Source organism: Mustela nivalis (genome assembly GCF_964662115.1).
Source record: "Mustela nivalis genome assembly, chromosome: 1".
NCBI lineage: Eukaryota > Metazoa > Chordata > Mammalia > Carnivora > Mustelidae > Mustela > Mustela nivalis.
The window spans coordinates 211,139,901-211,384,201 of NC_139020.1; the positions used below are offsets into that span (position 1 = coordinate 211,139,901).

A 244,301-nucleotide genomic window follows, 5' to 3' on the forward strand; every position below is an offset into this window, starting at 1 on the left:
GGAGGGAGGAAGGAGGCAAGCAGGTGGTCCACAGGAAGGGGGCGAATGGAAAGGTGCTCGAGCTCACTCAGCACAAGCTGGGAGAAAGGCAGGGGGCAGCTGAAGACTGCAGTGACATCTCCTTCTCACCAGCTGTCCTGGTACAAACACTGTTGGCACCCACTGTTGGGACTGGCAGGGAAAAGGGACCGGTCCTGGCAGGCCCCCTGAGGAGGGGAATCCAGCAAGAACTAGAAGTACAAACGCCTTTCCTCCTTGTCCCTAAAGACACCTCCAGATGTTCTCAAGAAAATCCCAAATGAGCACGAAAAGACAGAAAACAGAACCAGAAGACACGGACACTTATAGCAGAGAAAACAGTCAAGACCGAGAAGCCTAAGACGGATTCAGTCTCATTAATGATCAGGGACATGCAAAGCAAGACTAGCAGATACCATTTCAGACCCATTCGACTGGCAGAAAGACATTGGACAAAGCCAGTGCTGGAGGACATCAGGATCAGGAATCTCCAACTGCTACAGCAGGAAACGTGAGTTGATAAAATCGTTTTTGGGAAACCATTCAGCATCATGTAAAATTGTGGACCATTGGACAAAGTTCGATGCAACCAAGGAGATGATGTACCCTGGAGGCCCGAACATCTGTTCAGTAGGGCTGGTTCTTTAGGAAACAGGAAATAGAAAGTCAGAATCGTGATGTTACCTTTGACCTTGGGAGGGCAGGAGGATGCAGTTTAGGTAGCTAGACCTACAGCCACTTTTTCAGCCTTCAGAGATGTGAGGCATGGTGAGAGACACTCATTTTAATAAATGTCAGTTGAAAGGGACATGTGAAAAGACAGCCCGCAGAGTGGAAGGAAGTATTTGCAAACCACAGATCTGAAAAGGGCCTAGTCCCCAGCATATATAAAGAAGTTCTGAAACACTACAGCAGCAAGAAACAAAAGGTGAGCAATGGACTTGAATTGATTTTTTTTTTTAAGATGTTATGTATTTTTTGATGGAGAAACAGCGAGAGAGGAAACACAAGCAGGGCAAGTGGGAGAGGGAGAGGCAGGCTTCCGGCTGGGCAGGGAGCCTGATGTGGGGCTCAATCCCAGGATCCTGGGATCATGACCTGAGCTGAAGGCAGATGCTTAACCCACTGAGCCCCCTAGGGACCCTGAACTGACATTTCTTCAAAAAAGATACACGAATAACCAAAAAGCTCACGAGAAGAGGTTCAGCATCGTAAGTCCTAGGGAAATGTAAATGAAAACCACAAGATAGTACTTCACATCCATAAGGATGGATAAAGGAAAAAAAAAAAAAAACTAAAAAAACAATGTTAGTAAATATGTGGAGAAAGGAACAACCCACATACTTTGCTGGTAGGAATGTAAAATGGCCAGTCACTGTAGGATGCTGTTTGGCAATTCCTCAAAAAGTTAAACAGAATTACCGCATGACCCAGCAATTCCGCTCCGGGTATATACCCCCAGAGAAGTGAAAACAGATAAACAACGCTTGTACATGAATGTTCCAAGCAGCACCATTCACGAGCCAAAAGACAGAAACAACCTAACTGTCCATTAGCGAGCACATGGGTAAACAGACAGTTTCCATACCAAGAAATACTGTTCGCCGGAAAAAGGAAATACTGATTCATGCTATAACATGGATGAACCCTGAAAACATGAAACACACAAAAGAAGCCAGACACAAAAGCCAGACACATTTTATGGTTCCTTTTATATGAAGTACCCGGATTAGCTAAAGCTATACAAAATAGAATGTAAATTTATGGTGGTCAGCGGCTGGGCGGGAAGGGGGGAATAGGGAATAATTGTTTAGTGGGTAGGGATTCTTTTTTTCTCAGAGTGAGCCTTGCGAAAGAACTCTTGGCGGGGGGTGGTGCCAGATGGCTCCGTCGTACAGCATGGGACTCCTGATCTTGGGGTAGTAGGTTTGAGCCCCATAATGGGCACGGAGATGACTTAAAATTGAAAGAAAGAAAGGAGGGGGAGGGAAAGGAAAAAAGGAAACAAAAGGGAAAGGGGAGAAGAAAGGAAATGAAAGAAAAGGAGTCCCAAATATCACTGAGTAGAAGAGCCACCCGAAAGAAAGAGGTCAAGGGGCGTCTGGGTGGCTCAGTGGGTTAAAGCCTCTGCCTTCAGCTCCGGTCATGATCTCAGGGTCCTGGGATTGAGCCCCACATCGGGCTCTCTGCTCAGCGGGGATCCCCCTCTCTACCTGCCTGCCTCTCTGTCTACTTGTAATCTCTGTCAAATAAATAAATAAAATCTTCCCAAAAAAAAGAAAAGAAAGAAATGAGTTAAAAAATATTTTAAGTAAAATTTTTTAAAAATGCAATGGAATATAATCTTAAAAAGGAAAGAAATTCGGATACATGCAATGACATAGACAAACTGTGAGAACATTATCCTAACTGAAATAAGTCAGACAGAGAAAGACAAACATTGTATGAGTCCACTTATGAAGTGTCTAAAGTAGTCATATTCATAGAATCAGAAAGTAGAATGGTGGTTGCCAGGGGCAGGAAGAGGGAAAAATGAAGAATTATTTAAGGGGTAGAGAGTTTCTGTTTTGCAGGATGGAAAGAATTCTGGAGATCAGCTACAATGTGAATACACTTAAACCTACTGAAGTGCAAACTTAAAGTAGCTACAATAGTAACTTTTCTGTTACGTGTATCTTACCATACAGCTTGTTTGCTTTGTCAGAGAGAGCACAAGCAGGGGGAGTAGGAGAGGAAGAAGGAGGCTCTCCGCTGAGCAAGGGAACCAGATTTAGAATTCGATCCCAGGATGCTGGGATCATGACCTGAACCAAAGGCAGATGCTTAACCGAGTGAGCCACCCAGGCATCCCGTGTATCTTACCATAATTTCAAAGGGTGTGGGGGGGACTTCTGGGTGGTTCAGTCCCTAAGCGTCTGCCTTCGCCTTGGGCTCAGGTCATGATCACAGGATCCTGGGATCGAGCCCTTGCTCCGTGGAAAACCTGCTTCTCCCTCCCACTCACCCTGCTTGTATTCTCTCTCTCACTGTCTGACTCTGTCAAATAAAATCTTTAAAAATAAGTAAATAAATAAAAGATGGGGAAAAAACATGGGAATGCCGGTAAACTAGGAATAGAGGGGAATTTCCTCATCTTGATAAAGAATATCTACAGGGTTCCTGGGTGGCTCAGTGGGTTAAGCCACTGACTTCGGCTCAGGTCATGTCCCAGAGTCCTGGGATGGAGTCCCACATCAGGTTCTCTGCTCAGCGGGGAGCCTGCTTCCCCCGCCCCCCCGCCTGCCTCACTGCCTACTTGTGTTCTGTCTCTGTCAAATAAATAAATAAATTCTTTTTAAAAAAAAATCTACAAAACCCCACAGCTAGCATCCTACTTAATGGGGAGAAGCTCGAAGCTTTCTAAGAACAGGACTACGGCAAATCAGGTTCCCAGTTCTGTGGGAAGCCTACTTCTCCATCTCCTACTCCCCCTGCTTCTGTTCCCTCTCTCGCTGTCTCTCTCTCTCTCTCTCTGTCAAATAAATAAATAAAATCTTAAAAAGAAAAAAAAATCCAAAATAATTGACAAAATGTCCTCCTGGAACTAATAAGCCCTTGGAGTAATGTGGCAAGATACAAGGTCAGTGTATAAAAGTCTATCACTTTCCTATGTACTAGCCGTCAGAAAGCGGAATTTGAAATTAAAAGCACAATATCATTGGGACGCCTGGGTGGCTCAGTTGGTTAAGTGGCTGCCTTCGGCTCAGGTCATGATCCCAGCATCCTGGGATCGAGTCCCACATCGGGCCCCTTGCTCGGCAGGGAGTCTGCTTCTCCCTCTGCCTCTGCCTGTCACTCTGTCTGCCTGTGCTTGCGCTCTGTCTCTCTCTCTCTATATATAACGAATAAATAAATAAATAATCTTAAAAAAAAAAAAAGCACAATATCATTTATACTATCACCCCCCAAATTAAATCCACTGATATCAATCTAACAAAATACATACAAGTCCTTCATGAGGAAAACTGCACAACTCTGAAGAAAGCTCCGTGTTCATGGACAGGAGGCTCACAGTGTCAACCCTTTAGTTTTCGCCAACTTGATGTACAGAAGAAATGCACTTCTGGGGGCGCCTGGGTGGCTCAGTGGGTTAAGCCTCTGTCTTCAGCTCAGGTCATGATCTCAGGGTTCTGGGATTGAGCCCCACATCAGACTCTCTGCTCAGCGGGGAGCCTGCTTCTCTCTCTCCCTCTGCCTCCCCCCCAAACCACTTGTGTGCTCTTTCTCAAAAGTGAAATCTTAAAAAAATAATAATAACAAATAAATAAAATGAAAAATTCCTGCTCGGAGAGAGACGGCATCAACAGAGTGAGAAGACAGGTACAGACTGGGAGGAAAAATTGCAAAAACATGTGATAAAGAACTCTTCTCTAAAAAAAATAAGGAATACTTGGGGCGCCTGGGTGGCTCAATGGGTTAAGCCTCTGGCTCAGGTCATGGTCTCGGGGTCCTGGGATCGAGCCCCGCATCGGGCTCTCTGCTCAGCAGAGAGCCTGCTTCCTCCTCTCTCTCTGCCTGCCTCTCTGCCTACTTGTGATCTGTCACATAAATAAATAAAACCTTTGAAAAAAATAAAATAAAATCCTTAAAAACAAAACAAAACAAAAAATAAGAATACCCAAACTCCGGAGCGCTGACAACACAGTTGCTGGCGAGCAGGCCAAGCAACAGGCCTGCCGGTCCCCAGAGCATGATGGCAGCAGGTTCTCTGACTGGACCAAAGGTACCCATCCGGTGGGGGTGGCGGCTGTGGGGTAGGCTGTGCCTGTATGTGGCAGTGAGTATATGGGAGCTCTGGTTTCAGTGTTGCCGTGAAGCTAAAACTTCTCTGGAAAAGAAAGTCTATTAATAAAATATAAAAAAGCACTCAGCCTCCCTAATGGTCAGGAAAATGCCTATGGAAAGTCCCGTGAGACTTCCTTTCCAATCAGGAGGGAGGAAAAAAGGTAAATTCAATAATATCAAATGTTAATGAGATGGCGGGAGGGGGGGGGTGATGTTTTCCTGGGGGGCAAACCGACGCAGGTCATTTATGAAGACAAGTAGGCACTAACTAAAACAGCTGAAAATATGCTGACCCCACAAGCCCCCACCTCTGTTTCCCAGCATTTCAGACACACGGGGAAAGGCTGAGGCCGTAGGGGCTTCGCAGCTAGCAGGAAAAAGGAAAGGTGTCCAACAGGCCAGTACCAGGGAAAGGTACTAGCAAAATGCACATGATCAGTGCAAATGACAGTCATATCTTCAACCTGGAGAGGCACCAAAAACATGCTATTAGAGTAAAGGAAAAAAAAAAAACTTGCTAAAATATGTATAGAATCACATCTACATAAAAATACAAAACAAATTATGGTTATATATATATATATATATATATTAATGTGAACTAAAGACTGTGTAGTAGGGGGCGCCTGAGTGGCTCACTTAGTTAAGTGTCTGCCTTCAGCTCAGGTCATGATCCCAGAGTCCCGGGATCAAGCCCTGAGTTGGGCTCCCTGCTTATCAGGGAGTCTGCTTCTCCCGCACTCTGCCCCCTCCCTCCCCATCCATGTCTCTCTCTCTCTTTCTCTCTCAAATAAATAAATAAAATCTTTTTTAAAAATTAAAAAATAATTGGGGTGCCTGGGTGGCTCAGTGGGTTAAGCCTCTATGTTCGGCTCAGGTCATGATCTCAGGGTCCTGGGATCAAGCCCTGCATCAGGCTCTCTGCTCAGCAGGGAGCTTCCTTCCCCCCTCTCTCTGCCTGTCTCTCTGCCTACTTGTGATCTCTGTCAAATAAATAAATAAAATCTTTAAAAAAAATTTTTTTAATTAAAAAATAAAAGACTACGTAGTAGAAGGTTGGAGACCAGAAGGCAGTTTCATTAAAACTTCCTCCTTTTTAAGGATGCATTTATTTATAAATTATTGGTATATTTTTTAAGACTTTATGTCATCTCTACATCCAGTGTGGGCCTCAGCCTTACAACCCAGAGGTCTAGAATTGCATGCTCTACCAACAGAGCCAGCCAGGCAAGTGAAAATTATTTGCATGTTTTTAAACAAATATACACAGAAAATAGTAGAAGCAAATATGTCAAAACATCAATGGTAATGAATTTGGGGCTGTTGAGGTAGCAAGGATTATCACTTTGTTTCTCCTGTTAATATTTCCCTGTTTTTCATTTTTGCCAAAATTCCAATAAAACAAAATGGGAGGGGAGAAAGTACGAGCATGAGCTTTTTAACTGAAAAGTGGGTGTAAGCAGGTGTTCACTTATAAGTATCCATAATGTTTGCTTGGTGTACCTTTTTATAGATGCCGACTCACAATAAAACAATAAAAAGATTTCGAAAACTGAGTAGGGGTGGGACAGGGTGCCCAGCTGGCTCAGTGGAAGGAGCGTGTGACTTCAGCTCTGGGTTGTGAGTTTGAGCCCCAACGTGGGACACAGAGATTACTTAAACACACACACACACACACACACACACACGCACAATCCTGTGCAGAGGAAGCCGGCAGACTGCAGAGGGGCTGACTAGAGCAAGCTGGAGTCTCCTTCATACTCCACATCTACAGAAATGATGGAAAACTTCTCCTTAATATATGTTATTCTATGGAGGTCAAATTCGCATAAAATTAATCATTTTAAAGTGAACGATTCGGGGTCACCTGGGTGGCTCAGTCGGTTAAGCGTCTGCCTTCGGCTGGGGTCATGATCCCGGGGTCCTGAGATCGAGCCCCACATCGGGCTCCCCGTTTCTCCCTCTGCCTGGTGCTCCCCTGCTCCCCTGTGTCAAATACATAAATAAAATATTTTTTAAAAGTAAATCAATCGTTAAAGTGAATGATTCAGTGGCAAGCCACCACCACCTCTACTGGGTTCCAAGACACTTCCATCCCCCCCAAAGGGCTCACCCCCCACTGGTACTCACTCCCGCCCCTCCTTCCTCGAGCCCCTGTCAACCACCCACCTGCCTTCTGTCTCTCTGGGTTTGCCTGTTCCAAGCCACAGAACCATAGCGATGGCATCACAGGAGCCATGACCTATCGTGTCCACGCCTCTCACTCAGCCCCATGTTTTGAACGCTCATTATGTTGTTCATTACCCTTCATTCCTCTTGATGCGTGAATGCTAGTCCATGGTCCGGCTAGGTTACATCTGGTTTATCCATTCGCTCACCAACAGACATCCAGGTTGTTTCTTTTGACCATTGTGAACTACGCTGCTATGATCGTTCGTGTGCAAATCTTTGAAGATCTGTTTCTGGGTCAGGTGTGTTCTTTTTTATTTTTTTTAAGATTTTATTTATTTATTTGGCAGACAGAGATCACAAGTAGGCAGAGAGGCAGGCAGAGAGAGGAAGGGAAGCAGGCTTCCTGCTGAGCAGAGAGCCCGATGTGGGGCTCGATCCCAGGACCCTGGGACCATGACCTGAGCCGAAGGCAGAGACTTAACCCGCTGAGCCACTCAGGCGCCCTGTGGGTCAGGTGTGTTCGGATGCTCACTGAGGTCACGCTGCCGGCAGCCCGTACGTGCTCAGGTGTGCTCCCCGTCGTATCTCCATGTGTTTCTCCTTGCAACCTAGGCATGCTGTCCTGTGTATCTGTGCGCTTTCTCTACAGTTGTTTTGTTCTTATTCTAGGAATAAGGTTTTTTTCCATTCTTTAGAGGGGCCCACAAGCCCTCTCCAAGATGCTAAAGGCTCACCATTCAAGGCCCACTTCTACCCACCTCTCAGCCCAGACAAGGCTACTCCTCCAGGAAGCCCTCTAGAATTGCTCTCATCTCTTTGACTGGCTTCACCCCCTTGATGGATGCAACATCCCATTACCTTACCTGTACCTGAGTCCCCAACCCTGCCCTACCGCTCAGCCCTGAGAAGCCTGGCCTCGCCCACGCAGACCCTAGATTCACAATCCAGGGCCGGGAGCCCATCAGCCTGGCTGGGATCTCTGAACAGGATTGCAGCCACCCAGCCAGGCACTCCCATGGCAGGAGGCTGAGTGCAGCCAGAAAGGGGACCTGGCGGCAGGCCAGCAAGTGCACAATAGAGAAAACCCCACACAAGAAAACAAGGAAATAACACAGATTAAAGCGGGAATCAACCATACAGAAGGCAAAGGAACAAAAACGCCAAGAATAAAAACCAAACCCTGGCTCTTTGGGAAGACTCAGGAGATAAACACTTGGGGAAAATGAGCGGGGGCAAGTGAGGAGAGTTTTAAAAATATACGTGAGGTTAAGAGCAACTGTAAGTCAGAACGATGAGAAGTAACAACCGCCTCGGGCCAGGGACCGAGGAGATGCCGCGTGCACCTGCCGGTGGGAGAGCGAACAGGTGCAACTTACCATGCTGGAAAAGAGTCCAAAGGGTCCTCAAAAAACAAAAGCGAGAACCGCCACTGATCCAGTAATTCCACTTTTGGGAATTTACCCAAAGGAAGTAAAATCTGCCGTGAAAAGATATCCACAGCCCCAGGTTCTCTGCCATGTGACTCGCGAGAGCCAAGACAGGGGAAGAACCTAAGTGTCCATCCATGGATAAAGAAAAGGGATACATACAACATGATACAACTCGCTTCAAGAAAGAGGGAAATCCTGCCATTTCCGACAACAGGGAGGGACCTTGAGGGTGTTCTGCTCAGTGAGATAAGTCAGAGACAAACACTGCATGACCTCACTTGTGGAATCCAAAAACAAAAACAAAACAAACAAAAAAAATAAAACCCCAAATCGAATTCAGATACAAAGAACAGATTGGTGGCTGCAGGGATGGCGGGTGAGGGGTGGTAAAAACAAAACAAAACAAAACAGAAGACTGAAACGAAACCAAAGAACTCTAGGGTCGCCTGGGTGGCTCAGATGGTCACCTGCTGCCTTCAGTTCAGGTCACGATCCTAGGGTCCTGGGACTGGGCCCCGCGTCCCTCTGTCTGCCACTCCCCCTGCTTATGTTTATGCTCTGTCTCTCTCTGTCTCCTCTCAAATGATTAAGCAAAATATTTAAAAGCAAAAAACCAGAGAACTATAAGCCCATAAATTTGAAGATCCAGCTGAAATAAATACATTTATGGGGAAACATAAAAAGCAAAAACTCACACCAAGAAGAATCAGAAAACCTAAGTAGATCCATAAATGTGACTGATGGAAACAATGGGGGGACAAGGCCCTCCTCCGGAAAGGACAGAACCAAGGTTGTTAAACCACAATCAAGTTTTATCAGCCTTTCAGGTAGCAGATAATTCCCATCTGATGCTGGTTGATATCAGGAATAGGAAGAGGGAGCAAGAGGAGGGGAACAGCTGGTTTCCTTTCCGAGGACGGAGTAACGTACTACAAGATGCTAAGGGAAAGAAGTCAGACACACACAGTGACATATCGCGTGATTCTGTTCGTATGACATCTCCACAATGGGCAAATCCATGGCGACACAAGGCAGATCGGTGGTTACCTATGAAAAAGGGAAGGGTGGGGGGTGGGCATTGCAACTGCTTAATGAGTATGGGGTTTCCTTCTGTGGGGATGGGAACGTTCTGGAACCAGACAAAGGCGGTAGCTGTGAAACACTGTGAACGTACTATGTGTCATTGAATTGTTTGTTCAAAGGGTTAATTTTATTTTTCTTTTCTTTATTTGTTAGAGAGAGAAAGAGAGAGTGAGCACAAGCGGGGAGGGGCGGAGGGAGAGAGAGAATCTCAAGCAGACTCGGTACTGAGCCTGGAGCCCAACGACGCACAGGGCTCAATCTCATAAGCCTGAGGTCATGAACTGGGCCAAAATCAAGAGTCTAGTGCCTGGGGCGCCGGGGTGGTTTAGTGGGTTAAAGCCTCTGCCTTCAGCTCCGGTCATGATCCAAGGATCCTGGGATGGAGCCCGGCACTGGGCTCTTTGCTCAGCAGGGAGTCTGCTTCCCCCATCCCCCTGCCTGCCTCTCTGCCTACTTGTGATCTGTCAAATAAATAAATAAAATCTTTAAAAAAAGAGTCCAGTGCTTAACTGAGTCACCCAGGCACCCCTCAAGGGTTCATTTTCTTATGTAAATTTCACTTCAATAAAAATGAAAACAGGTAAGGCCCTGGACCAAGACAAGAAAATTGACACCAATTTTCAGTACTGTCCCTCGAAGCAGAAATCCTAACATACTGCCAACCAAATCTCACCAGCGGAGCAGGCGGCAGGGGTTGGGGGTGGGGGACTTCAGAATTGTATCATGACCAAAGGACAATTCAGCCAGAAAAGCTCAGATGAGTAAACCTCAGAAAATCAGGGTAATTTAGCTCTGGCAGCTGACGGACTTGTCTCTGACATTGATACTTGCTTTTGCCACGGCACCATGGACAGGTTCTCCGAACTCGGACCTGCAGCATGATAGGGCTAGGGCAGACCCAGGGCTGGGGCAGCGCACGCAATGTCCTAGCAAGTCTGTTAGCAAAGCATTGAGGAAAGGAGAAGCCAGCTTAAGATGCACACTAGCTCAGTTTAAAAGACTTGTCACATTTCTAGTCCATGGAAGGAAATAAGGGAGCCTTTTGGAAATAAAAATAAAAATTAAAAATACAGAAATCCTGACACCTGCTGCCACATGGACAGCAAACACGTTGGAGGTCAAAGGAGCCAGGCACAAAGAGCCAAACGAGGCATGATTCCACTGCTGTGAGGTCCCTGGAGGAGTCAAAGTCATAGAGACAGAAAGTAGACAGTGGGAGCCAGGGGCGGGGGAGGTGGAGTGTAACAGGGTCGGAGCTTCAGTTTTGCAAGATGGAGAGCTCTGGAAGCGGATGATGGTGATGGCTGCACACCATGCCACTGAAATGTGTACCTAGAAATGGTTAAAACGATAAACTTCGTGTTATGTATGCATTTTTAAATGATTTTATTTATTAGAGCAGGCGGGTGCATGGGGGGAAGGGGCAGAGGGAGAGGAACAAACCCCACGTGGGGCTCCATCCCAGCACCCCTAGATCATGACCTGAGCGGGAGCCAGCTGCTTCATGGGACACCCCCCCCACCACCACCATTTATGTTTATTTTACAACAAGGAAAACACAAAGGTGAAGGTCACCTGAAGGGACAGCGAGCGAAGGTCAGAAACAAAAGCAAACGCCGGAACCCGGGGAAGAACTATGGGAAAGAACCAGAAGCAGCACGTGGTGAGGGGGAGACTCCAGGCCGGATGGTGAAGGGAGGGAGCGCCCCCTGCAGGTCGCTCGCGGCATTCTCGGGGACGCCGGCGCACCGCGCACCGCGCACCGCGCACCGCGCAGCGCAGCCCCAGCCCATCTGTCCTCCTGCGGAAATCGCGCTCCCACCCTTGGGGCAGAACAGACGCCCCATCCCGGAAACAGACACCAGCAGAAAGACATCCTTAGTCATCACAGCTGCCAGCCTGCACCTAGACCCACAGGCCAGCCTTCCCTCCGGGGCTGTGGGTAAACAACGTGCCCGGAGCCCGGGCAAAGCCCCCGGGGGCCACCAGCTCCCAGACCTTGCCCCGTGGGCCACCACCTCCCAGACAGGCTTGCCTATGCCAGAAGCCACCCCAGAACCCTCCCTCTGCACCAGATGGTTCCCATCAGCACACAGATAGGCTGGGTCATCTTCCACCTTTTGCTTTTTTCGGGGGGGGGGGGGGGTTAATCGTTGAGATGAAATCCACATAACATAAAATTAAACTTCAGCAGCGAAGAGTACACTTAAAAGTAAACCTTGGTGGCAGTTAGTGTATGTACAAGGCTATGCAACTGATTTCTAGTTCCGAAACATATCACATGGCAAAGAAGCGTTCAAAAGATGTTCCGCACATCTGTGATCAGGGAATTGCAAATTAAAACAAGATACCGCCACGCACCTACTAAAAACCCAAATTGGGGGGGCGCCTGGGTGGCTCAGTGGGTTAAAGCCTCTGCCTTCAGCTCAGGTCATGATCCCAGGGTCCTGGGATTGAGCCCCACATAGGACTCCCTGCTCAGCAGGGAGCCTGCTTCCCCCCAACCCCGCTCTGTCTCTCTGCCTACTTGTGATCTCTGTGTGTCAAATAAATAAACAAAATCTTTAACAAACAAAACAAAACCCGCCAAACTGGGGATGCCGGGGGTGGGGGGTTGCTCAGTCGGTTAAGCATCTGCCTTTGGCTCAGGTCATGATCCCTGGGTGGTGGGTTCAAGCCCCACATCAGGCTCCCTGCTCAGCAGGAAGCCTGCATCTCCCTCTCCCTCTCCCTGCCCCTCCCCATGCTTGTATTCTGTCAAATAAATAAAATCTTAAAAAACAGGCAGGCGCAGTTGTGTGCCGGATTGCCAAGATGTCATTCCCTAAGCACCAGCCCGTTGCCTCTGGCTACCCTACCCTCAACCCTGCTGAACACAACATCTCTCTGGAAGCCCGGAAGGCACAAGCCGACCGGTTGGCCGCAAGATCCCAACCTAAATGGGAGTATCTGCTTCAGTACAATGACCCCAAATGCCAAGAGCTCATCGAAGATCCTGTCTTGATCCGTTGCACCCAGGCAAGATCAGCAAACATCGATCCCAATTTCAGACCCACTCCCAAGACTTCGCTCTTAGGAGCTCTGTTTGGGATTGGGCCCCTTTTCTTCCGGTTTTATGTTTTCAAAACTGACAGAGATAAGAAAGAAAAACTTATCCAGGAAGGAAAATTGGATCGAACATGGAACATTTCATATTCAGTCTGGCAGTGATGACTGTGTATTATGGTTTAAATAAATCTATTAATCTTTTTTTTTAATCTTAAAAAAAAATAATAATAGGGACGCCTGGGTGGCTCAGTGGGTTAAGCCTCTGCCTTTGGCTCAGGTCATGATCTCAGGGTCCTGGGATCGAACCCCACATCAGGCTCTCGGCTCAGCGGGGAGCCTGCTTCCCCCTTCTCTGCCTGCTGCTCTGCCTACTTGTGATGTCTTTCTCTCTCTCTGTCAAATTAATAAAATCTTTTAAAAAGAACTCTTTAAAAAATAATTAATAAAAATAAAAGAACCTCTGAGGTATGACACACCATTTAGTCTGCTAAGGTGACCATAACCAAACACGCCACACTCTAGGACTTAGGTTTTTTTCTTACAGTTCTGGAGACTAGAAGTCCAGCTCAAGGTGCCAGGAAAGCTGGTTCCCTCTGAGGCCTCCCTCCTCTGCTGGCAGGTGGCCACCTTCTCCCTGTGATCGCATGTGGTCATCCCTCCGTGTCCACATCCGTGAGCCTGCTCTGTGTATCCAAAATTTCCTTTGCTCAAAGGACACCCAACAAGGGGCACCTGGGTGGCTCAGTGGGTTAAGCCGCTGCCTTCAGCTCGGGTCGTGATCTCCGGGTCCTGGGATCGAGTCCTGCATCGGGCTCTCTGCTCGGCGGGGAGCTTGCTTCCTCCTCTCTCTCTCTGCCTGCCTCTCTGCCTGCTTGTGATCTCTCTCTCTGTCAAATAAATAAATAAATAAAATCTTAAAAAAAAAAAAAAAAGGACACCCAACAGATTGGATCGGGGCCCACTCCAGTGGCTTCCTGAATCACCTCCTTAAAGGTGTCACAATTTTAAAAATTAAAAGTAAATGATAAAGGCCCCATCCCTAAATACAGTCATGTTTTGAGGTACAGAAGATTAGGGCTTCTGCACAGAAGTTGGGAGAGGACATGACTCAGCCCACGACATACCCTAGAAGACCCTAGAATTCACCCACTACATTTTGTTTGATTTTAGGATTTCAGGAGATTTAGGATATTTTAGGATATTTGCAGATTTTGTGCCATGAGCACTGTGAGGAATTGTAGGGGATTTCAGCCCTCAAGGAGAAACCCCACAGCCTCTAGCTACCTACCCCTATCCCGCTCTCCTCCCCAGACCCCGGCAACCACGCTCTTTCTGCCCCTACCTGGGATACGAACGGGACCATATGATACCCGACCTTCTGCTCCTTTCACTTCACGTATTTTCAAGGCTCTCCCGTGCTCTAACAGGACTTCACTCCTTTTTATGGCTGAGTAAGACCCCATCGTACAGATGAGCCCCGTCAGGTTTATCCATTCATCCCCTGATGGACCTTTCCACTGGTTCTACATTTGGGCTCTTGGCGACTGGCTGGCTGGGAACATCCATCTACAGCAAATACGTTTTGAATAAACAAAGAAACCTAATCATGTAACCCAAAGAACCCCATCCAAGTGGAAATTTCACACTGTAATGAGAATAGAAGAAAGCATCCAAGATTCCTTTCTTCCCCAGTCTGGCCTTTTGTTCCGCATTACAAATTATAACGTAAGCGTGGCTTCAGCACAAAGTGTACCTACACACCGCGGCTACTAAACCAATTTGGCAAAAACAAAACAAATGAAAAAAAAAAACCTTGTCCTGAGCCAGAAGATTTCAGTTAGATAAATCACTGCCTTAAAGAGGGATTTTTTCGTTATTGCAGGAAGACCCTTCAAAGCCTAAGTCAGACCATGCATCTCTCCACTGAAAACTCCAAGAGGACCCACCATACCTCCCTCACTCTGTGCCTCCCACCCCCACCCCAGCAATCTCTGACATCACCTCTTACCACTGCACCACCCCCTCCACAAGCCTCCCGACTTCCTGTTTCTGGAACGCACTTCTGCCTCGGGGCCTTTGCACTGAGTTTGCTCTTCTCAGAATGTTCTCCACCTATATACCCGCACTGTTCACCTTACTTCCTTCATGTCTCCCCTCAAATGTCTCCGTGCTCTGGAAGCCTCTTTGGATTATCAAATAGAAAGATAGTGACCCTTCTTCCCCCAACCCAGCAAGCCCACCCCTCCTCCTTTGGTACTCAGATTCCAGAACTTAGCACCGTCTGACACTGATGTGGTTTTAGTAGGGTTTAGTAGCTGACCATCTGCTCCGTCACGCCACCTCCACTAACTCCTCTCCATGGGGGAAGGGGTCTTGTTCGGTTCAAGGCGAGTCTCCACCATCTACAACACCTGCCACCGTGTCGATGCTCAATGAATATTTGTCCTCCTCCACAAACTAACCTAGAAATGCAGTGCGATCCCAAAGTCCCAAGTCGATATTTTCTGAAATGCTACATGCCCGTGAAAAGATTCGCGCACTACCTATTAGAGGTGCTGGTTCCAGAACATTACGAGTGTGCTAAATGCCAGGGAGTTGTTCTCTTTAAAATGATTAATTTTCTCTTACGTCAATTTCACATCAATCAACAATGGCTTGATGTAATACTATCACGCTCCTATTAGAATGGCTAAAATTCCAAAGGCTGCCCACAGCAAGCGAAGGGACAAGAATAAATACGTTGCTTGGGGAGGAAAGTAAGAGTGCACCCACTCTGTAAGGCACGTTGGCGTTTCTTTAAAATTAAAAGGGGCACCTGGTTGGCTCAGTTGGTAGCGCTTGTGACTCTTGATCTCAGGGTTGTGAGTTCAAGCCCCGTTTTGGGCATGGAAGCTATTTAAAAAAATTGAATTAAATTAAATTAAATATATACCTACCACGTGATGCAACCACTCCTCTCCTGGGGTACTTACCCAAAAGGAATAAGAGCACATGAAGAACTTAGACCTAACTTCAAAGCAGGGGGCACCTGGGTGGCTCAGTCGATAAGCCTCTGCCTTTGGCTCAGGTCATGATTCCAGAGTCCTGGGATGGAGCCTGCTTCCGGCTCCCTGCTCGGTGTGGAGCCTGCTCCCCCCTTCCCTCTGCCTGCCTCTCTGCCTACTTGTGATCTCTATCAAGTGGGTAAATTTAAAAAAAATCTTAAAAAAAAAAAATGAGTTAACTTTTAGCACATGCAACAACGGGTACAGATCTTAAATATGTCAAGTAAAAAACACCCAGATAGAACAGGCCACCTATGACATGCGTCTAGAACTGCAGTTGGGGGCTCAGTCGGAAGAGCGTGCAACTCTTGATAGAGTTCGAGCCCCACATTAGGTATAGAGATTATTTAAATATTTTTTTAAAAATAGAAACGTGATGAATCTATAGTGTCAGAAGCCAATCAATCGTTGCCTGGGTCATGAGGGGGTAATGAAAAAGGGGCACCGGGAAACGCCGGGGGAAGACCCTTGAACACTTGAGATGCTAGGTGTAAGAAGTACGGCATCAGAGGCCACCTGCGGTAGACTGCATCGTTATGACATGTCCCGATCAGGCAGTCCCACAGAAATGGGAAGTGGGTTATTAGGAGTCGGGGGTTGGGGGATGGCCATGGGGAGTGAGCGCTAATGAGGGTTAGGGTTTCCTTTTGGGGGATGACAAGGTGCCGGAACTAGGTGCCCAACACTGTGAATGTACTAAGTGCCATGGAATGTCTACTTAAACTGGTTATGGTTAATCCAATGTTAATTTTTCCTTAATTAAAAAAAAAAAAAAAAAGAGGAAGGTCAAGAGTTAGAGAGACAAGGACACCCCATCATCCCCTGGAGCCTCTAACCCCCCAAACACCTGCTCCCAGCCACCTGCCAGGGTCCACCGCCTCCTCTTCCTGGGCTCCCCAAACACTGCCCTCCCCAACTTTTAAGTTTGGCCCGTGCCTGCGGTTTCCTGGAAGTGACTCACTGAGCCTGCTGTACATGACAGCAGAGCGAGCCCCACTCCGGGGGAACAGAGGCAGCTGCAACCCCAGCCTCTTCAGAGCGACAGACATTGGTCCCCGTGCCTGTCCCAGCAAGCAAATGGCAGAACTGCTGTCCCACATGACATTACACAGAACTGTCATCTGCATGCTGGGACAGGCGCGGGGACCAATGTCAGTCTGTGGGCAGAACCGCGGGCCCACAGATAGTCAGCTGGCTGATGGGGACAGGCGTCCCCCCACACTGGCCTGCCCCACCCTCTGCCCTCTGCCCTCTGCGTGGAAGGTGGCCTGCAAGGATGGCACCACGATGCGGGTCCTGTCAAGGTTCATGCCCTTGTGTGGTCCCCACGCACATGTGGGCTGACCTAGGACTCCACAGAAGCAAGAGCAGGCATCCAAAGGGACGCTGGGCCGTCGCACTCAGGGGGCCAGAGAGGGGAGGGGGTGGCTCCACTGCCCTGGCCATCCCAAGGCACCAGACATGCCAGAGAAATTCTAGATGCCGATGTCCACCCGGCCCAGCCCCCAGAGGACAGCAGCCACCATTCACTACGTGGGACGGAAGAGCGGCAGCAGACGTGACAGAGAACACGTGGCGGGAGGTTTGTGCCTCTGAACCCACGTGATGCCGATGAATGAGCCAGACCTCTGATTAGGTGACATGTGCCAGTGGCTTCATACCCCCCTTCCTCCCTTGCCCTCTGACCCACGGATGCTGACAATGCCTGAGCAAAGGGGACAAAAACCTAAAAACAAGAAAATCCAGCCGAGCTCCAAGCAACACTGCCAGATAAGGAATCCGTTTACCTGCCCCTGGAACTCCCTCTTTCAGAAAGCTCTGGGGGGCCTAGATAGTCGACTGCCCAAGTTACCCCACTTCTCCTTCCCAGCCTCAATTCCTCTTTTTATGCTTCAAATTCACTAAAAAAGAGGACACCTGGGGGCCTCAGTCGGTGAAGCGTCTGCCTTCAGCTCAGGTCATGATCTCAGAGTCCTGGGATCGAGCCCCACGTCGGGCTCTCTGCTCAGGGGGGAGCCTGCTTCCCTCTCTCCCTCTGCCTGCCTCTCTGCCTACTTGTGATTTCTGTCAAATAAATACAATCTTAAAAATAAATAAATAAATCCATCAGTGAAGTGTGAGTTCCCGAAACCCTGGACACTCTGCCCTCGGACCCTGACAAAGGCAGAGCCCCAGGTCCACTCTTTCTCTCTCTCTCTCTAGGTTCCCCGTGACCTCGCTGTGTGGCCAGCGAGGCTGCCGTGTGCCCTCTGGTGAGGACCCGTGAGTCATCACCCTCGTTCCTCGAAGTTCCCAGATAGTCTTTGCTGAAATGCGTCCAGCAATTGTAAGAACCCCAAGCGCCGACCCAGCCGGAACACTGGCTGCAGACAGGAAAGGTAAGTGGAGGCAGGCCAGGCAGAGCAGAAACCCAGGCGGATGCCACAGGCGCTCCTAGCCCGTGGCGACCCTGTCAACAGGCCAGTACCTACGGGACAGACGGCGCCTGCTCCCAGAGCCCGCTGGGGTTATTCCAACAAGCCAACCCCAAGCCCGCCTGCCCACGGGAACCACAATAAACCTTCTTGCCCATGTTCTCCTCGAGCTCCCCCCGACTCCGGACCCTGGTGCTTTCTTCCTGGGCATGGGGTAGTGTGCCCCCTGCCCCCCGTCTTTTGGGAACTGTGAGTCTTTTCAGTGGCAGTCCACAGCCCAGAGCACAAAGCACCCATGTTAAAACTGGGTGGATGGGGCTTCTGGGAGGCTCAGTGGGTTAAAGCCTCTGCCTTCAGCTCCGGTCACGATCCCAGCATCCTGGGATCGAGCCCCAAGTCAGGTTCTCTGCTCAGCAAGGAGCCTGCTTCCCTTCCCCTCTCTCTGCCTGCTTCTCTGCCTACTTGTGATTTGTCAAATAAACAAATAAAACCTTTAAAAAAACCAAAAAAACTGGGTGGAGCCCAGATCAACCCTGGGATGCCCAGCTTACATCTCAGAGAGCGAGAAGCCACGACAGATGGCGGTCCCCCGGGACTCCGCACAGGGGCTGGCACGTAAGGAAGACCACCCCGCTGCCCCAGGCCCACCGCCTCCTCCTCTGGGTCCCAGGAAGCCAGAGGCAGAGCGGCCGAGGGAGCGCGCGGGGCTGGGTCCCCGAGTCCCACCCTCTGGGGGCACTACCATCGTGGAGGAGGGGCTGTAAGGGAGACCCTCGGCTGCCCGGGCGGAGGGAGACAGAGGCCCAGAAGCAGACGGAGGATGTGAAGTAACTTTAATCAGCACCTTCCGATGAGGGCAGGAGGAGCGTCTACGTGTGGGGCCGCGCCCCGGAGTAGACCGGGGCCAGCCCTTCCGTTCCGACTGTGATGCACTCCCCATCCAGGGTCCCGGCACCCCCAGCCTCTGTGGGACCGGCTGCAGGAGCTCGGCTCCACGGTGCTGCCTGGCCAGAAGGACCCACGGCTGAGGGCCGGTGTGCCAGCACCCGTGCGCCGCCGCTGACGTACCAGGTCTCCAGAGCTGCCGCCGCTCCGGGACCAGGAGCCTGGGTGGCAAGAGCTTGTCCTCAGAGCAGCGAGGGCTTCCTGTCTGACAGCAGCAGCGACTCCTTCACGACCACCAGCAGCCCCAGCGGGTGCAGGCGCCCGCGGGCACAGAGCCGGGACAGCACGAACAGGGAGATGGCGGCCACACCGGCACTCAGCACCACTGTGGGGTCAGACAGGCAGGGGTCAGCAGGAGCAGGAGCTGGCCGCACAGAGAGGGGCGTTTGCAGCCTGAGTCCTCCTCAAGCCCCAGGAGGAGGGGGGCCTGGCCATCTTACCCGCAGCCGCGATAACCCCCCAAGCACTCCGGTTTCCAGACTGGACCGAGTCCTCGTCCCCAGTGGGGGTGGCTGTGACATTCCTGAGAGAGGGGACACTGTGCGGGGTCACGGGGGTCCCCGTGGATGTGGCAGTCCCTTCCTGGAGGGTCTCAGTTCCTGCAATAAGTCCAGGCATTCAGCAGCTGGGGGTGGGCGGGGAGACCCTGGGGACACAAACATGTGTTCCAGATGCGGGGGACGGGGGCGGGAGGAACCTTGCGGCTCATCTCCCGCTGCCCCCAGGGGATGCAGGCCCAGGTGGATGCAAGTGTCCACACTTTCAGCCTGGTCACCCACCAGAGGGTGTCAAGTGTCCTTATCTAACGGGCAGCCCACCCCACCCCTCCAGACACGCTGAGGTCCCAGGGCACACACCACAGCCAAGTTCATCACTGGAGTCGGGACAGTCGGGATGGCCATCGCAGAGCCACGTGTGTGGGACACAGGCACCGCCCAGCAGGCAGCGGAGCTCCCCCGCCGGGCAGGGCTGGGAACTGCAGTTATGACCGTTCTCGTGGATGCCATCTCGGCAGTCCTCGACGTTGTCACAAGGGCAGGGGCTGCCAGTGGGTGGCTGGCACTCTCCGTCCTGAGCACAAGGCTTGATACCTGGGGTACAAAGCCAGTCAGGTCCCAAACACCCACCCAACAGTGCTGCGGTACGCCCCTACACCAAGCCTTCTTGTAAGCCCCGCCTTCCAGGAACAGGTGACCTTAGAAAACCCACACATCCTAAAGATCCCCCCATTGTGAGCTCCACCTGCCAGGCCCAGCCTCCCTTCAAGCCCCTCTTCCCGAGCCCCACCCCCAAGTCCCCTTCCCAGACAACCCACCTCTTCTTGTAAGCCCTGCCCACTCTCAGGGCCCCGCCCCATCACCCCCAAGACCACACCCCTTAAACCAGCGCCTCACCCCCTGGGGCCCTGACCCCAGAGCGAAGCCACTCACTGCAGTCCTCCTCATCGCTGCCGTCTGGGCAGTCCTGGTCACCGTCGCAGCGCAGAATGAGGGGCACGCAGAAGCCACTCGTGCGGCACTGGAAGCTGGTGGGCGAGCAGGAGCCTACAAGGAGCACACAAGTGAGGTCTGGGAGGCACCAGTCCTGGCTCCCTCCGCCAGGGGCATGGAGGTTACAGATTGCGACCACTAGAGACAGGCCAGGTCCCAGGGCGCTGGAATGACACTGGTAGCCACCATTTGCGGAGGACCTACTCGGTGGGAGGCCTGGAGCGCAGGTTCTCCTGCCATGCCCATGCTGCAGAAGACACTGAGGAGAGTGACAAAGCCCCAGGCTGCAGCGCTGGTGGCAGAGTCCAGGTCTGAACCCAGGTCTCACTGATCCCAGAGTCTTTACAGGCTCCAGGCCAGACAGTCTCCCCTAGAGGCCCTCCAAGATCCACAGGTCAAAGCACTGGGGTAGCGGCCATCTCCAAGCCTGCCCCGCACCAGGCCCATGATCAGGGCCAGCACGGCCCGTTATATCCCACCTGCTTAGCCAAGGGGAAACTGAGGCCCTGGGCAGAGGACCTGCTTAGTTAGCAAGGCTTGTCCACTCACCTCCTAAATTCCTCCCAGATCCAACCACCTTCCCCATCCTGAACGTGCCGCCTCCTCACAAGGCCCTGTCCCCATCTCCATTCGGACACTGGGGATCACAGAGCCACATCATTTAGTCACCTGCCCTTGCCCCCCCTCTGCTCAAAACCATGCCCCCTTCTCGTGCCAAATCCGTTTTGTCTGTGGGGTCGCAAGGCCCGGCCCAGCCCCACCGCTTCTGGGACCTCACCGCCTCCCTCCTCTTCCCTCTTCAACCAGCTCCCTCTGGCCTGACGGGCTCGTTCCCACCTCAGGGACTTTGCCCATGCAGGTTCCTGGCCCAGTCCTCCCTCTCTCCTCCCCACTCTGCAACTGGCGATTCCTTCTCAGCCTTCAGATCTCAGCTTCTTTCTCGGAAGGGTCTCCTGCACCTCTCAGGGAGGCCTGACGCTCTTCCTTCCCCCAGTAACAACGGTCCTCAAACTGGTATCCACTCAGACTGGACACGCGGTGGAGATCAGGGCCGGGACCTCGTGACCGCAAGCCCAGGGCAATACAGACACGAGTCACACCAAGGTCCAGGCTGTGTCCTGATGAGAGCTGAGCCTTCCTGGGCCCCAGGCAGTGAGGCTCAAGCTACGTGCTGATCTGGAGGAGCAGCACGGACGGCCTAGAACGAGGGCCAGCAGGAGGGAGTCTGACAGACGGAGGAAAAGAATGGCCCTTCTCTTGGGTGCAGTGGTGGGAGAGAAGGTGGGGGCACAAATACCCCAACCTAGTGGCTCTCCAGTCCATCCCGGTACTCTTGCCACTTTCACCTTTACTTGGGCCTGTGCCTCCAGACCCCCTGTTCCCCAGAGCCAGTCTGTCCACAGGCCCCCGGGCACAATGATACCTGTGGCTCACAAAGTCCCTGAGCTTTTGAAGTCAGGAAGAGGTATGGCCGGACCTGGATCTGGCTTCCTTCCCTGCCCACGAGGGTGGGGGTGTCTGGCCATCTCTGGGTGCGGTTTCCTCTCCAGGCCTAGCCATTCTCAGCCCTGCAAACCTCCAGACCTCCCTCCCTGGAGTGTGGGTTCTTCCTGGACATGGGGGGGGGGGGCAAAGCACAGCACACCATGCCTCATAGGGCTGTGGGGTCAGACAGGAGTTAGAAGTGACCAGTGGGGGAAAAAATGAAAGTGACCGGTGACTTTTCCGTCCAGCCTCAGTTCCCTCCCCTGTAAAACGAGCACTCTAGAAGTCCCTATCATAGGGTCCGGAGGAGACCACTTGCAGTTTGGTACTTGGTTAAAGTGAGTCCTGCCCCCTTAAAGGACCCAGGAACATTTAGCCTGTAAAGGCAAGGTCTTTGGGATGAGCCAGGAGACCAGATCAGACGGGAGCTCACAGCTGAAAGCAAGGGTCACCTGTGCCTACAGGGAGATCACTCTATCCCACCGCTCTGGGAACCTCAGAGATGGCCACCAAGATCACTTAGGCCCAGGAGCAGGTGTCCAAGGGCCTGGGGTTACCGGGAGGGAGAGAAACCTTTTGCTCTCTAAAGCCAGAGGAGCAAGGCGCAGGGATGGGGAGGGTGGGGCCTGGTGGCCCAGGAAACTCTGCCATATGCCCTCGGGGTCGGACGGGGGTATATTCGCCGCAGCGGCTGCCAAGAGGCGCCAGGTGACCGGCCATGCAGTTAGAGGTCGGACAACCGGAGCCTCCAGCAAGCCTTCCTGCCCACGCTGGGCTGAAGGGCTGCTTGGAGGTGACAAAGGGGTCCGCCAAAGCGGAGCGGGAGTGGGGTGTGAGAAGGCAGAAGCCGGGCAGCGAGAAGCAGTCAGGGTCACCCAGGCGACGATCGCTCTGTGGGGATGGCTGGCTCAAGGGCCAGGCTCCCGGCACGCCAGAGTCTCAAGCCACGTGCGGGGGGAGTGTCCGGGACCCGCGAGCGCCACAGCCAATAACGAGGCGCAGCCGGGGCGCGGGGCGGGGCGGGCCGGCGGAGGGGTGCGCGCGCGCGGAGTGCGCGGGGAGCGGAGCTCACTCACCTGGGGCCTGGGCCAAGGACTGGGTCGGCATCGGGGTCGGGGCTGCCTGCAGGCCCAGCCCGAAGCCGAGCAGCAGCCGCAGAGCCAGGCCCAGGGCTGCCGGCCGCCGCACTCCGCCCTGCGCCATGCAGCTCCTCGCCGCACCGCCCCTGCCCTGGAACTGACCACGCGCCGACCCGGCCTCGCTTTTATCCCCGCGCACGCGCGCCGCCGTCGGGGGCGGGGCCCACGCCTCGAAGATGTGCGGCGCCCCCGGCTACGCCTACCGTAAAGGTCCGAATACGAGGAGACCCACAATTTGAGGCTCTAACCCACTTTTCCCAGTGACAAGGTCTATGGAAAAATCCAGGCCCGTTTGAAGTTAGAAACTGTGGGGATGTAAAGGAACTCGTCGGTGTCTACTCACAACATCGAAGGCGTCGTATGAGTCCTGCGGCAAATGTGACTGTCTAAATATTATAGTTAATATGGCAGCAACCCCCCGAGGCACGATCCAGCCTCTGCCTCCTCCAGCTTCTCTTCTGCATCCAGCCTTTGCTACTTTGCTCACTTTGACTTAGTGTCTCTTGACCCACTAGAAGGTCAGTTGTAGGACAGGAGTGATATGTTGTTCATTGCGTCCCCAGTGCCCAGCACAGGGTCTGACACATAACGGGATCTTCAATATTTAGTGAATAAGTGAATGAAACACTTCCAGAAGTTCCATCAGGGGTCCTGTCCCTCGCACCTGGGAGCGCTCACCCACGCCCACTGCCTCCTTCAGTCTTCCTCACCGGGAGGTAGGTTGTATTCTTCCAGAACAAGATACACAAAGGCCGCCCATGGGCTTTCTCTTCTTGTGCTTAATCCATAAGCACATAAAATACAAATCTTCTGGGGCGACTGGGGGGCTCAGTCGGTTAAGCGTCCGCCTTTCCCTGGGGTCACGATCCTTAGGGTCCTGGGATCAAGCCTTGCATTAGGCTTCCCGCTCAGCGGGGAGCTTGCTTCTCCTTCTCCCTGCCGCCCTGCCTACTTGTGCGCTCTGTGTCAAATAAAATCTTAAAAAAAAAAAAACAAACAAACAAACAAACCTTCTACAGACTTTCTAGCCAATCAGAGGCTGAGTTTTCTTGAAAATAAATACTTTATCAATAGCTCTGCCTTCAGAAGAGGCAACAGGTGGACTGCCGGCAGAACCTCAGACAAGTGGTGCGCCCTCAGTGCTAGGTGTACAAGCATTGACCCCCCACCCCAAATCCCCACCCCCCGTTCCTGGGAAGCAACACTAAGCATCCCGAGTTTTCCCACAAGGAGCTCTGTTTGCAGGTTGTTGGCAAGCTTCACTATTTGAAAATGTTGAAAGTTATAGGTGCTTTTGGAGTGTGTATATTATATGTGTCTGTTGGGGGTTTTTGTTGTTTAAAAAAAAAAAAAAAAACTCCCAGATATCCCAGGGGAAATGGGTTAAGAGGCAAAGGTGTACGGGTGCAGAGGCAGATGGAAAGCTGACAAACAGGACTGTGCATGGCAGAGGTGGGGAGTGCCCCATCTTTGAGGCTCAGAGGTCTCTGGGGTGCAGGGATAAAAGCTGAAGATGCCATGGATCTATAGTTGTTAGTCGGACTCATCAGCTGTCAGGTTCAAGGTCATTGAGCCTGAGCAAGTTCTTGTCCTTCCATTCCTGTTTTTCTGCTGAGGGGGTGTGGCATCATCCATGACCTCCCAGGATTGTTCCACAAAGGAGCCGAGATCCCCAGAGCGTTCAAAACAGTACCTTGCGCACAGACCTTAGGTGTCAGACCTCCTTCCCACCCCCACTCCCTTGCAAAACTTCAAGTCTGTGTCACCGAACTATTCAGAAACCTCCATTGGCGTATCTTGCCCGCAGTCTGTGGAAGCCCTCAGGGCAGCCTTCCTTGTGACCTCATTACAACCTGCCCAGACTTCCTCTCCCTCCCAATCTCTTTCCTGAATCTGACTCAGCCTTTGCTCTAATCAGAGTCCCACCTCCTCCAGAAAACCTGCCCTGGGGGCTGCAGCCTGGGGTTTTCTCCCAGGTGAGCTTTTAGCATTTCTATTGCCAACTCTGAGGCTCCGTGATACATCCTGCCTTGCTCTTGGCTTCCAGAGAGCAGCGCAGTAGCAACACCCAGATCTTCCTACATCTCTTCACCCACTGAAGGACTGTGGGGTTCTTCCGCAGGGCAGCCATGTCACGCCCCCACTTGAGGTCCCTATATGGCTCCCCATTGTTCCTTCGGACAGACCTGGTTTTTCTGGCTTTCACTCAACATCTCATTTCTCCACAAGTACCAGCCCCTTCTTTTCCTAGGCTGACTCCACCTTGCTCCCCAGGCCCACAATGAAAGGTTTCTGGTTCATGGGGTGCCTGGGTGGCTTAAGCCTTTGCTTTGGCTCAGGTCATGATCTCAGGGTCCTGGGATCTAGCCCTGCATTGCTTCCCCCCCCACCCCACCCTCCCCCCCACCCCACCCCTCCCCCCACCCCCACTCCCCACCCAGCCTCTCTCTGCCTGCCTCTCTGCCTACTTGTGATTTCTGTCAAATAAATAAAATCTTTTAAAAGAAAGAAGAAAGAAAGAAAGAGAGAAAGAAAGGTAGGTATCTGGTTCAGGGAGGCCTTTCTTCACCTGTTCTAGGTGAGCCTTCTCTGGGAGTTGCCCTGCAGTCCTCGGTCACCCCCATGAAGCTGCAGGGCACTCCAGGCCAGATGGGGGCAGCCGTGGAAGGGCGCTGGCTGGTGTCTACATGAGCAACAGCAATGGGAACACGAGAAACCTAAGGGAGCAGCTTGCGTTCAGCCCCGGGGTCCTTCACAGTCAGTGCCCCCCAAACATCCAAAGGTCCTAGAACCCAGCCTACTGATCTCTAGGTTAGCCAGGCCCCCAAGAAGGGATGGTGACAACACCAGAGCCTCTGGACCCCATGGCATCAGACTCGGTGCCCAGTGACAGTGTGTCACCCTGAAGCTCAGGAACCCCTCTCCCTCCTGCCACCCTGGAGCGCTGGCAGAGTGAACAGAATCAGCACCAACTTCCCCAGGAAATCCAGGAAGTCGTATGCAGCTTCAAAAAGTCAGAACAGGGGGCACCTGGGTGGCTCAGTGGATTAAGCCGCTGCCTTCAGCTCGGGTCATGATCTCAGGGTCCTGGGATCGAGTCCCGCATCGGGCTCTCTGCTCAGTGGGGAGCCTGCTTCCCTCTCTCTCTCTCTGCCTGCCTCTCCGACTACTTGTGATCTCTCTGTCAAATAAATAAATAAAATCTTTAAAAAAAAAAAAAGTCAGAACAGAAGTGACACTGGAGGGCTGCGTGTATTTGTCATAAATTAGGTCGCCTTCTCCTTGGAAGGAACACACGGAGGGGAAGCACTCAGGTGGCCCTGGGAGCAGAGTCACAGGTAAGGCTGGTCTTTGGACAGCTCCCACCTCTTCATGGGAGGGGCTGGCGACACAGCCTTCTTCTCAGTGGCAGCTGCAGCCGAGCTGGAAGGGAAGAGACTTTGGTTAGGGCCAGGTCTCTGGAGAGCAGCGTGGGCGGATCTAAGGGAGCCCCACACCTGCGCCCAGCAAGACCAGGCCTGCCAGGACTGTGTGCAGGCCAGCAGGAGCGTGTTTCAGAATGCCCAGACGCCTTCACTGGGGTCCCCCAGAGGGTCAGCCAACCCTCGCTGGGAGCTGGCCAGCCCCCTACCCACCCAAGCCCCCACTGAATGCCCAGTCAGCCTGCCCTGGCTCCTGAGCTCAAAGGCAGCCATGAAGGGCTGGCCGCCTCCTCTAGTACCCCCTCCCACTTGTGGCCCCAGGGTGGACGAGCACCCCACTCCTGTTGCCCCCAAATAGGATACTGGCAAAAGGGCCAAGCAGGTGATGGGTGCCCACTGCTCTCTCCCCCTCGGGTGCTGAGCACTTGACACGTGGCAGGCACTGCCCGTGCCTTGGCAGAGCGCTAAGACTGGGCCTCAGTCTAATGAGGCTGAGAGTCAAGTGCAATTGGTAAATACTCTGTTTGGGGAGCCCGGGTGGTTTAGTCGGCTAGGCGTCGGACTCTTGGGTTTCAGTTCAGGTCATGATCTCAGGGTCCTAAGACAGCCCCGCATCAGGCGGGATCCCGGCTGAGTGGGGAGTCTGTCCCCACCACCCTGCTCCCGACTCTCCCCCTGCTTGTGTGTGCATGCATGTGCCAGCTCTCTCTCTAAAATCAATCAGTCTTTAAAAAAAAAAAAGAGGAAAAAAAAAAAAAGAATGCACCATTTGACCCACAGTGAGCCCCAAGAGAGACACTAGCAACAAATCCAAGGAGGGTGTCCAGAGACACCCAAGCCCCTGGGCCCCTGGTGCCTCGGGCCGGAGAGGCTGGCGCATGCTCAGCCAACTAAGGAGAGGAAGCTGTGGGGAGGTTCTCTTGTGCAAAAGACCCCCAAGAGCAGGGGTTCCAGGGCTGCCCGCCCTCCCAGGGGTCTGAAGGAGGTATAAGAGACAGAAGTGGCCTCCCTAGGAAAGTCAGGCATCCCAGGAGCAGGTGAGGGGCTGTGGGGGGAACTTGGTAGTGTGCCAGTCTGGTGCTGGACTCTGGAGAATCAGAAGGTAACAAGGACCATGACATTGGCCATTCACCGAGTTCTAACTACACAGCAGGTCTTGCCTGGCCTCATCACCTTACAGATCTCACCACACTGCAAGCCCACCCTCCCATTTTACAGATGTAGAAACTAAGGCTCAAGAAGGACGGAACGGGGCACTGGGTGGCTCAGTGGGTTAAAGCCTCTGCCTTCAGCTTAGGTCATGATCCCAGGGTTCTGGGATCGAGCCCCACATCGGGCTCTCTGCTCAGCGGGGAGCCTGCTTCCTCCTCTCTCTCTTCCTGCCACTCTGCCTACTTGTGATCTCTGTCTGTCAAATAAATAAAATAAAAATCTTTAAAAAAAAAAAGAAGGACGGAACACTGGCTGCAGACCATACGATGAACCAGCTGTAGAGCCCAGACACCACTGGGGGGCTGAGCAAACTAGTCTGAAATCCTGCTTCTGCTCCTCACTAGCTGTGTGACCCAGATAGGTCACATGGCCTCTCTGTGTCTTGATTTCCTCTTCTGCAACAGGGGCCATCACTGCCCAACTTGTGGAGGGATCAGTAGACAGGCAGGGCCGACTCCATTCTAAAACCTTACAAATATTAACTATGAAGATTAAACTTCCTAACAACTCTGCTACAGACTCCATGTTTTGTGCCTCCCAAACTCCTGCTGAAATCTCAACCCCCAACGTGACGGCATTTGGAGGCAGGGCTCTTGGGAGGTGATTAGGTCCTAAGGGAGGAGCCCTCATGAATGGGATTAGTGCCCTCATAAGAGACCCCAGACAGCCCTTACCCTTCCACCACGTGAGGATAGAGCAAGAAAATGCCATCTGCGAATCAAGAAGAGTGCACTCGCCAGACACAGAACCTGCCAGCACCTTGATCCTGGACTTCCCAGCCTCCAGAAGTGTGCCAAAGAGGTTTCTGTTGTTTATAAGCCACAGCAGTCTATGCTACTGTCACAGCAGCTCAGTGGACTGAGATACACTCCCAGGACACTGAGATCATGACCCGAGCCGAAGGCAGCGGCCCAATCCACTGAGCCACCCAGGTGCCCCTACAATTCTTTCTTTAAGAAGAGTTCAAAGAGGGACACCTGGGTGGCTCAGTTGGCTGGACGACTGCCTTCGGCTCAGGTCATGATCCTGGAGTCTCGGGATCAAGTCCCGCATCGGGCTCCCAGCTCCATGGGGAGTCGGCTTCTCTTTCTGACTTTCTCCTCGCTCATGCTCTCTCTCACTGTCTCTCTCTCAAATAAATAAATAAAATCTTAAAAAAAAAAAAATAAAAAGAAGAGGAGTTCAAAGAAAATGTGGATGTATATATGTATAAAATGTATATGTATATATATACACATACACACACACATACACGCACAATGTATGCAAATACCAAATCTTTACCTTGTGCACCTGAAACTCACATAATGTTATAGGTCAATTAACACCTCCATTTCAAAAAAAAAAAAAAATTGCAAAAACAAGGCCTGGACTTCTCCCAGAGCCCTTGATGGGAGCACGGAGCTTCATTTGCTTGGTAGGAAATGCAGCCCAAGCTGAGGCCCCAACCGTTACTCTGGGCTGGGCGGGGATGAACAGAGCTCTCCCATGAAAAGCCCCCACAGCACAGTTCCTGACACAGGTGACGCTCAGTGGGCCCTTGAAAAGCACAAGCAAGAGAAAGGGCTGGTTCCGGACTGTGGGGTCCTCACCTCTCCGCAGGCTTGCCGGACGCCAGTACCTTCTGGGAGGACATGATGACTAAGGGCGGCACAGCTTCCCGGCGGCCATCGCGAGTGCAGTAGTGGTTATTGGAGAGCTTGTGGCTAGGGCCCACGGGGAGCTTGGGAGGAGGCTGAGTTCTGCGGGAAAAAAAACATCACCATTGAAGCAAATAGAAAATCACTTTAAGAAATTTTATTTATTTGAGAGAGCGAATGCAAGTGTGCACGCTCACATAAAGATTCTGAAGCAGACTCCCCACTGTGCACAGAGCCCAACATGGGCCTTGATCCCACGACCCCAAGATCATGACCTGAGCGGAAACCGAGAGTCGGACCCTTAACTGAGCCCCCCAGGCAGCCCTAATATAAAGTCACTCTTCCTGGCTACACTGGCCTGGGCTGCCTCCATCACTGCTGCAGGCCAGGGCAATTCCTTGATCTGCTGTCGTGGATGCATGGCTAGGGAGGATCCAGGGCCCTGAAGCAGGTAGCAGTCTCTGCTTCGGGTGGGAAGGTGCTGGAAGGCAAGGCCTAGATATGCCCCAAATGCATGGAGGACCTTTTTCTGAGATTTCTCAGGGAAGAGGGCAGCCCATATTGGACACCCAGGCCTGTTCCCACTCCACCATGGCCCAAAGCTTCCATCTGACCTCACTTCCAGTTGCAGGACAGCCCCAGACCTCGTGCATTGTGTGTTCTGAGGGTCTTTGTTCCCAAAAGCCAGGCTACAGAACTCCTGGGCTTTCCCGTTACCTCAGGAACTCTGAAGAACCATGCTGGGATCAAGGCTTATTACTCAAAGAGCACCTTGTCCTCTGAGGTCTCTGCATTTCCTGCCTGGTCACCAACACTATAGCCAGGGCTGGACGAGTGAACAGAGCTCTGCCCTGGGTTGGGCTAAAACCTTTGTAAAACTTTCTTTACAAAGAAGCCAGAAGCCTAAAATGGAAATGCTAACCTCAAAACAAGAGAGAAGCCTCCCTGGAAAACATAGCAGAGAGGAGAAGACAGAGAAAATAAGAGAAATCATAAAACCACCGGATTTTCATTCAACCCTGTTTTACAGTAATTGGTTTAACTAATTAATTTACAATAATTGGTTAGCCGTTTTGCCAGGATTTAAGTTTTTTTTAAAAAACAAGCAACAGCCATTGTATTAAAAAAATGAGAAATATATATAAAAATATAAAAATTTGGTACTAAAAGCAATATCCTGGGGCACCTGTGTGGCTCAGTCGGTTAAGTGTCCCACTTTTGGTTTTGGCTCAGGGCATGATCTCAGGTCCCCACATCAGGCTCTGCGCTCAGTATGCCTCTGCTTGAGATGCTCTTTCTCCTGCCTCTGTCCTGCCCCCAGTTCACACGTGTGTGCATGCTCGCTATCAAACAATCAATCAATCAATCAATCAGATCTTTGGAGTAAATAAGTAAAAGCAATATCCTCGGGTACCTGGCTGGCCTGGTCAGTGGTGCGTGCAACGCTTTTTTTAAGATTTTATTTATTTGACAGAGAGACATAGCCAGAGAGGGAAAACAAGCGGAGAATCAGGCTTCCCGCTGAACCAGGAGCTGAATGCAGTGGCACGCATGACCTGAGCCACAGGCAAACACTTAATGACTGAGCCACCCATGCTGTGTGACTCTCGATCTCTGGGTTGTGAGTTCAAACACCATGTTTGGTGTACAGATTACTTAGAAATAAAATCTTAAAGGGGGGGGCACTATCCTGTATGGCAGTTAGCATTTGCTTAACCCCTAGAGTGCAGACGGCACCCCCCCCCACCCTCGGTGGGTGGGCCATAGCTTTCTGCCACCTAGCAGAAAGGTTAAAAACCACATGCCCAAGAGACACAAAGGAATCACTAGGGGGCGCCACGCCCTAAGGAAGTTTGTAAATTTTATAAATCCTTTTCCTCAACTGGTCTACCAACTACCCTGGATAGAAAGCAACTTGAAACTTCTGATATTTGGAATTAGTTGTAACAGGCAGACATTCACATAAGTTTGTTTATTCAAATGCTAGTTGTCTTCCTTTCGTGCTAATTCTCAATGGCTGCCTTACCTTTGCCTACTCCTCTGACTTCCAATATACTGATATCCCTCCTTCCCTCCAAGTGTTCCAGCCACAGACCTCCTTCCTACTTCTGGCTCTGTCAGGCCTCAACAGCCTTGGCACATACTGTTCCCTCCGTTCAGAATGTTCTTCCAATCATGACCATTTGGCTCATTACTCTGGTCATTCAAATGTCAATCCCAGAAAAAAAGACCTTTCCTGACCACTTGACCTATTGTAGCCACGCCACAGCTGACTCTAATTTAGTTTGTCTTCAGAACATTCCAGAATGCTCTTTACCTGTTGCATTTATTTCCCTACTATATCTTTCTCTTTCTAGAACTTGAGCTCCGTGAAAGGAATGGGGATAACTTTTCTTCTTGGTCCTGGTATCCCTGAGGACATGGCAGGGGCTTATAAATATTAAGTAATTTTTGCCCATTTTAAATGAGTTTGGAATCAAGGCACCTATGGGTTCAAATCCCAGCTGTCACTTTCTAGCTTCTGAGTGACTTTAAGAAAATGATCGATCGTCTCTCTGAAACTCACATTTTTTTCATTTGTAGCTTGAGGATGATAACCCTAACTGGCAGGACCACACTGAGGACTCCACAGCTACACGATCCCCACTCTGAATTCATGTCCAACCTAACTATATCACGAGCAGCCGGCTGTGAGTACAGGAAAGTTAAAAGCAAACCTCTGCTTCCACAGCCTGCCAGGGGCAGGAGGGAAGATGCCGGTCCAGCAAACCGGGGACCTAAATGACAAGCATTTTGTTACCCATGTTAAGAATAACAGGACAAAGGGGCGCCTGGGTGGCTCAGTGGGTTAAGCCTCTGCCTTTGGCTCAGGTCATGATCTCAGGGTCCTGGAATCCAGCCCCGCATCAGGCTCTCTGCTCAGCAGGGAACCTGCCCCCCCCACCTCCTGCCTCTCTGCCGACTTGTGATCTCTGTCAAATAAATTTTAAATACCTTAAAAAAAAATAAATAACAGGACAAGGCCAGAGTGTAGGCAGCGAGCGGGGCTTGCTCACCGCTTGGAGATCTCCTGGTAGCGCAGCTGCAACTTCGACTGCAAATCGTGCTGTGGGAGGAGGGGAGAGGAAGGCAGTCAACCCGCAGGGTCCTCCAGGAGAGGAGAGATCGAGGGAACGGGGCATCCCAGGGGTGTAGAAGGGAAGGTCGGACGGAGATGGTACAGGGATGTGGGCCCTAGAGGTAAAGACGAAAGCTAAGGCCGGGGCCTCAGAATACAAAGTTAAGAAGGTCCGGGACTAGATAGATCTCAGTCCAGAATGGGTCCAGGGCTGGGGTGCAGTTGCTTGTGTTGGCTGAGGCAATCACGAATTGGGGGTCCCGGGCTGAGACACGGGTTCCGACCTAAGGGGATCTCGGTACTAAAAGCCTCAGGCCCAAGGGTGCAGGAAGAAGGGGACTAGTGGGAGCGGGTCCAAGGCGCACGCAACCCTCAGCCTCCCCGTTTGGCCCCTTCCGCCCCGCGCACCCCCGACGCCCAGTTCCGCAGCCGCTGGATGAAGCGAGTGGCGGACGCCATCTTCCGTTTGCACTGAAGGACGCCGGTGACGTCCCTACCGCGAGGGCTGCTGGGAAGAACGTACGCGGTCTCGCGAGAGGATGGGCAGGCGGGGCTAGGATGTACTATAAAAGGTCTCCTCGGAGCACGTGACCCCTCTCCGCCCGACCGCCGCCGCGCCGCCATTATGGACACGAGCCGTGTGCAGCCCATCAAGTTGGCCAGGGTGAGGTGGGGAGTCCTGTTTTGGGGGCCCGGGATGAAGAGACATGGGGTGGCGGGCTCGGGCTGCCCAGGTCTGATCGCAGCTTCCCTCCGCTAGGTCACCAAAGTTCTGGGCAGGACCGGCTCGCAGGGACAGTGCACACAGGTGAGCACGCGGGTGGGGACGCCCCAGGGTCTGAGCCCTGCTGACTGCCTGGCCAGCTGGACCCTGAAAACCGGAGTCCGTATATAGTACTCTGACGTTCCTCTTTCTTGTGGCTTAGCCGGTCCCAGCGATCTCTTTGTGGCTCCATGCCCTGCTGAGTGTGTCCCTCTCCCGAACAGGACTGGAGCTGCCGCTGGCCCTCCTGGTGGCTGCTCTTCCCGCTCGAGAACTTTGTTCTCCGCGACTTGTCTCTCTCGGGTTTCTCTCCTGGCTCTGCTCTGCCTCCCAGGCGCAGCCCCCTTTTTAAGTATCTCTGGGTGGGTCCCAACAACGTCCTTTGAATCGAAACCTGTTGCCCAGCCCGCGGTGCCTATCTGCGGCTCGAGCTGACTCGTTGGCGTCCTCGGGGTGGGCCCCGTAGGTGCGCGTGGAGTTCATGGACGACACGAGCCGCTCCATCATCCGCAACGTGAAAGGCCCCGTGCGCGAGGGCGACGTGCTCACCCTGCTGGAGTCAGAGCGAGAAGCTCGGAGGTTACGCTGAACTTGGAGTTGGTGAGTGCAGGACAGGGGTGGGGATCGGCAGGCCTATTAGACCCTTCCTTTTTGGTAGTAGGGAGGCTTCCCAAGTCCATGGCGTGAGAGGCTCTTGGGGTGGGAAGTGTAGAAAGAGGCTACTGAGATTTGGAAGACCGGGGAGGGAGTTGCTGGGCGGCCCCTCAGTATCTCATGTTTGGGTCTGTTTACAGGGTCCTGGATATCTGGGTTGGCCGCTTGCTCGCAGGGATGATCTGCATGGATTAATAAATCATTTGTCTGGCTCTGAGTAAGGCTTATAAAATCTTCTAGTGGGAGCCTCTCCCACCTTTTGGGCTCTGGTGAGTTGGGGGGAGGGGGAACTATGTGTATGTGCCCCCAAAACAAGACACAGGTTGAGTTAGTAATGTTTTATTCTGCAACAGGGTGGACTCGGGCCTTGTCAGTTTCCAGCCCCTTCCTCACCCCACTGGTCCAAAGCGAGCGGCTCCTGAGCACTGGGTCATCTGAGCCTTTCTCTTGGCCCACGGTAACATCTGGATAGCAAACCCTGGCCCTTGTGTGACCCAGAGGCTGGGGTGGAGGAAGGAACAGACTCTTTGCAATCCAGGTCCAGGGTGCCAGGCTGCTCACTGAGTCTGGGGGTCGCCTTCATGGTCGCTGTGTTCTCCTTCACCAGGCGCAGCTGTGGGGGACTCCAGGGGTGCCTGGGGAAAGGTGGGGGAGGTGTCCTGTTAGTTACTGGTGGGCAGGATTCCCCTGTGGTGGAAGCCTCTTGGAGGCGGTAGCAGGAGTTTCCCCACAGTGAAGGTGGGATTTAGGTCTAACAGCTCCCACATGCTCTTAGATCACTGCCCCTTTGGAGACCTTGGGCTTGTGACATGTGACATGGAGGTGTGTCTCACAGGTGTTTTGCAGGGGGACCCTCAGGTCCCAGCCACATGCGAGGGGTCAAACCCAGGTTCCCCTGACCCTGGGTGCTTCCCCAGGAAAGCCGGAAAGGAGGCCTCCTTCCTGGGGCACCCTTGGTATGCTCTGTGAAGCAAGCGTGTGGTGGGGGGGCCTGGTCCCTGCAGTCTAGGGGCTGCACTCACCGGGGACTGCGGCTGGCCCGAGCTCAGGTGTGCATGCAGCAGTGCAGCCACCTCGTCCTGCTCGGCCTCCAAGGCAATGGCCAGGGCGCTGGTGCCCTCCTGAGGGATAGTGGGAACAGTCAGGTCCCTGAGCCAAGGCATGGCTCCCCTGCCATCCCCATGTCAGCCCCGTGGTGGCTCACATTGTCCAGGAGGGCTGGGTCACAGCCGGGTTGGGCCAGCAGCAGCCGGACAGTGTCCAGGCGCCCGTACTCGCTGGCACACATTAGCGCTGTGGCCCCATCTGCATCCTGGGCATTCACATCTGCCCCACATGCCAGCAGGGCCGCCACCATGTCCTGGCGGCCGTGGCTGATGGCCAGCATGAGGGCTGTCTGTCCTGTCTGGGGACAACGAAGGGGAGATGGTTGTGGGGGAGCAGCACTGGAGGAACGGAGGTCAGAGACAAACCCAAAGCAGAAGTGACCCCACCAGACAGGGAGCAAGGGAAGAAGTGTCCACGCACCTGGCTGGCCTTGGCATTAACGTTGCCCATGTGGAAGAGTCTCTGAACCACAGCCATGTCCTCTTCCCGCCCCACAGAGGTGAGTGCAGCCAGCATGAGGGCTGTGTAGCCGGCCCGATTCTGGCGGTCAACCTCGCAGACCCCTGGGAGAGCGGAGGGGGTCAGTGAGCCAAGATGCTGACCCCCTCAGCCCAACCTGGTTTACTCCCCTGCCCCCACACACAACAGATTTACCGCCAGTGTAAGGGGAGTGGTCACTGGTCATGGATTTACTATTTCCTCTGCCTCTTAGGCTCTCCCTGCCAAGAACCACATGGCTCCGTGCCCTTCAGGGTCTGCTCAGATCTCTGTATTTCAAGCTGGTTCAGAGTTGGCTTTCTGCTATATCTCCCAGACCTAACACCTGACCCATAGTCCATCCTCAATAAACCAGTGCTTCTATTTTTGTGGCTATCATCCACCAAACCAATATCATTGCCCACCCCACCCCTGCCTGGACCCAAGTACTATATTAACTTGGGGCATCTGGGTGGCTCAGTCAGTTAAGCATCCAACTCATTTTTGGCTCGGGTGGTGAGATCAAGCCTGGTGTTAGGCTCTGCACTGGGAGTGGAACTTAAGAAGTTTCCCTCTGCCCCGGCTGGTTCCCTTTTATGTCCAAATCCACTCGTTCCCATGCAGATCAAGAGGAATTTGGCTCAGTCACTTATTTAAGACACATCTCCCCGTTGCTCCTGGAATACAGGCCACTGTCCACCATGGCTTCTGCAGCTGTCCCCTAACTGGTCCCTTCCTCTGGAACCCTTTCTCCTCCAAGCCTGTGTTACATATTAAGTTGCTTCCTACCCCCATAGCTACAAAGTTGTACCTACCCTGTACCTGCAAATGTGACCTTAAGTGAAAATGGGGTCTTTGCAAATGTAATCAAGTTAAGGTGAGGTCATGATGGTAGGCCCTAATCCAGTGTGGCTGGTGTCCTTAGAAGAGACCCAGAGACCTGCAGAAGGCCACGTGAAGACAAAGGCAGAGAAGAGAAGCTGCTATCAGCCACCAGAAGCCAAAGATGGCAGGCAACAGCCAGGAGCTCGGAGAAAGGTCTGGAGCAGATTGCTTGGAGCTCCTCAGGAACCAGGCCTGCCAACCTGGATTTTGGATTTGGGGCCTCCTGAACTACAAGAAAATGCCCATGTTGTGCTATATTTTGTTATAGCAGTTCAAGGAAGGAGCACTGAACACGAACACTGGCTCTGTCTTTTGGGATCATCCCCGAGGATGATCATGACCCGCCATCACAGCATCTCCTCTGGGCACAGTTAGCAGAGTGACTGATGCTGTTGTCCCCCACTGTTTGGAAAGTTCCATGAGGCTACAAAAGCTTGGGGAGGTCTGAGGCTTGGATCAGGGTCATGGAGTGGATGCCCTGTAGAGAGGGTCTCAAACAGTGGGCTGGGAAGAAAAAGGGTTAAGTAGTATGGAAAGGAGGAGGGAGGGTTTCCTGGTCCTGCAGCATGCCCTGTAGTGTTCACTGCCCCCACGAACTGCTGTGACACTGCTGGAGTGTGCCGGAGTGGGGAGGGGCACATAGAAACAACCACAGTGGGGCCTCTGCTGGGTAGTGGGGGCACCCGGCTTCCTCTGCCCTCCTACCTCAGGCCTTCCTAAGCCAAAGGGTCAGTCCATTTGATTTCCTCCCGTTGTGTTTTGTTGTGGCCCTCCCTATTTGTAACCATTTCACATTTTGGCGTGATGATTGTCCCATCTCCATTCCCCGTCTCCCCATAATGCACGTGCTCACAGCCATTCGTTCTACATTCATGAGCATTTGCTCATTCAACTGGCACTTTAGGGTCTACGGGGCTCGGTGCTGGGGCCTGCCATGCAAGTAGGGTGAGGTGAAGGAGGCCCGTGGGGAGGAGTTTGGAAAGGGACATAAGTAGTTAATGACAAGGAAGCAGGGGATGTAGCGGGCAATGATGTGAAGGCCGGGGAGTAGGGGGCACAGACCATGGTCCTGTGATGACCAAGGGCTGTTAGGGCCGGGCAACTGGAGAGCTGAAATGTTGGGAGGTGAGAGCTGAGAAGAGACTGGAGGGGGCGTGGTTATCAGTGACCTCCAGATCTTAGGGTGACCTTACAAGTGTAAGCTGATGTAGGGCGGAGGTCAAGGAGAAAGGAGGAGCAGGGGGGTCAAGGCGCTGAGAAGCCTGGAGGTGGTGGGAGTGATGCTTCATGAGGATCCTGAAACTGGGGAGGATTCACCTGCAAAGAGGAGCTGCTGAGCTGCAGGAAGGAAGAATGGCCTGTTGTTTGGAGGGAGATGCCAGAAGGGGTGGAGGGAATAGGGGTCTGATGGATTGGAGGCTCCAAGGTAGGACGGAAGGGGGAAGGGTCTGGAGGTGGAGATGAGGGGCAAGGATACACAGCCACGTCCAGCGCAGCGTGGAACAAACCTGATGTGGGGAGTACATTGAGGACTCAGGGTCCTGGGCAGGGGAGGGACCCGACAGCAGGCAGAAGGGCAGAGGGAGCCCCGGGGCGAGGTCTGGGGAGTTGGAGCTTGAGGGACTGGCATGAATGGGAATAAAAGGGGTCTGTGAGGTTTGGGCTGCTTGTGACTGACCGCCAAGCCTGCCTTGCCTGATGCCTTGAATCATGTATCGTCCTTTCCTCCCAAGCTCAAGCTCCGGGTCCAGCTCAGAGCAACTGTACCCTTCCCCAGGTCACCAAGATCTTCAGAGACGGGACAGACCTGTATGTCTGGGGGCATTGGGGCCGGGGAGGGAACAGTGGGGCCTGCTGTGAAGGTGAGACCCCTCCAACAACAGGCCCCGGCAGATACTGGACCTGCAGGAGAACACCCAGGAGGGCTCTTGGTGGGCCCTGCCCTCTGTCCCCTCTGCTGGGAGTCCCCTGCGGAAAGTAGCTGTATGTGGGTGGCCCACCCCCACCCCCGCACAGTACTGGAACCTAGTAGGCTTTCAATACATGTCTGTGGGCTCAGGAACACCTGGGTGTGTGTATCTCAGCTCCAGAAGGGGGAAGCTGGGGAGAGAATGAGCAAAAGCAAGTGGCAGGAGATAGAAATGGGTAAAATGTGGAGTTGCATCCCCATTTCCCAGATGAGGAAGGTAAGGCTGGTGACACTAATTCCTCTAAGTTTAGGCCAACCTAACTAAAGCTGGGTATTCGGCAAAGTGAGAGGCAGGGTCCGGGTGGAGCGCTCAGAGCAGAAAAGCCTAAAGGCCCTTGGCAGTCTGCCCAGGACACACGGATCCTCTAACCCTGGGAGGAAGGTGCTGACCGGTATCCAGCAGCAAGCTCGAGATGGCCAGGTTCCCGTGGGACACGCTGTAGTGCAGGGCTGTGTTCCCGTTGCCGTCGGCCAGGTTCACCACGTGCGCCAGGAGCTCGGGTCCCAGGCGCGCCAGCGCGCCCAGGACCCCCGCCACGGGCTCCGCCTGAGAGCGCCGCTGACTCGACACTCGAAACCACTCCTGGGCCACTAGGCGCGCCGCGCCCTGCCGGGACCGGAGGAAAGACGTCAGAGATGGTCCAGGCTGTGGGGGCGGGGAGGGCGTGGGGGCGGGGCTGGGAATCGAGGCCGGGGAGGATGGTCGCGGCTTGTCTGAGGGGGTGCGTGGGGCCGCACCCTTTTGTAGGAGGGAGTACAGCCAGTGCGGGTCCCAGGCTCAAGCCAGCAGGGGTCCTCCCCTCTGGGAAAGAGCCTGTGGGAGAACCTGGAGTGGAGGAAGGCGGTGAGAGCTTGCCTTTGGGGAGTATGGGGGTGGGCCCGGGGCTTGGGGCGCACCCTTTTGGGGGAAACAGAGTCTTGGAGCCAAGGGGTGGAACTTGGGACCGCCCCCCACCCCAACTCTAAGAAATCCGATGCACTTCCCCTAGAGGGCGTTAGGGGAGGTCCTAGATGGGGCCACGACTCCAGGTGTGAAGGGCTCTGGCTGGCACTCACGCCATCGCGGGTGATTCCTCGGGGCCGGCTCAGCTGTCGCTGCAGCGCTGCGCACGCCTCCCTCAAACGCGGGCTCAGCTCGCACCTATCAAGGTGGTCGGGAGACGCTCAGAAGGAGTCGGAGGTGGGGTGCGAGGCAGACAGAAAAGAAAGCAGCGGTGCCCACTCTGTGTCCCTAACGCTGCTCACCTCCCCTGCGCACCAGGCTGAGGTTCTGCCTCCAGCTCCGGCTTGGGCTCGGGCTCGGGCTCCGGCTCCAGCTCCGGGTCCAGGGCATCCCTGCCACTGTCGTCCCCAACATCCCTGCCACTGTCCTCCCCGGAGGAGCTGCTCCTTGGAGGCTCGGCAGCACCGTCCTCGCTGTCGCTGTCACTGTCGCTGTCGTCCTCGCTGGATGAGCTCTCGTACCTGGGGGCAGGGTGGGAGGCGGCCGCTGAGCCACCCCGTGGGCTCATTCTTGTGTCCTGCGCGGTGGGAGTGGTTTCCCCACTTTACAGAAGAAGAAAACAGGCTTTCCAAGACCACACTGCGAGTCAGGGGCAGAGCCGGGATTCAAACCCCAGACTATGTCCCTGCAGGTGCTGCCTCGGGGAGGGGTAAAGTGCTCACTCTCCATTGAGGACCCCAACAAACTGCAGGCTCTTGGGTCCGGGGCTGGGCTGGGCGCCAGGTGTACCATCCCTCCTCTTCATGATGGATTTGAGGATGCCTAGCAGGGGTCAGATGAGGGTACTGAGTTCGAGTCCAGCAGCCATCAAGCCCGGGCTTGGGCAGGGCTTGGCACTCACCCGCAGGGGCCAGGGCTCTGTCCGCATCCATGGATCCCGTCGGGTTCTCCTGGCTCAGGCCAGGGCCCTCGGCGGGGGTCTCGGTCTGTGTGGCCTTCGCGGCACAAGCCCACGGGGTCTGGGTAGCAGCCTCGCGCGGCTGGGGCTGAGCCGCCGCAGCTGCCGCTGCCTCCTCTTCGGCAGCCTCGCGGGCCTCCTCCAGCTCTCGCAGCCGGCAGCGCAGGAGCTCGCTCACCCCGCGCTGGTGCTCCAGGCTGGCGCGGAGCAGCTCCAGCTCGCGCTCGGCGGCCTCGGGCATTCCCAGCAGCGCCTCGGTCACCCACGCGTCCGACTCGAGGGTCTCAGGAGCCGCTTCTACGCTGGCCTCCCGGGTCTCCGGCACTGCCTGGGCCGTGGTGTCTTGGGTCTCCAGCACCGCCTGTACGCCAGCCTCCCGCGTCTGCAGCGCCCCGTCTGGAGTCCCGGCCGCGTCGGGGACCTCGAGCGCGCCCTCACTGCCCCTAGAAGCCGGCCCGTCGGGGCCATCGGCCCAGGGACTGGCCCTGGAGCGAACGCCACGCTCGGAGGTGGCGAGGCGCTCGGTGAGCCGGCGCAGCTGAGCTAGCTTGTCCGGGCGCGCCTCGGCCTCCCCGTCGGGCTCCGGCTGCCCGCGTCCTGCCAGCAGCCGAGCCTTCTCCGCACGCAGCACGCGCACCTGCTCCTGCAGCCCCGGCAGCGCGCGCGCCTGGTCCTCCAGCTCGCGCAGGCGCCGCAGAGCCCCGGCCATCTGCTCGCGCACCAGCTGCAATTGCGCGGGACCGGGAGAAGCGGGGGCGGGGTTGGAGGCGGGGCTGGGGGCGGGGCTGCTGCGGCCAGATCCTCGCGGACTGCGCAGAACAGCGCGGGCGGGGCTGGGCGCGCGCTCGTGCGCCTGCGCCAACTCCAGCCGTCGGCTAGTTTCCAGGAGCGTGTGCTCGACGCGCGGGTTACGCACGGGCACTCGCGGTGACAGCGGCGGCAGCAGGAGTCCCGAGGGCGCGCCGGGGGAGAGTGCGCCCGATGCTCCCCCATCGTCACTGGCCAGAGATTCGCTGGAGGTCCAGGCGCCTGGGCTACGCGCGCCTGCGAGGCCCCCCCGGGGTGCACGGGGGCGGCGCGCAGGCGGGGGGCCGGGGGCGCGGCGGGTGGCGGGGCCGCGCTCCAGCTCCTCCACGTACTTGAGGAAGTCCAAATCCAGATGGAAGCCATAGGGCGTCTCCACTGAGTAGGGCGAGCTCGGGCTGCGGGTGCCCGCGGTGGTGCCGGGGCATAGGCGAGGGCCACCCAGGTCTGCAGGCATGACGGGGTTTGGGGGGGTGTCAGGCTGGGGGAGGGGACGCCCCTGGGGGAAACTGGACAAATAGAGCGCTTCCCCCGCGGCCCCATGACAAGGAGTCCTGCAGGGCTCCACCTGCACCAAACCCCACACACCTGCCCTTCCGCACATGCATACCCGAGGCCCAAATACCTATCTGCACCAAACAGGCAAGCAATCCCACCCTTACTGAGCACCTACTATGTACTATGTGCCAAGAACTTTTCTAGGCGCTGGGGACACATGAGTGAACAAGACAGACAAACCCCTGTCCTCTGATAGATAAATAAACACGATTGTTCCAAATGATGCTTAGGGCTCATAATAATAACAAGATGAAATACAAGTAACCGCAGGAGGTGCGTGACTTTGGCTCTAATTGTCAAGGCTGGTTTCCTGCGGAAGGGACTTAAAAGCTGAGCCCTGACCCGAGGAGGAGGAAGCAGTTGGGGACAGAAGGTTCCTGAAGGGAAACAGTCAGAGCAAAGGTCCCGGGATATAGTGAGCAGGGTGGACTGGAGTTAACAGTGAGGTGGACAGAGGTGGGGGTACCCGAAACAGAGTGAAAGAAGGGAGAGGGAGAGGAGTCCGAGAGGTGGTTTGGGGCCAGATCGTGGGGGCCTCCCAGGCCCCAATGAGGAGTTACGATGATATTGCACGTGTGATAGACCACCACAGGTTGGGTTGAAGCAGAGCCATGACATTATCAATGGACCTTTAGAAAGGGCTCCCTGGCCACATGCAATGGAGGGAACCACAGGACTGTGTCCGTACATGGGCACCAAGTATCAATCCGTGCACACACACATATCCCACTTTGCACACTCACCAGGCAGGTTCTGATTCAGGGCAAACTTGGCCATGTTTTCTGGAGTAGCTGCCAGACACACCCTGGAAAATGTCCCCAGAGGGGTTGAGGCTGGGGCTGGGCCTCTAAGTGAGTAAACAGACCCGCATCCACCCTCCCACACACATATATGTGTCCTCCCTGATCCTTCAAGAGGCCTTGGAACTTCAGAATGAATGAATGCAAGCGGGCGTCCCCAGGTCCAGGCCTCAGCGTGCTGGGGAGGAGGAGGCAGGAAGGGCGACAAGAAGAGAGGAGAGTGATCAGAGAACGGGAGGGACTAGCTGTGGGGGCTGGGAAGGGTCATTCCAGACCTGCTGAGCTCGGTCAGTCCCAGGGCAAAATTAGAAGCTGGTGCTCAAAGGGATGAGGTGTGAACCTTCAGAAGAAGGTGAGAGCTGGAAGCCCTCCATGGACTCCGTAGAAATTCATCTGGTCAGATTCTGCATATTAAGAAAGGGACAAACGCAGGATCACTTGAATCCTTTTTTCCTTAAAGAAATGCAGACAAGATATAATTGTGCCTCTGAGTTTTTACCAGGTCACATGCGAGAGCCTTGTGGTCAGGATGGAGAGTCGTGGGCCAGATGTACCAAGGATTCAAATCAATGGAGACCTTTCTCCCTAGGATGTCTCTAGTGGAGTACCACAGAGTTCTGTTCCTGGCTCGTAGGAGCTTGTAATGGAACTATAAGCACCAGGTTGTCAGAGCTGTGGCCATACCTGGGGCTGGGGGGACTCTTCAGGAAACGTGATGGAGACTCTACGAAACCGAGGGACGGCGGGCCACATCTCATGTGATAATTAACAGGGACAATCAGAAAGCACAGGGCAGGGAAAATGGGGCTTTGACAAGCTCACTCGAAAAACCTTTGAGGAAGGGAAAGCTGCTTGTCTTCAGTACCTACTGTATGCCCTGCCTGATTAAATGCAAGCTCCATACAATCGTGTAAGGTGGATATTATCATTCACATTTTCCAGATGGGGAAACTAAGGCACAGAGCAACTAGGTCCGCTCTCTGCGGGAAATGCCCTCAGACTGGGCTCTGCCCATCTTCCGGGGACCTTCTGCCCACCGAGCCTCCACCACCAGGAGCCTGCCGGACCCATCTGTCCTCTCCCTGACCCAGTGCTCTATGTGCCCACCACCTGGCAACCTTTGCTGTCGCCCCTCCCTACCTCCCTTGCTTCTGATGACCACCTCTGTCCAGACACCCACCAGCCATTGACTATCCCCTGCTCCACTGCTGGGGGAACCCCGCCACTCCGGACCTACGCCCAGTCTGTGTCCCTAAAACCTCCCTCACCCCACCCCCAGGCAGGCAGGGCCCCTTCCAGTCCTGAAGCAGCTGTTTCCTGTCCCCTCACACCGGGCCGAGAGGGGCAGGCCAGCAGGGCAGCTGGTCATCGGGGAGGACGGCCCGTGCTCGCAAAACTTGTTTTCAGGAAACTGCCAGGGAAGAGTTGAGTCGCGGAAAAAAAACCTGGGCCAACTTAGGGGTCTGGGCCCGCCTCCCACAGCTGGCAGTGTGACTCAATGGGCTCAGCCCCCTCCTCTGGTGACCTTGTCACACCCAAATTTGAGGCCCTGGGAACTTAAAAAAAAAAATCGAAACAAAACAAAACAAAAAAAAACAGTTGTGGGCCGTCCCTAAGACCCCAAGCAGCTAGAGCAGCTGGACCTAGGCACTAGGGTGAGAAATGATGCCTCAAGAATGATAAATAATAACAACAACAACAACAACAACAACACTTTTGCCATTTACTGTGGGTCTCTCTACTAAAAGCAATTTGTGGGTATTAACTTTAAAAAAAAAAAATCCTAGCTAAACACTCCGAGGAAGGTTTTCTTATCATTACGCTTTACCCTACTGCACAGATGGAGAAACCGAGACCCAGAGAGATTAAGGGACCCGTCCCAGGTCAAACAAGGGCAGAGGCAGGATTTTAACCCAGGAGGTTTTGCCAGTGTTTCTGCATTGGCCACCCACTTGATGGCCTTCTAGAAGCAGCCCTCTTCTGCAGGGCAGTGGCAGAGAGCCCGATGGGGTTCATCCCTCCCAGCCCTCATCCCTGCCCATCCCTGCGTGCTTCCCTAAGGGGGGAAGAGGCAGGCCCACGCCGCGGTGGCTCCAGGGGCCGCAGCCCCACCAGAGTGGGGGCGCGGCTGCCCTCCCCTCTTCTCCGCACCCTGCAGGAGATGTCAGCTAGATCGGATCCTCTGCCTAAGACCCCCTCATTAGGCCGTCAGAGCCGACGCCATACGCCCCCGCTCCCGCCCCAGGGACTATTTCGGGACTTGGAGTTGCGATCAGGAAACCTGCAGGGTGGGGGACTCGGCGGGTAGCGCGGATCCCGGTCCTGGGGATTGGGGGGCTCTTCCCGGCTTGAGGCCCTGAATGGTAGCATCCCCTAAAGTTGGAGCTGGATTCTCAGACCCCTGACGTGGGCGTGGAGGCGGATGATGGTGGGAGGGGGAGATACTTTTCCCTCCAGGTACCCCCCGCCACCCCCAACACACACACACACACACACACACACACACACACACACACACACACACCAAGACAGCCTCGTAGAGACAGAGCAGTTTCCTGCAGGAAACGCCGCCGGGCGGTTCCATCCGCTACCCATTGTCTGCCCGCCCGGGGGCCGTCCGTCCCTCCCCCCAACGCGGTTTCCGTATCACCCCCCACACCCAGGTCCAGAATGAGGGACTGGAACCAGGTCCCCAAGCTCTCCAGGAGCGACGCCGGGAAAGTCCCGGAGTCGGTTGGGGCGCTACAGGGTGAACAAGCCCCCCACTTGGCTCCTAAGGGCGGCAGAAGGGCCATCTCCCGAGTCCAGAGTCCCCAACTCTGCTCGCTGCCCACCTGGGGCTCCCAGTGCGGGAGGGGTCCCAGCCAGAGGACATCAAGGCCACCCCATCACAGGGCACTGAGCCCGCAGAAGGGCAGGAGGCGCAGTACCCCTTTCCGGTACGCCCACTAATTCCCCCCAAAACCCCCATCGATGGCCCCGAAAATTGGCGCTTTACCTGAAGCCGCAGCCCCCGCGGCGCCCGCACCCGAGCCCGCCCCCTCGAAGCTCGGGGACGGGTTATCAAGGCCTTGGTCCTAACTGATGGCGACGCCAGCCAATCAGCGCCCGATGTTCTCCGAACTGTCCAATGGTGACGGGGGTAGGCGGTGCTGGTCTGGACAGAGTGTGGGGCGGGGCTGGGGGCGGGGCCTGAAGTGACTGTCCCCGTGCGCCTGCCGGCCTGGAGGAGAAGGTAGGGGGTGGGGGCGAGCGGCGGGGGACGGCCAAATTCCTCCCAGCGCAGGACTGAGGAGCTTGGATTTGATGCATTGGGAGCTAGGGAGCCATGGGAAGACCGCGAGAGACTAACCCGATGGGAATCGTGTGTTTGGAAGAGCCTTGGGTGGAAACTAGGAAGACTGATGCTCGTGTCCCAGTGTCTGGGTGAGGTACCAATACCCTGGCTCTTTCCTACCACAGGATCTTGGCACAAGCTGTCCCATCTTTCTGAACTGTTCTTCCCTGCACATGTTCCCATGGGCTACCTCTATTCCGGATGACTCGATCTGTGTGTTCCCAGCTCTAAGGGCTTAATGCGGCCCGCCTCCAGCCTCTCTCTTTCCCATTGCTGTTTTATTAACTTGATAGCTACTTTCGTTATCTGAAAGAAAAAAGAATCTCTGTCCTTTGTTTACTTGCTTGCCATCTATCTCTGCCTCCAAAGTGTCAACACCATAGGACAGGGAACTGATTGATTTTGGTCACTGCTTCATCCGGGGGCCCTGGCACACAGTAGGTGCTTAATAAATGTTTGTTAAATTTTTTTAACTACTTAAATTTTTTTCGTTAAAGTAGAACACGTGCCCAACATGGGGCTTGGACTCCCAACCTTGAGATCAAGAGTTGCATGTTCTCCTGCCTGAGCCATCCAGAGACCCCTGTTGAATGATTTTTAAAATAAGATTGAATTCTTTACCCATTTCCCGATTCATTTAGCATTTATTGATCACCTAACCTACACCAGGCACTGTGCGGGTCCCTGAGGGGTCACAATGCCTGCCATCCTGGGCCACAATGCTGAGAGGCAGAGAGAGACTTTCAAGGTAATGTTTATGGTAAGAGGGTGACAGAATGGATGGGAGGAAAAGGGAGGGGCAAATCCCTGACTTTCAGGGTTCAGGGAGGCAGCCTGCGGTGGGGACACTTCGAGAATTGTGCTCCAAATGGGATAAACTACACAGGCAAAGGAGAAGTACAAAGCTTCACAGATGGGGAGCTCACGGTACTTCTAGATTCATCTGTCTTGTTCGTCCCAGTGCCAGTCTGCTTTAACTACTGTAGCTTCAGGATACGGCTCGATATCTGCTAGTCCTCTTTTTACAAAATTCCTGGCATTTTTCCATTGTCTTTTTTTTTCCCCCCTAGATTTTTCTTTCCCCCTGTAGATGTCAGTTGAGTTTCCCATGAAAACTCCATTGGAAATTTAAAAGTTTTTTTTTTTAAGATTTTATTTATTTATTTGACAGAGATAGAGAGCAAGTAGGGGGAGCAGCAGGAAGAGAAAGAGGGAGAAGCCGGCTCCCTGCTGAGCAGAGGCTCCATCCCAGGACTGCAAGATCATGCCCGGAGCCAAAGGCAGATGCTCAATCAACTGAGCCACCCAAGAGTCCATGAATGTATTTTTATTGTGAAATAAAGTGCATACACACACAGAGTCTGATCCAGGAACTCACACAAAACAAATATATTGCCTCTGCAGGTACTGAAGAGGACATTCCCAACCAGGGGTAATTTTGTTCTTAGGGGACACCGAACAATATCTGGGAGACACTTTTGGATTGTCATGGGGGGGGGGGGGGAAGAGCTGTTATTGTCATCTAGTGGGTGGAGGTCAGGGATGTTGCCAAACATCCTGTGATACACAAAGCACCCCCCCCCCCAAGAATGATCTGGCCTGAATGTCAAAAGAGCTGAGTTTGAGAAACCCAGCTCGCAGGTGAACATCATGATAACCCCCACCCTGGTCCACACGTAGCACGTAATCAGCAACCCCAGAAGTCCCTCCGTGCCCCACGTCCCGGTCCCAGTGACTCTTCTCTCCACAAAGTAACCAACTGTTGTGACTTTGATAATAATCCCTGCTTTGTGTTTCTGAATAGTCTGTCACCCAAGCAGGGTCTGCAAACATGGTAGTTTTGTCTTGCACATCCAAAAAGGAAATGATATGTCTTTTAAGTCTCTTTTAATTCGCAGTGTTCCCTTCCAATAAATCAATCCCTTAACTCATGCTGTTTGTTCTGGAGCATTTCCTAGGGTCCGGGTGTTGCTGATCCCACACTGGCGTCCCTCTGTCCTCCACATTCCCTGCAAATTGGCAGCTGGGTCTGGAACTGGGGTCAGACTCAGGTTTACTCCTTTGGCACAACTATGGGGTGTGCTCGGGTCTCCCACCAGAACCCCCACATTCTGATGGTCTCTCCTGCGTGGGGCTAGCAGCTGCTGACGTAGCGGTTCTCTGGGGTTGCACCATGGTGATGTCCTCCTAGCCTCTCTTTCTCACTAACAAGCTAGAATTCTTCCCTTTCCAGATGCTTCTCCTTGCATCCCATTTGGCTACCCAGGGGCATGTTCATATAAGAAAGGCAAGACAAGTGTTTGATTCTTTTTCCCTTCACATATCACTTTTCAAAATAATGAACTGAGTCCCCATCATCCTCTGAAGGTGATGAACTAGGTGGTTGTTGTTGTTTTTCTGAAGATTCTATTTATTTATTTGACAGACAGAGACCACAAGTAGGCAGAGAGAGAGGAGGAAGCAGGCTCCCTGCTGAGCAGAGAGCCCAATGTGGGGCTGAGATCAGGACCCTGAGATCAGGACCTGAGCTGAAGGCAGAGGCTTTAACCCACTGAGCCACCCAGGCACCCCGAATTAGGTTTTTTTTTTAAAAAGTTGGGCCACCTGGGTGGCTTAGAGCTCAGTGGCTCAGCTCTCTCTGTCAAATAAATAAATAAAATATTTTTTCAAAAGGAAATCTTTATACAAAACGGATGAACACAGAGGAAGGGAAGGAAAAATAAAGTAAGATAAAAACAGAGAGAGGGGCAAACCACAGGAGACTCTTCATAATAGAGAACAAACTGAGGGTTGCTGGAGGGGGGTGGGGAATGGGCTAGAGGGGTGGTGGGCATTAAGGAAGACACTCGTTATGATGAGCACTGCCGTGTTCTGTGTAAGTGATGAGTCACTAAATTCTACTCCTGATACCAATGTTACTGTATACATTAACTAACTTGAATTTAAATAAAAACTTGGAGAAGGAAAAAAATAAAAATAAAAAAGTCATCATGAGCTTATTAGTTTAAACACATCATGTTTCAATCCATTGCGGTTTTCCTCTCTGCTAGGTCCACGTGGCTAGCGGGAGCCTTTGCAGGTTGGGACCTGGGTAGCTCATTTGGTTAAGTGTCTCTCTGGTTCGGGTCATGATCTCAGGGTCCTGGGATGGAGCCCAGAGTGGGGCTCCCTGCTCACCTGGGAGCCTGCTTCCCTCTCCTCCTCCTCCCCTCCCCCTTCTTGTGCTCACTCAGGCTCTCTCTCTCTCTCTCAAATAAATAAATAAAACCTTTAAAATAAAATAAAATGTCTATAGAGGCCTTTGATAGGGCTCTTGCTCTCTCCATGACCAGATGTTCCAGGCTCATTTCAGACACCTTCTGCCCCTCGCCTGCATCAGATAGAAACTCCAAAAAACTCTAGGTTTTTTGGTGGGAAGTTCTATTAGTTTGGGTGCTAGGAATGTTTATTACTAGGTTAGTAATTGTGACCAGACTTTGTAGTGAACAAAGTTGGGGGGAATATATATTATATTTTACATATACATATAATGTGCATACAATATAACATATTATGATATATAATTCATAATATACATAATAATCACAGTATACAATTGTACAATATCATAAGGCACTATCAATAGAGTGAAAAGACAACCCACAAATGGAAGAAAATATTGCAAATCATATGCCTGATAAGGAATTAATATCCAGAATATATGAAGAATTCCTACAACTCAACAAGCAATTCAAAAAAAACGAACAATTTAAAAATGGGCAAATAACTTCAGTATATGTTTCTCCAAAGAACTAGCAGTAGTCACCCTTCCTATCCACCGTTTCACTTTCTATGTTTTTTGGGGAGGAGGGAGGGGGGTTTTCTTTGTAGTAGGAGGAGGGGGAAAAGGTTTATTTATTTATTTTACTTTTTAAAGTTATCTCTACACCCAATGTGGGTTCCAACTCATGACCCTGAGATCAAGAGTCACACGCTCCACCAACTGAGCCAGCCAGGAGCCCCAATGCTTTACGTAGTTTTAGTTACTTGTGGTCATCCATGGTCAGGAAGCCGATGATCCTCCCGCATGGTGAGGTCAAGAGTAGCCTAGCACTGGGGCACCTGGGTGGCTCACTGGAAGCCTCTGCCTTCAGCTCAGGTCATGATCCCAGGGTCCTGGGATCGAGCCCCACATGGGGCTCTCTGCTCGGCAGGAAGCCTGCTTCCCTTCCTCTCTCTGCCTGCCTCTCTGCCTACTTGTGATCTCTCTCTCTCTCTCTCTCTGTCAAATAAATAAATAAATAAAATCTTAAAAAAGAAAAAAAAAAGAGTAGCCTAATACTATGTCACAATGCTGACATCATTCACCTCACTTCACCTCATGACTTAGGCGATTTATCATCTCACATCATCACAGGAAGACGGGTGAATACAGCACAATAACATACTTTCAGAGAGAGCGAGACCCCAGTGACATGACTTTTATTAGAGTATATTGTTTTAATTGTCCTATTTTATTATTTGTTACCACTGTTAATTTCTTACTGTGCCTAATTTATAGACTATGTCATAGGTATATATGACTGGGGGGAAACATAGTATTTATAGTATATAAATGTAAACACAGTATATGTGTATATAGGGTTCAATATATTCCACTGGGGTCCACGGAGGTCTTGGAACATGTGCTCGTGGAAAAGGGGGGAAGACCGTACACATTACAATGCTGTACGAGCACACAAGAAAATGTCCAACATCACTAGTTATCAGGGAAATGCACATCGAAACTGCGATGAGATACCCTTCATGCCCACGAGAATGGCTATTATCAAAATAAGCATTGGCAAGAATGCAGAGAAGTCTGAACCCTCCTCCGTTGCTGGTGGGAGTGTAATCGGATAGAGCCACCTTGGAAAAAGATTTGGTGGTTCCTCTAAAAGCTAAACATTGTTTTTTCCAGATTCCTAACACCATTCCTGGTAGGAAATGGGGCACTTCTCTGTGCCATCCTGTCCAGCTGAGGCTTGAGCCCGAGGAGAAGAGAGGGGGGCCTCCTGGTCACTCCGGGACTCACGTGAACCTCTTGGGAGCCACTTCAGCCTACCTTTGCCAGATCTAGGGCCTCCTGGAAACTGCAGAGCAGCCCACACCCCAGCGTGGAATGCCCAGCTGCCCCAGAGTGGCTGGGTCGGCCCCGCAGCACTCACTCCTCCCAACGTGAGAGCTGATGGGCGCCAGGTGGGAGTCTGGAAGGGCAGGATCCTTCCGTCCACTCTCCAGTCTCAGCCACCCCGCCTCCTCCCCAGACTCCAAATCCAGCTGATCCACAGCCTGTTGGTTGCCTCACCTGAAAAGCTCCGGAATCCTTGTCTGGTTAACCCAGGACCCCATCGCGCCAGGCTTCGCTGCTGCCCTCCAGCTCCTCCCCTCCCCCAGCTTTGAACAATTTGTACATTTCAGCAGGCAGGAGTGGTGCTGGAGCTTCTCTCCTTCTGCTGCGTCTCCTTCTCAGCCTGGCTGAAAGCTACACAAGTGTGTGTTGCCTTTTTACTCCGTACATTTCACATGCATGTTAAAAGCAGGCTTTGGGGTACCTGGGTGGCTCCGTCTGTTGAGCGTCTGCCTTCAGCTCCAGTCGTGATCTAGAAGTCCTGGGATGGAGCCTGGAGTCGGGCTCCCTGCTTGGTAGGGAGCCTCCTTCTCCCTTTGCCTGCTGCTCCCCTTGCTTGTGCTCTCTCTCTCTCTCTCGCTCTATTTCAAATAAATAAAATCCTTATTTTAAAAAAAAGCAGCCTTTTGTCCTTATTCAGTATTTATTTAAAACAATCTTGAAGTAACCAATCTGGACAATGATGCAGGCAAGAAACTAGCGAGTGAAAGTTTGAGGACAAATAGTATCATTGCGTAGCTTCCATGTATCTGCTTAGAGGATACATATTGATTACAAAGGAGAGAATTTTAAGGCTGCGGAGAAACAGAAGGGTCTGAACCATGTGACTGTAGTTACAATGGCTGGTAATGGAGAGTATCACGCGCTTCCTGATACGACGCACAGAGGACACACCATCACCTGGGCAGCGTTCTTCCCAAAGATGCAGAACCCGGATCTAATCATGAGGAAAAGTCAGACAAACCCAAACAGGGACACACTATGAAATGACTGGCCTATGATCTCCAAAAATGTCACCGTCACAAAAGACAAGTAAAGGAGGTAGAGGAGGAAGAACGTTCCGGGGGAAGGAAGTTAAAAGGGCAGTGGAGTGCCCCAGTGGCTCAGTGGGTTGAGCATCTGATTCTTGATTTTGGCTCAGGTCCTGATCTCAGGGTTGTGAGATCAAGCATCACGTTAGGCTCTGCGCTGAGCATGCACCCTACTTGGGATTCTCTCTCTCTTCCTCTCCCTCTACCCCTTACTCACCCCCAACTCTCTCTCTTTCTCTCAAATCAATCAATTAATTAATTTAAAAAGCAGGGGATGTGGCTGCCACATGGTCCACATGATCCTGGATTAGACCAGAGAGCAGAAAATGAACATTGTTCTAAAGGATCTTACTGGATGATTGATAAAATTTCAACAGGGGGGCGCCTGGGTGGCTCAGTAGGTTAAGCCTCCGCCTTCAGCTCAAGGTCATAATCTCAGGGTCCTGGGATCGAGCCCCGCATCAGGCTTTCTGCTCAGCAGGGAGCCTGCTTCCCTCTCTCTCCGCCTGCCTCTCTGCCTACTTGTGATCTCTGTCTCTGTCAAATAAATTAAACATTTTTTAAAAATTTCAACACGGTCTGTAGTTTAAGGAGCAGCATCATATCAATATTAGGTTTCCTGATTGTGATGATTGTACCATGGTTGTACAAGCAAAGTTTTGTAACTGGAGCCAGTTCTGTTACCCAGGGGACATCATGGGGGGGCGTGTGCTCCTGACATCCAGTGGGTGGAGGCCACAGAGGCCAAAAATTCTACCATACATTGGGCGGTCCCCCACAGCAAAGAATTCTCCAGCCCACTTGTCAACAGTGACAAGGCAGAGAAACCCTTTGTAAGAGAGTGTCTTTCTTATCAGAGAATGCAGATGGGCGGATAAGATGGGGTCTTATCTGGGACTAGCTCTCTAAACCTTTAGGAAAAAAAAATGTGTGTTTCTAACTAGACCCCACCTTTCTCTCTCTCTCTTTCTCTCTCTCACCATGGACCCTCTTTATATTCCCTAAACACATCAGCCATATTCCTTCCTCAGGGCCTCTGCCCTGGCTATTCCCTCTGCCTGGAATGCTCTTCTCCCCAGATACCTGCTTGACTTACCTCTCTATTTAAAATCGCAAACATCGTGGGGTAGCTGGGTGATGGACATCGGGGAGGGTATGTGCTATAGTGAGTACTGTGAACTGTGTAAGACGGATGAATCACAGACATGTATCCCTGAGACAAATAATACATTATATGTTAATAAAAAAAAAAAAAAGGAAAGAAAGAAATTGCAAGCCCCCCCTCTATTCCAATAACTCCTTTCCTGGATTTATTTTTCTCCCTAGTATCCATCATCATGTAATATGCTATATATTTCCCTTCCTTATCTTGTTTATCATGTCCCTGAGACACAGTTATTGTGCCACGTCCTTGTTTAGGACAAGGACCTTTGTGCCCATGATGTGACACACAGTAGGTTCTCAATAAATGTTGGATGTATGGCCTAAAAGAAGGAGGGGAGAGGAGGAGGAAGAGGAAAGTTGCTGTTCATCATCTCCACATCTCCCCCTTGGACTACTCCTCTGGATCTCTCATCTCCTAGGCCAAGCCCCCCGAGGCCACCTCGGTCGCCCCCGCTGCCTTCCGGAGTCGCACAAAAGGGGTGCCTGGAGCACCTCACCTCCCTCGGGTCTGGAAGAGCGGGAATGGGAAGCCCAAGGGCTGCTCTCGGGTCCGCCACCAGGGGGCGCTTCCCTCCGGCCAAATCCCGGGCTGGGGCGCTTGTGCGCTCAGTATCTGCGAAGAAGTTTCCCTTCCGAACAAAAAAGGGCAACTTAGATTTTTCTTATTGTTATTAAAAAACTAACTTCTAAAAATTAACATATTCATTACAGATATTTAGGAAACTAAAGAGAAAGACAAAAATTGCTGCCATAGCCCCCCCCAACTCAAAATGAGATCTACCAGCATATTTTACTTTGATCACCATGTGCTCACTCTAAAATTTTTATTTTAACTTTTATTTTGGAGAATTTTAAACAAACAAATAAAGAAATGTACTTCATGCCACTCAACTGTACACTTAAAATGGTTAAAATGGTAAATTTTATGTTACGTATCTTCTCCCATAATGAAAAAAAATCTGTATATATCATAAACCAGGTTATCAACTCAATCCTGCTTCGTCTCCTTTCATTTCCTACTTCCTTCACAATTGGATTCTTTTTTTTTAAGATTTTATTTATTTGCGAGGGAGAGAGCAAGAGAGCACAAGCTGGGGGCTGCCAGAAGGGGTGGGAGAAGCAGGCTCCCCACTGAGCAGGGAGCCCTACTAGGGGCTAGACCTCAGGACTCCAGCCAGGATCATGACCCCAGAGGAAGACAGTCGCTTAACCTACTGAGCCACTCAAGCACCTCTAGCCACTTTAAATTTTTTTTAAAGATTTTACTTATTTATTTGACAGAGAGAGATCACAAGTAGGCAGAGAGGCAGGCAGAGAGAGGGGAAGGGAAGCAGGCCCCCTGCTGAGCAGAGAGCCTGATGCAGGACTCGATCCCAGGACCCTGAGATCATGACCTGATCCGAAGGCAGTGGCTTAACCTACTGAGCCACCCAGGCGCCCTAGTCACTTTAATTTTAGAAGGCAAAGCCGGGGTGCCTGGGTGGCTCAGTGGGTTAAAGCCTCTACCTTCAGCTCAGCTCATGATCCCAGGGTCCTGGGATTGAGCTCTGCATCCGGCTCCCGGCTGGGAGCCTGCTTCCCCCTCTCTCTCTCTGCCTGCTTGTGATCTCTCAGTGTCAAATAAATAAATAAAATCTTTAAAAATAAAAGGGAAAGAAGGTGGAATGTATTGTAATCATTTCATTTTAACTCAGCATATCCAAAATTTAGTTATTCCAACACACAATCAATATCAAAAATTAGTGAGGAATGCCCGGGTGACTCAGTCAGTTAAGCATCTGCCTTTGGCTCAGATCATGATCTTGGAGTCCTGGGGTGAAGCCCAACATCAGGATCTGCTTCTCCCCCCCCCCCAACCCCCCACATGCTCTCTCTCACTATCATTCTCTCTTTCCAATAAATAAATAAAAAAATTTTTAGGGGCGCCTGGGTGGCTCAGTGGGTTAAAGCCTCTGCCTTTAGCTCAGGTCATGATCCCAGGATCCTGGGATAGAGCCCCGCATCGGGCTCTCTGCTCAGCAGGGAGCCTGCTTCCTCCTCTCTCTCTCTGCCTGCCTCTCTGCCTACTTGTGATCTCTGTCTGTCAAATAAATAAATAAAATCTTTAAAAAAATCCTTTTTAAAAAAATAGTCATATATTTCACACTCTTCTCTTTTCTTTTTTCTTTTTCTTTTTCTTTTGTTTTCTTTTTTAGCCAAGTCTTCCAGCTCTGGTTTGTTGCTTCATGCACATCTCAACTTAGACCAGCCACACTTCCAGGGCTTGTACGCCACTGGTAACTCATTGTTATTATTTTGGACAATGAATGAACTCTGGATGTTTTTTCATCTTCAAGTTTGATTTTTCAGCAGGGCGACTTTATCAGTGGCGATGCACACTTCCATTTAGTGGTCCACGCTTCCTCTCTTCTGTGACATAGCATCAGTAAATATCCTAGTGAATGAATGAATGTGCCCACAGAAAACTTGCCGGAGGTCATTCATCTGCTTGCGTGTCTCTCACCAGCGTCCTTTCTTGTAAACATGTTTAAAAAGAGGGATTGGAGGGGTACCTGGGTGGCTCAGGGGGTTGGACTTCTGCCTTCTGCTCAGGTTATGATCTCAGGGTCCTGGGATTGAGCCCCGTGTCAGGCTCTCTGCTCAGCAGGGAGCCTGCTTCCCCCTCTCTCTCTGCCTGCCTCTCTGCCTACTTATGATCTCTCTCTCTATCTCAAATAAATAAATAAAGTCCTTAAAAAAAAATGAAAGAGAAATTGGAATGCCACCAGTTACGCAGTTTGGATTTTTCATTTAACACACCTTACATTTTTTTCCCCAGGTCCCTAATGCTTCCTTAAACCAGCTTGCAGTTTGAAAGTATGTTGCACTCAAGGTCTTTCCCCCAATTTTGGAACACTTAGGTCGTTTCCTGAGTGTTACTGTTGCAACAAATCATTGTTTCAGGAGGTGGTGTAGCTAGTGTGTTAAAATGTTCTGGCTTAGGGGGCTCCCGGCTGGCTCGGTCCGAGAGCACCCTGCTCTCCATCTTAGGATCCCGAGTTGGATGCCGACTCTACTTCGCGCGTAGAGATGATATTTTTTAAATGTTGTGGTTTGAGTCAAATATTTATGCATAAAAATAAAACCATAAATGCTCACCAAAAACTGGAGAATTATCCTGCAAAAGTAAGATTTTCTGAGACTTAAAACCCAGAAATTAAAAAAAAAAGTTTCAGGCGCCTGGGTGGCTCAGTGGGTTAAGCCGCTGCCTTCGGCTCAGGTCATGATCTCAGGGTCCTGGGATCGAGTCCCGCATCGGGCTCTCTGCTCAGCAGGGAGCCTGCTTCCTCCTCCCTCTCTCTCTGCCTGCCTCTCTGCCTACTTGTGATCTCTCTCTATCAAATAAATAAGTAAATAAATCTTAAAAAAAAAGATTAAAAAAAATAAAAAATAAATTTAAAAAAGTTTCTTCTTTCTCACACAGAAATAAAACTTCTCTATGGCAAATAATATATTCAGAGCAGGCAGCCGCTCTTTCTGACCCTGGGTTCTGTCCCCATGCTTTAATAAAATCACCTTTTTGCACCAAAAAAAAAAATTATATATGTGTGTGTGTGTATACACACATATATGCATGTGTGTATATATATACATATTTACATATATATATTTATATATATAAATATATATATATTTTTTCAAAGCAAAGAGGCACCTGGCTGAGTCAGCTGATAAAGCATGCGATTCTTTTTTTTTTTTTATTTCATTTATTTGACAGAGACACAGTGAGAGAGAGAACACAAGCATGCGGAGTGGGAGAGAGAGAAGCAGGCTTCCCACCGAGCAGGGAGCCTGACACAGGGCTCGATCCCAGGACTCTGGGACTGTGACCCAAGCCAAAGGCAGATGCCCAACGACTCAGCCACCCAGGTGCCCTAAACATGCAATTCTTAATCTCAGGGTTGGGAGCTCAAGCCCCACATTGAGTGTGGAGCCTACTTAAAATAAATAAATAAATATATAGATACAGATATAGATATGCTGAAAAAATTACATATGTACTTGTATATAATATATTCCTCTATATTATATATGGTATGTTTATATATTAAGTATAAACTTATATATATAAATGATATATGCACATATATAGTTCATATATATGAAATTAGATATAGATAGAGATATATATAAACTGAAAAAAGTTTGCCATTCGTATCCCAGAAACAATCTGTCTGACTGATAAGGAACTGCTAGAAATTAGGAAGAAAAAGGACAAACCAATTTCCCCCCAAAAAGATAAAGGAAATATAAATGGCTATTAAACATTTGAAAAGATAATCTTGTACTACGATAACCTTCTACTAAGATGATACTTAATGATGAGATGCCATTTTCTGCATCTGGATCAGATTGGCAAAAGCCTGGAAGTTTAGTAAGACGCTCCATTGACCATGCTGGGAGGGAAATAAATGCTCTCATACATTGTTGGGCCAGCCCATACTGGCCAAACTCCAGGGAGAGCAGTTTGGTAATGGTTGTCAAAATCACAAATATACATCCCCTCTGACCCGGTAATTCCACTGTGGGAAATTCATTCTGAAGGTCTAATTGCACAAGTGCAAAATGGTCATCTGCAAGGTTATTACTGCACGGCTTATAGTAGCAAAAGATTAGAGATCTGGTTAAATAAATTATAGTACAAACATAAATGGAATATTATATATCCATAGAAATGACCGATCAGACCTCTGAGACTTATGTCAAGTGAAAAAAATATACAAAACAGTGTGTGCGTTGCCCTATCCTCTGTGTAAAAAGAGCTTTTGGAGAGATCGCTTATATCTGTCTAAATAAACACAAGAAGGATAGAAAAAACTCTTGACAGTGATTTTATGAAGGGGACTGAGCAGTAAGCAAGAGGAGTGCTAGGGAAATTAAAATTAAAATTAAAATCTGAAATTAGGGGCATCTGGCTGGCTCAGTCAGTAGAGCATGTGACTCTTGGGTCAGAGTTTGAGCCCCACACTGGGTGTAGAGATTACTTAAAAAATAATAATAAATACATAAAAATGAATAAAAATGAAATGTTAAAAAAGATCCCTGGGGCCTCTGGCTGGTTCAGTAGAGCATGTGACTCTTGATCTTAGGGTTGTGGGTTAGAGCCCCATGTCAGGTGTAGGCAGTACTTAGAAATAAAAGCTTAAAAAAAAAAAAAATCCCCGCAGGGACAACTGGGTAGCTCAGTCTGTTGAGCCTCTACCCTGGGCTTGAGTCATGATCCTGAAGTCCTAGGATTGAGCCCTGCATGGGGGGGGGGGGGTGTCCCTGCTCAGCAGGGAGTCTGCTTATCCCTCCTCCTTCTGCCCTGATCCTACCACATGCACACACTCTTTCTCTCAAAGAAATAAAAAAAATTTTTTTCTAAATTCCACCAAAAGAAATGAAAGTATTGTCCAATCAAAATCTTGTCCATAAATGTCCATAGCAACTTTATTCATAGGAAAACAATCCGAATGTCCTTCAGCAGAGGAATGGATAAAGACACTGTGGTTTATCCATATTATCATTAAACATAAATATGTTATTTTTTAAAAGATTTTATTTATTTATTTGACAGAGAGAGAGATAACAAGTAGGCAGAGAGGCAGGCAGAGAGAGAGGGGGAAACAGGCTCCCTGCTGAGCATAGAGTCCCATGCGAGGCTCGATCCCAGGATTCTGAGATCATGACCTGAGCCAAAGACAGAGAGGCTTCACACACTGAGCCACCCAGGTGCCCCCCAAAATAAATATACTATTGATCTCCAACGGGAATGAATCTCAAAGTAAACATGCTGAGTGAAAAAAGCCGGACCAAAAAAAGAGTGCGTTTTATCTGATGCCATGGATATAAAATTCTAGGAAGAAAACAACATACTCTGTAGGGGCAGAAAGCAAGTCACCAGTACACACAGGAAAGTGGGAAAATCCAGTGGAAAGGGTTCCCAAGAAGCACCACGAAGCTTGTATGTGATAGATAGAAGCAAAAGGAAGCTTGGGTGTGATAGATATGTCCATTACCTTGATTATGGTGTTAGTTTCACAGGCATATATATATGTCAGCACCAATTACATTGTGCCCTTGAAACATGCCAAATTATAGCCATGTCATTCGACTTCAGCATGCTATACTAGTCATCTTCGGCTACTACAGCAAAATACCACAGTCTGAGTGGCTTAAACAACAGACACTTAATGCTCACAGTTCTGGAGCCTGGAAAGTCCAAGATCAAGGTGCTGGTAGATTTGGTTCCTGGGAGAGCTCTCTTCCTGGAGTGTAGGCAGCCAACCTCTCGCTGCATCCTCACTTATATTCTCTCTGTGTCTCTTTTTATAAGGACAGCACTGTCATCATTGGGGTCCCACCCTCATAACCTAATCACTTGCAAAAGCCCCCGTCTCCAAATACCATAACACTGGGGGCTTAGGGTTTCCACATGTGAACTGTAAGGGAATACAAACGTTCTAACAATTTTTTATTTTAAATTTTTAAAATTTTATTTATTTATTTATTTGACAGACTGAGATCACAAGTAGGCAGAGAGGCAGGCAGGGGTAGGGGGGGAGCAGGCTCTTGGCCAAGCAGAGAGCTCGATGTGGAGCTCGATCCCAGGACCCTGAGGTCATGACCTGAGCCGAACGTAGAGGCCCAACCCACAGATCCACCCAGGTGCCCTGATTTCCTCTTATTTTTAAAAAGATTTTCTTTATCTATTTGTCAGAGAGAAAGAGAGAGAGCACAATCAAGGGGAGCAGTAGGCAGAGGGAGAAGCAGGCTCCCCGCTGAGCAGAGAGCCTGATGTGGGACTCCATCCCAGGACCCCAGGATCATGACCCGAGCCAAAGGCAGATGCTTAACCGAATGAACCACCAGGCATCCATGTCCAGAAAAATTTTTAAATGAGGATATTTAAATGTACCAAAAACCCCTGAAAAGTGATGGATAAACATTCTCCAAGTTTTGTGTTGACACAGTATTAGGAAAAAGGGACTTCTCCAGCATCTTTTTAGACTTTTGGGGGTTTGGTGCAGTGTAAATGCATTACGCATTCAAAACTGTCATTTACCAAAAAAGGGGCAAGACTTAAAAAAAAAAAAATCCAGTGATTTGGAACTAGAAAGAACTAGATTAAAATCTTGTCTCTTCCAAGCAGTATGACTTTGGCCAAGTATCTGAACGTTTCTGAACCTCAGTCTTCCCGACAGTCAGAAAGGGAAAGGAACACTGTCCTTTCAGGGCTGATCTGAGAATGATGTAACATGGACCATGCACGGGCCCAGGGGTACAGAGATGAGCACTCAATAAAGGGGCCGTTTATGGTTATTACTCCTTCCTTAGTGATTTGAGAGCTGTTGACTGCCAGGTTCACATGCACACAGCTCCCAGGCTGGGAGAACTCTGAGGCAGGGTGCCCATGGGTGCCCTGCCCCATTCCTTTCTGGGGACCAACCCACAATCTGACTCATCCTTTTTTTCTCTGAGCCTGTGAGCCTCCTGTCCTGCGGCTGACTATTCCTGGTGACCTGGCTGTGACCAGAGGCTGGCAGGAAAGGGCATGAGCAGTAGCTGGAGATGGTGAGGGCCATTCCCTGGACAGAGGCCAGCAGCTTCCCTTGGGGTATCCACATAAACAACCCCAGTGTCCCTCTGGGTTTGTCTGGGAGGGACTGGGCATTGCATCCCAGGCTATAGTGCATTTTCCATGCTCTCCCTCCAACCTGGGCCATCCGTTCCTTACCTTCTTAATCTGGTTGGTCTTAGTATCTCTCAGCTTCTGGGCCTCTGCCCCAGGAAGGCTTGCCTCGTGGGATTGGTCCCTTTTCTGGGCTGTCCTAGGTTCACATGCTTCCTGCATGACTGACCATCCAGTATTAAATTTAAAGTTAAAATAATCACTATTCGATCGAATTTCTAGTTCTAAAATAAATAAGTTCTGGGGTATAACATACAGCTTGGTCACTATAGTTAATAATACTGTAGGGGCACCTGGTCGGCTCAGTGGGTTAAAGCCTCTGCCTTCGGCTCACGTCATGATCCCAGGGTCCTGGGATGGAGCCCTGCATCGGGCTCTCTGCTCAGCAGGGAGCCTGCTTCCGCCTCTCTCTCTGCCTGCCTCTCTGCCTGTCAAATAAATAAATAAAATATTTAAAAATAATAATAATAATACTGTAGTGACGGAGGGGCCATGGCTTCTGCAAATGTGGGCAGGTGACAGGATTGTAACTCAGGGGCTGGCATTAACTGCGCCCACTGTCAGCCCCTGACAGAACTCAAAACAGAATACAGTTGCAAGGGTGCCTGGGGGGCTCAGTCAGCTAAGCGTCTGCCTTCTGCTTGGGTCATGATCCAGGGGTCTGGGGATTGAGCCCCGCATTGGGCTCCTCGCTCAGCACGGAGCCTGCTTCTCGCTCTCCCTCTGTCTGCCACTTCCCCCGCTTGCGCTCGTGCTCTCTCTCTCTTGCTCTTTCTCTTTCTGATTTTTTAGTTATTTATTTGACCCAGAGAGAGACACAGCAAGAGAGGGAACCCAAGCAGGGGTAGAGGGAGAGGGAGAAGCAGGCTTCGTGCTGAGCAGGGAGCCCATCCCAAGATGCTGGGATCATGACCTGAGCCGAAGGCAGACGCTTAGCCAACAGAACCACCCAGGTGTTCCATAAATAAAATCTTAAAAAGAAGAAGAGGAGGGGCACCTGGGTGGCTCCATGGGTTAAGCCGCTGCCTTCGGCTCGGGTCATGATCTCAGGGTCCTGGGATCAAGTCCCGAATCCGGCTCTCTGCTCAGCGGGGAGTCTGCTTCCCTCTCTCTCTCTCTGCCTGCGTCTCCATCTACTTGTGATCTCTCTGTCAAATAAATAAATAAAATCTCTAAAAAAAGAAGAAGAAGAAGAGGAAGAAGAAGAAGAAGACATTTGCAGCTGGTTTAAGCCCAATAATAGCTCCCAGTCTTCCTGGGAGACAAGCCCCCTCCCACCGCCTCTCTTAGGTCACGTGACCTCTCTGTACCTGTTTTCTCTTCTTTCTTTAACTTTTTAAACTTCTGTTTTAATTTGGGGCGCCTGGGTGGTTCAGTCGTTAAGCATCTGCCTTTGGCTCAGGTCATGATCCCAGGGTCCTGGGATCGAGCCCCGCATCAGGCTCTCTGCTCTGCAAGAAGCCTGCATCTTCCTTTCCCACTCCCTCTGTTTGTATTCCCTTTCTCTCTCTTTCTCTGTATCAAATAAATAAATAAAATCTTTAAAAATAAAACGGAGATTAAAACAGGACCATACCAACCTCATTGGGCATACTAAGTGAATGAATGTATGTAAAATACTTAAAATAGTGCCCGGACATAGAGCGGGACAAATAGTCATTGGCTATGGTATTAGCTATCTATTGAGTTAGCTGCATATTGGATCCGGCTTGGGGGTGTGCCTCATGACGTTGCTAACACGTATCAGCTGAGGCTGCATCAATTGGAAGCTGGACTGGGGCTGCAGGATCTGCTTCCAAAATAACCCCCTTACAAGCACATGGGTGGCTCAGATCCTGAAATCAAGCCCCACCTCAGGCTCTAGGCTCAGTGGGGGGTCGGCTTCTATTTCCTCTACCTCTGCCCCTCCCCCCTTTCTCTAACAATCAATCTTCAGAATAGCTCCCTTGCCTGGCAACAGGCTGATGTTGATCTTTGTGGGGGAGAGGGCCAGTTCATCATGACACCCTGTGGATTTCTCCAAAGGGCTGCTTGAGTGTCCTCACAGCAGGAAGGCCAGCTTCTCCCAGAGTAACTGATCTAATCCAGAAGACAGAAGCCACATGGTTTTTCATGATCTGACCTAGGAAGTTGCACACACCATCATCTCAATAACATCCTCTTGGTTACACCACAGGGATGTAAGGGCACGGGTGACAGGAGGCAAGAATCGCAGAGCTGTTATGAACAAAGTGGCATATCGCGGCTCCCAAGAACACAGTTGTGAGTCAACTAGCCCGGTGTCAATTCCTAGCTCTGTCCAGATCATCGTGAGAATTTCAACAAGGACTTAATCTTATATTGTGTCTAGTGTCTATAAAATAGAATAATAACAGCTCTTAACTCCTTTGGAGTTGCTATGAGGATTCAGTGAATACATAATCACTTTAGGATAATAGGAGCATTATGTTAAGAACACAGTAGGTGTTTGCTGCTATTTTGATTACAAGCAGTCTCTCTGCTGACAGACTGTCCCATCCCCCAGAAGACCGAAGACGAGATTAGTAAAGAGGGACAGAGGGACCCTTTGTAACCTAGGTTCTAGAGACACAGATGGAAAGATACACTTCATGAGACCATGTACTGTGCCAGAATGAAATCTCCAAAAAAGAAAAAAAACAGTCCAGGGGTGCCTGAGTGGCTCAGTGGTTTAAAGCCTCTGCCTTCAGCTCAGGTCATGATAACCAGGGTCCTGGGATCGAGCTCCGCATCGGGCTCTCTGCTCAGTAGGGAGCCTGCTTCCCCCTCTCTCTTTCTGTGGGCCTCTCTGCCTACTTACGATCTCTGTCAAATAAATAAATAAAATCTTTTTAAAAAAATCTGTCTTTAAAAAAAAAAGTCCATCTCACTGCTTCCCTGGTTTGGTGAGAGATCCAAGGCCACGTGTCGCATTCCTGATGTTATTTGCTTTGACCAGAGTAGCTGACATGAGGAATAGGAGTGTCTTACCTACCATTATGGCCCCAGTACAGAATCTATCACACAGCAGGTACTCAAGAAACAACTGAGAAGGGTGGCGGGGGGGGGGGGTGGACTGTTTCATTGTTGGGTCAGAGGGATGTTGCGGGGCAGTTTTTGTTTGGTTGTTTGTTTGTTTTTAAAGATTTCATTTATTTACTTGACAGATCACAAGCAGGCAGAGAGGCAGGCAGAGAGAGAGAAGGAAGCAGACTCCCTGCTGAGCAGAGAGCCCGATGCGGGGCTCTATCCCAGGACCCTGAGATCATGACCTGAGCTGAAGGCAGAGGCTTTAACCCACTGAGCCACCCAGGTGCCCCTGGGGGGGGGGCATTTTTTTAGGATGCTGTCCAGAGCCAGTTCCTGGGGCCCCTGGACAAATTCTTTCTCATAGCACCTTCACAGCAGGTGCCTCTAAGAACTTTTGGCCTGGTTTGCGCCCTCTGAAACGAGGCCCAGAGGACAAAGCCCAAAAGGGCATCATCAGGTTGAGAAAGTAACTGATCATTTCTCTCAGAGCGAGAAGCCGGGAGGGAACACAGCACCCCCGACACCTGTATCACCCACACAGGGAGAGAGGCCAGGGCCTGGGGGATGGGCAGGCCGGCTGCCAGCGCAGATGGTGGCTGTCTGGATCTACTCCCTGCAGCAGAAAGACTCTCCTTCCTGCCCTCCCCATCTGCCTGTCACGGCTGCCCCGATCAGCCAGCCTGGCATCTGGCCCGGGGGCTGGGCCAAGTGCATGAGTCTTGACCCGCCAGTCAGCCCCAGGGTATGCAGTTTCAGATTCCAGAGGCTGAGCTAGCTTCCAGCCCTGCTGAGTCAACTCTGTTCTTGCTGGAGCTCCAAGCCAACCTGCCCAGGGTTCTTCCTGGCACACAGGCTTTTCTTTGCCAGCCTCGATTTCCTGACAGGGTAGAGTGGGGCTGGTGGGGAAGGAGGGAGAAGACTTCAGTCAAAGTTTGTTGAATGAGGGGCGCCTGGGTGGCTCAGTCAGTGAAGCGACTGACGCTTTGGTTTTGGCTCAGGTCATGATCTTAGGGGTGGTGGGATCAGGCCCTCCATCCAGCTCCTGGCTCATCAGGGAGTCGGCTGGAAAGTTTCTCGCCCTCTGCCTCTCCCCCAGCCCTGGCTCGGGAATAAGCATGAGCCAGCACGCTCTCGCTCAAAATAAATAAATCTTAAAAAAAAAAAAAGTTTGCTGCATGAATGCTTGGACTTTCGGAATGGACATGGTCCAGCCTCACAGCCGCACTTAGTGCTTCTTTTGTCCCCGCCTTGCCTCCTACCCCAGGCTGAGTGTTGGGCTTTCTCCAGTAGCCTGGGAATTACTACCCGATAACAGGACTGTTTGTTGAATGAATGAATGAGCAGGAGGAGCCCGTCTTTCCTCTATCCTGTTCTGAGGTGTCTGCTTTGATACAGGCCAAGACTGACGACACTACAGACCCTGGGGTAGAGGTAAGACTGGGGAGTGAGCCCCCGAGCTGGAGGGTGAACAAGAGAGACCCGGGGCCAGCCTTAGGGCGCTCAGTTGCGGGAAGTGCGATGAGAGACGTTAGACGATCCCAGGAACACAGCTGCAGTGATGAATCCGTGAGCCGGAAGGAGCGTGGGAGCCCCGAGCCGGCTCCCTAGCGGTCCAGCCCCGGGCCTTCGGCTGCTCTCCTCTCCGGGAAGTCTCTGGAGGCGGGGGTGTTGGAGGGGTCCCGGGCTCCATGCCCCGCCTTGCTGGACCCAGCGCACCAGGGCCCTTGCTTATTCGTCTCTTTCCGCCCTCTCCCCAGCTTCTGACTTGCGGAGCAGAGTCCGGAGGACCCCCCAGCCTCGAGGGTCCCCGTTGAGCGCAGCGGGTGCGGCGTGGAGGGCTTGAGATCCAGCGCTTGGAAGGGGGGCCGCGGAGAGTTACGTCTCGCATCGTCGGCGGAGAAGACCCTCCAAGGCCTGGCGGGGAGGAGCTAGAGCTTTGCACCCCCAGGGCGCCCCTCCACACGCAGAACTAGCCGACCCCGGGAGCACAGAACCCAGCCCCCGCAGCACGGCCCCGCCCCTGGCACTCCCTGCGCCCCGCCTCCGAGGCGGCCCCTTCCCTCTGCACCGGCCTTATAAGAGGGGGAGTCGCGGGGATAAACCAAACCCAAAGGGCCGGAGGCTGTGATCTGAGGTTCCCTTGTGGTTGTGGCTGCTCACGTGAGTGAGTCTCCGCCAGGGCCGCCGCGTCTCCAGCCCTCGACTCCCGAGCCCCGACGTCCCCGAGTCCAGGACACCCCCGGAAGGATGCGCCGCGCTCCGACGGCTTCGGCAGCCCTCATGCTGTGTGCGGCCACCGCCGGGCTGCTGAGCGCGCAGGGCCGCCCCGCGCCCCCTCCCGCGCCGCAGCGCTTCGCGTCCTGGGACGAGGTGAACGTGCTGGCGCACGGGCTCCTGCAGCTCGGCCACGGGCTGCGCGAGCACGTGGAGCGCACCCGGGGGCAGCTGGGCGCGCTGGAGCGGCGCCTGAGCGCCTGCGGGGCAGCCTGCAAGGACTCCGGGGGGTCCGCCGCGCCCCCGCGCGCGCCCGAGGGTCCGGGCCCCAGTGGCGAAGCTGTCCCCGACACTCTCCGCAGCCTGCAGGTACTGGTGCTCCTGCTTCTCCCCCGCGGGTCTTAAACGGTGGGACCAGTGGGGACTGGGAGGGGGATGCGTCCGGGCTCCCCTGGGAGGGAGAGTTGGAAGGAGGGACCAGGGGATGGATGGGGAGGCTTGCCGCCGAAGACCGGGTCCTGACCACTGTTTTCTCGCTCTCCCAGACTCAGCTCAAGACTCAGAACAGCAGGATTGAGCAACTCGTCCACAAGGTAGCCCAGCAGCAGCGGCACCTGGAGAAGCAGCACCTGAAAATACAGAATCTGCAAAGCCAGGTGCTGATGCTTGCCCGGGGTGGGGCAGGAGGTCGAAGCTCGATCTGTGGGTGTGGACTTGGAGGCCGGTTAAGCAGCTTAGAGCCCAGGGAGCCAGCCAGACCTGATATTCTCCTCCTGTCCTGCCCAGGTGGGTCTCCTGGTCCCCACACACCTGGACCACGGGATGGCCAAGCCTGCCAGGAAGAAGAGGCTTCCCAAGACGGTGCAGCTCGGGGACCCTGCTCACAATATCAGCCGCCTGCGCAGTGAGTGTCCGGTCCTTTGCTGTCCTCTGGCAAGCCCCCGCCACACACACACACACACACACACACACACACACACACGCCATTTCTGTCCCCCTCCTGGTCTGGTCCACCTTACTAGAAAGAGGAGAGACCCCAGCTCTGGGTTCCTGGGGGCTCACTTGTCTCAGGTAAAGGGCTGATGGGGGTACATCCCACCTCATCCCTGCCTCTGACCAGCCAGGCCACCCCATCCTTCTTCCTTCCAGTGGCTCTCCCCAAAGCCTCACTGGCCACTAGCTGGAGCAGGGGTTGGGGAAGAGGGTCCAGGAGGAAACAGAGATGCAGGGGCATGGGGAAGGGGGTGTTGCAGTGAAAGGACACCTTCCTGAAGGCTGGGACCTCCTCTGAGGGCACAGTGGTGGACAAGAGGGTGCTAGCTAGGGATCCTGGAGTTCTGGTTGGTTGAAGAGAGATGGCTGCCTGGAATGGGGGTTCTGAGCTTGGGCGCTCTGTGGTCTCTTAGAGTGCAGATCTAGGAGGGGGGCAAAGGCAGGGAACCTCCATGTCCCTGCCCAGACAAACCACTCACTCTTGAATCTTACAAATCCAGGGTTCCTGACCCACACATCGGTCCCTCACCTCTCTCTTGGTCGCAAAGTCTCTGATCACCCCCCCCCTTCCTTCTCCCCCATTCGTGCTAAGAATGAACCTTTGCGACTGTCACAAGTTCTGGGTCCTCTAGTGCGCATCCCAGATCGCCCCAAATCTCCTCCCGCAGATGTGTCTGTGGGTCTGGCACAGGATCCCCGCTCCTGGTTTCTCTGTCCCCACCCTAAATTCAGGGCTCCCGTTGCCACTGGCTTCCCTGTAGTCGTCCTGTCCCATCACCGCAATCTGGCACGGAGAGCTTTACGCAGCCACAGCCGACAGTGAGAGCTCGGATTTCCCCCTTCACACCCGGGGGCTGGGGCTGGCTGTCAGCCCTCTCAGCTGGAGAGCTCCTCCTCCCCTCCCCACCCTCCAGCTCCCTCGCTGACTCTTCCTCCATCCCAGGCCAGTAAGGGTCCAGGGTACCCTCCCAACTGTCCCCCCCTGGGAAGGGCTTGGAGCTAGCCAGCAGCCATGGGTCTGGGCTGGGGGATGTGAGCTGTGGGGTGCATGGGTTTGGGGACTCCCAGACTCGGGGCTCAGCCCTGCCAAGTAGGGGAAGGTTCAGAGCTGGAAAGACAAACAGCTGGTGTTAATGGAAGCCACATTGGTGGTTTGGCCGGGTGCCGTCCAGATTGGAAGAGAAGAAAGTAGGGGAAAGGGGAGCTGCTCCAGGGGCCGGAAAATGTCTCCAGTCATGCTGGCCCTGCCCCCATCCCCCCCGCCCCCCCCCCCAGTGTGGACTTCCCCCTCCCCCGGCGACCTTTCCCCTACTTTCCTGGCTGGGCTGGGGGTGGGACTTCCCCAGCTTTTGGACCTCCGGGGGGCCCCCTCTTCCTCCTCCCCTCCTTCTTTTCCTCTTCCATTCATCAGTCCTTCCCCTCCTGGAAACCCACCCCTGCAGACCCCGTGCAGGCCCTCCCCCTGACAAAGCAGGGCTACTTCAGCTTGGCTCCCCTTCCCCTTCCCCACTCTGGCCCAGCTTCTCACTCAGTCATTCCTCCAGTCTCTATTAAACACCTGCTGTGGGCTAGGATCAGCCTGGGCACTGGTGCCAGACTGTGGGCAAAGAGCCACTCTGTCCCTGGCCCCATGTTATCCTCATTCAGTGGCGGAGAGACCACCAGATGACCCTAGTGGTGTTGGGAGTGGGAAATCATCAGTGCTCCTTTGGGGAGGCTGGCCTGGTCTGGGAGTCAGGAAAAGGCATCCCTTCTAGAAGCTGGGATCTTTAGAATGAGGCAGGAAAGGCCTGAGGGAAGAGGGCCCTGGGCAGCATGACTGGCATGTGCAAAGTCCCTGTGGCAGGAGGGCACGTGGGGCGGGGAAGGCTGTGTGGCCAGAGGTCGGAGGGCAGTGTGGGAGGAGGGAGGATGACTCAGGGACCATCCAGGAGGGAGCCTTTGTGAACCTAGGACTGCCCCCACATGTCCCCGTCACCCACTGCCCAGCCCCTCACATGCCTGTTTCCTGGGAACCCTCCTGCCTCACTCTCCCTGCTCCTCTCTCTGCCTGCCCTTCAGGGCTGCCCAGGGACTGCCAAGAGCTGTTTGACGAGGGAGAGAGGCAGAGTGGACTGTTCCAGATCCAGCCTCAGGAGTCCCCGCCCTTCCTGGTTAACTGCAAGATGACCTCAGGTAGGATTCACGGGCCTCCTGGGGTCATCTCTCTGTCAGATGTGTCTCCCCACCACTACCCCCTTGTTGAGCCAGGTTCCGAAGGCCCCGAGAAGCCCTCTAGATTTCTGCTACCCTATCCCTCCCCACTGGGTCCTTGGGACAATCAATGCTCCAGGCTGAGCCCCTTGCCCAGTGGCCAGCCCACCTTTGACCATCTTCCTCCAGTCCTTCTGGGCTGTATGAAAGCAACATTGCCCTTTCCAGATTTGGAGGCAGTTTGGGGTTTGAGAATCAGGTGGGGAGTCCGAATCCCCCGCCAGCAGGGTCCTCCTGACGACATTGCACCTTTCTGGGCAGATGGAGGCTGGACTGTAATTCAGAGACGCCAGGATGGCTCTGTGGACTTTAACCAGCCCTGGGAAGCCTACAAGGCTGGCTTTGGAGACCCCCAAGGTAGGTATTTCCAGTGGGGGGCCAGAGGCACTGGGGGCAGGAGGGGGCATAGAGACGGGTCTGTCTTGCTGATCGGCCTCTCCCTGGTAGGTGAGTTCTGGCTGGGCTTGGAGAAGGTGCACCGCATCCTGGGGGACCGCGGCAGCCGCCTGGCCGTGCAGCTGCATGACTGGGAGGGCCACGCCGAGTCGCTGCAGTTCCCCGTCCACCTGGGCGGTGAGGACACCGCCTACAGCCTGCAGCTTACAGCCCCCGTGGCCAGTGAATTGGGGGCCACCACTGTGGTGCCCAGTGGTCTCTCCCTGCCCTTCTCCACTTGGGATCAGGACCACGACCTCCGTGGGGACAAGAACTGTGCCAAGAGCCTCTCTGGTGAGCAAGCTCTGCCCTTCCCTGTACTGCCTTGTACCTCAAGGGCAAGACCTCCCCTGCCCCCCCTTTCCACGTCCCTGTCCTGCCTTCAAGGCCAAATTCCACCGATTCTCTGCCTCCATTTCTCCATAAGCGCTGTGTGCCTTTGGGCAGCTGACTTAGCCTCTGCCTTCAGTTTACCATCTTTAAAATGGGTGTAGCCAGTGCCCGCTCCATAGGCTTATTTCGAGATGACATTCATGGGATAGTGGCTGGCATGTGACAAACCCACCAAGATAAACCCTGTTTTGTTCTAATGAAATCAGAGGCAGAGCCTAGGCCCTGTAAAATAAAATCGTGAGGCCGCTTTTTGGTGGGTCAAAAAATGACGGAAAACCAGTAATTTCATGTGGGTAAGTCTAATATATAAATTGATGAGCCGGACAATGATCATAGAAAGTCTTTAATATACATATGCCATTAGGGTATATTGGTGGCTCAATCGGTTAAGTATCTGCCTCCGGCTCAGGTCATGATCCCAGGGTCCTGGGATTGAGCCCCGCACTGGGCTCCCTCTGCTCAGCAGGACACCTGCTTCTCTCTCTTCCTCTGCCTGCTGCTCCCCTTGCGTGTGCTTGCTTGCTCTCTCTCTGTCAAATAAATAAAATCCTTTAAAAATAAAATAAACATTTGCCATGTGCCAGGTACAGAGAAGGAATGTGCCACAGTCATAGGCATGAAAGCTGTAGTTCTGGGAAGTAGGGGGGCCTTTGTCACAACCTCCGGACACAGTGTGACGATCACTAGAAATGTCTTCCCCTCTAAAGTTTTGTAAAGTCTGCCCCCTAGCCTCCTCTCCATCCCAGCCCCAGGCACGAGGACCCCAGCCTGACCAGGTTCTGTTTTCTCGGACCCCACCAGGTGGCTGGTGGTTTGGCACCTGTGGCCATTCCAACCTCAACGGCCAGTACTTCCGTTCCATCCCACACCAGCGGCAGCAGCGTAAGAAGGGCATCTTCTGGAAGACCTGGCGGGGCCGTTACTACCCACTACAGGCCACCACGATGCTGATCCGGCCCACAGAGACTGAAGCGGCCTCCTAGCCTCCTCCCTGGGGCCTGGTCTCAGGCTCATAGAGGATAGTGACTCTGACTCTGGCCCGGCATGTGGCCGCTTCCTGCCTCGCCAGGGGCTCAAGACAGGGCCATCTGGAGCCTCGTGGACAGAGAAGCAGCTCACGAGTGGAGATGTCCCCTTTTCCGAGTGGGGGAGCTGCAGGTGATATCCTCTGAGGACAGATCTGTAGGGCTACAGGGCACAGATTCCTGGAAGCGTGAGACTGAGCGGCGTTGAGACCTACTCCTTGCCCGCGTGAGGAGTCGGGGACCTGGAGGGACCATTTGGGGGCAGCCAGGCCAGCCCTCGAAGGCGGATTCAGTCACATTGACTGTCTGGGGGACCAGGGCTCCCATAGGCACCCAGTGCCCTCACCGTGCTCTGGTGTGTGGGTGCTCTGCGATGACCCAGCGCCCGGGGTGTCCGGGCGGAGCTCGCAAAATCCTTGTAATAAAAGCAACCTCAGAACATTTCATTCTTCTTTGTTCTTCAGTTTGTTTTTTTTAAAAAGTGGGCAGTTTCAAAGTCCACAGAAATATGTTCCCAGGATAGAGGGTGAACACTCCCAGATTTCTTGAGGACAGCGCTGGTTAGTCCTACTACCTGACAACTGATTTTAATTTCCTTTGCTCATGATTTCGCAACGTGTGTCTCAATTTTTATTTTCAAAAGAACTAAAACCCTCATTCGATCCTTCCGGAAGCAGATAATGGGGAAAATGAGAGCCCCTTCGTGATCATACTTACACACATGAACCACAGTGAACTTCTTAGCCTCTGGCCATCTGATAGAAACAGAATGTGAGTCACATGTTGAATTTTATTTTTTTTCTAATGGTCATGTTAAACAAACACACACACACCCAAAAACAAAGTTAAAAAAATAAAGTCGGGGCGCCTGGGTGGCTCAGTCACTAAAGTATCTGCCTTTGGCTCAGGTCATGATCTCAGGGTCCTGGGATGGAACCCCCATTAGGCTCTCTGCCCAGTGGGGAGCCTGCTTCTCCCTCTCCCACTGTCCCTCCCTGTGCTTGTGCTCTCTCTCTGTCAAATAAGTGAATAAAATCTTTAAAAAAAATATATATATATATATATGGGGCGCCTGGGTGGCTTGGTGGGTTAAGTCTCTGCCTTCGGCTCTGGTCATGATCTCAGGGTCCTGGGATCGAGCCTCATATCGGGCTCTCTGCTCAGCAGGGAGCCTGCTTCCCTCTCCCTCTCTCTCTCTCTCTCTTTGCCTCTCTGCCTACTTGTGATCTCTCTGCGTCAAATAAATAAAACTTTAAAAAAAAAAAAGAAAAAAAACTACTTGAAGCTTAAAAACAAAGATTTGTTGGTTTAAAAAAAAAAAAAGCAAAAAAAGGGGTGCCTGGATGGCTCAGTCCATTAAGCATCAGACTCTTGTTTTAGCTCAAGCTCTGATCTCAGGGTTATGAGATGGAGTCCTGCAGTGGCCCAGCTGGGCATGGAGCCTGCCTAAGATTCTTTCTCTCTCCCTCTGCTCCTCCTCCCATCACTCTCCAAAAAAAAAAAAAAAAAAAAAAAAAAAAAAGAAAGAAAGAAAGGTAAAAAGAAACATATGAAATGAATTTTATTGGTGTGTTTTTATTGGGGTGGCTCAGGAGCTCAGTTGGTTCAGCACCCGGTTCTTGATCTCAGCTCAGGTCATAATCTCAGGGTCGTGGGATTGAGCCCCATGTCATCTCCATGTTTAGCTTGGGATTCTCTCTTTTCCTCTCCCTCTGGCCTCCCTGGCCCCTCACATGCATTCTCTCTCTCTAAAAAAAAAAAAAATTAAATGTATTTTTATCAGTATAACCAAAATATTGCCTTTCAATATGGGGGTTATGTACAAGTCATTAATACATTAATACAGGTTATTATATAGTATTAATATATTGTATTAAGGCATATACACTTTTTTAAAATACCAATTCTTTGGAACCTAGTGTTTATTTTATGCTTAAGGTACATCTCAAATGGGACAGTCCATATTTTTTATTAACTTTTTTCTTTAAGATTTTATTTATTTATGTGTCAGAGAGAGAGAGAGAGAGAGAAAGCACGTATAAGGGGGAGTAGCAGGCAGAGGGAGAAGCAGCCTCCCCGCTAAGCAGGGAGCCCAGTGTGGGACTCGATCCCAGGACTCGGATCATGATCTGAGCTGAAGGCAGACCTTTAGCCCACCGAGCCACCCAGGAGGCCCAGGACTAACCATATTTCATGGGCTTGACAACCACAGGGGATAATGAATACCGTACTGGACACCGCAGCTCTAGTGTGTACATTCATTCAGTGTTTTGGATAAATTCTTCCCATTTTAACCACATCTGCAGAAATTATCCTGTAAGTTGGACATAAAAAAAATATATATATATATATATAAACTCAACTAATATTTATTGAGATTCTACTACATCCCAAGTCCTTACTTGGGATACTCTAGTAAACAAAAAGATTCCTACCATCACCATGCTTACCTTCAAAGCCCCTCCATATTACAGATAGGCTGGCTGGCCTATAGCTGATGGTCCAAAATGAGGCCAAACACTTTGGGTGGGGAAAAACCTAGGAATAGTGGCTGAGACCCTGGCAAGATGGGTGGGATTGACCGAGGAGGGGCATGAGGCAGGCTTCTCCAGTGATGGTGATGTTCTGAACCCTGATAGAGGTGGGTTACTCTTCCATAAAGCTATATGCCTCTGTCTCTGTGAATGCACAATTAAGGTTGTATTTCATAATATATAAATTTCACCTTAGAGGGAAAAAAAAGAAAAAGAGCCATAAAAAAATAATGAATTCTAGTTAATGATATGCGTGCTCAAGTGTAAGCAGACTGATGTCTTCAAGTTTCTTTCATTTTTATTTTTTTCCAGCTATATTGAGATACAACTGACATAAGACATTGTGTAAGTCTAAGGTGTACAATGCGTTGATTTGATACACGTATGTATTGTAAAATGGCTACCCCCATAGTGTGAGCAGTTGCCTCCATCACACCCTAGTTGTTTTTTTCTGTGGTGAGAGCATTTAACCCCTGCTCTCTTAGCAACTTTCAAGTACTAACTATAGTTACCATGCCATACATTAGAGTCCTCCAAAGTTTCAACTTTCTTTGAAATTCATCAGAGTGTTGGGTGGGTGGACAGAAAGACAGATATGTGATAAAATAAAATGTTAATAGTGGAATCTAGATATTTTATACACAATTCTTTTCATTTCTCGAAATGTTAAAAATTCACAATTAAACATGGGCAAGAAAAATTCTAACCTGATCCTGTTGTCTCCTGCAGGCTCTCAGCCTGTGTTGAAGCTCTGTATAGAGAGGGAGATGGGGGGCATCCGGAGGGGGTGCACGGAGTCAGTCAAGTGTCCAACTTTTGGTTTTGGCTCAGGTGGTGATCTTGGGTTTGTGAGATCAGGCCCCACGTTGCGCTCCGCACTCAGTGTGGAGGAGTCTGTTTAAGACTCTCTCTCCCTTCCCCTCTCTGATCTCTCTCTCTCTCAAATAAATAAATAAACAAATAAATCTTTTTTTAAAAAAATGAGGGGCACCCGGGTGGCTCAGTTGGTTGAGTGTCTGTCTTTGGCTCAGGTCATGATCACAGGGTTCCTGGATTGGGCCCTGTACTGGGCTCCCTGCTCAGTGGGGCATCTGCTTCTCCCTCTGCCTCTCCCCCTAGCTCGTGCTCTCTGCTCCCACCCCCATCATGTAAGTAAATAAAATCTTTTTAAAAATTAAAAAAAAAGGGGCGCCTGGGTGGCTCAGTGGGTTAAGCCGCTGCCTTCGGCTCAGGTCATGATCTCAGGGTCCTGGGATCGAGTCCCGCATCGGGCTCTCTGCTCAGCAGGGAGCCTGCTTCCCTGTCTCTCTCTCTGCCTGCCTCTCCATCTACTTGTGATTTCTCTCTGTCAAATAAATAAATAAAATCTTTAAAAAAAATTAAAAAAAAAGAAAGGGAGATAAGCGGTAGAAAACTGTTCAAGAGGTATGAGCAAAAGAGAGCAAGCCTCTCTCCTGATAGATGATACTTGAGAAATGGGGGGAAAGATACAACTTTCTCAGCAAGTGGTTCAACGGTCTTTAATGCACTGCCTAAAATTGCCACTCATATCATGTGGTCTGGCATGATGTGATGCCTTGTCTCCAGGACACATGTTTGGGAAAAACAACATCTGTCTGAGCCCTGAGCCCCAGCTGCTGTTTTAATAGGAAAACATATCTTTGCAATATGTTTTTTAAATGTTCTTGGGAAAGCAGTCGGGGCCTCCTTTGCTAAAGGAAAAGTCTGTGCTTTTCTGGTCCTGTGACTCCTTCCTGGTTGTGCTGGGGACACAGGAGCTTCGCTGGGACCCTGGCTGAGTGTGGGTGATGAACTCCTCATTTGGAGGCCAGACCTTCTCTAGCTTCCTTGTTTGGGGGTGTCCTGTCCCAGGCTGGCTTGCAGAGTCTCCCTTGAGCCCACTGTGCCTGAAGGTGGTGGGATGTGCCTTCTAGGTAGGTTGGGTGTTAGGGGGTTCCCTCACCTCTGCCCTCTTAATTCTCAACCTCTGCCAAGAGAGCTTATCTCCCCAACCCTCTCTGTTCCTCTGTCATCACCACCTCTTCCATCCAGGAACAACAACAACAAAATAACCACTAGGATTGGGAACCAAACAAGAGTCAGGTTGGGAATCCAGACCCGTCCGATTCCAGATTTGGAACTCTTCAACCTCATCGTTCTCCTAGTTGACTAGAGATAGTCTGTTAAACTCTGAGGCCTCAGTTCCTTCATCTGGAAAATGGGGGCAGGGAGCCTCTGGTACCCCACCCTCCGATCCCTACCCCTTTCTGTTCTCCTGGTGCTGTGAGGATTTCATGTAGCAGTAAATGAAAAGCACTGCAAACAGTGCCTGGCTCCTAGCTCACCATATAAACATTAGTCAACATTTCTAGTATTACTATGAGCTGTCCTGGAGGGTTGCGGGGAGAGGAGCTAACCCAGACAGGAGAAAAGGCTTCAGGGTGGAGGTTGCTTTTGAGTCAGGTTTCAAAGAAGGATGAAATTCCTACAGAGAGGGTGGGAGGAGGGTATTCCAGGAAGAGGGCACAGTGAGAGCAAAATCTAGCGACCTTGGCAGGAAGTAAAGCTCACTGGGGAACCATTTAATAGCCCCACCTGGCTGCAGCATTTGGGCAGGAAGCTAGGATGGTGAGCTGGGGGTGGGTGGGGAGAGCATTTGTGCGGGAATGTGCAAGGCTTCAAGCCAACTGCGCGGGAGTGTGCTGACAAGGTCCCTGGGAGTGTCCCCTCTGGTCTGGCTTCCAGTCTTGCTTTTTTACCTTGTCCAATCTCTTGGCCCCTGATCCCCACTCTCCAGCCCCCATGGCCACCTGGCTTTTCAGACCCATCGGAGTCTCTCTCACTTGCTTTTGTGTCCTCCTGAAATGCTGTTCCCATCACCTCCTCCTCTTCCCCCAAACAGTGCAAATGCCACCTTCCCCAAGATGCCTTCCCTGGGTTCCTAGCTAAGGAGTGTCACCATCATCACATAATCCAAGTTACTCCCCTCACTGCCCTCCTCCCATTCTGAAATTATCTTGTGCAGATTGTTTACTGGCTTCTTGTTGGCCTGACCCCATTAGACTGCCAGCTCTGTGAAGGACTTCATCTTTGTCAATGCTGCATCTCCAGCACCTAGAACACTGCTTGGCACTTAGTAGGAGCTCAGTAAATGTTTATTAAAGGAAGAATTGAAAAATTTTTAAACAGGGGAGTGGGACAATCTGACTTACGTTTTCTTTTTTAATTTTTTTAAAAGATTTTATTTACTTGTTTGACAGAGATCACAAGTAGGCAGAGAAACAGGCAGAGAGAGGGAGAAACAGGCTCCCCGCCAAGCAGAGAGCCCAATGCAGGGCTTGATCCCAGGACCCTGAGATCATGACCTGAGACAAAGGCAGAGGCTTAACCCTCTGAGCCACCAAGGGGCCCTGACTTATATTTTAAAAGACTCCTCTGATTGGGGCTCCTGCTTGGCTCAGCCTGTGGACTCTGTGACTCCTGATCTTGGGGTGGTGAGACTGAATCTCGTGTTGGGCATAGAGCCTCCCTTAAAAAAAAAAAAAAAAAAAAGGAAAAAAGGATTCCTCTGACTCCTGTGGAAAAAAACAGACTGTGTGGGGTGAGGGCAGAGCACGGAGATCTGGGCACAGACAACAGCTCAGGTCCAGAGAGTGATGTTGGGGCCAGGATGGAGGTAGTGGCAATAGTCGGGGTGAGAAGTGGTCAGGAATTCAGGAGGGAGGAGAAAGACAGTAAGACAACTGAGGGAAGGGAGGGTGGGAAGAAGCAGGGGACTAAAAGAGGAGGAGAGAAGAATCCACGAGGTCCGGCTATGAGATGGGCAGGGGGAGGGGAGGGAATGGAGGAGGGGGTAACGTGGGGTACATGGAGTCACAGAAGGAGGAGCGGATATGGGAAAAGAGGACAAATTAGTGTCTGGGATGCCTGCTGGACAACGGAGGGATGAGGTCTAGGAGGCAACTGTGATAATTATAATTATAGTTATAAAAAAATCACTACCACAGAGCTCTCTGGTTACATTATTCATCACTGATCAAATATTTACTCAGCACTGGGGACATTGCACCAGCAGTGACAGACAGAGCCCTTGCCTTCATGGGGTTGATGCTCCGTTGGCAGGAGACTACAGAGATCAATGCATCAAGAAACACACACACACACACACACACACACACACACACATATTAAATAAGCACTATGCCCAAATGGGGCCTGAACTCACGACCCTGAGATCAAGGGTCATATATGCTCCACCGGCTGAGCCAGGCAGGCGCCCCCAGAAATACAAAGTCTAATGTCAGGTAGTGGTAAATCCTGGGGGGCAGGAAGGTGGGAAAACACGGGGCAAGGGGATAGAGAAGGGGGGATCATGCTGGAGAGTCCAACGTCCTGGAAGGATTTTATAAATCCTTGTTAAAGGCTTAATGACAGAAAGTGGACGGTTGACTTAGTATGTCGTTAGGTCTCCAGATGATCTAGTTATCTTCCAAAGACTCCACGAAGTGGTTTTCTCCCGTCATGCAGCGGAGGAAACTGAGGTAGCAGGGGTACCTTAATGACTCACGAATATAGTGATGGAAACCCAACCAAGGGCGGAGAGGGAACCCCTAGATGGGGGGGAAAAAACCCTCTCAGAGGCCCGGAAACGGTCATATACTGGGAGGGCAAGAGGAGGCGGGCGGGGGGTGGGGGGGGGAGCAGAGCAGCGCGGATTAACCTATGACGTCATTGGGACGTTAACTAGCGTAACATCACCTGGACGTAGCCCCATTTCCCTTCCTGGACAGTCCTCTCGGTAATCCCGGACCGTCTGAATCAAGCCTGTCATTGGTTACTCGCTCCATCAATCTGTTTCATTCTTACAGTCTTCCGCCCCGCCTTCCAGAGACTACATCTGATAGGCTGATGCGGCCGTCACTTCAGAAAGGTCCGCATTCCTTCCGCCTTTCTCCAGGAGACCGAAGGCGAGAAGGGTGGATCCCAGACGGCGCCCACCCCTGAAGCTTTGCTTCCTCCTGTGATTGGCTTCCCTGGGTGCCGGTCGACACGCTACCCGCCTCTGATTGGTCATCCACCCGCCGCTCTGCGCGGCGCCGGCTCCGCCCCCGTCGGGTGTTTGTGGTGGGGCTGCGGAGTCGCCGATCCCGCCGGAAGCGCCAGGACAATGGGGACCCGGGACGACGAGTACGACTACTTATTCAAAGGTGCGGTCTGTGGGACAGAGACGGGCGAGGGGACGGTAGCGAGGATGCGGGCAGGCGGGTTGAGGCTACGCTCCAGGCCGTTAGGCCCAGGCCGGAGCCCGGGACTTGGGGCCCGGCGGGTTAGGCAGCCGGCAAGGCCGGGGTGGTTTGGACTCGGTCGGCTTTGGGCTGGAGTGTGCGGCCGTGCGGAGCGGGTGGCCCACAGAGGCCCGGGGGCTCTGGATGCGCCGAGGCGGGGCCGGGGCCGGGAGGGGGTGGGGCCCCAAGCGGTGGGAGAGGCCGTTAGGGGCGGGGCTTCTGGGGGCGGGGTCTCCCCAGCATTTGGCGGGCCGGGCTGGGTGGAAAGCTCCCTTCGCGATGGGGGCGGGGCCGTCAGAGGCGGGGCTAGGGTGCGGTGGGCGTGCCCAAGAAGTGGGCTGGGACGGGGCAGGTGGGGGTGGTGCTCTCACGGAGTGGGAGGAGCCGGTCCTGATTGGCGGCAACGTATCTGGGGGCGGGGCCCGGGAAGGGCGAGGACGCGAGGGGACATGCGTGGTGGGGGACCCTGGATTGGGGTGCTGACCCAGAATTGCGTGGAAAGGGCGCCTGGCGGGAGGACCGTGTGTGGCGGACCGAAGGCTTGGTGGTTAACAGTAACAATATCTTTGAGCTCTTAGAACCCTTAATAGAGCTACTCAAGTGCCTGCCCTTCTCTGAGCACTTCACGGATTCACTGAAATGCTCACCCCAGTCCTGCGAGGTCATCGGTAGTATCCAGCCTCTAGGGACCTGGAAACTGAGATCCCAGAGAGACAGAGCAGGTTTGCAAAGTGTTGGAGCAGGATTTGAACCCAGGGCTGTCAGCGGAGGGCTTTACCACCCAAGGAGTGTATGTGGGACTAAGCCTGTCAGACCACCTCCCCCAGCACATGCGCACTGATGGACTGGCCTTCGGCCAACCTGCTGGAGGATCGCCCCTGCCCCGGGGACAGAGGGCTCTAGGAGCCTGCAGTACGGCCTTGGCAGGTGAGGCAGCCACTGCTCACCCAGCTCCCTTGCCTGGCCGCTCAAGCTGGGGAGAGTCCCTCCACGTTGCTGGGGTTGTGGAGTGACTTCAGTCACTGGCTTTAGGGGCACGTGGTTGGCTCAGTCGGTAGAGTATGCAGCTCTAGGTCTCCAGGTTGTAAGTTCCAGCCCCACTTTGGGTGTGGAGATCAATTAAAAATAAAGTCTTAAAAAAAAAAGAAAAAAGAGTCACTGACTTCACAGTGCCTTCTGTGCCAGCCTGGCCTTTGGCCAGGCCACGGGCCGTCTGTTTGGGCTCCCTGACTGACAATGGTTGCCCTTGATAGCTACGTCTGGGCCCGCATGAGGTACCTTGTCCTTCTGCCTGCCGTGTGAGGGTCTGCCTCCCACACCAGTGGCTGGCCGCATCCCCCTCGCCGGGAAGCCTGGCTGTCGCTGGGAGCGTGGTCCGTGTCTGACACTGACCATTGTGTCCGTGGTATCATCCCACATTGTGAGGCTGGAAGCCTGGGGACCTTGGGAACATGGAGAGTGGGGTAGAGTGCTCCCTACCTGGGATATCCACATGGTAAAAGGCTTCTGGGCTGGGGGAGTGCCTGCAGAGAGGCTCAGGGTTGTCACATGGCACCGTAGGCCTGGGGAGCTGCGTGCAGGCTCCTAAGTCACTAGCAGGTGAAGCTGTGTGGTCAGCGGTTATCCCCGGTGCTGTCTGCGCCCTGAGGTCTCACGTTAAAGGCAGGGGAAGCTCTTCCGTGAGTCCCCCAAACAGACTGGCCACAGGTGGACAGGCCTCCCATCCTTCTGCAGCTGGAGCCCTGAGGCCACTACTCCCCAGGTGCCCATTGGCCACCCACCTGGATTTGGACTGCCAGGGCAGGGGACCTTAACCCCAATCGTCACCTCCAGGTTTCTGGGGCCATTGCCCACTTGTTATTTTCAGCCGCTTGCTGTTATAAATAACCCAGCTCAAGTATTTGCACTAGTCATCCTTTGCCCTTTGGGTTATTTCCTTGAAGTACGTTCCCAGAAGTCCAGTTACTGGGTCAGGGGCAATGGAGCGGCTGTGCGCTTCCTGGGATTCATCCCCGAGTCCGCTTACTGGAAGCCCAGATCTGGGTTCACAGGGTGGCCACTGGTACAGGGTGGGGGTGCAGGTGGGGGCCGCCTGCCCTGCTGCCCTTCCCCACTAGCCTCCTTTTCTGAGTCAGCAGGTGCCCTGCTCACACAGGGTTAGAAGTGAAAGTCAAACCCACAAGGTCAGTATTTCCCAAATTGCCGGCATCTGAGACCTCACGGTCACTCGTGTGTCTTGTTGAAGGTCTCCCAATTACCTCTGCATGTTTCTCTTGAAATCCACTCCATTTTTCACTCAAATGGGAGAAGGAAACTGTATGGGTCTGGCACATAAAGAAGGAATGAGAGAAGCCAGCAGGTAGGCAAGTCACCACTGTCACACCGCTTGCCGTGGGAAGACAGCATTAGAAGCCTGAGTATACTGTCCCCGGGACCCTCCTGAGACCCCGTGGCCTGCAGAGGATCAGGTATGGGCATTAGAGAGGTGTCCCAAGTAGAGACCACACCAGAAGGGTTGACAGGGGCCAACTTCCTTACCTTGAGGCTCCACAGCCCCGTTGCCTGGTCCGAGGGGCCCTTCAGGAGGAGAGGGCCAGCGATCGTCCTGCCCCTGACCCTGTGCTCAGCCTCCCCTAGGCTTTAGTAACTTCTGGCCCTTCCCTTGGCACAGAGGGGCCACACTTCCCACTTGGGACACTGACTGCCCCCTGCTTCACCCTCTGGCCACCGCCGTGGTAATTTTGGCAGCCACATCACACGTTGGCTCCGCTGACCTCCCAAGACCAAGGCCAGCAGATCCCCCAGGGTGTTTTCCTCACTGAGCATCTCCCCCCTCCCAAGTAAGGTTGTTTTTTTGTACCTAATTTTAGATTTTGATGTTCAGCCTGCTAAACATTTTATCCTGTCAGCCATGGGCCATTTTCCCAGCCTAAAGATCAGCCCCTTGGGGCAACCCTGACCTCTTTTGGCTTGGACCCGACTGTGGGATCCACAGCGGGAGCAGCTATGTCCCCAAGGGCCACCAGAGACTTCTGAGAGGCCCCCGGCCACTCACCTGGCCTCTGAGGATGTGGGTTGAAGTGGGAAGCTGCTGGGGTAGCCCAGGACCACGTCCCTTGGGCTCTGTCCACCCCTGTGCCATCGATGAGTCCTTTTAGGAAAGGGGGCGAGGGAAGAGTAGCAGCCAGGAAACAGGCCAGCCCTGTGCTCACCCTCCTCTGCTGAGTGCTCCTGAGGCAGCCTTCGTGCTCTCCAGCCTGGGCAGGGCCCCCTCCCCCCAGACCCACCGGTAAGGACCAAAGCATGCCATCTTCCCCCATTGGCCCACGGTGGCCTTGCCTGTGCCCTGGCTTTGGGCCCCGATCTGTCCTCTGCTCTGATTCCCCAGAATATAACTGTGGCGGGACTGCCCCCAAGGGCCAGTCTCTGGGCCCTGGGATGGTCAGGGCTGGCTTCCTGGGGGAGAAGCAGGGGCCTGCTATGCCTGGGTAGGGGTGCCCGCCCCCTCCCAACCAAATGGCCACAGTCCACCTGAGTGTCAGCGGGCAGGCCCCAGGGGTGCCACACTGTCATGGGGCAGGTTGGAGGACCCAGGGCTTCAAGAGGTGCCGCTCTTTGTTTTTGCCAACTGCGCTCGCCTGCTCCGCCAGCCAAGTGGCATGTTGGAGTGGGGGGGTGCTATTTCCCGGCCAGTGATGCCACCGACTTCTGTGGAAATTCTAGGGGCTGTGTCCTCAAGGGCCCTTTATTTCCCCAAGACAGCAGATCGCTTGTGCCCAGGACAATGCTGTTCTCATTCCTACCCTGCACATGGGGCCAGCTTGGCTGCTGCCGCCCTGGGCACCTCTCTCCACGGGCCAGTCCGAGCAGCCGGGCCTTCCTGCCACTCAGCTGGGCAGGGGCTGGGGGCTCTCCTCCTGCTCTGGCGTCCACGTTCTCACTGGGTGATCCTGGGCAGGGATCTTGGTCACTGTGGGTTGAGTGTCCCCCGGCTGTATAAGGGGAAGGATAATTGAAACATTTGCCCCTGGGCTGGGCCTGAGAACACAGTCACAAAGCCTTTAGGGCTGGGCCTGGCCCTGAAGTGCCGAGGAGATTGGTGGCTCGGCCAGAGCGGAGTTGATGGGGCCCAGGCTGGAAGAGAGTGAGGGCGTAGGGATGGCACGAGGCCTTCTCTCCTGTTCCGTTTCCAAGGGCGTAAGAATTGTGAGCGAGCCTCTCCGGCCTTGGCCAGGTCTCCGAGGCCACCTGGGAAGGAGGTGAGAGGTTGTGGGTGTAGGTAGTGAGCCCCACAGTATGGTCTAGAGCCACAGGCCCATGTCCGTCTGCACCTCTTTCCTCCTTTCTCTGAGGTCAGCTCCCAGGCTTCCGTCGGGCATGAGACAACACCGGCCTCGTTATCAACCACGTCATGGAGGCCAGGCCACGAGGGGTTAGCGGGGAGAGGAGAGGCCTGGCTTGAGGGGTTCTGAAGGATGAGCAGGAGTTTGCCAGCTACGCCGAGGGTCAGGATGCCCCGGACAGTGCGAGAGGAGGAGGCTGGACCCAGAGCCCTGAGCTCGGCCCCAGACGCAGGAGATGTGGGTTAAAATGTTGACAGACCACTTTTCCAGCCCAGTGGCCCTGGGCAAGTCCCTGTCTGGTGAGCAGGGTTGGGAGGTAGAGTGGGGCCTACAAATAGGCCCGGCATTGTCCTGCTGCCTGACTTGTAGGGGTACGAGAGACTCGTGGGAGTTGGTGCACGTCAGGGGCTTTCACTAGACAGACTCATTAAGCATTCTGCTCCTTCTTAGTATTCTTGGCTCTAGAGCAGCCCGCCCAGAGAGGCTGCCTTGCCTGCCCCCTGCCCCCCTATGGCCTGAGGATGGTAACCTGGGCATCTTCCAGGTGTGGAAGGAGGTGGGGCTGGGAGACTACACAAGCCACTTTGGGTTTGTTTGTCCAGCAGACAGCGATCGGGTGCTTTCTGGGTGCTGGGCACTGCACCAGGTCCTGGGGGCACAGCAGGGACTCGGACTGCCTGAGATGCCCACCCCTGTGGCCGAATAGGCTGGGGAGAGCGTGAGAGGGTTGGGGGAGGGGGGAGCTGTGGAGGAAAGGCAGGTGGGGAGGGGTGAGGGCTTTTAAGAGGATGACAGTGAGGGTCTGCCTCCTCGACCCACTGGGTGCCATTGTGGGACCCCACCGAGGAGGTGGGGGCAGATACCAGGCACGTACCTGGGGGAAGAACGGTATAGGCGAGCGCAGGGCGCCTCTGTGTATCTCGGAGGCCCAGCAAGGAGGCCCCTGTGGCTGCAGAAGAATGGGCGAAGGGGAGAGAGGGAGGAGGGGAGGGCGGGGTGGGCGAGGGGCAGGTAGTGCAAGGCCTTTTGGACTTCAGGGAGGATTTGGACTTTTACCTCTGGGAGGTGGGAACCCCAAGGGCTGTGGGCCCCTGCGCCCTCTGGCGGCCTCCAGGAAAACAGCTTGGTGGTTGCTGTGAGAGTCAACGCAAGGACGCGGGGGGGCGCGCGCCGCTGGGGCGGGCCGGGGCGGGCGCAGGAAGATGGTCAGAAGCTGTGGGAATTTGGCCGTGCACACACACAACTTTCCATCGAGGAAGGACTTGGGTGTGGGTGACCAAGCCTACAACCCCCATGGCTTTCCCCTGGACAGACGCACCTTTGGGTGTCAGAGGCCAAGGTCCACACGTGGAGGGGGTCCATGTGGTTTCCACCTGGAGTGTCTGGTCAGACGGCCCTGTGTTGTTTCTTATACACGGCACACATACCCACGCGTGCATGTGCAGCTCACACTGTGCATACACAGACGTGAGACTCCAGCGTGCCCTGGGTCTAAGGACAGCCTCTTGGGCTCACACCCCTCCTGGACCATCTCATGTGACCCTACCACAGAGCCTGGGGCGCCTTGGCCCCTAGAGGTGTTGCTTCTCTGGCTGGGGTAGGAAACTTAATGAAGAGAGGGATATGGGGATAAATGGGAGGGGCCTGCTCCACCCTGCCCAGGAGGACTCGGCGTGGGGGTGAGGCTTCTCATTTCCTGTGGCTTAGAATTCCAGTGGCAGACCCTTGTAGGTAAGAACCTAGCAATAACCCCCATCCCCACCCCCCCGCCGCCTGCCTTAGCATGCTAGATGCTAGTGGAGTTCTGCTTCTGCCTTTTCTCCTCAAGTCCCCCTCTTGCAGAAAAGGCAGCCCAGAGAGGTTAAGTGACTCACCCAAGGTTGCCCAGCCCTGGAGACTTCTTGGCCACCAGGCTGCAGGGGAGGTTCAGGGGTTAATGGATCTCCACTCTGCACCCTCTGGGATATCTGGGTCCGTATGCCCTTGGGGCAGCCCTGCTCTGAAGGACCTGAGACAGCAGAGGTGTTGCTCTGTCCACGGTGGCTGTTTCTGGAAGTCCAAAGCCTCTGTTTGCTTCTGCATAACAGGAAATATGGTGCCTTGGGCTCCAGGACGGCTCCAACTGCTCTGATGTTGGCTTTCCCAGTTTGTGCAGCGCCCAGGGGGTCACTGACGGTCGTGCAGGTGGATGTGGGTGGTGTATGGGTCTTGGCTCAGGGTAGCTGGCCTGCAGAGTCTCACCTCTCTCCTTCCTGCCCCCAAAGTGGTGCTCATTGGGGACTCGGGCGTGGGGAAGAGCAACCTGCTATCACGCTTCACCCGCAACGAGTTCAACCTGGAGAGCAAGAGCACCATTGGCGTGGAGTTTGCCACCCGCAGCATCCAGGTGGACGGCAAGACCATCAAGGCGCAGATCTGGGACACCGCTGGCCAGGAGCGCTACCGGGCCATCACCTCCGCGTGAGTGACAGGGCTGGGGCGGCGTAGGAAGCCATGGGTGTGGGGCCGGTGGGCCCTGCAGGATGGGTAGGAGTTCGGCAGAAGAAAGGGAGAGCACACCTCTGAGAGTTGGGGGGGGGGGGGCAGGGGGAGGTACAAGACCTCCGGGAGCTATGCGACTGTCGGGAAGACCAGTGTCCAGTCCTGGCCACACTGTGACCCTAGGGTAGGCATGTCCTGTGGTCCCTCTGAGCTCTGGAATCCCTTGAGGCACTGTGGTTTCACCGGATGCTGGCTGTACCCTCTGCCCGCCCCCCAGCCCTGCCTGCTCGCCTGCTCGCCTGCCCTGCCCGTCTGCCCCCATCTTCCCGCTGTGCTTCAGCTCAGACGCTGTCCCGCCCTCATCCCGTCCGCCCGCAGAGGCCTGGCACCCCTTGCCTCCCTGCGGTCCCTGCTACCAGGACCCACTGGGGCTGCCTCTTCCTAGACACCCCCCCAGCATCCTGCCATTTCCTGTTGGTCACGTGTGCCCTTGGGACGCCACTGAGGCCTGGTCACCTTCTCAAGTCCCTAATCCCGTGGAATGGCTGGGTGTCCATCAGTCTCCTTGGTGGTCCAACCGGCCAAGTCCCAGTGGGCCACTGTGCCTCCCTGCCCCAGGTATGGGGGCCAAGGGGCTGCTGCACACGGAGCCTGGGAGGCCCCTGGCTCACATGCTGTCCCCCGCAGGTACTACCGCGGCGCAGTGGGTGCGCTGCTCGTGTACGACATCGCCAAGCACCTGACCTACGAGAACGTGGAGCGCTGGCTGAAGGAGCTGCGGGACCACGCTGACAGCAACATCGTCATCATGCTCGTGGGCAACAAGAGTGACCTTCGCCACCTGCGGGCCGTGCCCACTGACGAGGCTCGTGCCTTTGCAGGTGAGGCGCGGAGGGGCCGGAACAGGTGTGGCTGGGGTACAGCACGGGTGTCACTGGGGGACGCCCGCCCGGGGCCTCCCCCGGGGGCCACATTCCTAAAAGTGGGACTGTGACTGAGGCATCAGAGAAGCATCTGGAAGGCAGGCAGCTCACCCCTGCCCCAGTCTGCTGCCATCTTCACTGTGTCCCTGGCCTCAGCCAGCATCCCCTTCCTGAGGGATGGGCGTCTCAGTCCTATCTCTTTGGCCCCCACCATTCAGTTCTTGGGCCAGGCAAGCCCCACCGCCAACCTGGGCAATATTCTTTTTGTTCCAGAAAAGAACAACTTGTCTTTCATTGAGACCTCAGCATTGGATTCCACCAACGTCGAGGAAGCTTTCAAGAACATCCTCACAGGTGGTCACAGAGTTAGGCTGGCGTCACAGTTACCCCAGCATGCCCCCTGTGTGTGGGCCTGGGGAGGATACCCCCACCCGGTTGCCTGCTCCAGAGCATAGCCCCTGCCTGAAGCTTTAGTCTCGAAAGCCACAAGCCGGTCTGGACAGACCGGACAGACATGGCACGCTTCATGGGATCAGGGCAGATCCTGAGGACATAGAGACACCCTCCACCTGGCTGCCGTGGCGCCCTCTGCTGTGGCCCCACTGGAGAACAGCCCGCTGGGTCAGCCACAGAGGCACGGGGCCCCAGGGCATTTATTCTGAGGAGGAGGGGCCTCTGATCTTACAGGAGAACAGGCCAGGCTTGAAGGGGGGCGGGCAGGGCGGGACCTCCCTGACCAGACACGGGACCGCCCTTGCTGGGCACCCAGCCAGCATCGGGTGTCCCGGTGGGAGCCTCCAGGGGCCCAGCCCCTGCCACCATTTACCCCCACCCCAATGTGATGGGGGTGCCCCACAGGGTAAAGGGGGGGTCCTTTGAGAGGAGGTTTTGGGCTCCGCCCAGGGGACTGTGCTCCCTGGAGGCCAGATGGGTCACCCCGCATTCCCCCACCTGCAGAGATCTACCGCATCGTGTCTCAGAAGCAGATCGCGGACCGCGCAGCCCACGACGAGTCCCCCGGCAACAACGTGGTGGACATCAGCGTGCCGCCCACCACTGACGGACAGAAACCCAGCAAGCTGCAGTGTTGCCAGAACCTGTGAGCGCCCTGCGCCCCGCCCGAGCGCAGGCGTCCTCATCCTCTGCCCGCCCCGCCCCGCGCTGCGCTCCCCGGCCCCGCCCTCTCCGTCCCTCCGTGACCGTGACCGGCTCCTGCCCTCACATCCAGCTCCGCATGGCTGGCGGGGGCCCAGGAAGAACAGGAGTTGAGTGGCACCTGCTCTCCCGCTCGAGGAAAGCCAGACGCCCGGGTCGCCACGCCTGCTTTTCTGGGGTCCCGGTGTGCATCTCGGCGGGCCAGGGAGGGTGGCAGCCTAGAAGGGCCGGTCAGAGGCAAGGAGGAGGGGCGCGCCAAGCGGGCTTCTCCAGCTTTCCATGGCAGACTCCAGGGAGCGATTGCCTCCCTCCCTCTGTGGCCAGTTGGCCCCACCGGTCCCCCGATCCCCATCCAGAACCCCCTTCCGAGTTGATGCTCGAAGAGCAAGGCGCCAGGGGGCCGGGACAGGCGGACACTCTTGGCTCCCGGCCCCCCTGCTCCCCCACGCACAGCCAGCACCGGCACACGCCTTCGACCTCTCCCGTGCGTGCGCGACTCCAGCTCCTGCCTGTAGATTTATGCTGGGGGAAGACCCCTCTCCCCCCTCCCTCTTTTTTTGCACGCAGCGCGCTCTCCAGCCCCTCCCTGTGCCCCTCTCTGTCTTGTCTCCCGTCTGGTCAGGAACCCGTTTGCAAGTGAAGCAATATCTCCGTGTTTTGTATATACAACCGCTCTTGTAGCCTTTGGTTTTTTTGTTATTGTAGAGAAACACAGATTCTTTATACACTTTGTAAGATTGACGCCAAACCCCAGCTCTCCATCTCTTCTTCTCCCTGTAGCCCCCCGCACTGTTGCCCTGATGCCTCATTTCTCCCGCCCCTTACTAAAATGTATAATCCGACTTCCTGTACAGAAACCTGCCGCTGCGCCTTTGTCTTCATTCTCTCCGCCAGGCGGCCACGCCTGGGCCCCCTGCTCCCCGAGGTACACGTCCTGCTGCGGGCTGCATCCACCTGGCTCAGCCCCGCAGGGAGCTAGAAGACCAAGTCCAAGCACCACCTGGGACAGTGCGGAGGCCCATGAGCTGGGCGCAGGGCCCTTGGCCTGCGGGGGAGGGGTGGGTACCCTCTCCTAGCTGAACCTGCGGCTGGGGGATGTATTCAACTTCTTCTCGGAGATGAGGGTGCCCCTTGGCAGGGGCTGAGCTGTACCTACTGCTCCCTGTTCCCAGCCCTGGGATTGGACTGTCCCCGCTTCCGTCTGCTGCCCGTGGCTGCTACCTCCTCTGGGGTCCTGCCAAGGACAGGCAAAAGGGGCTCATCCAGGGGACGTTGGTCATGCTGCTGCCACCCCAGCTCGCCTGATCCCAGGCTGACCTTTAAGGAGGGCCCAAAGGGAGGATGCTGGTGATGGCGGGGAGGCAGGTGGCCTGGAGTTTCTCTGCCTCTGCCCAGGATCCAGCTTCTCCCTGGTCCATGTGGGCAGAGATGGCCTGAGGGCCATTTGTCACTATGGAGGAAGTGTCGCTGCCCTGACCATGTGACCCAATGTGTCCTCTCCGGAGGACACTCACCAGAGTGCCTGCCCCTGTTCTAGAAGCTCTACCCTCTGGCTGAAGCCACTTATACCCTTGACCCCTAGAAGAACCGGCAGAGACCAGGGTCTACTCCCTCCCAATGTCAGGCTTTGGCTGTCCTGCCTGGCTAGCTGGGCAAACCCAGGCAGTGTTTCCAGAGGAGCCCTGAGACACAGGGGGCTGTTCTGTAGGGAAGCTGGAGTGACCCAAGGTGTGTGCTCCAGGCCAGGGGACATCCTGAGCCAAGGCCAGCAACAAGACAGCGCGGGATCTAGTAGGCCACACGCACTCCAGTGGCCATTCACTCAGATCCTGGGGGCGCTGAATCTGGATTTGGGCAGGGTGCGCATGGGAGGGCAGAGGCTTCAGGGAGTCCCGGTGAAGTAATGAGGCACCCTGGAAGGTTTCAGGCAGTCCAGAGATTAGATCTTTCCTGCACCTCCATGGACTGGCCAGGCCCGAGGCACATACAAGGGAACAAGACTGACAGCAGCACTGTCCCCCTGAGGGTCACAGTCCAGCCATGTCATTTCAGTTACTCTGATTTCCGTGATGTAGGAAGCCCAGCATGTCCCTCAGTGCCAGGCCCTGTTCGTTAGTCTTTCCGTAATGGCAAAATAGACAACATCATATTGGCCATCTTGACCATTTTTCAGCGTACAGCTCAGAGTACATTACATTTTGAGCAACAGCCCCCACCATCCGTCTCCAGAACTCTTTGTCTTGGAAAACTGAGACTCTGACCCCATGAAATACCATCTCCCTACACCACCGCCCCTGCCCCATCCCTGGCACCCACCATCTACTTCCTGTCTGTGAATCTGACTCCTCGAGTGGACCTCCTGTAAGTGAAATCATACACCATTGTTCTTTCGTGACCGGCTTATTTCACTTAGTACAATGTCTTCAGGGTTCTTTGGTGTTGCAGTGGATGTTAGGCTTTTCCTTCTAATCAAAGGCTGAACGATCATGCCTTGTACGGACGTTCCACTTCCCATTTATCCATTCATCCATCAGCGGATATTTGGGTTGCTTCCACTTGCTGGGGGTTGTGCACCATGCTGTGATGAACGCGGGTGTACAGATAGGTGCTCAGGTCCCTGGCTTCCATTCTTTTGGGTAGATAGTTAAAAATGAGATCGCTGGGTCACTGGGTAACTCTGGGTTTAATTTTTCCATAAACTGTGTTAACCTAAATAAATTATGTCATTTAAAAGTGGAGAGAGGGGCGCCTGGGTGGCTCAGACGGTTAAGCGTCCTTCTTCAGCTCGGGTCATGATCCCAGGATTGTGGGAACCAGTCCCACATCAGGCTCCTCGCTCAGTGGGGAGTCTGCTGCTGCTGCTTCTGCCTTTGGCTCCCCTGGCTTGTGCTCTCATTCTCTCACAAATAAATAAAATCTTAAAAAAAAAAAAAAAAAAAAAAAAGTGGAGCGAAAGGGGCGCCTGAGTGGCTCAGTCAGTTAAGTGTCTGCCTTCAGCTCAGGTCATGTTCCCAGGGTCCCACGTCGAGCTCCCTGCTCAGTGGGGAGTCTGCTTCTCCCTCTCCCTCTTCCCTTCCCCGCTGCATGATCATTCTCTCTCTCTCTGCTTGCTCACTATCAAATAAATAAAATCTTAAAAAAAAAAAAAAGGCAGAATAGTCTTAATGATAAGCCCACTACCCAGCTTCAACCAATCTGGCTTGACCCCATTCTCTTCCTGTGTGCAAATCCCAGACATGATTCCCATCTAAATATTTCTTTTTTTTTAAAGATTTTATTTATTGGGGTGCCTGGGTGGCTCAGTGGGTTAGGCCTCTGCCTTTGGCTCAGGTCATGCTTTCAGGATCCTGGGATCCAGTCCTGCATCCGGCTCTCTGCACGGCATGGAGCCTGCTTCCCCCTCTCTCTGCCTGCTGCTCTGCCTACTTGTGCCCTCTCTCTGTCAAATCAATAAAATCTTTTTAAAGAAAGATTTTTAATTTATTTATTGATTTGACAGAGAACACAAGCAGAGGGAGCAGCAGGCAGAGGGAAAGGGAGAAGCAGGCTTCCTGCTGAGAAAGGAGCCCGATATGGGGCTTGATCCCAAGACCCCTGGATCATGACCCGAACCACGCAGGCACACCATTCATTTTAAAATGCACATCCAGTGGTTTTTAGTACCTGCACAAAGTTGTGCAAACACTACACTTTAATTCAGAATTTTTTTTTTCACCGCTCCAAAAAGAAACCTCATATCCATTTAGCATTTCCTCCCTATTTCCCTTTCCCTAGTCCTGGCAACCACCAATCTGCTTTTGGTCTCTATGGACCTATGGTGTTATTTCCCTTGGGCCTTTGTCCCCTGCATTTCCTGTAAATGAACAGCTGGATCTAGAGTTTGATCAGATTTAGGGCTGAGCCCTCCGTAGGAGTTGTGTGCACACATCAGGAGACAGACGATGCCAGCGGGTCTCTTATCTGTGTTGTTTGTAGCGGCTGCAAAGCATTACCTAGATTCACAGTCCATTAGGGGTTACAAATCTGTTGTATTCAAAATCTAGCCTTCTGCATTTATTTCTGGAATATATAAAGAGAAGTGTCTCTTCATCTGTGTGGTTAACCTGAGGTCCAGATAGATTGTAAAGGTCAGCGTAAATACTTACATTTGTCCCTTTCTTGTCAATTTCTGAATTTCATAAGTTTCAAGATTTTGAACTGGTTCCCATGAAGGCTTCAAAAGTGACTGGGTTTTTTTGTTTGTTTGTTTGTTTTGTTTTGTTTTGTTTTGTTTTGAGTTAAAATGCATGGATTTACTCCTTCGTTGGGGACAAGCTTTCAAACAGTGTGCCGGATGGGAATGGAATTGGTTAGGAGGTATATGTTTGGGACTGGGTCTTGACTAGTGTGTATCTAGGAGTTAGATTTCACATGGGGCAGGGGAGTGGAAAATGAGTAAATCTGGGACTCCTGGGTGGCTCAGTCATTGTCTCCCTTCAGGTGGGGTCATGATCCCAGCTCCAGGGATCAAGCCCTGCATCGGGCTCCTTGCTCAGTGGGAAGCCTGCTTCTCCCTCTCCCACTCCCTCTGCCTGTGTTCCCTCTCTCGATGTGTCTCTCTCTGTCAAATAAATAAAATCTTAAAAAAATTAGGGATATTGGTGTGCACTCATGGTTTTAAAGATGGGTGGATGGATGGATGGGCAGATGGTATATAGGTAGATAAATGTCTATATATAGGTACATATGTACACATGTATTGCAATGAGAAAAGTCAGAATTGATAATACAATAGCTGTGAGCACACCGGCACCCAGATCTTGATTTTTAATGGGGAACCAGGGCTTCCTGGAGAAATGGTTGCTTCTGGAGCTGGAACAGGCAAAAATACAAGAAAAAGCCACTTTGGGGCGCCTGGGTGGCTCAGTGGGTTAAGCCGCTGCCTTCGGCCCAGGTCATGATCTCAGAGTCCTGGGATCGAGTCCCGCGTCGGGCTCTCTGCTCGGCGGAGAGCCTGCTTCCCTCTCTCTCTCTGCCTGCCTCTCCATCTACTTGTGATTTCTCTCTGTCAAATAAATAAATAAAATCTTTAAAAAAAAAAAAGCCACTTTGGAACACTTTGTTGAGCTAGTATATAAGGAAAAAAAAATCAACATTTGGCAACCATTATCTGATTAAAAAAAAAAAAAAAGGCCAGGTAACACGTCCATGCCACTCCCTTCTTCCTGCCTTGACTGAGGATGTGATGCCTGGAACCACGACAGCTGTCTCACTATCATGAGAAAAAGGTTAAGAGCCTCTCAGACCAGGGGTGCCTGGGTGGCTCAGTGGGTTAAGCCGCTGTCTTCAGCTCAGGTCATGATCTCAGGGTCCTGGGATCGAGTCCCGCATCGGGCTCTCTGCTCAGCGGGGAGCCTGCTTCCTCCTCTCCTCTCTCTGCCTGCCTCTCTGCCTACTTGTGATCTCTCTATGTCAAATAAATAAATAAAAACTCTTAAAAAAAAAGAAATAAAATAAAATAATAAATAAACTTGAGACAATATTAAAAAAATATAAAGGGGGACTCTTGGATGGCTCAGTCAGTTAAGTGTCCACCTTCAGCTGAGGTCATGATCCCAGAGTCCTGGGTTGGAGCCCAGTGTCAGGCTCCCTGCTCAATGGGTAGTCTGCTTCTCCCTCTCCCTCTGCCTGCTGCTCTCCCTGCTTGTGCTCTCTCTCTTTCTCTGACAAATAAAATCTTTAAAAAAATTTAAATTAAAAAAGTAAAGGATTCGGGATGTCTGGCAGCTCATTCCATAGAGCCTGTGACTCCTGGTCTTAGGGTTGTGAGTTTGAACGCTACATTGGTGTGGAGCCTACTTAGATATTTTTTTTTTAAATTTTATTTTTACTAAAAATAAAGGATTCAGAAATGCTAACAATTGGGTAATTTGGGCAAAGGGTCTACGAGAGCTCTGTGTATTACTTCTGCAACTTTTATGATGTAAATTTGACATTTTTTTTTAAAAAAAGTAAGCTCTAGGGGTGGCTCAGTGGGTTAAGCCTCTGCCTTCGGCTCAGGTCATGATCTCAGGGTCCTGGGATCAAGCCCCGCATCGGGCTCTCTGCTCAGTGAGGGGCCTGCTCCCCGCCCCCCACCTGCCTTTCTGCCTACTTTTGATCTCTCTGTCAGATAAATAAATAAATAAATAAAAAAAAAGTAACCTCTATGCCCAATGTGGGACTTGAACTCACAACCCAAGATCAAGAGTGACGTTCTGGGGTGCCTGGGTGACTCAGTGGGTTAAACCACTGCCTTTGGCTCAGGTCATGATCTCAGGGTCCTGGGATCAGCCCCGCATTGGGGGTCTCTGCTCAGCGGGGAGCCTGCTTCCCTCCCTCTCTCTGCCTGCCTCTCCATCTATTTGTGATTTCTGTCAAATAAATACATTAAAAATCTTAAAAAAGGGCATTCTGGCGCGGAGCAGAGCGGTGGCGGGCGCAGCTAGCGGGTCGGGCGCCGAGAGGGGGTGCAGCTCGGTTTCCCACCCCCCCCCATACCCCTCCCCCTCAGGCTCGAGCCCCACCCCTCCGCCGGCCAGGCCGACCCGGCCGAATTATCCCCTGCGGCGCGAGCCCGGGGCGGTCCCGGGCGCCCCCCCAGCAGACCCCCCATCATGGGCAGTCAGAGCTCCAAGGCTCCCCGGGGCGACGTGACCGCCGAGGAGGCAGCAGGCGCTTCCCCTGCTAAGGCCAACGGACAGGAGAATGGCCACGTGAAAAGCAATGGAGACTTATCCCCCAAGGGTGAAGGGGAGTCGCCCCCCGTGAACGGAACAGAGGAGGCAGCCGGGGCCACTGGCGATGCCATCGAGCCAGCACCTCCTAGCCAGGGCGCTGAGGTCAAGGGGGATGCCCCCGCCAAGGAGACCCCCAAGAAGAAGAAGAAATTCTCTTTCAAGAAGCCTTTCAAATTGAGTGGTCTGTCCTTCAAGAGAAATCGGAAGGAGGGTGGGGGTGATTCGTCTGCCTCCTCACCCACCGAGGAAGAGCAGGAGCAGGGGGAGATCGGTGCCTGCAGCGAGGAAGGCACAGCCCAGGAAGGGAAGGCTGTTGCCACCCCTGAAAGCCAGGAGCCCCAGGCCAAAGGGGCAGAGGCTAGTGCTGCCTCCAAGGGAGGAGACACAGAAGAAGAGGCAGGGCCCCAGGCTGCAGAGCCATCCACCCCCTCCGGGCCGGAGAGTGGCCCTACACCTGCCTGCGAGCAGAAGGAGTAGCTGGGTGGGGGCAGGTGGGTGATCTCTAAGCTGCAAAAACTGTGCTGTCCTTGTGAGGTCACTGCCTGGACCTGGTGCCCTGGCTGCCTTCCTGTGCCCAGAAAGGAAGGGGCTGTTGCCCCCTCCCAGCCACGTGCCCTCTCCTTTTCCCTCCTGTGGATTCTCCCATCATCCATCTGGACTTCCTCTTAAGGCCGGTTGAGGATGGTCCCTTGCAGTTTCCCAAGTTAGGTTAGTGATGTGAAATTCTCCTGCCCCTGGCCCTACCTCTGCTGTCCCCACCCCTGAAGAAGGCAATTGCTGGTTTTCTTCCCCAGTTCTTTTCCAAGTAGGTTTTGTTTACTCCCCAAATCCCTGAGCCAGATGTGGGGTGCCTACACTCCCAAACCCTGAGTGTCCAGCCTTCCCCCCTGTTGAGTTTTTAGTCTCTTGTGCTGTGCCTAGTGGCACCTGGGCTGGGGAGGACACTACCCCTGTCTAGGTTTTTATAAATGTCTTACTCAAGTTCAAACCTCCAGCTTGTGAATTGACTGTGTCTCTTTTTTGACTTGGTAAGCAAGTATTAGGCTTTGGGGTGTGGGGGGGAGGTCTGTAATGTGAAACAACTTCTCGTTGTCTTTTTTCCCCCTCCCATTGTTGTAAATAACTTTTAATGGCCAAACCCCAGATTTGTACTTTTTTTTTTTTTTCTAACTGCTAAAACCATTCTCTTCCACCTGGTTTTACTGTAACATTTGGAGAAGGAATAAATGTCGTCCCTTTAAAAAAAAAAAAAAATCTTAAAAAAAAAAAAAAGAGTGACATGTTCTACTCAGAGTCAGCTAGGTGCCCCAATGTTATTCTAATATTTTTTTAAAGGATTTATTTGACAGAGAGAAAGACAGAGAGAGAGGGAATACAAGCATGGGGAGTGGGAGAGGGAGAAGCAGGCTCCCCACTGAGTGGGGGGTGGGCAACAGGGGGCTCAATCTCAGGACCCTGGGACCAGGACCAGAGCCAAAGGCAGATGCTTAATGACTGAGCCACCAAGGCACCCCAATGTCTTTGGATCTACTGTAGTCATTACTCTTACTGAAGGGCAAATTATTCCACTTGTGGCCAGTGAGAGCTTTTTTTAGTTGACTCCCATTACTAGGTAATAATGTCTTGGAGAACACCTGTGCTTTCTGGTGTATCATATTGTGCCAGGTTCATCTTGTACATTTCCTGCCCCAGACCCAGAACCAGATATTTCCCCAAAGTTCCCTGGTTCATTCAACTGGAAGTGATATTTAGAGACTATGATCTGGGCTTAAGGAGTGCTAATGGCAACAAAGTCAGTCTTTGTTTCAGATCTTTTCAGTGGACAGAGCTAGGAAATGTTTGCTTTTTTGCAAAGATAAAATATACTGTGACACTCCCGATTCAAGTTCAAGGTTATTGGGTTTTTACTAACATAATTAACTGTATATCTGTATCTCCACTCCCTCTTAAAATCCCAGTCTTTGACATCATAAGAACTTCTTTGCTTTTGCTTTATCCCATACTAAATATGCAACAGGCTCAGGATAACAATTGCAACATCACCATCAAAAATATAGTAGTGGTATGTAGGGTCAAATTGTTGTGTTTTGAAATCACTAGGCATTCATCTCTTTCTTGTTTCGTCACCAACTGGATACAGAAGTTCCTTTGTTTTATTTTCATTTTTAGGGCTATCTATACATTTTCAACTTTGTTTTATAATGATATACCATATTTTATGTGGTTGTAAAGCCAAATATATAAAACAAGGTACATTTTTACAAGTCTAACTTGTATCTCTGTCCCCTTCCTCTACTTCTGCTAACCTTTTAAGCAATGTTATGATTTATCTTTTCACTTTTGAAAAATAAAGCTAGTACAATACAACAGAATGTAACTGAGGTAACTGAATTGCTCTATATATTCCATAGAGGGCAGGCAGGAGGGGAGAGGAGTACTGAGGCAATTCTCCATCCTACCTTGGACTCTGCATGTACCTGAACTCTCTGCCTAGGATTCTTCTACCCTCTTTCTCTCTTAGTTCACCTCTATTCTGTGTCAGTTGTGAGTTCAATTGCTTCATCCTAAAGGAAGTATCTTTGGACTTTCCAAATTATTCCATGATATGTCCTCCCCACACTTAATAAAATTTATCATTTTTGTCATTAATAATTAATTACACAATTGGTTAATTCCCTAGATTAAGGCAACAATATTTGTCCTACTCAACCCTGTGTCCCCAGAGCCTAGGACAGTGCCTGCCTCATAACAAGTCTCTCTCTCTCTTTTTTTTAAAAGATTTTTAAAAAAGATTTTATTTATTTGACAGAGAGAGATCACAAGTAGGCAGAGAGGCAGGCAGAGAGAGAGAGTGGAGGAAGCAGACTCCCTGCTGAGCAGAGAGCCCGATGCGGGACTCGATCCCAGGACCCTGAGATCATGACCTGAGTTGAAGGCAGCGGCTTAACCCACTGAGCCACCCAGGCGCCCCTAAGATTTTGTTTATTCATCTGACAGGCAGAGATCACAAGCAGGCAGAGAGGCAGGCAGAGAGAGAGGAAGGGAAGCAGGCTCCCTGCCGAGCAGAGAGCCCTATACGGGACTCGATCCCAGGATCCTGAGATCATGACCTGAGCCGAAGGCAGAGGCTTTAACCCAGGCGCCCCCATAACAAGCCTCTTATTGATGTTTACTACACCGAGTGAATGAACTTACTGCATGAATGAATGAGCAAGTGAATGATGAGTGGCGTTAGCTTCAGGCTTTTCCACGCCCCCTAACCTCTCTAGACTATCGTTTTCCCCTCTGTAAAGTGTGATCATACGGTTCCTCTCTCCTCCCCTCCCAGAATGAATGAGAAGCATAAGGGAGGTGATGGACACTTACAAATCCCTTAGCTGGGTGTCACGTTCAAGTCTGTAACGGTTAGCTAGCACTGGTCGTCGGCAGGGGGCGCCACCAACCCCGCTCGTGCTCCCTGCCGGGATGGGGCGGGGTCAGGGTTGGGGTGGAGCCGGAGCTGGGGGCGGGGTTAAGACGCGGCGGGGGCGGAGCCAGCAGCTGCGGCGCCGCGGGGCCTGTGCGGCCCAGGACGTCCCTGTCGCCTCCGGCCCCGCCTTCCAGGGCGGGACGTGCACGGGGATTGGCTAGTGCGGGCGAGAGGCAGTAGCCATTGGCCCGTGGCACCGTCGGCTCGGCGGGCGGTGTCCGGACGCAGGTGCCGGCCGGAGCGGAGCTAGCGGCGCTGACTGGACCGGCCGGGCCGGGACCGGGGCCGGGGCTAGAGGAGGGGCCTGCGCGGCCGCCCGGCCCGGCCGCGGGTCAGGTAGGCACGGGCGGGTAGGGGGGAGCGCGGGTCCGCGGGCCGGCCCCGGGTTCGAGGCCCGAACCTGGCTCTCGAGCGGGACGCTCAGGCTCAGACCCTCGGCCTCAGCCTTCCCCGGAACCGGGGATCGCAGTTCCCGTCTCGAGCACGGCGGGAGGTCCCCGAGGCCCGGCACACAGTAGGTGCCTCTCCGAGCCTCGGTTTCCCCTTCTGTGAAACCGGGTCGTCCCAGCGCCCACCCGGTGGCGCTTGTTGGGAGAATTCAGAAGGTGGCGGGCGAGGAAAGACCCTCGCACCCGGGAGGCTGTGCGAAGCGCCTTCCCCAGCCTCCTTCCCAGCGCGGCTCTGCCGGGAAGATAGTAAATATTACAGTGACCCAGGTACTGTCTACAAAGGACTTGCTTAGCGGACTGCCTGGCTGTTAGTGGGTGCTCAGACCAGGGGAGCCAGAATTTATACGATTCGCTTATTTAGTCTTCTAGGGACCAGAATAGGTGGAAGTACTAGAAATGTTCCCTGTTACACAAATGAAGAAATCGAGGCACAGAGGTCTTTTCCCTTGGGGCCATACAGCAAAAGAGGGCAGAGCTGGGCTTCAGCCTGGCCTCCAGCGCGGGGCCATGCAGGGACTGAAGGACCCCCAGGAGCCTCTCTCCGGTGAGCGAAGAGGAATGAATGCATTTCACAGGCTCCACATTTCTTCTAAAAATAAGAGCAGCATTTACTGCGCACTTACTGTGTGCCAAGCACTGGCCGTGGCTTGTGTCCTCAAAGCCTCTAATAGCTCTGTAAGCTGATGACAATAACTGTGAAGAAGAGCTAATATTTACTGACTTCTTAGTAATTAGGGGTGAGTGAACTGGGTTTTGTTATGACCTCCATTTTACAGATGAGAAAACTGAGGCCCAGAGAGTGAAGCCGTTGGCGGGCCTAGGCACCGTTACGGCCCTCTGACTCGTCTCCCTATAGTTTCTTCCTCCGAGGGAAACGAGGCTGAGCAGGTTGCATTTCCCCAGCGCCCCCGACACCCACCCTCCGTGGGCCTAGACAAGGACAGGCTTTGCTGGGGGAATTGAGCCTCAGGGCTCCTTCTCAAGAAGTCCTTCAGCACAGTCCACCAGCTCCATCTTAACTTACTTGACAAAAGAGAAGGATGAGGCCCAGAGAGGCAAAGTGGCTTGTCCCTGGACACACAGCATCAGTGACAGAATCAAGACTTGAAGGAATCCAGGTCTTTGGAGTCCCAGAGCCACTCACTGGACTAAGTTCAGATCTTGCTACGGTCCCTTCTTCATGGTGTGATCTTGGGCAAGTAGCTGCCCCTCTCTGAGCCTCGGTCTCCTCACCCATCAAATGGGGGTAATTACTAGACTTATGTCATAGATTAGTTGTGAAGACTCGGTGAAATTTATCCCCCAGGCACTGGGCCAAGTTCACTTGAAGCATCGGCTCACTCGCCCAGCCCAGCAGCCCCAGAGCTGAGTCCAGCCTTGAGTCTGGCTCCCTTCAAGCCCCAGCTTCTGTGGTTTGTGCAAACCTCTGGCCTCCAGACATCCCTGATTCCCACCACGGGCCCTGGAAGATCAAGGTGTGGGGGTTAGGAGGGTTCTTCTCCCCCCTTGCTCTTACAGAGAGTAGGGGCTGAGAAATGAAACGCAACCACTTTGTGCCAGCGACGGCAGAGGGCACGTCCAACCCGGTCCCCCCTTCCCAGAGCTCGTCCCCCCTTCCCAGAGCTCACCGGGGGTGAAGAAATAAGAGCGCTTCAGGGAGGGGCACATTCCATGAACACAATAATGTGGTCACCAATGGCACTTTGGCCAGTGTGGTCATGGAAGAGGGCCTCTCCGGGCAGGTGATCTTTGAAGGGGACACTTAGGGCAAGTGTTTAGAGTTTAGCATTCAGCGAGCTTCTCATACTCAGCTTGCGGTAGTCCTTAACGAACTGTGGTTGCTGTCGTAATTCTGGTGATTTTCAGTCCTTGCTTTAGCAGATTTACTGGTGAGTTCCCTCCCCGACTCCCAGGAACAGAAATGGCAGAACTCAATATACAGGAGCTGTGATGATCTTTGGAGCGCCCAATTCCCTGCAGTAAGGTTAAGGCTGATGCTTGGGGGGTGGGAAGAATGGAGTCCCCACTTCGTACATTCTATTGGAGAGCCCAGAGGCTTCCCTGTTGACCTCTGAGCCGGAAGTTGCTCGGGAGGGACAGCCGCGTACACAACACGCCAGGCTCCTGCCACTGCTGCCCTGAGGATGTTATCTGGGCCGCGCAGTCTTCCTCCCCGCTTCTCCTGCCTCGGGGCTCATATCTGCTTATCTGGCTGGCAATGACCCAATTGTGGAGGCTCCGAAGGGCACGGTGGGCCAGGAAGGCTTCTGGCTGAACTGTTCAGACGGTACTGATCATTGCCAGATCATGGCCTTGGTGCAAAGAGTTAGTGAATCACTTAGGCTGGCTTTTCCCCTTCTCTCTTAGGGGTCAGATTTGGCCAGCAGGGTTTGGTAAAATCTGCCTGGGGGGTGAGTTTGCTGGCTTCTCTGGACTGCAGCTGTTGGAGACAGAGGCTGGAGGATAAGACAGGCTCAGCCCAGGGACCCTGGCTCCAGGTTTGCTGCTGCCTCTGTTACTTCCAGGAAGTTCTCAAAGGAAACACACAAAGTCTTACTGGCTCCTTCTGGGTTGGGGGTGAAGGCTGCCAAGGGTTCCTTTTGGTGGAGCAGACCCTAGGTAGGGGGTAGGGCGAAGAATATTGCTGAGGTCCCCCGACCCAGAGCAGACTTGAGGTTGCTCCCCTAAGTCTCTGGTCATCTTCCACTGCTTCTCCACGAGGACATGGGCATGTCTTGGAGCACCTGCTCCATCAGGAACAGAGGCTGCCGAGAGCCCCCCAGCCTGCACCATTTTCCTGATGGCCTGACGAGTCAAGGAGGTATCAGACGATGTCCTGTCCTGGTCTGTTCGGCCAGGTTTCTAGCTCGGTTCTGCCCCACTCCAAGGCAGGCTCACATGCTCTGAGCCCAGCCCCAGAAATCCAGTCCATGGAGAACAAGTGTCTAGGTTGTTGGCGGGCATGGTTCTAGCCCAGGAAAGCCCCAAGCAGAGAGCCTGGCACACAGCAGGCACTCAGTACCTGTTCGGGGCTCTCACCATGTCTGGAGGCGTGGTGCTGGGGGTGGCCTCCAAGCCTTGAGGGCTGGACCTGGCTGGCCTTTCTCAGGAGGCCCCCTCCTGTGCATCAGGCCTGGGCTGAGTTGCAAGTAGCATCCCATTGAATCCCCCATTTTACAGATTGGGCAACTGAGGCTCCGAGACCTGGATTCGAATGCCAGTTGGTATTTGGCTTGATAAACTTGCCCTTAACCTCCCTGCCGGCCTCTCCCCAGGCTCCTGGGACCATGGGCCTCGGGCCCTGAGGACACAGGGCTCCTTGTGGCCATGACGACGGGTGACTGCTGCCACCTCCCTGGCTCGCTGTGTGACTGCTCTGGCAGCCCTGCCTTCTCCAAGGTCGTGGAGGCCACTGGCCTCGGGCCACCCCAGTACGTGGCGCAGGTGACTTCAAGGGATGGCCTGCTCCTCTCAACTGTCATCCGAGCCTTGGATACGTCCAGGTGAGTGGCAACCAAGCAGGGCTCTTTGCTGTCACTCGCTTTACTCCCTGGGCCAAGCGATTTTCTCCCGGTCTGCGGTCAGAAATCCAGTTGTCTAGAGGGTCCAGGGGGGGCAAACAAGCCAGAGAAAGGGGCCTCAGTCTTAACTGCCCTGCAGACACAGAGGCCTGGCTGGCCGGGTCTGGTTCTCCAGGAAAAACAGAAATCCCAGGTTGCTGGGTGAAATTTGGAGATTAGACCGTGGGGAGCAGCTCCTAGTTTGGAGAAACATGATAAGGAAGCGATTCACGGTGCAGGCTGAGGATTCACAGCACCAGGGGTCAAATCCTGCCCGGCAGCCCCCTCCTTCTGGGACCCTGGACAAGTTCCTTTACCCTAGTCTCTTGGAGATGGGGACACCTTCCTCATTGCATTGTTCCGAGAGTCCCTTGCCATGTGGTCCACCTCCGGTGTCTGTCCACGGGTTTGCCACCTCATCTGCCTTTGATAAAAGTAGTTAAGCCCCAGTGTGGGCCTTCCAGACCCCCTGTGAGCTACGCCTGCCTGGTTCGCCAATCTGTCATCACTTCCAAGGAAAAGAGCTTGAAGTAAACCCTTCAAATCTGAATCTGAATCCATTTTAACTCGTTCGGATTTCAGACACAAATCGGAATCCGTTTTCCCTCATTTGGATTTAAAACAGCCGCTAGCTTGGCTAAGAGAACGAGACTCTGGGGGATGTCTTTTTCTTTTTAATTTTTCAAGTGTTCTGGCGTTGCCATTAGGTTTATCTGCTGAGATTTCATTCCTAAGTTCTTTTCCAGGTTTTTTTGTTTTTTGTGTTTTTTTTTTCATTATGGTAAAATATAGATAATCTAAGGTGTGCCAGTGTAACCTCACACTGTTGGGCAGCCGCCCCCTACCACCCGTCTCTAGAACTTTCTCGTCTTCCCAAACTGAACCTCTGTCGCCCTGAAGCACGAACTCCCTGCCCCCTCCCCCACCCTGTGCCCACCATCGCCTCTCTGTCTCTGTGAATGGGACTCCTCCAGGGAGCTCCTGGGAGTCCACAGTATTCATCTTTCTGCGACCGGCTTGTTTCACCGAGCTTTGCGTCATCAGGATTCACTCGTGTTGTGGCTTGTGTCAGAATTAAGTCATAAGCTGTTCATTCCAACATCAAAAGAAGCCCCTGGGAGACCTCGAAGTGCTTTGGAGGGAGCTCACTGCCCTTCACCCTCCAAGTCTTTGCCGGGCGTCACTTCCTCCAGGAAGCCTCACTCAAGCCCAGATGATATGGCGGGTCTCCTAGGCCTCCTCTGGGGTGTGGGGTTTTATGCCCTCATCCCTGTCAGTGCTCTTGAAGGCAGGACAGAGTCTGTGCCGGGTAAGCCAGGCTGGGAGCGAGGGGACATTTGGTGGGGTAGGGGGCCTGGGAAGAGGCTGACCAAAGCTAGGAGGGTCTCCCTACATGGGGCGTCTGAGGGGCACTAAGTGCCATCCCCACTTCCCTACCGTCCCTTCTGACACCTGGGAAAACCAAGGCCCAGAGGGAGGCTGATACCTGCTTGTGTCCCTGAGCATTGCTGAGGCTTAAACCTAGGGCTCCTGCTGGGGTTGGAAGGGAGGAAGCTCGTTCAGTCCCACCAACTAGTCTTGCAGTCCTCAGAAACAGGACAAGTGGCAGGGAGCAGAGAGTCCCTCTGTGACCCCACGGATGGTCAGGACAGCCATGCCCCCGAGACCACTAGGCCCTCTCGATCTGCTTCTTGGCCTCTTTGCTCATGGCTCCTCCCCTCTGAATTTTTTTTTTTTTTTCCTTTCTTTTTAAAGTCATCTGTTCCCAGCACGGGGCTGGAACTCATGACCCCAAGATCAAGAGTCACAGCCTCTGCAGGCTGAGCCAGCCACGGGCCCCTCCCCTCTGAGTTTTGATCCTGCTCATCCCAAACCCGCTGATGAGGCTGAGGACCCGGGCAGATCCACCCTCCCCGGGAGAAGGCTGCTGTTTGCCCGCTGTGTTCTCATCCTTCAGCCTTTGGCGCTCTGCCCACCAGTGCCAGAGCGAGCCCGGGCCGTCCTCGAAGCTTCCCAGAGCATTTCTGCACCCCTGACCCTTCCCCTGCTGCCTCTTCCCCGTGGCTTCTGCCGGCTTCCTTGCCCACACTCTCCTTTCTCTTGCTCTTGGAGTGTGCCCTGGGCAGCCCCACTGAGGCTCCCCACCTCCACCCCTGGCCCATTTCCTTCTCATCTGTGCCGTTTGCGCTATTAACCTGCCAGAATTTCATGAGTGAAGTCCATTTCTCTTGTTCTGCCTCCTGGAGCAGGCAGCATGGTATAGGCCGTAAGGGGGCCCCAGAGCAAGACGTCCTGGGTTCACACCCCGGCTTCGCGGGCTACTAGCAGTGTGAGTTCACGCACACAGGGTCACCCCTTGGGGCCTCAGTTTCCCCATCCGTGAAAGGAGGGCAAAAGAGCACCTTCCTCGCAGGTTCCCTGGGAGAGTAACAGAGTCGTCCACATGCTGCACTTGGAACAGGGCCCGGTCCTTAACAAGTGCTCCGCAAGAAGTCAGGTTTCATTTTGTCTTGTTTTCTCTGAAGTGGCTTTTCCAAAAAAAGTAGGGTTCCCTGGGACAAACCCCAAACTGACATGGCTCTTCCTCAAAGTTCTCGTCCCTTCCACTTCCCGGGGTTGGCTTCCGGAGCAGGGATTCCTTTCCTGTTAACTCTGGGCGGGGGTGTTATGGGATCAGGGTGGAGCCCCTTACAGCCTTGGACACGGTGGAGGACGGCAGAAGGTAGCCGTGACGGGTCCGCGCGTGGCTTTGGCTTCAAAAAAAAACGCTCTGCCCCACAGCAGGAGACGCTGAGGAGAGGATAGAAAATAGTTTCTGAGGGGAAACTGCTGTCATCTGGGAAGCAGCCCTCCTGGTCTGCCTCCTTTGAGTGTTCCTGCAGTCCACTCTCTGGGCAGAAATGTCTGGAAAACAATGACTCATGTGCTGGACAGCCTCTGAGCCCACCGAGGCCACACCCCCAGCCCTGAGCTGCCCCAGGAAGGACCCGGTATCCCCAGAGACCAGGCTGGGGCTGAGGCTTCCCTGAAGCGGCTTCCTGTGGATGTTTGTTATGTCTTCTGAGCCCCCCTAAAACATAAGAGCAGGGGAACTACTCTCCTTGGATGCACAGGTTTCTCAGGTAGCGTGGCCTTCAGGTGTGGCTAGATCCAGAGCCTGTGGTGGTGTCCTTGAGAATCTGTCTTTCCCTGTTGCTTGGCTCTGCTTTTCTCTGTTTGGCACCATTCACAGACTCCACGTGGGGACCAGACGCTGCCATCAGCTCCTGACTTACATCAGCCTTGCTGTCTCTAGTTCTGGAGTTGGAGGGTGTGGGGGTGGGAAGAATTTCAGGAATTAATTCACAGTGACTCCGATTGCTTCGCACATGCCTTTCCCTGAATCAGTCCCGGTGACCAGGGGTGTGTGGTGTTCTAACCGGTCAGGCCTGAGGTCATCAGGGGTGTTGTCAGCTCTGCTCTAGTCCTCAAGGACTGAGAATTGTTGGTTGCCCAGGACAGTTAAGGGAGTAAGTATTTCAGGAAAAGGAGGAGCAGACGTTAGATGGGCGTGTATAAGAGGTGCTTACCCTGGGCCAGAAATGGGCCACAGGAACCCAGGGAGGGAGCACATGGCTACAGTTTTGGGAATTTGGGAGAGCTTTACCAAGGAAAGGAGGTCTGGAGCTGGGCGTTGAAGGATGAGTAGGAGTTTGCCAAGTGGCAGCATAGGGGCAATGCTGAGCCTGTGATCCAGTGGGTGGCGGAGCAGGCATAGGCAGGAGGCTTGCTTATTAGTCATGTGCTCTGTCTCTGTGTCTAGCGATGGTCCCTTCTGCCGGATCTGCCACGAGGGAGCAAATGGGGAGAGCCTGCTCTCTCCATGTGGTTGCACTGGCACGCTGGGTGCCGTTCACAAGAGCTGTCTGGAGAGGTGGCTTTCCTCGTCCAACACCAGCTACTGTGAGCTGTGCCACACGGAGTTTGCAGTGGAGAAGCGGCCCCGACCCCTCACAGAGGTATGCTTGGGAGCCCCAGGTTGGAGCGGGCAGAGGGAAGGCAGACAGGCCTAGGGCCGGAGGAGGGGACTGCCCAGGAATATCCTTCTCTATAGAGTCGACCTCCTTCCCCACCACCTCCCCCTATGCTAGTGGGGGTGGGGAACCAGGCCCGAGACCCTGTGCCCCCTCCCTGTTCAGTCACCCCTAAAGTTGAGACCTGAAGAATGAGGAGTTAGTAATGCCAAGGACCCAACCTGGGGAAGGGCTGTCCTGGCAGAGTGCACAAGTGCAAAGGCCCTGAGGCCAGGAAGAGTTTAGCATTCCTGTTGAAGTCTGGGTGGCTGGAGTGGAGCGAGTTACCAGAGACGACCGTGGCAGCTACTCCGGGCTTTGTGGGCTCTGCCCAGGAGCTTAGACCTCAGCCTGAGTGGCATGGGTCAGGACTGAGATCAGCATTCTCGGGTGTGGTGGGTGCTGCACTGCCCCCCACAGCTCTGCTGGCTGCATGGATGCCCTCTGGACTCCTCTGGGCCTGACTTAGAAAGGCCCCTGGCCCGCCCAGGGGGACAGTGAGGGGGCCCTGGGGGTGGGATTTAGGAGAAGAGTGAGGTGTAGGAGAGGCAGCACCCCTCTCCCTTTGCCCTGCCGTCTAGCCACACAGGCCTCCTCCCTGCTGTACTTTGCCCAGGCCACACACTCCCGAATCAGGGCCCCATATTTGCTGCTCTGCTGCCTGGGGTGTCGTCCCCCCCCCACACCCCCCGCCCTGTTCTTCATGTGGCTGCTTCTGCTCATTCGGTTCAACTCATGGTCCCCTCCTCAGCAAGGCCATCTCCTCCCCAACCATGCACCCCATTTCATACCTCTTGCACCAGCTCAGGAGCTCCAGAAGGGCAGGGACCCTTCTGTTCTGCTCACCCGAATTACCATCAGTGAAGCCCACTTCTCTCGCCCCTTCCTCTGCGGCGGGCTGTGGAGCACAGCATCCACGGGTGCACGGGCCCTGCAGCCAGACCCCCCTGCTCCCCAGCTTGCAGTCCTGGCTCTGTGGTGACTAGTGGTGTGACTAGTGGTGTGAGCTGGCACAAATGTGTCCGTCCCTCTGTGCGCTCTCAGTTCCCCCATCTGTACAATGCGGGCACCTAGCAGGGCCCGGGAGCTCATTGTAGGCTCAGTAAGTATGTGAAGGAAGGAGAGGACAGAGGGAAACACCCGGGGTGGGGGGGACGCTGGTCCCGCAGGACCCACCCAGCGCCTTGCCGGGTCTGCAGGCAGAGACGCAATGCCTGGAGGTCCCGCGCCCCATCCCTAGGCCGGGGGTCTCATGGGAGGGCCCTATGAAGCCCACTTCAGCAGCTCCTCCCCGCACCCCCCTGCAGTGGCTGAAGGACCCAGGGCCTCGGACAGAGAAGCGGACGCTGTGCTGTGACATGGTATGCTTCCTGTTCATCACGCCGCTGGCTGCCATCTCGGGCTGGCTGTGCCTGCGCGGCGCCCAGGACCACCTCCGGCTCCACAGCCGGCTCGAGGCCGTGGGGCTCATCGCGCTCACCATTGCCCTGTTTACCATCTATGTCCTCTGGACGCTGGTGAGTGGCTGCCGGCCGGAGGCATCTGGGGGTCTCTGTTCAGAGCAGGCAGGCCAGGGGTTTGGGCAATGGCTTGGGGGCCACCCTGGCTCCCTCCGCCTCGCTGTGCCTCTGCCCCGGGGCGAAGCAATTCCTGGCATCTCATGGAGCTCCACATTCTGAGCCCGACCAAGGGCCAGGGAAGCCACGAGTCAGGTGTGAGCTCGGCTCCTGAAAGATGAGGACGCCTGCCCGGCGGTGTCGGGCATAGGTCTGGCCTTCCACAAGCCCAGCAGGACCAGCTGGGGTCAGGGGACAGGGAGGGCAGGAGGAGGAGAGGAAGAGCGAGCCCAGAAGAGTGCGAGGGAAAGAGCAGGAGAAGCAGAAGGACAGACAGACAGGAAGCGAAAGACGTGAAGAGGGAAGTCCACTGGGTTCGAGAGGGACTGGACTGGCAGCCATTAGGAACCCCGCCTGGAGAGGAGCCCCCAGTCCCCCCTCTTAGGGATAACCACTGTTGTCTAGCTGTGGGCGCGATCCCTGCTCCAAAAGTAGTGGGTATCCATTGACAGTTTTTTTTTTTTAATGCAAACAGCATGAAACCATACCTACGGCTTCATAGTCTGCTTGCTTTCACTTTGCTAACGTCCTTTCAAAAGAAAAGGCAGTCACCCAACAGTTATTCATGGTCTGGATGTACAGTATTTATTTAACTAATCCCTTTTGATGGACACCGGGATTCTTTCTCATGTTTTCTTCCCCTTCTTTTTTTTTTTTTTTTTTTGCTGTTATGAACAGTGCATTGAGCACCACCTGTGCAAATGCCTTCTTGTGATCAAAGACTATGAACCACTGACATTGGTTTAAAAAACATTTTTTTTTATAGACTCTGTTGGGTCAGTTTCAGGTTCACAGCGAAACTGAGAAGAGGGTACACAGAGTTGTCGTATACCCCCAACCCCATCCTGTGCCACCCCATCAGTGTGCCACCAGAGGGGCCCCTTTGTTACAACAGAGGGACCTACATTGACACATCACTGTCCTCTAGAGCCCGTGGCTTCCATTACGGTTCATACTTGGTGCTGTACATTCTCTGGGGTTTGGACAGATGGAGGATGAATGTAGCTACCATTATGGTATCCTACATAGTAATTCCACTGCCCTAAAAGTCCTCTGGGCTCCATCTGTTCGTCCCTGCCCCCCACCCTCCAGCTCCTGGCACCACTGGTCTTTGTGTCGTCTCCATAGTTTCATCCTTATAGAATGTCACAGAGTTGGAATCAGATAGTGTGTAGCCTTCCAGACTGGGTTCTTTCCCTAGTAACCTGCCTCTGAGGTTCTTCCATGTCTTTCCACGGCCAGAGAGCTCATTTCTTTTTAGCACTGGCTAATCTTCCCTTGTCTGGATGTCCCTATCTGTCCACTCATCTCCTGAAGGACTTCTTGCTGGCTTCCAAGTTCGGGCAGTTCTCTGACCTGGTGACATTTAAACCCTTCCAAGAAGCTGTCCCACTTCAGTCCCACTCTAAGACAAACAGAAAGGGAACTCCTCGCTCCGTGCCGCTGACCCCTGCCCTTTATAGGGTCCCAAATGCCAGTGGGGAGTTTTCCCTGGAGAGTGAACGGGTGTGTGTACGCAGTCCGAAGGAGAAATGTATGAATGCAGTCTCTGTTTCTGGAAGCAGGAGCCCTGGTTTGGGCCAAAGCAGGTGCCACCTGGGCTCACCTTCCCTCCCCTGGGGGCGGAGACCAGAGTCTGGCATTCGTCCCCCACTCCCCGCTGCCCTGCAGGTCTCCTTCCGCTACCACTGCCAGCTGTACTCAGAGTGGAGAAGGACCAACCAGAAAGTTCGCCTGAAGATCCGTGATGCAGACGGCTCTGAGGGCACACAGCACTCCTCACTGGCAGCTGGACTCCTGAAGAAGGTGGCAGACGAGACACCAGTGTGAAGGTTGGGCTGGCAGGGCCAGAGGCAGCTGGTGATGCCCTGGTATTTGGAAGGACGAAACTGCCCGACCTTTCCTGCCCGGCCGGAATGCTTCTTAGGCCAAGAGACACCAAGCGGAGCTGATTTCTGTGATCCCACATGAAGACATTCTCCAGTTGTTTTGCACACTGTGGTACATGAGAACAGATGGACGTGGTCCTGAGCTTCGGACAGAGCAGGCACCCTGATCTCGTTCTGAGGTCCACCCGGCCCCCTAGGGGCCAGCAGCCACGGCCATAGGTGAACCAGGGCGCCCACGGGGCTGGGAGGTTCCGCAAGCTTCTTGCACTTCTCTGCACCTGGCAGGCTCGCTTTCCTGGCACCCCTTGACTTTATAAAGTTGCACTGCGTTTCAAAAACCCACCCTGAATGAATAAAAGGAGCCCTTGCTGGACAAAATGGACTTGTCAGTTACATTTCTGAGCCGAGGCCTTGAAGGGAGGCACCTGGGACCTACAGGGCATCAGGCTAAAGAAACACAATGGACCCTCACTCAGCTGGTTTTGAGGGATCTGTTGTGTACGCCCGGAAGACACAAAGCCGGAGTTTTTGAGCAAAGAGCAGGTGGTGGCAGGGTCATATAATAAATGATTTCAAGTAAATACACGTAAGAAGAACAGTTTCCATCTATTTTGCATCTAGAGCGGGCCAGTTATCATGCCGGGCCCTTTCACACTCCGAATCACTAACGTCTGTACTTAGCGAGGGTGACCTGTGTCTGAGTCTTCATAGGTGTCTTCCCTCTGCCCATCCTCAGCGGCAGGAATGGCTCTTACCCCCATTTTACAGAGAAGACCGAGGCTCAGAGCAGGGAAGCTTTTGTCTGAGGCCCCAAGGCTCTAGGAAGTAGAGTTAGGGTTGATCCCCGGGGCCACACAGGTCTAGTGCCGAGCATTCTGCATAAAAGCAGCAGAATACAGTCATGCTAGCAGAGGCATCCACTTCTTGAGCTCTTTTTGAGCTTTCTGCATTTGAGGGTTCACTCCATGGAGCCACAGTTATTACTCAGAGCAGATCCAAAAGGTGGGTTCCGGGGCTCTCTTGTGAATCCCATTTGCAGATAAGCAAACAGAGGCTCAGAGCAGTGGGTTACTCACCCAAGGCCACACATCCCTGATGGGCTCAGCACAGTGTCTGGTGTTTTCTCGTTTGCTGCATGACTGACTGTGGGGTCACCCGTAGAGGGAGGAAAACCCTTTCTGCCCTAGGTAGATAATGGGGAAGCCAGTCTGGCCACTGGGCCGGGAGGAACAGCAAAGGGCAAAGGCCTGAAGGCTGGAAACTTTGCGGCCCCGGGGGAGGAGACGCAGAGCCGCTGAGCCATGCGTGGAGCCCTGTAACTGAGGGGCAGAGGGGCAGGAGAGAGGCAGACGGATAGATGAGTAGGCCTCTGCAGGCTTCTGGGGGCCTGCAGAACAGGTTCATACCCAAGTTCCTCGCTCGGCTGGCAATCAGGGTCCTTCTAACCTTCTGTAGCTTTTTATGCCATGCATTTCTGGCACCCACGTCTCACGGGCTGACTTTGGAATGTGCTGTCCCTGGAGACAGTGCTGAGGCCCCAGGATGTGCCGAAAAAAGATCCTTTGCAAATCTCTTCTAACACTTTTATTTTTGTTAAAGATGTATTTACTTTTGACGCCTGGGTGGCTCAGTCGGTTAAGCAGCTGCAGTGGGTTCGGGTCATGACTCCAGCGTCCTGGGATCAAGTCCCACATCTGGCTCCCTGCTAAGCAGGGAGCCTGCTTCTCCCTCTGCCTCTGCCTGCCACTCTGCCTGCCTGTGCCCCTTCTTTCTCTCTCTGACAAATAAATAAAATCTTACAAAAAAGATTTATTGGAGACAGAGAAAGAGAATGCATGCGCACACGAGCTGGGGAGAGGAATGAGGGGGTTCTCATGCAGATTTCCTGCTGAGCAGGGAGCTCGACGGGGGGGCTGGATCCCAGGACTCGGAGATCATGACCTGAGCCAAAACCAAGAGCCGGACACTTGACCACTTAACCATCTGAGCCACCCAGGTGCCCCTCTTCTGATACTTTTAATTATAGTGAGGAGAAAACTGCAGTTTGGTGCTAGGCAGTCTTTTTTTCCTTTTTTTTTTAAATATTTTATTTGATTTGACAGAGATCATAAGTAGGCAGAGAGGCAGGCAGAGAGAGAGGAGGAAGCAAGCTACCCCCTGAGCAGAGAATCTGATGTGGTGCTCCATCCCAGGACCCTGAGATCATGACCTGAGCCAAAGGCAGAGGCTTTAACCCACTGAGCCACCCAGACTCCCCTAGGCAGTCTTTAATGACCCTTAACTCTAGCAAAAGAGAGAGCAAGTCTTGGGCTCAGAGCTGTTGGCAGTACCGCATGACTGAATTTGTACTTTTTTTTTTTTTAAGATTTTATTTATTCATTTGAGAGAGAGAGCATGAGCAGGGGGAGAGGCAGAGGCAGAGAGAGAAGCAGACACCCCCCTGAGCTGGGAGCCCGATGTGGGGCTCCAACCCAGGACCTGGAGATCATGACCTGAGCTGAAGACAGCCACTCAACTGAGCTACCCAGGCGCCCCTGAATTTGTACTTTAATGGCATCACCCTCTTATTTTTTATAATAAGCTATTTATAGCAAGTTTCCAGTTTGCAGTATGATGTAAGGTGACATTTAAAAACATATTTAGGGGGAAAAAGTGTCAATTAAAGGAAAGTATGAACAAAATCATAGTTCAGGAGATGGCAAGACCCAGGAATGTGGGCATCATTGGGTTAAGTCAACCAGTCCATAGAAACCTAGCCTGGAAGTTTGTCTCCTCAGCCAAGGCCTGGCTTATTCCTGACTTCTGATTACACTCACTGCAGGAGAGGGACTGGATAGACAGGTGGCCTCTTGTCCCCGCTGCTTTGCATTTGGATTCTTCTCCCTCATTCTGACAGACTACTGGGGCCTCTTCCATCATCTCTGAGCCTCGCTGAGCAGGCAGATTCAGAGGTTGGTGAGGCTCCATCAGTCCCAGGGACCCCTTGAGTCTAGGAGAGGTCTAAGGGCGAGGAAGGTAAGCTTAGATACCTGTGCAGCCTCGGGAGAAGACCTGGTGTGCACAGGGGAATTTAGTAGAGGAGGGAATTCAGTAGAGCAGTAGAGCTGAATTTAATTTAGCAGAGGTGGGTGTGGGGTGAGGAGATCCTTGAAGATGGTTGATAGAAGGAAATTCTATGAGACAGAGGAGTTTGGGGAGTACGTGGGAATGGGGCCTACCCTCTGTGTCAGGCTGGGCTGTTGGAGTTCGTCTCTGGGCCTGGAATTCTCAGTCTGGGTCAGAATCGCCAGGCCACATTAAGCAGCTAGGATGGCGTGGCAGATGAGATATTCCCCCAGAGCCTGTTAATGCAGCCATTCTGTGAGAGAGGGGGTAAAGAAAACGTAACCTTTGTAAACCTAGAGAGAGTTCAGTGGTTGAATAGGAGCTTCTCCAAGATCTGGTGAAGCATTTCAAAGTTCCAGAGACACTGGGGAGCCGGGTGCTGCGGGGAAAGGGACCTGGAGGCTTCTGAACGTTTTCCCGGGCTCTGGCTTGTTCCCAGGCCAACATGGTTGCCCCAGGACACAACCTTTAGCGCCCTTAAAAACCTGTTTCTGGGCAGAGCCGAGTCTTCAGGACAAAGGGATCCAGGGGCAGGCAGAAAGGAACCACCCTTAAGGTTAATGGGCTCGTCTGGCCAGTGACTAATTTCTTCTATCATGTTGGGATTCTTGCCTATTCATTCACTCAAGAAACATCCATGAGCACACACTAAGTCCTCAGCTACATGTTTCGGGGTTTGGTTAATGCACTCAGTGAGAGGAACTTAGACCATGAACTCCGCACCCAGGAGCTCCCAACCTGGCAGGGAGACAGGCCGGACAGAGCCCAGGTATTCTTGGTGCAGGATGATACCTGCTTAGGCAGAGAGCATTTTGCACAGCAGTCTTGTCTGGCCCGGCCGGGGTCCTAGGGAACTCCTTTATATTCTAGTAAACAAAACTTTCGCGGCTTCTCTGTGCCAGCTCTGATCAGAGTGGAAGCTGGGAGTGAGTAGGTCCCTGTAGGGAGTTGGGGGGGTGCCTCCCCTCCCCGACTTCGAGACCGGGGAAAGTATCGTAGGTACCTAACGCAAATTGTTTGCGGTAATGAATGAATAACAGCTGCCGGTCCGCGCGTGCGCGTGGCGGGGGCGTGGCCCCGACCAGGGGCGTGGCCCGTGGCGGGAGGGGACGAGGCGGGAGCGGGCCGCGGCGCGCGCAGGCGTTACTGGTCGCGCCGAGTCACGTGAGCGCGCAGGCGCAGCGGCTCGCATCCAGCTCCCTCACACAAAGCCCAGACGCGGAGAAAATGGCGGCAGGGGTCGAAGCGGCGGCCGAGGTGGCGACGACGGAGACCAAAATGGAGGAGGAGAGCGGCGCGCCCGGCGTGCCAAGCGGCAACGGGGCTCCGGGCCCGAAGGGGTGAGTATTCCACGGCTCCCTGTCCCGGGCCCGGCACCTTCGCGGCGGCCGGCGGTGGCTCCGTTAGGTCTGTTGGTGGCCTCCCACCGGCGCGGCCGCGGCCCGGGCCTTCCTAGCCCGGTCGGCCTGTGGGGGCGGCCTTGGCCGTGAGGAGTGAAGCCGGGCCGCCCCGTGAGCGCCTCAAGGATCGCCCTCTCCTCCCAGGACGCGGACCTCGGCTCCGCCGGCCCGTGTAGGCCGGGCCCGACGCCGAGGCCTGAGGCCGGGCCCCTGCGCATGGGGATGATGGCGCGGGTTCGGGAAGCCGGGGAGTCGCGGAGTCCGCCGCCCGCTAGCCTGTCGAGTGACCTTGGGTTGAGTGGTTTCACAACTCCCCTCCCCTACCGCCCCGGGTCTCAGTTTCGCGATCCGTAAAGTGGGGGGGAGGGGAGGGCGTGCGCGCGCAGCAGTTCGCGCGCGGTGAGCCCCGGTAAACGGCAGCCGGGGCGAGGCGGTTAGCTTTCGGCAGGCACCGCGAGGCCGGTTCGGGGCGCCACCTCTTCCTTTTCCCCTCCCCCGCCCCGCGGGGAGTTGCCTCGGTCGGAGCCGCCGCTAGCCCCATGCTCTGGCCGGGACTCGAGTCCCTCGCGGCGCCCCTCGCGCCTCCCAGGTGCGCAGTAGGTAATTGTAGAGAGTTCGCATCTGCTGCTCAGGGTTCACCCTTAGAAACAACCAAACAAAGGGTGGGGGCGGCGGGAAGAAAGGTCCTCTTCCGTGTTCCAGGGGCAGATTTTCCCCTCATTAGGCGGGCTCGCCGACTTGCGAACTTCGTCAGCTTTTCTAGTGCAGCGTGGGGCTCTGTCTTGGGGTTCCTGGTTTTTCAAGTTTAATTAAAGATTTAACGCATCATCTTGTGTCCCCGTGAGACCCAGCCATTCCGATAGCAGTCACCTGAAAGACGCGGAGAGACGTGGCTACAACCTACAGCTGGGAGGAGAGGGGACGCCGGGGCGCACAGTTGATTTTCTACAAATTGTTTAAAAATTGTGGTAACACACATAACCTACGATTTACAGCTTTAACCGTTTTTGATCGTGCGATTCAGTGACGTTAAGCGCATTCACAGTGTTGTGCGACTATCATCCCCTGTCCCCATCCAGAACTGGATCATCTTCCCAAACTGCAGCGCTTACACATGAACTTACTCTCCCTCTTTCCGCAGCTGCTGGTCACCTCTGTTACAAGTTTGTCTTTTATGAATTTGCCTTCCCACAAAGTTTTAGTGTGCATAACTAGAGTTTGTGGAGATCGAAAGGTTATGCGGTTAAATTGGCTTTATGTGAATGAGCATTCAGTAAATACTGGCTTTGTTAAACTCTCTCCTTAGGTGGGGAGGAGCAAAATACCATGGTTACTGGTCCTGAGAAATCAACAGAAAGGCATCCTGGAAGTATTCCCAACACTTTGCTATTGAAAACTGGGAAGAGATGTGCTTATGTGCACTTTCTTCATCATCTTTTGGGGAGCCTAGTGGGATTTCTGAGGGCCATTTTGGGGGGCCTTTAAGATATTTTATTTCCGGTGTTTATTTTTCTTTCAAAGCATTTATTACAGGATGAAGTACTGCTAGAACCGGGTTAGGTGGTAAGTTTGGTTATAGATTATAGCGGCTGGGGTACGTTCTTCAGATTTCCCTTTTTCCACTGTTCATTTTCAGGTAGTCATTTTGTGGCTAATTCACTTAACATGTGCACAGTTAGAAAGAACCGGAAGATTTTAGAGATAAAATAGCCCTTGTTGAAAAGAACCTAGAGCCTAGGACTGCCTAATCCTGGATAATTTGGGAAGATAGTAACATTTAGATCTATTTTGTAGGGTTTTTGTTGTTGTTGTTGTTTTTTTTTTTTTTTTTTTTTTTTTTTGGTATGAGGAAGCTCTTTAGAATCAAGCCCAGACCCAGAGAAGGAAGCAATTTACATTTCTGTAGTAGGGTAATTTGGCTGTGATAGTAGTAAAAGGAGTTACTTGGCGGGAAGCCTGGAGGGCCCAGGTCCCTCCAACCTAACCTGCTGGGGGGCCCGGAGATGTACCTTTGGTTGGAGAGGGATGAAAAAACGAGGTTTGGGGAGAGGCTGAGAGGAGAGGGCCCAAAGACAAGGGATTTAAGTGTATGCTTTGCATATTTGTAAAAAACTGCAGCTGCTGTGGCACTTAATGCTAAAACACTGGGAGCCCGCTGGTGGGCAATGAATTCCAGGCTAAAGAATCTAGATTTTTATCTTGAAAGCCTTTGAGGGATGGGAATGGAGTGAAACTTAGTTCTTCTGCCCCTTGTGTCCCAGGAGTGGAGCAACGAGCAAGCAGGCTTGATTGAGGACCCCAGATAGGAAAGCTGATTGTTTAGTTAATTTTTTTCTGGGTGCGGAAGGTGGATTTGTTTTATTTTGATGAGAAATCTTCCATCTAAAAGGCAAGTAAGATTCAGAGTTAAGAGTATATTTAGTTAGAGAAGAAGTATTCATTTTAGAGGACTATTCGAGGGTTTAGGTGTGTGTCTGACTGCCCTCCCCATAAATGTAGGTTGTACCATATATTTAAAATCAGTGACTTAACTTGTTCCTTTTCTAGATTAAACTTGTGACTGAATCAGAAAATTGAGAGATGGAGGTTATTTAAAAAAAAAAATTATATTTGGTATAGATTGCCAGGAGGTAACATTGTGATAGCTCTGTTTTAGAACTGAAAAAAATTTTTTTAAGCAATCGAGAAAACTTGGGTTAAGGAAATTGACTCAGAAACTAGGGGTGACCATCTAGACTCTTAAGGCCCTAGTTGCTTCCACAGTACTATCCTGGTAACCTCTTTAAACACTGTCATTGAAAGTGTTTTATTTAAACCACATTCTCCACTTTGCAATGATTTGAGTGTCTGCTGTTCTTTAAAAAGTGACTGTATACTTGATACAGGATTTTTGAAGCACAGTAGATTGTGAACTGAACTTCAGAGAGGGTTTTGTATTATTTGAATGAATGCTGCCAGCTCTTGACTTTGACTCCTTGGTTTTATTCATGGCTAGGCAAAGAGATACTAGTCTGCGAAGATTAGGTTGTTTCATGGACTCTCCCATGATCATGTTTTACAGTCACAGAAAGCATTGAATTGCTCCTTTGGGCAGTCCGTAATGAGTACAGTGCCTGAGCCTCCTCAGCCACCACCCTGGTGGGCTTGTTTTAATCACTATGTCAAGGTAGAAGACTAGGAATGGATCAGTTCCCCTCAAGAAAATTACTGGTACAGAGATATATCCGTGCCCCAGTTACTGGGTGCCAAGTTGTCTTTAAACCTGTAGGTGTGGATGGTCCTCTCCTTTTACAGAGGAAGGAGCTGAGGCCCAGCAAAGACCGTGGTGTTGCTGTATAGACCTGGATGTGTGGTGCTTAGTCACCTGTAGTGCTTCCCCTTTGGATATTGTGCTGGACATTGACCAGACTGCTTTTTGTTAGGTTGTTTGTTGATTCCCATAGCATCCCTGGGGGCTACCCTGGATACAGGTTATGCTGGTTTTGCTGGTAAAGAAACAGGTACGGAGCGTGAGTTGCAAGGGTGGTTTAGTGGTGGATCTGGAGCTAGAAGAGTGCCAGGACTAGTGCTCTGTGTGCTAAGTGCATTAGAGAGCTCGGGGCCTAACATAAGGGATGATGATTCTCAGGGGACTTGTTGGGGGAGAAGGAGTCTTTGCTCTTGGGACAGGTGATCAGGATTTCAGGGTGTTGGGAGTTGCCATTTCAGACTATACTCTTCATTGAAAAACTGAAAGTGGTGAGAGTATTGAACTCTCTGAAGAGTAAGAGGGGTTAGGGATTCAGCAAATGGAGCAGTTTTTGTGGAGCAGGAACTGTCCCTACAGTTGTGGTGTTTAGGTACAGTATTGTTGGAGTATTCTCTTTCGGTGGAGCAGTGATGTGAAAAAAGGGATTTTCAAAGAATGCAGTCAGTGAGTGAAATAGTTCCCAAGCCGTATTAGATATACTTCATTTTCATGACTCGGAGATATTTACAGATATTTTAGGCTTGTGTTTTGATGTATCATGAAATAGGTTGATAGACTGTTAGAAAAAATTTTTATTTCTGTTCGGTCTACTTAGACCTTAAGGTGGATGATTGGGTGCCAGAATAGACAGTGTTCATTGGCAGTTGGGAATTGAGAGCCAGTTAGCAAGGAGAGCATCAGTAAGAGATTTAGCTGGCCTAGGTAGGTCTCTTATTGTGGTTTCCGTTGCTTTGAAGGATTCCATATTTGATACTTTATGTTGGAGTTACAAGTAAGTTATTGGGTCAGGTTTGAAATTTAATGAACATAAGTGGAAACTTAAAAAATTGTATTCTTGGCACAATAAGCTGTACATAATGGAAATGTGCAGCACAAGTGTCAATATTGTGAATCCCTCACCGAGTCAAGGTAATAAATGTGTCCATGACCCCTAGCAATTTTTTCTCACTCTGTAATCTTCTCAGTCCTCTGTTTCTCCATCCCCACGCAGCATTTCTGTCCAGGGGACATTTGGAAGCGTCTTGGAGATATTTTTGATTTTTACCTTCAGGACTGAAGGATTGATTGAGTTGCTACTAAGATCTCTTGGGTAGAAGTCGGGGATGCACGTGGCAGACCCACAGAACAGAGCTGTTGTCCCAGAATGTCCGTAGTGCTGAGGTTGAGAAACCCTGCTGTGGATTAATTTGCCAGATTAGATTTTCTCAAATATAAAATTTTATATGATGGTATCATACTGTATTGTAACCCTTTTGTTTGGTTTCTTTGAGTGTTTCTTGTTGCATGTAGTTGTTAACGTTTTGTTGCTGAGAAGTATTTCAATTTACGGATCTACTACAACTTCGTTTTTCATTTACTTGTTTAGTACATAGATAGCTGGGTTTGGGACATTACAAATAGTGTTGCTGTGAACACTTAAGGTTCAAGTTTTTGTATGGATATACACTTTCTCTTGGAAAAGTATCTAGCTGCAGATGATTGAGTCATATGTTAGGTGTATGTTTAACCTTTTTAATGTCTATAATTCAATTTGGCGTGTTTGGGATTGAGCAATTTTGTCAGTGTTGTCAAAATATAATCTTAAAAAAATTTACTTCTTGGGGGCACCTGGGTGGCTCAGTGGGTTAAGCCTCTGCCTTCAGCTCAGGTCATGATCTCAGGGTCCTGGGATAGAGTCCCACCTCGGGCTCTCAGTGGGGAGCCTGCCCCCCCCCCCCCTACTTGTGATCTCTGTTTGTCAAATAAATAAATGAAATCTTGAAACCACATGGAAACAAACCAAAGAAAGCCACATACTTTTAAAAAGCTTTTGGAGTTAAGTGTTATAAATATCTTGGGGCTAGAGAAGAGTATTCCTGAAATTTTATCCTGAAGACAAATGAGAAAATAGGATTGGATATTTCATTTTATTTTTCTTTTTTCAGATTTTTATTTATTTGGCAGAGAGAGAGAGAGCAGGAGAGGGAATTCAGGCAGGGGGAGTAGGAGAGGGAGAAGCAGGCTTCGCATTAAGCAGGGAGCCAGGGGAGCCTAGTGTGGAGCTTGATCCCAGAACCCAGAGATCATGGCCTGAGCTGAAGGCAGATGCATGATGACATTTTTATTTTACTTTAAAAAATTTTGTTTTTTTTTTAAGATTTTATTTATTTGACAGGGATCACAAATAAGCAGAGAGGCAGGTGGGGGTCGGGGGGAGGAGGACCCTGGGATCATGACCTGAGCTGAAGGCAGAGGCTTAACCCACTGAGCCACCCAGGCGCCCCTGGACATTTTAAAAAACTTTTCAAGATACCACTCTTAGAACTCTGTTAGCTGTATTTGAATATGTACATTGAGTGAGATATCTTTGAGGGTGGTTTACAATTCTGTGTTAAGAAGGATTAGTGGTATAGAGATTATTTAAGAAAAAATAAAGTTTTAGAAAGGGGCATTTGGCTGGCCCAGTTGGTAGAACATGAGATTCTTGGTCACAGGGTTGTGAGTTCAAGTCCCACATTGGGCATAGAGATTACTTTAAAAAGAAAAAAGGTTGATGTTGATTGCTGAGCTTATGAAAATGTAAATTTTTTAAGAAGCTGGAAGTGACGAGATAGTTCTCACTCCATTTACTTGGGATGAAACTTCTCAGACAGTGGAAATGATTAGCCAGAGGAGGATTTGGGTAGAGTGCTGTGCTCACATCTTGGACATAATCCATATGAGCTGCTTTCTTGATGGTGAGCCATGTGATGTGGATTAACCCCAAACCAGATACCCAGCTTCGGTGGTTAGACTGGGTAGCTAGCCTATTCTTAGCCATAATTATCTGCAGAATATGGGCTGGACACTTTGTTACCTGCTTTGACTGTAATTAGTTATTTATATATTTTGTAACTGATAGATGAGGTAAGCAGGTGTGTGAAAACATGGACTGGGACTATTACTGTGTCATGGACCTTGTGTCAGAATAATGGTTTTTAATGTAATTATAGAGTCTGGGTTTCAAAAGACCAGTTATATTAAAATATGTTTCTATCCACAGACCTCTTTGGAGGTCCGTGGTTGGTGCTCTGCATTTTATGAATTTTTTACTAACACTTGCCTTCTTATCTGCCAGGAGCAAGAGACACGTTGGCAAATATGCTCTGTCTGACAGACTTCGGTGTGGAGCTTTCATACGGAGTAGACAGGTGGCCTCTGTGATGGTTGAGGGTTTCCTTTGAGATCTGCTTGTGCTGTGCAGCCAGACTGAGGAGGATCTGTTATTAACTTGGGGTAGACAGAGTAGAATTCTAGGAATTTGCGGATTACGGTAGCTGTATCCCTCCATATCTGCTAGCGTCTGTGAAGGAAGTCTGTTTATTGCATGTTGATATGTGTGAAATCATGAGGAAACTGCCTTCCTTACTTTTGCCTAGGAGGATACCTTCACTGGGTTACCACTTGGAACCCTTGTGTTTGGATTGAAGGGACCAACAGGGGAAAAATAAAAACCCCAAAACCTTAGGGCTACAAAAAGTTGCTAACTTTAAAAATTTTCCAAGTGGAGTGGCTGGCTGACTTAGTTGGTAGGGCATGTGACTCAGGGTCCTGAGGTTAAGCCCCACATAGCTTACTTTAAAAAAAAAAAAATTATTTTTTAGATCCAAGTAAATAATGTTATAAGAACAAAGTCCTCTAGCTGTCATCTCGTATTTGAACATTACCTCTCCCACACAAGGAAGACATATCCTAGAATAAATATCAGCCCTTTAATTAAATAAAGGTAGGCGTATAAATCATTAATAACATAATCTTGGCTTTTTGTTTTTCCATTTTTGTCATGGATCACAAAGTCTCTGCTAGGCTCTGTGGTTTGGGAGTTGCTGGATTTTCACTGGTGGAAAGCATAGGGGTTGTTAAGCAGAAAGTGCAGGGACTTCCTGTGTCTGCCAGATCCCAGTTGTTCCTGGTCCCCTCTCACTGGTGTCTGCCTGTGGTCACTGCACCTGAGTGGGCAGCTCATGGAGTAGCTTCACTTGGCCCGCCCATGCGTGGTCCGTGGGCCGCGTGCAGCGATCCGTTTCTCTGTGCTGTGGCCTAAGCTTCCAGCCTGACGTCTGGTTCTGTGTTTTTCGAAGTTTGCTTTTCTTCTGAAACTTATGTCCTGTCCTAACTTAAACCGAATTTGTATCTGTGGAGCTTAGAAATGAAGTGTTAGTGTGGAGATGCCGGACACACAAAGGTAAAGAATATTACAGGTAAAGCCATGCTGAAAAAGCAGGCAGCCTTAGCTGAAGGTGGGATCTTTTCCTGGGTGTTGTCTTACCTATTGGGTCTGTTAGACTTTAGTTTTCCTAGGGTTGTATAGAAAATGGCTTTTTTCTGGTAAAAACAAAACAGAAACTTTCTTGTTGTGGTAAAAAGTATAAATATAAAATTTGTCATTTTAACCATTTTAAGTGTCTAGTTTAGTGTCAGTAAGTGCTGTGTTGTGCACTGTACCACTATCCATTTTCAGAGCTTTATCATCCCAAACAGAAACTCTCATCCGTGAAATAGTAACTCCCCATTCCCACCTCCCCCAAGCTTCTGGTAACCTCTCTTCTGTCTCTGTGCCTGGCTTATTTTGCTTAGTATAGTGTTTTCAGACTTCATCTGTGTTGCAGCAGCTATCAGCAAGCATTTCATGCCTTTTGTGGCTGGATAATATTCCATTGTATGGCTATACCACATTTTCTTGATTCTCTTCATCTGTTGGTGGGCACTTGGGTTGTTTCCACCTCTTGGCTATTAAGAATGCTGCTGTGTGGCGTACAAGTATCTGCTTCTTCACTTCTTTTGGATCTGTACCGCCGGAGTGGAATTGTTGGGTCATATGGTAATTATGTGTTCTCACTTTTTGAGTGACTGCCCAAATTTTCTGTAGTGGCTGCACCGTTTTATATTCCTATTTAAAGAAAAAATTTTTCCCCCAGAACAAAATGATAATTTTCTTTGTGAGGTTAAAATTGGTTGGGCTTATAGGCACCAGCTCATTTCTGTTCCATATAGTCTTGCAAATCTTTCCTTCTCTTTTCCTGTTTCTGGCATGAAGGTAAAGCACTTTGGGCCAGGAGTTGGCTTCTTTTTCCCATGTCTGTTAAAGCCCCTAGGAATGTATGAAGGCGTAGGAGAGCAGTTTCTCGGGAATGGCTTCTTGATAAGTGGGTTTTAAGGAGTGCACTACTGTACCTTTCTGTGCTATGAGCACTTGAGTTTGAATGTGTCAGATCAAAGTCAATATTAGTCTTGTGTTGGATGTAACTGTGTGGAATTATAAACCTGGCAAATCAAATACTGTCTTTCATATTGTGCTAACATATGGACCCTTTTTTTCCCTTCGAATTCAGTGAAGGAGAGCGACCTACTCAGAATGAGAAGAGGAAGGAGAAAAACATAAAAAGAGGAGGCAATCGCTTTGAGCCATATGCCAATCCAACTAAAAGATACAGAGCCTTCATTACAAACATACCTTTTGATGTGAAATGGCAGTCACTTAAAGACCTGGTTAAAGAAAAAGGTAATGGTACTGGTGGTCGAGTAGGGTAAGAAGGTTGATGTGTCATCTTTTCTGTGGCTAATTCCTTGGTTATTTTTTTGTCAGTGGAAGTTGATCTGGGTAGAGCATGTGTTCTGTCCACGCTTGAGAGTTAAGCCGCTTTACCCACCCTACTTTTTTGTGTGGTCATGCACCCGTGTGTCAAACAGGGTGGTTTGTATGGTCCTTTGGCCTACAAATGATTTTACTGGCTTAATATGGTTAATAGGGCTTTGATTAAGCTTGAGGGGAACCTCTTTGTGTTGAGGAAATTTTTTGATTTCTTCATATTAGGTGGGAGAGGTTTTTCCTTAAAAATTTTTTTTAAAGCTTTTCAATTCTGGAGGGAAGGTAGTTTGTTTAAATTTTGTGGATGTCTTCCTGGGATCAAAATTTGGTAGTTGGAACTTGTGCTGCTCAGATTCTAAATTCTAAACCATTAGCTTGTATTTAAACTGTTAGGCTTTTTCCCTGGGCAGAAACCTGGGTTAGATCGGCAATCGGAGAGCTCCAGATAAGGCATCTGCTACATGATGCTTTGCTTTCAGGCGCACTTCGGTAGCGGCCCAGTGTCCAGATTCTGGCCTCGGGCAGGGGAAGCAACTGAAGCTCTGTTGCCACCAGGAGGTCCTAGGAGGCTGGTTGTCCCTGTGGTCCTCTGCCTCACCCCCTGTGCACACCACGTGTATCCTCTTTCTTTCCACATTCTTGTTCTGTGCTTTTGTCTTCCTTTCTTTCCTGATTCTTGGCCCTGCTGGTGGCACTCAGGGCTAAAGAGATTGCTCAGCCCTGGTTTAGACAAAACTACTGATAGAGAACAATGTGTCTGATGCCTTGAGGTCTCCAAGGGAAACCTAGAATCAAATTACCCTTAAATGGAGTCTTTTTGAAGGACTGAAAGGTATTGGTTTTCTGGAGCATTCATAATGAAAAGAGATTCAAGCTTGAATTGTCAAATGATTAACATTCAGTGGCAGAGATGCCACTTGGATAGGCCATTTTGGTATGTGTACTGGTGCTCCCAGCATTGGGTTTTGAAATTACGACTGGCCCATTGCCATCATTGTCCCATCACTTAATTTGACCATGACATGCCAGAAGTACTAGGCACCGTGAACTTCTCTGTACATTCATGTAGGCTGCTCCCATGTAGTAGTTTTCCAGATAACATGGATGGAAAAACGTTTGGTGTGAGATTTGTTTTCCTGCCTTGATCAGCCAAATCATTCCTGCCAATGCTCCTAGGGCAAGAGTGAAGTTTCTTCTTTTCGTCTGAAGGGCGTGTCATGTGGCATCCCAGATGCAGTGTTCTTGGTTTTTGGGACTGCTGCTTCAATACAAGCTTAGAATTTCTGTACAGTACAGTTGGGTCTCATTCGAATTAGTTTTGGAATAACCCCCAAATTTGTGTTCTCGTGATTTGGTTGAACCGCTGAATTGATACTTCCATTGATAATAAGGTATAGTAGTTCCAAGAACCAGGAATGTGGCTTTGAAAACGCAATTGTTAGAATTTTGTACGAGATTGCAGGCCAAATTATTTTTTTATTTTTAGGAGTGTGTGAACCAGTTTTGGGACATGATGGATAAAGTAGGTGACATTTTTACTGCTTTACCATTCAGTAATTCAGTTTTGGAAGCCTTAAAGCTGGTAGCAGCAGCAGCCATGACGTTTCTGGATGTAGAAGCAGTTCACCTCAATTTCCTATTAAGTGTGGGGCCAGCCTGGTGGTTTATTTGGATCCTTCCAAACTGGTTCTCATATTCCCCGGCATACTGCTACGAATGCCCTGGCTCAGCCCTTTCAGTGTATTTTTTGGTGGTGTAATTTAGAATTACAGGTGTGCAGTAAATAAGTTATTTTAAACAAATCTTAAAATGTTCTTGTTTAGAGCTCCCCTTTTTAGGTTAAATTAATTATTTTTCTGTTTAAATTACTTGTATTGTGGGTGAAAGAGTTTCATAAGAGAATTTTTTTACGGTAATGCTTCTGTTCAGCACGTGAGGTCTGAAGAAATTTACTGTTCACATACACAGGTCTCTTAAAAAATGTCCTCCCTTTTTTGTTAGGTTTAAAATTGCATTTATTCATGTTTTGGCATACAGATAATATGTTTAGTTGGTTATCAGAAATCTGAAGTATTTACTTGAATCCTGTTGTAAGTTTTCGTTTTTTGAAGACTTGTTACTGCAGCTGGGGGCACTTAGCACCCTAAAAGTCTCAAGGTCACCTCCAGAGTGGGCCAGCTGTGGATACCTGACTTACTACAACTCTGCCGCTTTATTGGTCTGCATCTTAAGAGTTCTGTTATTTGAGGAAACCAGTGGAATAAGCTAGAATTAGTTGTCTTCAACTTAAAGGTCTAGAAAGTGTCCTGTTAATGCCACACTGTCTAACTGCTGCCTCTCAGAAGTGGACTAGTAGCTTCCAAGTGGCAAGACAGGAGCTTTTCTAAGGCTAACCATGCCTAAGATGCCTCATGGACCCCTTCCTAATTCCTGATCTTTCCGGACCCCTTCCTAATTCCTGATCTTTCCCTCCTTCTTGGCCACTGAGTGTATATACTCTGTTTTAAATTTGAACATTTAGCAACATTCTAGGAGATCCTATTAATGCTATAGTGATTGTGTGAATTGGTCACTTTATTTTTTCTCCTGGATGGGATCACAGAGCTTGTCTGGGGCCCACCTGTTTGGTGGCAGTATCATAAAATTAGCACTGATGAATTTAAAGAGGAAAATAAAAAATAAGTATTGAGAACTTTGTTCTGTTCTGAGCCAGACTACCCCTGCCCCCCCCCCCTTTTTTTTTTTGGCTCATGCACTGCCCCCTCCCTCCCCTGGCAAGTTTTGGATGTGGATTAAACAGCTTTCATAGCTTGTAGAATCACGTGAGCTTTGCCCTTCCTGCCCTAAGTGTCCTCATGGAACAGAGGAAGGGTTTCTGTTGGCCTTCCTTTTGATCATGCTGATTTTTTAACGGAGATAGTACATGGGACAAATGGTTGCTGTGAACACCACAGAGTTGCTAAATTGAAAAAAAAAAAAAAAGTTGAGAGCCAGTGTAATTGGAGATCAGGCTTGGAGATTGTCACGTCAAGTTTGCAGATGCTTTCACAGTCTCACAGCCTCCCTGATTTTCATCACTGGAGACAGATTGGGATCACATGAAAAGTGTTTGACCTTAAGGACTAGGTGAAAAAGGTGACCTAGGGAATTTTAAACTTAAATCATGTTGTGCTGCATTACTGCGAAGTCTTCTGTGGGTGAAGAAAGCTCGTTATTGGGCTGCTTATTCTCCTGACCTAGCCAGGGAGTTGGCACCATGGAGGTGGGGCATTTGTAAAGAGGCCTGAGCTGGACCTGCAGTGAGTAAACATGGGAGCACCATGTGAGGAATAAAGGAACATCAGTGATGGAGTTTGCTCTCAATCCCAAGTTGACCAGCAGTCAGTTTAACTTGTGTAAGCAAAGATTTCTTTAAGCACTTAATCCTCTGTCTTCATTTAATAGATCGCCTTTTTTTTTTTTTTTTTTTTTTAAGATATATTTATTTTGAGAGTGCGCAAGAGAGAGTGCGCGTGCTGGGCAGAGGCAGTGGGGGAGAGAGTCCGGGTAGACTCCACATGCGGAGTGTGGAATACTAATGTGGGGCCTGGTCCCTTGGCCCTGTGATCATGACCTGAGCCAAAACCAAGAGTTGGACACTTAACCCACTGAGCCACCCGGGGGCCCCTGATGGGATTGTTTTAAGTAAATTTCAAATTCCAGCTGATTAGGAAACTGAGGCTCAGAGAGCAACCGTAGTCCAAAAGAAAGTGTCTGTTGGCTCTTGAAGACAACCTACATTGTGGGGTTGTGGAGCTAAAGTTTCTTTTCTTTCTTTTTTTTTTTTTTGGAAAGATTTTTTTTATTTATTTATTTGAGTGAGAGAGAGCTAGCGCATGAGCAGGGAGAGGGTGGGAGGGAGAAGCAGACTCCCCGCAGAGCTGGGAGCCCAACGCAGGACTTGATCCTGGACTCCAGGACCATGACCTGAGCCAAAGGCAGAGGCTCAACCAACAGGCGCCCTAAACTTTATTTATTTTTTATTTAGTAAAAATTCGTATCCAGTCTCTTTGTTCCTTCATATTTTCCTTTTTTTGAAAATTCAGCCTGCATTTTGTGAAGACCTGTTACGCTAACACATTTGTGTCTGTGGGCAACTTGGGTTGTCCCTGCCCCACCAACCTAGTAGTGAGTGCTCTTTTGTCACTGTGGAAGTAGGAGCAGGAATGGGCTCACTAATTTTCTAACTCGTCCATAAATCAAGTAGTCCTTCTGTAGAGTAATTATTTTGCCAGGTTTCAGGTTGTCTGTATATTAAAGACACAAGCTTTCCAAATTAAAATAAGCATCTGTTCTGTGCACCCCTCTAAACATGGCCACCTAAGGGGTGTGTTTGATAACGTGCCCTGCTCTGTGGAGCCTTCCGCCTCCACCCTCGCCTTTAAATTGTAGGCCTTTTCACATATGAATTCTCTTCAGTGAAGCTTTGTCCTCTGTCCTCCCTCTCTTTTTTTTGGTCCATTTCAAAGGAAATGAGAATACAGACACAAGTAGTGTTTGTTACAAAAATATGTGCAGGTGTGTTAAATCACAGTAGCTCCGAGTGACCGCCTGACTCTTTTTGGGTTACTTGTTCATTCTGCTTATCCTCTTGATGTGTTTTATGCTTGAGGCGGTGTTTTTAATCATGTAAATATTGGTTAAAGGTGATTTGTTGAAGCATTTTAAAATCAAGGTAGGTGAAAACATTGGGCATTAGATTTTACTAAAGTTTTAGTTCTTTCATTTAGATGTTTTGATATTCAAAGCTGCAGTAGAATTTCCTAGAGCCTTCTTTTGGAAGATCCCATCCATGTCTAGGAAGGGAGAGGAGCAACAGTAGTTTTCCATCAATAACCTGAGAGTTCCATTTGGGCGAGACTGTTGCTGCTACCAGTTTATTAACTCTGCCTCTCAGTCCTAACTCGTGTGCTCTGGTTGATTTGGTCTTTTAAACTTCCTTTCTTTGGATATGACCAGACTAGGTGGCAAATTTCACCTTCAGTGTTTTGTTGCCAGTTGTACTGACTACACTAAACAGGTCTTTTGTTTTAATATTGTAGAACTAACAGAGAGGTGGTCTGCTAGTATCTTCCTACAGGGAAGTATGAACTAGCACTTCCTGCAGGTCCTATAACCCTGATTTGCTTACATCTCTGAATTGATGTGGACTCTCAGGGTAGAGGTTGGGAATGTATGAGGGACCTGGTTATTATTGATACTCCCTTGGGAGCACTACTACTCCAGCTAGAGCCACAGCAGCTGCCCAACCTGTGGCTAACCTGATAGGATGGAGCGGTTTTTAAATGTAAATTTGTTGTTTTTACCAAACAACGATGCCATGTGGGGAAACACAAAAAGGGATATTTTAAGCAAAGTTTTGGTGCAGAGGATTGAAGTTGGATGTGTGCCATCACTAGAATGTTAGATGGAAAAAGTTCCAATTTCTAAACCTAGCTTTTTGGAAAAAAAAAAGTTTGGTTTGGACTTGCTTGGTGTCTAGGTTGCAGTCAGTGACAGCTTTATGGACGCAGACTAGAAATTTAAAAATGCAACAGTATTTGAATTCGACAACATAGTTACAGTTGTCTTGAGTTAGATATTGCGATGATTCATTTTTTAAGGTTACTAGATGGTATTTAACAGCTTGTAGAAAATAAATTTGAGGTCTCTTCACTGTATTGACACTATTTGGCATTTTATCAAAGTGGAGATAAGGCTGTTGGTCCTCAAATGGCTGCTGCTGTTGAAATGAATGGCTTTTTAAAAACATGGCCTCAGGAATGACTGCACCTTTTTTGGAATCGCTTTACTTTTGTAAGAGTAAAATAAAGCCAATTTGTATGTCTGTCCCTTGGCTATGATCATTTTCTTTTTGCCCAACTGGAGTGCATCCTCCAAAAGTTAAATTATACCAGTCCCTATTTTTTTTTTTTTTCCATTTCTTTGCACTGATTCTCTCTCCTTCCTGTTTTGTGCAAAGTGCTGGTTTGGTTCTGTAACAGTCCAAGAAAGGACAAGAGGAGGTGACTGTGAACACTTGTCCTTCATGTTGTCAACTGCAGTGCAGATATATTAGTAATAAATAATGTCCTTAAAATTGTTAATTTTATTTTAAAAGTAATTTTATCTTACATTTAAATCTTCCCTTCCTATTGTTTTAAAATCCTCATAATTCGAATTCCTTTGAGCAAAGGAATTAGAATAGTTGCGACTTGAGGCCATTAAGAAGTTTAGTTTTACCCTTGTATTGTTGAACCAAACTTGAATACAGAATTGGAGAAGGCATTACTACCATAAAAATAATCCTTAAAAAAAAAAAAAAAGGGATATTCCTGAGGACAGAAGCACTTTCTTGACTCTGGAGAGCCTGCTTAAGGGATTTTCTCCAAGTTAACACTAAATTTCTGTTCTTTTTGTGCCATCTTCAAGTTCAGCAGCCATTTTGGTGGTTGTCTTCTTGATGGGTTCTAACATCTGGTCATGGTGGTCATGAATTGGCAATCCAAACCTTGAGGAAAACCTGCGAAATCTTTTTTGAAATTCTTTATTTTCTGCCCCTCTCCCCCTTATGTAGTTCAGAATTACGTGAATCTTAACTTGTCTAGTTGCAAACTGAGCTCTACATTTGCATTTATCTGTGTCTCTCAATGGGGAGGTTGAGAAAGCAGGAAGAAAAAAGCCTGGCTTATTAATTCACTGAAGAGAATCCAGATGCTGCTCTGGTTTATGATCAGATACCGGCACTTCTAACTTCTGGCAGTTCTGGAGCTTGGGACCATGTGCTGGACCAGTGACAGATTTTGTGGAGCCCCATGTAAAATGAAAACGGGAGGCCTCTTGTTAAAATATTAAGGATTTCAAGATTAACATCAGAGGATTAAACCAAGTGCGTGGCCCTCCTCTAAGTGCAGGGCCATGTGCAGTCGCACGGGTTGTACCTGTGTGGCTGGCCACACCATGTGGCGCCTTTGAGCATATACACACTTGAATGGCCTTGTAGTTAGTATCTGAGCTCAGTTCAGTGGCTTTGCAGCTTGTGTGCTGCTTACCTGCTTTCACTGTGGAAGTATATTGTATAAAATGTTTGCCTCCCTTCCTCAAAAAAAGTGAAGCACGCAGACTTCTTTCCTATAGATTTGGATTGCCTCTAGTCATGAGTGAGTATTTCAGACAGGGAAGGTGATATGGAAATCTGTGGTAATAGCTTGTTTGTGGTGGGAGGAAAATCAAGGACATAATTGTTAACGAGTCTCACCTACTTTTACTGCACACCTGTAATGCCTAGTTTGGTGGTTTAGAGAATATGGAGTGTTTCTGGGCTTTCTTATAAGGCAGAGGCTCCATACAAGGTTGCTGATGATTGTTCTAAATTCCCATTGTTTTCTTGGCTTTTCTCCCTTGGTTTATGTGTCGTCTGGAAACTGATTTGTAGTTGGTGAGGTAACATACGTGGAGCTCTTAATGGACGCTGAAGGAAAGTCAAGGGTAAGTGTCTGAGAGAATTTCTTCTGTGGATTTACTACTTGAAAAATGTAACTGTATGGTGGCGTGGAATCGAATGAAATCAGGAAGGCAGTGAGTGCTCACGTTACAGTAGCTATGTTTGACTTTGCCAAACATTTGAGTGGGGTGGGGAGGGCATTTGCAAACGGGAGTCCCGCTTCTCCAAATGGCTGGCCAAAGAGCTTTTTGGTATTCTGTTTGGATGCCCAATTTGGATAACTGGGGACCAATAGCAGCATTGTCTCTTTGTTAACAGAGGAATTGGCTGTGTGTGAATTATGCATGGAATTTTAGCGGTGGTATATTAATGTAAAACGTGTGTTTTTGTCTAGAAAATGTTACTCTTGGTCGTTTGCTGAATTTGAAAGTTGTGTGAACCAAAGATTCCGAAAAGTCGCCTTTGTGCCAGTAAATTGTAAAACAAATATTAAAACCTGAACGTTTAAAATTGGCCTAGTTTAAAGAGAAAATAAATTATTTTGTTGTGCAATAGAATGGCTTAGAACAATCAAAGGATGAGCTTTAATTTATGGAAGGGATGGATTTAGGAGGAGTATGATAAGGAATTGATTTGAGTACAGAGAAGCAGATCTAAAGTTTGTGTGATTTCTTGGAGAACCTGAATTTAGGTCTGCTTTTTACAACTTCAGTAACTATAGTGCAATGCTGGTAATGTGCAGGCAGAGGAGATAATGAGGAGTCCAGCTTTTAATGAGGAAGGCGAGGCAAGACATTTCCTGTGAGCTTCCCCTTAGAAGGGTTAATTTAAAAACTAACTTTGTTACATAAATCATATTTGTAATTTATGTAACTGTCATTGATATTTACTATGTTTTTCTTTTCTTTTTTCCCCCCTTTCCTTGCTCTTCTGACTGGTCTGTGGCTTCCTCCAAAGGGATGTGCGTAAGTATTGTCTAGTTACTTACTGGCAATTGAGCCTCCTAAATTGTAGGACTGGTTTCACTCATCTCCTTTTGACTCTTCATAGCGTTGTTGAATTCAAGATGGAAGAAAGCATGAAAAAAGCTGCCGAAGTTCTAAACAAGCATAGTCTGAGTGGAAGACCACTGAAAGTCAAAGAAGTAAGCTCTTGAAACAATGTGGATACCATTTATAATTGTCGAGTTGTCCCTGTTTGGAATTAGGAAAAGACAGAAATATTCCTTGACTACATTTTATGGAGCAGACCAGCTTGTTATTTTTAATGAAGAGGGTCAGTCACAGGCTGCGGTAGTCACTCCTGTAAGAACTTTGGAATAGTGGCCGAGCACATCCTCAGCAACCGCTTACTGTCTTCCTAACGTCTCATTTGTCTTAGAGCAGCCTGCCTTGTTTTTTTTTTCAGGGGTGCTCAGACCGAGCCCATGGGGTGTATGTATGCGTGTTAAGGGATTCTGTGCCTCCAGTTTTACCCATCCTGAACCCTGCTCTTACCTAGCCAATCTTTTTTCTTCTCTAAAGTGACTTTATCATTAATCTACTTTGATATCTAATCCAAGCCAGATTATCTTTTCTCCCTTGAGGGAGAGGGAAATTTTTGTTGATTAGAGCGATCCCTGACTTAATGTTGACATCTTAAAGGAAGATGAGTATATTCAGAACTCAGGAGAGCGTGATAGGGTTTAAGGTTTCTGTGTGTTGAAGAGACACATGAAAGGGCAAAAAGTTGAAGACTAGTGCCAATGCCAGAGTTTCATAAACCTGTTGAGACCTTAACACGAGTCAAACGCCTGAAAAACGTGAAGGACCGGAGTACCTCGGTGATGTAGAACTGCGTTTTCAAACTTTTGGAAAAAAAAATCACTGATGGGGTTATCAGAAATTACAAAATCCCATTGAAAATTAGTGAGATTCAACTATACCAAGCCTGTGAAGATCTTATTTCCATCTGGAAGTGTTCTATGTTCTACCAACTAATTCTGTCATCAAACCACTCCCTTCGCCCCCCCCCCCCTTTTTTTTTTTAGTTAAGTTGAGAGTTAAATTTTACACATTTCTTTCTTCCTATTCCTTTGGCTGGAACTCTTCCTAGCCTGCTGGTTGAGTTCTTTTGGATTTCTTGTTATAGATTTCGAGACTTGCTTTCCACCGACTTCTCAATCTCTGGAGTTTTGGGAATATCACTTTTTGTGAGATCATGGTCTTAGTTGTCACTGGGTCAGTTAAATCTAACACTTCTGTGCTTGTTTTAGGATCCTGATGGTGAACATGCCAGGAGAGCAATGCAAAAGGTGATGGCTACGACCGGTGGGATGGGTATGGGACCAGGTGGCCCAGGAATGATTAATATCCCACCCAGTATCCTAAATAATCCTAACATCCCAAATGAGATTATCCATGCATTGCAGGCTGGAAGACTTGGAAGCACAGTATTTGTAGCAAATGTAAGTAAATGGAAATACTGTCTAAACTAGAAAATCAGAACTCTATGAAATCATCTCGTCAATATGTTGTGAAAGTCGTTCTTCTGTTTGAGAGGAAAAAATTTTTAAAAAGAGGGTTATGCTTGGGGCGCCTGGGTGGCTTGGATAGGCATCTGACTTTGGACTGCCGCTCAGGTCATGATCTCTGAAGGCCTTGGGATTGAGCTCTGCGTTGGGTTCCTTCCTAGCGGGGAGTCTGCTTCTCTCTTTCTCTCTCTTGTTCACTGTGCTCTCCCTCCCCCAACTCTCCTAAGTAAATAAATAAAATCTTAAGGAAAAAAGGGTTATGTTCTCTTCTTGATCTGTTAAAATTAGCTTTGAGGTTAGACTTTGTCCCATAGTGACCACTGCAGTGATAAGTCACAGGCCCCACCATGGTCCTTTTGGGCCCATGTTTACTGAATTTGCTGGTTACAGAAGTGGCAGCTGAGTCTGCATTCCCTGTGGGTTTATTTAGGTGCCGGTCAAAAAAGTACATGAGCAAGGCTGACATTTCCCTCCCTCTTGTGTTTGGGGTGAAAGGTAATACCTTTGCCATTTGCAAGGGGAACTAAAGGAAAGTGAGTTGGGGAGGATGATGGTAAACCAAAAAAGAAAAAAATTTTTTTTTAGGGGTGCCTGGGTGGCTCAGTAGTTAAGCCTCTGCCTTTTGCTCAGGTCGTGATCCTAGGGTCCTGGGACTGAGTCCCGCTTTGGGTTCTCTGCTCAGCAGGAATCCTGCTTCTCCCTCTGTCACTCCTTCTGCTTATATTCCCCTCTCGCACGCTCTGTCAAATAAGGTCTTAAAAAAAATTCAAAGTTTTTTTTAATGTTTCACAAAGTAAGCATTAATTTGAAAAGTGTGAGGTGAGTTGACCTGTTCTTTTAGAGAAAAGAGGCAGTGAATAGCAGTTAAGACCAGGCTTCATAATCCTGTCTAAAAAATTGTACTGTAGGTGATAAGTTTTTGTGACATTTTATTTATTTATTTAGATTTTATTTGTTCACGAGAGTGTGATTTCCGGGTGGGAGGGCAGAAGGACAGGGATAAGCAGGCTCCCTGCTGAGCGGAGAGCCTGATGTGAGGCTCGATCCCAGGATCCTGAGATACGACCTGAGTGGAAGGCAGTTGCTTAACCAACTGAGGCACTGAGGCTCCCCTATTTACTTATTTTTATTTATTATATTATTACCTTTATTAAGTACACTCTACACCCAGCATGAGGCTTGAACTCATGCCGCCCAAGAGTAAGAGCCGCATGCTTTGTTGGCTGAGCCTGTGCCCGGTGTAGTAAAAATAACATGTTATTTTTAGATGTTTGTTTCCAACCAAAGCATATTGTGCTTATACAGTGGAAATGTTTTTTCTAAAGATGTCTGTATTGAGGATTTTCTCTCCTTTCTCTTGATCAGCTGGATTATAAAGTTGGCTGGAAGAAACTGAAGGAAGTATTTAGTATGGCTGGTGTGGTGGTCCGAGCAGACATTCTTGAGGATAAAGATGGAAAGAGTCGTGGAATAGGCACTGTTACTTTTGAACAGTCCATTGAAGCTGTGCAGGCTATATGTATCCTTTTATCAGAATTCAGCTCTTCGGTGAACAATTTGGCCTAAATGTTGTATTAACAATATAGGTTTTTTGGGGGAAGGTGGTCACTTTATGTATTATTATTTCCTGAGTGGCTGGAGGGAATGCGTTACTGTGGAGTTTAAAAGTTCTTGTGATGGAATTGATTCAGTCAGTACCACATAGAGAGAAAAGAGGCACATGTCCATGAGTGATCTTTTCCAGTGTTCTCTTTTTAGAGAAGTTTGGTTTGAAGGGAGATGTCTATAAAGAATGTGCCTCTGGAGAGAAATTCCATTGTTATTTCATGTAGAAGTCCTAGGCCCTATTTCTCCAATGAGTTGACCTCATTCTAGAGGCAGCATTTCTCTCTGACCCTAGAGTTACATCTTTGTAACAGCGGAAAATGTCACACGTGAACACAGTCACTAAACTCAGATAAGGCTGTTACTGTGTATCTTACCCAGAAAACATGGTAGTTCAAGAAAGGGTGGGGTATGTGGCCCAGTGGACTCCTCCAGAAAACTCATGCCGATACTGACGAGGATGGCCTGGTGAAAAGTTCAGGTTATGCAAACAGAGCTCTGCACCTGAGGCATAAGCTGACATTTACTCCCCTGCCCAGCCCTGAGTTCTGTTTATTGTTGCATTTATGCTTATTATAGAAACAGATATTTTGTAAGTATAATGAAAAACCAGAACTCATAAGTTCACTGTTTAGAGGGGCTGTTAGCAGTTGGAGTATTTTTTCCTTCTGTATTTCTCTCTTGCTGCGCATGTTTTTAGAATTGCAAGAAATAACCTTAATTGTAATATCAGCTATGTTTAATGGTCAACTGCTATTTGATAGACCAATGCACGTGAAAATGGTAAGTTATTAGGGTCTCCTCCTGCACAACATATTCAGACAAGTCTAGCAAAAATACAAGATAACTTAGAGCAGACACAGGCCTTCTGCGGTAGTTGTGGATCAATCTGCTCTAAATAGGGTGTACGGTATGATGAGCAAATTCATGAACACTTTTTGCTCACTTGTGCAGCTCTTGGGATGTTTATCCTTTGTGCACTTGCCTCTTTTTGGCATGGGCAGGTGGTCAGTTGAGTGTCCTGCTTTAAGCAAGTGATTGGTTTCAAAGGACGGTTTGTACGTTGACTTCTACTCTTCCTAGTATTGCATCAGGACGTTGAGCCAGTGTCATGTGTATTGTGACCGTACTCAGTCTAATTCAGACAGCCTTTGAGCTGCCTTTGAAGCACTTCAGTGATCACTTTTAGCCCTGCCGTGGCTGTGCCGTGGGGCATAATGAATTCATACAAGCATGACTGGAACATGCTGAGGACTGTCTAGGTAGGGCTCAAATTCATAAAGAAAAAAGGAACTGTAAAGAGGTAATTGTAGTTACCTTAAACATCAGTTTGGTTTTTTGAGTATATAATTGCTTTATATGACCCAAAAGTCAAAACATGAAAGGGATCCAGTGTGAGAGTCTTGCCCTTCCATTGTACCCAGTTCCTAGTCCTTCCCCATAGAAACGTGGGTGTATATTTTTATCCTTCCCTCCTTTACACAAAAGGTATTTCTCTATAATTTTTTTTTTTTTATGCTTCCATGTTACTCCATGGCATAGGTGGACCGTAATTTTCTAGCTGTTTCTCTGTTGTTGGGAATTGTTTCCATCTTTTGCTCTTGCAAAGCTATACTTCAAGGAATACTAACATTCATTACTTTTCTTTTCAGGATGAGAGGGCCTTACCAAAGGGAGATTTTTTCCCTCCTGAGCGTCCACAGCAACTTCCCCGTAAGTAGTCTCAGTGTGGCTTAGGTTTTGAATTTGATTAGTATCAGCCAGAAAGGGACACCCGAGTGGCTCGGAAGGTTAAGCATCTGCCTTCAGCTCAGGTCCAGGAGGAACCCTGCACCAGGCTTCCTGCTCAGAGGGGGAGCTGCTGCTTCTCCCTACTTGTGCTATTTCTTGCTATCTCAAATAAATAAAATTTTAAAAAAAGCAAAAAACAAAAAAACCAAACCCAGAAAATTACATTTACCCTCGAGCTTGTGCAATGTTACTCTGTAGTTCTCTTGATGATTCTTGAGGGAAAGCTTCAAAAAGGGTTTGGTTTTTGTTTTTCCATAGATTTCTCAGGGTACAAAATGAACAGAGTCACAGCTTAGGAAAGGTTGTTAGGATTACTTTGTGGTAAGGCAGACAACATCCTAGAGAGTGTAGTTGGGCGTTTTTAAAGTGTTCTGTGGAAGGAAGAACCAGGAACTGCAAAGGAAATTAAAACCAAATTGTTCTTGGGCTCAGAAGAGATTGGTTATACTTTATGGCCCAACAGTGCCATTCTTAGGTATACGCCAGAGACCTGAAAACTGCAGCCCCAGAGAACCTGACATCCAGGTGTTTCTAGCAGCGTGATTGCAGGTGGTCAGTGAGTAAGTGGTAAATTTATAGAACGGGGTGTTAGTCCTACAGAGGAACGAAGTACTAGAGACCGCCAGAGCGTGGCTGGACCTGGTCCCCATCTGCAGGAAATCCTCAGGATGGGTGAATCCGTGGACAGAAAATAGGTTAGTGGTGCCTGGGGAGAAGGGTAACTGGAGACTTGTTTTCGAGGCGATGACAGTGTTTCAGAACGAGGTGGTGGCGATAGTTGTATGCAACTCCCAGCTAAACTGGACCCTGCCAGCTGCACACCTCGAATGCATCTTACGGTATGGGAAGTACAACAGACTAGGTTTTTATACAGGGTCACTCGAAACATGCAGGGGAAAATCTTCAACAGGGAAGACTAGGTGACTGGTCACCTCACAGATGGAGATGGTGCATGTTAGTGAAGCCTTAGGCACGTTTTCTGGCAAGCCCACAGGGCTGAGTGAAACCCGAGCATAGGCAAGCGGCGAGAGTGAGTGCTTCCAGCAGCGAGTGTGGGGGACTCAGGACGAAGCCTGGCGGATAAGTGGCAGGAGAGGAGGGCTTGCTTATGCTGTATTGGGAGAACTTCTTCCAGGTGGGGCAGTTGGGGTGGATCTGTTTGGGGGCCAGGGACTGTTTCTGGTCTGGAGAGGGACTCAATGCTTAAGGCCCAGATCAGATAGAATTGAATGGGAGCCTAGACTAGAACACTGACAAGAATCCCTTTGTCGGTGGCCCCGGGGTCGGGGGGCGGGGAGCGGGCTGTGCCTGCCTGGCTCAGTGGGTTGAGCCTCTGCCTTTGGGTCAGGCTCGGGGTCCTCGGATCGAGCCCCGCATCGGGCTCTCTGCTGGTGGGAAGCCTGCTTCCCCCTCTCTGCCTGCCTGTCTGCCTGCTTGTGATCTCTCTCTGTCAAATAACATCTTAAAAAAATAAACAAAAACCGAGTGCTTTTGTAGTTTACCATTATGGAAGCATAATGGAGGTGGATTTTGAGGGGATGTCAGTGGCTTCAAGAGTAAAAGGTTGAAATTTTCTGTTGAAAATTAACATTTTTTAGAGAAGGAACACCTTTCTTTCTCCTAATTAGTGTGGCCATTTGGCAATGATCACCCAAGGATCAAGGTGATGGTTCTTGTTGACTTTTATGCCTAGAGGAGGTGGGACGAGGGCTCTTTGGGAGCCTGGGCTGGCATACCCTGGGCCCCAGGGAGCCTATTATCCATGACTTTTGGTCTCCTAGCACATTTCAGAGACTGCTTTAGGGAGTAAGTAACCTTGGTGATCTCTCTGATCCCTTGCTGCTGTTTCTATGCATTTGAAAAACAGAGCTGTTAAATAGATTTTCTGGGAACTGGTATCAGGATTTTTTGTGGGTTTTTTTTTTTTTTTTAATGAACTTGGTTTCCATTTAAAAATATCTCACCCAGTAGTGTTTTAAGCCTTTGACCAAGGTGCAGGTGTCTTACACTATCAGGTTTTATTGGCTGTTTAGATACTGGTCTGTATTCTTGCTTGCCGGCTTGTTTGTGGAGCGTGGAGTTGAGGGTGGGCGGGGTATTGAGCCACAGGTTAGGAAACTTTCTGGGCAGAAGAGAACACTAGGCTTCACTCTTAAGAAAATGGCCCATGGCCCACAGGGCGCCTGGGTGGCTCAGTGGGTTTAGCCTCTGCCTGGGATGATCTGGGGATCAAGCCCCACATCCACCTCTCTGCTCAGCAGGGAACCTGCTTCCCCCTCTCTCTGCCTGCCTCTCTTGTCTACTTGCAACCTCTTTCTCTCTCTCTCTGTGTCAAATAAATAAATGAAATCTTTAAAAAAAAAAAAAAAAAGAAAGAAAACGGCCGACAGTGGAGTCAGAGAATGGTATATGACCAGTACGTTAATTGGCTGGCTTATAGCATTGTTTTTTCTTGGGAAAGTCCTTCAGGCTCCAGGTTGGGAGGTGGAGATTGGGCACATTTGTGCTGCTGGCCACCTGATGTCCTTAATTGCCTTTTAAATTTTATTTTATTTTTTTAAGATTTTATTTATTTGACAGACAGAGATCACAAGTAGGCAGAGAGGCAGAGAGGGAGAGGGGAAAGCAGACTCCCCGCCTAGCAGAGAGCCTGATGCGGGGCTCAATCTCAGGACTCTGGGATCATGACCTGAGCCGAAGGCAGAGGCTTAACCCACTGAGCCACCTAGTTGCCCCTTAATTTTATTTTTAAAAGATTTTATTTATTTGTTTGCCGGAGTGAGAGAGCATGAGCACAAGCAGAAGCAGGTTCCTTGCTCAGCTAGGAGCCTGATATGGGACTCGAACCTACCTAGAGCCGAAGGCAGATGCTTAACCGACTGAGCCATCTATCTAGGCAGCACTTTAATAGCCTTTTTAAATCAAGCATTTCTCATTTCGAGATTTAGAGAAGCAAATAAGTATACGTGATTCCTACGTTTGGGTTATTCTCTGTAATTTTCAAGTAACTGATTTTCACTTGTCCTTGTTTTATACATACCACAAACTCCAGTCTGCATATGAGAAGTTCTGTCTTGGAAGGGATAGCTCCCAAGTATGGATTAGGTCCTGGGTTTGCTTGTGGAGGTGGGAGGTTGGGAACGGAGTGTGACATTTACAACACAGTAGAAGAAGACTTTTTCCCTTGGAAGGTTACGGTTTTTTAAGTGGACTCTACAATTAGAACTTTCTCTTTTCTTTTCAGATGGACTTGGTGGTATTGGCATGGGGTTAGGCCCAGGAGGACAACCTATTGATGCCAATCACCTGAATAAAGGCATTGGCATGGGAAACATAGGACCCGCAGGTGAGAACGACAGTGTGCTTTGGAGGTGTCTGGGCAAGTTAGTTAACTCAAGTGAACTGTTGGGATAATTGGACATTGAGTACTTCAAATGGAATAAAGATTTCAATGGGGCAGAAGTCCCTCCTTATTTATCTGATTCATTTTGAGAAAAGCGGTATTTTGTATTTTTACTGAATTGAATCCTTTTTTCTAAAGTTATTTATATGTTGCAATTTAGCCTTTCATGACCTTCGGAGCCGAGGTAGTTAAGCTGTTTGATAAGAGGAGACAAGCCAGAGAGTTGGTCTTGCTCAAGGTCACACCATCAGTTAGTGACAGAGACTATAGGTGTCTGACCATGGGACCACAGCACTGCCAGTCTGTTACGTTACGCAGTCACCCCTTGGGCTCTTGCCTGGTGTGGATACAGCTTCTAGACTTTGGTAGGGGCATTGATGGATATAAAAAGGCGTGGAGGGCCTCATTACGAGACAGCATAGCTGTCATAGGCCGCAGAGGCATGGTGTTCAGTGTTGTCTTTGTTCAAGAAGGTGAGCAATAATTGGTGAATGAAAGCTCTGTGAGAATAGGCTTTAAATTCTGTTTAGCATTTTCATTCTGTGCAATGAGGCATTTATATACTATTAAGAATTATTTCATTTTTATGACCACAGCCTTAGGTCTCTCTTGAAATCCTTTGAGTTGCAGGATGGATGTCCCTTCACCCTGCTACTGTTCTGCTATCCCTTGTCTCCCTCCCAGGTTAAACTCTGGGCTTACCTCAGCACCCTGGACCATCATCTCACATGGCCCTGAGTGTGTCCTCCCCCCGCCCCCACCCCTGAGCCCTGACTAATGCCTAAGAAGAAAGGGATGGTGGGGAGGGAAGCCTCAGTGTCTTTAGGAACTGCTTTTTATTTAGGGAATTTTATCTTTAAAAAAAGATTTTTAAACTTAATGTTCCCTAAAATAAACTTCTCAAAAAGTGAGTGTTCAGTTTGTGATTATATGTCATGTTTAAAGTGGTCTGACTTGGTTATTTATTAAAACTGTATGTGGGCCCTAAAGAATTTTGAGTCATGTGGTGATTATTTTGTTAAAGTCTTTTGTTAAAGACATAGTTTCTTGGAACATGATAGTTTGACAGGTGACACGGTAGACCCCCTCCGTCCCCCTTTTCCTTGACAGTTAAAATATATTCATAACCAGGGTATTTTTTGTTCATTTGCTGATTTGGAATTTCTTGTGCTTTTTAAGTTCAAACGTTACTGCTTTGACATAATTTTAGTTTGCATTGACTTTTTCTTTTTAAGGAATGGGAATGGAAGGCATAGGATTTGGAATAAATAAAATGGGAGGTAAGAGATTTAAAATGAAGTACACAAATGTAATCACTTTTAGGTATGGTTTTCTCTCACCTTCTCTTTTCCCTTAGCCTTGCATGAATTCTCTCTTTGTTTTCCAAAAAGTCTGAGCCTAGAACTACCCATCAGTCTTTTCCAGTGGGTATCTTGGCCTTTGGTTCTGGCTTTCTCACTAACTAGCTCTGTGACCTTGGGCAAATCACTCCATCTCTCTGGGCCTCTCTCTGCTTGTCTCTTAAAGGGGTTGGATCAGATTAGCTTTTTGATGATGGCGATTTTCAGGCAAGGGACTAGCATTTTTTCCCCAAAAGCCCTTAGACTACGTAAGGAAATTCCTGGCAGGAAATGCTCAGGGTGAAACTTGTGAAAACATCTTTCTTCTGGTGAGTGTAAGCGGTGTCATTGGAATGGTACTCAAATGGGAATGTCTCTTGCAGGCATGGAGGGACCTTTTGGTGGTGGTATGGAAAACATGGGTCGATTTGGATCAGGGATGAACATGGGCAGAATAAATGGTAAGTGTCCTGCTTCCTTCCTGCTTCCACCTGCCCCTGCTCGCAGTTGACTCTTGGGTTTCCTTGAGGCAGCACACCCATTTTTAATGAATAATTGCCCCATTCATTTTTCTATTGAATTAGATGTCTCTGAATTGCTTTAAGTGTTATTAAAATCACAAGTTTGTATTTCAGAAGCCAGACTTCCTAGGAGGTAAGTGTTAATCCCGTTAGTCACTAAACTGTGTGTCCTGTGTTCCGAACCTCCCCAATAATTACCCAGTAAAATAGTAAAGCTTTTCTCTGGTCTCCAGCACTAGCAAGCATCCTGTAGATACCTGTCGTTATGTTTTGCTCACTTTAAAATTGTCTTCAAGTGTAAGGTATTAATTTTAGTTTCTTTGGGGTTTTTGAGCAGATTCCTGTCTTTCCCAGAGTGCTGGATGGCGTCAGCTCTTGATTATCGGCTCTGATAACTCTTGAGTTGTGAGCAGATACATTGATTTAATTCAGCAGTTACATGGTGCACATTTTGGTGTACTGTCCTTCACATCTAACAGAGCTTTCGACTTAGAAATATATTATCATAGTAACTGGTTTTTCATTTTGTCCTTGCAAGAACCACATGATTTGTAGGTACTTGTATCACCATTTCATCAGAAACTGAGGCCCAGAGAGTGACTTGCCTAAGGTCACATGGCTAGTAATAATGGGATTTATGTGCATCCCGGCTCTCTGGCTCCAGAGCCTGGCTCTTAGTCGCACTGTGATCCTGCCGTGTCAGGACTGCCTCCAGCATGGGCGTCAGCCCCTTCTCAGCGGGGCTGGAGAGTGTGCCTTGAGAAACCCTGCAGACTGTGTTTCTGAAATCCTTTGGGGTTTGGCTGACTCTTTGACCACCCCCCCCCCCCAACCTCTGGGGATGTTGCTTCCCTTAAACTTCCCTGGGATCGAAAGTCCTTAATGTTTTGCAATAAATGTTTCTTTGCTGACCTGCGGTATCCTTTAATGTGAAGACAGAGAGCAAGAGAGCATTTATCTGCCTAGGATGGACTGGAACTGTCAGACTGGGAAGAAAGAAAATTCTGATGATTAAACTGCCCTTCATGGGTTTGCCTGGTTCTAGATGATGATAAAAAGAAGTAGGGAAGTCCTCACCATTAGGAATGGAGGACAAAGGTCTAAATTTCCAGTGTACTTTCAGGCTAGCCTGTAGCTCATAATGTGTACAGGAATTCTAATAAAAAGTGAGAGTTGGAGGAGTCTGGCTTGGTAAAGTGTTTACTCAAAACAGATGAGTCATTAGGAGATGGGGTTAATGCGCAGAGGAGTGGAGTGATGTGACTTAGATGTGGATGGGGGTGAGGGTCGGTTGGGGCTGTGCTGAGCCCGTGGGCAAAGTCCCCCGTAACCTGGCAGGTGGAATGCCACAGTCACAGTTCTCGGCTTGGTGATCAAAGGTTCAAAGAGCTGATTCCCTTGGAGATCCACACTGAGAGGATGTGTTTTGATGCCTTGTTCTTAGATGTTCTCAGATACAGGTACTCTGAGTCCTCCTTCATTACCCTCTGCAATAGACAACAGGGACTTCTTTTGCTTGAGCTGTGTTCTGAGCTTTGAGTGTAATCAACTTTATCGAAGGAAAAGTTGATAAGATGTTTTGGATTTAATTTAATGTTTAGTTGGTGACCAAAACGTATCTACCACAGTGGTAGGTGTTGACATCAGACTAATTAGAAATCATTCTCAGGGCCAATCATCAGTAGAGGTCAAGTCCTGATAGAATGCATGTTAAAAATTATAAATTAAAAAGTCACTGAGTGCCAGACAGTGATAGGACATAATATTTGACTAGGAGAACTCTCTTTTTGGGTAGTTCGTTGGACTTCACAGAGGGTTCCCTGTACTGTAGAGCCTGTTAATAGTTGGGAAGACAAGTTCTGTTTAGTTTTCTTTTTTGTTTGGGAAGATGAGTTCTGAGGCGTTTGCTGACAAATGGATACCTACTTGTGACTTCCTTATCTCAAGGGGGCAGAGTGCTGCCTTCTTTATGATAAGGAATTAAAGGAGTAGAGCAGAGCATTGTCCGTTAGAGTGCCACTCTGGGATTTCCCTTCTGCGGACTGACCACATGCAAGCTTGTGCAAGGTGGTTATGTTTTCGGCAGATGGCATGGCACCAACCTTCGAGGTTCCGTTGGGTCGATTCAGACTGTGATAGCAAGTTCATCATTGCAAGTGCACCGTTGTTTTTTTGTTATTGTTGTTGTTTTAAGATTTTTACTTTTATTATTAGGGTGAGCACGAATGGTGAAGTGCAGAGGCAGACAGGGAGAAACAGAGTCCCTGATGAGCAGGGAGCCTGATGTAGGCCTTGATTCCAGGACCCCAAGATCATGACCTGAGCCGAAGGCAGACGCTTAAGAGACTGAGCCATCCAGGTGCCCCTCTGCTGTGTAATTCGTGGTGGCTAGCCTGATTCCTTGGTAGACACGTTCACTTTGAAAGCTTAGGGACTTGAGCTGCATGTAGCCATTTTTGGTAGTTGTGCAATAAAAGGTGGTCATTATATAGCACTTGTTTACGTGATTTCTAAGGAGCAACAGTAATTAACTAGATTTTTCAAGGACCTCTCAGTGGGAGGGGGAAACACAGTAAGATACACATCTTGTCTTGATTTAGAGGAAAGAAGTAGCCAATGATGGGATCATCAAAGGCTTTCTCCAGCAGGTGACAGCTGTGGTAAGGCTTTCCCCACAGAAGCTAAAAGACCTTTGTTTTTATTTATTTACTTATTTTAAAGATTTAACTTATTTATTTGACAGAGAGAGCACATGCAGGGGGGGCAGCAGGTGGAAAGAGAGGGAGAGGCAGAAGCAGGATCCCTGCTTGGTGGGGAGCCCAGGATCCTGGGAGCATGACCTGAGTAGAAGGCAGACACTTAACCCACTGAGCCACCCAGGCACCCCAAGACCTTTTTTTTTTTTTTTTTAATTTAAGATTTTATTTATTTATTTGACAGAGATCATAGGTAGGCAGAGAAGCAGGCAGAGAGAGAAAGAGAGAGGAGGAGGCAGGCTCCCTATCAAGCAGAGAGCCCGATGTGGGACTTGATCCCAGGACCCTGAGATATGAGCCGGAGGCAGAGGCTTAACCCTCTGAGCCACCCAGGCGCCCAAGACCTTTGTTTTTAAGAGACTTTTGCAACACATAAGTCTTGATTTCAGTGTAGAAAAAAGTAATGAGGTTCCTACCAACAGCTGTGTGTAGATGACCCCACCTCTGTTAGAGAAGGCCCAGTACATGCAGGCGTGTTTCTGTGTTCTGTGTGGATGTGCCTGTGTCAGTAGAGCGTGGATTTTTGCCTTGGGCTTAGGTTCCAGCTTTTTCCTCCGCCCTTCACCAGGCATGTGGCCTTAGACAAGTTACTAAGGCATTTGAGCTGCTTTTTTTGTGAAGGGGCATGATGTTGCGGGCTGGTGTGAAGATTCCGTGCACTCCTCGCACCGTGGAGAGCCCAGGGTGGGGCGGGCCTGGGGGAAGTACCCGCAGGTGCGGGCGTCCGCAGCCTGCCTTGGACGCCCGTGCGCCCGTGTGGCGTGGTGTGGGAGCAGGTGCTTGGTGTGCCTTCTGCGCTGGGGGCCTCTAGTGGAAGTTGTTAGCTAGTCCTTCATGGATTAAAGGTAGGTAGTTTTCAGGGATTCACTTCAGGTGACTTTTAAGGAAAAGAGGGCGGATGATGGTTTCTCTATAGGAAGAGTGAACATCCTGACTTGGTGGTGGCCGTCGCGTACCTGTAGTGAATTTGTCATGTCGAACACGGTGGTATTCCTGGCAAGGCCTAGGGTACTGTTTTTCTCCACAGAGATGGAGCGTGTCATGGGTGGAGGATTTGAGAGAGACTTTGCCAGAAACAAGATGGGAATGTCTCGAAGCTTTGGCGAGCCCCTTGGCAGAGGAATGGGTAAGAAGGCCTCATGTGGGCGGGGTCATCCCCGGGGGCGCAGGCTCACGCTCAGGTCAGAGGTTCTTTTTAGGCAAAGTCAGCTGTTTTTCCATAGTCTTAAAAAAATCGAATGTGTTCTAGACCTAGGTAAAAAGTTTTGGTCTTTGAATTTTTTTACTGGGATTAATAGCACCGTTTTCCTGTAGTCCTTCCAAGGGGTTTCTGTGGCTGCATTGGTGTGAGGTGTTTGCTTGCTGTGGGAGCTAAAACCGCTGCGTTTCCATGGCACTGGCTTTCTGGAGTGGTAGAGGTTTCCGAGACCCTACTGAGTGGGGTGTGAGTTCCCTTGTCCAGGGCACTGTAGTCTAGTTATCAGACAGCATGGTGTGCTTGCCGGTGCCTTTAAAAGAGGCTTCAGGGAACTGAGGGAGTTTTCTAATGCTAGTAGGCCTCAGTGTAGCACTGGGCGGTAGTGAAGCTTCTAGGGGATTGCCTCAGAGTGCTCAGCCTCTGCTTTTGGGAGACCCATTGAGTTACGTGTGCAGATTTTAAGCCCTTTTGTGTAAATTTGTATTAGATATATTCTTAGAATTTATGAAGGTCCTAGAAAGATTCGTCATCCAGCTCATCAGCGAGACCAGATTCTTCTGCAGATTATTTCTAGGACTCCCATCTTCCTTGTGTTGTGTTCTCCAAGAAAATCAGGAACTATTGGAGACTGTTTCCCTCAGATTAGAGTTAAACAGTTGTTGGGTGGAGACTTGTTTCTCTTTTTCCCTGCTGGCAGTTAGGTAGCTGGAAGGATTTTCTTGTGTCTTACTAGGCTGGTAAGGAAGATTACCCTTTTTTTCCTCCCTTGTACTTGTCTCATATGACTGACTGATTCTGCTTTAGATTATTCCAAAGCTTTAGAATTTTGGGGATGAGCTATGTGACTGGGTCAGCCAAAAGTTTCTGATTGTCTATGATTGATTTTGTTTTTGTGTCCTGCAGCAGCAGGATATTTTTAAAAATATTTAAAAACTTGTCATTTGGCTGCAGGTAACAAATTGTGGATAACGAGGGTGAGATGAACAAGATGGCACATGACTTTGCTTTCACAAGCATTTCTTCCTGCTTTAGGCCTTTAATCCTTTACCGCTCTGGGTGCCTCTCAACCTCTGTGAGGAGGCTGGTGGCCTTGTCCTGGTTCGTGGAAAAGGGGTAGATCTGGTGAGGTCATTTCTCATGGCAACAGGAAACTCCCGGTCCCGACCTGAATAGAAATGTCATCTGTAGGCTGTGTTATCTCCTCCTACTTTGCCACCTTCTCTCTGATTGAGACTGTCTTGTTTTTTTGTGTGTTTTTTTTTTTTTTTTTTTTTTTGTCTTGAGGCCTCCCAAAGTGCAGGAGCAAAGGACTTTGTTCTGGAAGTCCCTGCTGCTCCTTGTGTCCCAATTTAGTAAAAGGTGTCTGAATTTAAGTTGGGGTTTCGGACCACTTGGCCTGGATGGGTGTTTTACTTTGTTTATTCACTGATTGATTTCTCTCTCTCTGGGTTTTTTCACTTGAAAGTTGAATCGTTTTGGTGCTGCCTTCTGTAGTGTCTCCCCATTCAGTGTCCCTGCTCTACTATCAGGGCAGTAGATCTTTGCCCGTATTTCTGTAAACCGCTGTTCTTGGCGGTGCAGGGATGTAGATCTGGGATCCGTCATCTTGAAGGAGATGGTGCAGCTGAGGAGACGGTGCTTAGTGACTCAGGGCAGCACCCTAAGTCCGTACGTAGAAGTGGCTTAGTGAGGGTGCCAATGAAAGTGTTGGTTCCCAGGCCCTTGGCCGCCAAGGTGAGGAACACACAAAAGGGATCATTTTCTATGGAGTTGATAGAAGTGTTCTGCTGAGAGCAGTCCGAGCAGGAGTGTGGGACTGGGTGGGAGATGAGAGTTTAAGCTAGAGGAGGCTGGGTGTGAGAGGGCTCAGTGTAACTAGAGGGTATACTGGCAGATGGAGAGGACTGACAGCATCATGTGCAGAGGCTTGGAGGTGAGGGTCTACTTGGGGTAGGAAGAACAGATTCAAGTTCAGAGTCAGAGCAGGGAGGTCTGAATGGCCATGAAAAGAATTTTTTCTTTCTCTTCAAATCAGTGGTGTGCCAGTTGTGGAGCTTTTGCAAGGAATCTTTTGATCTCAGTGCCAATTTAGGAATGTGAAGGTGGGCCTGGGCATGCTGAGCAAGATTGCAGGGGTCACCGAGTCAGTAAGCTCTGCTCGCTCGCAGGCCGGAGGTCTATTTTTCTTGGTATGTGTCCCCGTGTCCTTCCTGTCACAGGTAGTTGTAGCACCAGAAACATCTGTGGGATTAGGGTTAATCTCTGTGGTCTCGGTCATAATGTGAGATGTGCTTTGTGGCTATCGGTCCACATTGCTGAGCACACTTTGGGACCAGAGAAGGGGGTGGGTACATGTTTACTGACACAGGGAAAGGCCGAGAGGAATCTTTTTTAAAGCTAGCACACTAACCATATAGCGTTAGACTTTGAAGAGGTTTGGATGAATTGTTGGCAAACAAGCAACAGTGTTTTCTGCTTTGGACAAGGTGTTGAACGTGTTTTGGATGAGTTTGGGTTTTTATTTTCCTGAAGCTTTTTCTGTCACGTAGTCCTCATCACACCCAGCACCTTCCAGGTGGGGCCGGAGGGCTCAGCTTGCTGGAGTCTTTCCAGGCACGACTTGGTAATGAGGTCATATACTAAAGCACTCCGTGTAGTTGCTGGTTTTCAGGGTTTTGGCAGTAAGTATAGCCACAGCTTTAGCTTGCTGGAGGGTAACTGAGGTGTTGATTGGATCTGGTGGGGGAGTGCAGGCTTCAGCCTGAGTACTGAGGGTCTGGACCAGCTTTAGAAAACTGTGCTGCTGGCCCCATTCTTGCTCTGATTTTCTAATAAATTCACTTCATTGGTGCACACTGGCTCTTACTTAGCTCTTCTGGGCACATTCCCAGATGGTCTTGCCAACTGGGCCTCAGACTCTGGAGCTACATGGGATCCTGGTATCATAACCCGTCATCAAGGACTCTTAACTCTAGTAAAATGATCTGTCTGTGTATGTGTATTTCTTAACCCCTTTCCCCTTTCCTTGTTTTATTTTTAAATTAGTAATATTCTTACTCTGGAATCTGTAATAAACAAATTTCTGTTACCATAGAGAAATTTGGCTAATTTTTTTTTCTTCCTGATTTCCTTAGAAATCCTAAGTAATGCACTGAAGAGAGGAGAGATCATTGCAAAGCAGGGAGGAGGTAGGAAACGCTTAGTTTTGATGTTTTGATTTTTAGAATAGGCTGTTATTACCGGGGATAGTAGAGTGTAGTGGTGGAAAGCGTGGGCTCTAAAATAGACTGCCTGGGTGGGAACCAGCCCTGCCTCTTCCTAGCTGTGTGACATTTGGCAAGTTACTGAACCTCTCTGGTTTCCATACTGTCAATGGGGATATAATGGTACCTACCTCATAGGGTTGTTGTGCAGAGTAAATGAGTTAATGCATAGAAAAGGGTACCCACATAAGCGCTGTGTAAGTGCTAGCCATTGTCGTCATAATAATATCCATGCAATTTGGGGGCTTTGTTGTTTTTAAATACTATAAAATTGCGAATTCCTAAAAGTAAATACCGGATTATGAAAGTATACTAGTTCCATCCCTAACAAATGCTCACCAAAGTGTATATGTGTACTGATGAATATTCAGAAAATTATGCGGAAAGTAAATCTCTGCAGGCACACTGCCCAGTGATGAGCGCTGTAAACATTTTGGATTGTACCCTTCCCTTAATACACGTTTTTTTATGGGTACTTAAAACTAAATGCACTTTTCTCAGTTTGACCCCACCCCCCACCCCCCAGTGGCTCTGAGTGTCTTGGCATTTCCTTGGTAACTCTGCTTGCTGGTTATTTCTGTGGTGCTCTCAATCTAAAACTCCACATGGGCACCATTTCCCCTTGTCTCTGCTGCTTTTGGCATCCAGGCAGGCAGCCCGACCTCTGATGTTCTTGAGCATGCTATCTGCCCTTTCTAGTTATCTTGCCTTTTTTAAAAAAAAACAGTTTCTGAGAAATTTTGCTCTGAAAGTCGTAATATTCTTAAAATTGTGTTTCTGTTTTGCCACTTGGTGTGCTGTTCTTTAGCATGACTAAGGAAATAGTCATGGAGAAGTGGAGGGGTATGTGAGGTCAATCAGAGACTCAGAAACTTTTGAGTTTACCTCTTGGACAGGCTGCTTGGGTCAGTAGTGGGCTGGCTGTGGGCTTCAGGTGACCTTTTTCAGAGGCAGGTCGCAGTGGCAGTAGTGGCGGTGGTGAAGCTCCAGTGAGAAGGACCCTCATGCTCCGCATATGGAGAGGTGGCGGGCGGTGGCCTTGGGGGTGGAGCCAGACCCTCCTCCCGAGTTAGCAGGATCACAGGGTCCTTGCATTGCTGGCGTGCCGGCATGGGTCCGGCTCAGCCATGGCATTGAGAACTGAGTTTAGGCCTCTTCTAGGATCTGCTCTGCGGTGCATCGACTTCTTTTCCTCCAGAGCCCGCACAGTTATACACAAGTCATTTGGGGGTTTTCCTCACAGAGTGAGGCTCCCTGGGAGCGGCTCTCTGTCCCTCTACACATAGAGAATCTGTGTTGCTGTTTGTTTTCTTTATCTCCTCTTAATTACGTGGCTGTAAACTAGCTTCTTTAAGCTTGGAGGAGCTAAGGAAATGCAGCCAGACTGGCCATCAGCAGGGACAAGCTGGGAGAGGTAGAGGTTGTGAGTGACTTGAATTGTCACACATAATTCATGTCATCCATCACGCAGGCTGACCAGCTCAGGGTGGGGTTTCCAAGCCTCCTTCATGGAGAGTGTTTCTCAGTTAGATTTGGTGGGGAGACCTCAGAGTTTGGGGGAATTGACAACCATGGCTCACAAAGCTAGTTACAAGTACTAGGTGCTTCCAGAGTAACTCGGGATACATGTGGACACAAGTCCTCCAGAGTGGGTTTTCTTTTTCTTAAATTTTACTATGGAAATTTCAGCTGTGTCACAGAAATAGGAAGATGATGTCCTCACTGTCCCGCCTTAATAGTTGTTGACATTTGAGGGATGTCTGATGGTAACTTGTTGGGGGAGTTCATTCCTGAACTGTGGTTGAGTTTGTGAAGTGCCTAAGCCTCTGCACCCAGGTCACCCTCCTGGCATGGTGTGCACCCAAGTGCGCAAGTCCCTGATACCTGCCTGTGTTTTGTGTCCCTCTTACAGGTGGAGGTGGAGGCAGTGTCCCTGGGATCGAGAGGATGGGCCCTGGCATCGACCGCATTGGTGGTGCCGGCATGGAGCGCATGGGCGCAGGCCTGGGCCATGGCATGGATCGTGTGGGCTCTGAGATCGAGCGCATGGGCCTGGTCATGGACCGCATGGGCTCCGTTGAGCGCATGGGCTCTGGCATCGAGCGCATGGGTCCACTGGGCCTCGACCACATGGCCTCCAGCATCGAGCGCATGGGCCAGACCATGGAGCGCATCGGGTCTGGCGTGGAGCGCATGGGTGCCGGCATGGGCTTCGGCCTTGAGCGCATGGCCGCGCCTATCGACCGCGTAGGCCAGACCATTGAGCGCATGGGCTCTGGTGTGGAGCGAATGGGCCCTGCCATCGAGCGGATGGGCCTGAGCATGGAGCGCATGGTGCCCGCAGGCATGGGGGCTGGCCTGGAGCGCATGGGCCCTGTGATGGATCGCATGGCCACCGGCCTGGAGCGCATGGGCGCCAACAACCTGGAGCGCATGGGCCTGGAGCGAATGGGCGCCAACAGCCTGGAGCGCATGGGCCTGGAGCGAATGGGCGCCAACAGCCTGGAGCGCATGGGTCCTGCCATGGGTCCAGCCCTAGGCGCCGGCATTGAGCGCATGGGCCTGGCCATGGGTGGCGGTGGCGGTGCCAGCTTTGACCGCGCCATCGAGATGGAGCGTGGCAACTTTGGAGGAAGCTTCGCAGGTTCCTTTGGCGGAGCTGGAGGCCATGCTCCTGGGGTGGCCAGGAAGGCCTGCCAGATATTTGTGAGAAATGTAAGTGGCTCTTCAGTACCTTGGTGGTGCTGGTGGTAGGCACAGAGGGAGGAGGGGAGCAGGTTGGAGTCAGTTGGTGCCCTCGGTAGGGAAGCAAGAGTAGCAGCACATAAGGCCACTTTGCTGCTGTCTCCAGAGTCTGGTGCTGGTAGGATAAGGAGGGAGTGGGAGAGCGTAAGGAACTCTGTGCGGCAGGAGCCCCGGGTTCTTGGACTGCTAGGTGGAAACCAGCAGTGAGCTCAGAAACCCTAGCTTCTTGATTCCCTTGGCTTGAAGAGCCGCTGCACCTGGGCGGGACAGAGGGCTGTATCTGCAGTATCTTTATACCAGCGTGATCACCTTCAGTTACTACTGAATGGTCTGTAGGCTGCTTACCGTAGGTCACTGTCCTCTGCACGATTCTCCCTTAGACCGTTAATGCCACAAGGGAGTACGCTTCGTTTTGAATCTCATTCCAGACGGTCGTGTTTTGCTCTCTGCTGATCATCTCTGTTTGAAGGGCACCTTGTTTCTTGGCGCAACAAGTCCTGAAAGTTCCCTCAGAGAGACCCTGGTGTTTATGCATTAGGACATCAGGGTTTGGTTGTATCACTCATCAGTTTCTTCTTTTCCCTTTAGCTCCCATTTGATTTTACATGGAAGATGCTAAAAGACAAATTCAACGAATGTGGTAAGTGTTTGAGAAAGTCTTTCTAGGTGCTTCCATGTGTTGTGGCTTCAGAAATCTTAGCTTGTTAGTGATGCGTTTGAGAGGTGTGGTGAATCTCCCATCCTGGTCTTCACAGCCACTTGCCATGACTCGAGGACCAGTGGGACTTGCCATTTTTCTGCCTGTGCAAATATTCAAGCCAGTTGAGTCTCCTCTTATGTGTCAGACACTTCTCATCTGTGTTCTCAGCTTCAACCCCATCCTTCTCCTTTTATGGTTTTTGAAAGGCAGCAGTGTCCCCATTTTGCAGATGAGACAGGCAGAGTCACTTTCTCCAGGTCACATGGCTTCTGCGTGACAAAGCTGAATAAAAACATCTGAGATGAGGTTGCTTTCTGCCACCACACTCTTGGTTCATACCTCAAAGAGCACTTGCCCAGAAGTTCCCAGGGGTGAGCTTATGTGTGAATGAGGTTGAGGGGCTCTGGTTGTGGTTTCCTGGCACCTGGGCCACCATTCTGAAAGGCTCCCCGTGTGGCTGAAAGGAAATGAAGTTGTCCCAGGGTGAATCCCTGCCCCTCTCTCCCACCACCTCTGTTCTTTTAACTGTGTCATGTGGGAGCCTGGAACCTAAGCCAGAAGTCCGGGTGGCTTGCTGGTCAAGGCCGCCTCGGTGTTTCTCATTTCCTGTTTCACTGGGAGCTCAGATTGCACCACTTCGCTGCTTCTCCTGGTTCTCTTGGGGCAGCTGTTGAGCCATAGTGTGCCTTCTTGCCCTCTCCCCACTCCTTAGTCTCTGCGTTGTAGTAGGTATTCTGCAAAGTCAGGTTGGATCAGGCTACTGCCCTGTCTCAAACGCCTGGAGGTGCCCATCTGCCAGTGAGAGAAATTCACTTGTCTCTTTGTACCTCAGCCCCTCCTCTTTCATCTCCCTCCTGTCCCTGAACCCTGAGTTGCAAGTGCCATTCTCCAGAATGGAGCTATTAAAGCAAGAGTCTCCTTCTGGTGAACTTAAGTATTTCAGAAGTGTCCCGTGAGGAGCCCTCTAGATGTTCACCTTCCCTTGGGCTGAGTTAATGGCTTTAGAACCAAGGGCCCCCTAGCATAGGCTACACGGTCACCTTCTTAGCTCTTCTCCTATAGACTTGTTTCGTGGTGGTGCTTGACACATACCTGGACGCTTACTCAGTGCTTGAATGAATATGTGAAGCCCACTGGGAAGACAGGACGCAGCCTGTGGCCCGGTGCACAGTGCGGAAGCGTCTGTTATATCATGACGGCCTCGTAACTGCTGTGATGTGGGGTCTGGAAGGTGAAGCCTCTGTAAAACTCGCCTGTAAGGTTGGCTTCACACAGCCCCCGTTACAACTTTCTTGAGTGAACGGGTGCGCATTTGAAGCTGCCAGGGAGGCTAATCACGGGTCAGATTGTTGTCCTGTTGGCAGAAGAATGGCAACATGGCTGAGGGCCGTAGTCGCCGGATTCCGGCTGTCGTGTTCTGAGCATTTGTGTGCCAGGGCCGCTCTCCCTTTGACTCTGTCCACCGAACTCCAACAGGTGATCGGGACTGAGCGGAGCCCAGACTGAGGCTGAGCTCTGGGTTTGCCTGATGAGTTGTGGTCTCTTCTTCCCTCCCTGTGCCCAGGCCACGTGCTGTATGCCGACATCAAGATGGAGAACGGGAAGTCCAAGGGGTGCGGTGTGGTTAAGTTTGAGTCGCCAGAGGTGGCTGAGAGAGCCTGCCGGATGATGAATGGGATGAAGCTGAGTGGCCGAGAGATTGATGTTCGAATCGATAGAAATGCTTAAGCAGTTGCCTTTTTTAAACATCGATACCAGACCTCTGAATTTGTATTTTTTCTTGTTAACCATTTTAATTTGTTGGCTGGATGTATAAAGATGTTTAAAAAATTCAGTTGCTTTTTGGGGTAATTTGAATTACTTTTTTAATGACTGGGGTTCCATTTGACTGTTTGCATTGAGATTGCAATGTGCGCAATTTTTTTTGTAGTTGTGGCATCTTGTTGACATCGAATATGACTTTGATAATAAATACCAGTTCCTGAAAAGATGCTTGCTTTTTGCGTGTGTGTTGTGGGGCACCCGCCTGCGGTTTGGGGAGCTAGAGCCAGTCGTCGTCTTACCTCAGAGCTGTGACCACTGGTGGGGGGGGTTCACCCCTACTCTTGCTTAGTCTGTGGACCCTTGGGGGTGGAGGACATGGACCTTGGCCACCTGAGAGCTCTTACTGGAAACTGTGTCCCGAGTGACGTGGATTCTCCAGCGCCGGCATCAGAGCACTTGGGGGTTAGTGGTCCTGAGAGCAGCTCTTGCTCCCTCCTGTACGCTTGCTCTCTGGGGTACACTGTTAGGCTCATTTCCAGTTTGGCTTCTGTCATAGTCTTCTTTGGCTGCTATAACAAAAATACCATAATTGGGCACCTTATAAACAACAAACAAGAATTTCTCACAGTTCTGGAGGCTGGGATGTCCAAGATTCCGTGTCTGGTGAGGGAACCTGATCTTGGTTCGTAGATTGTACTTTCTGCAATCGCACATGGTGGAAGTGGCAGGGGAACTTTCTCGGGCCTCTTTTACGTAGACACAGTCACCCCCAGATAGCTTCACACTGGGCAGTAGGCTTTCAGCAGAGGAATTGTGCGTGCTTGTGGGGCAGTGCGGGGGGTGTGGTCTGTTCCTTGCCGCAGTAGCAGATGAGTGGGGTGCGGGTTACTGAGTGCATTTAGTCCTGTAGCCGTTGAGGCTGAGCGTGATACCTGAGCTCAGTCAGAACTGGGTCACCCCTCCCCCAAGATGTGATCTCATACCTAGGTCCCCGTGGGCTGGACAGCTGTTTGCAGCCTGTGTGGAGCTGCAGCCACTGCTTGACACGTCTGGTCATGGTGCCCTACCCTTGCCACCTTCTCCCTGCCACACTTTCCCCCCGTGCTGTTTACTCCAGAAGGGTAAGACCCCCAGCTCTTTGATCGGGACTCCCACTGTGTGTCAGTCAGGCTGGAGAGAAAAGACAAGAAGCAGGAATTGCTTTAAATAGGAGCTTTATGTGCTTCATGTATGTAGGCAGGTGGGAGCCTGGGTGGTTCTGTGACTGCCAATCTGGGATCCAAGACTCCTGTGTTAATGGGTGGCTGGGCTGGCCGGTGGTCCTGGGTGTCCACACTGGTGGGCCTTACTGTTCCTGGGGTGATGGTTGGCTTTCCAGAGGGTCTGCTGAGGAAGGGTGATTTGCAGTGACTCTTCTCCCCATAAACGGATGATGAGCCGCCCCCGGGGAAATGGGGTGGGGGTTTTACCTCCTTCCAGGCACTGTGGTCCCTTCTAGCCTACCCAGAGCATCTACATACCCCAGAAGCCAACATCGTCATACACCTCCGTTTCCCTAGCAGAGAGCACAGTTTGGTCAGTAAGAGTCACCTTGGCCCACTCACCAACCCACCCTCCCTGTCACCCCCAGTCAGGGCCAGCACTCACAGGGGCAGTAGAGCTGTTCTGGGCACGTAGCCGTCTGCAAAGAGAGTGGGATAGGTAAGCTCCCAGCCCTGGTGGTGGCCTGTTTCCTGGGACTTTCTGGCCTGGCTGACTTACATTTGCCCTTGGTGTCCCGGCACAGCATCTCATCCTTGTTGGTGAACTCGATCACCTCCAGGATCTCCCCACGCCGGATGCCCAGGTACTTGCCACCCCCACGGCGTGTCTTGGCGTTGGGATCGATCATCATCCTTGTGTGAATCACTATCTCCCCCTCAAACTGGGAAGGGGTATGTTAGAGCCTTTGAAACATGTAGCACCCCAGGAACCCCATCTTCTAAGGATGGAATTTCTGGGGCCTTGGTCAACGGGCTGTGCCCAGAACCCCCAGGGCTCCTGTTCGGAGGATTCTGGTGTTCACACCTTGAACTTTTTCCGGAACTCCCTCTCGGCTTTTTCTGCCTTCCGGATCTGCTTCAGGGTCTTCAGGTCTGCGGGCGGCAAGTGCTGTGGCTGGGGGGCCTTCTCCCTCCTGAGGAATTGGATGCTGCTGAGGAAGATGTGCTCCTCGGGGCCCCCTTCCTGTCCTCCCAGAGCTCAGCCCCTCCGCGTTCCGTGCCCTTTGCCCTGTGGTACCTGAGTTCCGGGTTCTGTGTTGGCCTGGGGGATTGCTGGGTCGATGGCACTTCATCTGGAAGCCGCCACAGTAGTGAGTTAGGGTCAGGACTGTTGGCTCCGCCTCCCTCTCTGCTGGCTTGATCTTGAATAAGCCTTCCCTCTCAGTTCTCAGGACATCCACCCCCTCCTAACCCCCACCCAACCCACCTGTCCATCTGCTCCCCAGGCCTGCCTCCTGGGTTGTGAATTCTAACGGATTGCCTCTTGCTTTCTGGACTCCTCCTGCATGGAGGAACGGCAGAAACTGTTTACTGTAGTAACTCATGTCAGCCGCCACAACCACCTTACTACTTAGGAGAGTAGGCAGTACTGTCATTCCCGGCTTGCTGATGAGGGAGATAAAGGCTCTGAGGAGTAAAGTAATCCTGCTCCAAGGTCATCTGGCTGGAAATGATAAAGGCAGGATTTATTTGCAGGCTTTTGAGGCCATTTCATGTCTGTCGGCTAAAAGTAGGTTGGCTTCTGGGAATTGTCATGGGATCTGGGTCAAAAATAAGGCAAAAGCATTTCCTAGAGCAAATGAAGTGGGCTTCTGAGAAGGGGTGACGAGGGGGGTGTTTCTGGACTGGCCTGGCTGCTGCTGAGACCACATTGTGAGGGTCCCCCCTCCTGCCCACCCCACCCCCCACACCCCAGGGAGGGCTGACTTCTGGCAAACTGCCAGCCTTCCAGGGAGGAGCCTGCTGGCCAGGGGTTTGGCTTGTGGCAAGAGCCTCATGAATACCAGTTGAGTGAAGAAGGATCCAGAATTTGAAGCCCCCAGCTTTTTGCTCCAGACTCCAGCCTTGGCCTAGTGCTCAGATGATGAAGCCATCTATAGTCTTACCCAGGACACTACCTCCCGCTGCTCCCCGTTCTCCCAGAGGCATCCCAGGGCCCCCGCAAAACCAGCACAGTGCAGAGCACGGCCCGGGGTGCCGCAGTGCAGTGCAGACTTGGCACATCCGCAGCCCAGACTTCCTGGCAGTGTGACTGATCAGGTCATGCCAATAAGGCAGGCTCTGAGGGGGACCTGTTGAGATCCTGGGAAAGAGCTAGGTCTGCGGGCCCCAGGGTCTGCAGGGCAGCCCCCAGCGGAGTGAGGAACCCCTGCAGTGGGCCTGCTATCACTCCAAAGTGGAGCCGAATGGGTGGCTAGACTTGGTAAGGGCAAAGTAGCCTTTGGACAATCTATACTACCAGCGAGGGCCCACACGTAGTGTTTCAAGAAGGGAGAGATTTGAGAGGTGTAATTGATTGGAGTCTTGCAGAATGACCGGCGTGGAATGGGGAGATAATTGCCCACAGGCAGGGACAGTGAGCAGAGGTGGGGTTCCTGGTCTGTTTGGGATTGGGGAAGGGGTGGGCCATGCCTGCTAGGCTGCTGGAAGAAGAATGGCCAGTTACTCCCTTTCCCCATGTCTGTGACCCCTAGAGCGGCCCCCAGACCCCAGCCACAAGAGCCTCACCAGAGCGGAAGCAGGAGGAGCCCTGTCAGGAAGCTCTGCTAACGGAGGGTGTTGCAAGTAGCCCCTGAGGAAGGCCCAGGAGAAGCAGAAGGGGCTCAGGGAAGAGTAGTAGAGGCAGCGCACCTGGTGCAGGAGGGGAGGGGGGAAGGGGGAGCATCCCAAGGCACCCTTAATAATTAAGGTTCTCCTGTAGGAAGCCCTTCCAGAGAGAGGGCAGCACAGGGCCTGGGCTCCCTTGTGCTGGCGGTATGGACTGGGGCAGGATGCTTCTGGGGTCCTCAGGCTTTCGCTTTGTCTGTAGAGCATGCTGTCATTGTGGGGGCGGGCGGTTGTGCGTGTTCAGTGACCGTCACCTATAGGGCTTGCATGCAAGTCCCTTTTTTTCCCCCATTCAAAATTGGTGAAGGCATTAACCCTGGAGCTGGGCTGGAGACCTGTCTGCTTTGCCATTGCCCCGCTCTCTAGGAGAAGACGCTGGGAAGAGGGGAGAAGGCTCCTTAGGAACCCCAGAGCACAGACTGTCTGGGCCTGCAGGCCCAGGGGTCTCTGGCTCCAGCCCACGCCTGAGTCCAGGCCCAGGTCTGTGCTGGACGCCCAGCCGGCACCTCCAGCACTACAGGTCTGTGGAATCTGACCCTTTGTCCCCTGCTGACGGATACCTCCACTCTGCGCCCAGGCATCGCGGTGAAACTGGGGCCTCATCCATGTCACGAGCTCGCTTGCTCCCACTCACCCCTGCATCACTTGGCCACCAAGTCCTCTGGTTCTTCTCTTCCACTGCTCTTTCACAACTTCTCTCCCACCACCCTGGCTGGGCCACCCCCCTACCCTGGCCACACCATGCTTACTGGCTATTGGCCTCTGGGCTGCCCTGCCTTCCTGTTCTGTCCATCAGGAGCTGGCCTGACTTTCCTGAAAGGTCCTTCCTGCCCTCTACTTTGTCCCTGGGCACTGCCAGGGAGATGGGTTGTCCCTTGGCTTCACACTCGCTGCATGGCAGAATATGCCCTTGCAATGAATGGTGCCCAGATGCCTGGGCAGGATGGTCTGGCTGAGGGCTTGGCCCCACCAACAAACCTCTGCCCTTGTGGCCGGGGCTGGAGTTGTCCATGGGCTCCACATCGTCATATAGCTCATAAGCCTCTTCCTGGTCCCTGGAGGAATACCTGAAATCAGGGCCTCTTTCAAGCCTTCGACCTGCGCCAGGGCCCGTGGACTCCCCACACTCACTGTAGGATGTCTTCAGTCTGTTGGGCCTGGAGGATCCCAGCAGAACCGGTCCTCCTCAGAGCTGTGGAGGGATGAGAGCGGGAGGGAGGCAGGCCCTGCCAGGGAGCCTCTTCCCCAGCTCTCTGCCTGGGTTGCTGTGACCCACCTGTGGCTGTGGCTGTGGCTTTCCAGAAGCTCTGGACATCCCTGAAGCCAGGGGGCAGCGGGGGCTTGGCTGGAGGGGGTCCCAGGCTGCTGACCGAGGGCAGAGGCCTCCGCTGGGGTGGGTAGCTGGATTTGAGGCCCAGCCTCGACCCTCCACTGTGAGAACGAGCTCCTGATCTCTGCTTCCTGGCTCCCAAGCCAGGGCTGAGGGGGAGCCTGGGGCGGGAGCCTGTGACCGCACTGGGAAGTGAGCTCTCTGAAACAGAGCTGGGGATGGGGGGCTTTTTAGGGAGACCACCAGAGAACGCAGTGTGCAGGTACTTCTTGGGCAATGCGCTGGACTCAGGCTGCGAGAACTTTCGGGGGGCGGCCTGGCACTCAGGCTGCAGAAACTTGTTGGGGAGCAGGCCAAACTCGGGCTCTGAGGACACCCTGGGGAGGATCCCCAGCTCTGGCTTCTTGGAGGGCGCTTTGCATTCAGGCTGCCGTGGCCGCTTGGGAAACACACTGACTTCAGGCTCTGAGGACCTCCTGGTGAGGTCACCAAAATCAGGATGCAGGAGTTTCTTGGGGAAGTCATTCAGCTGAGGGGCTGGGATCTTTTGGGGAAATGTATTGAAATCGGGTTTTGAGGGGTGGGGGTGGAGTTCACTGGACTCGGGCTTCCAGGGGGGCGTCTTAGGGACCTCACTGGTCTCGGGCTGTGGCAGGGATTTCTTTGGAAGGCCACCGACCTGAGGCTGCGGGGGCTTTCTGGGGTGCACACTGAACTCGGGCTGCGGGGGCTTCTTGGGAAGGGTACTGAGGTCTGGCTGTGAGGAGGAGGGGTGGAGCTCTTTGGGCTCAGGCTTCCAGGGGGGCGTCTGAGGGGCCTCACTGGTCTCAGACTGTGGCAGAGGTTTCTTAGGGAGGCCACCGACCTGAGGCTGCAGGGGCTTTCTGGGGTGCACACTGAACTCGGGCTGCGGGGGCTTCTTGAGAAGGGTACTGAGGTCTGGCTGTGAAGGGTCTGGGGTGGCTTCATTGGGCTCAGGCTGCTGGAGCTTCTTGGGGAGGGCACTGGGTTTGGGCTCTGTCGGGGGCCTGGCTGGATGGCCAGGCTCAGGCTGCAAAGCTTTCTGAGGGGCGTTGAGCTGTGGGAACTTCTTGGAGGGCTCCTTTGGCTCAGGTTTGGCGGGCTTTGGAGGCAGATCGTTACAGCTGGGCTGCAGGGGCTTCTTGGGATGCTCGCTTGGCTCAGGTGGTGGAAACTTCTTTAGAAGTTTGTTGAACTCAGGCTTTGGGGGTTTTTTGGGGTGCTCACTGGTCTCCAGCTGAGAGGCCTGGAACTTGGCTTGAAGGCTCCGGAAGTCCTGATGGCTCCCCTAAAGGACATGGAGCCAGTCAGGTGGGGGTTCACACAAGGGTTTCTCCTAAGCCCTCTTGGCCATCCTTTGTCCTTGGCTTGCTCTCCTGTTGGCCAGGGCCTCCCACATTTGTTTCCAGGCGCCCCGGAGTCCCGAAATCTCTGAGGCACTGCATATGCCCTCAACCTCGCCCCCATAACTCAGCTTCCCGATGCTCCACCATAGCCTGCTGCTCCCCTAGCCCTCCCTGTCGGTTGGTGATGTCTTCTAAGTGTCCTTGAGATGTCCTGTGCTTCCACGCTCCGCGTCCCTAGTGCCTTCTGTTCTAATTTCAAAACACATTCAGAATCCAGCCATTTCTCACTGCCCGTGCCACTGTTGTGCTGGCTGGAGGAACACAGGCTCCTCCCTGGTCTCCTGCCTCCACTCTGCCCCCCGCATCCCCATCTCTGGCCAGGCCCCTCTCCCACAGCAGCCGGAAGAACAGCCTCTGCTCCAAATCTGGCCGCACTGCATCGTTTCCCCACGGTAAAAGCTAAAGACCTCCTGAAGGCCCTAAACTGGTGATCCGTCTCCCTTACCGGGTTACCTCCTCCTGCCCGCCTCGCCCCTGCTCCCTTCCCCCCCAGCCCCAAGCCCTCTTCTGGGGCCTTCATCCTGCCCCTTGCCTGGGACACTTCTCCCCATAGTCTGCTTCTTGCCTTTTCCACCTCCAGGTCTCTGCGGATGTTTTCTTACTGGAGGCGCCTTCCTCACAGACCACCCTCATTTAAAAAAATCGATTTCCCCTTCGGAGAATCTCCATTCTCCCCGACCTACGTTTTTCTCTCCGTGCCTGCCACTGTGTATCATACGGTTTTATTTTACGTTGTTTCACTGGTGTGCCTTGGCTTTTCTGTTTTGGTTCTCTCTGCCCCTCAGCCCCCGTGGAAGGCCAGCGACTGGGCTCCCTTGTTGCTGTCCTCCAGAGCACGGCGCGCTGCTGGTGCTCAGTAGGTGCCCACTGAAATACGCAGGGTACACAGGCGCACACTCAGCCACGCCGAGTCTGATCGCCACAGACTCGTGCAGAGTGATGTGGAGAGACAAGAGACCTGGAAGCATGTGGGGTCAGACTCTGACAGCCCCAGATACCCTCTGTTGGTGGTCGGGCCACTCACAGTGGACGGCACCCAGAAGCAGCAGCAGGCCGGCCCCAGCAGTGGCCCGCTCGGGCCCGTGCCCCATCGGCGGCACACGTCATGTCCCAGACACCGTCTCCACCAGCCCCATGCTCTCCGTCCCAGACACAGGTGGGGTACCCCGGTAGGCCAGGCCTGCTCTGACCAGAGGGGGCCCTGCTGCAGGCCTCCAGGCCTGGCTCCACCTGGACCCTAGGAGACTGGGGTGTGGGTGGTTAGGGCAGAACCACGGAGACTGCTCCTGGCCGTGCCTCACTTTCCCCATCGGGAGAACAAGGAAAGGTAGCGATTCCCACCTCGGGCCTGAAATGTGTCTACTAAAGCCCCCTCTCCAGGTGGGTTGGGGGACGGATTCCCAGGTCACGCACGGGACTAGAGAAATCAGGGTCAGCAACGCACGGGACTAGAGAAATCAGGGTCGGCAGCTTAGGTCTCGGGTGACTGCTGGAGCGGGTGTGGGCGGCAGGTACACGACGCAGTTCGTCACCTGCAGGAAGCCCCTCTGTTCACCCTGGCCTGTGCCCAGCTTGCTGTTCATGCTGACCTGGGAGAAGAGTCGTCTGGGCTGTCTGCCTGTTCCCCCTATTAAAGTCCCAGCCCCAGCCCCAGCCCCAGCCTGGGCCACAGGCCCCTTGGGGCCCCAGCTGTCCCAGTGGTACATCCTGGCTGCTTCCCACCTCTGGGTCTTTGTGATGGTCTCTGCCGTTTCCCGGGGTGGGGTGGGGTCGCCTAGGGTTGGGGGTTCACTCACCATGGCTGCAGGCGGGTGATGGGCCACAGGGCAAGTGGGACCTGAGCTGGGCTGCTGCCTTCAGGAAGTGACTGTGGCTTCTGCTCCACGGGCCCCATGGGGGTGGGGGATGCTGGCCGCGTTGGGAGGGCAGAGGAAGGAAAGGAGGCGGAGACAGCCTCTGCCTGTCCCCAGATCCTGCCTGGCGCTTGGGTTTCTGTCCTGCCTGCTGCTGTCTCTGTGGTCTCCGTGCTTCGTGTACTGGCTGTCAGCCCATGCCCAACATGGTCACCAGTTGCTTGACTCTGTGGTTCTGGGGGCTGGCAGACTTGTGGTCTCCAGGGAGGACTCCATGCGTGGCCTTGAGGGCCTCCTTGGGAGGGGGAGCTCTGGGCCCGGAGACTCGGGAGTTGAGAGAGCGGGATGGGTGGGCCCTCCTGCCGCCTCTTGTTGCCTCATCCTCCTGCCTCATTTCCACACTTCCCCACTGCGGGATTCTCAGCTCTGAGCGGGACTTCCCTATTAGAGGTGCACATGTCACATGGGTCGTGGACGGTTGTGGGGGGCAGAGGGCCCAGCTGGGGTGGCAGATTTGGGGGGTGGGTGGCCTGCGTGTGTTTTAGCTAAGGCCTTGTCTCCTTGGGGAGGGAGGGAGACTGAGGGCAGGGAGAAGAACAGGCAGCAGGGAAGGGGGGCAGAAGGAGTGGGCAAAACTAGCCCTATGGGGGGGTGTGGCCCAGCTGGCCAGAGGCGACCCCTCTCCACAGGGCTTGGTCTGCTGGAGGTCAGGGACTTTGGACACACAGACAAAGGGAGAGTGCAGAGCCCTGATTCTCAAGTTTAGCTCTACATGGACATAGCTTTAGGAGTTTACAAAGAGATAGAAGGAAGCTCCTGGAGATTCGGACTTAATTGGCCTGAGCCTGGGGGTTTCTTTCTTTAAAAGCTTATTTAAGTGACCCTCTAGACCCAACTTGGGCCTTGAACTTACAACCTCGAGGTCAAGACTCACACTCCTCTGACTGAGCCAGCCAAGAGCCCTGAGCCTGGGGATTTCTTCAACACTGAGGGCTGATTCTCCTGTGTCCACGAGTCACCTTACGACCCCATTAAAGTGCAGGTTTTGCCTCAGGCCCACGGTGGAGCCTCAGATTTCTAGATATCCCAGGTGATGCCCAGGAGTAGTGAGGGTGTAGAAGGATCCAGTCTGTCTAGAGGACAGTGCATTCCCAGCCAGACCCGTTCGTTACCTCCATGCCGAGGAAGCCACAGGCCGTGCCATCGGAAAGGACTTTGCCTGTGTCCACTTTTAAGATGCACAGCTTGGGGGTCCTGGAGCCTCAGTGCCTGCCCATCACCATTCCCATACTGGTAGGCATGCACCCTGGGTCGCCTTCCCAGAGGTGGGTCCTCCTTGGAACAGGGGTCCTGGGAGACCAGGGATGATAAGAATGGGTCCTGGGGTCTCCGGGACCAGCCAGCACAGGCTGGTTGCAGGCTGTGTGACCGTCCCAATGTTCAGTGAGTGATGGAAATGCATGAAACAGGCAATTATTGGCCAGGAGCATACAACAGGTGCCCAATCAAGACAAGCTAAAGGACTGAACGCTAGTGACAAGCTGGCGACTTCCTAGGCTCCAAAGCCAGGCCCCCAGCATGTGCATACCCACGGCCTGGAACTCGCAGTTTGGAGGGTCCCGCCCTGGCAAACCCTATTCCCCCATGGCCCCCAGGAGGTGTTTTCCCCTCACTCCCCTTTGTGTTTGGAGCTTTCCAGGTGGCTCTGGTCTGGTCTACAAAGCACCGCCATGAACTGGGACAGGAGGCTCCACAGATGGAGTTGAGGAAGCTGAAGCCCGAAGTGACCGCGGCCCAGGATCTGCTCCTGATTTCAGTGGTGGGGGTGGGGGGTCGGGCATGGGAAGGTGTTGGCTCGGTAAGCCTGTGGAACTCTGGGCTAAGGTGGGGTCCCTGGGTTCGGAAATGGGGGTGGGGTGGGGGTGGGGAGCCAGAGCAGGCGTTGTCCAATCCTTGCGCAAGAGCAGGGTCATGCACCTGGCTGCCCTGGTGGTGGTCCTGGGACAGACACAATGGTGGTGTCCACGTTCAGCCACATGTGGTCCAAGTGCACGCAGACAAGGAGGACTGAGCACGTGGGCAGCCAATCCTGGGGCTGAGGGGCACACGGAGGAGCTGGGGGCCTGGGATGGGGGTGCTCGAATCCAGGTCCAAGGCAGGGCTCTAGGGCGCACACTCATGAACCTTACTCCCCTCCCCCAGTCTGGTGGTGATGGGGCTGGTGCTGGACGCCTGCCAGCCAGTGCACAGGCACCTGGCCAGACCCAGCTGACCGAAGCTGCCTGGAGAGGCTCACTCTTCAGTGTAAACCCCCAGTCTCTTATCAACCTACCTCCCCCACCCCCCCAGCCTGGCCAAGGGGAGGACTGCCCTCCCCTTCCATCTCCCTTCAAGACCGGCGCTCCACGGCGCCCTCTGCTGGGCAGAGCTGGGGCCGTAAGAAGACAACTCCAGCGGGTGGGGAGGGCCCTCCCAGGATCAGTTTGCCAGAGGGAGGGCAGGGGCTCTGGAAGCCCAGGAGAGACACTGGGAGATTTCCCAGTTGAGCTGAAAAAGTTGGACAGGAGTTGGGAGGGGGCAAGGGTAGGAAGTTGCTTTTGAAGTGAGCAGGGTGCACAGGCCACGTCAGGATCCAGCTCCCTAGGCCTCTGGGCACTCCGTGTAGGGTGCTGTGGGGTCAGGGAACACTGTCCCCAGTGGGGGTAGGTACTGGGACCAAGATACTGGCCTTGGGACTGTCTGGAAATGTCCTGTGAGACTGAGAAGTGGCACTGCTTGGATTTGGGGGTGGCTGAATGGCAGGGCCTGATAGGGGAAGGGACGCTGATGCCTTGAGGCAGATTGGGGTCCTGGGGGAGAGGGAACCCTGAACCCTTTCCCTGGAGACGTGGGAAAGGGGAAGGAGCCCTTTGGGCCTCACTCCCTGGGTTTTCTTACAGACACCATCTTATGGGAACCGTCTTCAACTCCTAGGGTGGTACGGAATCAGTAAGGGAACTGAACTGGGCCTGGCTCCGTCATCTTACCCTCCAAGCCTCACCTTCTCTAGCTGTAAAATGGGCCCCTTGACCCCACCTCCCTCCCTTCCCGGTTCCGTTGGGGGTCCTAGGCAGCCATGGGTTTGGTAGCCATAGGGATGTGAATCACAAACATTTCCCAAGCCCCTTCCTCCCTCCCCAGTCCCTGTTCGAATCTTCACAAGGACTCCAGAGGGTAAGAAGCATCCTGACACCCATCTTAAGGACTAGCAAAGTGAGATGCAGGGAGGTTTGTCTTCCCCAGGGTCACAAAGTCCTGGCTCCAAAGCTTCCAACTGGGAAAAGGAGAGCTCACGGGGCTAAAGCCCCAAGGTTCCCTGATGGCCCAGCTGGTCCCACAGCAGGTGCCGAGTGATACTTGCCTCAGCGTGGGCCCCAAGTGCTGGCAGAACAGACACCTGGCCTGAGCCCGCTGAGTCTCCGCTACAACCCCATCACTGACCCCGCAGCCCTGAAGCCCAGCCCAAACACAGGCGGGGGGGCAGGCAGGCCCCTGGGTGTAGGTGGGCTGATCCTAAGGGCACTCAGATCAGCGCCCCCCTTCAGGAGAAGCAGAATGGCCTCTAGAGCTTGGAGCTGTTTAACTGCAAGGTTAGCGAGTTCCTGCTCACAGAAGGTCTATGTTCCCCAGGAAGAGGATGATGAGGAAGAGGAGAGGGATGAGGGAGTGGTGGGGAGATTCAGGATGGAACCTTGTGGGTTATTAGAACAAGGCCTTCATCCAGAGAGCCACGGGGAGCCGCTGAAGGCTACCAGGCAGAAGAAACCCGTTTTCAGTGGTGTTCAGACTTGGGGGAGGGGGAAGGACAGGAGAGGTTGCTTCAGGTACCGGGGTTGGGGGTGGGGGACGAGGGTCAGGGGCCGGGGCCTAAGCCAAAGGACCCCGGGCTGGACAGGAGCAAGATGCAGGAGGTAAAACAGGCTTCTGAGGGGCGGCTGCCAACAGCATGCGTAAGACTTCCACACTCAGGAGGCTTGGCTCGCTGGGTTTTGGTGACAACAGGGCTGGGACAGCAGTGTGGCCCCAGAATTTGAAGCTTGACCCAGGACTGATTTCCCATGAAGGGAAGAGGAGATCCTAGTGGCTGGAAGGCAGAGAGGGGATCCCTAGGGCCCGCTTTGACCCACCCTCTTCCTCAGAGCTGACACAGGGGCAGAAGTGAAAGCAGGCAGCCAAGAGGAGGGTTTGGAGGACAGGGACGAAGACCAAACCAGAGCCCCCAGGCTGGCAGAGCCCACACCTGGGGACCCTGGCACCATCACCTCAACCTTGTCAGCTGTGAGTCTGAACTGGCTTCAGGAATGCGGGTGGGGGGCGGCTCCGGCAGGACCAGCCGCAGTACTTTCTCAGGACCAAGCTCCCAGCCTGTCCTGGGACTTAGGAAAAGCGAGGTTTCCATCCCATCTGGTTTCCGGAAATGGTGGGACAAGACAAGGGCACTGGCAGTCCCAGCTACAGCTGGAGAGGGTGGCACTGAACTGGAGACCTGGGTACCAGTGTCAAGGTGAGGGGTAACAGTGAGGTTGAAGGAAGGCTTGTCGCCTCTCAGCGTGTGCGCACCCCATGACTGCTAGACTGGCCGGCTATGCATCGGAGGGGCAAGGGACCCAGACACAGCACAGGCTGGCTCATCGCGCGTCCTTTATTGTTCCCTCTCCCCTGCCCCGTTAATTACAAAACTACCCCCATCCTACAGTCCGACTCCCCTCTCCCCACCGCGGCGGGATTCAGAACGGCGAGAAAACCGGACACTCCCCCTCTGACAGCAGCGGAGACACCTTGGGTGCAAGCGGGACCGGGTCTGGGTGGGGCAGAGGAGGGGTCGCCTGAGCCTCGGCCCCGCCCCTCGCCTCGGGCGCCCCGCCCTCCCCACTCGAGCGCTCCTCCGCCTTACCCGCCCGCGCGTCGGGGCGCGGCTGCCCGGGCCCCGGGGCCGCGGGGGCGATGGGGCGGTGGTCCTCCAGATGCAGTGTCATGGCGGGCCGCGAGGCCGTGGAGAAGGCGCACTGCATGCACGAGTAGCGGCCGCGCGTGTGCTCCCACACGATGCGGCTCGGGGCCGCGTGCCCTGCGGGCAGGCGGGACCCCGTCAGTCCTGGCCACCCCCAAGGATGGTAGACGTGGACGAGTGCGGGTCAGACCTTTCCCCGCCTCCCCATCAGCTCCCGGGCACCTGGCTGGTCTGGCCTGGCTGATCCATTGCTCCCGAGCGTGTTCCCTCCTGTAATTGGGGGGGGGGGGGGGCACTAAACTTGACTTATCCGAATCCCCCACTCCCATCCCTGCAACCACCGCAGGGCGAAGGACTTGTGAAGCGGGCGCGGGTTTTACACGGAAACGCCGGCGCAGATGAAGGCTCAGGAGCTAATTTTTAAGGCAAAAATTTTGTATTTCGGGGGTGCCAGCTCTGGCCACTTGGGAAGGGGCGGGCAACGCTGCTTCCCAGCATCCCCTGGGCCCGCAGGGCGCAGAACAGAAAAATCCCCTCCACCCCTCCCTGGTGGTCACCTGCACGCACCTGAGGGCGCGTCGGAGCCGCCCTGGGGTCTTCGCGGGCTGCCGCCGGCACCTGAGATAAACGGGCGGATCAAGGTCAGAAGTCTGGGTGAGCCCAGCTCACCCTTCAGGCGGCGCTGTTCCCACACTCACCTTGGCTCTTTTTCCAGACTGCGGCGCTGGAGGCGGGCGGCCCGGGCGCCGCGGCCAGGAAAGGGCGCAGGCGTGGGGGGCTTAGGCCAAAGGGCGCGGGGTTCAAGTAGGGCAGGAAGGGTCCGGTGGGGGCAGGGGCGGGGGTCGTGAAGGGCTCGAGCAGCGGGAACTGCAGGCCAGGCGCCGACGCAGTGTCGGACTCCGGGGGACGCTCAGGCGCGGGTGGCTCCTTGTCCAAGGCGGGGGGTGGCGGCGGGGCTGGGCTCTGCGCATGCTCGGCGCAAACATGCAGGTGCTTGAAGAGCGAGCGGTGCGTGCGGAAGCGCAGGAGGCAGTTCTCACACCTGGGGGCAGGAATAGGACTGGGCTGGGTCTCCTGGGGGGCGAGGGCAGGGCCTATTCGATGCTACCTGGGGAGCCGCCGCACGAGGGTGGTAAGGGAGCCTAAGGCCCAAATCACAGAACCCCCACTTGCGTGGGGGAGAAGCTTGCTCTAAGCGGCCCCCAATGTGGCCGCGACCCTTCCGGACCCCTCCGGGTCCTTGCCCTGGGAAAACGAGGAAGGAAGTCTGAATTTGGACTCAAGTGGCCAGTTTTCTTCTAGGAAGGTCAGGAGGGACGGGAGGGAGACACCCACGCCATGCCCCGCCCTTTCCGAGCTCCGCCCTTCCAGGGTCTGGGACCCGCTCCAGTAACCAGTCTCTTTCGGGCAGGTAAGGGCCCGAGGCCACACCCACTGCCAGATTCACCTCCCACCCCCACATCCCCGACTAGGAAGGGAGAAAGGCCTGGACCCCAGGTAGTGGCAATCAAATCAGGGGTGGGAGGAGCTACCAGGCGCCTGATCACCAGGCACCAGGGGAAGTCGGGATAGTCAGTGTCTCACTTGAAGTAGCGGTTGGGTTTGTAGTGCAGTTTGCCATGTGCCACCAGTTCCTGCATGCTGGGGAAGGTCTCGGTGCAGCTCAGGGCAGAACAGCGGAAGAGCTTGCCTGGCAGGGATGAAGGACAGAGGAGTGGAAAGGAATGGCCAAGGCCGGCCTGAAGGCTCTGCCTGCCTCCCACCCCCTACTCTGGCCCTACCTTCCAGGGACTGTGTGGGTGGGCAGTGGGTACGCAGATGCTGTGCCAGGTCTCGAACACTGGGGAAACTGAGACAGCAGCCAGGGCTGGAGCAGGGTATCTGCTTCCCTGCAGGATGCACAGAAAGGGGGGTGTCACCCACTCTTCCCCAGGCCACATGTCGAGTTCTGCCCCAGAGAGGCATATATGAGGCTGGAATTACCCTACTGGTTTCTTACCGGGGCCTTTACCATCTGTTTCCCCCACCAGGCGGAGCTGCCAGAGGGCAGGGGCTGGGTTGGCTGGCTCATCATTGTAGCCACAGCCTCAGTAAATGTGACTCCCTCTAGATGGGGCCCAAGTCTGGAGATCATCTGTATTCATCTCAATTGTTCCAAGGCCTGTGAGCCCCCAGAAGGCTCCATCACAGATCACCTGGTTGTTGGCGTCGTCTGGGAGGCCTCAGGTCCTCGCTGGTCCCAGGGACTGTGCTGGTCGGGCCAAGGCTGGATCCAGGACCAGGCTGAACAATGTCTGGGGCTGAGGGGGCACCCTGCTGGGTCCCCCCAGGTCCTCCTCGGTCCCACGCTGGGGGTGTGGATGCCCGTTCAGGGCCTGGCTCCTCCCCCATGGAAGAGGAAGTGGCTGCTGCCCCCGCAACTGGGGACAACACCTCCTTGTCAGTCTCACTGAAGCTGGGCTCTGCAGGGGCCGGCATGTTCGGGCTGGGCCCCGAGGGTTCCTCCTCCTAGTGGAAGGAAAAGGCAGGGAGAACCCCTCTGGGCCCAGGTTGGCCTGGGCCAGCCATGGGAACCCCTCCCACCCCGCCAAGACTTGTGGACGTTCCTGAAGGAGAAAACGCCCTTGAGAAATCACCCCATCAGCCCCAATCCTAAGGAGTCACTATCAGGGGCGGGTAGAGGATAAGGGTGGACTGAACCTCCTGTGTTCCACCCTCTGGGAGGGAGCTGGGAGGTGTCCCAGCTGCAGAAGGGCGTATCTGTCAGGAATTACTCCTGTGAAGGCAGCAGTCCCTAGTCCCTAACTTGGGGGCAGGGCCGTGGCCTACGGGGTGCGGGCGGGGCGCAGGTTACAAAGACCAGGCTCCGAACAGGGCGCCGCTAGAACACCGTGGAGAGGCCAGAAGGGATCAAGCGCACTGTCCCCGAACGGAAACACACCCACCCACCCGGCTGCAGCTGGGCAGCCAAACCCGGAGATGCTAGGGGCCCGGAAGCATAGGGAACAGGGGCGGAGCCTGAGTCCTGTAGGCGTGGCCCAGTCGAAGGGGGCCAGGAAGCCGGGGGTGGGGTGTTCCCCAAGTGACAGCCAGCGACGGACGAGGGCCCGGATGTGGGGGCGGGGTCGGCCGGACGGTGCGCGTGCGACAGGGCCGCGCCCCGCCAGCACCCGCTGGTTCCCCGCGCCCGCACCCGCGACGCCGCGCTCACCATCCTCGACCCGGCTCAGCCTCTTGTTCCTGCGGCTCCTGCGGCTCCGGCTGAGGCTGCGGCGACTCCCTGGGCGGCCGCGGGCTCGTGCTCACGTCGACGCCATTTTCCACCTCCCAGCTCTCGCGAGAGCGGGGGCGGGGCTTGCGCAGAGCGCCCCTGGGGGGGGCGGGGCCTGAGGGCTAGGTCCTCCTGTAGGAGGCGGTGCTGCGGGTTTGCGAGCACAGCCTTTAAAGACCCTGTGCTCAGAGATCTTGTTGAAAAATCCTTCCGGGCCCTTGTTGTCATCTGCAAAATGGGTATCCCGTCCCGTCCCCAGCTCTTAGCTGCTCTCCTTTTTGAAGAGGGAGTGTTGATTGGGCCGCCTCCAGAGAAAGTGGCAGTGATCGTGAAAATTTGCAGTGCACTGAGTTCCAAAGTTGGAATGGGCTCCCTGTGATAGCCAGGGGCAGGAAGCAAACTGCTTGTCCTCCGGACAGGTGTAGCCTAAGGGGAGACCCCTGGGTGGACAGGCGTGGAATAAGTCACCTATCCATCCTACATTCCTTGAGCGCCTACTGTGTGCCAGGCGTTGGGGACTCAGAGGACAGGACAAACATCCTTGCCCTCAGGGGCTTGCTCACATTTTAAAATGGGGAAACAGACAATGAGTCAACAAATCCAGAAAACCACCTTAAGTGTTTACTGCTACAAAGGAAAACACACACACACACACACACGCACGCACGCACGCACACACAGGAAGGAGGGAAGTCTTTCTGTGAGTTGACTTTTGAGCTGGTCAGGAAGGTGTGAGCAAATGGAAGGTCAGGCGACTCTGGGAAGTGGATAGCTGTACAAATGTCCGGAAGTGGGGAGGGACAAGCTCGTCTTTCTCAAGGACCAGTAAGGAGATCAGCTCACTGCTGGAACAGAGTGAAGGCAGAGTGTGGAGGTCAGAAAGTGAACTTGGTGCAGGGAGGGTCACAGGACCTCATGAACCATAGAGAGAAGTGGTGGTTTCTATTCTTACCATTGATGTATTTTTAGTAGGGGGAGGTCCACCATCTGATTCCTGGTTGTTGTTGGGAGGATGGGCAGTTGAGGGGGATGGGAAAGTGAATCTTTGATCTCAGGTCTCTGTAATACATTGTTTAACGTTCAGCAGGTATCTTGCGTTCTGGCAAGCGTAGACTTTATGTGCAGTGTATTTCCATCTGTGTACAGAAGAGGTACCCATGTGCCTTTATATGTGGAGAATACCATTAGAGGGAGCCATTAAAAAAGTGGGGAGGGGAACAGATTTTTTTAAGTGAGGGAGAGACAGTCTTTTCATACTTTGTGCTGTTTGAATTTTTTTTTTAAATGTGGTTTTGATGATAATGAATATAGAGAAAAACTCAGTAATCTAAAAAACAAAAACAAAAACAAAACAGATCATTTGACACAGGGTGGAGGTGTGTTTGTGTGTGGAGAGAGGTTGGTGCAACCTGGGGAAGGGTGGGGTGAGGCCTCAGAAGGACACGGACCCAAGGAAGGGAGAGGAGAGGCCAGGCTTAAGAAATTCTCTAAGTCAACAGGATGTGGGGCTGTGGAGTGGGCAGGGCCAAGGTGATTGAGGTTTGCAGTCTGAAGATGCTGTAACCCAGATGTGAGGCCCAGAAGGCCCTACTTCCTGTAAATGGGGTGACCACCATGGCGGTGGGGCCCGAGGGCTGTACCCCAAAATGTCAGGGCAGGCAGACTGCATGGTGAGTGCACGGAGAGAGTAGGGAGGTGGAAGAGGACGCCCCAGTTCCTCTTCAGCCCCAGAGAATGTCCAGCTGATGAGGTTGGTGGCTCCCACCCTTTCTCCCCAGCCTGTTCTAACATCTAAGTGTTGCAGAGAGAGGCATACACGGTGGGGGGGGGGCAGTGGAGGGACGAAAATCAGAGATGGAGGAAACCAGGGGCATTCAGGGACTGGGTAAGTGCTTCTGTATAATGATTGGTGAATAAAAGAGCTGTTGAGACCCAGTGGCAACCTTGGGATTTTTTTTCTTTTTCTTTTTTCAGCCACACTCAGCTTCCCAAGGTAGGGACAGAAGAGAGAGGGTTCAGATCCTGCAGAAGGGGCTACTGGCCAGTCTTTCTCTGATAGCCTGTCTCCCATCTCCCCTGGTTGGGTAGGTGTCCTCTGCCTGAGTTCTCTGTCACAGCCTGGATCGTCGTATGTGGCATTTGCCATCAAGATCTGCAGACCCCAAACTCTTCCTTCTTGCCTCCTCCAGCAATGCCCACTCTCTCTCTCTGCATCCTCTTCCCCTGCCCCAGCCTCTGTCCCTTCTCTGACCCAGTCCTGACCCCACTGGCTTGGCTCCATCTCTCCCAGACTGACTGCTCCTTGAGAGTTGAGCCCAGAGTGGGTGTCCGTTTGGAAAGTCGGGATGCTTAGGCTCCGCCCATGGCAGGATCCCCAAAGGCTCAGACTCCCATCATTGGCTTGGAAGCATCTGGGGAGACCAGTAGTGAGGCTGACCCCCTAAATCCATGGCAATAGGTGCAGAAAGCCAGGGCCCTTGCATATCAGAACCGGTCCTGACCCCAGGTGAGGGAGGGCTAAGAAGGCACAGACACGGGGCAGGGGTGGGGTGGGGTGGGGTGGGGGCAGGTGCAGGGGCCAGGGTTGGCCCAGACTGGATGGTGATGGGCCATGTGGGACCTTCCTCCTTCCTCAGGGTCCAATCAGGCCCTGGATGGCTTGGGAGCCTGCTGATTCAAAGCTGACAGGACCCCCCCCAGGCTATTTTCTACAGGAAGGCCGGGATGCAAAAGGCCCAGAGCGGGCAGGTGGGACAAACTTCGCCTTTGGGAGAGATGGGGTTGGGGGTATACACGAGTTCAAGCCTTGGCTCTGAGGGATCTCAGGCAAGTGACAAAACTTCTCCCGGCTCCCAGTTTTGGAGTATTTGCAGCTTCTCCCTCAGCCTTGTGAGAAGGTAGTTCTGGTTAGCGCCTGGCAAATTAATTCACACTTTCACCTGGCAAATGTTTATTGCCTTAGTGATGACAGAAGAAGGGGAGTCTTGCTTGTCAAGGTGTCCCCAACTGTGCTTGGCACTTTGCCAACAGGACGTTACTCATTTATACTCACAAGGCAGCTGGGAGGTAGATTCATGCTGTTAGCCCTGTTTGACACAGGAGGCAACGTGTGTGACATGGGGGAGGCCGGGGCCCTGGGGGGGCTGCGGTGGTGACCCCCAGACCCAGGGCCTGAGTTAGGCTGGGCTGGGCTGGAGGCCACTGGGCAGGACCTTCTGGCTAATGCAGCCAAGGAAAGTGAGGCCCTGGCCGGAGGGGCCTGGTTCCCCGGCAGAAAGGCGGGCAGGCAGGAGGCAGAATCTGGGCCCCCTCTCAGATCTTCTCCACGTAGTTTCCTGGGAAGAGGCCCTCCTGGCCGTGCAGCCGGCCCTTCCACCAGCCTGAGGCATCTGTGGGTGAGAAAGGGGCGTGAGGTGGTGTCCAGCCCACCTAGGAGAAAGCCTTCATGCTGGCTCCCTGCCTGTTTTCGTCATCGCCACTGGTGTGGCAGAAGGCAGACGTTGAAAAGAGAACGGGCAACACATGGGAAGGGGGGAGGGACGGACGGACAAGTGGTTTTTCCTGCTGCCGCCTCACACTCTGTCATGTTCTAGGCCATTCTCTTGTGCTCGTCCCTCATCTCTTTCTACAGGTGCCTGCCCTCACTCGCCATGATGGACCAGTGAGTGACCCCTTTGGGGCTCCCCATTTACCCACAGAGGATGCTGCTGAGTCCCAAGCCCCTCTGGGTGGGGGGCAGCCCAGTGGACTAAGGTAGGAAGGGGGCCTCGCCCAGCCAGTCAAGGGGGGAGGTAGCTTCTGCGATTAGCAATGTGCTCGACAGGAGAGAAAAATGAAGCCCCAGGGACTGGCCATGCTGCTGGGAGGCCAGGCCCCCAGTGTCTTAGGAGGGAAACTTCAGACCCAAGGCCTTCTAGCCTATGCAGTCACCGGCTTGGAAGAGCACATCTTTAGTGGGCGCTGGTTGTTTCTGTTCTCCTTGGGAAGGGTGTGCAGGAATGGGGTGTTGCCTGGCTGAGTCAGGGTTCTGACTCCTCCCCTCTGTGGCCTGGGACACACACACCTTCCATGAGGATCTCGATAACCTCGTTCACGTTGAAGCTCAGCTCGTCCACATCTTGGCCCACGTACTGATACAGTGCCCGGCACCGCGGGCCATGCATCCGAGGTTGGGGCTTGGGTCGGCCAACGCCTGGCTCAGGTCGCTGCCCCACGCTGCGCTTTCTCTGCATGCTGTGGGCACAGGGAGGCGTCATCACAGCCCAGACACTCCCCTGCCCCCCCCCCACCTCCTGGGGCTCTCCTCTTAACTCACTTACCCTGCCACACCCTGGTCAGGCACGTTAAGGAATTCTGTGTTGTGTTCCGAGGGGGGCCGTGCCCGGGGGCGTCTACTGGCCCTCAGGGCTGAGGATGGAGGGCCCCGGAAGGGCTGCTGGGAGCTCCTTCCAGATGTGATCTCCACGGGCAGGGGCCTACTTCTGGCAGCAGGAGGCACCCCATTGTGGCCCAGGCCTGTTGCAGGAGGAAGAGTGGGAGCATTTATCAGGGTGAAGGTAGCATTTGGGGAGGACTTAGCGCCCAAGATCCCAGGCTGAGGGAGGAGGCAACCAGTCACATGCTTAACGCAGCATGGTAAGAACTGGTCCAGAGGGAGGCTCTGCAGGGGTAAGATTTCCCCCATCCTCTTCTGTAGGTGGGCTTTTGTGGGTGGGTCTTAGAGGATCAGTGGAAGCTCAAGCTAAGTGAAAACGTGCGACACCAGAGGAGTAAACAGCCCAAGCAAAGGCTTGGAGATAAGAACAAATTTGTTAAACCGACAGAGTAAGATGTAGCTCGAGAGACAGGAGTATACGATGAGAGGAGAGAAAGGCTGGTGGTTAGCTGGGTTTGGCTTCTGAAGGGCTCTAGATCCGACTAAGCTTAGTCTGTACTCTGTGGAAGAGGGGGAGCTGTGGGGAGTTCTAGGCAGAGAACAGAGTGGTCCGCTCTGTCTGTGGACAGCTGGCGTGGCTTGGGTCTTGGAGCACACAAGAGGCAAGGGAAGACACGTCGCCTCACCTCTGGGAGGCCCCGGTGCTGCCCGGGTAGGGGCCTGCGCTGACCTTCGAGGTCTTCCCTGGGCCATTCCCTTCCGTGTAGGCTCTGAAAGGGGAAAGGATTTGGGAATTTGAGTGAGGACCAGACCACAGCAGGCTCTTGGCCCCGCCCACAAGTCCAGTCCACTCTGTGGCTCCGCCCCAGACTCCCCTCCCGCCGGTTCCCTGGCTGTCCCATCGACCCCGCCCCGCAGTTACTGAGAGGACTCTGCCCAATAAATAAGTGGCTCAGCCCCCCAAGACCCACCTCTCTTTGGCCCGGATCTCTAGGCCCGCCCACTGTTGGGAGGGGTTATTAGTATGGCCACGCCCCCTCAACGTTTCTCTCCCATTCATTGCTTACCTTGCCGACCCTGCCCTCTCTGTAGCTGCGTCTTTCTCTACCCACCCCTCCCGGCCCCTCACCCGCTCCCGGCAGACCTCAGTGGCTCCGCCCCCACAGCCTTAGCCCCCTCGCTGGCCCCGCCTCCTCAGGCTCCGCCTCTTTGGCTCCGCCCCCAGCTCTGCGCAGACTCACTGGAGCTTTTGGGCAACCCGTCGCCCACGCTGACTGTGAGGGTCCGGCCGCTAGCCTTGAGTATCGCCAAGTCGCCGGAGCCACGGGAGAAAGTGACACTGCGGGTGCCACCTCCGCCCCAGCCCTCCTTCTTCACCCGGAACTGTAGTCTGTGGGGAGAGGAGGAAGCTGCGGGGACGCCCACTCCCCAAGCTGGCCGGGGCCGCGGGGCGGGAGAGGGGGCGCTGTGCCCAGCCCAGCCCGGGGCCCGGGGCGGGGGCGTACGTGTCGCTGAAGGTGAGGGGCAGCGCCCTCCGCGCCGCCTCCTCGAAGCGCTTGCTCAGGAGGCTGACGAACTCGGTCTTGAAGACGGTCTCCAGGAAGCTGTCGGCGGCGTCTTCTTGGAGGATGAAGAAGTCGTCCTGCCTCGTGCTGGGGGAGGGGTGGGCGGGAAGGCAGGTGAGGGGGGCAGGACTGACGTGTGAGGGGCGACGGGGACGGTCGGGTGAAGGGAGGTGAGGGCTGACGCAGGCGGGGGAAAGGCGAGGGGTGGCGGCGAGGAGCTGGGGAAGGGGGTTCCAGAGAAGCGTCAGGTGAGGGGACAGGTGCCCTTGGCACATGAGGATGAGTGTGGGGGCAGGGGAAGGTGGCAGGTAGGGCCAAGAGAGGGTTACGGGCATAGCGGTAGGTTAGATGGTCGGGGGGACCGACGGGGTGAGAAGTGTGAGGGCAGAGGAGGGCGACTGGGGGTGGGGGCGAGGACCTGGCCTCACCTGAGGGAAACTCCCCGGAGGGCCTGGATGTCCAGCTTCTTCTTCAGGACCTCACGCACCTGGCCCTTCTCTGGTCCCTTCTTCACCTTCTCCCGTCCGATTATATACACACACTTGGGCGTCAGGATCAAGTCCCTTTTGATGGGCTGCGAGGATGCAGGAGCAGAGCAGGTGGCCAGAGCTCCGGGCACAGGCCACCTGGCTCCAGGGGATCAACCCCAGGCAGGGGAAGGACAGGTCAGCTGAGTGTTTCCCTCCCCGTGAAGGTATATGAGGAGTTGCATTATATGAGAGATAGGTTAAGTATGGGTCTATTGGCTAGGGAGGGATTCCCGGGCCAGGGAACATACAGGAGAGGCGGATGCATAGCTGCTGGGCATGGATGCCCAGGCCAGAGGAGAGTGTACCTGGGCACAGGTGTATCTGGGTCAGATGAAGATACATCTAATTGACATACCTATCTAGACTGGCTGAGCGTATACCTAATGGACAGGTGCGTCCAGGGCGAATGGGGATGGCCCCACGGTCAGGGCTTCCGGGCGAGGGAAGTGTATAATTGCAGACAGCTGTGTCTGGCCAGGTGACGGTGTATGCGATGGACAGGTGTGTCTCGGCTCCATGAGGGCCTGCTTAATAGACGTATCTACCCTAGTTGCGTGCACAGGTGTCTGGCCCAGCTGAGGGTGTATCTGTGATGGGGTCGGTGTATCTAGGCTAGGTGAATATATACCAGTGGACAGGTGTGTCTGGGCCAGCTGAGGGGGCGCCTCTGGTGCGGGTGCCAGGCTGGGGCCAGGATCCCAGACGCACCCACCTGTTAGAGCCTCACCTTGAAGCGGCGGTCATACTTGGTGACCGAGTCGGCGAAGTCCACGCGTTCCCTCTTGGCCAGGAACTGACGCAGCTCCGGCCGCTCCTCAAGCCCCAGGTAGTCCCCGACGAAGTTCCGATTAATGCTGTTCCGTCTCCGCTCCTTCTTGTTCAGCAGGATGTTGGAAGCTGTGGGAACACCGGGTCGGGGGCAGAGGTTGTGGCCCGGCTCCTCCAAGTCCACCTGTCCCCACCCTGAGCCTCCCACCTCTCACCTTCCTCCCGCATCTCCTCGTACTTCCGGACTGCCACATGGCGCCTCCAGGCCTTCTGGATGGTGCGGGCAAAGCCATCGAACTTGCGCTCTCGCATCTCCTCCAGAAGGAAGAGCTGGGCGAGAGGGAAGGGCGGTGGGTCTTTCTCTAGCCCCACGCCGCCCACTTGCTTTTGCTTACCAGCACCTGCACACATGCTCACACACTATGGCAAATACTTTTTTTCCTCCCAATGACTCAACCCAGGGTTTCCTCCCAATATGGAGCACAAGCCCCCGCATTGTGGGCCGGTCTTGCAGGGTTCAAATCCCAGCTCTGCCTCTTCCTAGCTATGTCTTGCCTGAAGTGGTGTAATATCACTGTTTCTCACACTGCTAATCAAGTTATGGCATGCCATCCATGTGAGGTGCACCCCGATTTCAGAGACGTTAGAAACGTGAACCAATGTGCATCTTAGAACCCAACAAAATACTGTAAATATGAAAATCTGGCACATAGAACTGTGATGTACCTGGAGACCAGGTAGTTGTATAGTGCACAACCTGCACAGCCATACCTGGTGGCCCTGGAAAAGAAGCTTTTGCAGAGAGCAGACTTTTGAGTCCAGAGGGTCTTAGGGTATAAACTCTATTAGAGCAAGTCAGAGTTGAAATGCCATGAAGGATGTCCCTTCACTTAGAATAAACCATGAACATATCAAGGAAAGGTGCCTACTGGATATGAAAACTTGTAAGTCTATAGTAATAAAAACAATGGGGTGCTGACTGCGGAATAGAACAACCTAGTGGAGGGGCGCCTTGGTGGCTCAGTGGGTTAAAGCCTTTGCCTTTGGCTCAGGTCATGATCTCAGGGGCCTGGGATGGAGCCCCGCATCAGGCTCTCTGCTCAGTGGGGAGCCTGCTTCCTCCTCTGTCTGTCTCTGCCTGCCTCTCTGCCTACTTGTGATCTCTGTCTGTCAAATAAGTAAATAAAATCTTTAAGAAAAAAAAAAAAAAGTACAACCTAGTGAAATGGGACAGATGACTGGGGAATGTTATAATTCAAACCAATTTAGTGATAAAAGGGACAGCATTGTCAATCAGGGATATATCGGAATGGGAAATACTGTAAATAAAATGAGTCTTTAGGAAAATAATTAGCACTTCACCCAGAGGGATTTGTTAAATACACAAATATCACATCACTGCTAAAAGCCTGGCTGTCTGCTTCGCTGACACCAAGATGGTTGATGTTTCCCAGAAACCCCAGGGTTCCCTGCGAGGACTAAAGTAATTCTGTAGATACTTGGTTCAAATGCACTTTAAAAAGTACGTTTGGGGCGCCTGGGTGGCTCAGTGGGTTAAGCCGCTGCCTTCGGCTCAGGTCATGATCTCAGGGTCCTGGGATCGAGCCCCACTTCGGGCTCTCTGCTCAGCGGGGAGCCTGCTTCCTCCTCTCTCTCTCTGCCTGCCTCTCTGTCTACTTGTGATCTCTCTCTGTCAAAAAAAAAAAAAAAAAAAGTACGTTTGGAGGTGCACCTGGGTGGCTTGGTTGAGCGTCCAACTTTTGATTTTGGGCTCAGGTCATGATCTCAGAGTTGTGAGACTGAGCCCCCATGGGGGGGTGGGTCTGTCCTCAACAGGGAGTCGCTTCTCTTTTTCTCTCCCTCTCTCCCTCTCCTTCTGTCCCTCCCCCCACTCATGCTCGCTCTCTCTTCCTCTCCTTCTGCCCCTTCCCCTGCCCATTCTCTCTCTAAAATAAATTAATCTTTATTTATCTTTGAGAACATTTAAAGCTGTGGGTGTTTAGAAGTGTTCACGAAAGGTGGGGATCTTTTCACCAGGAAGGAATCCTAACCCCACCAAGATTAAAGCGTCGCAGCCTGCAGGGAATCAAGTGGAGTTTCCATATTCCCTTTGTTTCTTAGACCGATATTCTCTGGGTCAGTGTGTCTGTGTGCAAGTTATGCCCAAGTAATGCCTCATATAGAGTGTCTGGAGGACACATAAGTACATTCTGCACTTTGCCGAGAGAACGCCAAGTATGAATAAAGAACTTGCAGAAGTGGGGGTCAACCAGGAGTCCTCTCTGCCTTAGCTGTTGAGGGCAGATGGGATGAGTGTCCTGCAACCTTGTTAATTCTGCTCAGGAAGGGTAATCATTTACAATTTGGGAAAGGAATCTTCCTGTCTACAGAGTTTAAAATTCATCACCTTTTGGGGCATCTGGGTGGCTCGGTCGATTAAATGACTGACTTTGGCTCAGGTCATGAACCTGGGGTCCTGGTATCAAGCCCCACATTGGGCTCCCTGATCAGTGGGGAGTCTGCTTGTCCCTCTCGCTCTGCCCTTCCCCCGCTTCTGCACTCTCTCTCAAATATATAAACAAAATCTTAAAAAAAAAAAATTCATCTCCTTCAGGGCACCTGGGTGGCTCAGTCAGTTAAGTGTCTGCCTTTGGCTCTGGTCATGATCCCAGGGTCTGGGGATTGAGCCCTGAGTCAGGGTCCTAGCTCAGCAGGGAGTCTGCTTCTCTCTGCCTCTCTCCGGGCTCGTACTCTCTCTCCCTCTCTCTCATATAAATAAAATCTTTTTAAAAATAAAATTCATCTCCTTCATGTGCTGAGGGCAGAGTTGCGTGTGGTTAAGGTGTGTGAGATGGGCCCCAGATCTGAGGTTATCTTAGTGTACTGGCTTGAAGAGTGTTTCTCTCCACCCCCAAATTCATGTCCACTGGGAAGCTGTGAATGTGACCTTGACTGGAAAGAGGGTCTTTGCAGATGTAATCAAGTTAAAATGAGGTCATACTGGAGTAGGGTGGGCCCTCAGTCCAGTATGACTGCTGTCCTTCCAAGAGGGACATTTGGACCCAGACACAGAGGAAGAGGCCATGTGATGACAGAGGCAGAGACCAGGGTGATCAGGAATGGCAAGGACAGTGGGCGACCACCAGATGTTAGGGACAGTCAAAGATCTTTCCTGGAGACTTCAGCGGGAGCACGGCCCTGTTGACACCTTGATTTTGGATTTCTAGCCTTCAGAAACATGAGGACATTAATTTCTGTTGACTTCAGCTATCCAGTTGGTGGCACTTGTTACAGTAGCCACCGGAAATGAACACGCCCGGTGTGATGGGCAGTAAAGGCCAGCACGTGTGCAAAACATCAAGGATATTTTGAGTCCATGTTTACAAGACTCAGATTCCAAGTCAGAATCATCCTGGGTAAGTGCATTGGTGGTTGAGAAAGTCCCCAACTCCATTAGGGTAAGTTGATTTGATCAATTTTGATGCAGCCCAGTTATAAACAGTCATAAAACTGTTCCCATGTATGTTAATTCTGTTTTCATTTTACTAAAATGATTCTCATTGGGATCAGTTTTGTCCCGTGCAAATTTTCAGCCTTTCTTTTTTCCTTACAAAATGTTTCTACCAAGTTTTTCCCTTTGCAAAGGTCATTATTTCCAGCCAGTTCATCTTCCTCACCTCAAAGTGTGCAGACTGCGTTTTTGGATCAGAGTTTGATTTTACCTTATATAGTCTTAGCCAGTGCTAGCTTTGTCTATTTGCTTTTTTCAGGGTCAATTTTAAAAAATTTAAAAAAGGTCTATTTGAGAGAGAATGCGAGCGATGGGGGGAGGGGCCGAGGGGAGAGGAAGAGAGAGTCTTCCGTGGACACCGGGCTGAGCTCAGAGCCCGACACCGGGCTCCATCTCACGACCCTGAGATCATGACCTGAGCCAAAACCAAGATTCGGGTGCTGAACTGACTGCACCCCCCACGTGTCCCAAAGACTGTTCTTATTTCTTGGAGCAAATGCATCTATAGGGAGAAGGTCTAGAGGTAGGTACAGACCAGTTTGGGGGACCAAGAAGAGCCTGAGCACCCAAGACAATTTTCTTCTTTCTCTTCCTTCCTTCCCTTCCTTTTTCCTCTCTCTCTCATTCCTTTCTTCCCCTCCCTCCCACCTTTCCCCCTCCCTCCTCTCTCTTTCTCTTTCTCCTTCTTTCCTCGGTTTCTCTTTCCTTTCTTTCCTCTATACCCATCGTGAGGTTTGAACGCATGACCCTGAGACCAAGAGTCCCATGGTCTACTAATGGAACCAACCAGTAGCCCCAGCAATTTTTGTAGCAGTGACATCTCCAGAGTCTCCTCTCCCCTGTGTGATGTGTCTGGTTTGATGAGGGAACACTCACTTGTAAGTTACAGTAAGGTCAAGGGAATCATCTAGACAATCCAGTTACTTTCAAGTCCCTGAGGGGCTGGTAGGGCAGGCGCTCGGACCGTGCAGGTGATGAGGCACCTAGCCAGCCCTGGGCAGGCGGCAGCCCTTTCCCCAGGGCTCCAGCTTGGCCCAGGCTGGGGGACACAAGATTTGCATGGGAGTGTGGTGAGCTAGCACATCTCATCCAGACGGCCAGCTCCCAGTTTACTCTCCAGTGCTCGTATAGAAGCAGGTGGCCAGGCAGGCCACCCAAGGGGATTCCTTGTCCTGCCTTTTTATTTATTTATTTTTTAAGATTTTATTTTTAAGTAATCTCTACACCTAACGTGGGGGCTTAAACGTCCAACCCTGAGACCAAGAGTTGCACGCTCCACGGACAGCCAGCCGGGCGCCCCACCTCCGCTTTGGCCCTGATTTTTGTTCTCCTTGTCATTGTTGTTGTTTAAAAGACTCCTCACCCCAGGTTTATTGAGATATAACTGACATACAACATTGTGTAAATTTAAGGTGCGCAGGCCTTGATTTGATACATGTATCTGTTGTAGAATGATGGCCTCCTAGGCTAGCTAGCTTGGACCGTTACCATTTCTTTTTTTGTGATGTGAGAACGGGGGAGATCTGCTCGGAGCAAGTTCCCGGTCTGTTACACAGCACTGTCAGCGACAGTCACCATGCTTACAGTAGGTCCCCAGAACAGATGTGTCATTGTGACTTCGTTTTCTTCCTGCAAGCAGACGCAGCTTGGCGTTCGTGGCCTACCCAGACTTTTGCTAAAAGGCTTAGAGCCGGTGCGGTGCAGGAGGGATGGTTTGTGCGTGGAGAATGCGGAGTCAGGTTTGTCTGCGGTCGCTGAGGGCCTGGGGCAGGTCTTGGGATCAGCCAACCACCGCTTTGACAAGAGTCTCAGACCCAGGGACTCAGTGTGCTCACGAAGGGAGGAAGGAGGGAAGAAAACATAGGAGAGGAGAAAGCACAGGACATTAGGGAAAAAAAGGAAGAAAGCCGAAAGAAGAGACAAGTGACGTTCTGGAGAAGCTGTGAGTTCTTGCCGCTTGTGTGTTACGTGTTTCCCCATCGGCGTCCTGGCCCCTGTGCCTGTCCGGCTAACTCAGGTTTTTCTGAGCACTCGCTACCTGCCACACACTGCCTCGCGGACGTCCTGTGTTGTCTGAGCCTCACCCCCATCCTGCAGGGGGCTACTACTCTCCCCACTTTCGAGATGGAGAAACAGAGGCTCCAAGGGGGTAAGGCAACAGGCCCGAGGCGTCAAGGGGCCTGAAGAGCCGGACCCGCGCCCGTGCGGGGATGCAGGTGTCTCTCACACTCACCGACTCGGGGTTCTTGACAAAGACCTTGGTGCTCCCCATCTGGTACTGGTCTGGCTCCATGTTGACCGCCCGGAGCAGGTGCTGGACCCCCTGACGTTCATCCCCGCGCCACTGGGGCCACGTCTCAGGGGTCAGGATGGCGTACCTGGAGGCAGAGGGTGTGGGAGGGTTTGGGGTGCATGTCCGTGCTGGCGGTTCCTCTGCGGACTGGCGGTGGGGGCCGGGGGCAGGCGGGGGAGCCTCACCTCTGCAGGAACTTGGAGAACTGGCGGCGGTAGGCGAAGCCAGCCCGGCGCACTCTGATGTTCTCCTTTAGGCCTAGGTACTCCACCTGGTGCTTGACCCTGAGGGGGAGGCAGTGTGAGTCTCCTGTCTGTACTCCCTGGTCTGGACCGGGGGTAGGGGGAGGGGGCTGCTGCCGAGCTGGGCGGGGAAAGACAGCTGTGAGGCCAGGGGGTCTGGATTCGTGCTGGGGACAGTTTGGGTGGGGGAGGGGGTGACTTCAGTGGTCCAGGAGTCAGTTTGGTGGGGTGGGGGCCCAACCCTTCCTTCTAGGGGGAGGGGTCCGTGTGAGTTCTGTGGTCAGTTCCAGGATTAATTCTAGGGGTGTGTCCTAGGGTTTGGGGACAGAGGGGACTATGTTAGTCCCTGCGTCACTCTACCCTCAGTTCTGCTCATCCCGGGAGTCCAGGGGTCTTGGTCGGTGACAGGTAGAACCCCAGGCCCCCTGAGGAGATTTGCGCTGGTCCTAGGGGTCAGCCTCGCTCAGGCTTGGAATGGGTCCCGTGACTCTGGGCGGGCTCTGGGAGGCGGGTCGGTCTGGGGGGACAGGCTGGGTGCACTGGCGCCCCTGGTGCTCACCTGCCCTCCTCCCAGTCACGGGGCTTCTTGGTCTCGTTGGGCTTGATGCAGCGGATGTAGTGGGGGGTGCATCTCTTCAGCGTGCCCACCAGGTCATTGGCTTGTTTCTGAGGTGGAGGAGAAGGAGGGGATGGGTGCACAGATGGGACCCTTGGACACTCTCTCCGCCCACCCCGAACACAGGCCCAGGAGACAGAGGCACATCGGGTTGGCTCCCAGGGAGCCACGGGGCCCGGCGCCCCCGGTCTGGGCATTCTTCCATTAGTGCACACCATGGGGACTCGATATTGTGGGTCTGCCTGATCCTCGGCAGGAGACCAGGAGCTCTCCTGTCTGCAGCACCCACCACTTAATCTGGCGCCTAGCAAGTGCTCAGCAAACGTTTTGTTTGTTGATGGAGTAGCAGAGCTCTCAGGAGAGCATGTTGCATTGAACATTCCTGCCTGTCCTCTGGGGGGACTACTTCTTTGGAAGTAGCGAATCATGTGAATCATGTGTGTGTGTGTGCCTTTTAGTTGTGCATTTTAGTCCCCTGGAAGAGACTAGAAAGGACATTGTTCCAGGTCGGGAGACTGGAGAGGGTGGCCCGAGAGACCTTGGTGTGGACTGTGGCTCTGCTGTGTGATCCGGGCCAGTGACTGCGGCTCTGAGCCTTGGTCTCCCCAAGCCTCGGGTGCGGCTAGTCCCTTGTCTGTAAAGTGTCCCACGTTGGCTGCCTGCACTGGTGAGTGCCCAGTGCAGGGTTATGAAGAGATTTTTAGAATGGGACACCCAGTTGACAGCAACATTATTCACCATAGGGAAAAGGTGAAAACAACCCGAGTGTCCACCCGTGGAGGAATGGATGGGACAGATGAGGTCCATTCAAAACTGCAAGATTTCAGCCTTCGAAAGGAAGGACGTCCTGATACCTGCTTCAACATGGACAAACTTTGCGGACATTTTACTGAGTGGGGTAAGCCAGCCACAGAAGGACACATCCCGCAAGATCCCACTCCCAGGAGGTCCCCAGAGGAGTTCCTGTCCACAGAGACAGAGGGGAGAGGGTGGGAGCCAGGGCTGGGGCAGGGGGTGGGGAGTCCGTTCTTCATGGGGACAGAGTCTCAGTGTGGATAGATGGAAAGTTCTGGAGAAAGTTCTGGAGACAGTTTGGGGAGCTGGAAAGTTCTGGAGATGGAGGGTGGGGTGGTGTGCTTCATGCCGCCGGGCTGTGCACTTAGCGATGGTTGAGATGGTTGAATGGTACATTTTCTGTAACTTTGACCACAATTCAAATTAAAGTGGCAAAGAACCAAAAGACCAAAACATTATTAAGATGATGGTTCACTTTTGGATTTAGAGAGTTGGGGGGACGCCAAGGAAACCGGTCCAGCCCCCTACTAACCCCAGAGTTGGAAGAAAATCCTGCTGCACAGAGGGTGCCGGGGGCGGGGGGCCAGGATGCATGAGAGACAGACGGCAGAACGGGTAGAGAACAGTCCCCAGGGGGGCCCCCCCAGCCCCAGCTCCTCCTCTTCTCCCCAGGCCCACCTTGATCTTGGAGCCAGCCGTGCTGGGGCGGCCCTTCTTGTCCACATCCAGCTTCTCAGGAAAGAGCATCCGGAGGAAGGCCCTGGGCAGGGGGAGGAGGGGGGAGACAGGAGGAGTCCGAGGTGCAGCTGAACCTCGGGTGCCCTCTCCCAGGGGAGCACAGTTCTCCCTGAATGTGGGGGTGTGATGGTGAGAACCGGAGAGACGCTTTTGTCCTTCTGGTTCCTGGACCTATTTGCACCGTTCCTCCTGCCTCTCCGGCCCGGCATGACTTGGGGAGCACGTGAAATAGAACACAGTTCGGCTCAGTAGGAACATGTCTCGCGTGCTGCAGCGTCTCAGCATCTCGGGCTACAGGGGCAGGTCCCCGTGTAGGAACGATCCCACACGCACAGGCTCGCACGTGTGGGCAGAGATACAGACGAGGGGGCTCGCTGCCCGCGGTAGTCCTAGAGGGGCTCAGTCTAACTGTCCGTCACCAGGGGATTGCTTCCACACGCTTTCTCGATTCACTATTCCCTCCCTCATCGGCTGAATGGGGTCTTCCCTGACTGCCGCAACCACCAGGAGAGCTTGCGAGAACAGGGATGGCTGGGCCCCTACCCAGTTCCTCTTGAGTTTCTCATTCACACGTCTGGGCTGGGGCTCAGTCATCTCTAACAGGTTCCCAGGTGATACTGCCGCCGCTGGTCCAGGAACCCTACTCTGAGAACCATGGCTCTGTGCTTTCCAATATGGTGGCCCCTGGTCCTACTGGGTTATCGAGGCCCTTGAGACTTGGCCTGTCCAAATCATGGTGCGCTGGGAGTGTTAAAATGCATACCAGGTTTCAAAGACTACCACAGCATGGGGCAAGAGTATGTGGTTCATTCCTTCATAATTCATTCGTTCGTTTGTAATTTTTATATGATGTAATTTTTATATGATACCCGAAATGATATTTCGGGTTTATTGGGTGTAAGAAAACACTTTTTAATGTCACCTATTCACCTTTTTACTTTTTTTTAAAGTTTATTTATTTAAGCTATCTCTACCCGCCCCCGCAAGGTGGGGCTCAAACTCACGAACCCAAGATGAAGAGTTACCTGCTTTTTACGTTTTTAACTGTGCTTATTAGAAAATTTAAAATTACATGCTGGGACACCTGGGTGGCTCAGTTGGTTGAGTGTCTGCCTTTGGCTCAGGTCATGATTCCCAGGTGATGGGATCAAGTCCCACATCGGGTTCCCTGCTCAGCGGGGAGTCTGCTTCTCCCCTGCCTGCTGCTCCCCCTGCTTGTGCTCTCTCTCTCTCTCTGATAAATAAATAAAATATTCAAAAAAGAAAATATAAAATTACACATGTAATGGGAATAGGGATCGGCTGCAACTTGGCATGAGGCCTCTTTTGGGTGTGAGGCAAATAGTCCCAGTTGGGTAGTGGTCATGGTTGCACAGCTCTATACATTTCAAAAAAAAAATGACTTCTGAAGTTGGGTGTGTTTCAAGGCACGCAAGTTGTACCCGAAGAAGGCGGTTTTCAAGGCGTGATGTGCATAGCTTGGATTCTACATGGATGTGGAATGTAACAGACCGCGTGCTCTAGACCGCAGAATCTCAAACTCAGATGTGCCCCGGGGTCTGGAGGAGGCGCCGGCGATGCTCCTTCCAGGGCAGACCCTGATGTCCCAGGTCCAGGGCCGAGGGCATTTGTACCCAGCTCAGAGGACACTCCTGTTCTTGGCCCAGGAGTCAGATTCCAGCCTTTTACCGACCGCGGTCTTATGCCTTTCGTGTGATGCCGTATTACTATCTGCCCTTTTTCCTGGTTCCATGCCTGCTCCCCACTTGGCTGTCCACTCATTGAGGGCCCCTGTGTTCTCTGACCTGTTCAGTCTCCATCCCCACCGGTCCCAGGAAATGGTGCCCAGCACATGGCAGAGCTTGAATTACATTTGGAGGTTAAAAAGGCAAAAAGTGGAACCCGGTGTACAGCTGTGGTCAGGGAGATGGGTCCAGATGGGTCAATATAGGAAGAAGGCCAGGTGCGGTGTGTTCTCACGATGCACCAGAGGACACTGTCTACACCCCGCATCAGCTGGGCTTGCACAGGGGAGGCCTGGACGGGCCATAAGGAACTGCCCCTAGGGTTCTCCTTACTTCTTCCTGTGGACCTCAGTCAGGCTGCTGTTGAATCAGAACCTGTCACTAGAAACACTGTCCCTGCAGACAGACACCCACACAAAGCATGATGGTAGCTCCCGGGAAGATGGAGTGGGTCCTGGCCTCCCCCCGCTCCGCCCCACTGCCCCAGCTTTGTGCCCAGAGGCCACTCACTGCTCACTGGTCTGCATCAGCTCTATGAGGTCAGAGAAGAGAACGTCCCGGTTCCGCTCACAGAAACCGTTAACATCATAGGAGACCTGGAGGGAGACAGTGTTGGGAGGAATGAGAGGCTGAAGCCTGGGGTGCTGCTTACATCCCAGGTGGCCAGGGGTCCCGCGAGGGCCTGCCCTGAGCTGACCGAATGGGGGTGGTACCTATGGTTCCTAATAAGGGGCGGGGGGCTTAGGGGCGCCTGGGTGGCTCAGTGGGTTAAGCCTCTGCCTTTGGCTCAGGTCATGATCTCAGGATCCTGGGATGGAGCCCTGCATGGGGCTCTCTGCTCAGCAGGCAGCCTGCTTCTCCACCCCCAGGCCTGCCTCTCTGCCTACTTGTGATCTGTCAAATCAATAAATAAAATCTTTAAAAAAGGGGGGTCAGGGGGCTACTGCATCATCGGCTTGGGGTCCATGGAGGTCTGATGTTCAAGTGCGGGTTGGAGGGCTGGGGCTGCAGCCTGGATACTGGGTCCTTGAGGGGTCTGCTGTTTAATCAGAGCTCAGAAGGTCAGATTGAGTATGTTGTGGTCAGTCGAGGGGTGGGGGTTGGTGTCAGAAGGTTCCAGCACTGGCTGGGATGCACGGGGGTCTTCCATCAGGCTTGTGGGCTGGGTCTGCATCGAAGGTGGGGGCTCTCCGTAGTCCTGGGAGCTGCTATTCCTCGGCTGAAGCAACCCAGGAGCTCTAGCCCAGTTTGGGGGCCAGGAGATCCCTGAGGATGTGTGCTGCCACTTGAGGTCAGTGGGAGAGTCTACAGTCCTGTCAGTGGGGGAGGAGGACGGTGGCCAGGGTCAGAGGCCAGCGGACTTCTACAGTCTCTGGTGGGAGTCTGCAGGGGGCTCCGGCCCATTTTGGAGGGCGGTGGCTCACAGCTTGGGCCTGGGGTCTTTGAGTCTGGGTTAGAAGGCCGTGTCCTGAGTCAGGGGGTGAGTGGGGTTTGCAGCTCAGATCGGGGTGTGGGGGTCTGCTGCCCAATGTGGGGTCATGGGAGGGAGTTTCTGTCCTTTTAGGCGGAGCTGTCCTTTATTCGGGAGAGCTGTGACCTCGGTGGGGGCGGCCGTGGGGGTTTCTGCAGCCCCAGCTGAAGGACCATGGTGAGGGGGCGGCAGGCCAGTTCCTGGGGGTCGGTGGGAGGGCTGGGGCGAGGGGCCGTGGCGTCCTGCGGCTCTGGCTGCGGGAGGTTGGGAGGCCGCGCCCGGATGGGAGGCGCGCGGGGCGGGGCACGGGCGCACCTTGCCCGCGTAGTGGTGGATGACGAAGCCCGAGCTCCAGCTGTTGAAGTGCTCGTGGGTGCCCACGGCCGCCTGCAGCTTCTGCAGCAGGGTCTGGTCGGCGCCGCCGCCGGTGGCATGCATGGTGGCGCACACGTCGTCCAGGACGCTCATGATGCCCGGGGGGCTCTGCGGGCGGGGGAGCGGGGCCCGCGGCTCAGCCTGGCCGGACCCCGCCCCTATCCCCGAACTGGGAAGGTGTGGAGGCGGCGGGGCAAGCGAGGGGGCGAGATCCAAATGCAAGAGCAAACGTGGGGGTGCTGGCGGCGTGGGGGGCTGTGGTGGAAGCCTGCTGGGGGGCGGAGCGGGCTGAGGAGCCCCTGAAGGACCCGTGCTCCTTTCGGTTCCCCAGACGGGGACGACCGCCCTGGTGCGGGACCTCCCAGGACTGACGCCTCTGTCCTTGAGCAGGCCGAGCTGGGGAAGGTTCGCTGAGCGGACAACACAAGCGGTGGGCCGAGAGGGTGGATGAGGTGGCCGTCGGGGTGTTTCTGGGTGCTCCCGGCGCGGAGCCGGGTGGGGAAGGGGCGCTGACCCACCCCGTCCTCTCCCAGGCCCGGCTCCAGACCCAGCAGCACGCGCGCGGAGCCGGGCAGGGCCTCACCAGCTTGTTTTCAATGAGGTCGCAGACCACTTTGTTGTTGAAGTACTGGATGGGGGTCCAGCGGATGCCCTCTTGGACGTACTCCTCCTGGGGGCGGCAAAGCGGCCGGGGTGGGGGTGGGGGTCTGGGCAAGGACGCAAGGGTTTCTAGAATGCATGCTTCACAAGGGTGGGCGAGGGAGGTGTGCTGGGTGTCTCCCCATATCTCCCCATCTCATCGCCCTCATCATCAGTGGGGCAGACTGGAACAGCCGCCCGGCCTGCCCTTGACCACAGACAGACAGGAGCCAGTGCGTAAATATCCTGGCTCCGTTGCTTCTGGGGTGGGCTAACCCTGAGTTCCCTGCTAGAGTGTCCCCCAGGGCTCAGCGGAGATTGGCCCCAATTGCCTGCAGCATAGCCTGCTCATCAATACACCCTATTCTGGCCTTTAAATTTTTTTTTATTTTTTAATTTAAAAGATTCATTTATTAGGATGCCTGGATGGCTTAGTTGGTTAAGCATCTGCCTTTGGCTCAGGTCATGGTCCCAGGGTCCTGGGTGAGTCCTGGCATTGGGCTCCTTGCTCAGTGGGGAGCCTGCTTCTCCCTCTGCCTACTGCAGAGGGAAAGGCAGAGGGAGAGACAGAGAGAGTCCCAAACAGATGCCCGATGTGGAGCTCGATCCTAGGATGCTGAGATCCTGACCTGAGCTGAGCTCAGGAGTTGGAAGCTTAACCGTCTGAGCCACCCAGGCGCTCACCTCCCTATTTTTTTTTTTTTTTTAATGTGTCTCCCACTTCCTCACTCTTCTCCTGATATTTGTGCTGAATCCTTGCCTCAGGCTCTGTTTTTGCGGAATGGGTTGGATGAAAACAGCAGGAATTTTCATTCCTCTCTTGCATGGCAGTCTCCCCAGCACTGTGAACAGTGCCTGGCAAACAGCAGGTGCTCAATAAATAATCATTGGTGGAATGACAAAGGAGGCTGTGCCCTAGCCCTTGTCAAAACTTTAGAGGCAGGGAACTGCTTCCATAGGAAATTTCCCGGTGGGGCCTGGACAGGTCAGCAGAGAGAGGTGAGGATGGGAGCCTGGGCGGGGGTTCCCCTGGGGGCTCAGCAGACTTCCTGGTCCTGCCCCCACCTCCAGTGTCCCTGTGCTCCTGGCTCCCCCTGCCTACCTGCTCAGCTTTCAGGGTGAGTTCGATAAAAATTTGCTGCAGCTTCTCATTGACAAAGTTGATGCAGAACTGCTCAAAGCCGTTTTTCTGTCAAGGGAGGCCAAGGGTGTCACCATCAGTGGGCTGATGCTGGAGGCTCCTGAGGCCACGGGGCCACCCCAGGAGGCTCAGGGAGGCACCTGGTGTGGGCTGGGGAACAGAGGCCGTACCTGGAAGATCTCAAAGCCATAGATGTCGAGCACACCGATACTGTACTCCTCCTGGGGCTTCTGCATAGCGCGGTTGATGGCCTGCAGTGTGGACGGGGATTCACGGAGTTTGGGAAAATGCGTCACCAAAGTCTCACCAGGTGGGTGAGCGCCAGCGTGTCCCCCTCTGTGTGTGCTCTTAACCACGTTCCCAGGCTGTGTCCTCTGATGCCAGCTCCTCTCTTGCCTTCTCCAACTCTCTGCACCCCCCCGCCCCCAGTCACTCGTATGAGAATCCCAGGTGTTAGAACATCTGGGTTCCTACCTCGGGAGCTCGCTTGGCCTCTTAAACGTTCTGCAGCTCTATATTCCCATCTTTAAATGGGGGTAATGGTGGCATCTACTCTGTAGGACTTTATAAAGCTTTAAACTGACGCATGTAAAACATTTACAACAGTAGTTGGTGGAGGCCAAGTGTTCTGCAATGTTGGCTTCTACAATATTGTCATGGTGCTTGACCTTGACGCGTCCCGTGCCTGCCTTCCCCACCTGGCTGGTCCAAGCCCAGGGCGCTCTGGGGCAGGGCCTCTCCTGCTCCCTGGCCCAGGCCCCGGCCCCTCTCACCTCCACAAGAAAGTCAAAGAGACGGGCATAGAGCCCCTTGGCCAGGGCGTCGCGGGTGTAGGCTGCCTGCTCCACATTGAGGGTCACGTCGATGGACTCGCTGCGTCCACCCCAGCGGCTGTCCATCTTACGGCTGGTGAGCTTCTCCTGCAGCCGCCCGCTGTCGATGCCCAGCAGGTAGGCGGGAAAGGCCAGCACTGCCAGGGTTGGGGGGAAAGAGGGCGGCCAGTTAGGCTCTGGGGCCCCCTGTGGTGCTTCCATCCCTCCCCTTTGTGCCCAGTGACGGAGATACTGTCCTCGTGGGTGCTTACCCTCCTGGGGCCCCACGCGGAGGAAGCAGTTTGGACACACCCGTCCACCCCGCCGTCCCCAGCGCCCACACTCACGGTCCACACTCTCTACCCGGGCGTAATTCCCATCCTCACAGAAGCTGATGTTTCCCAAGTGCAAGATTCCCGCCACCAGCTGCAGGACCAGCTGCTGGACATTGGGCGGGATCCCGATGACCTGCATGGCATTCTGCAGGCACAACAGGGGCAGAACCTGTACCACGGATCGCCACCTCTGTCCTGCCCTCCTGAGTTAGGCTCTGGGACTGCAGCACGGACTCAGGGAGTCAGGACACCTGGAGCCCTGTCTTGCCTGTTTCACCCACTTGCTGTGTGACCCGAGGCAAGTTCCAGCCCCTCTCCTGGCCTTGGCTTTCTAGAGTAGGGATCACGGCTCACCAAAGTCTCGTTGAAGTCACTCCGGTCGTCGGTGCCATCCACCTTGTAGGTGTCCGATTGGAGGTAGTAATAGTAGTCGGGGGTCATGAGCCCCAGGTTTTGTCGCTGCTCCTGGGAGGCTCCTTCCAGCAGCTGGAGGGCGAGCAATGTTCATGCATCTGGCATTGGACCACCATCGCCCCCGTGATCCCCCAGTCCTCACTGTCCTAGCCTCCTGGACACTCACCCTCCCACCGTCTCCCCTTGGCTCTCCCTCGGCTCCAGCCTCACGGCCCTTTCCTTGCACCTGATAGTAGATGTGGAAGTTCCTCTCGTTTTCATTCTGCATGACCACACGGGATTTCTCTAGCAGGAAGTTGGAGATCTTGCCCCCGTCCGGCTCCCCGCCACGACTGAACTGGATCTCAAAGTACTTGCCCTGAAGCCGAGAAAGCCAGGTGAGGTGCCCAGGGTCCCCGGGGGTGCAGTGGTGGTGGGGGGATTGAGGATGGGTCTTAGGAGCCCGGCCTCTTTCCCCGTCTTGCCCACATGACCCCAACTCTTCTTTATTGACCACTTTCCTGGTCCTTTGACCACAACACAGAGACCTTCGTGTCTCTGCAGACTGCTGCTGGTTTTAGTGATCCTGGCTGTCTCTCACAGGTTGTCCCTAAGCCCACAGCGAGAGCCCCACAAGTCCCTTCTTTGGTCTCTGACAATATGTGGGTTCTACTCTGGCTAGAGTTTGGAGGGCAGAGAAGCCCCCTTACTTGTTCCTTTTTGCCACTGTTATGCAATGACAATACACATTACATCATCCCACTACACAGACACCTGTAATACAAGACCTACACTTGTCTCTGGTATAATAAAATAATATAAAACATTATGTTTTGGAGGTTCATCCACGTTTTGGTGTGTATATCAGTAGTTTGAAAACATATACTGTGTGCATCCATTTATATAAAGTTCTAGAACAGCTGAAACTAATCTATGGTGGAAAAAAAAAGAACCAATCCAGAGGAGTGCTTGCTTCTGGGGTGAGGTGGGATTAGAGATTGACTTAAAAGGGAGGGAACTTTCTGGAGAGAGGGTGATGTTCTGTGTATTGATAGGGCTTTGGTAGCACAGACGCATTTTCCCAAACTCAGTGAATGGTTTACTTGAGATTTACGTGTTTTGCTATATGCAAATTTTACTTTAAAAGAAATGAAAGAGCAATGAAAATTTATATTGGATTTTAATTAAGGATCCACATGCCAAGGTGATGGTGAGGCCAAAAGTAAGGTGTCTGCAATTTACTCTCTAGTGCATCAAAAAAAAAAGATGGGTAGGGGCGTCTGCTGGCTCAGTTGGTGGAACATGTGACACTTAAATCTCAGGGTTGTGAGTTCAAGCCCCACAGTTGGTGTGGAGCTTACTTTAAAAAATGAACAGATGGAGATATGATAAAGCAAGTAGAGCAAAATGTTAATGATAAACTCTTGGAGAGGGGCAGCAGGTGTTCACTATATCATTCTCGCAATTTTTCTTTGTTTTAATTATTTTTTTTAAAAGTAGGCTCCACATCCAATATGGAGCCCAAGAAAGGGCCCAGACTCATGAATCTGAAATCAAGAGTCGATTACCCTACTGACTGAGTCTTCCAGGTGCCCCACTACATTTTTAAGAATAAAGTTTTGAGGAAAGTACTTAAAATATAATTACTTGATCAATATGTTAGAAATAAAAATATAATTAATAATATTTAGGGGAATAAAACATCTTATTGGTGTATGGAATTTATTAAATCATTTCATATATAGGTACTATATTGGAATTACTGAGGTCTGCGAGATGGGTATTAACATCATCCCTATTTTATGGATAAGAAACAGGAGCCTCAGGAGGTTCAAGCTGCTGAAACATTCTTTTTTTTTTTTTTTGGTCCAAGCTACAAATCTAAATAGTGACAGAATCAGACTGTAAATCCAGATCTGGTGACCTATTCTGTCTCCATTAGGCTCAGCACTAACACCTGACACAAAGAAGGAGCCCAAGAACAATTTGTTGAAGAAAAGAATGGAAGAGAGAATAAATTGGGAACTGAACTGTGAACAGGAACGGACGTAGCATGGTTGCAGCCAGGAAAACATTTAAGAATGTTACACAGACAAGTCAAGGCTTCTGCAGATCAGCTGATGGGGGAATCATTTTCAGAAGGACCATAAGCAGGAAGTGAGTCTCCCACAAGCAGGAAGTGAGTCTCCCACCAAGGAGCAGGAAGTTCCTATGCTACTGGGAACACAGGTGTTTGTGTTTGTGTGTGGGGCTGCAGACTCACAAAGCGGCTGGAATTGTTGTTGCGCACGGTCTTGGCGTTGCCGAAGGCCTCCAGCAGTGGGTTTGATTGCAGGATGATATCCTTCACATGCTGGGGGGCAGAGGCAGGTGGGGGTGGGAAGAGGTCAGGGCGAGGTAGGTGGTTGTGGGGGTTAATTACCGTGCTGCTGGGGGGACCCAGCCCATCCTTCTGTTCTCCTCTCACCTGGACCTTCTCGCCCCCGCCAGACACCTTGGAGATGTAGCCCATGATGTATTTGGCTGCCACGGTCTTCCCAGCTCCACTCTCTCCACTGGGGGTGAATGAAGGAAAGAATGATCAGCAGCCAGCAGGGAGGGAGGGCTGGGGGGAGGGTAAGCGCCCTTTCTAGTGCCTGATCATTCATTCATTCATTCATTCATTCATCCTTCCTTCCTTCTTTCCTTCATTCACTGCCGTACCAGGTTCTAGGAAAACAATAGCGAACAAGACAAAGATCCCTGCCATCTCCGAGTGGACATTTGGAACGGACCGACGGACAATAATAGAATGGATGAATAAATATATCATGGGTCAGGGGCTGACAAGGAAAGTCAAGCAGGGCCAGGGGCAGAGAGGGAGAGTAAGGCTCTGTTTGGGGCAGGAACTCTGAGCAAAGCTCCCTAGGCTGGTGAGGCTGTTGCGGGGCCTGGGCAGGAGGGCATGGGGCCCTCTCCATACCTGATGATAACACACTGGTTCTCACAGTCGATGAGCATGTTGCGATACATGTTGTCCGTGAGGGCGTAGATGTGCGGGGGATTCTCGTACTGAGCCTGGTGGGGAAGGTCAGCTCTTAGCACAGGGCTGGAGGCTGGGGGTCCCGGGGCCATGCCTCCCACCTGGCCCCGGTCTTACTGCGCCCTGGTAGAGGTCAATCTCGCGGTCAGTGAAGTAAGGCATCTGCTTGAAGGGGTTTACGGAGATGAGCACGGAGCCAATGTAGGTCTGGGGTGCTGTTAAGGGCTGTGCGGTGTTTTGGCTGGCTTTGTTCCTCATGGGCCCCTGTCCCCTAAATCCTAATCCCCCGGGACCTCCAGGGCCCCATTGCTCAGAGCAAGAGATGGAGATGCTCAGATGTGCTGGGGAAAACACAGGGCTGGGTCCAGAAAGGAGAGATGGTATGTACTGTGGCTGAGCTACCCAGGACAGAGGGAGCAGGGAGGACCCCAGCCGCCCCCGAGCAGAGCCCTGCTGTCCCTCCATCTCCCCCTCCTCCCGGCTGGTGCTCTCACTGCCCATCCCTTCCTCTGCTCCTTTGTTCGGCCTCGTCTCTCCCTTCCGCGCTGCAGTCCCTCCCCCCCCTTCCCTGCGTTCAGCCCCGAGCTGTCCCTCGCTCCATCACTCTGCCCGCGGCCCGGGGTACAAAGATGTAGTCGTCCATGAAGCGTTTGCGCAGGTTGCCCACGATGGCATCCTCAGTGATCTGGGGCAGCAGCACCATGTCGTCCACGCCGCTCTGCTTCACGTTGTGGCTCTGCCAGTGGAAGCGCTCCTTGCTGCCCTGGGGTAGGGGGTGGCCAGGTGGGAGTAAGCTGCTTTGGGGGGGGGTGGGGCTGGGCTGATGCCTCAGCCCCCCCCCCCCCCAGCCTGGCTCACCTCCATCACTGCCTTCCGATTCTGCCTCCCCTCAGCCACCTGCCAGCCTCCTTCTCCGACATGGGGACACCAGGAGAGGTGGGCGTGCTGGAGTCTGGGCTCCCTGCCCCAGAGGAGGGGGCTCTATCCTCCCAACCCTCCACCTAGTTGTCCCACTGTCACGCAGGAGACCGTGATGCCGGGCCCAAGGGGACAGAGTGTGCCTGGGGCTCTGGTGGCTGTGGGAGGGGAGAAGGGGGTCGGGGGGAGGCTAGTTTGGGGGTGGACTCACCCTTCTTCTCACTTCTCTTTCGGACTCTGCGCCCCCCACTTCTCCAGCCCCCTCTCCCTGCCCGGGCTCCTGCCGCATCCCTGATTTCTCCATGGCATTTGACCTGCCACCCACCTTTCCACCCCTTGGTGGTCTCCTTCCTCCTCCTCTCTTCCTCCCTCAGGGTCACGCATCCTAGCCTGTCCTGGCTGTGACCTCTGTGCTCTGTGCGGTTACCCTGCTCCTCTGCCCCCGCCACTTTCCCTTCTCATTTTCTCCCTTAGTTTTTTTTTTTTTTTTTTCTCTTAAATCGGGCTAGACTTTCCTTAGGCCCCTGGGAGAAGACTCAGACACAGGCTCCTCCTCCAAAAGACCCCTCCTCCAGGAAGCCTGCCTGGAATGTTTTCTCTTTTCAGCCTTACTTTTCAGCTCATCCGGTGCCTCGGACACTTAAACAGACTGGCTGCCTCAAGCGCTCTCAGTTCGGTGTACTCCTGCCATGGAGGAGTCTGAGGCCCCGAGCTTGCCTGGCAGGCGTGCTCCTGCCTATATACAACGTGCCTCCTCCAGGAAGCCCATCATTCTCAGACCTGGAGCTCTTGGAGGGCAGGGACTGGGACTGAGTCCTTCTCAGCTCTAGAAGGGATGACCTGATGGATGGATGAGGAACAGGGGCAAAGAAAGAAACCCAGCTTTGGGGGATGCCCCCAGAACAAAGGATGCTGGGAATCAGAGGCCAGTCCCGAGAACTGACCAGTGTCTGCCACGCAGATTCCAGGGATGGTGAGCTGGGCAGAGAGGATGCAGGCAGGCATGGGGCAGGAGGAGCAGCGTGGGACAGAGGCAGGAGGACAGGTCAGTCTTTCCTGGGGCCCCTGAGCAATTCCAGAGTGGGGTTCATTGAGGAATGCCCACAGACGTTAAATGAGGCCAGTTTTTGGTGAGGCATAGCTCTGGCTTCCAATCTAGGTGGCGTGATCCAACACAGCTCTGAGCCTCAGTGGTCTCATCTGTACAATGGGAGAAGCAGCCTCCCTTTCTGGAGCTAATGGGAAGGAGTAAACTGCTCTGGGGCATAAACTCCAAAATGAGTGAGGGTCCCGCGCCCCTCTCCAGCCCAGGGAGTTGGGAGGTTGGGTCCCGGGCGGAGCGGCCCTGGACAGAATTAACATTCACCAAGTGCTTGGAGCCGGGGGGCCAGGGGTGAAGGTCGTATCACCAGCAGTCCTTACAGCGGCTCAGGGACATTTAGGGACAGAAGCGGAGGCTCCAGCAGGGTTTGACGCTTGACTACAGACTCAGCTCGGCTGTCTCTGAGGGTGTGGGATTCGCGTCTGACAGCCAAGGCCAGGTTCTTCCGTCCACACCCGCAAGTGGCCGGGACCCACGGGGTGTTTGGGCTGGGACTCGAAAGCCAAGAAGGGCTTCGGTCGAGAGCCAGGAGAAGAGGCACGCCAGGCAGCGTGGAGGCGCAGAAGCAGGAGCCGAGAGCAGACGAGGGAGCGTGTAGGGGGGTGAGGGCTCGGCCCCCCTCAACGTGCTTCCAGCCTGAGCTGTCACAGGCAGTTTTTTCATGTGGCAAATCTGGTCTCATCGCTCTGGGGCTGAGAAGCCGTCTGTGGCTTCCTGTCACGTTCCCCCCCATCCATTCCACCAAAGGTTTTTCCCGGGTGCTGCTAACTTCGGCCCCCAGGGAGACACTCTCTCAGTCCCTGCCCCCGGCGCCCCGTGATTGCCGGTGCTCAGGTGTCAGCTCGGAACACCCTGCCTGCCTGGTCCCTGCCAGTCCGGCCTTCGCACTTGGCTCAGGTGACACTTCCTGTAGGAAGTCCTCCCCTGCCTGGGCCAGAAGGAGGTTTCCTCTGGACCCTCACAGCCCCCGGGGCCCTGCACCGCAGCCCTGTCCACGTGCTGGGCACCCTGCTCGTCGGCTGCGTCTTGGGTGTGCAAGGTCCCGAGGGCAGGCGGTCAGGCAGGGCCCGGCTGCACATTTGAATGACCAAGTGGGCTAGTGGGATGGCCCGTGAATGAATGGAGCGGAGGTCAACCTGGGCCAGGTCCCTAAGGGCCTTGAATGTCGAGCAAAGGAACTCAGGCTTGACTGTCAGCAGCTTGGGGAATTCTCAGTGGGGCTCCTGGGGACACTCTAAGAATTGTGGCAGCGTTTTCGGTTGTCTGGGGACGGGGACTGGCTGGCCTTTCAAGCGGGCTGCAGGTGCCAGATTGGTCCATACATGATCACCCTGACCGCAGCCCCCACTCCACCCCACCAGCTGCTTATGTAAGTGACAAAACTGTTTATAATCGCTGGAACCTAAGATCAAATTCTAGTTTAGGTCTATACAGAAAAACAGTATGTTTTGCACGGCTGACACCCACTCCATGTTCCAGACTACCCAAGAGAGTTTTTAGTGTTACTAAGATTGTACTGAGACTCGTTCGGCATTTTGGAAGCTCGCGCTGCTCATGGAAGTAGCATGGTTGATGCCTCTGTCACTCGGCATCAACCCCCTGAGATGCTCCCGTGTCCCGGCGTGAGCACCTGGGGGCTCCGGTGGGCGTTCGTGGGCCACTGGCCTGAACACTTTCATCTTTATGTGCCTGTTTTCTTCCAAGTGACTTTCTCCTCCACATTACAGGAGATCGCATTATTTTTGAAACAATGGGAGTTGGTGTGTTTCACCGTCTGTGAATTTCAGTTTGGGGGTTCCAGGGGGCCTGCCAAGGGGTCTGTTACAGGAAGGGGGTGCTGGGTGGGATGCACCAAGAACCCCAGGGTGCGGTGGGAGTGGGGTTGGGGAGGGCAAAGCTGTGGGAGCAGCACGGTGCAGGGGTTGGAGAGGATGTCCAAGGTAGAGGCTGAGCAGGGCGTCAGCTGGGAAGTTGGAGGCAGCCAGGAGCCGTGAGGCCCGGACATGACAGGGGCCGGTTGGGAGAGGCAGGGAGCCATCGACCGGATCCCCGAGCTACTGAAGGTGTCCGGCTCCCCGGAGGCTCAGAGGGACCCCCGGACAGAGCCCTGGCGACCTCATCCAGAAGTTGGTCTGGGAGGTCAGGAGGTGTAGACCGGGCGGGAGGATGGCTTTCAGATGGTCTAGCTGAGAAGGCGGAGAGGGAAAGATGCTGTGGGGAGAGCAGGGTCCAGGGAGCAGGTTTCTTGTTCTTAAGATGGGGAGACCAGAGCGTGTTGGTGAGAACAGAGGATGAAATCTGGGAGGGGAGTGATACCCTGCAGGGGCTGCAGGCGGGGGGTCTGCTCTTTCTCTGAGTCAACAGCGGGTGGGGAAGTGGCTGCTGAGGGGGGGCAGGAAGTGGATCCTCTCTCTGAAGACCTCTGAGGTGCGGGGCTTCCCGTGGTAACTATGGTAACCAACACCCATCATAACAATAGGTAGCAGCCCCCTGGCAGGGACCCTGTGCCACACTGCGGTCTCTGCTTCTTCTGCGACTGACCTCATTGACCATGCTGAGGTCAGTACTGTGACTAGGTCCACTTTGTGGAAGAGAACACTACAGCACAGAGAGGTTCTTTGTCCTCTCCAAGGTTGCACAGCAGGAAGGGAGGACCTGGGAGAGGATGGTAGAGACCGTTGCCCTTAGCCCTGCCCAGGTCAGAGGGGGCTGGGGTTGGTGCTTCAGATCAGACGAACGTGGGGCAGAGACAAGGTTGGTCTGTCTAGAGTTTCCCCGTGGGTCAGTCCAGTCTCTACGCTCCTGGGCCCGTCAAGCTGGGCCGAAGCTCAAGGCCACTTCCTTTCTCTGAGGTCAGAGGTCCCAAAGCTGGCTGCGTCTCGCTGGTTCTCTTGGCCCCAAGGACTTGGTTCCTCTTCTTGTCCCTTTCCGCTTCCCCCAGCCAGCTGAGTGGCCCTCTGCCCCTTGCTGCCCCCGCCATTCTGTCTCTCTGTGTCCTGCCAGCGAGGGACCTGGAACTTGCAGATCCACTCCTAGCCCCTTGTGAGGACAAAAACCATGCGTTGTTTGTGGTAGAGAGAGAGAGGGTGTTGCTCAAGGGAGTATAGAGTATGGAAGGACAGGAAGAATTTCGGCATGGGACCAGCTGGGTGTGAGGCTCGGCTTGACAGTTCACTGACTCTGTGGTCTTGGGGAGGCCACCTCACTTCTCCAAGCCTCTCTTTTCCCATCTGTAAAATGGATTCCATAATAAACCTCCTCCACTCGTTCTCTGAGAGGAGTCAGGGAGCCTGTGCGGAGAGGAGGTGAGCTGGAAGCCTCAGGAAATGGCAGCTGGTGGCCCCAAGAGCATTTAGTGGAGGTGACCGGTGACAGAAGATATAGGAGCTGGCGGACGGATGGTTGTTGAGGGAGTGAAGGACTGAATGCGCTACCACGGGGACGAGACTGCCGTCTCCTGTCCTGTATCACGAGTACCCATCTCCCTGCAACTCCCAAGTCTCCTAGATCAAGCTGAAACTGAATTTCTGAGTCCCTTTCTTAGGGGCGGGGGGTGCAATGAAGATGTTGTGGTCACAGTTGACCACAAGCCAAGTATGACTCAACCTGATGGGGCTCTTGTGAAAGAGAGTCAGGGCTAGAGTGGGAGGTGGGAGGTAGCTTCTAACTTTGACTCTTCAGAGAGACCCCCGCCCCCTGCCCCAGTCTAAGGCAGAAGGGAGGGGGAGGGGAGCTTCCTGTTTCTTTGGGGGTGGAGATTCCAGATCCAAATGAGGCTGGAAGGATGGGCAGCTGGGGCATGTGGGGGTCAGCACCCCCAATCCCCCTTGGCCCCTCATCTTGTAGGGAGGATCAGGAGGTTGCAGGTCAAGGTGGCTGATGAAAGCATGACCTTAGGGGTCACTGAGTTGACATCCTCTGCCACTTTTGGGCTTTATAGCAGCTCACGGACCCTCCCTGGAAGGGAAGGTTATTTCCTCATCTGGAAACAGTGATGGCTATTTCCTCATCGGGAAAATGGGGACACTGAGGGCTGTAGGCCTCCTGGGGCAGCTAGCCGTGCAGCTCCAACAAGGTCAGGCTTGGGAAGCAGAAGTGGAGCCATCCTCGCCATGCCCAGCAGCAGTAGCCTTAAGCTGGCTGGTCCCACGGGTCAGCGGGCAAGGCCAGGGGGAGGGGCTGGAAGCGGGAGCTTTTGCAATTGGCCCTAGCTGCTCTGGCCCTCTGCTCCTGGGTGCTGATGAGAAGAGCCCCAGACTGGAGAGAACAACGAAACAGCCACTTCCTTCCTCGTTGGGGTCCCGCAAGCTGTGGTCACAAGCAGGGAGCAGATGTGAAGCTGCCCTGGCAGCCAGTGCTAGGGCTGGCCCCCAGCTCCTGCCCCCCAGCCCCCACCCCGGTGTGTCCCTGCAGCCTTGGTCCTGTCCTCCCCCATCTCAGTGGGGTTCTGGGGCTGCACCCTGCATCCCTGCACTGTGCAAACAGCATCCTTGCCTCCAAAGGCTCTTGAAGTCCCCCCTCTCTTGGGGAAAGAGTTCTGGCCTGACTAGAGAGGACAGGTGGGGACCCCTGTCCTTCTAGAGTCCGCCCCAACTCTCTCTTGGCCAACAGCCTTCTCTGTCCATCCCCACGGCTGCTGGCTGCGGACCAAGCAGCCACATCAAAGGTCTCCCTGCTTTTTTGGTCTGTAGTTTATAAACGGTCACCCTTAACCTCACCCCCCGCCCCCACCAACCGCCATCGTTCTGCGGATCCACCCTGACAATGACCCACCACCGACCGCAAACATTCCGCACTAGCTGGCACCGAAAGCAGCCATCACCACCACCGGCACACCCCCGAGAAACACGGTCACCGCCAACTTGCAACAACAGATGCCCGTGAATACCGTCACCACCAGCAGCACCAACAGCCCAACAGCCCAACCGAGAATGAGTCACCTCTGCCCAGCGCCATCGCAAACTCCAGCAATGAATGAGCGTCACCCACGGTGATGGGGACTGTAGAGGGGCTCCGTAAAGCGCTTTAGGAACATTGTTCCGTTGAATCTTCCCACGCTCTCCCTGGCACTAGTCGGCATCCCTCCAGGAAGCAAGGATTAGCCTCGTGGATGGGGTCTGCTCCCTTTTCCCCCCTCCGTGGTCCTCTTGGGGGAGAATCTCCCCTCGTACAGCCCATCAGCTGAGCAAAACATTGACTAAGCAGTCCGCATGGCTTCCTGGGGAGGGGCTGCTTTTCTTTCAAGTAACAGATTATTTCCTGTGTTCTTTTGATCCAAGTCTGCCCATCTGAGCTCCTGAGCACCTCTGGCTTGGCTCCTTCTTCGAAGAATTCCCATCCCAAGCCTGGAGCTCTAGAGGATGGTCTGCTTTGTGAGTTACCCAGCGAGGTCCTTGGCCAGCGATGCCCAGCTTGTCTGGGCTTTCCGAAGTCAGGAGAGGTTCTCTCTCAGCCCAACCCGATCCCTGCCTGTTGGTCTAGCTCCTGCCTCCTCCACCTCGGCCAGCTGCCTGCCGCAACTGCCGGGAGCACTGCAATTGTCACCACGGGCTCTGTGACTGTCCCAGCCACATGCTGTCCTTGACAGACTGACGAAAAATGAAAGCTGAAGTGGCTTACAGATGCACGGAGCAGTGGGTGCAAATTTTCGAGCCCGCCCGGGCTCTCTCTTAATGTGGGTGTCACATTAATGTGGATGCTTCTGGGTCTAGACCCATGGCAGTGACAGTCTCCTGACCCTTTTCACCGTAATCATCATCAGATCTCAGCCTCACCCGGGGCGGGGGGGACACCTTTGGCCACAGAGTATCCCTTGCCATACTTGCTCAGAAGGGTACCAGTGCCCGTGCTGGGTCTCACCGTGCCCCGTTTCTGTGATTGCTACGACCAGACCACCCCTACACAGGCATGATGTCGCGACACGATCGCTGCCCCCCATTGCCCATTCAACCCGGCCTCGGCTCCCAGCTGTGGACTCAGAGCGGCAGAACCCACAGGCTCTCTGAAGTTCTGAGAGTTTCCCCGAACACCTTCTACATCTCAGCGGACTTCCAAATATGACATATGTGGGAACTGAGGCCCAGAGAGGGGAAGTGACTTGCCCAAGGCCACACGGAGGATGAGGGACCCCAGCTGGGCTGGAAACGGGTTCCCGAAGCCCTGAGAAGGGAGTCTGTCCTTGTCCCTGCCGATGCCGTGTGATCCCGCACGGTCATCCTCTGTCCTTCAGTCCCTGCTCCATCCTTGGTCCCCCATCATCATTCCCGCATCCTGGTGCTGCCAGATGTGAGCTTGGTCCTTGCTGAAGGGTGCTGGAGGCACCTGAAGCTGTAGTGAGGGACCCCCATGGGTCCTCTGGGCCCCTCCCCACCGCCCCACCTTCTGGTTGGTGGTGTCCAGGGCACCCCAACCTTGGGCTGGCGCCCCACCCCCACTCTTGCACTGCAGGGCCCGCCCTTCAAGGACTTACCATGGTGGTGGTGGTGGGGGTGTCCTGTCAGGCCTCTGGGGAGGGACTGGATGGGTCGTGGCGGGGGTAGAGGCTCAGGGTGCTCCGGGGGGCGGCTTGGGCATGGCCCTGGTCCTGCTCCTGCACCAGACTCCCAGCCCTAGTTCCTCTTAGAACAGCCCCCGTCCCACTTCCTTTAGCGGGAGGGGCCACTGCTACAAGGGAGGGAAGCCAGGCCAGGGGCGGGGAGAGGGCTCCAGCCGGCAGTGGCGGGGCTGAGGGCGCTGGCTGTTTGGGGCTCTGAGCCTGCCTGAAGGGAGAGGTTGAGGACTGATGGCAGCAGCCGCCAGGCCCCGGAAAGGCCCTTTCTCCAACTGCCCGGACAGGGGCTGCGGCACACAGCACCCAGGTCAGGCGGCTGCGGGGAAGCATTTGGGCTGCTCAGGTCTCTTCAAAACCACTTCAGATGTGCGTCTGTTCAGGCGTCCCTAAGCAAACCCCCTCTTCCAGAGCGGCCTCTGCCATCTGCCCGTCTTCTCCCTAGAAAGGCCAGTGGGGAGCCACGTGGGTCCGTCATGGGAGACAGGTGGGGGGGGACACATCACGAGTGGAAGTTCCCAGGAAGCAGGGACAGCCGTTACCTCCCAGACATGGGGTGTCAGCTCAGGATTTAATGCCCCCCCAGCTCTGCTACTTCTGGGACCCCACGTTCTTATAAAATGGGGTACGGGGCCTCGCCGCAGTGCCTGGCTCCCATAGGATTCATCAAGTGTTGGTCCGTGTCCTGGTCTCCCCCAGACGTTTAGGAAGTGGCATTGCGGACAGGTTGTCACCTGCCGCGCTACATAGCGCGGAGGAGGCCGAGGCCCACCCCGGGACGCTGGCAGGGAGGCCCCAGCACCCGGGTATCCCTGCGCCCCGGCGGGACGCGGCATCGCGCCTGGAGGCTGGCGAGGCGCCCCCTAGTGGCCACGTGCGGGAAGGAGCGCGTCGGTCCCGGAATCTCCCGCACGCGTTTGCTCCCGGGCGTGGCGCCTGCAGACGGCGGCGAAGCCTCCAGGCACCCGCGAGTGAGCCAGCGGCGGGAGGACCTTTTCCTGGTCGGAGGCTTCCGAGGGGGCTTCTGCACGGAGGGGACCCTGGCTGCAGGGTGAGCTGGAGTTAACCGGGTGGAAAGGGGAGGGGAGGGTGCCCCTGGCAGAGGAAGCAGCTCCCGCAAAGGCGCCCCGAGATGGGAAGATGGCGGGAGATTGAGGAACTTCCGCGGGGCCTGGGAGGCCCGGGCGGCTGGACCGAGCCGAGGGCCGGGGGGTGCGGTGGGCGGGAAGGCCGGGGCCAGACCGGGAGGCTTGAGACCCTCCTTAGAAGCTGTCGTATCACTGGGCTCTGTCCCGGCTGGTGAAAGGCCCCTTTGGACTGATGGGAACCACCTGCGGTGGGAGCGGGGTGGGGGGCTGGGGCGGGGGGCACGGCCCCTTCCATTCCGTGGTGGGGACTGCGTGTGACTCAGACTCACTGACGCTGTCACAAATCAACACTCGGAAAGCTACACAAGACAGAACTTTATTGATGGAGGGCTTCCTGGCGAGGGGTGTGTGGGCCCCAGGGCAGGGTCTGTAGCACCATGATGGGGGCGCCTGGATGTCGGGGTCCCCCTGGGGCAGGGAGGGCAGAGGTTGTGGTGGATCTTGCCAGCTCTGCCTCAGCCTTGTAGCTAGTCTGGTCAGGGGGAGGGTGTCAGGGAGGTGGTGCTAATCCCCCTCCCCCAGAGCGGACATAGACCCTCCCCCTCCCCCGCCCCCAGCTCAGAGTGGAGGGATAGGGCAGTGTGGGAGGCAGGACACAGGCCGACCCCCTCCCCACCCCCACTCTTCACAGTACATATTCCGGCCAAAGGGGGGCAGTATTAGGGGCTCCCTAGGAGTGGGTGAAAAGGGCTCTAGGGCGAACAGTTAGTTGTTCCCTCCTCAAACCCACCCTGGAGGGGGGCTCACTATGAACTGGGAGAGGGGATGAGGAGGGGCCCTGGGGTGGGTAGCCCCTCTCCATCCCCCAGCCAGGGGCCCTTTAGGGGTTCCCAATAAATAACTTGCAGCTTCGTCTCACCCTTTACTCCCAGCTCCCGCCCCCTCGGGCTCCTTCAGGCTGGCCAGCTGCGGGCCGGGTCCCCTCCAGCCGGCGCCCAGCGTTAGCTCTGGGGGCCGCGCGCCCCCTAGCGGCCGTGGCAGGTTTTGCAGCACATCTGGCGGAAGTAGGCTCTGCTGCAGAACTGAAATTTGAGCACCAGGGGGCAGTAGGCGACCTTGTTCACGTCTTTGCACTCTAGAGGGGGCGGGAGAGATCAGAGCTCAGGGCCCGTTCCCTTAGGAGCGCATCTGAAGGCTTCACAGAGCTTCCTAACTTCTCTGCCTCAGTTTCCTTGCTTCTCAAAAGGAGCTTATAACTGTAACTCAAAGTTGGGGGGAGGGTGCAAGGGGCGCCTGGGTGGTTCAGTCGGTTAAGTGTCTGCCTTCCGCTCAGGTCATGATCCCCGGGTTCTGGGATCCAGCCCCACATCTGGCTCCCTGCTCGGTGGGAAGCCTGCTTCTCCCTCTCTTGCTTCCCTTGCTTGTGTTCTCTCTCTAGCGGTCACCCTCTATCAAATAAATAAATAAAATCTTTTTAAAAAAAGTGTGTGGAAGAGGCTTGTAAATATGTCATTAGACTGTTGGTGGACTTTGGGAGAGACAGTGCTGAGTCTGGGACTCAGACTCAGTATTCAGTTACAACAAAAGCACTCCCTTTCAGTTATCCTTTTGGTCCATTTGGGGCTGTAATCCTTGCTGGTTTCCCTTTGTGACCGATGGAGGACCTTGAGGTCCAGAGAAGTCTCTCCTTCTCAGGGTATTTGAATATTTTGTGTTCGTGGTCATCGACCGTCCGTTTGCGACAGTGATGTGGGTTCCCACTTGGCCAGTGAGGTAGGACAGGGCCTGGTGCCTAATAAAGGCCTCGTGGGTTGTTTTAGTACATCTCTCTCACGCAGCTCCCGGGCTAGTGAGTATATCATTATCCGCCTGCTCCATTAGAAGGCGCAGCGGAGGGAACCCAATCCAGGCAGTCTGGTTCCAGTGCCCGGGTAAGTTATCTATTGCCCTGTATGGAGAATAAATTCTTAGGTAGGGGGGAAAAAAAAAAAAAAAGGACATATTCCCTTTCTAGGGAAAGCGATTTTGTCCCCCAGGGGACATATGGCCAGATCTGGAGACATTTCTGCTCGTCACCACTGGGGGGGCAGGAGCGCTGCTGGCATCTTGCTGACACAAGACAGGACCGCTATTGAATATCCTATAGGGCCCAGGGCAGCCCCCCCCCCCCCCCCGCCCCGCCAAGAATGATCTGGTTCAAAACATCAATAGTGGCAGAGGTTGAGAAACTCTGAATTAAAGGAAAACACTCGGCAGTTCACGGTTCGGATGGAGAAGAATGGGATGAAGGTCGCGGAGGTGGCTGCGGGAATGACCTGAGTTTGGGTGCCCGGAAGGATCAGGCGCCTAATATGCTTGGTATACAGTGGCACTAAATACATGCCTGCAGGGAGAGGCAGTGAAGTGCCTGGAGGGGACAGAGAAAGACGCTGCGGTGGTTGGAGATGCTCCAGGCCAATGGTCAGGACTCCCACGCTCTGGACAGGGCCCCCGTGGAGCCCTTTGGCCCCGCGCCGCACATACCTTCGGGGCCGTCCCCGGGGGGCGCGCTCTCGCACTTGGCTTCGCACTGCTGTGTGGACGGGGGCCGCAGAGCCTCTGCGCACTCGCGCGATGGCTGGCCGGTGTGGCTGGAGCAGCGCACCGCGCGCTGTTGCTGCCCGATCCCACACTGTGCGGAGCACTGCGGGGAGTCGCTGCTGAGCCTCAGCGGGGCGCCCCTTCCCTCCGCCCCCATCCCCAGGGCGCCGGCCTACCTCGCCCCACTCGCCTGTCACCCAGCGGGCCGGGGGACAGCGGCGCAAGTTGCAGCGCATGGTGGCTGGTGGCTTGGCTGCGGGCGGGCAGTGCGCAGGGGGCAGCGTGGCGCGGTGGTCGGAGCTCTTGCACAGGACGACGCGGTGGCGGAGGCCTGGCCCGCAGCTGGGGGTGCACTGCAGTCGGAGAGGGGGTTTCATGCTCCTGGGTGCTCCAGTCCCCCACGCGGGGGGCAGGGAGGGGCAGATGGTGGTCCAAAGGGCGACAAGGAGAGGTCAGCTAACCTTGGACCGGTTTGGGGGGGCACTAGGTCGAGCAGGAGGGGCTTGTGACTGCCGAGAGGTGCCTTGGTGGGAACCCATTAAGGGCATCCCAGCATCCCCCACCCCCACAGGGAGCAGTATGGGCTGACCTCTGACCAGTCCAGGGCAGCCCACTCCGGCGGGCAAGCCGGGCCTTGGCAGGCCTCCAGAACCGGTGGGCGCGGCTGCGGGCACGCGCTGTCATCCAGCGCCTTCTCCTCGGCGGCTGACACCCGGCGCTGGCACACCACCGAGCGGCTGCGCACCCCGGCATCGCAGCTGCGGCTGCAGCGGGACCAGTTCCCTACAACCCAGCTGCGGGGAGGGGGCAGGTCTGAGAGAGTGTGCAGGGGAGGGCCGTCCCTCGGGCTGGGGTCCCGGCATATCCTCCTCCTCCCCAGGAGCCAGCATCTTGGCAGAATCCCGCACAGGGCTGCTTCTGCAGGGAGCACCCCAGCACACCCCTGGGACATCCCCACCCTGCACCCACGCTGGGGGTGGGAGGTGCGTCACGCTGAGGGAGAGCCTCCACCCCACCCCGGGGAGCCCTGTCACCCTGATCCTGGGAGCATTGCCCACTCTGGCTCTTGTCACCCCCGAGCCTGCAGCCTCGGCGGGCACTCACTCTGGCGGGCAAGGCTCCGTGTTGCAGGCACGCTGCCTCTTGGGGAGCTTGCTGTGGGCGCTGCAATGGTGGGGGGCCACCGCCGAGCTGTCCAGCTGATTGCGGCACTCCACGGCCTGCACCTGGCTGCCTGGGGGGTGGCCGGGAGACCCGCTCAGCCCCACCGGGACCAGCAGCGGAGCCCAGGGGACCAGTGCCTACCCCCGACCGCACCCCGACCTCACCGCCGGCACACTGGGCTGAGCACTTGGTCCAGGGCGCATAGTGCCAGGAGTAGGGAGGCAGTGCGTCTCGGGCAATGGGCGCGTTGAAGCGGTAGCGGAGGGCAGCCAGCTCTGTCCGGGCCAGTACCTGGGGTCGGGGAGGAGGCCATCAAGTGGAAGCCAAGCTCCAGTCCCCACAAGGAGGCTGCTGTCTTCGGGCATCTTGCTCCCAGTATTGTTACCATGACGATGAGAGATGCGTTTACTGTTACCATGACGATGAGAGATGCGTTTATGGGTCCCAGGGCTTCGAGGCTCTGCGTCTGATCTGGCCCCTGCCGCAGCTGAAAGGTGGTCCCAGCCAGGGGCAGGCGGTGGGGCTGGGGGGTTCCAGGCAACCCCTCCAGCAGCAGGGATTCCTGGTCCCCCTTCAGGGCTAGGAGGACAGCATAGGGGTCAGAACCCCAGCTGCACTGACCCCCGGCTGACCCCCAGTCCTCATCCCACCATCTCCAGCTCACCCAGGTGACTGAGGGAGAGGTTCAGGTCCTGGATGAAGATGTGGACGGAGCCTTTGGGAATCCAGACGACTTCCTCATATCCTGGATGGTGGAACTCAGATGTCGCCCAATTGGCCCTTCCCCCGCACCAGCCTACCCGCCCCCCCCGCCCCCATTCCTGGCCCTCGATGACGACAGCGAACCATTACTGCAGTAAGTGCTTACAAGGCCATCCTCTGTAGCACCAGGTCTGGCTCTGTGAAGTAGATGGGTCGTCACACCCATTTTACAGATGACAAGACTGAGGCTCAGGAAGCTGAACAACTCGCTCAGGTTTGACAGCTAGGAAGTGGCGGGGCTGGGGTTGGAACCCCAACTTTCCTGCCTCTCTGACCACCACAGTGGTGTGGTCCGCTTCCTACCCCCCCGGCGCAGAGGGATGGGGACACTGTGGAGGCCCCAACGCACATGGTGACATGGCGAGTTCAGCAGTGCGGGCTCCACCACTTCCAACCCGGGTCCCTTCCCGTCCCCTGAACCCCACACGGGGGCCTCACTGTGTGTGTTGGCTCCCCGGAGCCACCCCCGACTCCCTGGGGTCGCTGTCCTTCAGCCCAAGGTTGGAAGGCAGGCTCAAGTTCACCATACCCTACAGATATCCCTCCCCCCGTAAGACTTTTCCTCCAGCACAGAGTCCCTCAAGCCCCTGGTTCAGACCATGGAGAGTGGTCAACCCCTCTGCCCCCAACCCAGGGCCAGCCTCCCAGGGTGGGGGCGGGGAAAGGTTTAGGTCCCCAGACCTAAACCTTGCCAAGGTTTAGACGCCAGAGCCCAAGCTAGTCCCTGGCCCTGAGCTGGGGCATTGCTGTGCCCCGGGACTTCTTGGGGTCCCCACTGGGCCCCTGGGTCTGAGTAGCTGACGCTGGCTACTGTGATGGGGCCCGTCCTGCCCTCAGTCACCAAGCGGCCAGAGGGAGAAGGAATGGGGTTCTCTCACCAGCTGCGGGCGAGGCTGGGCTGAAGACCCCCTCAATGGTTTCACAGGCGCTGCCGTCACCACCGCAAACCCGACACTTGTCCTCCCTCAGGTCGGAGCCCAGGACCCGGTCGCAGCCCACGTGCTGGGGAGGTGGGGAGGGTGGGGGGGGCCGAGCGTCAGTGAGCCCCGCTCCCTGTCTTCACTCCCCTATTCCTTGCCCTCTGTCTGGGAGTCCCCTTCACCTTGCACTCGCCGCTGACGCAAATGTCCACTGTGTCAGGGCGACAGGGCGTCCCGTCCACCACGGCGGCCGCTCTCTCCGTGTAGAAGTTGAAGCCTTCGGCCAGGCATGTGAGTGAGCAGGCCTTCACGCCCCCTGGGGGGCACAGCCCCGTCAGACGGAGGGCCAGGCCACCCGGGACTCCCTGCTCGTTCCCGAGGATGGGGGTAGGGGAGGCAAAGAGGGAGAGACCCCAGCCCCAGCGTGGCTAGGCAGGTTGCGCAGAGGGAGTCGGGATTCCCGGTGTCCAGTCAAGGAACTGCTGAACCACATTCCTGGGCTCTTTGGCCCTTTGAGTGAGGGGGTGCTCAGTCAGACCCCATGACGCTGCATCCACCTGCTGCCGCCCTCCAGTGCCCCATGGCCTCCTGGGTCCCTCACTCACCTCCTCGGTATGTCTTCCACGTGTAGAATTTTCCACGGAAAGGGATGCTGTCAAATTCGGAGCATTGCATCTCCCGGAAGTCCTGGGAGCCCGGGGGACAGTCCTGGGGGCAAGAGAGGGACAGGGAGGGAAGCCATGTGTTGGGGGGTGGAGTTAGGGCACAGGCCCGATGCTCAGAGCAGGGTTGGGTTGGAGGGGGAAGCTGAAGGCAAGAGGCCAGGAGGAAGCTGTGGGGGGCCAGGTGAGACAGGCTGGTGGCGTGGGCCAGGGCCAGGCGGTGGGGCTGGAGGGACGGGTACTTCAGAGATGGAGCAGATGACCCATGAGAGTTTGGGGCGAGCTGGGGTGCTGGCTGGGTTTCTGGCTTCAGACCATGAGGCCTTTCTTGAGAACAGGCCTAGAAAGGAGCCAGGGGCACTCATTATGGGGGGTGGGGCATGTGTGGACTCCCTGGAGACAGGAGCCACTCCAGGTGGGGCTGGGAAGACCACTCACCCCGCGGCCCCCCAAGCGCTCCCCGCCCTCTGAACACCCCCAGCTGCAGTAAGCCTTGTGCTTACTGGGTGTGTCCACAGAAGACTCGCTCACAGTCAGAAGCCCCAACCAGCCATGGGGAACCCTGGCATTTAAAGAAGGGACAGCAGTGGAGACGGGAAGACAGAAGGTCTGTGGGGAGGAGCTGGGAGCACAGGGCAGGGGTGATGGCAGCACGGGGGTGGGAGTGGGGTAGGGAGTTGTGGACGGAGGCCATGGTTCCTGGGCAGAAGGGAGGACAAAGGGAGAACCCAAACTGGGTCCTCAGTGGCTACTGGGTTTGGTGACAGCTTGGAGATGGCTTTGGGGTGGGGTTGGGGAAGTTTGGGGAACCCAGCTTTGCAGGGAGGAGGGGTGCAGTGCACTGTAGCTGGAGGAGGATGCGGAGGTCATACAAGTTCAAGGTGGGGGAGTCATCTGAGAATGGGAAGGAACCAGACGCTTGCAGGGGAGCCCCCGGGCAGGTGTCTGGAGGGCAGGGCAGGACAGCGGATCCCAGCCTGGGGTCCTGGGGAAACTCACGTCGGTGTTGCAGGAGCGGTGCCGCCGCCTCTCACCCAGGCAGTACTTGCCCCCGATTGTTGGCCTGGAAGGGTTGGGGTGGGGAGACAGAACAGATGTGGGGCGGGAGGGAGGCTGTTAGACAGAGGGGGACCCCGCCCCCGCCCCGCTCTCTTTACAGAGGGTCCTGAGAGCTGACCTGGGGCTGTCGCAGTGACGGCTGGAGGAGGACACGCCGCCGCCGCACGTCCGGCTGCAGTCGCCCCACGGCGTCCACGGGCCCCAGGCCCCGTCCACGCCCTCCGGCCGCGACCCGAAGGGGACGCACACGCGCTTGTAGCACCACTACGGCAGGTGTTGGGGAGAGGAAGCGGGGTGAGTCCGGCTTCGCGGACTCCCGGGATCCCCGCCCCTCCCCCAGCTAGAGGTCACCGCATCTCTGGGATGGGACCGAAGGGGCGAGGGTGGAAGTGGGGTCTGGGGACCCAGACACAGGCAAGATGGGGGCGTGGCCTAAGCTTACGGTCACCGCCGGGAGGTGAAATTTGCCCTGGGTCTAGCACTGCTGGAGTAGGGGCAGCGGGTGGCCTCAGGCCATGGGCGGGACCTCTGGACAGTGGGCGTGGCCAGAGCCGACGGAAACCCGCACGGAGGCGCGATGGGCGTGGCTCAAGGAAAGGGGGCGTGGCCAGAGCCGACAGAAACCCCCCACAGCGGCGCGGTGGGCTTGGTTCAAGGGCAGGGGGCAGGACCCGGCTGGCGGCCCGGGCCCGCGCTCACCCCCTTGTCGATGGTGTGCGTCTGGCACAGCGTGCCCTCGGCGGCAGGAATGCTGTTGGTGATGCACCGGTTGCTCTTGCTCAGACACCACAGCTCACTGCAGACCTCCTGCGGGCCAAGGCGCCTGCTCAGGCTCGCCCCCCGCCCTCCTCCCTCGGGTGGGCAGCCCGCCCGCCGGGGGCGGCGACCCGCTCGCTGCCGCCTTGCGGTGGGGCCCCAGCGCTCCTCCGCTGGGTCTCCAGGAGCCTTCTGGAGTCTTCCTGTGGGGCATGGCCTGAGACCTCCCCTCTGCCTTATGGGCTGCACTTAACCAACGTCCGTGTGTGTGGCAAGCCCCCGTAGGCATCACTACCCCCGTTTCACTGTGAGAAAACCAAGGCTTAGACAGGTAAAGTCACTTGCTAGCGGCCACACAGCTTCTGAGGGGAAGCCTTGGCTCTAACCCTCTGTGATCTCATCACTCTGGTGCCTCTTGAGTCTCCAAACCTGCTGAGGAATGAAGATGATTCTGCATTCCTTGTTGAGATGGGTTAAGCGGCCCCGGGGAGAACAGTAATTCTGAAAACCCTGGCCTGGAAGATGGCTCAGGTCAAAGGCCTCATCGCTAATTTTTTCCATCTGGTGGTCTTCTATATTGCCCCCACCCCCCCACCGCCCCCCAAACTGTGGAAGCTCCTGGAACTTTTACTCTATGGGAGACTCGGCCTGAACAAAGCCAGGCTGGATCTGGTTGGGATGCATCTTTGCCCACTGAAAACTCAGCCCACCTTCCTGTCGGAATCCTGCTTGGGCTGGACCAGTCCCAGGAAGTCTCTCTGACAAACCCCCTGGGTTCAGGGGTGTCCAAATCTCTGACCCTCTAGCTTACATCTGCCCCACCTCCCAGGGCCTTCCCCAAGCCTGGGAAATGGAGAGCCTTCATTCTCCTTTTTATAACCATGTGCCATTTCCTCTTTGAACCTAATCCTTTCAAGTTTTAATATTCTGGGACGGGGCCAATCAATGGCTGTAGGAAGGGGCAGCCTCTCAGAGACATCTGCACACACATGAGAAGTTCCGGAAAGTTGTTTTCAAGTCCGCTCCCTCAACCGTCCTCCAGAGTCCCTGTCTTGTGCTCCTTCAGAGGCTACATCTCAGTTAAAAACTCAGCCTGGTTTTCTGGCTTCACTTGGCTTGTGTCCTCCCCGCCATTTGTAAATATCACGGGCCCTCATCCCACTTCTGACACCTCTTAAGGAGAACTGGCTATTCCAGTCCTGCTTTTCCTTCTCTCCACAAGGAGGCGCTGTGGTGCATGTGAAAGGGCTCTGAGCCAGTCGGGGAGACTTCAGCCCCGCTGGGGAATTGCCACCCCCCCTCCCTGTTTTCTCATCTAAGAGATAGGCCTTGCCTACATAAAAGGCTGAGAGGCATGTGACAGAGTAGATCTGAAAGAGATTGCACAAACTCCCCGTTATTGTGTAACAATGACCACAGCTATCTCTGGGTTAGGCACTGGGCCCAGCTCTTTACACGCGTTAGCCAAGTTATATGTAGTCAATAATTTCCCCCTTTGCCAGGGGCTCCGGGAAGATGTTCCTTGGAGAAATAAAAGAAAGAATCAATTCAACATACAGCCAGTACCGGTCCAAGCTCCTTATTCCGGCACTTCCTCCCCTCCCCCACCTCATTATAAACTTGGAGTCACAGTGAGACCTTCGAGTCCCAGCTCTGACATGTTGAACTGTGATATTGGGCAAGGCACCCTCCCTATGCCTCAGTCACTTCACCTGTAATGTGGAAATATAGCAGGATTGTCAAGAGTTTAAACAAGATGAAACATATCACATGCTTAGCACATAGTGGGCGCTCAGTAAATGTCAGCCACTGTCATCATGGTTAGGATACCAGGGACACAGCAGATGCTCCAGATTCTTTAGAAATTCGTTAAGGGTGCTACAGTTACCAGTCAGGCTAGGGAGAGTGGGCAAGAGCAGGTTAAGTAGAAATGATGCCAGGGTTTGTCTCCTTGTCTTGCCCTGGGATGAAATGAGGGCATTAGAACAGCTGCCTTTTCCTGTGTTGAATTGACATGGCCTCAGCTTGGACGTGGCCATCTAAACTCTGATCTCTGGAGTCTTGAGGAAGCTGGCAGGCCTTCAGCTTCCTTGGGGGCAGCTGGGAGTGGGACCCCCAGCTTGCTTCTCTACAGAAGGATGGGGCTTTGGGAAATCAATGCAAACCTCACCAAGAGGGAGGGGTGGCCCGGAGGCTCAGAGCTTGTCCAGCCAAGCATCAGGGCCAGGCGATCTTGTGAACCAGTTGGTGGGGGATGTGGGGAATGAAGACAGGGTGTCCCTGGAAGGCTCTGCCCAGTTCTTTGCCGAGTGGGAAAGATGGTCCGTCCCCAGGGAACTATTTCCACCCCATTTGGAATGTTTGGTGAAAAACTGCCCAGTTAGGGGGTTTGGGACTTTAGTCCTGCAGCAGCCCACCAGTGGCCTGACAGGCTGGACAGAGGGGGTGCTCAAGGTCTCCCCAGACCAGCCCCCAAAATCAGGGGTCTGGAGGGCCAGGATATCCCACCCTCCCAGTCACTGAGTGCGCGTGACGTCTATACACCTGTGCACCTCTTTCCCTCTGGCCCCCACGGGGGCTCACCCCCTTCCCGACGCTCCCACCCCCTGCGGCCCCTCCCCTCCCAGGAAGGAAAGCAGGAAGGCTCTCTCTACCCCGTATTTACACTGACGCGATTTGACTCCATGTTGGAAGCGGCACTGTTCGTCTGCGTCATAGGCCTGGCCGGGTGCCACCGTGGGGTACACGAAGTCCTGTCTGGGGGGCCGGTTGTTCAGGCACAGCCCCAGGCCTGAGCTGGGGCAAGAAAAAGGAGCTGTGACGTCAGGGGGCTGCAGGCGAAGAGCTCAGGGGCCGGGAGCGGGGGGGGGGGGAGGTGTGGGTCATAGGGTGCAGCCCTATGTAGGGAACAGGACCCCTCCCGGAGGCAGCTCTGGTTTCCAGACCCCGCTCCCCCGCCCCCCTTCCCCCACCCCGTTCCGAGCCAAGGTGAGCGGGAGCGGGGGGCGGGCACGCGGGCACGTCCTCACTCCAGAAAGCTGGTGATGTAGTCGCGGCTGCAGGACGACCACACAAAAGGGTTGGTCTTCATGGTGATGTGGGCGGCCATGAGCTTGGCCGGGTCCTGGCCACGGGCCCCACAGCTGTTCCCTACACCGTCGTGGTTCATGCCAAACCTGGGGAGAGCGGCGTCGGCTCCACCACCCTGGCCGAGGAACCTGCCGTCCGGCCCGTCCCCGTCCCCCACGCCCCGCGGTGTCCCCTGCCTCACGTGTGTCCGATCTCGTGGGCGATGGTGAAGGCGGTGGCCAGACCGATGTCCTCGTTGATGCTACAGCTCCTCTCGCGCTCGCACATGCCGCCCACGGGGGCCAGGCCTGGGGGGTGGGCGCGTGGGGCAGGGCTGGGCTCGGGTTGTGAGGGCTGGTCCAGCCAGGTCCCCATCCCGCCGGGCGGGGGGGGGGGGACCCATCCGCTGCCTCCACGGGTGCCTGAAGCCTACGGGGGTTAAGTACCTAGTGTGCCACAGGGCTTGTTCCTATAGATGCAGATGTCATAGCTGTGGAAGGAGAGGGGGGCAGTCAGGCGCTGGGCTGCCTCCCTCATCCCTGCCGGGGCCACTGTAACCAGTTTCGGAGGCTCCCTTCGGCCTCTCGCCTGGAGCCCCGTGCTCTGCCCGCAGTGGACCTCGGGGATGCTGGGGGTGCATAAGTGACCGACTGACTACATCAATGAGACAGCGAGGGAATGAGACTGTCTGTGCCCAACTGTCCCTGCCCCCCCCCCCCCCCCCGGTCCTCCTGAACCAAGGCTCTCAGGCTCCCAGCAGCCCCTCCCCAAATCTGACTCCCCCCTGGAGTGGCCGCAGTTTCCCAGCCTCTCCCATCTCCCAGCAGAAGTGAGCCCTGCTTGGACCAGGAGGGTCCCCGGGACCACGCGTTCCCCCGGCCCATGTCCTGGAGTCCTGCCCGCCCCTCACCGCGTGATGAGCACTGCTGTGTCGTGGTTGGCCACACCATTCTCCGGAATGGCATTGCCATGGCCGCTGCGATTCACGATGGATTTCTGCCACTTGCAGAAGCTGTCCAGGGACTTCCCGGCATGGTGGGTGATCTCCAGGGTTGGCTGCAGACAGACAGGGGGGCATGGGGGCCAGCCACCCCTGTGGGAGGGGGTTGGGCAGGGGGAGGGGGAGACAGGCAGCGCTGGTGTGCGGGGGGCAGGTGCGGGGGCAGGTGCGGGGAAGGGGCCCTCGCACCTGGTCCTCTGTGAGCAGGATGAGGCGTGTCACCAGGATATTAACGATGTTTCCCAGACTTGAGTCCTGGAAAAGTTTGGCAACCTGACCTCCAAGAAACAAGAGAGACCGAGTCTTAAGAGGGGCCCAGAGCAGGAGACAAAAGGCAAAACGTCAGTAGTCCTCTTTCCCCAGGTAAGTCCTGCGGGCCAGGCTCAGGCTACGCCTGCTGCGCAGGTAGGGACGATGGTCATTCCCATTTTACAGAGGGGCAGACCGACACACAGAGAGGTCAGAAGCCACAGCGGATAGGTGCCACAAGGGGGCTTCATGTCTGGGTTGCTCCCTGGTACCTTCCTTTCTGACTCACCCCCATTCAGCTTGTCTGTCTGTCCTCTATCCCTACCCATCCCCGCAGTGGCCCCAAGTGTCTCTGCCCAGAGGTGGCCCGAGGAAAGTGCACATTTGTTCTCATTCCACGGCTGTCTAAAGGTACCAATTTGGGGGCGCCTAGGTGACTCAGTTGGTCAGCATCTGCCTTCAGCTCTGGTCAGGATCCCGGGGTCCTGGGATTGAGTCCCACATCGGGCACTCTGCTCAGCAGGGAGCCTGCTTCTCCCTCTCCCTCTGCTGCTTTCCCTGCTTGTGCTCTCTCTCTCTCTTTCAGGTCAGTACTTAAAATCTTAAAAAAAAAAAAAAAAAGGTATCAATTTGAGCATCACCATAAGAAAGTGGAAGAGTCGGGGGCAGGAAGCTCTGGAGACGGGGCGAGGGAGGAGGAGGAAGAGCCTGGGGTCAGGGGGGCGGTCGCCACAGTGTGCAGTGATCTCGGAGCCTGGGGCATCACTGTCCCACGTGGAGAGCCATAGAAATTCTGGCAGGTTCTAGACAACTTTTTTTTTTTTTTAATTGTATTTATTTATTTGACAGAGAGAGATCACAGGTAGGCAGAGAGGGGGGAAGCAGGTTCCCTGCTGGGCAGAGAGCCCAATGCAGGACTCGATCTAAGGACCCTGTGCTCATGACCTGAGCCAAAGGCAGAGTCTTAATCCATTGAGCCACCTAGGTGCCCAGGTTCTAGCCAACTTTGAAAGCCCAAGGGAGGGAAGCAGGGCTAGGGCATAAGTGCGGTGCTATGTCAACATTTTGGGCCACCTCTCTGTCTGGCTCCCCCTGCCCCCCTCCCCGCCCGGACTCTTTCCTCCTGGGGTAGATACTATGACAACAGTGTCGTACAAACGTGGAAACTGAGGCTCGGAGAGATCCGGAGTCTCGACAGACAGCTGGTATGGGCCCTGGGGACATCTGAGTGTGGGTGAGCGAGGTCACCACGTGAAGTGGTGAGCAGGTGCCTGCGGGAGGATTCAGGTGACCCCCTGTGTCCTGCTGGCCTCAAGTTCAAGCTGCATCCTTGTTTTATACAGCAGGTGCCTGCGCAGCCTCAACCGCGTGCCCGGGGCTCTTTGGAACGCTATCCCGACTCACTGCGACTGCCTGAGCCTTCCGGAGGAGGTACTATTCCTACCCCCATTTCAAAGGGTGGGTAAACCGAGGCACGGTGGGGGGGGGGAGGGACTGGTCCAAGGGCACATAGCTAAAAAGCAGCAGAGCTGAGTCTATGCTCCTGGCCGCCCAGCGAGGCTGCTTCTCCTTATTCCTTGCCCAACCGGCCTCCTTTCTCACTCTGCCCCCTCTGCGTGGGTTCCCTGATCTCAGGGCTCCATGGCCGGGGAGGGGGAGGCACTTACAATGTTCATGATGGCGAGCACGTACTGTTCCACGTCTCGGCGCCCGTGGTAGGCCACCATCATCTTGTCAGCCACCACCAGGGTCTCCACATAGCGCTCGCGGCTGACGGAGCGCTTCAGGCCTGGCTGGCCACGCTCTGTCTCATTCCCCAGGGGCCTGGCGGGGGGTGGCTTCAGGGTACGGAGCCACCACGGCCGCCCCTTCCATGGCTTCTCATCTGGATGGACAATTTCTGGTCATTCTGCTGCCTGCTCATAGGTCTGTGACCCTGTCTGATGGCGCATTGGCCCCACGGGCCGGCAGACCCCTTGGTCTTTGGCTACTGGGTGTCCTAGGTGTCCAATGTCTGGCTCTACTATGGTCCACTACCCAGAGGATGGGCTCTACGCTGTCACATTGGTTGGTGGCACGGACAGCTGGGCCCCACAACAACCAGAGTGACCGCGCCACTTCCTGAAAATTCCATTGCCCAAACATAGGCATGGAGCCGCCTGCCTCGGCATGGGCACTGCGCACCATGTCCGTCTGATCACAGAGGGTTTATGCCTGAGCACCTGTCTCACTCACGGCAGGGCCGTCACACACTGCTTCCTCCCTCTGCCCGCCCCCACAAAGACAGGTGTACCTCTCACTCCACAGGCTGTGTCCAGGTGGGGGTGACGCAGAGAGGAGCGCTTGTACACCACATGGGGGCCACTGTCCTCTGGGCCCTGGGCCCCTTTGGGCCCACCTTTCAGGGGCTCGATCAAATATTCTTCTTCATCTGCCACAATCAGGCCATGCTGGGGGTTGGGGAGCAGGTGGAGGGCTTGGATCAGGCTTTGGTTCCAGGGCCCAGGGGACCCTACCTATGTCTTTATGATTCCATTCTTTCTGTCTTAGTGGGTTTATGTTGCTTTTCTTTCTTACCATCCTGAGGAGGAAGTTTGATTGGTTTCCTTTGCAGCCTGACCTTATGGCTACACATTTTCCTCAAAGTTCTGCTTTAGCTATGTCCTAGAATAACTAATCCTTATGACTAGCTCAAAATACTTAAAAAAAACCATCCACCTGGATTCCTTCTCTGGCCTACACGGAGAAGTGTTTTTCATAACTCCCAAGCTGGTGGGCATGTCCCCCTGCTTCCCAGAACCCTCTGCTCACCAGGCCCCCACAGGTGCTGATGGCCACATGGGAGCTGCCAGCCTGACCCTGCAGGTGGCCGGCGTAGAGGCAGTGGGGCCGGGCAGCCCTCTGCCAGGCCAGGCCCTCCCGTGTCCAGTATTCCACGGAGACGTGCCCTGCTAGAAGGCGGGGGCTGCGGGTCAGGTTCAGCAGGAAGTGGGTGCTGGGTGCGGCCACCTTGTAGTAGAGGCGGGACTCTGGGGCTGGCCCTGTGCCCCGACGCTGCCTCCGGGGAGTGGGGGGCGAGAAGGCCAGCAGGGCCCCATTGTGGTCCACTCGCGTGGGGAACGCAATCTCATAGCTCTCCAGACTGGACAGGAACTCATCTGCGGGCGAGGGTCAGAGGCTTGGGGCGAGCCATAGGAGCGATCTGGGTCTTCGTGGCTTGGCTATGGGGCCAGTGATGCTGGCCTCACTGACCCCAGGGCCCTCCCCCAAGTGACTGCCATCCCAGCCCCACTGACCCTTCCTCGGCTCCTTGTTCCCTCCCCATGCTGCCCTGGGACGCCCCTACCTTGAGACTGGAAGGCGTGTATGACTTCGAATGTGAGGCCCAGCCCCAGGGTAAGGGCCCAGCGGAGGATCTGGTAGGCAGGAGCCATAGAGGCCACGTGTCCACATGTCTCTCTCCAGCCCCGGCTGCCGGCAGCCCCCACAGCACCGCCTCCCCTGTTCACAGCCTGGGCAGCATCACTGGGCTCCTGGGAGGGAGGAGTTGGGTCGGGGGGGCGGGTGCCTTGTCCTGCTGCCCAGTGTGGCCAGTGCTGAAGCCCATTCCTCCCAGCTCCCGGGATGCCTCTGGCATTTCCTCTCCCTGTCCCCACCCCCCTCATCCTCCCTATGCTACAGGAATACACAGGGGATCGGGACTCGGTGGGTACCTACTACGTGCCAGCCACCGGCCTGAGTGTTTTCACACCATTTCATTTCATTTCCACAATAATCCTGAGGACTCGTTCATGGCTAACGATAGGCACGGCAGAGATGCCGTCTCTGCCCACCGAGGGGCCATCTCCTGGGAGTGACCGAACCAGAGGAGTTCAGATTGTGACAAGTTCTCTAGAAATAACGGGGAGGCTCAGAAACTGAGGCTTGGAGGATGAGAAGAAACTCGTCACGAAGAGACAGGAGCAGGTGCCCAGGGAGAGGAGCCGCAGAGGCAAAGGCCCAGAGGCAGGGAGGACCTGGGTGTGGACCCAGGAGCACAAGGGCCTGTGCGGCTGGGCAGAGTGCCTGTGGGGAGGCAGGAGCGCAGCAAGGGGAGGCTGGAGTGGAACACATCTGAAGGCTGTGCTGGTCAGTGGGCATTTTCAGCCCAGATTAAGCCAGAAGTGACTGGCTCCTCCCACTAACCCTCTCTGACTTAGGCGCTGCCATTGGGTCCCCGGCCACAGGGAGCATTATTCACACCTACAGGTGGCATCTGTCCCTCTGACCTCTCCTCCACCCTCTGTTTCCAGCCTCTCCCCTGGTTCGACTCCTTCTCCTTTCAGATTCTTCTTTCTGGAAGCTCTAGGGTTGTCCGGGAGAGCTCGGTTTCTCTGGCATCTGCCCCAGGCCAGCCTGCTGCGCACAGACACCACTTTGGGCCACTACCCTGTGCCAAACCCTCCTCCCCACTGCAGTCTCCACCCTCCTCCTCCTCCTCCTCCTCCTCCCCTGTGCCGTTTCCCCCTTAATCACACACTGTCTTGTTTTCTTTGCAGCCTGGCCAAGTCTGAGAGTTGATCTCCAAACAGGGCAGTTCAGCACACGAGGGAGGGAGCCAGGTTTTCAACAAGATGCAGACTTAGAAGCTGACATTACCCGCTTCTGCTTGGACCCCTCCAGGGACGGGGAGCTCACTCCAAGACACTCTGTGACCCTACTGGTCCCTTCAGCTGGGCTAATGATTATCCCTTGTTTTTTGGTTTGTTTTTACCTTTTGGGGGTGGCAGTGGGCGGCCTGGGGTCGGACACCTGTGCGTGAGCCCCTCTGTGCCTCAGCCTCTGCGTTAGTGCCTAGACAGGGAGGGGCAGGGAGGAGGAGCTGGCCTGGGTCTGAAGTTCAGGGGTGGCTGAGAATACTCTGCCCTTCCCCCTGACCCTGACAAGCCTCCTCTTGGATTTCATCCTCCCTCAGCTCCTGGGCCCCCACCAAACTCCCTCCTCCCCTACTGCTCCTCCCCATGCCCTGATCTCCTCTTGCCTCCTCTTCTGTAATCCATCCTGGAGACCTTGACCGGTTCTGATTAAACCCCTTCCTGGTCAGTTTCCCCGACCCTCCCCTGGCCTTAACCACCCTCCCCTCCCATGCCAAGGTGGCAACGTTCTCATTGCAGAGTGAGGCTGGAGCTCCCTTCCCCCAGTCCTGTCTCTCTCCTTCTTTCCTGCACGGCCGGGCCTGGTGCAGAATCTCCCCGCAGCGGTTCTGTGGCTCTGGTCCCGGCTGCAGTGTCTTTGAGTCTCTCTGCTCCGCACCCCTGAAGTCCTCACCACTGTCCTCTGAGGCTGGGCCCCTCGACCTCACAGCAGGGGTGGGGGGTGTGTGGAAGGAGCCACATAGGTGGGTGGGGATGGAGGGAGGGACAGGTGTCCCTCCAGGGCTGGGGGTGGGTGGGTGTGTGTGGGGGGAGGATCTGGGATAGTGGCCCCTTTGCAGGATGGTAGCCAGGGGTGACCTGCCATGGGGGTACTGGGAACAGGTCAGTGGGTCTGGGGAGAAAGTGATACTGAGGGTAGGGAGGTTAGGGGGTTCCCGGGCTGAGCCCGGTTGGGGGCAGCAGCAGGGGTCTCCACTAGGATGTGTGCGGGACTGCATGTGTGTGACTCTGCGTGTCTCTGGGTGTGTGACTGTATAAGTAGACTGTCTGTACGTAGGTAACTTTGTGTGTGGTGCGTGTGCCCATGTGACCCTGTGTGTGGCCCTGTGTGTGCCCGAGTGGCTTGTGTGCACGGGCGCGCACGCACGCACGAGCGCGCGTGCCCGGGCTTGGCCATAGCTCCCAGCCCCTCCTCCCAGAAGGCAGGAGGGAGGCGGCCAGCACCGGGACGGCGCCAGCGCCGGAGGAGGAAATGCCGCGGAAGCGGCCCGGAAACAGCGGAGGCTCCATCGCATCCCAGCGATCGGGACGGACCCGCCGCTCCACGCCCAGACCTCCTGGGCCGGGCCGGGGAGATCCGGCCGCTCCGTGGAGGCCAAGGCTCAGGCCGCCCGGGCAGAGGCCTTCTCCAGGCGCCGCACATCTGGCTGGGCGGGAGGCAGACCCTGCCGGGAGAGCAGACAAAGGCCCGCCCGCGGCCTGCGGGAGGAGCGGGAGGAGGGGGCCGGCGCCCCGGCGGGTCCCCCTCGACTAGCCACTAATTAAAGGCCCTGAGCCCGACGGCCTGGAGACACTTGAAGACAGACGGCTGTGGCCTCCGTGACCGACTCAAGGGAAGTGGGAGGTGCCACTCCCACACCCAGACACACAAACACACACTGGTAGCAAATGCACACACTCGAGGGTGACCACACCTGCGCCGCTGGGTACCCACAACTGGACACCGCAGACCCACAAAGGGCTCGCATCCCAACACACCGACACGCTCAGAACACACACATGGGGAGGCAAACGCAGGAGACACACAACCACACACTCCCCAGACCTATGTGCACACACACGTACACACTCATTCACAGGAGACAACCTAGAGACCCACACTTGGGCCTACACACACGGACATGTACACACTCACTCACACACTCCCACCAGACAACGGACAGAGTCCCGCAGAACTTGACATACACACCAGACGCACTCATACAGGCATTTACACACTTGTTACACTCAGACACACCCGGAGACAGCGTAAAGACACGCACACACTCACCTAGACATCAACACACACAGCACTTAACTATGTCAGTTTACACTCACACCTATGCACACACACCCCACCCCACACGATCGCACACAAACACACCCAGACCCTCATGGACATGTTCCTGCGGACACACACAAGCAGCTGCACGCACACATACGTGGATGCCCACACGCACCCCGACACACATACACGCACGCAGCGAACACAGCCAGACAGGCGCCCGCACGACCTCAGTGTCGCGCACACTCGGGGACATCACACACCGTCACAACCCCCGCCCCGCGGCTGGACGGTCCGACAGACCCGCGCCCGCGGCCGTCCCCGGCCGACGCGGACACACAAGGTCACCCGCGGCCGCCCGGCGCCGGCCGCCTCCCCCGCGGGCGCCCGCCGGCCCCGCCGAGCCCGCTCCCCGCCGCGCCGCCCGCGCCGTTACCTGCGGCCGCCCGCCCGCCCGGGGCCTCCGTCCGCCGTCTCCGCCGCCGTCTCGCCGCCCAGCGCAGGAAGGGAGGGAGCGAGCGCGGCGGCGTGGCCGGGGGAGGGGGCGCGGGGAAGGCACTTCCTGAGCCGCCTGCCAGGGTTATAAAAAAACCCCCAAACCGCGCGCGGCCAGAACCCCGCCCGCCGCCGCCGCCGCCGCCCGGCCTGGGCCGCGGGCTGGACCCGAGCCAGGGACCCGGGAACTCCGGCGGCCCCGCCCGGACCGGGCCCGCCGTGGGGGCTGGGGGGGGGGATGGCAGGCGAAGGAGGGGGGAGGGAGTTAGGTGGCAGGTGGGGGAGGGGAGGGAGGCAGGGTGGGGGGAGGGGAGGGAGGAAGAATTGGGTAGGGGTAAGGGGAAAAGGAGGGAGAGGAGTGGGGTGGTGGGGGGAAGGGAGATGGACTGGAAAGAGGCGGGAGGAGGTGGGGGGTGGAGGAGGAGGCACCGTCGTGTGGGGAGGTGACGGGAAGGAATGGGGCGCGGAGGGGAGGAGGGAGCGGGGAGCGGGCGGAGGGTGGGGGAGGGGAGAGCCCACTCTCTCGCCGGCACCACCGCCAGCATCGACAACAGCTGTTATTTATTGAGGGCTAGTCCTGCTCAAACAAGCATTTATTGGGCGCCACCCGTGAATAAATGTCAGCCCGCCCCTGCCCTCCCGGAGCTCCCTTCTGGGGGCTTGACCTGCCGCGGGCCTGGTGGGTTCCATTTCACAGAAGAGAAAACCGAGGCTAGAGACGGGGAGAGTGACAGTTTCCTGAGCGCAGGGGCCTGGGGGTTTTATTTATTCCTGGGGGGGGGGTTCTCAGTAGATGTGGCGCTAACACAAGGATGGGGCTGACCTGCATAGTCAGGGCAGGAGTGAAAATCCTTCCCAAGGTGGCGGGTAGCGTCCTAGGCCCTGGGTGCGGGGCTGTGACCCCCAACCTCACAGCCCCAGGCATTTTCCAGGCCTGACCCCCAGGGAACTAGGGTCACACCCTCCGGAGTCTCCTTGCAGGGTGGGTGATAACCTTACAGGCCGCTGTGGGGAGGGGTTCATTCAACAGCAAACATGTGATCCTTTTGTCCTGAATTTGGAAAGTTAGGTCAGGGCCCAGGTATACAGCAGGTACTCCATAAATACCAGACTGCTCCTGGAACGCCCACCACATTGTGGCCAGACCAGATGGACAGCCTGCCCTTGGGTTTGCTTACCCCCACCCTCCATTGCCCACATCCCCCATTTGAGGAACAAGTCCAAGTAAGCCAGCGCTGGCCTCTGTCGGCAGTGCCTCCGTTTCATGGGGGCCCCCTGGGAGCCCACCCGGCCTTCCGACCTTCCGTTTACCTCTTTCTCTAAAGAGCGGGCTGCCCTGGCATTCTCAATTTCCCTAATGATGGACCCTCCCACCTTTAGCCCAGGGGCTCCTATAGCCCCTGGGTCTTTAGCCTGATGCTGGGTGGCCACCAGGCATAGCTGGAAATTTCAGGGCTGCTTTGAGCCAGGAGCTCCCAGGCTCTGCCACTTCCTACTTTACTAACCTTCTTATAATCATTCTGTGAAACTGGCTCTTTGGATTCATTTCTCCTTCTTACCATCCTGCAACCCCCAGATGTCCCCTGGGGGTCTCCCTCTCCCCCTGGGGGTGTGGTCTGGGTAGTGCATGTGACTCAGCCTTAAGCCACTCCCACATACCCATCTCTGGGCCTCAAGGGTTGTCCGGGGGATGGGCATGTCCATGATTTGCAGGGAACTCTGGAAACCTTGGAAGCTAGAGTAGCATTTGCAGCAGAGTCCCCATAAAGGAGAGGCTACTTGTAAGAACAAAGCCATGAGGTGGAGGAGGGTTATGGCCCCAGGGCCATTGTTTAAGCCTTGAGCAAGCTGTTCCTGAAGCCCACAACTGGGATTTCATTCTTGAACTCTTTTTTGAGTACCATTTTGTGCCAGGTGCTGGTCCCGGTACTGGGGACATGGTCAGCAACAGCAACACGGCAACCCCATTGAGGTCACCACCCTGTCTCTTTCCCCTGATGTTGCCTTGACCACCCCACTTGTTGTCCTTCAAGTTTCATCTCACACATCAACCCCCCTCCCCCCACTTCCAGATTACATCCACACACCTTCTCTCCCATTTCCTGATTTATTTTACTCTTAGCAGGAGTCACCACCTAACACTCTGGAATGCTTATTTTTGTTGGTTCTTTCTCCCTCACCACAATGGAAGCTCTGAGGGAAGAGGTTTCCATCTGTGTGGTCCACAGCAGTATCCCCAGTGCCTAGAACAGGGTCTGGCACGCAGGTGACAGTACGCAGTATTGAGTAACTAGGGAGCCAGCCAAAGGCTCCTGGGGACATGACCTCGACACTTGAATGTTAAGAAGGAGGGTGAAGGTGTGAGAGCATTCTAGGGGAAAATCACAGCAAATGCAAAGTCTGTTACGGCCATCACATTCTCTTTTGACTTAAAGAAGCTTGGACGGACTTAAAAAGTTTTTTTTTTTTTTTTTTTTTTTTTTTTTCTGTAACTTTGGAACTTTTAGAATCCAGAGTGATGCAGGACGTGCCTGGACGGATGCAGTACTCAGTGCGGCCACAGGAGGGCAGAGCCGCCCCCCCCCCCCCCCCCCCCCCCCAATCCCGTTGCTGCCCCTGGGACGGTCGGGACCGAGGAAATCAGAGACAATGATAAGCACGTGACCCAATGATGGAGCACCTTTGAGGCGCGAGCTCATGACGCAGGCACCGTTATCATACTCATTTCCCAAATGAGAAAACAGAGTGGCTGAGTAACTTGCTCAAGGAAGCTCAGCAGCAGGTGGCAGAATCAGAAAAGAACCACCAAGGCAAACCACTCAAAGGGAAGGCAGGTGAGCTTGAGGGTTAAGACGTGGGATCATTGCACTGAAGTGTGGGGGGACCCCCTTCCTCAGGGGCTGGAACCCCCACCTCCAGCCTCCATGCTTGATGTTTCCCCCTTAAATATTGAGATGAACCTTGCTTGTCCCAGGCCAGGTGAAATGGACAGCCCCCCCCCCCATCTCTCTCCATTAGTGGTCAGGGAGGGCTCCTCCTTGGAAGGCACGTTTAATTACAGGTCTGAGGAATCAGTAGGAATCAGGCAGTGGGAGGGGTGAGGAAGGGTTTCATGGCACACCCGTGTGTGGAGTGAGTTTTGTCTCAAACTCCGCCAGGCACGGCAGAGGGGGACAGACAAACACTGTGTGGCGTGGCTTATATGGGGCATCTGATAGAGCCCAGCTCATGGAAACAGACGCTGGAATGGTGGTTACCGGGGCTGCGGGGTTGGGGGAGGTGGGGAGATGTTGGTCAGAGGGTACTGACTTCCCGTAGGAGAGCGAGTTCTGCAGATCTCCTGGACAGCCAACAGCGTGGGGAGTGTAGTTAGCAATGCTGTATTGATACCTGCAAGCGGCCAAGAGAGCAGAACGTCAGTGTTCTCAGCACAGAGACGACTGGGTAACTTGTGGCTTGAGGAGCAGGTGCTTGCTAATGGGACTGTGGTTAACATTTTGCCATGTATCAGTGCCCCAAATCAATATATTGCGTGCCTTAAATTTACAGCATGCTCTGCGTCAGTTCTAGCTCAATAAAGCTGGGGATCAAAGGTAAAACCAAAAAGCCCAACTCTGCCTGGCAAATACAACACAACCCTCCCACCTGCCCCCTGGTTCCAGAGCCCTGAAGATCCCTCCCTCCCGCAGCTTTGGGGCTAGGATGGCTTCTGCGCACATCACTCCCGATCTCAGAGTGATGATGTGATGGCTGGCCTCACAGTTTCTTTCCTGCTGCTGGGGCAGATGTGCACGGCTCAGCTGTCCCCCTCTGCTACAACCCTGAGCGTGGGACCAGCCATTTCCCCCCAGCCCCATGCTTCGTGATACAGATTTTAGACGTGGCTCCTTTCTTGTCCTGCCTCACCTGGATCTTTGTGCTGCCCCTGGCACGTCCAGGCGAGTGGCCCAACCTCCAGTCTTCTCTTGTTCAGCCATGCTTGGCAGAGGATGAATAAAATCCCCCTCTCCTTCCAATGGGGGACCCCTGGGGGTGGTGACCTCCTTACATCTTGCCCATGGGTGTGACAGGGTGGGGGTGGCGAGTGAGCGGGGCGGGGAGTGCTCTCAGGTTGGGAATGTGGCTTTGGCAAAGTCCAAGTTGGCTAAGAACAAGCTCTTAGCATTGGGGACCATCTCCCGTCACCAGGGTGGGGGGAGTCATGCCCAGATAGAGCAGCACGTCCCACCCGCTTCTTCAGGGTGGCCCAGGTCCAGCAGACGGGGGCCAGAGTGTTGCGCCGAGGGGGTAGCGTGCAGAGGACGCCTGGTTTCTGGGTTTCTGCTGGGCCCCATCAGGGCTGCAGCCTCAGTCCTGGGGAGCAGAGAGACCTCTAGAGAAAACAAATGCGTGCTCTGGTTCTTAGACTCTGTGGACACCAGGACGCTTCAGCGGGACTGTGGATCTGAAGAACAGAATGCTGATGATTTCTGGCGGGGGCTCCCGAGGACGGGGGCGCTCTGAAGCCTCCTGACTCCTGCTCAATTGCTGTGTGTCCCTGGCAAGTTGCTTGGGCTCTCTGAGCCTCAATGTGAATGCAGATATGGGCGCTCAGTCTGTGCTTAGCGGCCGGCTGTCAGCTGAGAGGCTGGTACGGGTACTGCAGGTAGAATCTTGGCAGGGAGGTGAATAGCTCAAGACTAGTTTTGTTGCTCTTTTCTCGTCCAGGACGATGCAGCACAACTGTAAATGCCTAGTGAAAGCTTGCCAGGCTGTTAGGGCCCAAGACTCCTGGGATGGAGGGTCCTTAGGTGCCCCCCGCTGACTCAGAGCCTTTTTTCCTTCTCCAGCTTGTCCCCCAGCCTCAGCTGGGCGGCCCTGGTGGGGCCAGTGGGCAGGCAAACGTTTGTGTTTAAGATCCTGAGATCTTGAGGTCACCACCGAGCCAAAACCAAGAGCCAGAGGCTCAACCGGCTGGGCCACGCGGGCATCCCCCAATACTGATTATTATTGCTAGCTTGGGTTTCAGGCTCCAGACTCTTCTGGGGGCTCCAGCAAGCAGACTTCTCCATGCGGATCACCCCCTGCCCCATCTGAGACTGTAGGGTCAAGGCAGCGTTTTCAACCAGGGGCACTTCTGACCCCCCTCTCCCCAGGGGACCTCTGGCAATGTCTGGGGACATTTTTGGTGATCATGCCCTGGGAAGATGGTACTGGCTTCTGGTGGGTAGAATTCGGGGTGTTACCAAACACCCTACAGGGCCCAGGAGCTTCCCCAACACCAAGATAATCTGAACCCAAAGGCAAAGAGCATGGAGGTGGAAAAACTCGGGGTTAAGAGCAGGCGCTCTGAGTCTCATCTCCTACTGCCTGGCCCAGGGCAGGTGGCTCTCCCCTCTGAACCTGCTCCCCATCTGTCTGATGGATCATGGATAGTATCGCTTGCACAGGACTCTTGGGATCGCGGGTTAGGGATGGAGGGGTTTAGGACATGACCTGGGTCCTAGCACGTGTTCAGTTAGTGTGGGACAGTTGCCACCGAGGAGTTATTATTAGTGACAGGAAGGATAATGGTGGCAGTGGCGGTCCATGTTGTCCACTGTTCTGACCTCTGATTTCTGAACTCCTGCCCGGAATAACCAGCCCCTGTTTGCCCAGACCCCGGTGACCTCACAGCCAAGCAGATCTACTTCTGATACCAGAACAGGAAGAGCTCAGCTTCCCACTGCTGGAGAGAATGTCCCGTCAGCACGTCCGCTCAGAGAGGCATGTGGATCTGAGCACTGGAGAAACAGAATTTGATATTTTTTTTTTTAAATTTTATTCTGACAGAAAGAGATCACAAGTAGGCAGAGAGGCAGGCAGAGAGAGGGAGGAGGAAGCAGGCTCCCCATGGAGCAGAGAACCCGATGCGGGGCTCGATCCCAGGACCCTGGGACTATGACCTAGAGCCGAAGGCAGAGGCTTTAACCCACTGAGCCACCCAGGCAGCCCCAGAATTTGATATTTCATAACCCATCTTAACCAGCCTTTACTTTGGGCCGTCATCGGCTATGGGGGAGAGAAAGCGTGATCGGAAGGGGTTCAGGCTCCTCTCTCCCACCTCGGGGTTGGCGGGGGTGGGTGGGTTAGGAGACGGACCAGGAGTCAGGCAGCCTGGGTTAGAATCTGGCTTTGCCATTTTTACTGGCTGTGTGACCTTGGGACAGCTATTTAACCTTTCTGAACACAGGGACAATAATAGTACCCACCTTGCAAAGAGATCGTTATGAGAATACAGTGGCCAACGTGTATAAAGCCCTGAGAGCTGGACTGAGTACCCTTCGAGTACACACGAAAGCCCATCGGTAAGGTGGTGACGGTCCCTAGCGTGGCAGGTGACTGATCCAGGATCCCTCCCGCTTAGCGCTCCTGACATTTTGCTCTGGAGACGTCTTGGTTCTGGGGGGCTGTCCTATGCACTAGAGGGCGTTTAAGGGCACCTCTACCCGCCAGATGCCAGGAGCACCCCCAATTCTGAAAGCCAAAACCATCTCCAGATGTTGCCCAATGTCCCCTGAGTGTGGGGTAGGGGCAGAATTGGTTGGGCGACAGCGACCGGCCTGATGTCTTTTGCCCACACTTGCAGCCACCGGCACGCGCTGCCTCCCTCCCAGCCCCCACTATTCCCTGACTTGCAACCCCTCCCCCCCCCCTTTTTTTTTAATGAGACAGTGTCTCTCGAAGACAGCAAAATTTAACTCACTGTCCTGGGCATGTACAGCTGCTTGGGGCTGATCCCTGATTCCAGTCCTCACCCATCTGTCCCCCACCTCGGGTCAGAAATAATACACAAGAGCGTCCATCACGGTCCACGGAGCGTCGCGTCCACTAAAGGCGAACTCCGGTCATTGGTCTTTCTGACGTCATCACATTGTGGGCTGACCATGCCTGTGATGTCCCTGTGATGGCTCCGTTGATGGGCCACAGTGGCTCCCCGGCATGGCCAGGGGGCTGGAGCAGGGGCGGGGTGGGGTGGGGTTTGAGGTCTTGGGTGAAGGGTTGGGGGGTTTGGTCTGAGAGCCAGGAGTGGGGGCAAGGAGCGGTGGCAACAGAGAAGGCTGAATTCCCTTTCCAGGCTCTTGGGGACATTTCTGGTCCCTAAGGTGGCATGCGAGGTCCCCAGGCCCGGCTTGTGTCTCTCTTGTCTCCACCTTCCCTCCAGTCAAACTGACTCACTCTCTCTGCAGCTTGACCTCCCCCGTCGCCCCTCTGGGCTCTCACCATGGGCATTTAATTGGGGCTTTGGATGCTCAGAGGACGTTCCGTGGAACCGTGGCCAGACCGGGGGATTAAGCAAAGCTCAGTGGGGTTGATCCGCGCAGGTCATCTCAGAGGTTTTCCTGTGCTCCTGTGTTTTGCTCAGCTTTCCAGGATGTATCTGCCCCCTTGACATTTCTGGTCCTCTGAAGCCCTCTCGGGGTGCTCGGGTTCCTGGAAGAGATAAAGGAAACACCGCTTTAGCCCAAAGGGGAAAGTGGAATGGAAGAATTTCAGGCCGAGGCTCTTGGCCAAGTATCAAAGCTTTCTTCCTCCTCCTCTTCCCAGGACCTGGGCACTGGGAACAAGGCTGGTGTCCCACGGCTCTCTCTGGGGTGGCCCAGTGGGGTTGCAAACTCTGGGCAGCCAAATTAGGAGCTCAGAATGAGGCTGGAAGGGGCCGGGCCGGGCGGGACTGGGGGCTGGGCTGGTGGGAGGAACGGACAGATGCGGGGTGGGGGTTGGAGAGGCAGGATTCCTGGGCCCGAGAGTGTCCCTGGACCTCCGGGGGTTCTTGAGGTGGGCGTGTCTTCTGGGAAAGCTTGTGGAGTCCCCTGGGATGAAGCCCAGAGTTTAGCTCAGGAGAGAAACATCTGATCACCCCTGGGGCCCCAGTCCAGGGTCACAGAGGGAAGCTGAAGTTTGGCCCTGATCTTCCGACAGTAAACATGGGCCGCCGGCCTGGCTTCCCCTCGGTCTAGCTGCCCGGCCTTGGCCCAGCCCCCTCCTGCGGTCTCCCAGCTTCCACCTCCTCGGTCCCGCCGTTCCAGCCTCCCCCAGCGCCTCTGGTTGTGGTGACCCCGGGGATGTGGTCACTCCAGGCCTCGGCCCCTGGGTGACCCTGATGGGCACAGGCTGTCAAGACCCAGGGAGGCGGAGGCAGATGGGGTCTGGCTGGCCTTGAGCTGGCTGCAGTGTGGTTGTTGTTATGACTGCTGTCCTTGGCATTGCCAGTGGGATGGGGAAACCAGGACAACATGGAGAAAGCAGAGGAAATGCATGGTCTCCAAGACACCTTGACCTCAGGCCCGTGACGGGGCTCCCAGGCTCGCCCCTGCCATTCTCTCTCCTCATCCTCCTCCAGCTGCTCCAGCTGCACCTGCCTGTGCCATGGGGGGTCGGGGTGGGGTGGGGAGAGCGCTCCGAACGGCAGCCACTCGCATCTTCTCCGAACCACAGCTACTCCCCTCCCCTCGCTGTTCCTGGGACCAGCCCCCCGACTGCGCTGCCTTGTCCTGGTCTCTGCGGGGAGTAGCTCTGCCAGTCTGAAGGGCAGGGCTGGAGGATTTGGGGGGACAGGAGTGGAGATGGTGCACCCAGGGGAGGGCACAGGGTAGCAGAAGGGTGGAGGTGTGCCCGGAGGAAGGTGCCGAGCCCAGGCTGGCTGGTGCGGGGAAGGGGCAGAGGGGGGTAGTGGCTTCAGGGAGGTTGGCAAGAGGGAGCCATGGCAGGTTCTTGTTTGGCTTTCAATTGTGGTAGAATGACATAACACAAAACTTACCATTTTAGCCATTTTTTTATAAAAGATTTTATTTATTTATTTGACACAGATCACAAGTAGGCAGAGAGGCGGGCAGAGAGAGAGGAGGAAGCAGGCTCCCTGCTGAGCAGAGAGCCCGATGCGGGGCTTGATCCCAGGACCCCGGGATGCTGACCTGAGCTGAAGGCAGCTGTTTAGCCGACTGAGCCACCCGGGTGCACCCCCACCCCCAACCATTCTTAAGTGTATGGCTCTTAAGTGACATTGAGTCATTCCCAATGTTGTGCAGCCATGGCCACTGTCTGTCTCCTGAACTTGTTCATCTTCCCAAATAGAAACTCTGTCCCCATGAAGCCCTGAGTCCCCAGCCCCCCCCCCAACCTCCAGCTCCCTCCATTTCCTCTCGGTCTCTGTGGACGGGACCCCTCTGGGAGCCTCCTGGGAGTGGGGTCCAGCGGGATGGGTCCTCCTGGAACTTGTCTGACTTCTTTCACGTCACATATTTTCAAGGTTCATCCATGTCATAGCGTGCATCAGAGTGTTACTCTTTTTTCTCTCCCCCCAAAGATTTTTATTTATTTATTTGAGAGGGAAAGAGGGGAGGGGGAGGAGCCTAGGGAGAGGGGCAGGCCAGCTCCTCACTGAGCACAGAGCCTGGTGCCGGCTCGAGCCCGTGATCCGGTGACCTGAGCCGAAATCGCGAGTCGGATGCTTCACTGACGGAGCCCCCCAGGCGCCCCCAGAGTGCCACTGGTTTTAAGGCTGGGTAGCAGACGTTCCCTCGTCTGGACAGACCACATTTCTTGCATCCGTTCACCCGTCAGTGGACACGGAGTTGTTGCCACCTTTTTGTGAAGGGTGTGCTGTGAACCACCGTGTACAGATACGTCTTGGACTACCTGTTGTGTACAAAAGTCCCCTTTGGGTAGATCCCCGGGGCGTGGAGTGGCCGGGTCGTATGGTCGCTCCCAGCGCGGTGTTGGGCAGAACTGCCCAGCTGTTCTCTACAACAGCTTCACTTCCCACCAGCCGTGCACCGGGCTCCGGTTTCTCCACATCCTCCCCAACACCGGGCAGGTTCCTTTTTTTTTTTTTTTTCCTTTTTTCTTTTTTTCTTTCTTTTTTTTTTTTAATAGCTCTCATAGTAGATGTGAAGTGGTTTGGGTTTGCATTTCCTTCATGATTTACAACGTTGTGAATCTTTTCCTGTGCTCGTTGGCCATGTGCACATCTTCTTTGGACAAATTCAAGTCTTTGGTCAAGTTTTGGATGGATTTCGTTGCTGTTGGATTATAGTTTATTATATATTCTGGATATTAATCCCTTATCAGACACATGATTTGCAAATATGTCATCCCATTCTATAGGCTGTCTTTTTTCTCTTTCTTTCTTTCTCTCCCCTCTTCCTCCCTTCCTTCCTTCCCCCTTTCTTTCTTTTTTTCAGCCTTTATTTATTTACTTTTCAGAGAGAGAGAGAGAGAGAGAGAACAGGCGGGGGGAGCAGCAGGCAGAGGGAGAGGGAGAAGCAGGCTCCTTGTTGCGCAGGGAGTCCGCTGAAGTGGGACTTGATCCCAGGACTCTGGGATCATGACCTGAGCCAAAGGAAGGCCCTTAACCAACTGAGCCACCCAGGTGTTCCTCTTTTTTTTTTTTTTTCTTTAAAGATTTATGTGTTTATTTTAGAGAGCACAAGCAGGAGGGGCAGAGGGAGAGGGAGAGGGAATCTTAAGCAGACAGCCTGATGCAAGGCTCAGTCTCACAATCTTGAGACCATGACCTGAGCCCAAAGCAAGGGATGCTTAGCGGACAGAGCTACCCAGGTGCCCTGACTAACTTATTCTAAGTAAGCTCTATGCAGGGCCTGAGCTCGCCACCTGAGATCAAGATCACATGCTCCACCGACTGACCTAGCCAGGCTCCTCTCTCTCTCTCTCTCTCTCTCTCTCTTTCTTTCTTTCTTTCTTTCTCCCCCACCCCTTTTGTAAAGATTTTATTTATATATATTCAGAGAGAGAGAGAGCGGGCGAGCGCGCATGTGCGGGAAGATGGGCAGAGGGAGAGGGAGGGGGACCAGCAGACTCTTGCTGAGTGCAGAGCCTGCCACGGGGCTTGATCTCAGGACCCTGAGATCATGACCTAAGCTGAAACCAGGAGTTGATCACTTAACGGACTGAGCCACCCAGGTGCCCCTTTCATAGTGTCTTTTTTTTTTTTTTAAGATTTTATTTATTTATTTGACAGACAGAGATCACAAGCAGGCAGAGAGGCAGGCAGAGAGAGAGAGAGGAGGAAGCAGGCTCCCTGCTGAGCAGAGAGCCCAGTGCGAGACTCGATCCCAGGACCCTGAGGTCATGACCTGAGCTGAAGGCAGAGGCTTAACCCTCTGAGCCACCCAGGTGCCCTCATAGTGTCTTTTTTTTTTTTTTTTAGATTTTTATTTATTTGACAGACAGATCATAAGTAGGCAGAGAGGCAGGCAGAGAGAGAGAGGAGGAGGAGGCAGGCTCCCTGCTGAGCAGAGAGCCCGATGTGAGGCTCGATCCCAGGACCCTGGGATCATGACCTGAGCTGAAGGTAGAGGCTTTAACCACTGAGCCACCCAGGTGCTCCCATAGTGTCTTTTTGATGCAAAAATTCTTAACCTGATGAAGTCCATTTTATCTATTTTGTCTTTTGTTGACTGTGCTTTTGATGTTAAATGCATGAAATCCTGGCCAAGTTCAATGTTGAAGATTTCCCCTCATGTTTTAAGGGTCTTGTAGTTTTAGCTCTTAAGGCTAGGTTGGTTCTGCCACCTCTTACCAGCTCGTTTGTTGAGGGGCATTTGAGTTGTTTCCAAAATTTGGAAATTATCAGTACAGCAGCTATAAACATCTGTACGCAGGTTTTTGTAGGAGCGTAGAGTTTTCATTTCTTCTGGATGAATATCTAGGAGTCCTGACTCTCTCTCGCCCCACCCCCCTGCCAGCTTTGGAATATAATTTGCACACCATGTAATTCACCCACTTCAAGTGCACAATTCACACAGTTGGGCAACCATTCCCACTATCAAATTTTAGAGTATTTTCATCTCCATAATGAGAAACCCTGTGCTTGCTAATAACTGCCTTCTATTCCCTGCCTCCTAGCTCTAGCTTTTCCACCTCTATAGATCTGCCTATTTTGAATATTTCATGTAAATGGAATCACAGGACATGTGACCTTCTGTGGCAGGCTTCTTTCACCACGCACAGCTTTTTGACGTTTATCAACGTGTTGTAATGTGTATCAGTGTCTTCTTTTCATGGTTGGGTAGCGTTCTCTTATATGTCTGTAACACACTTTGTCCATTCATCCGTTGATGGCCCTTGGCTTGTTTCTACCTCTGGCCGCTGTGAATAGTGCTGCTGTGAACATTCCTGTACAAGTATTTTTTTTTTTTTTTTAATACTTGTTTTCAGTTCTTTTTGGTAGCTACCTAGGAGCGGAATTTCCAGGTCATATGGAAACTCTATGTTGAACATTTTGACACGGCCAAACAGGTTGGGGGCGCCTGCAAACAGATCTCACCACTTTGCATGCCCATTCACAGTGTAGGAGGGTTATGACTTCTCCATATCCTTGCCAACACCTGTTATCAGACTTTTGGGCTCCAGCCATCCTAGTGGGTGTAAAGCGCTATCCCACTGAGCTTTTGATTTGCACTCTGAGGACTAGTGATGTTGAGCACCTTTTCATGATGGCTGTTTGTAGATCTTTGGAGAAGTGTCTGTTCAGGTCCTTTGCCCATTTTTTTTTTTTTTTTTTTAATTTGTAGATCTGGCTAGAATGAAGATTCTGGTTCCTCTTCTAGCCATTCTGACCGAAACCTCATCTAATTCCAATTCCTTCTCTTCCCCGCCCCCCTCCCCGTGTCCTAGCCCTCCTACCCCCACATGTCCCTGTGCACCCAGGGGACCAGAGTCTACCTCAATCTATGAAGGCTTCCTCATACTCCCATTGAACAGCAAAGAAAGACCTCGAGGACCCCTTCTCAACGCAGATCTGCACCCCGCTGGGCTCACCCTGGTAGACAAATAATGGAGGGCTAATGTGGGGACACGAATGGTCTCAACATTACAACAACTTTCAAACATACAGAGGAATGGGAAGAATTGTGCACCGGGCAGCCCACCAGTGAGCACGTTGCTATGTTCACGTTATCACGAAGCTCTCCAGCCATCCCTCCCTGCCCCTTTTCTTCCACCTGCCCATCAGTGGTGTTTTCCATCAGTTTCCGTCACCCCCAGTATGCAACACTGCTACCTAGAGCTCAAGATTTTCTGTTTCTTTGTTATTGGGGAGGGGGTGAAATTTCCCTGCTAGAAACAGACACATCTTCAGTGTATTTCTCCCTGTATTTTGAGACACTTGTGTAACTCTGTCTAGATCTGTCTGTCTAGATCAAGACAGAGAACATCAACAGGATGCCCAGAGAGAGGGAGGTAGGCAGTTTTCAGTTAGCGATCTTGCCAGGTTATCTACTTGGATGGCCAAGTGTGTTTGATCACCTCGCCCTCAAATGGGATCCTACAAGTTTCCTGTTGCTCTCCGGTGAGTAGATGAGGGCCTGTTTCCATGCCAGCCCTCAGTGTCACGTCTCACTCCAACCCGCTGTTGATGGACATTGAGTTTAGCTCATGGTTTCTAGAAACCTGGCCATCGTGGGGGAGGAGTGGGGCAAGGAAGAGGTTTTCAGGATGAGGGAATTTCTAAGGCCGAGGGGGAAGAAGGCACAGCCGTGGAGAGCAAAGCCCACTGGTGGGCAAGGACTGCTCTCTGCCTGGTCCGCTCTCCCCTGGCTGTGTGAACGCCAGCTCCTCCATCCTTCTGATCAGAGCCCACATGCTGCCTTCTCAAGAAGGTGACGGTCCCAGCCATAGGCGCCCGCCTTCTCTCTCACTGGTCTCCGTTTATTTCCTTTACAGCACTGACCTCCAACCGTCAGGATTACTTTTTGGCTCTAACTTGTGCCTCACACTCTGTTCTTCCACCCGAGGTGTGGCTTCCAGAGGGCAGAGGCCGTGAGTACCTTCTCTCCGCGCCGCCCCAGCCTTCCCCGCCCCGCCACACCTCCCCAGCTTCAATACCGGGTCTAAAACACAGTGAGAGTTCAACAAGTGTCTGTGCAGGGAACAGACGGTTCTGGGTGCTGGGGAATGGGGACCAGCACCGGTGTCCGGGAGCTCCGTACAAGCTCTCCAAATAGAGGGGAGCTTGCGAGTCCCGGGTCTGAGTCCAGCAGACCGTCGCTCTTCTCCAAATCCACTCGGGCTTAAAGCAGGCTCTCCATCACCAGCTCGTTCAGCTCTGCTACTTCTGCTCCGGATGGACGGGGCTCAGGAGGGGGAACAGAGGGCTTCACGTACCCCCCAAAGCCTCTACTCTCCCCTCAGGGGTCAGTGAGGCTCACACTGCGCGCAGGAAGGCGGCGGGGACGCGAGGCTCGCACCTGCTCTACTTCCTCCTCCGCATCTCGCGCGCGTGGAGGCCCAGAAGCACCTGAGCTGGCAGGTAAGGCCCGCCAGCGCTTCCCCAGAGATGCAGGCCCTCCAGGCGCGGGGCGGGGAGGTGCTCTCGGGCTTGCAGGGTGTGCGCTCCCAGCGCTTCCTAGTGGAGCGCCTCCAGCCACCGGACCGTGCCAGCACCCTGAGCAAGGCGTGCACCCCAGTTTCCTGGGAGGCCAGCCGAGGGAGAGGTCTGGGTTGGGGCGGGGACTGGGAGGGTGGCCGAGAGGCTGAGGGACTGAAGAGATCTACAGGGGCGCCAGGAACCCTGATGGCCCCGGGGAACCCGGCGTCTTCGCCAGTGGACGCCACGAGGCCGTGAGCCACCACGTGCCTGGTACTAGAAAACCCAAGAGGAGGCGGGTCCGGAGGGCGGGGCCTGGGCGGGCGTGGGGGCGGGGCGAGGTGGCGGCCGTAGTGCGCCCTCCCAGGAGACAGGGGACCCCGCCTTCCAGGAGGCCTAGGAGGGTCCCCTCCCACAGCCTGGGCCATGCCTTGGTGCTGACTTTCTGCACCCGCCCAGGAAGCTGAGGGAGGCCCGGAGGGGGCGGGGCTCGGGCTGAGGGAGGAGCCTGAGGGGTCCCCCGGGGTTAAGGGAGATGGGAGGCAAAGGCGGGTGTGCGGTGAGGAGAGGCTGTGCTCTTCTGCAGCCTGAGCCGTGCCACGGTGCGCGGTACCTGGTAGCTGGAGAAGTGCGGGGCCGGGCTGGGGTGCAGGTGCCACTGGGTGGGGGAAGGGTCACGGAGACGGCGGGGACTGTCCCCAATAGTTGGCGCCACGCACCCTAGGGAGACTGAGAGCCGGGAGACGGGGAGGGGCTTCGCGTCGTTGTGCCCTTGGCCACGCCATCGACTCTCCCCAACCTTCCTTCCCCAGGGCTCCGCGCTGGACCTGGCCATCATCAGCCCAGACCCCAGGGCCCTCGAGCGGATACCCCGGTACCACCACAGCCCGATGCAAGAGAAGGATGAGCTCCCATTACCCCAGGGTGCAGACCAAGGCCTGGTTCCTGCCTGGGGTCTGGGGGCCTGGCAGGGGAGGGCTGGGGCCAGGAGCTTGGGGGCTATGCGTGCAGCAGAGGGACTGTGTGTGTCTGGGGCGAGTCTGCGCCCCTCCTTCCGGCTGCCGGGAATTGCCTGCGTTTACGAGTGTGTGCCCGTGTCCCAGTGGCTAGTCTCTGTGTGCGTTTGTCCCCCGATGTGTTCAGGGGAAAGGAGCACCGTGGTCGGAAGGACTGCAGAGTCTGGCTTCTGCCACTTAAGACCCTGTGCCTTGGATGAGTTGCCCAGTTTTTCCCTGCCTCGGTGTCCTTGTTCCCTGTGGATGCATTCATCCACCAAATATTTACCGAGCATCTGCAGTGTGCTAGGCACTAGCCCAGGCCTTGGAGGCTGCCGCAGTGAGCAAAAGTCGCAGATCCTGGCTCTGGTGAGCCAGGCCAACAATAAAGAAAGAATTGAGTACACAGTATGTCACGCGGTGGTGAGTGTGGTGTGTGTGTACATGGGAAGTTTTAGACTGAGAGGCCTTCCCGGGAAGTTGACCCTTGGATAGAGTCCTATGAGGTGAGGAGCGAGGACTTCAGTGGAGGAAGAGCATCAGCCCATGCAAAGGTACTGGGGTAGGGTCAGGCCTGGCTTGATGGAGGCACAGGGAGGAGGCCTGGGGAGGTGAGTGGGGCTGGAGCACAGTGAGCTAAGGGGAGAGACAGAGGTGAGGGCAGGGAGGTGACTGGGCCAGAGCTGCAGGGCCTTATAGGCTGTGGGGCAGGGCTTGGCGGTTCCCCAAGGAAGGGCATGGAAGCAGCTCCCTCTAGCTTCATGGGGATTATAATAGCATTTACCCCAAGGATTTGTTATAGGAATTATATGAATTAATATGTGTAAAGTGATAATACAGTGTCTGGGGCTTACTAAACATACATGACATAGGTTATTATTATGTGTGGTAGACATGTGGGTCTTGGGGTGTGTTCCAAACTACAGCTGAGCGGGCTGGCTGCTAGCGGGGCGGCTGTTGTTGCGAAAGAGTCTCTCTAAAGCTATTTAAAAAACTCTGCTGGGTGTTTGAAAGCCCTGCTGGGGTTAGTGCTTTCTGGCTTGGACAGGCTCTTTTGTATAACAGATGTTATCCAGATGTCAGCTGGGGTCACTCGGGCCTCCGAGATTTGGCGCCTGCCTCTCTCCCACGACCTGTGGGAAGCCCAGTGCCCTCCCCGAGATGTCTGCAAATTCCCAGGGCCTCTGTTCCCATGGTTCCTTCTTGGCCTGAGCTGCTGCCCGATGAACCCTTGCTCTCACTCACCTAGCTTGGCCTGCCCTTTGGAGAAACTGTCCCGTGTTCCCGATTCCTTCAGACCACCGGCATGGGATCCTCGCCCACATACCCCACTGCCTGCAGGTCCTGTGTAAGGTGCTACGTCCTCCCTAAGATTCTGCTGTCCTGGCGGTTTTAATGTGGTCTGAGCTTCCGCGATGAGCTTTTGCAAGACGTTGCTTGACAAAAATTCCACCCTGCAAAGGAAAAGTTTGTATTCCTCTTGTTCACCCCTGCAGAATTTACGACCAGCTGAAAGTGAACTGGGTTGTCATAGGAAGCGGCATCTCAGACACCCAGAGCCATGCCTGGAGCAGCCATAGGTGTTTTTGGCATCAGGGTGGCTTGAAGACTTGGAGGCAGGTGGGAGAACCAGGGTTGGTTGTGGCAAGTCAAGGCAGGGGGAGATAGGAGCTGATGCAGAACCGACAGCGGGGCTGGTGGTGAGCAGTTGTGAAAGACAGTGACGCTTCCCTCCAGGGAAACTTCGAGACCAGAAACAGTTATGGTGATGAGCCAGACTCCTGGAAAATTGGGCCAGGGTTGCTCCAGACGGAATCTGCTGTGGTTGCTTCTGGCCGTTCCTGTAATAACCCCTGACTGCTCTTTCAGGCTGTGGCTAGTCAGGGCTCAGGGGTCAAAGCTGAATCAGTAGAATCTCTCACAGGGCAGGGGTAAGAAGACCCTCCCGGGGCCGGTCACGACATGCTGGGAAAAGCCCAGAACTGGTCTAGGTCCAAGACCGGGGTGCAGGCGTGTCAGAAAGGTGCGTTCTGCTCAAGCCTGGAGTTGAGGTCAGGGTCCGGTTTAACCGTGACCACAATTCACTGTGGCTGTGACGTGGACCAAGTCAGACCCTGGGCTGTTCTCTGTGAGGCTCGCTTGGTTTCCGCATAATTGTAATCGTTGCATTTGGTGTGGGCTTGAAGAGCAACTTGACCCTCGGAATGGGCTTTCAAAACCGAATGGTCTGGTATGTCTTCACCTCTCCTGGATCACAGACTCATTGGGCAATCTAACCAAATCTACAGACCATCTCTGACTCAGTGCCTGCCCGCCCCCGGCCCCAAATATATTTCCCCAGATGATTTTTTGGCCAGTGGTATGGGCCCATGGTAGCCCAGTATGGTAGCCCGGTACAGGTTGAGCATCTCTGATTTCACTCTGGGTCTCTTGTTTGATGTGAGGGGAAAAAGTTTCAATAGCGTAGCTCCTTGCTCAGAGTCACGCAGGAGGTGATGGGGCTTGGCATCAGTCCAACATAGCAACTGACCACGGAGTCAGAACTGGATGCGAACTCTGGCTCCACCCCTTAACCAGCAAGAGATGTAATCGCCCTGTGCCTCAGTTTCCCCATCTTCAAAATCGAGCTAATAATATATATATATATATATATATATATATTTTAAAGATTTTATTGATTTATTTGGCAAAAAGAGAGATCACAAGTAGGCAGAGAGGCAGGCAGAGAGAGAAGAGGAAGCAGGCTTCCTGCTGAGCAGAGAGCCTGATGCGGGGCTTGATCCCAGGACCCTGAGATGATGACTTGACCTGAAGGCAGAGGGTCAACCCACCAAGCCACCCAGGCGCCCCAATAATATATATGTTTAAAGGTTTGTTTCTTTATTTTGATGAGAAAGAGATAGTAGGGGGAAAGGCAGAAGGAGAGGGAGAGCCAGAACCCCGAGCAGACTCCAGGCTGAGTGTGGAGCCTGATGTGGGGCTTGATCCCGTGACGCCAAGATCACAACCCAAGCTGAAATCAAGAGTGGGACACTCAACGGGGTGAGCCACCCAGGTGTCCCAATAATAGTTTTTTTTCTAGGTGGAGGCACAGGTTGATTTCTTAGCCTGTACTTCTAGTTTATGTAGAAGTTTGAGCTAAAGAATTCTTGCCACCTAGTGCTTTTGTGACAAGTAAAGTAGACCTTGTGGCACTGAGCGCACCAGTGTCTGTCTGGGCGGTTATGGTTGGGGACCTCGTGGCTGTTCTTTCATGAGGGGGTGTGTCTTCTTCTAAAGAGACTGTGTTTGAACATTGTATCCGTTCGCCTTAGCTGGGTAACAAACCACCTAGAATGTAGTAGCTTAAAGCAATAAGCTTTTAGGAACACCTGATTCTGTGGGTTGGCAATTTGGGCTCTGCGGGGTGGTTCTTCTGCTGGGCGTGCCCGTGTTCCCTCAGGGGAGTGCGGCTAGCTGGGGGGTCAGCGGGGGCTGCATGGTCTTGGAGGCCTCATGCACCTGCCTGGCA

General features: G+C 53.4%; 13 protein-coding genes and 7 long non-coding RNA genes across 62 annotated transcripts; 11 read left to right on the forward strand and 9 right to left on the reverse strand.

The window, feature by feature from the left end:
• Window positions 1-5,916: 5,916 nt before the first annotated feature.
• LOC309866162 lies at window positions 5,917-6,851 on the reverse strand. The gene is made up of 2 exons (XR_014312479.1): window positions 6,710-6,851; window positions 5,917-6,610 (listed from the first exon to the last, which is right to left on the reverse strand). It is a non-coding gene; the product is annotated as an uncharacterized lncRNA (long non-coding RNA).
• An 11,998-nt stretch (window positions 6,852-18,849) lies between these two features.
• Window positions 18,850-23,239, reverse strand: CD320 (CD320 molecule). The gene is made up of 5 exons (XM_082729443.1): window positions 23,030-23,239; window positions 20,409-20,522; window positions 19,836-20,069; window positions 19,419-19,577; window positions 18,850-19,303 (listed from the first exon to the last, which is right to left on the reverse strand). Exons 1-5 carry the CDS (start codon window positions 23,154-23,156, stop codon window positions 19,161-19,163), a joined length of 777 nt encoding a protein of 258 aa, XP_082585569.1. The 5' UTR covers window positions 23,157-23,239; the 3' UTR covers window positions 18,850-19,160.
• A 3,086-nt stretch (window positions 23,240-26,325) lies between these two features.
• NDUFA7 (NADH:ubiquinone oxidoreductase subunit A7) lies at window positions 26,326-33,003 on the reverse strand. Its single transcript, XM_082733600.1, has 4 exons — window positions 32,893-33,003; window positions 32,423-32,472; window positions 29,319-29,468; window positions 26,326-26,515 (listed from the first exon to the last, which is right to left on the reverse strand). The coding sequence occupies exons 1-4, from the start codon at window positions 32,941-32,943 to the stop codon at window positions 26,425-26,427; spliced, it is 342 nt and encodes a 113-aa protein (XP_082589726.1). The 5' UTR covers window positions 32,944-33,003; the 3' UTR covers window positions 26,326-26,424.
• A 15-nt stretch (window positions 33,004-33,018) lies between these two features.
• Window positions 33,019-34,118, forward strand: RPS28 (ribosomal protein S28). Its single transcript, XM_082733601.1, has 4 exons — window positions 33,019-33,148; window positions 33,245-33,292; window positions 33,714-33,847; window positions 34,042-34,118. Exons 1-3 carry the CDS (start codon window positions 33,110-33,112, stop codon window positions 33,834-33,836), a joined length of 210 nt encoding a protein of 69 aa, XP_082589727.1. The 5' UTR covers window positions 33,019-33,109; the 3' UTR covers window positions 33,837-33,847; window positions 34,042-34,118.
• Window positions 34,119-34,224: 106 nt separating this feature from the next.
• Window positions 34,225-45,471, reverse strand: KANK3 (KN motif and ankyrin repeat domains 3). 4 transcript variants are annotated; one of them, XR_014312421.1, is made up of 12 exons: window positions 45,401-45,471; window positions 42,678-42,806; window positions 42,346-42,407; window positions 40,184-41,491; window positions 40,005-40,104; window positions 39,585-39,803; window positions 39,396-39,480; window positions 38,710-38,946; window positions 35,429-35,571; window positions 35,106-35,306; window positions 34,924-35,022; window positions 34,225-34,536 (listed from the first exon to the last, which is right to left on the reverse strand). XR_014312421.1 is itself a non-coding variant. In XM_082733556.1 (12 exons), exons 3-12 carry the CDS (start codon window positions 42,377-42,379, stop codon window positions 34,459-34,461), a joined length of 2,484 nt encoding a protein of 827 aa, XP_082589682.1. In that variant the 5' UTR covers window positions 42,380-42,407; window positions 42,678-42,806; window positions 45,401-45,471; the 3' UTR covers window positions 34,225-34,458. The 4 variants fall into 4 exon arrangements, 3 of the variants coding, with proteins under 3 accessions (XP_082589682.1, XP_082589683.1, XP_082589684.1); XM_082733556.1 differs by having other exon boundaries at window positions 38,730-38,946; XM_082733557.1 differs by lacking the exon at window positions 42,678-42,806 and having other exon boundaries at window positions 38,730-38,946; window positions 45,401-45,438.
• A 119-nt stretch (window positions 45,472-45,590) lies between these two features.
• LOC309859138 lies at window positions 45,591-47,104 on the forward strand. The gene is made up of 3 exons (XR_014308557.1): window positions 45,591-45,828; window positions 46,381-46,487; window positions 46,911-47,104. It is a non-coding gene; the product is annotated as an uncharacterized lncRNA (long non-coding RNA).
• An 18,841-nt stretch (window positions 47,105-65,945) lies between these two features.
• ANGPTL4 (angiopoietin like 4) lies at window positions 65,946-71,583 on the forward strand. Its single transcript, XM_082733643.1, has 7 exons — window positions 65,946-66,407; window positions 66,584-66,694; window positions 66,825-66,942; window positions 69,093-69,206; window positions 69,546-69,641; window positions 69,732-70,013; window positions 70,914-71,583. The coding sequence occupies exons 1-7, from the start codon at window positions 66,072-66,074 to the stop codon at window positions 71,093-71,095; spliced, it is 1,239 nt and encodes a 412-aa protein (XP_082589769.1). The 5' UTR covers window positions 65,946-66,071; the 3' UTR covers window positions 71,096-71,583.
• A 6,820-nt stretch (window positions 71,584-78,403) lies between these two features.
• On the forward strand, window positions 78,404-90,802 carry RAB11B (RAB11B, member RAS oncogene family). Its single transcript, XM_082733676.1, has 5 exons — window positions 78,404-78,878; window positions 85,564-85,759; window positions 86,468-86,661; window positions 86,977-87,057; window positions 87,661-90,802. Exons 1-5 carry the CDS (start codon window positions 78,839-78,841, stop codon window positions 87,804-87,806), a joined length of 657 nt encoding a protein of 218 aa, XP_082589802.1. The 5' UTR covers window positions 78,404-78,838; the 3' UTR covers window positions 87,807-90,802.
• On the reverse strand, window positions 88,428-93,288 carry LOC309866207. The gene is made up of 2 exons (XR_014312495.1): window positions 92,956-93,288; window positions 88,428-92,751 (listed from the first exon to the last, which is right to left on the reverse strand). It is a non-coding gene; the product is annotated as an uncharacterized lncRNA (long non-coding RNA).
• Window positions 93,289-94,288: 1,000 nt separating this feature from the next.
• LOC309866197 (MARCKS-related protein) lies at window positions 94,289-95,754 on the forward strand. The gene has a single exon (XM_082733683.1). It carries the CDS (start codon window positions 94,494-94,496, stop codon window positions 95,091-95,093), a length of 600 nt encoding a protein of 199 aa, XP_082589809.1. The 5' UTR covers window positions 94,289-94,493; the 3' UTR covers window positions 95,094-95,754.
• Window positions 95,755-98,271: 2,517 nt separating this feature from the next.
• On the forward strand, window positions 98,272-110,029 carry MARCHF2 (membrane associated ring-CH-type finger 2). 2 transcript variants are annotated; one of them, XM_082733662.1, is made up of 5 exons: window positions 98,272-98,421; window positions 101,810-102,037; window positions 105,897-106,092; window positions 107,454-107,663; window positions 109,434-110,029. In XM_082733662.1, the coding sequence occupies exons 2-5, from the start codon at window positions 101,862-101,864 to the stop codon at window positions 109,590-109,592; spliced, it is 741 nt and encodes a 246-aa protein (XP_082589788.1). In that variant the 5' UTR covers window positions 98,272-98,421; window positions 101,810-101,861; the 3' UTR covers window positions 109,593-110,029. The 2 variants fall into 2 exon arrangements, with proteins under 2 accessions (XP_082589788.1, XP_082589789.1); XM_082733663.1 differs by having other exon boundaries at window positions 98,286-98,780.
• A 3,880-nt stretch (window positions 110,030-113,909) lies between these two features.
• On the forward strand, window positions 113,910-154,517 carry HNRNPM (heterogeneous nuclear ribonucleoprotein M). Of its 12 annotated transcripts, XM_082733703.1 has the most exons (17): window positions 113,910-114,096; window positions 122,977-123,146; window positions 130,687-130,739; window positions 131,653-131,660; window positions 131,746-131,839; window positions 132,950-132,988; window positions 133,106-133,141; window positions 134,573-134,726; window positions 135,546-135,595; window positions 136,465-136,525; window positions 139,848-139,949; window positions 141,242-141,286; window positions 141,730-141,807; window positions 148,956-149,009; window positions 150,997-151,799; window positions 152,418-152,469; window positions 154,094-154,517. In XM_082733703.1, exons 1-17 carry the CDS (start codon window positions 113,984-113,986, stop codon window positions 154,255-154,257), a joined length of 2,076 nt encoding a protein of 691 aa, XP_082589829.1. In that variant the 5' UTR covers window positions 113,910-113,983; the 3' UTR covers window positions 154,258-154,517. The 12 variants fall into 12 exon arrangements, with proteins under 12 accessions (XP_082589829.1, XP_082589828.1, XP_082589833.1 ...); XM_082733702.1 differs by having other exon boundaries at window positions 132,950-133,141; XM_082733707.1 differs by lacking the exons at window positions 113,910-114,096; window positions 122,977-123,146; window positions 130,687-130,739; window positions 131,653-131,660 and adding an exon at window positions 145,651-145,749 and having other exon boundaries at window positions 131,719-131,839.
• A 973-nt stretch (window positions 154,518-155,490) lies between these two features.
• On the reverse strand, window positions 155,491-162,912 carry PRAM1 (PML-RARA regulated adaptor molecule 1). The gene is given in 12 exon segments (XM_082733997.1): window positions 155,491-155,676; window positions 155,814-155,848; window positions 155,941-155,974; window positions 156,055-156,217; window positions 156,361-156,469; window positions 156,574-156,628; window positions 156,763-156,837; window positions 159,141-159,217; window positions 159,294-159,354; window positions 159,439-160,801; window positions 162,716-162,774; window positions 162,777-162,912. Coding segments are annotated over 12 exon segments (2,106 nt in total). The 5' UTR covers window positions 162,814-162,912; the 3' UTR covers window positions 155,491-155,638.
• Window positions 162,913-167,439: 4,527 nt separating this feature from the next.
• ZNF414 (zinc finger protein 414) lies at window positions 167,440-171,878 on the reverse strand. 4 transcript variants are annotated; one of them, XM_082734011.1, is made up of 9 exons: window positions 170,974-171,878; window positions 169,958-170,270; window positions 169,544-169,651; window positions 169,347-169,452; window positions 168,461-168,804; window positions 168,330-168,380; window positions 167,985-168,032; window positions 167,706-167,879; window positions 167,440-167,612 (listed from the first exon to the last, which is right to left on the reverse strand). In XM_082734011.1, the coding sequence occupies exons 1-9, from the start codon at window positions 170,974-170,976 to the stop codon at window positions 167,539-167,541; spliced, it is 1,221 nt and encodes a 406-aa protein (XP_082590137.1). In that variant the 5' UTR covers window positions 170,977-171,878; the 3' UTR covers window positions 167,440-167,538. The 4 variants fall into 4 exon arrangements, with proteins under 4 accessions (XP_082590137.1, XP_082590138.1, XP_082590135.1 ...); XM_082734012.1 differs by lacking the exon at window positions 167,985-168,032; XM_082734009.1 differs by having other exon boundaries at window positions 167,440-167,879.
• Window positions 171,879-173,966: 2,088 nt separating this feature from the next.
• MYO1F (myosin IF) lies at window positions 173,967-205,773 on the reverse strand. 4 transcript variants are annotated; one of them, XM_082733962.1, is made up of 28 exons: window positions 204,889-205,773; window positions 197,025-197,162; window positions 196,517-196,606; window positions 196,340-196,434; window positions 195,845-195,932; window positions 195,641-195,730; window positions 193,625-193,756; window positions 193,339-193,470; window positions 192,997-193,129; window positions 192,611-192,807; window positions 192,008-192,088; window positions 191,799-191,885; window positions 190,641-190,727; window positions 189,998-190,165; window positions 188,722-188,807; window positions 186,407-186,488; window positions 184,877-184,983; window positions 184,261-184,359; window positions 184,016-184,160; window positions 178,487-178,601; window positions 178,231-178,400; window positions 177,402-177,547; window positions 176,914-177,060; window positions 176,650-176,798; window positions 176,095-176,178; window positions 175,353-175,548; window positions 175,097-175,266; window positions 173,967-174,422 (listed from the first exon to the last, which is right to left on the reverse strand). In XM_082733962.1, the coding sequence occupies exons 1-28, from the start codon at window positions 204,889-204,891 to the stop codon at window positions 174,346-174,348; spliced, it is 3,294 nt and encodes a 1,097-aa protein (XP_082590088.1). In that variant the 5' UTR covers window positions 204,892-205,773; the 3' UTR covers window positions 173,967-174,345. The 4 variants fall into 4 exon arrangements, with proteins under 4 accessions (XP_082590088.1, XP_082590090.1, XP_082590089.1 ...); XM_082733964.1 differs by having other exon boundaries at window positions 197,025-197,157; window positions 204,889-205,051; XM_082733963.1 differs by lacking the exon at window positions 204,889-205,773 and adding an exon at window positions 203,360-204,806.
• On the forward strand, window positions 174,422-192,147 carry LOC309866366. Its single transcript, XR_014312606.1, has 3 exons — window positions 174,422-174,786; window positions 185,677-185,831; window positions 190,591-192,147. It is a non-coding gene; the product is annotated as an uncharacterized lncRNA (long non-coding RNA).
• A 641-nt stretch (window positions 205,774-206,414) lies between the features above and the next one.
• Window positions 206,415-225,507, reverse strand: ADAMTS10 (ADAM metallopeptidase with thrombospondin type 1 motif 10). Of its 22 annotated transcripts, none has more exons than XM_082733827.1 (27): window positions 225,390-225,421; window positions 223,029-223,108; window positions 222,518-222,673; window positions 221,622-221,808; window positions 221,087-221,433; window positions 220,569-220,725; window positions 219,943-220,160; window positions 218,216-218,299; window positions 217,937-218,082; window positions 217,473-217,516; window positions 217,229-217,334; window positions 216,987-217,133; window positions 216,612-216,753; window positions 213,901-214,008; window positions 213,320-213,465; window positions 213,142-213,205; window positions 212,086-212,482; window positions 211,663-211,796; window positions 211,439-211,562; window positions 210,463-210,543; window positions 210,214-210,377; window positions 209,963-210,089; window positions 209,739-209,868; window positions 209,224-209,428; window positions 208,811-208,987; window positions 208,578-208,725; window positions 206,415-207,189 (listed from the first exon to the last, which is right to left on the reverse strand). In XM_082733827.1, the coding sequence occupies exons 4-27, from the start codon at window positions 221,707-221,709 to the stop codon at window positions 207,080-207,082; spliced, it is 3,594 nt and encodes a 1,197-aa protein (XP_082589953.1). In that variant the 5' UTR covers window positions 221,710-221,808; window positions 222,518-222,673; window positions 223,029-223,108; window positions 225,390-225,421; the 3' UTR covers window positions 206,415-207,079. The 22 variants fall into 22 exon arrangements, 17 of the variants coding, with proteins under 17 accessions (XP_082589953.1, XP_082589938.1, XP_082589941.1 ...); XM_082733812.1 differs by lacking the exon at window positions 225,390-225,421 and adding an exon at window positions 221,993-222,166 and having other exon boundaries at window positions 208,578-208,737; window positions 212,086-212,188; window positions 223,029-223,119; XM_082733815.1 differs by lacking the exon at window positions 225,390-225,421 and adding an exon at window positions 221,989-222,166 and having other exon boundaries at window positions 208,578-208,737; window positions 212,086-212,188; window positions 222,518-222,670.
• Window positions 210,458-217,937, forward strand: LOC309866370. The gene is made up of 3 exons (XR_014312609.1): window positions 210,458-210,654; window positions 213,302-213,495; window positions 217,854-217,937. It is a non-coding gene; the product is annotated as an uncharacterized lncRNA (long non-coding RNA).
• On the forward strand, window positions 218,273-222,904 carry LOC309866359. Its single transcript, XR_014312602.1, has 3 exons — window positions 218,273-218,389; window positions 219,619-219,706; window positions 222,814-222,904. It is a non-coding gene; the product is annotated as an uncharacterized lncRNA (long non-coding RNA).
• Window positions 225,508-227,963: 2,456 nt separating the features above from the next.
• LOC309866372 lies at window positions 227,964-241,350 on the forward strand. Its single transcript, XR_014312616.1, has 4 exons — window positions 227,964-228,282; window positions 239,153-239,248; window positions 239,621-239,738; window positions 240,608-241,350. It is a non-coding gene; the product is annotated as an uncharacterized lncRNA (long non-coding RNA).
• Window positions 241,351-244,301: the final 2,951 nt, after the last annotated feature.

What these genes read in the sequence shown, in the direction of transcription:
- RPS28 (XM_082733601.1), top strand. Translation starts at nt 33,110, where the DNA reads ATGGACACGAGCCGTGTGCAGCCCATCAAGTTGGCCAGG. An exon ending in AGCCCATCAAGTTGGCCAGG is followed by an intron (nt 33,149 to 33,244) that starts GTGAGGTGGGGA and finishes TCCCTCCGCTAG; the next exon opens with GTCACCAAAGTTCTGGGCAG. An exon ending in CGCAGGGACAGTGCACACAG is followed by an intron (nt 33,293 to 33,713) that starts GTGAGCACGCGG and finishes TGGGCCCCGTAG; the next exon opens with GTGCGCGTGGAGTTCATGGA.
- RAB11B (XM_082733676.1), top strand. Translation starts at nt 78,839, where the DNA reads ATGGGGACCCGGGACGACGAGTACGACTACTTATTCAAAG. An exon ending in GTACGACTACTTATTCAAAG is followed by an intron (nt 78,879 to 85,563) that starts GTGCGGTCTGTG and finishes CTGCCCCCAAAG; the next exon opens with TGGTGCTCATTGGGGACTCG. An exon ending in TACCGGGCCATCACCTCCGC is followed by an intron (nt 85,760 to 86,467) that starts GTGAGTGACAGG and finishes TGTCCCCCGCAG; the next exon opens with GTACTACCGCGGCGCAGTGG.
- NDUFA7 (XM_082733600.1), bottom strand. Translation starts at nt 32,943, where the DNA reads ATGGCGTCCGCCACTCGCTTCATCCAGCGGCTGCGGAACTGGGCGTCG. An exon ending in TGCGGAACTGGGCGTCGGGG is followed by an intron (nt 32,473 to 32,892) that starts GTGCGCGGGGCG and finishes CTCCTCCCACAG; the next exon opens with CACGATTTGCAGTCGAAGTT. An exon ending in TCCGGCAAGCCTGCGGAGAG is followed by an intron (nt 26,516 to 29,318) that starts GTGAGGACCCCA and finishes CTTCCCTTCCAG; the next exon opens with CTCGGCTGCAGCTGCCACTG.
- CD320 (XM_082729443.1), bottom strand. Translation starts at nt 23,156, where the DNA reads ATGGCGCAGGGCGGAGTGCGGCGGCCGGCAGCCCTGGGCCTGGCTCTG. An exon ending in CAGCGATGAGGAGGACTGCA is followed by an intron (nt 20,070 to 20,408) that starts GTGAGTGGCTTC and finishes TTTGTACCCCAG; the next exon opens with GTATCAAGCCTTGTGCTCAG. An exon ending in CAGTGATGAACTTGGCTGTG is followed by an intron (nt 19,578 to 19,835) that starts GTGTGTGCCCTG and finishes GACTTATTGCAG; the next exon opens with GAACTGAGACCCTCCAGGAA.
- ADAMTS10 (XM_082733827.1), bottom strand. Translation starts at nt 221,709, where the DNA reads ATGGCTCCTGCCTACCAGATCCTCCGCTGGGCCCTTACCCTGGGGCTG. An exon ending in TCAGCACCTGTGGGGGCCTG is followed by an intron (nt 220,726 to 221,086) that starts GTGAGCAGAGGG and finishes CCCAACCCCCAG; the next exon opens with CATGGCCTGATTGTGGCAGA. An exon ending in GCCCACGAGATCGGACACAC is followed by an intron (nt 217,134 to 217,228) that starts GTGAGGCAGGGG and finishes CGCTCTCCCCAG; the next exon opens with GTTTGGCATGAACCACGACG.
- MYO1F (XM_082733961.1), bottom strand. An exon ending in ACTTCCACATCTACTATCAG is followed by an intron (nt 193,471 to 193,624) that starts GTGCAAGGAAAG and finishes CTCGCCCTCCAG; the next exon opens with CTGCTGGAAGGAGCCTCCCA. An exon ending in GTGACTTCAACGAGACTTTG is followed by an intron (nt 193,130 to 193,338) that starts GTGAGCCGTGAT and finishes TTGTGCCTGCAG; the next exon opens with AATGCCATGCAGGTCATCGG.
- LOC309866197 (XM_082733683.1), top strand. Translation starts at nt 94,494, where the DNA reads ATGGGCAGTCAGAGCTCCAAGGCTCCCCGGGGCGACGTGACCGCCGAG.
- ZNF414 (XM_082734009.1), bottom strand. An exon ending in CAGACGACGCCAACAACCAG is followed by an intron (nt 169,652 to 169,957) that starts GTGATCTGTGAT and finishes TGCATCCTGCAG; the next exon opens with GGAAGCAGATACCCTGCTCC. An exon ending in AAACCCAACCGCTACTTCAA is followed by an intron (nt 168,805 to 169,346) that starts GTGAGACACTGA and finishes TCCTGCCCCCAG; the next exon opens with GTGTGAGAACTGCCTCCTGC.
- MARCHF2 (XM_082733662.1), top strand. Translation starts at nt 101,862, where the DNA reads ATGACGACGGGTGACTGCTGCCACCTCCCTGGCTCGCTGTGTGACTGC. An exon ending in CGAGCCTTGGATACGTCCAG is followed by an intron (nt 102,038 to 105,896) that starts GTGAGTGGCAAC and finishes CTCTGTGTCTAG; the next exon opens with CGATGGTCCCTTCTGCCGGA. An exon ending in GGCCCCGACCCCTCACAGAG is followed by an intron (nt 106,093 to 107,453) that starts GTATGCTTGGGA and finishes ACCCCCCTGCAG; the next exon opens with TGGCTGAAGGACCCAGGGCC.
- KANK3 (XM_082733556.1), bottom strand. Translation starts at nt 42,379, where the DNA reads ATGGCCAAGTTTGCCCTGAATCAGAACCTGCCTG. An exon ending in GTTGGGGTCCTCAATGGAGA is followed by an intron (nt 39,804 to 40,004) that starts GTGAGCACTTTA and finishes CCCTGCCCCCAG; the next exon opens with GTACGAGAGCTCATCCAGCG. An exon ending in CGGGCCAGCCGCAGTCCCCG is followed by an intron (nt 34,537 to 34,923) that starts GTGAGTGCAGCC and finishes ACCTTTCCCCAG; the next exon opens with GCACCCCTGGAGTCCCCCAC.
- HNRNPM (XM_082733702.1), top strand. Translation starts at nt 113,984, where the DNA reads ATGGCGGCAGGGGTCGAAGCGGCGGCCGAGGTGGCGACGACGGAGACC. An exon ending in GGGAAACATAGGACCCGCAG is followed by an intron (nt 139,950 to 141,241) that starts GTGAGAACGACA and finishes TTTCTTTTTAAG; the next exon opens with GAATGGGAATGGAAGGCATA. An exon ending in TGGAATAAATAAAATGGGAG is followed by an intron (nt 141,287 to 141,729) that starts GTAAGAGATTTA and finishes TGTCTCTTGCAG; the next exon opens with GCATGGAGGGACCTTTTGGT.
- ANGPTL4 (XM_082733643.1), top strand. Translation starts at nt 66,072, where the DNA reads ATGCGCCGCGCTCCGACGGCTTCGGCAGCCCTCATGCTGTGTGCGGCC. An exon ending in ACACTCTCCGCAGCCTGCAG is followed by an intron (nt 66,408 to 66,583) that starts GTACTGGTGCTC and finishes TCGCTCTCCCAG; the next exon opens with ACTCAGCTCAAGACTCAGAA. An exon ending in TGGCTTTGGAGACCCCCAAG is followed by an intron (nt 69,642 to 69,731) that starts GTAGGTATTTCC and finishes TCTCCCTGGTAG; the next exon opens with GTGAGTTCTGGCTGGGCTTG.